This window comes from Serinus canaria, chromosome 2 (assembly GCF_022539315.1).
Source record: "Serinus canaria isolate serCan28SL12 chromosome 2, serCan2020, whole genome shotgun sequence".
NCBI classification, from domain to species: Eukaryota; Metazoa; Chordata; class Aves; order Passeriformes; family Fringillidae; genus Serinus; species Serinus canaria.
Genome location: NC_066315.1, coordinates 89,281,321 through 89,569,678, shown reverse-complemented (window position 1 = coordinate 89,569,678; position 288,358 = coordinate 89,281,321).

The window sequence follows — 288,358 nt, the reverse complement described above, 5'->3', positions numbered from 1 at the left end:
TCTGGGTGCTCTCCTACAGATATTACTCTTCTTAAAAGTGACTAATGCAGGGAAATAATTTTCAAGTGCCCTAGAATTTATTTGGATTTAGCAATTTTTTTAGCAAAAATCTCCTCAGGCTAAGTTTTAATGTACAGACTGTATTTGTCCATAATTCTTTTCTTCTGTGTGTTCTTCTCTAGATTTGTTTACTTCTAAAGCTGATCTTGTTCATAAGTGCTTCATAACTAATGGTAGCAGCTGAGTGAATACTCAGAAGACACTGTCTTCTCATTACACATGCTACCACACTCTTCTCTCCTCTGAGAAAGGCCCAAATCTCATCCTCCTGCATTCACTATTTTTTTACCCTTGACTGGAATACTAAATTAAAGTGCTATTCACCTCACCACCCCTACAAACCAGACCCAGTTCCAAAATGCATTAAGGATATCAGGTGCAGATTTATGAAGATGAGTTATGTCTTAGAATATAAATGAATTAAAGATGTGGATATCCTCCAGAAGCCATTGGAATAGTTTAAATGATGTGAAAGAATGTTTTGTGATAGTTTTATCACTCTTGCTCACTCTTCAGAGAAAATTGACTCCGTAGAAAGTCCTAATGTTACATACAATGTGATTCCCAGCTCTGGGATGACCATTACCACTCTGGAAGATCTTGAATTTAAGACCTAGTTCTGTGAAAAATCTGCTCAGTAGTGCAATGAGTTCTGATAAAATGTTAGGGATTACCAGAAAGAGAACTCAAGATAATCTCAAAACATTGCATCATTTTGTAAGTCACGTGTAGATGCCCTGTGTCTTGAAAGCTGTGCTCAGATTCTTTCTGTCACCCTTCCTTGTTTCGAAGAAGATCAAATGCACAGAAGATCTCTGCATTAAGAACAGCTGAAAGAAACTGAGGGACACTCTGGCTCAGAGTAAAGGAGGATTTTTGTGAGGATATATAATGGGCATCTATGAAACCATGGAGAAGGGAAATAAGGTTTGGTTGTTTGCTTTCTCTCCCAATACAAGATCTAAGGCTTGTCAGCATAAAACAGCCTGTGACCTTTTCAAAACAAATGGTGCAAATGTCCATGATATTGCCATATCTTGTCTAGGGACCTTCAACATAAGAATGCTACTAGTGCTAAAATATTTACAAGAGTTCAAGAGGTGAACAGCTGGGTGAATGGAAATGAAAAAGATTGTAAAGCACAAAGATACTGTCTCTACCTCAGAAGGCCCCTGTAGCAAATTGTTCAAAACTGGAATGGTATTTGTGGGAAGTACCACTGTGGAGTTGTTATTCAGCTATGCTTAAGCCTCCATTTCTCATTCCCATAGGACACCAGATAATTGTTGCCTTTGGTCTGATCTAGTACACCAGTTTTTAAATTATTTTTTAAAATTCTTGTGATAGTTGCCCAAGACTTCACATGAAAATAAGAATGTGGCATGAGGAAGACAATCAAGAACTGGTGTTTTTCAGAGATGTTTACAACACTGAAACATGCCTTTAAAGTGACAGCTTTCTCTGACTTTCTCTGTTATCCCAGTCTTTCTAATCAATAAAGATTATTTCTGACAAGTGGTTTACCAATTATATGGAAGATCTTCTTTGTTCACTCATATACTTTGATGAACTACATCATTTTTATGGTTCTGGGAAGAAGGAAAGAGAATTACACTTGCCAGACTGGAGATTTGTGTAATATTTTCTCAATGTTATACACACCTGGAATCATGTGGAAGGCAGTGGCTTCTAAATTTTTTTAGTATTATCTAGTACCATGGAGAAAATGTCATAATTATCAAGAAAGCATATTCTCATGAGTATTGTGAATATTCTTATTGTTGCTTGATTAAGAGGCAAGACCCATTATATAGATTTGATCTGGTCATACGGTTTGGTTATAGGTCCAAATAATCTATAATAAAAAATATTTTATTCTTTCTGTGGATATTATGAAGCATTCAGGTAGTCACCCATGGGCTTCCTTCTGCCAGTTTTGAAGGGTTGTCCTGCTGCTCACCTTTGAGTTGTCATTGAGGCATTTCTGCAACTGTTGTAGTAGAAAAGATACAGAAACAAGCAAAGACAAAAAGACTCAGTGCAAAGAAAAAACTTGCAGTTACCTTTTATTCAGATTCTTTTCTACTCCAAAGCAGAGCTGCTTTTGCAGTCAGAAATTCTCTTGTTGTAGCTGATCCAGAGCAAGGCTTTCCAAAGCTGTTGTGTTCCCATGTTAATGAGTTATTACTCCACAGGAGAAGTCCTGTTCCAGGGAAATGTGAGATGCCAAGCTATCAAAATCGGTTCTGCCTTCAAGGTAAGTTCAGAGTCACTTCATGTGGCGGAGCTGATTATCCCCCATAGTTCTGCTCTTTATACAAAGAATGTGGCATCATGTTCATGTAAACTCAACTCATTGGTGGAGGTGAAAAGCTGCTCTGCTGGCAGTGTAGGGAGACTCCATACCTGTCTTTAAGATCTGAAATATTAAAAGCTAATTCATATGGGAAAAAGTAACATGTTGGTCTTATTTTGCAGTAAACATGGATTATATAATTAAGTGTTTGCCTACAGATGAGGCTTTAAAAGGGCTGTTTTCAACAGCATTAACAGAAAGGTAAAAGCAAATAATTGTAACTAGTAGGAAGTAGTTTCATTTGACACTGGCCACTGACAAATACTAGCTTACAGACAGACCTTGTCCTGAGGTCTGAGCCCTTACCCACTGAAGAAGCTCTGGTCTGAGTCCTAAACCAATGCTTCTCCCTGTTCTTTTGCTCCAGTCACCTGCCATGCTTCTGGCACTCCCTTTCCACTTTCTCAAGATGGCTTGCCTCTTAAATCTGCTCCCACAGCCTGGAGTGAAAGGTAGATAATTGCTCTGTGTGCACAGTGTGTGCTCAGGCTTCTTCCTGTGTGGGAGTTGTGAGGAGCTGAAGGATGCTCAGAGGAGATAGGATGCTGAGGGCATGAGCATGTTTGGATCTATGCAAACTGAAGTTTCCTCAGATAATGTTTGGGTGAGCATTTCTAGGATGAGCAGAAGATAAACCTGCAATATTCCCACCAAATTCCATGTTTTGCTACAATCTCTAAAGATGTTAAGTTTAAATAAATGATGTGACAGTATGTCTGAGTTCCTTCTTTAAATGTATGCCTCAAAGCCAAAAGAACCCATCTTCTGAACCCATTCTCAGAAATGTCTCAATTTTTTTTTTTTTAATTTTATGCTCAGCATTACTGGTTTGTTTTGACTTTATACTTTATTCCACTCATTTAATTGCACTCACTTGAGTCTAACTTGATTGCTTGTAATAGCTAGGTTAGAATTATTTCTCAGTGTTTTCTCATTGTCACTCTCCACGTTGTGCAGCATGTCTGGGTCTAAGTGCATGTCAGCTGAGAAGCAGGTAGCCACTATTATCTTGATGAACAAATGTGGCTTCCTACTTTGGATGAATGGGGTTGCAGTGCTATGTTATGGATTGTGGAGTGTTCTTGCCCTTGTAGCATTGGAAACAGATTTGCATAATCAAGCTTCAGTTCTTTTCCATCCAAAACATCCAGAGATAAAGCATATTCTGTGAGGCTTTAGGTTGCCTAAGTGATAATAAAAAAACAATGTTGATTAGACTTTTAAAAGTGTGTTTTTCAATGATGAAACAGTATATCTGTAATTTTCTCTCTATATATCTATATAGATATATATAGAGAAAATTAAGTAAAGAAAAGCACAACTCAGTTTTTAAGATGTGTTTTCGCACATCTATTATGTTTTCTAGAACATTCACATGATATAAAGATAAAAGGTTCTATGCTTATAAAGAAGATAAATGTTCATTCTGATGTGAAATAAGACAAATGAGGTCTTCACCCTAGAGAAAGAAGTGAAGAAGCAGTGGATAATTTAGATGTATCTGTCCTGGAATTCAGGTGTATTTTCAGTATCTGACTTGATTTGAATGAAGTCATTGGCATTTTTGGATAGATGTATGGACTAGTTTAATTTTTTTAAAACATAATTTAAGACAAACAATTATACTATAAATTGCTAAATTCTGTAAGTAATATAATAATTAAAAACTTGCTGAAATATCTGATGAAATATAATAAAATATCATGCACCTTTAGATTTTCTTTGTCAATTACATTATTTCCAAGAAAGTCAAATTTAACAAAAAATTTCACTTGTAGCAGCACATTTTACATTTCCATTCCCTCATAAAATTTAAACTCAGGAATTTCTGGGACACCTTTCACTTGAACTGTAACATTTTCAATTGGATGATGGACTGCAGTAGTGCCAGTGCATTGATTGATTCCTACGCCAATCTATTCAACAACTGGTTAAAACTGGCAGAACACTGAAGATGAATGTAATGGCACTAGGCAGTGAGCTCCATTACTTTCTTATTTTTCTGGGTCTGTGACTGTAGAAGGGTGTTTTGTCTGTCACAGCTCTGCAGTGGTCATTCTTTCTCCAAACTCTACTGCTCAGGCAGTAGGAAAGCTGCCATGTGCAGAGCAAAGCAGAAGCAATAGATAGAGCCTCCTAAGTCTTAGATGCACTGGGAAGCTAGGCAGAGTGGTATTAGAAAAGAGATGCAAAATACCCCACAAACCCCATTTTTATAATATCTATTTTGTTTAAAAATTTAATCCTGGGATTAAAGAGGATTTATGAATGGTAGGAATGTAATTTGAAGGAGTTCTAGTCAATTCAGATTTTTAAGGGCTGGGTCGCTGTTTAAGATTTCTGCTATGAAGAATTTATATCTGCAAGTTCTGATCTTTTTACCAGGAATAATTTAGTTTATATGCAAATACATTTCAGACTTCACTAGATCTCAGTAGTTGCAGAATGTGAAGCACATATTTGCAGAACTGAGACTTTAATGAATTTCAGCAACAAGTGCAGAGATGTAGATGTTCATGATAGTAGGTGGAGCACACAGTTAATAGTTGTTTTAAAGTCTTTTCCATTTTATGGAGTGGAATATTGCCAGCATCTCAAAAAAGTCAAAGGGAGATTCATCACAGATTCTACTGGGTTCTTCTGGCCACCACAAGGTTTTTCTGGTCAGGCTGCCCTTTTTCTTTTCCTGATCTTTTGTCATTTATTAATACAGTCCTTTCTCATATTTGTAATTTTTGGTGTTCTTTTAACACTTCTGTACTTATTAAAACTCCAAACCATTAAAAAAACAGTGTGTATGATTTGCTTCAGTCCAGTTCTTTCTTTGTCTTGTAAACTCCTCCATCATTCTAATTGGAGAATGAGGATTTGTGGCTGTCCTTTTTCTCTTGCCAGTGTGGAATCTGGCATTATTTTCTAGTTCTTGGCTATTTTCTGGAAGTCACCTCAGATTTTCATTCTCATTAAAAAAATTAAGGGCCTTTGTGGCTTGAAAATGTATGTATGTATATGTGTGTAACAGTAGAATTCTTTCAAAAAGGTGATCTAGGTTGTGGCAGTACCCTAAATAGTGTAACTGCTATCTTAACAAATAGAGACCTATTCCTTGTAGAAAAATGGTAGTCACCTGGAATGAAAAAGTAGATAAAATGGAAGAGAATCATACAGAAAATCACAGCAGACAAGTAATTTGACAGTGTGAATAGACTCCTTGTTTCAATTTCTGTTAGGACAGCTACGGTGGAAATGGAAGCAGTAGGAAGAATAAAACTAGAAAAAGAAAGAGAAGCAGACTGAAGTAAAATAGGCTTAAAAGATACAGGACAGATAAGGACTTGCAAGGCTGTAAGGTTGGGAGCTAAAGCAAGATTTCAGTGAGACTTTCAGAGCCCTGTTTGAATAGATAGTTTTGCTCTAATCCCCCTAAGACAGCTGTTAGACAGCATTCCCTTGCAAGGAACAAGGAACAACTTGACAACAATAAGTCATATTCCTCACTGTTTCAGCCTCTGTTAGTAGAAGGGAAAAGTAAATGAATTACAAAGCCAACAATAGTTTTGAGAAATTGGTAGAAGACACATAAGTTCTTCTTTCAGTAACCAGTATGAAATGGAAAAAGAGCATCTTCATCAAGGAGCACAGTGTGGATAACCTGGTGGTTATAATGAGAGCCAGGTAAAGACTTTTATAGCCTGGGTGGGTCCTGTGCCAGAGGCCCCTCCAGATGTAGTCCTTAGCTTACTAGCCATGGTATGGCTCTGCATCAAGGCTGTAGGAATATTTTAATCTCAAGTTTGAGTTGGGATCAATGGTCACCAAGAAACGCAGTTTGCAGCAGACCACCATGTTTAGGGAACACTGTTGTGTAACCAAGAGGCTGATGCGACAGAGGGTGTCACCCACCTCCTCTGACACACTTTGTGAGAACCAGGCTGGCTGGAAAAAGAGGTTATGGCTTAGAGTATCAGGGATTCATGTGTTTCTCACAAAACTTTTTTTAAGTGGCCTCATGTCACACTCTCCTTGATGTTTCACACTGAGCACTTTCAACAGCTTCCCAGTAAACAAGCCAGCTTTTGCTGGTCACATTTTTTGCTTCTTCTTTACTTTGCTGAATAGGAAGTCTCCTGCCACTCCCTGAGACATATGTCTAGGCATACTTTTAAAAACACTACTGGAAGCTTTCAAAGGCAGCTTCCAGAATTACAATGAGATTCCCTGACATTTCAGTTTTTTATCCAGTTTGATGCTTTCTTTCTAGACTATCTTCATATGATGCTACATTTGAGAAATTGGTTTTCCCTTTGCTTTTTCCACCCTCAGCTTTCACATGTGTAAGAGTCAGTATCATTTTTTGTTGTACTTTAAGTTAGCTAAAACATGAACCTCAGGGGAAGCAAACTGTTTCCCACAAAGATGCATTCCTATTTTCTTTGCTGAAGCCTTACTCCTACCTTGATTTGCTTTATGTCTTCAGAATAAGCTGCAGTAGCACATTACCTTTGCATCTATATTTATTCTTTTTGCCTGCTTATTCCATAAAATAAGATAATAGCCTCAATGCACTAAGGCAGATGTCTTGGAACTCTACATTAACATTTTGAAATCATGCTGTTAACTGGGTTTTTAGTAATTTAAAGGAAGTTAAATATCCACTTGTTAAATCAATAGAGTACTCTGTAATCACCTTGAATGAAAGCTTTTCTCATTCATGAACTTGAAAAGCACAGTTTAGAATTCTTACACTGCATAGTGTTATGTTCTGAAAGCAACTTATCATTATTTAAAAAAAAAAATAGCTTTTTCCAAGCCAGACTTATGTCAAATTCTGTTAGCTTTACTGAATTTCCTACTTCTGGAGGCTTAGGCAAACTTTTTTTTGTGATAGGCTTAATTTAGCAAAGTGTTCTAACAGATTTATTTCTCAGTAATTCATAATCTGTCTTGTACTTAATCTTGCAGAGACAGATGCTGTGGGCTGAGGCATCCTGCAAGTGACATAGGTAGTCATTAACAATCACTGTTAGTCAATCTACCCAAAATAGTTTTCAACATCCCTACTGTAAACAATCTTCGTAAATTCAGATGAATATTAATTGTTGTGCAGGTCCTATTAAAAAAAAATAGTAAAATAAAGCTCAGGGTTTTTGTTTTAGGTCTTTAGCTGATTTCATTGAGAGGAGTTTCTAGGAAATGAAAATGCACTTGTATTTCAAATAAAAATGCACTTGTATTTCAAATAATTTCTTTCTGAGTTTACAGGAATATATTATGATGTAGTTGGCAGAATTTGCTTAAAGGAAGAAAACTAGGCAGCAGGGAGAATGAACTTTCTTTTAGCAGTAGAGAAGTTGGTTTTTTCCCCCTCACTTGGGAATGGCATGGGAATTCCCCTTTTATGAAAGCAAATTTGCCCTTAATCATCTTCTATATTCATATTTATTGGAACTTACATTTTCTGTTCAGGGCTTACCTTGTGTTAGGCTAAGCATGTAACACTTGAAGCCAAAGGTAGAGAGAAATGTAAAAGTAAAAGAATGGGATTCAAACTATAAATCGTTGGTAGTGAGGTGAGGAAACATTTCAAGTTGAGGTACAAATCTGAAATGCAGTATTTTCAGTTGAATGTTGGCTTTACCAAGTAGCAATATTCATGTTTCCTATTGCAGGAATAAGTAGCCAAAAGAGAAAAGGAAAAATTACTTTCACCATATCAAATTGACAGAGTAGGTATAAAAACAAAGAAAACAAAAAATTATAATTAATTTCAAAGAAGAAAAGTTTGGGAGGATAGTGACTCAGCATTGGAAATTTGTTTTCATCCTTGAAAAAAAATCATAATTTATGCTAATACCTGTAAAATTTTAGGTACTTAAATTTTTCTGGAGATTGCAATGACGGTGTTTGTTGTTCCTTTTTTGGTGAATAGTTGAAAATACAAATGTGGCATACAATACCACAGCAAGCATACAATACCCCAGGACCTTGCTCCAGCTCACCTATCTTCTTTAATATGCCTGCCTCAACTGCACAGCTGCTACCACCAAAGCATAAGAGTGCCTGATAGCCCATAAGGATCAGGTTTATTTTTATGATTTTATGGTTAAAAGTACCTGTAAGTCAGAGGAATGATGTGACTTGCATGTACAATCATGTAAGGTTGTGTTTCTTCCCTGCTGAACACCTCTGTGTTGCCAACAGATCAGAGGTTTGTGTACCACTTTTTATTGTTGGCTTCTGACAGTGGGAGGGATTCTGACTACTGCAGAGGTTTCTGAAAGTTTTAGAAAAGCTGCCTCCTTCCCTGAGAGCAGGAAATCAGGAGGTTGCTGTAGGGGTCTCTTTCTGCTTTTCGAGGTAGATAATGGGAAATGCTCAGAAATGAAATGGTGCTGCTTCTGCTTTCTTTTCCTTTTGTGTCTTTTGATCCATTCCCAAACTTATTTTTGTGTCTCTGAAATTCTTGTATGAAGGTCAGAAAAATGTGAAAGTTGTTCAGCTATCAGGCAGTGCCATAGTTTACCTTTCCTTGGCAAACCCAACCAAGTGTTACAGAGATTCTAAAGTAATGTAAATGGAGTAAAAAAGTGGAGACCTTTTTTGTAAATACTACCCTTGACTTTCACTGTAATGGAGTCTGTGGTGCCACATATATTTATATCAGGTCTTTGTTATATAACTGTCTATCCCATAGTTACCCAACAGTCTATACCACACTATTTAAGGACAATTTTAATGTATAAAATCCTTTTTTTGATGTGGTGCTACTTTTATTCCTGTGCATTGACCTAGGCTTTGTAAAAATGATAGAGAAGCAATTGTTTTCTGTCCAATTAGCCAAACTTTGCCTTGGCTGTAAAACTTTATGCAAAATATTCCTTGCAGTCTTTGCAGTCCAATGAAACAAAGACAGACTTATAACTCTTAGGGATTTTTGGCAAACTGCTAATATGAGCTTTTTAGAAACTGTAAGACCTTCAGCTGATGGAAAAGTATAAGAGGAAAAAAAGACTGCAGTCTTGCACAGGCAGTAATGATGACAGCACCATTAATAACATGGATCATTAAAATTTATAAAAAGCTATTCTTAATATAGGATATAAATACATTTCTCAGGCAGAGCTATGAAATTTATAACTTTTTTATTGTCACCAGAGGACCTTCCTAGTGCTCTGCACCCCTTCACTGTCTGCCCTCCCTCATAAATCACTGTGTGGTTAATAACCTAGATTACAACTACCAGTTGCATTTACAGAATTAAATATTGACTATGTGAAAATGTTATTACATTTTTACTGATCAGAAGACCGCAGAACAGCCCTGCAGGACATGTAGCTGAACAGAAATATCAGTGTAATCTTTGTTGGAAACACAGTTATGGGATGCTTGGTAACAAGTGACAGTTTTTAGAAATAGAGGAGAGGTGGTGGAAAGTGAACTTAATTTCACACCGAGCAACACATTGCCCAGAGCAAGCTGTGTATTAAAGGCCACTTCATTATTGGCTGAGAAGTTCAAGACCAAATACATGAAGTAACTTCCAAAATGTAAGTCCTTTTCCTTGCTGGCAATGTTGTACATCAGAAAATCTGGTAATAGTTCTTCTTAGGTCTGAGATTTGGTGAAACTGAGCTGCATTTACATCAAGTAATAGGGCTTCTGCCAGGTTGGCTGGGAGACTGACTTGGGTTTTAGTACCTGATGAACTGTTTCTCACACCACTTCATGTCCTTTTTTTTCTGTTTTCTCATTGGATGAATTATTCCAAGGGTCTCTTGAACTTCCTCTTCTCCACAACCCATGAATTAACATAACTGTCAGAATAAGAAAAGTTTCTTATTTTAAAAAAAATTAGGTTTTGATCCTCATTATTTATTTAATAAGTGGTTTAATCCTTCCTTAGAATCCTTTGATATAAATTCATTATTAATGCAAGTTTTTACTAGGATTCAGGAAAAAAATCACATGCCCAGATAATTTGCCATTTTCCATCTCACTGTTATATTCCTGAACTTCCATCTGTATGTGTTCATTTTTTCAGTTGCTTCCTCCTGAAGGAAAGTATCTTGCTCAGGTGGAATTTTGCTGCTGCACTGGAAACAAATCCAAGCTGTTGTGCTGCAACATATTTTATAAATCGTTTGAATACAAATCAAAGTAAGTAATTATTTTTCAATAAATCACTATTTTGGATAGTTCTTTGTCCATTTACAGTCTAAACAAGTTTCAATTTATCATTTTAACCTGAATTTCCACAAGAACAAATAATACATTTATTAGGCATAAGTCTTCTTTGTCTGCTCGCATTTTTTTGCTTATCTCCAAACTGCCTTCAATTTGCCAACAGATTCTCTGTTATTCTGCTGGTAGACAGACATCAGCACTGGAGGAGGTGTTTCCTTTCATTCACAGGTGAAAGCGTGATATCCTCTATCTTATGGATCTCCTCAAATCATCCGCAGTCTGAAGAACAAGTCAAAGTCTTCAATCCGTGATTATCTCCAAGATTAGCCTTATTTAGAGATTTGTAATGAGCCCTTGCTGGATCACAAAGCAAATCATATAAAAAAATGTCTTCATGGCAATGATTTTTGGAAGATCAGATACTCCTTCTCCTTTTAAAACTCTTTCTGGATCGGGAGAAGCAGGGAGTTATTCCAGAGAGACTTCTTGTAGATGTAATAGCAAAAGTGCCAGATTTGTGAAGTGTTTCATATTTTGCTTTGATATCTGACCCTAATCACAAGAGTCCTGCCCATTTGTCAGATGACTTTGAATATGAACAATTTGGTGTCACTTTGCAAAGTTTATTCCAGGTTATAGTGGCACAGAAGTCTGGTAGTGGACCCTTCAGAAAAGATTTATAGGTATTAAATCATAAACAATAATGCATTTTCAGCAAAGTTTCAGCATTCTGGATTAAATCATTTTTCTTCAATAATATTAAAAACAATATTTTAATAATATTTGACTTTTTCCAAGTTCTGTAACATGTTAATACCATTCACTTTTATACTAAGGGGCTTTGTAAAATCTATTACTATTGAAGGAATTGTTCAAATTTGTTCTATTTTGTGTATAGTTCTTGTTGGAGAAATGTTCTGAAATTATGTATCAGTGAAGAGCCTGATGGGAAGGGGTGGTAGCCATGCTTCAGAGGGCAACAGGGAAAGAATTAGAAACGTGAAGTGCTGTTGAGTGGTGAGGAATACAGAACTGTGCACAAAAGAAAGGAATTGATATCCCTCTAGACAAAGGCAAAAAACAGTGAATAATTTTTACCAGAGAGAAGAAACGTTTGCCCTGTCTAAGAATTCTGCTGTCACACAGTTCTCTGGCTGTATATATCAGTATGGGAAATCTTCCAAAAGATGACCTTTGTCTCCCGAGTGGCATTTTGTATTTCATTCCTCGAGACACTGACATCTGAAAGCTTCCTTCTCTGTTTGTGTGGCCAGACCACTTCAGTGTCCTTTTGGTCATGGTAGTATCACAAGACAGGGATATATTTAGAGAGCAGAAGAAAAAAAAATACAGGTCAGGTGGAAGAGTAGGAAAAAGACATATAACGGGAAAAGATGACAGCAGAATCATAATTTTCACATAAAAGGAGATGTCTAGCATTTCAAAGCTTCAGGGCATGTCACATAGGACCTTCTGGATGGCTCAGTCCAATCAAAGAATCTCTTAGAACAAGGAATATGCCAGCAGCCCATCTTGAGCCTCAAAATCAAACTCTACTTCTTTCTCACTAGGTGTTTTGATGAGTGACACATTGAATAGCTTCTCTTTCCCCTCCAATTAGGCTTAGCATCAGAAATGTTGACCTTATTTAAGCCATTTCTCAGATTTCTTTGAATTACTTGAAATGTCTTAGCATTTTATTAACATTTAGTCATTCTGCTTCTTATTTTGAATCGATTCAGGCTAAAGGTGTTGTTTACTGACCCCAGTGGGATGAAGAGAAGTCAACCATAGTTGACTTCTATACATTCAAGGTTATCCTTAATATAGAGTGCAGCTTCTCCTTTTTCCCTTTCTTTACAAAACAACCTATAACCATCCATTATCTTCCTCTGAGCCATGAGGGTTGTTCCAGTTTCAGTTATTCCTGTGACATCAAAACTTTCTGACAGGCTCAGGAGCTCCACTTCCTCCTGCCTATTCCTCAGCCTGTCTGCATTGGTATACATACATTTAAGATGGTTGGGATTCTGATTCTTATCTTGGGAAACAGCTAGGGAACATTTTTTCCTGATCTGCTTGGCCTGGCTTGTTCCCCTGGTGTGAGCATTGCTAATTTAGACCTTTATTCTGAAGCCTTTTGGTTTAAAGCACACCTCAGCAAGTTGGGTATCCTGCTGCTCTTGGTCTTGCAATATTCCTTCACCCAACAAGGGGTGTGGACCTTGTTGGGAGATGTGAAGTTTGGACAAGCTGTTGCTACAAGTAATTAGCAAACTATGCAGGCAACACAGAACAGTGAGATCAGTGGGAGGAGCAGTGAGGAGCCATTCTTTATGTTCATGTCAACTTTTAAATAATGTTGAGGGAAGCTAGGGTATTAGGAGGGCTTTTTGGGCTAAATGTCATTAGATTAAATTTATCTCCTATGTAAAGTAGTCTACTATGGGTAATAAGGTCTGTAAAGTATTTTTGATCTGCAGTAATGCACAATACAGTTTAACATGGTTTATTTCCTATGATTTATGTGTCTAGATTTGAAAGAAAAACACTTTTTTTAATTAGTCACATATTTTGTTCTCAGATGTTCTCATATAGTTTTACTTGAAGGAAGTCTTTAATTCAGATACAGACCTCATTTTGGCAAGGTATTAAGAGCTTTGGTTGTGCTATCAGAAGTCCATCCTATTGGATGTAAACAAGACCAGATGAGATGTGGCTTTGAGCAGCATCGTCTAGTGGAAAGTGTCCAGCTGACCCTTACTGACAAAAGGGATATTCTATGACAAATGTTGTGACACTCAGGATATAAAGTGGGGGGAAGAAGGAGTTAGGACATTTGGAATGAGCATGAGTAAGGGTGGGCATTTGTCTTTCCAAGTCACCGTGACACATGATGCAGCCCTGCTTTCCTTGAGATACCTGAACATCTGCCTGTCCATGGGAAGTATTGCTTGTTTTGCTCTGCATTTGTGTGGCTTTTGCTTCCCTATTTAATTGTTTTTATCTCAACCCAAGAGTTTTCTCTTTTACTCTTCTGATTCTCTCCCTGATTCCAGCTGTGGGGAAGTGAGTAAGTGGGTCTGTGGTTACTTGGTTACTGGCTGGAGTTAAGCCATGACAAGTTCAAATACATAGGCTTACAGTACTCTTTAAAGTGCTATGAGAAAAGCAGAATAATAGCAAATACATAAACATTAATGCTCTTACAACATGGTAGAAATTTACCTCACCTTTATGGGAACAAATGGCAACAAAACAGTTAGAGGAAAGGTCTGTCTTAAGAGGTTTGGTGCACAGTGCTCTTTGGTGCACAGTGCTCATTCTTGTTTTCCAACATGAAAACGCCTAGATGTTGATAACTAGGAAGTATTTTCTCATGTAAATGTAGTCAGATTACTCTTGATTCTGACCAATTGACCCTTGACAATTTTCCCTCTCTTTTCCCTAATTTTTGCCAATTACTTTTTTTTCCCATACAAGACATTTCCTGTAGTCAGCAGACCTTTCGAAGATAGATTTCTGACAGATATTTTTATTGTTTCCTTGTTTCTCAGTCTTTCATATTTGTCTGTTAGAGCTGTCCTTACAGTACGGGGGGGGAAGCCTGTAGAAATAGCTGGTTGATGCAGTTAATAACTTATTCACCTCCTATAAAAGATGCAGAGAATGCAGCATCTATTGGACAGCTGAGGGCAGTCAGCTCTCGATTCCATTTGCACAATGTCATCCCATTAAATAGCATCCCAAATTGATGTTTGTATCTCTCAGATGTTATATTCCATTCTAGATGGCACTATGAGCTCTTTGCATGAGCAGTAGCTTTCCCCATCACCTGTGCATTTTCAGAGACAAAGGAAGCAAACAGGGCCAGCATTCTGCTGTGAGAAGGGAAAATATCTACCTAGCAAGTTAGAGGGAATGCAATAAAAGTTGAAGTAAAGAATGTATGTTAAAGGAGGCTTTGTGCTGTGTTGAGTCTTTCATAGCTCTTGATGCTATGTCCAGTTCAGAAAGTGTCACAGCTAAGTGCAGAACATTAAAAAAAAAAGCCAAACCTGGGCACAGGGATTTAATTTACTGCTTGGAGAATTTAGATGTCTTATAGAGCTACATCTTTCTGTATGCAAGTGTCTGTATTTGTGTTTGCATAGAAAAACATGCAACATGAGAATTACAGAAGAAAATCTGTATATTTGTTTTGTCTTGATGAAGCCTTCAAAATGAACCAGTGAGCTACAAACTCCTTTCATTTCTGCCATGCAGTCTGCGAGAAACTGGGGCACTTGTCCTTCATAAAATATGATTTTGTTCATGAAAGTGTAAAACTACTAAGACTTGTTTCTTCTAGAAGAACCCAAACACTCAAGCCATCTGCATTCAGCAGTCCTACCATGCTGTTTATTCAAATGAGAATTCTTAACAAAAAGGTTACTTCATTGGGCCAGTTCAGCTTGTTTGCCCAGCAGGAGCTCCGCACTTTATTTAAGCTTTTAAACTCCATATCAGTAGCATGAGTTGATGTTTAGCGCACAATAGGGATACAGTATAGCCTAATATATGCATTTTTCCTTCGGAATTCTAATGGTTTAGTACTGAAGGAAATTTACACAAGCCTTATAGAAATTAAAGCAAGGCATTTATTTCATTCAGAGAATGCAGTGACTTCCAATGGTTGCACTGCTAAGGACTCTCAGCTTTGAAAGGGACCTTTTATTGTGCAGGAAGAAAGCTCAGATATAGCGCTAAGCGAAAATTTCAGAGTCCAGATTAGCATGCCTAGCAACTCATTGCTGTGCACCGTTTTTTCCCAGTCCCCTACTAGCTGAACTCTTTCCGTACATCTTTAATTGATTGGGTTAATATAAACCCTGAGCACTACCAGTGTTTGTGTGGCCCCCATAATAAGGCTATTGTGTGCTTCTCTCTACTCTTGTGTTCCCTATTTAGGAATGTGTCGCTCTGAGCAGTTCAAAAGTGTGAGCAAATGAAAAAAGCCACAATCACTTCATTAATGATTTGTAAACAGAATATCCAGTACTGACGCCACCTGCATAGGCTTTCAGAAGAAAAAAATACTGGATTTGCTGAAGCTCTGTGTAGAATCACTGTGGAATTTATTTCGGCAGAGTAAATAAATGCCCCAATTAACACTTTTACACTCAACCAAATGGTTGTATTTAGAGGAAACAGTTTCTTTCTTCAAGGAAAAATTCAAAGGAGACATGGGATAAAGATAAAAAAGAACACCCCAAAAACAAACAAACAAAAATACCCCTTAAATCTCTCTGAGCAAGTTTTACACAAGACGGCACACAGCAGTGGCTGAAGTTATAAAGGCAGACAGCAAAATGTGTTTAAAAAAGGAATGTGAAGTAAGAGAAAAGTTCACTGAAAATTTCAAAATAGCAGCAAATGTGTTTATAACTTCAGTTTGCTGCTGCTGTAGGCCTCATTAAAGTAAGCCTTTGTTTTTTCCTTTTCAAACACTACCTATTATGACAGCTAGAAACAGCTTACCAGCTGCATACTGTCATCTTGGCCTGCCAAGATATCATGTAATCATTCTCAGAGTCTGAAAATGGGTATCCACCACTGGCTTTGTGAAGATGTCAAAAAAACCTAAAATTGCTCTGCATGCATATAGTTCTAACTACACTGCATAGCTGTTGATTTAAGAAAGACTTTTAGTAAGCCCTACAGAGGTAATATTTATCTACTGTACCTTTCTAAATTAGAGGCAAGCTTCTTACATGGCAGCAGATATGCACAGTTTTAAGACCTGTCAAGTACTGTGAAGTTCCTTCAAATACAAGGAGAGAAAATAAGAGTCAGGCTTCTTTCTGAAATGCCAGGCATTCAACCACTCACTGGTGCCTGCAATGACAGCCCAAACCCCCTCATCAGCTGGGGGATCACCTGGCTCTCCTATCTGATCTGCCATCCTTCTGTACTCTGTCTGTTACTAAAGAAAACATGTTGCAAAGGAAGGAGACATGAAAAGGAAGCTCTGAGTATTTTATCCTGCATTTCTAAAACTGTCTGTGTCACGTAAGACCATAAAATCCCATAGGTAAGCAGCAGAGTGGGTCTGTGTTCTCACTGGGGTGGGTGAGGAGAGATTGTGACCATAGTCAGGCACACAGAGCATTGCAGAGGGAGCCTTTGGAGAGGAGAGTGGCCTCTGGGTGAGGCATGGTTTGTGCACCACCACTGCTTTCTTTCTTATATCCAGAACAAAGGGTTTCTCACTTCAGAGAAGGATTTCAAAACACTGATTTTTCTTTTTGGAGATGAAACTGCTGCCCATCATGAGGTGTATAGTGCCCTTCCCCACTCTCCTCTTTTGCAGTGCTCTGTACAATGTGTTTGTGGGCAGGGTGAAACTGGTGCTGTCATCCTGAAACACAGCAGGATGAAATATTTTCTGCAAAACTCAGCCACAGCCATAAAAACCTCACACACAGGATTTTTTTAGGAAAGAAAGACAACAAAACAGAACATGTTGATGTATTGATTGAGGTAGGGGGCAAATGCATCTTGGATACTATAGGCAGTGTTCCTCCTGTCCCACATTGATCTGAAGCAAGAAGGGATGCAAAAAAGGAAGTTTAGAATTTTAATAACATACCTCCACTAATTAAAGAGTTCAGTTAGATCCAAAAGGACTTGGCAACTCCTGAAAGCTTGCAGAAAAATCAGTCATCTTCACTGTGAGGTGCTATTTATTTCCCAAACGTTTGACTTTCTATCATTTTAATAGTTTATAGACCATTGACTAACTGTCCCATACAAAGATGTAAAGCAGGAGTAACGGAAATGGAACATAATTCTGGGACCCAGGGGTTATGTGTGATTGCATCAAGAAAAATATTGGCACCATATTACTGGGAAGCTCTTTGTCATTATTGTTGGCTTTGCTCTCAGTTCTCATATACAGGCTTATGGTAGTGTTATGTTCTTTTTGACTACAACTCTGAAGCATGTTTTTGCAAGGTTTTGGGTTCTGTTTGAAAGTTTGAATGTTATGAAGAAGGTCTAAATGTCTTCTAGAATTACTCAAACTACTGTACAAATTACTGAGCAAGGAGAATCCTGAGGTATTGTGAGCCAGTATTCTTGGCAGGAGATGCAACAAACAAAACAAATCACAAGAATTAGTAGAAGCATAAGATAAAGTACAAATAAAGGTAATATGTGTCATTAGCACTTCAGCTGTCCTCCACAGAGAGAGGTTTCTGGACAGAACCATTCTGGATGGAATAGTTAGAATTCTTGCTGTTTTTACTGCATATTGTATGTAAGGATCAATGATGCAAAGCCATTCAAGCCAGAAAAACTTGTGGTGCCTGAAAGTTCTCACAAATTAACAGGCAAGATTATTGCCGAACTATTCCAGAAGCCCACTTAATCTCCTGTTTTAAGCAAATGTTGGCAGATATGACAGAATTTAATCATTGCAGATGCCTCCAGCAGCATTACAAAGCAAAAAGATATGTATAATGAACATCATTCCGACTCTGGGAATGTGTGCAAAATAAGCCTGGATTTGGAGGATCCTGCAGCAGGGCAGCGGTCCGTTTGCTCACCCGGTACTGATGATGATGATACCAGAGAAGTTTATTCTGTGACATGCTTTGTTTTAGTTTCTTGGTGCATTTCTTCATATTAAGACCTAACCATGCAACAATCCTTTGGTTTTCCTGATTCTCTTAGCAAGATATTCACAAATAGGCAGGAGAGGAGTTGCAGTGTGTTCCCAGTTTTAACTTTGGAAGTGACCAGGGCAGGAGGGAATAACACAGAGCTCTCCCTTCTTATCAATAGGACACAGATTGCATTTTTGTACCTTGTATGTAGGGTACATTGTGGAAAAATGCAAGATTATTTTTTCCAGAAACAATGCTGCAACTCTAAGAAACAAAACTATTTCACAGCCCCATAACAAAAGTGTTGGAAAAGTAATAAACATGACTGCTGAGAAAAGGCATTCTGAATATTTGAATGCCCAACTAGCAGACAGCATTTATCTGTCTTAAACAGGATGAGCTACATCAACATTTTATAAAGCTCTCTCGTGTGTTCAAAAGACACAAAATTCCCAACGTATTTACATCCACAAATATCTGACTTTGTTCCATGACCATCCTTGTTTAAGAAGCACAAGAAATACGAACAGGGCAGCCTGTCCTCCAGTTTCATACTTGGCCATATTTGCTGGACAGTACCTTCCCTTTGTTTTAACCTTCTGAAAATGCTGTTTTTGCTGGATAGCCAACAGCACAGACAGGAGAATTCTGATTGTTGTAGTCACTGGAGTGATATTCTCACTAAAAATAGTGAGCTACAGCATCCTAGGATAACTAGCTATCTCTTGAGTAAATATTTGGAAATAATTTACAATGAACAACCTCTGATTATTTGTAGAGTGTTTTTGAAACACAGTATTTATGTCTTTCAGGACAGACACTCAAAAATAGATAACTGACTTTTAAGTTTGGCTAGCCTTCTTATGAATTAGTGTTATTAAATTCTATGCATAGTGCTAACTTGATATTTAAAATTGTAGTTCTCATGCTTCAGCAAACAAGCAAAGAAAATTTAATGTATGGAAGCTATGATTCCAAAGTGAAATATGTAGGTTTTGGAAGAATGTCAAAACATTTTGACTCAAAATATTCTCCGGGCATATATTTGCACAATTTTGTTTCTCTCAATAAAATCCAAATATCTCAAGTTAGCCTGGTGATAATTACTGACTTTCTAGGAGGAAACACTAAAATACTTTGCAGAAATAATGTGTGGGTTTCTTTACTTTCTTTTTCAACACTACTTTTTCTTTGCATTTTGCCAAAACTGTTGTGTTCCCTAGAGTATGATGAGAAATTATATTTGCGGTATTTCAAATTATAGTAAAAGGAAATTGCACAGTGACCCTTCCTTATGTGCAAGAAAATCTGATAATTTTCTGCTGAAAGGGGAGCATGTGAGGGTGTGTGATGCCTTTGAGAAAAGAAGCAGCCTTTTGGCAGTGCTAACAAGCTATAGCCTACAAAATCATTTCATGAAGCTGAGCATTTGATCCATTTAAGAACTCATGCTTATCATTATATTGAAATTTGCTAATTCCTCTTACACAATCTTTAACTACTCTAGATTAAGCACATACTCGAATGTGACAGAATCAATTCTCTTCACTATAAACTTGTGCAACTCATTTCTGAAAGGAACCAAAAGTCTTCACTTTCTCGCTTTCTTAAGGAGTGTGGTCAAAGATTTACAATTCCACTTGGGAATGTTTTCTAATCTACCACTAAGGGTAAGTGGAAAATTAGAGACAGATTTTTCCATTCCAGAGAGGCACTGAATAGGGAGGGAAGACTGCTGTTTGCAGTTGTGAACAGCAAAATTCACTCATTTCCCTCCACTTCCTCATCATGAATTTGTTTTACTTCATGTATTTCTGTGACTCTTGTTAAGGCGTAGGAAAATATAATGATGGTCAGAGGAAAACATCATAATGAAAGGCATTTTTCAATATACATGTCTGCTCTACTCTTTATGACTTTTAATTTTCATATTGTAAGACTACGATTCACAGCCATGTCTTTTCTGGTGGACTCCAGAAATCCCACTGAAACTGAGGAAAACAGCTATTTCAAGTTCAAGCTTGTCCAACTTCTCCTTTTTTTTTCTCACAGCAATGCAACATTTCATCAATAACTAAGTTCAGCCTTGTGCTAAACTGTGCAAAGGACATTCATACCTTCACAGTCCCATTAATAAACGTTGTGCACAATGATGACAATAGTAATAGAACACAGAATATATATTTTGGTGTCTTCTATTTAGATTAAAATTGTGTAATGGTCAGTTGGCTGCCTGTAAATAGGCGAGTAAAACACCAGCTTGACTATTCAGTTCCACTCTGAATTAAAATTAGCAACTAGCAGTATCCAAACACGACTACAATACTTTTTCTTTCAGTCTAAGATGGACAAGACCATGGTGGGTGAGAAGATCTTCAAATAAGCGCCAACCTGTGTGTGGTCTGGGTTCCCTCAGAAGGAGCACCTTTTAATTCCTTCCAGGAGCCAAAGGGGGTGCTATTCTGCTGCTGCAGAACCTGCTCTGGGAGCAGGGAGGACATGTCCTGGCATATGACTGCTTGCTTGTTTTAATCTATGTAGGTAAGTGAGAATGAAAGATTGAAGAAAAAAACACAGTGTGGTTTTGTCTTGGGTATAAACAATTTGCAACACCACTTAATGCACTACATAATGAAAAAGATTGTGAGACTCAAGGTGTATCTCCTTGTTTTAATTTGGTAGGTTTTAGAGGTTTGTTCATTCTGTAACTATGTTTTATTCCCTGGGAGTGCAGATTAAATGCATACTTTATATGTGTATTCTGTGTCTGAATTATCAAATGTATTAAGTGGCAGAAGATGTACTGCCGCTCTATGTTGAAGCGACTTCCTTTCAGAAATAAGGATAAAGCAGTAAATGTTGCCTAATGGGTTATTTTTGCCCACCAGAAAGGAGTCATCTGACATTTCTGTGGTTTTATAATTGTATATTTACTTTCCCTAGCTACACTAGAAAGCTTGTTATTCTTTAGGACAAGAAAGTTTGAAAATAACATGCTTCAAATGCATTTTACTTTCTGATGGTGAGTGGCACTGTTAGTTTGATCCCTACATGTTAAAATATTATCAGCTTTTTTTCTTTCCAAGAGTAGATCCTTTCAAAGATGAAAACTTAAACATGATTTTTACTTCAGACTTTTTATTCTGACCCTTCAAACGGGAGAAAAAACCCTCACGATGCAGTTTACGATGAGAAGAGCAATCAAGAGACCTTTTCTATTCATATTTTTATCTGGCTTTTGTCTTTTTTAACTGTTTTGGTGACATTTGCTTTGAAAACAAAAGTCTTTGTTTTTACCCTTCTTGAAAGATTATAATTGATTCCGTTGCCGTCTATGTGCACATGATGAGTATTTGTTGTGTAGATGGAATCAGTACTGGCAGAATATTGCTGCATGCTGCATGTTGCATTATTCACTTTCATCTGCATGCAGCTCATGGCTGGCAGGCTCCTCACAGCTACCTTTAAAGTGGCTTATCCAAGATAAAGCTCTGGCTTGTTTAGTAGGAAGTCTAGTAGATCAGTTGTCATATTGGAAGCCTCCTGCTGAATTCAGGAGAGAATACAGGAGAGGAGACATGCCAAGGTCTGATAGATGATTCTTTGAGATGGCATTATAGTGCTCCAAAAAGCTCTGGTCATTTCCCTTGAAGTTATCACTTTGTCTGAAGAGCAAAACAAAGTTGAATTAAACAGAGATAAATCCGGAGATAGAAACAACCTGTGTTTTCCCATTCACTGTCACTATTATACCTTGTGCAAAGAGCTAAATGATGTCTTGGAAAGCAGGTGATAGTAACCCTGTTTAATAGTGCATAAATACCCAAAATAAATCTTGGCAAGTCTCTCATTTGTTCATTTGGCCTTTTGTGAGCATCATCCAGCTGACTTCAAAGTGATGATATAATATTGAAAGTCGATGGATGTACTTTTTCAGAATGCTGTGCAGTCTGAAAATTTCTTCTCAAAGACCATTTTGTTAACTTTAGGGTTTCTGTTATGAAACCCTAAAGTTAACAAAATTGAAGGAAGACCTGTTATGAATTTATAGGCATCGGTTTTGAGGGGGGGAAAAAAAGGGAAAACTAAAATGGTAATGTGCGTCTGCAGCTCAGCTGCATCAGCAAGAAATCTCAGTGCTTCCATCACCAGTGGTGCTGGGTTGATGCTAAGTAGCCAAACTTCCTTGGTCAGCTTTGCCCTTTTGCTGACTTTGTTGTTTGGGGAAGACCAGTCTGGGGGGGCAGTAACAGCTTAAGCTGCTGTGCTGCTGCACAGCATGATCTGGAGCTTGTCTAGTACTGACTCTGGAAAAGGTAATTTGGGAACAAAATAGAATAAATCAATTTTGCATTGAAATATGTTGTTAAGCATTCCTGTGTCACCCTGACTGTGATACTTCAAGCTTACTTACATTAAACTTGCTCTAATGACCTATTGCAGTTAGGAAGATTGCTGTTTTGATGGTGTTTTCTTCATTTTGGACTGACAAAATGACTTTAGACAACAAACATTAAAACCTAACATTGCACAGACTGAAAACATCCTCTTTCAGCTCCTGCATATAGTCTTTTCCCTACCCAACTGCATTATAAGAATTTATTTCCTGGAGGAGACCTTAGTGTATAGGAGGTATGAATAGGAAGTAGCTGGAAAATTAGAAAAATGAAAAAAAACAAAACCAACAAACCAACCAAACAAAAAAACCCCACAAAAAACAAACCAAAACAACAACAAAATAACACCAGGGCAAAAAGGGGAAATAGAAAAATGCTAATGCTTTAAGAAGGTAAGAGGATTTTGGAAATGGTAGGCTGACCTAAGATTGAAAAGGAAGAAGGAAATTTGTGATGACAGAGATTTTTGATCCTAGCTGTGCAATGCTTATTAAGTCCTTACACTCAATATACACATAGACTATGTTTAAGTATTTACCTAAAAGTGAATTTTAATTGTCTCTTTTCTACAGGTATGTTAGTTACTTCCTGAGGTCATCCCAGGTGAATTAGCTGCCATCCAGAATTGTCCTGCCCTGCTGGCTTATCTCATTTTTCTAATTTTGACATAATTCCTTCCTGTTAATTACTGAAAGCATATAATCTGTTTTCTATGTTTTGCAACAACAATTACAACTTTCCTTGTGTTTCCCTTACGCTGATTTCTTTCATTTTATTACATATATTTCCATTTTGATTAATAATTAATTTATGGAAGAAGTACATATTTAATGGCTAAAAACTATTTATTAAGTTTCTGCAACTAAGAATGTTCCAAAAGTGGGTTAGAATAACTCATAAGCTATGTCGTCCTGTCAAAAATACTACTTCACTGCAGAGGAAATTCTAGCCACTGGAAATTTTCAACAAGATACCAAATATCTTCACTTCAACTGATATCTTGAACTAGCTTGCCTTATGGTATGGTACTAGTTACATTTCCAAGTTACACTTTGTTTGGAGGATTTCAACCATTGAGAGGTTGCTATCTAGATGTCCTTTGACACTTGTTTCTTTTCCTGGTATTGTTGTTATTGCCTTCAGTCAAAAGTATGTAATGCAAATTGAGATTGGGAAGGAAGGAAATATTGTGTATAATAGGAGAAAAAAACTGTTTATTCAAGGATTTCTCAAGGGCCACTCAAGCAGGAGAGTGGCAGGAATTTTTTTTTTTTTTTTGCTTAAGGCTGAGTTTGTTGCCTAAGGTTTTTCAGCTTTGCTCCCCTTCCCTGAAAATCTAGAATGTTCTGAGATATGAAATAATATGTTGCTCATTTTTGTATAATGAGGGAAATAATGTCGATATATCAAGTTAGAATTCAAAATAATGGTTTAGATGGTTAAAAACAGTTTTCATTGTTGTTTTTTTCTGTTTGCTCATACTCTAATGAACTTGCATAGAGATTAGGTTTTGTCTGTTAAAGGCCTTACAGTTAAAATAACACACCACCTCTTTTGATCTACTTGGTATTTTGATTTGGCCATTCTTGTACATGTTCATTTTTTACAGAAACTAGGGAATAAAAACTAGCTTGAGAAACTAGAAAATTAGTAGGCTAAGACATCCTCAAGACAGATATTTTCTTGCCTTTTTGTTCCCTTTTTATATTTAAAATTAAAATTATTTTATAATACAGAATCCCATAAGTTAGTGTGGGAAAGAAAGAACTATTCTCATTATAGAAGGTGAGAAGTAGGAATTTGCTTTTGTGCATATCAAATATAGATACTATAAATACTAAGGAAAAAACCAAAATTATTATAAGGATTTAAGCATGCACAAACTATTGAATAATGAATAAAATATAGAAGATTTGCTAAGTCAATGCTTTTCATCCATTTTCATTTTTCAGAGAAAAATAATAGCTTAAGAACTATAGCTTATCTGGGGGAAGTTTCATTTATGGCCATCTAGGCAAGGGTTGACAAGAAATTTTCAATGTATTTATAGTAATGTTAGAAATTAATAATTCATGTTGGTGTTATTATTAAATTGCTGTCAATTAAGGAAGACTGATAATCATTTTGCCTAAAGGAACACATCCTGGCAGTATATCTATTTGATATCAAGGTGTCAATTGAATCGTAAATGAAATATTTGGACTTTGACAATTCATGGATTTTTAAGGATCTACAGTATTTTGTGAAGATTCACTTTTTGCAGCCTCTATCCCAAGAAAATATGTGTCCATGCAAACACATCACAATAATCAGGTCACAAAACTTGCAAAGTGCTGTCTGTCCATACATCAGGTTTTTTATCTCTGTGACATCACTGAAAATTTCAGTCAAAACACACTACTGAAATGCAGTTGTACTAAACCTCAGACTGATTTCTCTGACTTTTCTTGGATACAGTATTGAGGGTTGCCCACAGTAGAATAACAGGTCAATGTTGAACTCTTTCAAAAAATTATTGTGGAAATCTCACAATGTTCTAGTTGAACTTGCAGCACTGCAAGTAAAAAACTGTGTGAGCATACCTGAATTTTACTTCAAATGTGGCTCAAAACTAGGAATTGTTTTGACATGCAGATATCAGATTTTAGAACAACAATGGCAGTTGTTTATAATAATATACTTTCCATGTTTGACATTCCTTTTTGCTGTATAGTGTTCCTAGGATTCCTGTAGCCAGACCCAGTAAAAATCCTAGAGTCATGAAGCAGAGGAAGAAGTTTCTTGTTTTAAGCTCGCCGGACTAAACTTTCTTTCTTTACCTCATTCACCAATTTAATTCTAGAGAGAGGAATTGCAAAATGGAGTCTGGGACCTCTGTACACTGTCACCTGTCTTGAGATCCTCTCACATTACTGAAATCGTGAGGCTGAGCTACTGCAACATGGGCTGTGCTCTCTAGTCTGATGAAACCTGACAACAGCATTGTAGATTAAGGTTTTTCTGAGCTCTATTTTTTACTGCTGACCTTTATTTCTTCATAGTTGTGTTATACTGAAATATCAAAATATATTCATAGAAATTAATCCTGAAACCTTAGACAGATGGACATGTTAAAAATTACTGTTGGAGCACTGGTTTATCCACAGTGTAGTTGGCAGTTCGAAATGGGGAGCTTTTCTCAGTTGCTAGGGCAGCACATATTTGTATGTCATTTACAACACACTATTTCCAGCTTTACAATAAAAGCCAGGAAAATGTTGTTATTGTTTGGAAGTCAGCCCCTATCCTGCAGGTGACAAGCACCCAAGAAGGACTGTGTGAAGCCTCTGTAGGAGAAGGTGAATGATGCTAAATAATTTTCTCTTCAGAATTTTATTTATCAGCCTTACATGCTGCTCTGGGGAAAGGCGTTGCACTGAGTTACAAGGAAGTCAAATTAGCAGGTAGTCAGTAACATCCCAAATACCAAAGTCAGCATTACACACGCTGCTGATCTCTTGTCTAAATAATTTTGACCACTGGAGGCTAAGCCAAACCTCTTCATGTGGCATGCAAAAGAAAGAGGCATTTGTCATTCTGATGTTTCAAAGAGTGTTTCTGAAAAGCTATCCTGCTTCAGTCTCTCCTTTTTACTACAGAAAAGCAGTGCTAGGCAGAGTTAAATGGATTAATTACCTTTTCAGTGTAAGAGAAAAAAGAAATGAGTCTTGTCTTTATCTCCTCTGATTTCAGAGGCTGACTAGAGGCTTTTCAGATGCGCATAACCCTTTAATGACTTAATCATCTAATTAGGTGACTTGCAAAGGCTATTGGCAAATGAGCAGAGGGTTATTTTCTAATTCCCATGTATCTGTTGATAGAGCAAAGGATTCTGGTATAGTCTCAGTCTTTTTCCCTCATTCAGAGTTCTGGAGATAAAGAGTTAAGATTAAAGACGAACAAGCTCTTTGAATAGCAAATGCAAACAGGCTAAGAATGTGTTATTTTTATTTTAAACCTCTGTAGCTTTTTAGCAGCAAAGCTGGCTTAGAGGATAGGTTTAAACCACTTAAAACAATCCCTCAGTTTTGAAGTTGCCTTCTCAATGCACCCACTTGAAACATGTAAAACCAGCTCTAAGTCTTCAGTTGTGCTGATCTCACACATTTCACTGCGTGTTAAAATGGACAATTAACAAATGTTCTTTACATGTCAATGCTGAATCAAAATACAGAGAGAGTTCTGTGATCATGGGAAAGCAGTGATGTCTAAAGCAAGTAGCCAGCAAGTATAGTTTGAATTTCTATATAGCTCAAGCTCCAATCTGATGCTACCTTTGTTAGTTTGGGATGTGTGGCCTTTGTTATGCGCTGAGACCACTATCTGTGTTTACTTGCGGCATTTCAAACATATCAATTTCACCTTTACTGTAAATGCCAGGAAAGCACCTGCCCTTTGCTGTTGTTTTAAAGTCATACTTTACCGTGAAAATAACACTTAAGGGGCCACAGAAGGTTGTCTTAATCATGACTTAGCAATATGCATGTTAAAATAATGTTACTGTGGGAGATTTTCACACGTAAAGCCAACTATTTTTAAATTTCTGAGGCTCAGATAATGCTGCCAGGTATGTTACAAACTCAACACTGGATTCTTAAGTACAACTTTTGGATATTAATGGTATTTCAGCACAATGCAAGCCTCTGTCATGAAAATAAATTTAGATTTAAATTTATCACAGTAAATGTAATTAAGGAGTGAATTTAGCCTTGATAAGATGACTGGAAGGTTGGTTGGGACTGTTTGAGCTGAAGGAGTTGTCAAAATCAAGGCGATACCAGTAAGTGGTTGTGAGTTGATAAAGGGAACCAATCCACAGGATATGTATAATTGTATCATAGTTGCATCTAATTGAGCAGGCTTGTAGAGCGAGCAGCTATGGCAAGTTTGAATGAGTTCTCACATCAAGGAACCCTTCAGTTCACCTAGCACCCATTATCTCAATTCTGGGAGAAGATCTTTGGGCAGGAGTTATCCAACTTCATCATTTCTCCTAGATTGTTTTGTTTCATCACTTTTGCTGAAAAGCCATCATTCCTTTTTGCAGGAATTACCCACTGTATTCCTCTTCTTTAAGGCATGGTGAAGTGCCATATCCTAAACTGAAACTTTGGAAACTATGGGTTATTGAGCATCTACAGACAGCACTGAATGCTATCTTGTACTGGAATAGCCAGTTGCCCACTAACACTGTTAGACAGGTTAGTTAGACTTCCAAACAGATTAGTTAGACTTCCAACTTGTACCTTACATTCACCCAACTTCCTTATCTGTGTCCTAGTTTTAGACAGAACATAGCCATGGTGCAGTTTTCTAACATTTATACCTACAGTCTTACTTGGCCTCAGCTGCCAAGAGTAGCTGTGCACTCATCCAGCTCCATTAATCTACCACTCTGCTTGGATTTGTGTATTTTTTTGGAGGATGCATCTAAAAATGACTGCATTGTGGGAAGACAGGAGTGGAGGCCCAGTTTGGAGTATAGTGGTTTCTGTCTTCTCTGCTCAACCCTGTTTGTTTTACCTGTTGAGATTTTTGTCCCTGACTGACAAGCTACCAGAATATAAATGTCTTCTTTTCGTTTTTAATTGTTTCTTTCCAGACAAAACATCTGGTTTTGGCAAGTGCACTTTATGTGTTGAGCCTACTTTGTCATGAATTCCTGTAAAATTCCTTTTAATGTGATTTTTTTTCTGCTTTCTGTTCTTCAAGAGAATTGTTATTTTGTAAATTTGATATTTTATTGTTGTGACAAAAGCAGCCACTGGTTTGGAAACATCAAAATATATTGTTTTATTCCAGTTCAGAATAAACACATTAAAAAACATATCAAGAGACATGCATGAAAGAGAAAATCCTACTTTTGACTAAATTTAGTATAACTAATTAGACTGTGTACCAGTCAAATATATTTTTCTTTTGTTAGGTAATGTAGGTCTACAACAGAACAAATAATTTAAAAACATTAAAAAAGCTTAGTTGATCTGCACAGGCACATCTGTCGCTTCTCTTTCATTATTGACATCAGTGGCTTAATACACCATTAAAACAAACTCTATTTTAAAATATATATAAGACCTGGCTCCTGCAGTACACTGACTTATGTCCTATGAATTCCAGCTCAGGCCTCACCAGCCATATGGACTCATACTGAGTTGTTCATTAATATTGAATCCAAAAGTTCTCAGTGAAAGCTTGGAGATTTCTTTCTCTCCTGGTACAGGAACACAGTCAATCTGTGTAGACATTGTCAGTCCTAGAGGCCTGTTGTTTGGAATAAATAACAGGGATAATACAGCATTTCTGACTTCATGTAATTAGCAATAATGAGGAGTTCTCTAATAAACACATCTTCAGAATCATCAAGCAATGAGGGGCCAGTAATTTTTATTTCAGTTATAACATCATCTGATACCATGTTCTCTTCCTTATATCCTATCCTGATGATGCTCCCTGCTGAAGTCTGTTTGCTACAAATGTTCCTCCATACCCTTTTGTTGGTCATGATTGCATTCTAGTCCTGCTTTTTGGTGTAGGGTGACTCTGTGGTCTACTGTCCACATATGTTATGAAAGAACAGCTCTCATCTCTGCAATGCACTCACAGAGATTGATATTGATTGGAAAAATATTTTAGCATGGGCACATGGAATAGTGACCCCCATCTCTAGCACTGAACAAAACCAGGTTTTGCCTCCATTTTTCCCATAGGTAGATTAGTTTTAAATGGTTACTAAGGAAAACCTTGGTTTAGAACAATTTTTTAGCATATTTTTTGGCACCTGGAAAAAATGACCTCTAAGATCTTGAAAGCTTGTTTAGAAACATAGGCACTGAATATCAGTTTTGGCAGGCATGCAAGTGGATGTGTTCTGGGAAGGAAGGTGTACCCAGGTAACTCTCAGGCACTCATCTTGCCTGATTGAGAAGAGACTGGGGAAAATGTTTTTAGATATTTTGTTCAAGGCCTGAGAATGGCAGCAATGCCAAGATTGGTAGGACAGAAGTCCATCCAATGCTCTGAAATACTCTGATTCACTTTTATTGCAGTGATTTTTGGCTTTTATTAAGCCAAAAATCACTGCAAGGGGAGAGGGCATTCTAGGGAAGTTCTACTTTTTTGTCATGTATGCTGTGTTCTGGAGAGGTATTACTCTGTGCACCCATGGTTCTCCATACCCATCCTCCATACACTGCCACGAGAGACCCAGTACTGACTGCAGTGCAGCGCTGGTCTGATTAAATGTGGAAATTCTTGAGCGTTTTCTGTTTGTTTGTTTGTTTGGTTACAGTGTTTTAAACACAAACTGTAGTGGAGCATCTGCATAAGATCTGTAACATTATCTGTGTGCCTGTGGGAAATGTACCTAATTTAATAAACTGTCATTACTGTCCCAGGGCCAAGTGTCATAAGCCAGTCACATACTTCTTGGTGACTGTAAATTTACAACCAGACATGTCTGCAGTTGTGTGAAGTGGTAGAGGCATTCATTCAACTAATTATTGATGGGTAGAATAAAACATCAGCTTGTTAATTCCATGTAGGAAACCATTGCTCTCCAAACCAATCTCTGAGTCTCAGAAGATGCTTGGAAAGTGTGAAAAATGGTGAAGTGTGCCTAAATGAAGATTTTCTTTTTATGTGGGGCTGGAAGTGACACAGGAGAAGCCTGGTCCCCTTTGTTCCCTATTCAGGATCCTCCGAGCAGGAGTACTCAGACTTGTTTGGCCGATCAAATATCCGATGTGAAACAAGGAGCGCATGCATTGTGCCTGTCCCCAGCGGCTCTATTAGAAACAATTGGTCCCTTTCCAAGGCTACATGGGGCGTGATGTAATTCCATTTTCTTCCTGACTGCAGGAAAGGAAAATCAAGTAATTAAATGTGAGAAATCACCAGCCAGGGGGGCCCTTTCTGCTTGGGTGGGTTTCTCAACACCGTTGCCCGTCCGCAAAAGCCAGAAACCGACCTGGGGAAAGTCAGCATGGCTCTGGACAAAAGCACAACACTGCCCATGAATGCACTGCGTACCAAACACAGTCTGTTGTCAGGAACTGACAAACCAGCCATGTCCAGCTCAAGTGGCCGTACTTCCCATGGGCTTGAAAAGGCCTGCCAGTGAGGAGACTTTGGTCACAGCGTTATGCTTTGTGCTCCTGGCCCCATTGTCCCAGGACCCCAGGTCCCGGGCAGGAGGCGTCACCACCCCACCAGAAGGTGACCAGGGGTGGTGGGACTGGGGGATAGAAATAGGATGAGGGTTTGAGGGGGGCGTTCCTGAGGAAAACGTGCCCTGCAGCCAGGAACAGCCTTGGTCACAATGACCTTGTCTCAGTTTTGGTTTCACGGCCTTTTTACAACTTGAAAACCTGTATTTCCACCACATCTCTCTCTTCTGCAGGCTGAGAGCATCTTGGTTATGGAATGCATAAAATCTTAGTGCCAAGAAGCATTTATTAGGATTTTTTGAAATCCTGTAGCAGAATTCTAATGTTATATATGAGAGTAATAAAGAGCCTTATCATATATAGCCTTAACATTCAGAAAGCCTGCTCTGCCTAGGAGTGAATGAAACTCTGCAAACAGGAAATAAAGCTGTGGAGAATTTGAGCCACAAGTTTAGTGGGAGAACTAAAGTCATTTTAGTTCACTTTGATTACTCTTTTTAATAGGTAGCTTACAAGGAGTCCATCACCTGTTTTTTATAAGTAACTATGTTTGACATTTCAATTTCGTTCTTACAGCTTTTAATACATTTTTTATCTTGTACTCTTCTACAGATAATTTACTTCCCAGTGTTTCTTTGTAATAGCAACCGGAATGGAAAAAAATGTTCTCATTTATGTGTAAATTTTGTTAACAAACTCATCTGCATAAATCACATTTCTTCCCAAGGATTTTATTGTGTAGTAGCTGCTTTTTCACTTAAGTTAGAACTTTAAAACAGCTTTCAAAATCAGCTTGAAAGTAAATTACAATGAAAATAAGATCAACACAACAAAACATTTTGATTTTGGCTTTAAAATATAGAGGGAAAAGAATCAAGACAATAAAGGGTATTAAGGCCAAGGAAATGGTTTAATATTTATGCGTTGTTTATAAGATGTACAAAAGGGTATAAAACAGGTTGCTCTATCCTTGTGTGTTTTTTAGTATTGAAATGTGTGATCTTTTGTTTCTTGTTTAAGCATACTTGAAGAACATAATGTGGAAAAAATTAAATCCTTATATACTTTTGTTCCTAGAGACTTTAGATACAAGATTAAGAGAGAGCAAGTTTCTTTGCCAGTTTGATAAAATTACAAAAAGTGTGTCCCAAAAAGTGTGTTAAGACCTGAGTTTTGTTCCATCCCTTTCAAAAAAAGTGTGAATATGAATCCCCCTGTATGTATCTTGAAGAGTTAAGCTAATTCAGTGGTATTGGGCTGGTACAAGCAGCCAGTTCAAAGCACAGCCACTTTCTGATATTGCTATTACTCTGAGCAGCAACTCGCTGTTTCTGACTGTAGACAAAGACCATAGAAATCTAAAATCATTTTGGTAATGATTTGTTTTGTTGATCTTAATATTCTGTGTTTCAGCAGTCTGGGACAGAAATGAGTATGCAGAATGCACGTGACACCCTGAGTGGTGCTCCTTGCTTCACGTATCAGTTAATCCTCTTCAGAGTGCTCTGAGTATTCAACAAAGAAGTTAATTTAAGATCATTTCCCCAGATCTCTTAGAATTATCAGTAAATTAGCCTCTGTGCTGATTTCAAAGAGGGCAGTATCATTTGTCCAGTGCCTACTCAATGGCAGCAAACATAGATAATTAGAGAAAGTCACAGTTTCAGGTAGCTCTTCTCCTGTTCAATAAATAAATAATGCATCCCTGACTGGCAAAACCAATCCTTCCTGGGAAACACAGCAGAATATACATTTTCATGTACAATTTTACCATGTCAAATATAAAACACTAATGTATAATACTGTGGTAAAAGCAGGAATTTCATGTTATTTTTATGTATGCATAATGCTGTTTAGCTCTTTTGAGTGTCTTAGTTTAATAGCCAGTCTTCCTCGTCTAGAAATGCACACAAATTCATAATTGGCTTGTAAATGCTTTATTAGAAGCTCTACACTCATTTCCTCCATAGCCTTCAAAGATCTAGCATAATGATGAACTGGAATGAATTCTGCTCCTTGTTTTAGTAGCAGCTGCATCTGTGCATGGTTAAACTTAGCTTTTAAAGGTTACATAGTGGAATAATTTTTCAATAACATAGAAGTATAAGAATTTTAGCCAGTTTTGATTCAATGTCTCTTTCAGAAAAGAGTTGTCCAAAATACCTGATCTGTAGAAAATCAAGCCTATGTTTTTAAGAAAGAACTATTTAGCCTTGGCAAATCAGTGACCCAAAGCAAGTTGTGCAGAGCAAGGATCACAACACTGGCCGACCTGGGAAAAAAATTCCACATTGTCAGTCCTGTCTTTAGAGCTAAGCATCATCAGAGGGTCACTGGGTTGAACGTGAACGTCGTTTGGTTGCTGTAGGAAGTGCACTGTAGCTTTGCTGGAAATCAAGGCTTGGACGAAATAAAAGTTTGGTCTTTGGAATCTAGGCAACACTGTTCCCTGAGCTGGTGCTTATATGTGTTACCTGGATTCTGAAGTACAGTAGGAAATACTTTGTCATGGCTGTCTTTTTAAATGGCTTTCACTGCTTGTGGCCATGCCTCTATGAGCATCCATTGATTATTTGTCTGTATTTGTCATTTGCTGGAGCAAAGGGGGAAGGTAGGAATAGGAGTCAAATCTCCCCTGAAGCTGTCAAGGGCAGTGGATGAGATGCTCAAATGTAAAAGCTAGGACTACAGTAGTAGATGTGAAACTCAGGGGTTCCTGACTTTCACTCTTTATTTTGCTAAATGTGGTGTGATATTATCATAATTTTTAGTTACTATATATGTGATGTGAAAAACTTGAATTGTGTTACTTGTGGATCATTGAATATAGTTTCTAAGCACTGTAGCATTTTTTAAACTTTTATAAATTAAATGCCACCTAAATGAAAATGCCACCTAAATGAAAAACTGAATGTATTTTTCAAAATTTTTCCTTTTTTTTTCTGGTCTTTTTGCCAACAAATATTATATATCTCTGTAAGATGCAAGAGAAATTAATGATAATATGATTATTTTATAACAAACTTATGTGTGTTTTATACTGGCTGAGTGCCTGGGATGGTGAGATCCTTGAGAAAATATTTAAACAAATGTTCAATGGTCTGAAAATTCTGAAAGTGACGAATTTTAAGTAATACAAAACTTTGACCAGTATCACATGATTTTAGTCCCTCCATTCTTCATTTTTGCCATTGGTAGTCCAAACTTCTAAGTGATTTTAGTGAGTTTTCTCCAAGTTATGGTTTTGTATTTTTTCCTTTCAAGTGCTTCAAGTTCTCTGTAGCATTTTCTCCTTTTCTCTACAGTCATGTACTGTGCAAAAGTGCATAGATATTTTCCATGGCCAAAGTACACTGGAGTGGGAGGACTACTCTCTAGAAGTTCTACCTTAAATCAATTGCAAGTTTAAATCCAGTTGCTTGAGATTCTAAAGGGACAAATAACAGTGACAGGGCAAAAGACTGGTGAAAAATAGATTCTAGTTCCTAAAATCTGTATTAAGAATCTATTAGTAGTCAAATTTTCAGAAATGATGAGCTGTCACTACTTTCTTTTAAATTCAGTCCTTCTTGGGGGAAAAATACCTTTCTGGGTTATCTATATTTTTATTTTGAATTTTTATTTTAGTTCTCACATATTTAAAGAAGGACTCCTACAGTTACATCCTAAATCTTTTGATGGAGCATTTGGCTCTGAAGACATGTCTTTTCCAATAACTGTAAGAAAAATATCCTAGAAAAAAGGCACTAAACCACCTTTTTCCCTTCTTTAGCTGCCTGCCTATGTATTGATGGAAACAACTGTTGTTTTACCCAATTGTGAGCATAATGGAGAAGCCCATTTTGCTGACCACAGAAAAATAAGGATATTATTTAATCAGTTTTATTTTCTAGATGCTGTCATTTAAAAAGTTGGAATGGAATTTTAGGGCAAAGTGAAACCTATGTTTGCTCTCTCACAGCCACACTTCAAACTTGGCTCCTCTGACAATTATGTTATTCTGTTTTGCACAGCAATAAGAAAAGTGATTTAAACACTGCTCAGTTCTGTCTCATTGAAAGGTCCTGGTGTGTCTTCTCTGAGCACAAAGAGTATCCAGTGCTGCACTGAGGTTTCAGTGTCATGTGTGGTGGTGAGTCCTTGGGAGAGTGTGAAAGAACAAAGTAGAAAACCAGCCATGAGGAAATGGACTTCTACATATTTTTATAAACACTTTGTTTAGGAGCATATGTACAATAAAAAGAGAGAGGAAAGAATATCCCCTTTCTGTATGCTTATCATTGTAGCCTGAGTGAACTTAAAATTTCCTTTTGTTCTTCAGTATGTGATCCAACTTCTAAAAGACTCTAGTTTTTGATTTGCAATTGTCTCAGTTAAGATACAGTAAAAAAATGGAAAGCAGATGTCTCACACCTTAAGTCAATCTCAGAGAGTATTTCAGAGCTGTGCAGCCTATCTAAAGTTCAGCCCTTCCTTGGCAAAGCTTCTTAATTTTCCCACACCTGCAGCTTGTTTTTAGTTTTGGGTTTTTTTTTTTTATGTCTCACAATAAGCATAGCTAAAACAAGCAGTGCAGTGAGCATGAACAGAGCACAGTGTAGGCAATTTGGGGACTCATTCATCACCGATCAATAGAACTGCTCGGACAGTGGATGAGATAGCAAACAATTTGATTTATTATGTTCAGTGTCATAATACATGATTTTAAAAGAAATTAAAACCTCTGGACTAAAAACCTTTATCTTATTTATTAACCATTGATAGAAGTAATAAATACATACTGCCATTTCTTTAAAAATATTACCTAGCTGCGTCTGCAAAATGTGATATCTTTTCTTGGCAGGCATAAAAATGATGGCTTTTCTAAAGGATTTCTAAAATTTTAATATTTTTAGCATAAATATTCTAATGAATTCAATTAGTAAAGTGAATGTATGGTAAGAAAAGAGAAACAGAGATTCAACAAGTGCTGAATATGGCAAAACTATTTAGTCTCAATTTGTTCTCACTGAAGAATTTATGTCTCCTGCAATGAAAATGAAGTTATGAAGTTACAGCATTTAGCAACCTATAAAATAATATCAGAAATTAATGGATTCTGAAATATGCATGCGGGAAACTGGACTACCAGTGACTATAAAAATTTGTTTTGAATGGTTGTTTAACTTTAATGATAATCTTATGTCCAGAACATTTTTCTCAAGAGTTCAAAAATTCCAGAAAAGTGAAAGTATGAGTTGGACACTCCTCCCACAAGATTTTCACATCAAATTACAATTAATTGAAAAAAAAAAAAAAAAAAAGTTAACGGAAATTTTGCAAAAACATTTGCCTAATTATCTGAACCAAATTTCTAATTATTTTCTGAGTAAACTGGGGAACTGAAGACTCATCTTAATATGTGTTTTGGATGAGCAGTGAAACTCAGCAGTAGAAAACAATATCTGGAAAGCCAATGAGGTATTCAGTCACAAATGACAGACCCTGTAACCAAGGATATGCCTCAGTGTGTGGTTTTAAGCAAAGCCGTATTACTTTTCATGAAAAAATTTCTTTAAAAAGGAGCTGTTTTGTTCAAGTATTTCAAAAGCAGCAGAATTAAATTTTGCAGGAGGGAGAGAAATTCTCTGAAGACAGAAACCAATGCTGTGTACCAAAGCTAACAGATTTGAAAAGAAGTATAACTACACTGTATCTGCCACACTTAAAAAATGCAAATTATATTGTAAAAGATTCATTTATTACACAGAGAAATGTTAATGAATTTTGAACTTCTGCAAATTATATTCTCTTTAATTGAGAGTGGTCTCTAAGTAAACTTGGATGAAGTCTTTCACCTGAAACTTCCCTGACAGTTTCAAAGAAATACTGAGTAATTGGTTTTTTTATTACTAAAAATAAGTACATTTGTAATTTCCCTTATTTGTCCATTTAAGGCTATTTTATTCTGTAGTAGATATTCCATAAAAAGACTGCAATTTATCAACACTTTCCACTTGATCTCTATCCTTTTTTTGCCAAGAGATTTTTTTACACTTTAACAGAAATGGTTTATTTTTGAAAGAAAAATTCCAGATGATAACTGTTAGCACAAAATATGCATATGACTGTATACAGCCGTGACTGATACCTGTCATGGAAATCAGTCTCCACAAAGGAAAAATGGTTTTGACTGACTTCCAGGGAAAACTTATCTAGGCAGTTGGTTGACAAGGCTAAAAATCTCATGCTGCCTGTGAATGGATGTTGGAGTGTGTTGGTGCTGAGGTTTGTCCTGTGGTGCAGTAGTGACAGGATGGTGCAGTAGTGACAGGACTTAACTCTCCATAACAGCAGAATCAGGTGCCAGACCAGAGAAAATGCACCTCGAGGTTGTTGGTACACATGTACATACATAGGTACGTAATGGATTTGTAGAATGGAAACATCTTGAGCAATCTACTCCCAAAGATGTCAGGACATTGCAAGATCTCATGAAAATAAACTCTTGCAATGCTCTCAGGGAAACATGTCCTTCAGCTGCAGCTCAGGAACTTCTGGCTCATTCTTGGTGTTCAAATTAGTATTTCACATAACCTTTGAGGAAATATTGCTTTTCTGATTATTTTTTGATTAGAACTCAGATTTTCATAGAAATTAGTGAACACAATTTGCCTAAAGAGCCTTCCTAAATGACTCAGAAAAAGATCTTACTGCTTCAACAATGCCTTAGAAAATAACTGGAGTTATTAAGTTGTAGTTTAATTTAACATGATGATGAGCAGGAACCTTTCCATGCCAATTTTCTCATGAAATAGTAAAGTAGGGAGAAATATGACTGCTTCTTTTAGTGTTATAATATATATAATAAAAGTGGTGAAAAGAAATTTCAGGCTTTGTTATCTGCCCTTTGTTTTTAATGCAATTTGAGGAAAAAAAATTCTGAAGCTTTTCACTGTCTGCATTCAATGGAGCCAAAATTCTCTGTAGTGAGAGCTCTGTGATCAGTATTCCCATTTAAAGTTTTGCACTTGGTGAAACAATGTTTTCTGACAAGCTTTTTTCTGACATGATCTCTGTTATATCCAGACCAGCTCCATATGCTCTCTATTAGTACTTGCTGGACTCCTTCCACTCCTTTGACTGAAAAGACCCCAGTATCACGTAGAAGTGTCCTGTTATTAGATCAAATAGTGGTTAATGGTCTTTTCTTATAGAAGTCTCATACCAATTTACTTTGATTCTCCATTACTCTTTTGGATTAATACAATGAATATCCTCAATACCTACCTGTACTGAGAAAGCTTAAGAGCTGATTGAATTGTTTCATAGGTTGGAACTGCCTTCTGCTAGAAAGACATATCTCTATAAATGCTGTTGTGTTTATAATGATTTATTTTATGCATACTAGATATATCTAAAGCACACATGCAATTACTAGAACTGAGAAGGTTTTAGAAATTTAGAGATAACTATTTATAAAGTAAAAGAATAGACAGGAAATTCAAGAGTTATATGAAACTAATTTTACCCATTGTAAAGGATATTGCTTTTCTTCTCCTTTTGATTTCATTAAAAACTAAATAACAAGTTGTGTTAAGAAAATTGGCAGAGTTAATTTGCGAGCAGCATTGTAGTGCTTCTTTTTATTTCAGAATCCCTCTATTTTATTAATGATTGATATAGATAAGAACATTAATTATATGTTGGTGATAAAGACTACACAAGTAAAACTTGAATTATGTACATTTTGCAGTACATCTCTCCTACATGTAAAATGATGGGATAGAGAATTTATTTAGTTAAGTGTGATACACATGAACTGAAAATCAAATGTTATTTGTAGTATAACACACTCCAAATATTTTTTTTGAGTAACAGATAAAGCCCTGCACTCTACCTACCTTATTGTTAACCAGTTTTCTACACATAGCATCTGTTTACATTAGTAATGTAATTGCTGTGATAATAAGCTCATTGATTTAGTATCTAAGGAAATAATCACTCAGGACATCACATTTGTCTTGCTTTACTTGACAGCCTATCTTCTACACTGAATAGACGATGTCAATTCTTCCCATTGTCTCAGAGAAATGGAGCAACACAAAACCCCAGAAAGACCTGTTCTCTTTGCCAACTATTGCCATAAAAATGTTTGCAGCAGCTAACTGGTATTGGACAAATTTAATTTTAACAGTGGCACAAGGCCAGTACACTTTAGTGTACGAAAATTGTATTTCTTTTGTTATTCAGACAGTACGACACCCTTATCTTTCACTTGACAGTTAAGCAGAAAAGGACTCTGAAATACTGAAACTGAAATGAAACACAGATGCAACCTTTGGTTAAACTGACTCACTAGGAATTTTTCCCTGCTTTTAAGCATTTTTTTAATGTGAAAATATGTCGGGAAAATGCTCACTAACTAGGAGTTAAAAAGCAATTTACAAGATTGTGAGATATCAATGTACTTGGGTTCAAGTCCTAAAATTACAGAGGAAAAAATAATCAGTCATGAGTGTTAAAATATAGAACAATCACAGGTTTATGATTTTTTTTCATTGACAGTGTTGCCTTAATATGTCTTGCTGCAAATTAGGGTTTTGTAAAGTTTCAAAAATCCATGGTTCATGATGAGTTCATGGGCTGAAATTGTGAAAGTTGTCCTCTGTAACTTGGACATCACTCATGGTCGAGACAAGAGTCTGTCCTCTCTACCTCTCTGCTGCCCACGAAGCCTAGTATTCACCACAGAGCCTGTACCCTGCAGTGCTGAGTGACTTCTGCCTAGAATTTTTTGTAGATGACCAAAGAGTAAGAGAGATTTCATTCCCCTGTGGTGGTGAATCTCAACTCACCACTTTATGACAGCACAAATGAGCTCACATTATACACAACATCAAATAATACTGCTCAATGTTAATATAGAAATAATACTAATACTGAAATAATACTGCTCATATAGCACCAGCATGTGACAGGACAAGGCTTAATGGTTTCAAAATGAAAGAAAGCAAATTTTGATTAGATGTTAGAAAAAAAAGAATAATTACTGTGATGATGATGAGGAGGCACTGGAACAGCTTACCCAGAGAATCTGTGGCTGCCCCATCCCTGGAAGTGTTTAAAGACAGGTTGAATGAAGCTCTCAGCAACTTAGTCTAAGTGAAAGGTGTCCCTGCCCATTGCAGGAGTGTTGGAACCAGGTGATTTTTAAGGTCCTTTCCAACCCAGGCCATTCCATCTTTCTGTGATACCATAAAAACACTGCCATCAGTTACCATGTGCCTCACAAAGACAGTTAATCTCTAAACATTTTAGAGAGGAAGGGAAGAAGTACCCTTCCCCTTTTAAGGATAAGATGAAAAAATACATTTAAAGTATTATATAACATCTTGTGCTCTCCAGGAAATGAACTGAAAGTGTAAATTTGCCTCACTTCCCCTCAACATCAGAAAAGTTTTCCTTTCGTCTACCTAGCCTTTGTTTTAGTTGAAAGTGGGAAGAAGACTTACATTGTGGAATAGTCAGAAGAAATGAAGATGTGCAAAACTAAGCCGCTACCATGGAGTGTTAATTACCTATGCAGTAGTTGTACTTACAAGATGAGAGCAACCAAAGACAGGTTGTTCTTTGTTTCCAAACCAGATGTGGGGTAGCAGAAGTGTGGCCTCACAGCTCATCTAAATTCTGAATTCCGGCAGGCTGACAGCTGCTCCTTTTCTGCTGATTAAGAAACACCAAAACCACTTTTTTTTTCTTTTTTTTCCCCTTCACAAAGACCTTCTTGGCTGCTTATATTTGTAAACTCAAAAATGGGCTCTTCCCATTCAGTGTTTTTAACTGTGATTACTAAAAAGGCGGTATTGTTAAATTGGAGAAGACAGGCAAGGTTTGGATGAGATGTGCTAGTAGGAATAATGATATACCACATATTTAGCTGATGTATCAGAAAAAAATGACAATTACTATTGAAAATTGTATCATTTTTTTCCATAACTCTCCTGGACAGAAGCCTTGAAAAGTCTCTCCAATGAAGTCTTTTCTTGTCAGACAAATGAAGTCTATTCAGTTTTGGCCACTTAGGGGATTGCTGGCAGAGTTCAGACCTGACCCAGGTCCAGACCCCCTTCTGCTCCACATAAGGTAGAAAATCTGTGTTTCTGCTTTAATTTGTAGGATAGTATTCTATGTCTCTTGGTGTTCTTCCACTTCTCAGAAAAAAAATCAAAAGGACATGATGCTAATGATGCCCAAAACAGTAAGTTTGGGTCTAGAACAGGGCCATGAAGATGGTCCAGGGGCTGGAACACTGCTCCAATGAAGACAGGCTGAGAGAGTTGGGGTTGCTCAGCCTGGACAAGAAAAGGCTCCAGGGAGACTTTAAAGCTGCATTCCAGTACCTGAAAGGAGCCTACAAGAAGGCTGGAGAGGGACTTTTTACAAAAGCACGTGGGGATAAGACAAGGGACACTAGCTTTTAAGTGAGAGAAGATTTACATTAGAGACAAGGAATCAATTCTCTAGTGCAAGGATAGTGAGACAATTGAATAGGTGGCCCAGAGATACTGTAGCTGCTCCACTTCTGGAAGGCCACACTGAAAGGGGCTTTGAGCAACCTCATCTAGTGGAAGATCCCCTGTGTCAGAGGAGTTAGAACTAGATGATATTCAAGGTCCCTTCCTACAGAAAATGTTCTATGACTCTATAAAATGTGGATCTTTATGGGCATTACCTCAGGGTGGACAATATACTACTGGGATTCTACATTCACTTGACATCTGGGAGAGATTTGGTAGGGAACCTTCATATTAAGAGTTGCACATCACTTATATTTTTGAAGATGTACTTGTTCCAATCCCAGCTGAACATTTTTTTCCCTCTAATACTAACTTCCTTTTGAAAAGAAACGAATATTTGGGAAGATGTGAAGAAGTATTTTGTGTTTGTCACCATGCTACCAGCTTTCCCAGTACCTTTTCCTGAAGCTGGATTATCTAGTTTGAGGATTGTAGCTGGATTATCTATTTTATGCCCAAATTATAAATTAACATCTTCTATATGCTTAGACTATGTATATAGTTTTTTCATATACATGTGCATGAATACACAAATATTGCTGTAATGTAAAAAAAATAATAGAGATGTCTAAAATAATATATGTATTTAATCAGATTTAAAGATATTTATTTCAGTTTTAATGTTCTTGTCAGGAAACTGTGCCAATTAAAAAAGCTTTCTTAAAGTACAAACAAACTAGTCCTGAGGTTCTGCAGCATATACATCAATAGCATCAGAAAATAGGACTGGAACATGAACTTTCTTCCTACTGGTTTGTACCTAACTAAAATGGTTATTCTTCTCCCTATAACAAGGGAGTTCAGAAGGTTGAATCAAAAGAAAAGATGTACATCTGGATAGCTGATAGTAGCTCAAACAGTAGTGAAATATTGCTAATGGTCCTAACCAAAGAGGACAGAAGGCATCCATATCCAATCCCCATCCTCTAAAGGCATCCACTCTGATTGCAAACAGGTTTTATCTAATGATTTCCACACAGGAAAATTCTGGAGTGATATAAATTTTAACTTTTTTTTTTCTTTTTTTTTCTTTCTTTCTTAACCTGACCTTTCGTCTCAGAAAAATAAAACTAGTGAAAATGCAGCTCTAGGAAGAGCAAACTGTGGAACACCTGTGGGAAAGCAGATCTTCACTGCAGAAGGATGAAGGCTCACTGTACTAGGGGCCTGTGTTAAATCCTCTTGTCAGCTGCTACCTGGGCAGAAACACTGGACAAGAATAATAGGAGAGAGCATGAGAGAACAGTTTTCTCCTTCATTCAGAGATGAAAGATGTTTTTCAGCTGGAGATGTGTCAGTCAGACAAAAACCGGTGATTTCTAATAAGTCACCTTCATTTTATACTCACATCTGAGAATAACACCTCTCTGTGGTTATGCCAAATTCTGTTTGCCTACTTTCCTCAGGGCAGGTGGGTTTTTCTGGTGGTTTTTATTATCACCAATCATCAGAAAAAAGATTGGGGAGTAAGTATGGTGCTGTTTTGGAAAAGTTTTATGCTTCCTATATAAGCTGTTGGAAACAGCTTTGGAATTTATTTTTTTTTTTTTTTTTTTTCCTTTTCTTTCCCATTCACTGTTTTTGTGTAGGTTTTCTTCCTCTTACTGTCTTTTACTCAGTGCTGGACTGTTCTGTGGGAAATAAATTTCTTTCAGGTAAGGCAGAAGATGCAAGATATTCTTGGATGTTCTATATTAAATTAGGAGGCTCTGTGCTTAGTCTTGATAGAATATTACAAAAATTTTACATGTACACTGCAGTTTTTACTTGTAGGTGGTTTTACATTTTGAGGACACTTTTTGAAAATTGTAGTCCTGGGAGATCAGATGACATGAAGATGATGGATTGCTAAGGATATCTTGAAATGAGCAGTGCCTGTTCCATTTATGAATGGAAGTCTTCAAGGTTAGAAATGAAAGCTGAAACATCAGTAGTTAAAGCTGCTCGAAGTAAAGGAACAGTTCTGAAATGGAGTTATGTATAAGCTGCTTCATATATCATCCTTTGTTATGGTTTAAAACTTGAGTGTAAGTGTGAGCAACCACTATAAATTGCCATGGAAATTAGTATTTCAGTCGCTGAGGTCACACTGACTTGTCCAGGAACTGTTTGAGGTAAAATTAACACCATCTTTATATTTTATCTCCTTTGGCTAAAATCTATTAAAAAATGACATGCCACTACTTGTAAACTTCACTTTTAAAAGAAAATCAGACTGAGTGTTACTGGAGTTTGCTACTTAAAGCTTCTGACCTTATGTCTTGTATCAATCAAACACTTCTGGGCTATCTCAAATGGCATTTTCCATCCCTACCTCTTCTGGCTGTCATGGAAACGCCGTGCACCCTGTTATAAAGGTACTGTAATACTGCTGGGCAGAGCACAAATCACATTAACAGTGGAGTTGGAAATCAACTTAGACATAATAATGGTTGTAGCTTAGGGAAATAGCCCCTTGCCTCTCTTCTAGACAGCTCCAAGTCTGAGCACTTCCCAGGAAACCAGGTTCCATTTCCTGGAGGAAAGCCATCCTGAGGGACACCTGCAATTCTGCACTGAGGTGATGAAAATGGCAGGCATGAAATCCCTGCATCCACTGTGTTAGCTGGAGGCAAGTTTTCTCTGAGATCTGTGATTTATGAATGACACTTAGCTTTTGCCATCCAATGCCTTTCCTCATCGCCTCTCACAGTGAAAAGCCCACAGCTCTGTTTTTAACTGTCATTCCAGAAGAAATCCTGGAAATTTCACTCTTTCCCCCTCTCCTCCCATTTCTATTGAATGAAATGGCAGCAACTGCTCCACCATTAGGATCAATATCCAGGCCATTATGCTGGCAAAAGAAGCAGCAAATCACATTTACGTGGATTGTCAGATTCATTATTATAAGCAGATGGCAGTCCTTGCACTACAATGCTGCTGAGAAAAGACTGACATCATTTCAAATTAAAATCTATAATGCTAATACACATCTCTAACTCTTTATACAGGCCTAAGTGCATTAATCTTCTGAATGATTTGCCAACGTGTGCACTGCTTTAGGTGTTTTCACTTGAGTGGAGCTAAAAGGAGAGCTTTTAACTGAGAATGGTTAACATGTATTCCTACAGATTGATAAAAGTTAACATGTAATTTTCTTTACTAGTAGCTCCCTAATAGGAATTAATGGGACATTTTGAAGAGAAAATGCCCACTTCAGAAGGCCAGTTTAAGAAATGTGTTAACCACTGAAGAGAAAAATACGTTAGTAGCATATCCCTTATATAAACTGCTTTTAAAATATTTACTCATTAAAAAAGCAGGGCATTTTAAAAATGTGTTGTAAACTGGTCTAAGTATGCAAATAAATTTCATTTGTCAAATGTGGAAAAAAAAAAAAAAGGAAATTTTTATGATCAGAGACTGTCAAAATTTTGAAAAATTAACATTAAATCAGTCCGTTCTTTCAATACACCTAAAGTGGAAGATGGTTCACAGAAAAAGTAGTTCACATATTTCAGGGATTGTTATATTTGCAGTGCCTAAACAATAAATCCTGTCATCATATTTTCTATAGCATGCTCTAAAATATTAGGATTTTGCACACAGTATTTAGGACATGGAGGCTGATTCCTGAATTCTTCCACCTTTCTCCAGAGATGCTCCAGAGAGAGCATCTTCTGGTGATTGAACTATGGACAGTGGGTCAGGCTGCCTAACCCTGAGAATGCAATGTAGAAAAACACTTCTAGAGAAATGTTTGCATCATTAGGGGCTGTCCTGGACTTTCTCTGCCTGCAAGTACAATGCTGAAAAATGCCCCACTGGAAGCCATGTCATCACAATGTATTCCAAGTTAAATACCTTTCCTTTTGAAAGGGCTTAATAGGTGAGGAGTATTACACTGATGCAGCTGATTGGATTTGTGGGGCAAACAATATTCCTGTGTTTTCCCTACAGAAGATTGTTTTAAAACACCCAGATTAACTACAAAGCCATGAACCTCTAGAATTATCCCATCAAAAGCTTTATAAATATATATGTTATTGCAGAAAGGCTTAGCTTTGCCAAAAAACTAACTGGAAAATTAAAGTTTGGTAAAATGTTTTTACCAAACCCAGGTAAGATCTTTTGTGCCATTTATTGTTATCCAAAGATTTAATCTCAAAGGAAACAGAGCCTTTAAATCTACGTTATGTGTTGCCTTCTCCCAGTGTGTGCCAGTGCCATGTGCTTACTTCTTTAAATATCATTGCTGTTTAATTTTTCTGAATTCTTTGGTTATTAGCATATCTGAAACCTGTTGTCTCTGTATTTCATTCATATTTGCTCACCTTAACAGGAAAATTGATTTATTAATATTTCCTTGTTCCATTCATCTGACTCAGCACTACAATCTAGTTAAGCTTTCCCAAACCAGTTGTTATGTGCAGCAAAAGAAATTAGCATGTTTCACTAATATAAACAATGTACAACAGCTTAATAATTTGTTTACCTAGATTCTTTTTTTGAGTAGGGATTGATTTGTATAGCAAATGACAAGTTTGAGAAATAGAGTATGGGGAAAAAAGGTAGTTGCTCTGTTTGGGAAGTTGCTTTAAAACGTAATGCATGGAGAACTTCACAGAAAGATTCAGAAAGAGATAATGAAAGACAATTTAATTTTCCAAATTTTTAAAGGAAATATCATTCAAGAAGATTAAACTTGAAAAAAAGGTGTGTACCCACTTACAGCTATATGACTCTGATCCCACAAAAAAAAATTACTGTTTCATGAAAAATCTTGGGTATTTGGAAGTTCCAGTTTATATGGATGTTGAAACTTACTGATTAACACAAGAACTTTATGTCAGATCTTATTTATCAGCTTTAACTCTGTGACTATCAATTAGTAAGAATTCTGAAAAACTAAAAATTCACCTATGTTTTGGTATGTTGAACAGGGTTTATTGTGATATTTGAATCATTTAAATCCATTTCATGATAAAGTTCTCTACCAATTATTGAAGTCCTAAATGGAATGCACATCTTTCAAGTTTCTCTTTTAGGGATTATGGATAAAAACAGGTGCATCCAGGGTGTTAAAACTTATGGTTCTGATTATTTAAAGTGCATGAGTTGCATCTGACATTTATTTAAGAATATCTTTTCATAGCATAATATTTTAACTTCTTAATTAATGGATAAAAGAAAGAGATGGGAAATGTGTAATTTACAAATTGAAAAAAGCTCTTAAAAGTTTTGCAGAACATCTGGAACTTTTCCACAAAACTCTTGAAATAATATACTCCAAACCATAGATCCCATTATAGTGCATCTCACATATGTACTACCATGACTACTCCATGAATTAGTTTCTCCTATGTGGATTGCATTGATTCATTCAGTACAGTGCACACAAACATTCCACACTCTGAGTTTATTACTGAAGTTATTTACATCCAAAATACTGCTGCTGAATTATCAAATCTGAATAGACATTTCCCTGAGATGTAGCTCCAGAGCTTATTTTAGAATATGGCACTTCTCCCAAGTGACTCTCAGTGACACAGTTTGAAAGCTGTAGTAGTTGGTTAGCAAACTGTAAATTAGTAGTTTTTGAAAACATGAAATAATAGTCTGTTTTTGATCTGTGGCTGAAGATACAAGAAACACTGACAGGTTGTGTGTGCCTCACATTCAATCTGGGTCCTAGAGTGTACATTTCTTTCCCCACCCCCCTTTGCTTTGCCTGCATTGCAGTTTGTTTTACTGACTGAACACTTAAAGAGATATCTACTTAAGGATGTCAAAAGGTGTAGTAAATGGGAGGCAGGCCACTGGGAAACAAAATAGGGAGGTCATTCCGCCTGACCTCCTCCTGTTTTTTCCCACTAAGAAAGCTGCTGCTCAGCTGACTTAAGATTGAGAGACAAGGCGGAAAAACTGCGAAAACAGTATGAACTCAGCCTGTTTGGTGGTGTACTTTCTACTTGCAAAAGGTTTTCCTTCATGCTGGTCTCCTGTTGCAGTCATTCCCTTCAGAAATGCTGCAGTTTATTATTTCTTCTCTGTTATTGACCCTGCATGCAGGTTGTGTAAGTGAATGGAAATTCAATGATAAAGTCCTCTCTGACTTTAATTAGTCATATAGAAATTAGTTTCAATGGTTAAGCTAAGATTCTCAGTAGCTGATGCTTCTGTTGACATTGCAAAGAGGATTTTTGTCTTCAGGTTATATATAAGGCTTCTGTAATTTCTTGTTGTGGCATTAACATATGGGGAAGAGAATCCCAACCTTTAACCTCACAGCTATATTGATGAGGTGCAAATTGATTTCTTGTGTGTATTCAGCCTCTGAGCTGGGCAGGAGGGTCCCAAAAGTTTGGCCAGTAAACATTCAGGCGAGTGCAAGAGGATGTCATGTTGAAGAGAAGTGACAAGTGTGCTCCATGTGCAGGAATTGTGTACTTTTCTCTTACCCAATGCCTGGCATATCATGTCCACTTTGACATCTCCTTGTTTTGTTAATCAGTAGAAATGGGGAACATTTCTGCACTGGCATCCACCATAACTAAGAAGCACCTCTGTTCATCAGACAGCAAAGGTTTCAACCCAGTGAAGAGGAAGGTAGCCCTAAAAAAAAGTCTAAAGAGATGTTTCAAAGGCATTTGTACTTTACAGGTTCTTACCACAAGTAATTTGCTTTACTGAAGCTCACTCTCAAATCTAAGAGTGTTTTATTATGAACTTGTAGAGAAACTAGTTATATAATTTGCCCTTAGGAGGCGAGAGGAAGAGTTTGTCTCAGAACTATCGCACAAAATCATTTAAAAAATCCATATGCAGTAAACTGAAGTGGAAAGAGTGCAATTAAAAAGAAACAATATTAAATTGGCTTTTGACAAACATGCATACTCAAATTCTTCTTCAACTTACTTTTATAAGTACTACTCTTGCTACTTGAGGTTTACATTAAAAAGATTTTACTCTCTTATGTTTTTCTTCTCTTTAGATACAACTAAAAATCACACTTTTAAAATTACAAATCTTTCAGATGAGGGAATACATGCAGCTGGGAAATGACGGTTTGCAGTTTCACAGGTTAAGCACCTAAGAGACAAGGCTGGAGAAAATAGCAGTGAATGAGTGTAAGGCCTGACCAAACCTTGACAAGTGAATGATTTTGAGGGAGATCCTTCTCTCTCCTGTGTTGTAGTTCCTCACTTTCTTTGGTGGAAATTACTTAGGTTATGTTTATTTGACGTATGCCAACATCTCTGAGAGAGAGTTCAAGTCCATGATTCTGGGTTTAGGCACTAAACTAACTCTGGGTTTAAAGGCACTAAAATTTTCGAATACAAAGTAGAAAGACTCTCAAACAACATGGGGAAAAACAAATGGTCACAAGGCATTTATAACTTAATTATATTTCTTGTCATGGATTTTAGTCTAAAAGGTTTGTTTTCCTGTTTGGGGTTGGTTTATTTATTTATTTTTTTGTTCTGTTGGTTTGTTGGTTTGTTTTTTTAATAGAGGCAGATGGATTCTTGGGAAATACCTTATACTGTTCTGTTAATAGGACTTTTAATGCAAATTTTTTTGCACATAACTGTGAAAAGTAACAGTAAATAGGAAATTTTTGGAGTATAACTCTACCTTCAGGAAGAAAATGAAACAAAATTTTAAACATAACCAAAACTTCTTATATTCATCACCTGAAAATGTCAGTGATGTACCAGTGCTGGTCCCTAGTTTCTCACATCAGCTATACCCTTAAATAGCTTTCTTCCCCTTTCTAAGCTTGAGGTCTTTATATGTTTTATTGTCTCATTAATAATTTAAAATAATGAGTAGATTTCTATTATTTTTAAAATTTTCGGAAAATCTCTGGATAAAAGGAAAAAAACAAACAGTAAATAATAGCAAGTCATATGGATCCAGTAATCCACTCCATATTCTATTATATTGTGCCTTGTGCTAACTTAGGGGTAAATATTTCCCTTTTTTCTTTTTCAGGGGTTGACTACATAGTTATTGATACTCTCTGCTGGCTTTATACCCATATAGAATTTATTCATATAAGCTGAAGAGGTGACTTTAAAAATCTGAGATTAGGTTTTAGTCAAGTGTTATGCCAATCAAAACAGAGAAAAATAAAGATTAAATACAAATAGAATGGCACCAGAATGGAATGTTTTAACCTATTCTCTGGAGGACCAAGAAATATTTTAGTGCAGGAGTACTCAAGACCCTGTACATGAATATGTGAACAGGATGAATTGCTTGTCCTTAATAATGTTTTGTGTAACCAATTTTAAAGCAAACTACTTTGCCAATTACAAAGGTAGGAAATACCGATTAATCTTCATTTATTAATATATTTCATTTAAAGACTTTGCTTAGGATTTGAAATACCAACTCTTCCATGGGATCCTTAAATTTAGGGATGTGAGGCAAAGGCACAGAGCATCCTGCAATGCAGAGAAAGTGCATTTCTCAAATGGCAATTAGTTTTTCCTTGTTACTGATTCACTAGGTGTCTTCTGTCCAGTGGGGCAGCACAAGTGGGGGCGGCCCATCAGATAAAGAGCTCCAAATAAGAATGATAGATGTGCTTTAAAGCTAGACATCTGTACTTACTTTCAAAGGTGCTGAAGTAGTGATTTTTTTCCCCCACTCCCTCCTTTTTTTCATTTCTCATGATACACATTTGCAAAAGTACAGAATCTCCAGTGAATGGCAAAGTGAGATGGGGACAAAGGTTTTCCTTACTCGGAAGGGATGAGCATGGTGTAGAGTGAAAAGTTCATTGTATGATGGATGAGCCAGGGAGTGTGAAGGTCACTCTGTCAATGGCACACAAGAGAGGATTATGGGTGACAACAGCTCTACAGTCCTGGCAACTAAATTGTTTACAAAATGCAGTAATAGAGAGTTGTAAGAAACTTCCCCAACTTTGTTATTGCAAAAGGATCACCAGGATGAATAAGCTGAAGGGTTTTTTGGATATCTTGGGGAACATTTCAAAAGTAGAGAGATATTGTCGCTTTGAAGACTAAGATCATCTATTCCTTTTCAAACTAGATTATCACTAAGAGACAAAGAATTCCCAGCTCAAAGCAACAGCCACACCAGAACTCCACCACCTCATTCTGAAAAAAAAACCCCAACCAAACCACAAAATAAAATAAATTTATATTCATTTCAACTAACACCCTCCAAAAAGAAAAAAAACAGTTTTACAAGATACTGCTGTGTGCTGAATGAAAATAAAGGATTCCTATTAAGTTTTAAATTGTTCTGTTAAATTATTCTTTAAATTATTCTGTTAAACAGATTATCTTTTAAAGACAATCAGTTAATATTCTAATAAAAAATGGCCATAGGCACAGCCCCTGAAGTGACCCTCAAATGCCCCAGTATTTGCATACTTTATTTTCTGCCAGGTTAAAAATAATAAAGAATAACCTGAGGTTGTTATAAAATGTTAATCATATTAACATTATAAACCCTAGTATTTAATTACAACTTTCTGCCATTTTTGACTTGTTTTTCTTTCAAATAAACACAGTTTTGGGATGTCTGAATGTTAAATTGGCTAAGACTGGAATATGGAAAGTGTAACATTTAATACCATAAAATTTTATTATGATTTAATCATGTTCTAGAAATGCTTCCTTTGAAGTCTCTTATTTTGAAAAGCAATGTATCTTAAAACCTTGACCAATTAATATATCAAATTTCTGTACAAATGTTTTCCTAAACAAAAGAACACAGTTTTAAATAAAAAAATCATCCTCAAAATATACACCATCTATTCTCCAGCTAAACAGAAGCATATACAGAAAGATTTCCAGGCACTCACCAATGTGAGAATATGCCAGAAGCAATAGTTTCTGTCCCTATCAAAGCAGTGTACTGGATAGAGTTTTACACTGACTTAAAGCTGTGATAACAGGCCTTTTCAGATATGCCATTTCTTAAATAAGGCACCCTTCATTTAACCAAGTGTTCAGTATTGCCAAATCTATAAAGCTAAATTGCTTTTTTATAAGGTAGAACCTTACCTGTTGGATAAAGTATGTGCAGTGAGGCTTATAAATGCTCATAAAGGGAAAGTATGGATGGTAAAAGTATCCATTACCTTTTGGAAAAAGGACGATTATTTCACAGAAAATGCCAGCAGTGGGAGACATATATTAATAATTTAGGAGGAAAAATAAAACTGACTTTTCCCCCGTACACTGTTAATAATACAACTACTTCTTTTATATTAATTAAAGAGTGTTTCTTACTTGCTATATATTTTTAGTTAGCAGCCAAGTATTTTGTACTTTATAGCAAAGACTGGACTTCAACCAAATTGGGAGCAAGTGTGCTGTGGAAAGCTATTGGGGAAAAGTTTATAGCATAATGTCTATTAATGAAGGACAAATTCATTTAATAGATCTCCCTGTAAATCAACATCTGTTGGTAAAATTGGCTAGTGGAATTGCTGTGGGTGAAATTCACTTTTGTGTACTGAAATGGCACAGTTCAACTTTTGAGTTGGGTTAGACTTTTTACCTACCAGTAAGATATAGATAAATGGCTGAAGTGCTTTTTTCTAAGATACAATGCTAGGCTTTCCTATGCTGGTGCAAACACATAAGATATGAGGAAAAGAAAAAGGCAAATCTCCACATTCCAAACTCACCTTGGTATCAGCATTTGGAACTACTTCATAATAAATAAATAATCTTGCTTTGGTCTGAGGGGGACACTTGTGCACTTGTGTGAATTAATTTTTATCCTAATGAACCTAGTAGCATTTATTCTACATCATTGCCCTGGAAAGGCTTTATTACATATACCTCCTCAGATACTGACCTTTGCCAAGTATACCTGACTTTGAAAGTGTCTGTCCTGCTGATGGACAGTGTCCAGTAACTGCACTTCAGAAAGAACAGAAGAGAGTATTACATGCCTATTTTATGATGCCTAATATCTGAAGCACAATTGGAGGTCCATTTAGGATGGGGAGTGTTTAGAAGGTATTTAGGGGTCCAAACAAGAATTAAGAGCTCTCATTTCTAAGATGATCTCCAAAATTAGAGATTGGATCAGACTCTCTGTCCCTTTTTGGGATTTGTTAGGCTAAAAAGAACCACTGTGATGAAATCATCTGATTATGCAAAGCAAAGACAAAAGGACCGGTCAAAAGTTCCTTTTTTGGTGAATGAGAACACACCAATTTTAAGGGAAAAAAGTCCAGTCTCAGTTTTCTTGTCATGGAGAAATTCCCATGAGCCCTTAAGATTTGGGTTTTTTTCTTCCTGAAGAGTTCTATTGGGTTTGCATGGACAGGTTTGTAACTGGGCTGGGGGGAGGGGGTGTCTAAGGGGAGAAACATGAATGGCTTCTGTGAGAAGTTTCTCACATATCTGACAGAGCATAACTCATGCCAATATTGCAAACTTGGGAATGAAAACACCTTTTGTCACCTCTTCTTTTTTCCAAAGGCTAGCAAATTAGCATAATGTCATGTACTTTAGCTGCTCACTAAGAATTAATTATTGTCCTATCTATCTCATTGTACTAGAGGGTGTCTATGAAATAAGACTTCTTAGAGGTTCCTGTCCTAGCTGACTTACATCCTGTCATTACTTCCTTCTTCCTTCCTTCCTTCCTTCCCTTCCTTCCTTCCTTCCTCCTCCTTTCCTTCCTTCTCCTTCCTTCCTTCCTTCCTTTTCCTTCCTCTTCTTCCTTCCTTCCTTCTCTTCTTTCTTCTTCTTCCTTCACTTCCTCCTGCCTTCCAATTTCCTTCCTTCCTTCCTTCCATTCCTCCTTCCTTCCTTCCTTCCAGCCACTCCTCCGCCACTTCCGCCATCCGTCCTTCCGCCACTTCCTTCCGCCACTTCCTTCCGCCACTTCTTCCCCCACTTCCTTCCGCCACTTCCTTCCTTAGCCAACTTCCTTCTTCCTCGCCACTTACTTCCTTCACTTCCTTCCTTCCGCCACTTCCTTCTCCTTCCTTCCTTCCTTCCTTCCATTTCCTCCTTCCTTCCCCACTTCCTTCTTCCACTTCCTTCCTTCCCTTCCTTCTTCCTTCCTTCCTTCACGCCACTTCCTTCAGCCACTTCCTCCGCCCACTTCCTTCCGCCACTTCCATCCTCTCGCCACTTCCTTGCAGCTCGATCCACGTTCCTTCCGCCAACTCCATCCATCCGCCAACTATTCCTTCCTTCCGCACTTCATTCCTTCCGCCACTTCCTACATTCCGCACACTTCCTTCTCCTGCCTTCCTTCCTATACGCCCTTCCTTCCTTCATACGCCACTTCATCATCCATTCCGCCCACTCCTTTCCTTAAGCAATTCATTTAATTCATTCATGATTCCCTTACTTCCTTACCTTCAATTAACTTCATTATTAATTAATTCCTTCCTTCCTTCATTCTTCCTCCTTCCTTCCGCATTCATTCCTCCGCACTCCTTCCTTCCTTACATCCGCCCACTTCCTTCCGCACCACTACCAGAAAATAGGCAAAGGAAGGATGGAAGGCCAGGAAGGGAAGGAAGGAGAAGGACGTAGGAATGGGGAAGGAAGGAGGACGATACGAAAGACGGAAAGGGAAGGAAGGACGGAAGGAATCGAATGGAAGTAGGAGGTACGGAAGAAGGGTAAGCCGAAAAAAATGGAAGTGAAGGTGAAGAAAACGGACGGAAGGAAGTAAAAGAAGGAAGGAAGCGGAGGTGAGGAAAAGGGAGACTTGTGCACGAAAAGAGGCAGGATAAGGAAGGTACAGCATTGAAGTAAATACGCAGTTAAGGCCTTCTTCCTTACTCAGTCCGTCCTTCCGATACGCCTTTCAGGCCGGACTTCATTCCTTCTTCTTCCTTCCTTCCTTCTTCCTTCCTTCCTTCCTTCAGACAACTCCGCAACCTTCCGACACTTCCGCCACTTTCCGACACTTCGCCACGTCCGCCACTTCCTTCCTTCTGCCACTTCCGCCACTTCAGCCACTTCCGCCACTTCTTTCCTTCATTCCTACACCTGTACCCTACCCATTTTCCCTTCCTTCCCTCATTACATTACATCTCCTGCCCATGGAGATGTCAAAAGTTGGTGTAAATAAATTTATTCATGATATCTTTTTTCCTCTAGACTGAGGAACTGTAGGGAAAGTAATCAACCCGCAAAGTAGGTTGATTATTATCTGATATTGATATCAGAATACTTTCTGAAACTGATAGGACTAAACTACTTAGGAAAAACACTGCTGGATTGCTTTGGACTTTTGCAGAAAATGTTACAGAAATTAAAGCATCCGCCTTAATGAGCCCTCCTCCATATAAGAAGTGTAAACTGAATTAGACTGGATAATTGGAACCATACCCCAACTCTTGGTAAATTTTGACAGTGTTTTGCATCTGGAATAGACATATCCTAGCATATTTATGAGTAGTGCTATGCAAAGATTTAAGTTTGGCTTCAGAGATCTCAGTGTACCTCCAAGGACAGTGACATTTTAAAATTCAGTGATCTAGATTGTGTCTAAATAAAATTGCAACTTTAGAAACAGAGTGGACACGTGATTCTTTACTTCAAGCAAATTTTTCCAGTTAAGGGTGTTATAAGTTCACCAGTAATATAACTAAATTTAGGGTTTGCATCACAAATTTGAGCAGATTACATCATTTTTAAGAAAATACTTCAAATTTTTAAAAAAGCACATTTAAATACACTGTTACCTAAAGGGAAGGATAAACTAAAAACAAAGGAAAATCTGACATTTCAAATGAGATTTACTGTACAAGTATTTTTGTTTGAAATCTGAAAATCATTCATTAATTTGTACCAAATAAAAACTCCACTTGAGACATTCATCAATGCTAACAATAATTGAGTACTCATTTGGAAAGGCCTTCAGTATAGGCTGATGTGGTACAAATGTCAGGGGAGATTATAACTCTCTTAACTATGATGGAAATCCCCAGTCTGTTAAAGGTAGGAAGTTAGGGGGGATAAACCAGAACTGAATATCTTCATCATATATGGTGCTTAACGTTCCTGTTACCACACTCAGATCCTTCCTTTTGCCTCATGTCCTTTTTCAGAAAATCACTATGCTCTTTCTCTTGGTGAAACAAATGATTTTGCAATGTTCTTTGTGTTAGTAGGTGTTCCTGCATTGTTTGCCTTTGCAGCACTCGAGGAGCTCAGATATTAAAGCTCCACATTCCCTGAAGCAGCAGGGAAGCCCTGCCTGGGAGGAAGGGGTGGGCTGGGGTGGGCTGTGAAACTCCTCTCTCCTGGCAGTCCTTGTTGATGCTCTGTGAGGCAATGCTGGGGGAAGAGTGGCACCAGGGCGGAGACCCAGGAAACAGCAGTGAGCCACAAGCTGGCTTCAGCGGGTAGTTCCCCCTGTTACCTCAACCAGAACTTTACAATTTCCTATTGAGGAGTCTTTTCAGGGTGTATTGACAGGAGTGGCAGACAGGGTAATGAAAGACAAATTCCATAACGCAAAAGGCAGAGGCGCTGACAATGAGATCAGAGAGCTGACCCCTGACCCAAAGTCAGCATTTTCTTTTCTCTCCTTCTCCTTCCCTCTTTCTTTCTCAGTTTACTGTTTCAGGTTTGCTTATTATATGGAACAGTCTCAATTGTGACCCTGAGCCCATTATTGCTTTGGCTTTTCCCCTTCCCTCAAATGATTGTTTGGAAAATGGCCCCAACAATGTGGAAAAGATGCTGATAAGTACAGAAAAGAGATGTTAATGAGAAAAGCTTGGAGATGCTTGCAGTTTTTATCAAAAAGAATAAAAGGAAGAATAGTGTTTTCAGTGCTGGTGATAACTAGATTAGTGCAAATCTTCTCTGGGCATTTACGTAAGTTTTTGTGTGGTGTGTGTGTGTGTGATGAAGTCCTTCTGTCAGCCACTTTCACCAAGAGGATAGGTGAAGCAGTGTCATTTCTTTTCCTGTAGTGATTTAAGTCTTCAAGCCATAACACCAAGATGTGAAAGATGTCTGTGTTATCATTTTTCAAGCACTTAACACCCTTTATAACCTTTTCCTACAGAAACACATTTGTTAGTTAAAATGATTAATGTTATTGATTTAGCTCATGAAAAGGGGAAAATTTACCATTTTACCCTAGGGGTGGCAAGACTGGCATTCTACTGAATACTAGACATCTCACTTCTGAAGTACATGGCTTCTTTGGACCTGTATTCTTTTAGGGTAACTGTCTCTCCACTATTTGTGTTCAGACTTTTACACATTTTTAGCATCTAGAAAGGTCTCTGCCTTAATGTTTGAATAATGGCTAGTTGAAGTAGCACAGTTATGCAAATCATAAAGATGCTTTTCAAAACTTTTCTTCTATTTGTTATCTCCAGGTTTCCTTACTTTTGGGGCTCTCTTCAGACACTGTATGAGATATGTCTGTTATACTGCATCAGTCTCACTGATATTCAGCTAGTTTCATCTTCTCTTTATAATTTTAAACTTCAAATTTCCTGAGTGCACTGAGGACCATATCACCAAAGACATTAAAAAATTAAAAGAATTGTTTGTGCTTGTGGAACCGAAAGCTGGCCTTAGAAATAAAACAAAACAAAATTAAATTATTATATATATATGAGTATTTATTCTTCAAGAATATAGTGTTTTAACATCCACAAATTACAAGGCACTTGAAGCCAAACAGAAAGGGATGAAGAACAAAAAATTCCAATGCTAAGAATCTTCTAGTTGTTTCTTTCCCAAGGTCATCATGTTGCAAGGGTTGGGGTGCCAAGTCAAGGGTGTGCTGATGAGAAATAAACCTTTTGTTTGACAAATAAAACTGGGAAGACATTGCCTACTGTCTTTGTTAAGATTATCTTCCATCATTACTAGCCTAAGCCTTGAAGAATGCAATTTTAAAACATGCTGCATTAGCTGCAGTGCTGTTCATAGCAATAATTTAATTGTAGACAAGCAAGAGCAGTATCCCAAAATTTTAGATGCTGTGAACCTGTAAATGAAAATATAGACTCCTATCAGGAAAAAATATAAGGAAAATAGAAATAAAAATTTCTGAAGTCTATTGACATGTTGTATAAGCATAAAGGTAAAGGTAGCAGTGTTTTAACTAAACCACTCCAAACCTGCTAATAGTAATAAAGTGTTTATGGGAAGAATTTGTTCTTTGTAAAACTTTATTGCACTGCATCATTGCAGCCTAAATAGAAGGAGTTTGAGGAGTCATCTAAATCTGACCTTTCTCTGTCTCTTCCTCTAGCTCACTGTGCTATTAGCAATAAGTTGGATATGGAAAGTATCTTTCTTAAAGCAACATATCCCCTTGGGAGTAATTTTGTTCTCTGACCAACAGACATTTTTCTTTCTCTTACAGGATATTTATCAGGTTCAAGCATGTTTTGCCTCTTTTGCAAAGGACCACAAATCAAATAAAATATCACAAAGTACCCGGGGATTACCTATGCCTTATGCTCAACCTTATTATAGGTACTATCTCTTGCACCAACATATCCCATGTGAAAGTAGCCCTATTAGTATTCTCCACTAATGCTTTAAAGCAGGCCATTGGATAAGGGAATAAAGATAGAACCTTTAAATTATTAATAATAAGAAAAGTCTCCTGTATCATATCAATTCATGGGGAAAAAAAAAGTAATTTGCTATGGTGGAATAGGCATTAATTGAAAGGTTGACCTTCATTCAGCACAGCTTAGACAAGATCAGCAGAGTGGAGGCACTGGCGGACTGCAGATCTCCAGAGGGTTTCCAGCTTCTTGTTGTGATGCTTTGGATGAAGCTTTGCATTCTGCCTCACTTCAGGGACTTGTTAAACTGCTGAAATTTGTGAAGTGAGGAAAAGAGCACTATTTGTACACAGGCTTCTGGCATGTTTCAAAATATGGGGCCAACAGGGTCATACCTTTCAGCATCGACCTATGAGCTTGCCTGCCTCACATTCCCAAAGCATTGTTCAGAATGGGGAGCCATGTGTGGGTAGTAGGATTCTTCTACTTAAGACATTATGGCACCTGATTTGGACTTTTTATTGATTTGGTTTCATCAAATGGAGCAGATAAGCATATTGGCCAGATGCTGGCAATTACTATGAAAACCAGAGAAAATTGTATTAAACATTTCTTTCCCTGGGAAACTAGATGTTCTAAACCCTTCTTCTGAAAGTGGAATCGTTTTTTCCAAAAAATAAAAGAAATATGTGTGAGATTTTATCATTAAAGTAAGTTGAAAATAGTAGTAAGTTGAGAGTTTTGTTGAAAGTCTTCACAAATGACAAAACACATGCTCCAAATCTGGAGCATATTTCTGTGTGTCATCTCTAAAGTTGACAAGTTTTTCAATCTGTGTTTCAAATGAACCAGTGGTGGCTTCCCCTCAATGAGGTCTTGTAACATCAGAGTCAAATTTACAGAATCATTTATAGATTCTGCACCTCGAGAAAAGAGATTCTCCAGCTAACATCAACCAAGGAAGGAGCAGAACTCCAGCTGACTGACAGAACCTCTCCTGCTGCTATGCCATATTACAAGACTAAATATAGGGTTTCTCAATATTACTTTTCTGTTTGAAGCAAATTTGGCTTGCAAAATTGGAGAGAGGAAGAATGAGGATATATTCAGTGTGGCAGGCAGTGTTCAAATAGCCCATGAAAGGAAAATCTGTTCCTTTGCAGAAGGAGGTTTCAGTCACTTGCCTCATTTTTCCCAGGTCATACATCTCTGGGGACAAAAACCCCAAACCAACAACAACATCAACAGACAAAACCCACCACCAAAACAAACAAAAAACCAAACAATCCACCCAAAAAAACCCCACTCCTCTCTGCAACATGATTACAAGACCACACAGATCAAACTTAAATTTAACTATGCATGGAAATGAAAAAGCAGCTACATTGTGGATTGTTTGAGGACAAATTTTACTACCACGGAACAGAATTCTAGAAATCAAGATTATAGCATTTTCTAAATGTCAGACAATCCCCATTGCATACAAAGTAGAGACAGAGGAAGACTCATGAAAATATTCTTCACACTGCTGTCAAGATCACAGAATTGGGTGATCTGGTAATTTCTTTCATGTCCTAGCATAGCTAGTTTGTGGTATGGCATCATAATACAAGTGGGAAAGGCACTAATTCTCAAATTTGAAAGAAAACTAATGAATTAAAACTGTGGGAAATGGGACAGTTCAGGCTGCTGTGCTATTTCTGAAAGTACAACAGTTAGCAGTAGCTACTTTTTGAAACACTTTGTTTCCATTGTTCTGACTTTCTAGAAAATAAGTGTTTTTTAAGGTCAAAAAACCCCCTATGGTTTACTTCTCTCATTTGTTGGGAAATTTGAAGGGAGTGATTAGAGTAGATAAAGCACTGTATGGCCTAAAAATCACTGAATTCAGCAAAAGTTGGAGGACCTTTGGAAATGCAAATTATGAAATAATCTAGTTATATTTTTAGCATTCTTTTAGTGATAAAAAATTAGGATGAAACACAGATGGGCTCCGACATGCAACAATATAGTTGAAGAGGAAAATAGAAATTAAACTGGAGCTGCTGTGATCAACCTCAAAATGCAGAAGTGAGTAGGAAGTGTAATTTATGATAATTGTTTAAAATCAAGCATGTTCCTGCTTACTCTTTGGGGTCTTAAGTAGTAAAAAGTAAGGCAGAAACCTACTTCTCCTTTTGCCAACTCTATTCTTTTCCTGTTACAAAGTATTTTTCTTACAATGTTCTTTATATTTTTCTTATCTAATGTTCTACAGAGGAGACAGATTATAATCCCTGAATTCTTCCAGAAATGGTTTTACAAAAGGGAGAACCAGAGTAATTAATCCTTCTACTGTATAAACTGCAAAAAGCCACAAAAATTATCTGTGTAGCACTGACACAGAAAAGGATAAAGTAGGATCAATTGAGGCTTGTTCCTTATGCTTTCTCTGGAGTTGTCCCATCATCATCACTGGAGCTGATTGGATCCATAGGACATATCTTCCCCAGCACTGCAATATTCAGGGGGAAAATCAAGGAAAAGCTAGCCAGAAACTGCAAAAATTTTATTGACTTCCTAAGTACTCAAAATATGTACCAAAATTTGGACAATTTGAATTTTTTTGTCTGTTTGCCCACACCCTCATCCAATGTCAAGCAAGTTGTCATATCTCATGAGTCATGAAAATTTTATTATAACTATATTTTAACTGAAAAATAAGGAGTTGAATTTATAGTGCACACTGAAAACTTTTTTAAATTTTTTTTCTCATTATTTCAAAATGCTTATAACTTTCTGAAAGGTACTAGCAGATTTCCAGGCTTCTTTTCAGTAGAAAAGGTGGAAAAATTTGCTTTTTGTATGACATTGGTTGAGCAATTCTGGAGGTATAGTTTTTAAACCAATTTCTTCTCTCTACTTTCTAGGTAAAATTTTTTACACATTCCTATCACAAATACTTTGTGAATGAGGAAAATAATTGCCCTTATTTTCTACTGGTGCTACTGGATCATGATTATTAAGTTATCTGTGACAGAAAGAATTGAAGCCCGACTTAAGTGTCTGTTTATTGTCTGAACAGGACAACAATGATTTCTCTGCTTTGAGTTCTCTGCTGTCTTCTGCCTTTGGCCACCCATCACAATATTTGCAGTTTTTCCTAAAAAACAAGCCTGCAAAAAGCATGGTGCACAACACTGTTTTGCAGAGCCAATCAGAAGGCCTTGTTAACAGCTCTGTGCAGCAATGTTTCATGTTGCCTTTATGGTCATCTATATCTTATTACAGTGATAAACTCTAATGTCAATTAAATATTTGTATTTGCAATAGGTGTTTAGGATTACTAAGAAGTAATAAGATAAGTGCTCTTAGATTAAAAAAAGTAAAATAATAATTTCTTTTCCAGCAAACTGTTTCTTTCACTCCCTTTTTTTTTTTTTTTTTTTTTTGTGTGTGTGTCTGCAAACCAGAAATGAAAGTGCATGTATTCCCTTTGGGGAATTGCAAAGATATTCTTCATCGTACTCTATACAAATATAGCTTAAAAGAGCCCGATAATGTGAATAAAGCCTGCTCAGATGTGAATATAGTCACCAGTATTTTACCAGAAGTATTCGTGAGCAAGTCCTTCTTCACATAAATAAAACTTGAGGAGTGAGTCCTAAAGTCTTATAGCATGTTAAATGAAATAAATTAACAATTTCTCTTCAAAATACCAGGACAATCAAGAGCACATATTACCTGAGAAATCAACAAAATCCTCCTGTCCATTCCTATTTGGCTCTCTCTTGCCCTCTGGGCTCCTTTGTCAGCTCTGTGCCCCTTCTGGTACCCCTGGGCAGGGGGAGATGCAGGACCCCAGCAAGCTGTGCAGATCACTGTGCAGACTTTCCAGAGGCTCATTGCTGCTTCTGGGAAATTATTGAAAGGAGCCATAGAATCACAGAATGGTTTGCGTTAGAAGGGACCTTCAAGATCACCAAGTTCCATTAATTACAACCAACAGGAAGAGGAATGAAGAGCCCACTGCCCCTAATCCTCCTGACTAACATTCCAACTTTGTGTAGGAGATGACATTTAGGTGGGCCCAGGTAGCATTTATTTCATCTCACATTATTCATTTTAGTTTCATTCTGCAACATCCCAACTACCTAAACCTCTGCCTTCAGCTGTGCAGTCCTACCCTACAATCTTTACAGTAAAACTCCATAAAACTTCCTACATGTATCCAAGGTGACAGTTTTAGGAGGGTACTCTCTGTGTGGTCTTCTGGAGAGAGGTGGTTTCCTTTAGAGAACATGCCTTTTAAAGCGCACAGGCTCCCACAGCTCCCACCGAGCCATCTGATGCTATCCTCCCTCCTTTGACTATACATCTCACCTATACTTGCAAATAAAAAGCCCAGCAGCTTTTCTCTGATCCAGAGTGTGGGTGGCACACTGTCCCTTTATACAAGCAAACTCTTGTTCCAAAGAAGTCAGCCTCATATATGGTGCTTACCATCCTTGGTCAGCTCCAAATGTTTGTGGGAGGATGTTGTTTGCACTGACAGTGCAGCTGTGACAGGACTCTGTCAGGCAGGCTGCAGTAAAATTGCATGGACAGTTGCTCATCCAAGCTTGGTGCCAAAGCATTTTACTATCATCTTGTCCTCTCTCCACAAAACCATTTCCCCTATATATATGGGGACCCAAGACTACATTTCCCTGTGGTTATATGCTGTCATTTTTTGCCTCACATGAAAATATCATAATGAGATGAGAGAGCTATTATTAGAGCTTCATAAACCAGAGGAGGTAGACATGTGCCATTTAAGTTGAAGCCAGATTGTGAAGCTCTTGTTTCATGTTGATAAGTTGGCTGGTTGTGGTCTTCAGCCCATTGATAGTTACCAAGCCTTGGGAGTACTGCCCCGTGTTTAAAAACCACATTTGGGAAAAAAATAGATATAAATATTATAGCTTTTAGGATTCTTTCCCTAATGAACCATTGTTAGGCTTTTTAAGCTTTAGCATGAGAAGGAAGATCCCAATTTTCTGGTTTTGATCAGCATCTCTTTTTGGCTCTTATTTTCCTTCATTTCTCTTTCTCTGTCTTTTGAAGTTTCAAGAGGCAAGATCTGCACTTAACCTGTGGCTCTTCCCAGCCCCACAATACGCTTTATAAATCTTTGAGCATCTCATACTGTGTTCCCTACTGTATAGAATAAAGTGGAAATTAACTTCTGCAGAGGCCATTACCAAGATTTATTGATCTGAAAGGATAACATTTCCTTAGTCAAAACTGAAGTTAAACATGAAGGGAAGAGACTAAACATATTTAGTCATGTGAGCTTTTTATAGCTGAGGTGCCAGGACCTTATTTCCGTTTTGGAATAATCTATTTTCTTTCTTTTTTATTTTTTTGAGCTCAGAGAAAATGTCCGTATTTGTTTCCATGTTGCAGTTCAAAGCTTTTCTTTTTAGATTTTAGTAAGGACACTTCTCTGCAGGCTTTCCCTGAGGTCTGAAGTGGGTTTGTTGTTCCTGAAATCTCTGCAGCAGTTCTTTTTAATATCATGCCAGCTTGGAATTAAATTGCTTTTCACCTCTGGCATCTGTGACATGAAAAATATACATTTCTGTGTTCTGAAAATAAGAGGCAGTTAGTATTTTGACATTTAATGAGTCTAGACATACCAGTTAGGCAGACTCAAATCTTTACAGTAGTTGCTTTTCAGTGTGTCTTTATAAAACTATTTTTAATGCTTCCAACTGGTGTAACTTAATTTGCTTTAGAAATGTGATTTTTGTATTTTTGTAGCTTTTTTTTCATCAGATGTGTTAAGGGTTGTTTGGAATTCCTTAATAAGATCTATATATTTGGCATCCCATTTGTGAAACATTTGATAGTAGTTTAAACTTAATGTGTGTTTTTTCCTTGAAATATCAAAACTAAACCTAAGTTCCATTGTATGGAAATAAGTGGAGATGAAAGCAATATCGTAATAGCAAAAAGAAGCATAATATAAATTATTTTGAGGATAATGGTGATCAATCCCTTTTTTTTGATAGATTGTCAAACTTCAACTTGAAACTTCTCAGAGAAACCTTATTGATCATACCTCTACTTTGCTCATATTTAGAGCCATCTAGAGCTTGAATGCCTGAGTTGTCCAAAAGCTTCTTTGCCTTTTCCATAATTTATTCGGTGGTGTTTATCTATCTGCTCCAATATTTGTGCTCATCAGCCCTTGCTACCAGTTCTCTAATCTAAATATCCTCTCCTTTTTCTCCCGAGATACATGAGCATAACTTTCCTTACATTTTTGGCATATGTAAAGGCCAGAAATCAGCAGCTTGGGTGTACTTCAGATCTCCTTTGACTTTGAAAGGTTTTTGTACAGGACTCCATTCCCATGGATATGGTAAGACTCAAGTCACAGGAAAACCACTGTGGCCATGCTGAGCCCCACTGAAGTAATTACTTTGAATTGCTCTACTTGCAAATTTCTTTAATTTAATTCAACTGGTTTCACTTATAAATCCAAAGTGGCATAAAGTCTTTGTTACTGCAAATGAAATTATCCCAATTTTAGGAACAAACTGTTGCTTTGAATTTCAAAGTACGGGAAAAGTTCTTTTTTGTGAAAACTTTTTTAATACACACTCATTAGAGTAATGAATTAGTGGTAAGACAATTCTGTGATTCCTAAAACTAACCAACTATTTTCATTGACAAGATGAAATACTAAAGCTTTGTAAAACAGGCTTCCCAACAGGTGGTCTGGATTTTACTTTTCCCAACGCCAGGTGTAAAGGTCTCATGATGGAAAAGTAATTGTTAGTGTTGCAAGACTTAAGAAAACAAGCACACCAGTTCACCTTCCTTAGCACCCATGTACATACACCTTGAAAGTTTCCCTTGTGCTTTTCAATCCTTTTCATACATATGTAGGCTTCTTTTGCATGAAATTATAGGTGTAATTATGCTTACTCACTTTGCTCACTCTTCCAGGGTGCTTCACTCTTGGTCCATTTAATCACAGTCTCTCTTTGAGCCTTAAAAGACCTCTTTGAGACATACCTTTAAATCCCTGTACTGACATGTTCTTCTCAATAAAGTGACAAAAGAGGAAAAAAGAGAAGAGTCTAGTAGTTAACTGTAAATGTAAACATTTTTTCTTTGCTCGTGGAAGAACTGGAGCTTCTTGCAAGCAGGAAAACAGTCAAAGGCATTAGACCTCCTCCTTGGCAGAAATGAGCTGCTGCTGACTACTTTTCCTACTGTCTCAAAACTTCTTTGGGTCTTTCTGTGACGAGAGGAATATGCACTGTCACCTTTGAGAAATGCTTCTGTAGGACCAGCAACAGAAATCTCCAGTGTGGAGGCAGCTCAGGAACAAACCTTGCTAAGAGAAACCCATTGTTCTGCGGTTGGAAGTTGCAGAACAATGGGTTTCTCTTAGCAAGGTTAAGGGTATAACCTGCAGCTCTAGCACACAAATACCCTAAGAATTATATTTACTAAGATTACGTTAGTTCTTTGAATTATAAAACAAAAAAACACTACAAAAGGAAATCCTCCACATGGGCAGGTGGAGATCATGTAAAGGAGGTAATGCCTACATGAGAAGACACTTTGATATTTGGAATTTTGGGGTAAAACTGTGAAAGTGTACCTTCATATGCAATACTTGAATCACTTGGAACACCCATGGAAGAAAAAGAACTTGTGATTGTTGGTGTTGTTTGCAAAGTCATGGAAGTGTGGGAATGTAGTCAGGAAAGTCAAAGGAAATTCAGACTCCAAAAGGAACAGCTTTCCACTTTGATTAGGTCATCAAGTAAAATTCAAGAATGACTGTTGCCATTTTCTCAAATCTTGTAGAAGACACTTGCTCCTACAGAGCACAAGCCAGAAAATTATCATGTTATCTTGCATGCAGCTATAATATTTCCATTTTCTGGAAATAATAATGAGAAATGCATATTTCTTCCACATTTCCAGCATGTGATTTACATAATATTAAATTGTTAACATTATCCTCATACTCTTCTGCAGTGTCACTTTTATAAAATGATGATCAGGTTATTTTATAATATATAATTTATTATTATTACAATATATTATTTTATTTTGCAATGTCTAATGTTCAGATTTAAAATATTTCTGTATTTGAATAAGGAAAGGTCATGCTTTATAACGTCTAGAATTTTATGGTAGAAATCAATAGTGAAGGACAAACTATCTAAAATTTTCTTTGATTGTTTTATGTGTTGATTTAAGCCTTACAAATTGCACTCCACCAAATTTTAATCCCTTCATTCCCTTGCTCTTTTTAGAAGGCAAAGAAACCCTCAATTTTAAAGTAATTGCAGAATTATTTAGTCACAACAGTTATTTATTTAATTTGATCTCTTTTTTTTCTTCAGTATATTGTATAAAAATTAGCTGTACCAAGTTGATGACTTTGAGGTCAATAAGTCACATTTTGAAGACAAGATTATTTAATTTCATTAATTCATCATTAGACCAAGTCTTTCAAAATTCCTCTTTCTCAAGAATGTATATGTGAAATATAATATAATTTCTATCTACTGTTGTTTTGGAAGTTCTATATGGTACTTATAGCTGAAGTTTCTTGTAGCTAATTTTGTGTTATATCCAAATTTTTTAAATGAGTGCATGGATTTAATTTTGAAACTAAAAGAGCTTATTTTTTAGTAAACACAAATACTACAAAGGAGCTTAATCTTGAGCACAAATATTTATGGTACAGACGGGAAAGGTTTTACTGCCAATGTACAATGCCAATTATTTTTTAAATTTTTTAAACTTAAATTTCTCTGGGTAATGTTATATTTTATATTTATCATATAATATGATTCTATGTACACATATTTGTATGTATATAGTTATTGAATAATATATAGTTATTATATTTTTGTTATAATATTTGCCTTTTTCACCATACATTTTCCTTTGGAGGAGTAGAGTTTTTCAGACAACAGGTGAACACATTTAACAGTCTTATCTTTTGATTTCATATTTCCTTTCTTAAACATGTAGATTCTGAATTTCTCACTGTCCCTTATAGCTATATTTATTTTTCTGTTGAGAGGTTAGGATGAATTTTGCAGAAGTTAAAGTAAAAATGAGAAAATGATCTGTAGATGGTTAAACAGAAGTAAAGTGTAGCACAGTGATGTCTTCAGAGGTTGTCATGAAACAATACAGGAAGCTCAAAAGAGCAGGAGCAGAACTTTCTGGGAAGCCTCAGTTGTGCCCCCAAAGCACCCTCCATTCCGTGTAAGCTTCCAAAGATATATTGCTTCCTGACATTTTAGTTGGTTTTTATTTTTTTTTTCACAAGCTTTTTATCCTTGTCAGAAACTCAGAATAATGATGCATGTTATCTATTCAATATATAGAGAAAAGTACAGTTAGCACTGGAAGAAGAGCATAAGGAGCATTGGTGAAACAATGAAAAAGAATTTCAGCTCCTTGACCCTTTCTAAGAGAGAAAATGTACAGCATATTAGTAATTTCTGTATAAGTCTCTATGTATATGAAGAGATGAGGGAAAGCTGAGGATATTGCAGAAAGTGGAGTGGATCTGAAAAAATGTAAAAGGTTTATTTCAGTCTTGTAAGAAATGACATAGAGACAGAACCATTTTATAAATTTTTCTGTTAAAAATTTATTTTCTTTTAAAATGTTGATTAAGAAGTATACAACCAAGGTGTTTATACTAAAACTAACAGGTTTTTAATCAGTACCTGTCATGTATTTCAATACAGAATTCAGAAGACTTAAGGGGAAAAAAAAATCTCTTTACAGTCACAACCCAAAGTATATGGAGAAAAGGAGGGTGAAAATATATTTTCTTATGACAAAACTTGTTTTATATAAAAGTTGACAGGTTGAGAAATTAATAGAGGCAGTTGAAACCAAGAGAAACCAATCAGGGCTAATGACAGACTTGTTGAAATTATTTCTGGTTACTTTGAGCACCTCTAAAATTAGCATATGGAGCCTTTTCAATTTAGGCCAGCTCTACTGAAACAACTTGTTTACTCCTGAGCTTCTTACTTAAAAATTCAGTGAAATTAAGACTACTTGCAAATTTCTGCTTTCTTCTTTAATTTGCTTGAATAAAGTGTATAATTTCTGTCTAGGCTCATGTTAAAACAGCTTTGTAAAATGTGGTATCCTCACTAAAATATTCTTGAAAATTATCATAAAGAAAATATGTCTGTGAGGAAATTTAAATAAAAGATACAACAAGGGCTCCTAGGACTTCCTACACTGAGTTTATAATTGATATGAGGTTTTAAAAAAAGGTGGATTCCAACTGCAGAGATTTTGACTAACAACAACGGGTAATTTCAGCTATAGCTGTAATGCATAAGTATATTAGATATGTCGGGGTTAAAATTAATATTTTTTCTGATAAGTAATTTTTGTTTAAATCAAAATTGTTTTGTAATAAGCTTATTTAAGCTCCTTATTTAAAGAATCTCTTAGCTCCACTACAGATGTCAGAAAAACTTGCTAGAGGGCAAAAAATCTCTGAAGGGAATATTGTCTTCTGATAGACCCTTGGATTGTAAAGCAAGATACTGAAGAATGAAAAAGGAACTACTGCAGTTCTTATCACTAGCATAAATTCAACTGCATACAGAAACACAAGAAATGTGCCTTTGCTTAATGAAATTATATAATTGTTGTCTGTGTGAGTATTGACTATATATAGAGGTACAAGGTCAATGTCCTGGAAGCAAATTAATATTTGTGAGTTGTGTCACATGCACAGTACTTGGATAGTTATAGCATTGCTTGCCCAGGCACTGGACTGCTTATACAAAAGAAGGCTCTCAGATTGTGCCTCTTTGGGATTAGAAGGGCTATGATTGTATTGCAAGATGGCTTCTCAACCCTCTTTCCTGTCACTTGAGAAATAAGATGAAACCAATTGCCTTCTCTGTGTACTGCAACTGTGTGAATGACAGGAATGCAGTAAAGATTCATAGTTATAAAAATTGGCTAAGTAGGCTGCTACTATGGCTTATAGCTTTTTTGGAACAATAAAACGAAAGTAATTTAAAACTTTGGAAATTCTCTTTGAAATTCACTAATTAAAAAAAAAAAATAAAAAACCCTTCTGAAAGTTTAACCCTGTTTCTTGATTTTATAACAGTCAAGAGTAGTTTCTGGTATGAAAGATTATGTTAACAGTGTCATAACATTCTGATGCAGGCAGATTTGTAGAGCCCATGGGGTTGATGGATGTGTTTGGAAGCCCAAAAGTACTTGCAATAGCTGAATACTTCTGTACCATCTTATCTTTGACTTTATTTTGCTTGTTTATGTTTCAGAATGTTGTAAATATGCATATAGATAGAAATTAAAAACTGCATCCCAAGGGTTTAAAATTCGGAAAATGTCAAGAGATTAGTTCTTCACACGGAGTTAACTGCAGCTGCCCACTTGCTTATAAAACGACCCTTAAATTCCATTCTGGTCCAATCTTACAGAATGATCTCACATCCTTCCCCAGATGACTAGTTAAGCAGAATATGTATACACATGCATATACTGAAAAAAATAGTGAAGTAATGTCAGCAGGATTACATCATGTCTGTGGTTAACAGGAGCCAGAGGTCTAGGTTTTCTCTGCAGTTTGTGGCAAGAAGCTGCGGGCCAAAAGGTCAAGAGAAATATTTGGAATTGAACAAGGAAAAGGAAAGGTGTAAAAGAAGAAATGGACAGTCTGAAAAGGTCTTGAAAGAATTCTCTAGAAAGTGCACACTGCTGTAATACTGATCTCTCACAGCTTAGAGAAGAAACTAACAACATTGAAATCTGAGGGATCTGAGACAAGTAGCAATAGTTGAGCAAGCATGATTCAGCTTTATTTTTTTTCCACAGTAACTTTATTGTCAAAAAGAGTACAAAACTCTTTTTCTTTTTTTTTTTTTTATTTTAATCATAATGTAAAATAATGTAATACTGTAATTTCTGACAGTATTACAAAATACTGGTAGCAGATTCCTTTATAAATGTAAACATCATTTCTTCCTTATCAATGCCTATTAGTCCAAATGCCACCAAGAGTGGGAGAGGCTCAACTGTTTGGGAGCAACTGAAATAAAAATGTTGGGCAGAGCATTAATAGTATTCGTAGTCAAGTCTGCTTCCAATAAACCTTTGTAGAGAGACTTCCTGCATTTGAGTGGAACACAGGTCTGCTGTCAGAGTTGTCATGGAGCTCCTCAAAAAAAGGACTCGGAGGTCAGGACATATGTCTCAGTTAGAACATGGTAAGAAACCTGGGCAGTTTATCTCTCAAGTCTAAAAAAAATGGTACTGCAGCAATTCGTTTGCAATTGAAGTCTTAGAGGATCTTCTCTATTTAAAATTTCATTTCAAGAACTACAGCTCTTAATGGCCTTTTCTACAAAGAGATGGAACAGTAATTGTTGTAATGCAAAACCACAAAATTATTGGTTTTTATAATTTATTTAAATACTTTCTCACAATTTCACTAGAAGGAAAAGTTTCTCAACCTTGTCTTTTTATGTTTTTGGTTTTTTTTTGTTTTTTTTTGTTTTTTTTTTTTGTGGTTTTCTTTAGATTTTTCTCATTTCTTAGCTATGTTCCTCTCTTAATGCCAAATTTGTATACACAAGGGAAGTTTTATTTAATTCTACCCTTAGCAATTGCTTTACTTACTGTCCTTTGCAACAGTCAAGGAATGCACAATTTGATACTAATTTAATAATTTGCTTAGCAAGTTTTCACCTGTTTATCATTTCTCCATTTAATCTTATGATTCAGATATTACTTTTCAACTTAAACATACCATTCTAATTTCAAATTTAAAGCTAGTATGATGCATGTAGTTTCATACACAATTTCATGTGATCTTTGATAAACAGTAAATTGATATGTGTCCACAGTTCAAGAACTAAAAATTTAATAAAAGAAAGGGAAATTAATATTATTTTTTCTTGGAATATGTCAACAGGGTACAGGTTTCCTGATATTCTAAAGAATTGTGTAGCTATTACTGCAGAACTGCTTAATTTATCAAAAACAACTATTATTTTCATAATTTTATTCTTAAAATCCATTCATAAATACCAAATGCTGATTTTTGTTATAAAGAAAAATCCTGCCCCACAATTTTTCTGATTCTATTTCTAATCAATAGGTTTGATAAACTATTTTCAGTTATAATAATTTCCTAGTAAATATTTGGTATATTTAGTATGTGCCTCCAAATCATCTTTCAGCAACACTCATTGGACATTAAAAAGGCTTATTTCAAAACAAAGCTTTTTTGCAGACTGAACCAATACAGTTTTTCAATTTTGACTGTATTTTTTATTTTATTTCAATGATCTTTAGGGAATAGACACAAAATTGTGATAACAATTAAATTGTCCTTACTGAATTTGCTCCTGCCAGCTGCATGTTAGCTGATTTTTTTTTTCCTAAGTGCTTCCAAAATGGTAGATATCTCATGAATCCCCTTTCTATGAATGGAATTTGAGGAATTGTAGGCACTTAATACTCTTCATCTACTTATTCAATGCCAAGTATTATTTTAAGTTTTCTGTTTTTCAATCTTCACCACTTTCTTAATTCAGAAATTTTCAGCATCTCAATAATGTGATTACCAGCTATACATCTTTAAGTAGCCCCATATGGAGTTAAGCAACTTAAATTCCTTAGGGTTTTATTATGTTTTTTCTCTTTATTTTGAGCTGTGATTTCCTGGTTTTTATATTTATTTAAATATCTGAACAAAACTAATACACAAACAAACAAACTGCCCCAGCTCATGGATCGTTCAGTATACACAGAAATCAAGTTTGGAAGGTAGAGTGATGTCAGACAGAAAGGTAAAGGTAATGATGCAGACAACAAATAGAGTGAAATGGAAAGTTGTTGTGAATAAAAAAGGACATATTTGGAATCAAATCTCAGCCCCAGTTACCAGAGTTCATTTAACTCTGTCTTCTTATTACTGATAATTTCGCTGTTGGGAGGGAAAACCAGCCAGCTCTGATTTAAATGATATCATCTTAAGGCAAATAATTTTGAATCATGAATCAATGTGACAATATAATAAACTATCACACATATACATTCAGAACAAATGTATTATTTATGTGTTTTTCAGAGACAGATGCTTTGATGGTTTGGAACAGCTTCTGTGTTGGCACACTGTCTGTTGTTCCTTCCACCCTTGGGACACACACAAAAAACCCCTTGTGTTCTACACCTGTCTAAATGGGGATGCTCTTTTCCCATAGAGATTCAGTAGAAGCACAGGAAGAAGGTTACCCGGGCAAAAAAATCTAGGACCAGAGGTGATCACAACTCTACCATCCCTTTTTCTGATTCTGTATTTAGAGGATAATCAATTGAACTATCTAATTTTTCCTTTTCCTCTTTCTTTCTCCTCCATGCTATGGAATAGTCTTAAGTACCTTGCTATGTGTAAGAAGAAAAAATATTTTATAGGAAAAAGGAAGGAATGGGGGAGGAGTTCAATCTGCTCAGCATATGCTGGGTTTTTTCAGGCTGCCAGTATGGAAATGTCCTAGAGGTTTCTAAAAATTACAGAAGACAGTTTTTTAACTTAGAGAGTGTTTCATCTCACACAGAGGAATTTCATCTTACCTCATCTTGACAGATAAAGAGGACCTGATCACAGGACTAAAAATTAGTGGTTTAGTGGTTTCTTGGGTGCAAATGGCTGCAACTTGATTTCACTATAGTACACAAAAGGAATAAAAGACACACCAATGAGATATAAACTTGGTGCTTAAAAGGGCCAGTTTAACAAAGGAAAAAACAATTATGAGACAAATCAACTGGGAGACAAAACTCAGTTGGAAAAGACTAAATAGTATTTAATCATTTTTTAACTAGGTGCCTAAAATGCTCTCAGCAAAAGTTCAGCTTGGTCAAAACTGAAAACAAGCATCAAGATAGCCTAAAGGATAAATGACAGCAGATGTAAAAGTGTGGCAACCCCACAAAAAACAAATATATTATGAAAAGAAAAAAAAAGGATATCAATTAATATTATTTAGATCAATTTTATTAGTATGAGATTACTTGGAAATAAAAGGGCAAAAATACATTAATAAAATTAATCATCATTTCCTAAAATATTTTTAAACTTGATTTGTGAAATTCAATATACTGTGTGCTGATGTGGGCGTTAATGACTAAAAGTCTCTGAGCTCTCATTGGTTCACAGGTGAACACACTTCTAAGCTTTTGGCCCAACTGTATCTGCAAGATACATATATTTTTTAATATCCTACCCCAGTCTTCCCAAAAAAAAAAAAAAAGGAATTAGGTATCATGGTGGATTATAACAGACTGGTCATTTACATGACTAAAACAAGCTCATGCAATTCTTTGATCTACACCCAGTGCATTTGAAATCACATAATCACAGTGTCAGTCAGGTTGGGAGGGACCACAGCAGATCATCTGGTCCAACCTCTTAGCTCAAGCAGAGCACAGGGCACAGGATTGTGTCCAGATGGTTCTTGAATATCTCCACTGAGGGTCATCCACACAGTAAAGAAATTCTTCTTCATATTCAGGTGGAACTTCTGTGCATCCTTTCCTGCCCATTGCTTCTTGTCCTACTGCTGGACAGCGTTGAGGAGAGCCTGGCTCCATGCCCTTGACACCCTCCCTTCAGATACTTGTACACATTGATGAGGTCTCCTCACTGTTGTCTTTTCTAGAGGCTGAACATGCCCAACTCCCTCAATCTATCCTCATAATAGAGATGCTCCAGCCCCCTATCCATATTTGCTGCCCTCCAGGACTGGTCACAGCACTCTAGATGTGACCTCACCAGGGCTGAGTAGAGGGGCAGGATCACCTCCCTTGACATGCTGGCAATGCTCTTCCTGGTGTCCCCAGGGATACTGTTGGTCTTCTTGGCCCCCTGGGCACACTTTTGACTCATGGGCTACTTGCTGCCCACTCACATCCCAATCATTATTTGTGGAGAAGTGGGTGATACCCCAGAGGGCTGTGCAGCCCTTCTGAGAGATCTCAACAGGCTGGAAAGATGGGCAGAGGGGAACTGTCTGAAGCACAGCAAGGGTAAATGCAGGGTCCTGCACCTGGGGAGGAATAACCCTCTGCACCAGGACAGGCTGGGGGCTGAGCTGCTGGAACCCAGCTCTGTGGAGAAGGATTTGGGAGTCCTGGTGGACAATGAGCTGTACATGTCTGTAAGTATCAGAAGGGAGGGTGACAGGAGGGTGGATCCAGGCTCTTCTTGGTGATGCCAAGCAATGGGACAAGAGGCAAAGGGCAGAAACAGATGGACAGGAAATTCCACCTAAATATTAGTAGAACTTCTTTACTGGGCAGGTGCCAAATGATAGGACCAAATAACCCATTGTGGTCCCTTTCAGCCTTACCAGTTGTGTGACTCTGTGGTTCTGTGGCTACTGCAACTCTGAACCTACTGCTTGCATTCACAACAAATGAAGAATGTTGACAAACTGGAAAGCATGCAGAGAGGGTTAACTCATGCCATGAAAGCTAGAAAATATTCTACACATACTCCAGCAGTCTATTTAGTTTACCAGTGAGAAAATTTAGGAGATGGCCCAAGCTGACCCTAAAGTGTCAAAACACAATAGTAGGTGATCCTCATTCCAGTGTAGAAGGAATGAGACCCACTTCTTGCTTGTAAAAGAAGACAGAATCAGACTTAACATAAGGTAGGAACTGTTACTACTACAGTATTTTTTTCAGTTTTGCTTTAGATCTGGGAGGACATTTTTTAAAAGTCTTAAAAGATTATTCAAGGCTGTCATTTAGCTGCACTGTGTAAAGGATGGATCACAACATCTGGTTGTTCACTTGACTTGCTCACAAACCTCTAAAAGGGAAATTGCCTACTCTGAAATGTTTCATAAATCTCTAGCACACTTAAGAATTTGCCACCTTGAAAGGACACTTTTATCTTCCATGCCTTCACCAGAGAAAGGTGCAGATCCTGAAGACATCTGCTGGCTTGACAGAGTACTACTTCTATTTGTCTGGAAGAGAGAAAATGGAGGGGGGAAATCGTCCTTAAAAAATGACTCAGGTTTTTATGTTTCTGATGGGGCTCCTCTAGACTGTAGCTGGAGAGCTCCAGGTATATTATTGCTTATCTTGAGTGAAGAGTGATACCGCAGAAAAATGGGGAGGCATATTACCTGTAGCATGATGATGCTTATTTCTGTCCCAAGTGGATCTGGGTCCTGAGAAATACAGTTGCTCCTCTTTAGAGCCACCTGCCTATGCTCAGGTGGGTAGGATCTCAGAGCAGGGCAATAAGTTCACCAGAAAGTTACCAGTGAGAAAAAAGCCTGGAGGAGACAAAAAAAAAAGTCCCCAGTTTTTGAGCTATTTGAGTGCTGTAAGTTGAAAGGGGAAGCACAGCAGGAAGCATTTATACCCAGAATGACAGTGGCAGCAGGCTGTAAAGGAAAAGTATCCTTTCTCTGAGCTGTCTGAAGAGTGGAAGTTTGGAAGCTGGATCTGAAGGAGCTGTGGAAATCAAACATCTAGGCTGAATGAAATCACTACAGCACAGTCTCTTTCTGAACATCTTTTGTGTAAGGGCTCAGAAAGGCAGTACGAGAAGCAAGTCAAATCTAAGGTAAATTACTAACATCAGTGCAAGAAGCTGACAGGGAAAAATGAAAGAGGAATGGAAGTTCAATAGAGCATCCACTACTGAAAACCTCTCTTGAGTGTTTTGGTGTTGATTTTTTCATGTCCCAAAGACAGTGTTAGAAAAAGTGTTACGAGAAGGGAAGTTTGACTATATAGAAAGGGTTTTCTTTTTATTTTGTTTTAAAAGGGAAGGGTTACAGAGCCCTTCCCTCTCGATATATTTCATCAAATATATGTTTTAATGATAATGATAACCAATGTAGACAGTACTTTTATGATAAACACTTTAAAACGGAAACTCATTAATTTCTAATTTTAAGTTATCATGGAAAACTATAACTATTTTGAAACTGGAGGGCTATAGTCAAATATTTTGAATTGTTTTAGTTTCTGACTGGTATATTTTTTTGAAAATATTTTTTAAAAAGTAATATAATCAAGACACTCCTTTTTTATATTTTATGCATGTAAAATGTTTCTAAAACATTAGAACATAACACTGTATGTGTGTAAGGGCTTGAAAAGAGCTATCAAAGCATCTTTCCTTTTCAGCCATCTGATTAAGTTGAATCAAGCATTGTGTAGGGCACAGGAAAAACACAATCAATTTACCCAGCCAGAGACAGCTTCACTCTAGATGTGAAGAGACATAGAGCAGCACACACCGTGATTGAAATCATACATGTCAGATGGGGCAGCATCAGTGGAGCCTAAGCCAGTCATTCCCTACAATCCGCTCCCGGTTTGAAGAGTTTTAACCCTGTTTTCCTCCATCTTTGGCATTGTTTTGAATCACACAATGCTGTTATAAAACAATATCAGTTGAGGGTGGTCGATCTTTAAAGTTACTTCTCAATTCTCTGTGCAGAGATGCAGCTTCTGGTGCTGGGCAATGGGAGAGGCAAGCTTCCAAAGAGAGCTGACTCCCTTTTTGCATCTCCCAGTCTTCCTGGGTGATGGCCCAGCTTTCCACTGCCTCGAAGTTTATTAAATATACATTCAGCATGGGAGGGACTGTAGCTGTGGCTGAGTCTTCACAACACAGAGAAACAAAATGGCAGGAAGGTTTTTGCTGTTTTAATGTGATGCAGCGTGGTTTTTGAGGACTTCAGCTCCAAGGAAGCAGTATGGCACTGATTGTCCCACCATTTCAGCATATCTTTTTTCACCCAAAGCAAGTTGCACACGATTTGTCTTCTGAACAGTAGGACCTCTGTTCTTCCTCCCTGAGGCCTGGCAAGAGGAAATGCTAAGCTAACTGGAACCTGGCTATTTGTATTGAATTAGTACAGTCATTAGGACTTTAACTATTTTTATTTGGTGACAGTTTGCTACTGATACCACCTTTGGGACAAGCACCTCTCTTTTATGTTGCTTTTCTTATCACTACTGGGAGAAAATGACTGATTGGTTTTGGCCTTAGCTTGAAACTCCTTTTCGTGACTTTCTTGAGTGCATATCCTGTAGCAAATAGATACTGCTAGTGTGCACCAGTCTTCATTTACCAGCCTGAACAAGTGCTGACAGATGAGGGAGCTGACAGTCTGCCCTACTGTTGGAGCTGGGAGATATAGTTACATGTGAATTTGCTGGCTTTTTAGACCTGAATAACTGCAATTGTGTGTAAGGGTCACCTCTGGGCTCAGTTATCATTCTGAAGAAAAATGGAACTTATTTTTAAAAAAAAGTCATATATTTTTGGCCTTCTGCTAAGTGATGCCCAAGGAATGCATGGTCTTGGAAAGTCAGGTTTTCACAAAGTAGCACAGGAAAAAATAAGACTTCTGCTATTATGATAGCAAGAAGAGATCCTAGGTATAATTATTATCCAAATTAAACCACTGGTATTTTTTCCAATATCAGTGGCTCTCAAAAAGTCTCTCACTCCCTCCCTGTCTGCCTCCCTGTCTGTCCTGAAGAATTTTGCACCATATAATCCAATTACATCACTGTCAACTTTTCCATTAGGGGTCTGCATTGTCTTCAGTAGTACTAATCATGCAGGACTCTGGAAAATATAAGGCAGTCATATTTCAGTTTATAATCCCACAACAGTGCTAGCTCTTGAAAATTCCGTGATAGTGGTTTGCCATAGCAATACCAATAATCAGAGAGAACAAACACAAAACTGCTCTGCCTCCATAGATGTACTTTCAGGTATATAATGTTTTAATAATATTTGTTTTTATGTTAAAATTCCTGTCCTTTTCCCTATATTAGTTTAAATCAAAAATTTAATGCCTTAATAAGCACCTTGTAATTGAAAAGAAACTTTTAGACCAAACTGTCTCCTTGCTGGCCATAAGCTTCTTACCAGCATGTTTGAAGAGCAGTAGAAAAAAATACTTGGCTTTTCCTCTGACTCCTCTTAGCTTTGCAGGAAGCAATAGATTCTAGGAGTTCATTAAATGGTGACCACCTGCATCTCCTAAAGTTTTTTAGACTCAATTTTTTCTTTCTCTTTCTATGTTGCTAATATAGTTAATTATTAGTTCAGCAAATCATTCCTTCTAGTGGAATGAGCTCCCATCCTACTATGGGTGCTTTATCAGAGGCACTTTGTTAAAGCATTTTCTGAAAGCTTTTTCAAATTCCTTAGAAATGCTGTTTCTGAGTCCATTCTAGTCAGGGCAGAAAATAGTCATATGCATCTAATTATCTAGGCAGGCTGATATCTACTGTATCAGCATATGCAGAAAAGTGGTTTATTTTAACCTTTTAAAGGTTTATACTCAAGTTCTTCTACTGCACATAGTTCATCTGTTCAAATCTGCTTTGCCTGCTGCTTTAATAGTCACAGAGAACTGTCTTATTAGCATTATGTTAAGGACACTCAGGAGAAGGAAAACAAGCTTCTGTCCTGATCTCGTTCTTGTTTATTATTGACATTCATAGTCAGAAAGGAGCATTTTTCTTAGTTAAATTATTTTTGGTTTGTTTTAATGATGAATGCAAATATTTTCAATTGCATACAATTCTAATGTGACTGAAGAACTGGTAAAAAGATCACAGGAAGGAAAGCTGAAAGGTAGGGGATTTACATACATACTCTTTCAAACTGTTCTGCTTTTATTTCTTGTTAATACCCATCTAGCACAACATCTAATTAACATTCTGGATAAAACACAGCATTATTAAGGCTTCAGTACACTCATAGACACCTTTCAATTAAGGTGCTTGAGTTCACAGAAAACACATTTTCCAATCCTCAAAAAAAGCTTTCAAGAAAACCCACTGAGTCTTGACAAGTTTATGTTAAATAAAAGGAGAGACACTTTTCAAAGCTTGTTTGGGCCCTTAAAAACAAAACAAAACAAAACAAAACAAAACAAAACAAAACAAAACAAAACAAAACAAAACAAAACAAAACAAAACAAAACAAAACAACCCCTCCAGAAATATACAGAAACAGTTTTCAGGTCTTTACCATAAAGAAGCAAGTATTCTGGAAATCTAAAACTTTTTAAAGTCTTAAGCTGATCTCAAAAAATTTCCAACCATTTTTGGAAATAGTGCTTTTCCAAGGCTGGGGATTTTTGCAGGGGTTTCCTCACTCTACATAGCATTGCACTGAATTTGAACCACTTAACATTTTTTAAAGTAGTTCTGGCTTAAGACTGGAAAAAAATCGGTGCCTGTCATGCCAGTGGAACAAACATGTTTTGGAATCTATTCCTTGATTCCCAAAGTTTATGTTGTTACTGTATTACTGTTACCAACTAGTTGGCATGCCTTTCTTGTGTTTCTGCACCAGACTGACACTTTGTTATGAATTTATTGTAAAATGGATTTCAGTAACATGTAAATGAAATTAAAATGGAATCCTACCACAATTTTCTGTTTCCTTCTGTACAATTCTGAAAGTGTTAATCAAATTCAATGCAAAAGGAAAAAAAATCAAGCACTTAATTTTCTGTCTTTTGTAGCTTTTTCCAAGCCAAGCTTTCTTTTTTTCCCTGCATGCTGTGTTCTTTCTTTTACTTAGATAAACTCTCTTTTTTTCCTAAGCTTACGGTTTCAGAAAAAAAAAAAAAAAAAAAGGAAGTAATCTAGAGTTCACTTATAGATCAAGTACCATAAGCTGGTGTTTTTAAGTATCCTGAAAGTTTATTAATGCTTTCCAACTCATTTCCTACTTCCCTGCCAAAAGCAGTCTTTGGTGGATTGTAAAGTTTTTTAAATAATAGACATCTGATCCAAGTTTCTTATGATTTTTCTTTTCAAGAGATCACATACTTTCAGAAATCTGGTAAATTTTTATTGCAATATAAAAATCTGGTATTTGGACTGGGTGCTAAGGGTTGTGGACTTATTGGCCTTTTAACATCTGTTAAAAAATTCATTTCCTCATTCTGAGAGATTCATCTTTGCTTTAATACACATATTCATATGATGTTTAAGTCAGAAGAATAAAAGATTGCTGACCTTCCACTCACGAATAACAGTATCTGATATCAAAATGGTCATGACCTTTTAAAAAAAACCACTCTTTTGAAGTACAATGCAGGAGTGTAAAAAAATGTCATTTGTATGTATTTTATGAGCTTGACAGCAGCATTTGCTTCTCTAAATAAAGGATCTTTTTGATTGTGTATGACTTCCAAAAAAGAGGCAGACCATCTATTTGTGATCAAAGATCCTATGGATGCAACTTTATAGTCCCCCAAACACATACCTGACTGACTCATAGGTTGGGGTCTCAGCACAAGATCCCCCCCATAACCAAATTGTAATCTCACAGAAGACTAGCATCAGAAACAACAAATGCAGAGGGAACCTTCTAAACACAAATCAATCTCAAGTATCTCATAGAGGCTTGGGGTCTCAGGTCTGTCACATTTATGTAGCCACGGAATTTTTTGATGCTCTTGTGTTTTGTGATAATTTGTAGGACACCTAGGCCGTAAAACAACATTGAACTCAATGTCAGTGTGGCACTGTTAACATCTATAAACTGACTTAGCAGAGGAGCTTAGAGCAGGGTTAGACATTTCTACAATCAACAATCTTTTCTGTGCTTTTGATTAAAATTTAATAAAAATGTTCAGCGAGGTGAAAACTTGTGCAGAGCAGGTGAGGAAAGATCAACATTTACTCAGCCCAAATCTAATCCAACCACTTTTCCCTCTTCTCATATTCTGCATTCATTCAGAGGAGCCAGAGTGTCCCATCTATTCCTGAAACTTAACAGTCAGCATGACAGTCTCTTACTCAGGAAAGAGGATTAAAAAAATTAGTTTCTATTTGTAAGATCTGAGGTACCTAAAACTCTATCTGCATCCCCACAGCAGTCACAACTCACCTTTTTAAGCCAGAGGTTTTTATTTGACTGCAAGGATAAAAAATTCTAGTGAGGTCACAGTGAATCCTATCCAGAAACTCCCCACTGTAAAATATAAGAAGGCAGAATTCAGTGATGATCAAGTCAGAGCCAATATAAACCAAGAAGCTCAACATTGTGAAGTCCCACTGAGACTGTGGAGTTCAGGCTATGCAAACTGTTTAGACCAGAAAAACTCTGCAACTATCTCAGGATACTCTTTACTGCTTAGGAAACGGTGCTGGTGAAACTATCACATTGACATCTTACAGGAACACAAAGGAAGGACAAGAAAATAGAAAACTAATGGGAAGCTTGATGCAGATTTCTTGATTATGCTCTCAGAAAGCACTGCATCATTTCCAGAACCAGTACTGTATCTTGATGGGCTAAAGTCTTTGTGACTGCATAAGGAATAAAATAGAAATTAATTAGCAAAGCATATGGTTTAGGTGCTGATTTTATGTTATTATTTTAGATTGTATGTATTAATACAGTGTAAACATCTTTGTTGATGCAGACTGCTAAATTTATCTGGTAAGCCACAATAAAGCTTCCCTTCTTCCTCATGAGACATTTGAAAGGCCAGGATTTTAGCAATGAAACACTGGCCTTCAAAAGCCTTTCATCATAAACATTCAAGGCAGTCCAGCATGGAAGGTCAGTCATCAATCACTGTTACGCTCCCCTTCCCGCGTAGCTCAAGAAACTTTGCAGCACAAGCCATTGCACACGCATCCAAATTCACTCTGGCGTGGGGTCTGTGGCTTGTATCATTGCAGAAATACACAGCTTTGCTCTTCATGTGCTGTGATCAACCACAGAACCATTAAGGTTGCAAAAGACCCTTAAGATCATTGCGTCCCGCTGTTATCCCAGCACTGCAAAGCCCCCCACTAACCACGTCCCTCAGTGGCACACCTACATTTCTTTCAAATACCTCTGGGGATGGTGGCTCAACCACTTCCCTGGGCAGCCTGTGTTAATGCTTAACAACCCTTTTGGTGAAGAAATTTTTCCCAATATCCAATATAAATCTTCTGTAAGTAGAGCGAATTCTAGGAGAGGATGTGTTTGTGACCAAGCTTTATATCTTTACTTCAGCAATTTCTTTTATCAAGTAAGAATTTTAGATTTTGATACTTTTTTAAGGAAAAAAAGTTTGTTTTTTGACTAGTTTTCTGACTGGTTAAGAGGGAAGAAGAAGAAGCAATAACTGTTGAAAAAAGATGTCATAAAAAATATGTTTGTCTTGTTCTATCATAGTGAAAGGAGACGTTTGCATGCCTATGCAGATTTTTCAATCCAATGGTTGAAAGTTTAGAACAGTTTAGATAAAATTTGTACAAATATTGGATTTTGGTGCAGCTAGTATAAACACTCAAAAATGAAACAGAAAACATAAAGCAGTGTGTGGAAAAATGGGGATGTCAAAGATGACCAACCTTTAAACACAAAGAAAACACGGTTAATTTAAAAAAGTGAAAATACACATAAATAACTAGTAATGTTTTAGAATACCAGTAACCTTGCAATGAGACCAATTTATACCAGAAAAATCTATTGACTTTTGAAATTCAGTGTAACATACAAACCTTGAATATGCTGAATACCTTCTTTATTTCTTTTTTTTTTCCTTTTCAGCTTAGTTAAATAATTAATTGATGTATTAAATTATAACTGTGTGGAGTTAAATTTTAATATTAATATTACAGGAAAGTGAGCTGGATTTAAGCATGAAGAGCTTTTTGGCATTCAGGTAAGTCTTTTTTAAAGGACAGTTTGCCATATTGTAGAACTTATCTCATAAAAAACAAGTGCACTAGTACAAAATACTTTGAGCAGCTGAACTCCTGTATCTTTTCCAGTATAGAGAGGAAGTGCTTTTATTACAATATGCATAGTTCTTAAAGACTGGGCTGATCATTTTAAACTGCTCATTGACATTTTTCTTAAGGAATTCCAATCATACATTCAAAATGGTCTGTTGGTCCTATCACCAGTTTTTACTAAATCTTTCATGTTTTCTATACTTAAGAAAACCATTGTAATGAGAAGAGTAAGTCATTCTTGCAGGGTTCTGCCATATTTACTCATAGTAGAGGAAATGAATGCAATACAAAACTATTTTTAAAAATCGACTTGGAAGATCTAGTTTTAAAAAGACAAAAACGAAAGTTTTACTGTTTCCTTTTTGTCTGCTATTTAAATTTAAAAAAAATCCAAAATAAATTTTTTGTGGTTAAAAATATTCTCTTTCAGAGCTAAGCTTTGTAGTACATATAATTGATTTTGAAATAAATGAATGATTAAAAACATTTTCTTACATAGTGAAGAAAAAATTTTTTTGTCAAAAGAACTGCACCCACTTAGACTGCATATATAATAAATTAATATTGAAATGTTTGTATAAGAAAATCAAAATTAGGTGCACATGAATGCACTATTTCAGAATAACTATTTCTATTTCCTTATCTGCATAAAAGTCTTTCAAGGGATTACATGAAATGTTAACTTACTTTTTCATACTACCATATAACCAAAAAGTGATGAAAGCTGACTCCTCTGTCTCAGTCATTTTTCTCTACCAATCTGATTCTGATAGAATAGTGGACTGTTTTGACTGTTTCTGTCTTCTTTTATTTTTGTTGTTTGTATCCATGATAGATAGAATTTCTTTCCAAAATGTTTCAAGTGGAGTGTGTTACATGTGAAAAAAAAAAAAAAATTGACACATTATTTGACTATAAAAAGTCAAATGGAAAATTTTTGAATCAACCCAGCCCTGAATTCTGGGATCTGTAGTAGAATAAGCATTTTCAGTACAAAATTTTATTATTAGAATTACCTCTAGTTGGACTTATACTTTTATTTCTTTTTCTTTACTCTTTTTCTTAGTAAAATTGATACTGAGTTCTCATTGTGATATTATGAGCATGATATGCTCTGATACCTGAGACACCTATTTTGATGGCACTAAACAGTGCTAAGAAATAGATTTGTCTTTCTCTTTTACTACTAGGCGGTGAGTTTTGCTACTTTTTTAAAAAGTAAAATAATTTTCTTCCTACCAAATGATGACACAATAAAAAATTATTTGTATTATTGCAGACTTCTAGGGTGCTAGTATGAAATCAAGACCACATTGTCCCAGGATCTGCGCAAACTTAAAATTTAAAAAAAGCAGAAAACAAGATGGAAAACATTTTCCCTTTTTTCAGTAACTAATGGAGCAGTTAAATTACTGGTTTCAAGCTGTGCTCTTGCAAGTAAAGTGCAAAATATTCTAAGTAAAATGGAAGGTTCTATGGTAATAGCATGAGGAGTGACTTTAAAAATATAAACCACCATAAGCAAATTAATAGCATTGCTTTTATACAGATTGGGTTCATCCCTGAAAGTGTACTTTCTCATCTTTTTAGACTAAACAATGGCATGAAATCCCTATAGCAGATATATATAATGAAGTACAGAGAATGAGTGATAAATAATACATTGTGTCTTGTCTGTTCTCTTTTGGAAAGGATTTGCATTAAGCAACATTCTTGACTTGTCATTCAAAATTAAAACTAAATCTGCTTTCCCAATATAATATTTACAAAGAGAATGCTTCTTGCCTTTTCTTCCACCCTGCACAGTAGAGTATTGTACACACATCTTTCTGGAATGAGGCAGGTAAATCATCCAGCTAGATCCATCATCTACTGATTTTGTTGTCGTTATTTTCTATTTAAAAACTTCCATAATTTCTGTCATTCTTTACCAAGGAGTGACTGTTGGTACACTTTTATGTGCTGTACATGGTCTGAAGAAATTAACAAGAAATAATAAATAAATATAGTTTGTATCTTCTTATCTGCAATCTCCTGAGAGCCTACACCATCACTTAGCCATTGTTGACATTGAAAATTGAAATCAAAGCATTTGAAAAGTTCAGAACAGATAAAATGCCTTTATTTTGAAGTTCATGTGTGGATTATGTTATTAATAAATATATGAATAGCATTAATATTGGCCTTGAACATTTGAAAAGTCTTCATAGGAAGATGAAAATAAAACCAAATTATTTGTACTTTGCTGAGCTGTAGAATATGCAGTAAAAGAGATCACAAATCTGTCAGAGCTTCGGGTTTAATTATACAATTAGGACCAAGCTCATGCCATCCAGCACTGTCTCCAATCTATCTATGGTGAAGCTCATCTTCAAGAAAGTGTAAATTCTCAAGAGAAGTTATTTTGATTTCTCTATTGTCCAACATACAAAAAATCTGTGCCTAAATGATGTAGAATTTGACAGATGTAATCTGATTCTAAGCACAAGAGTAAGTTTTAGCCTCAAACCCAAGAGAAACTACCTCTTCAGAGGAACAGAAGTTGATGTTTTAATCTGTCTTTTCTGTAGTTATCTAGGGTCACACTGAATCTAGTTCTGTGGTGCCACTTTCTCAGTTTAATATTAATGCTATCATCTGATGGAGGTCTTTCTTTCCTGATCATACTTACAAGCTTTTCAGCAACAAATGAAAATTTTCCAAATGCTGTTTGAATCAGATAACAAAGACTGTGATACAGGAAAAAAGAAAAGAAAATTAAAAAAAAAGGCTGCTTTATTTCTACCCTTAGATATCACCACTGTTTGATTAAGATCTGACCACTTAGATGATCATAAACCTGAGCTGAGTAGCAGGCAAGTAACTGATCTGATATATTCTTAATTGAGCTACTGGGGTACTGTAGGATGAAGCACAGCATTCCAGGTCCTGAACTGCTTTTATTTTATTTTTTTTTTACTTTAATGGTTAAAAGTGTAAGAATAATTTTGAAGGTTTTTTTTTTCACTCAGAAGCCTTATAACACTAGTTTTGTGATGTGAATCACAAAAGAGAAAGAACAACAAGGGTTGCAGGTAATTATTTCTTTTTCAATTGACTGTTCATTTGAGAAGGTTTTACCTATTTCATTTTGCAGGGGTAAGATTAAAAACCAGGGTATAATTTAGTCCATTGCCCTAAAATATTTTACATTCCTGTTCATTCCCTATAATAGGTTTTTAGGTGTTTGTCAATCACAATTTTGTGGACACTACCATAAAATGCTTTTACAAGTATTTATATATACATGCAACATAGAAAGTTCAGCTTCAATGAGCATCTCAGAAAGTAAGGCAATAGTGTTGTTTATCCAATTTAATTTACATAAGTGCATTTTCTCTGTTGTCTAAATTGCTTAGGTACACCTAAGCAGAGTCTATTTTGGGATAATATTGGAAAATTCACCTGGATTTATATGGCCTAATTTTGTTAATCTCAGTCAAAGTAAGCATTCACCAGAGAGGAAAGTCTGCAAGAAAGACTGTGAAAAGCACAGCTCAACACAGTAAAGACAGCAAAATCACACCTTGATATGTACTTGCATTTCAATGCCTACTAAGGATGTATCAGTATTACGTGGATTGTCTTTGGGGCTTGTGGCTGGAAAGGAAGTCTTCTAGGGCACAGTTCTTCTACAGCAGTCATCTAAAATAAGCCACATGAGTCATGGCCTCAAAGTGCTTCTCTTTACTGATTACAGAGTCTAGATAACCAGCTGAGATGTGAAAGTCTATACAGTAGTTGTCTGTCTACAGTTAACAGACACATCTCGCTCATAGTGATTTTACACTCGCATAACTGCCTCTGCACCACTCTTGGGGACAGATTGATTAATTTTGTTCAATTTCAGATTTGCATCAGTTCTAGTGAGTTTTAAAACAGAGCAGATAAAATTGTGTGATGCCTAGCTGTAAATATGTCAGATAAATTTCATGAAAGTTCAGTCCAACTTAATGGGGAATCAGATTAAGATGAACTAATGAGTCTGATTCATACTGAATTAATAAATTATTTCCTTAAAATCCAGTTTTCATTGTGTCTAGTTTTATTTGGCTATAGGAAATTTTTTAAGTTTTAATATTAGTCAAAATCACTTTGATTCAGAGACTGAAGGAAACAGCAAGGACAGAAAAAACAACCACTTAGAAGAAAAGGCATCAGGCTCATGTGCAAAAGTAGGCTTACGGAGGTGAACAGGATAAAAAAAGTAGAGGAGAAAATTCACTGACTTTTCTTTAGCAAAACAAAGGCATTTCTTTGGGTGAGGGTTTTTTGTTCTGGATTGGTTTGGTTTGGTTTTTTGTTTTGTTTTGTTTTTAACAAGGGAAAAATTGCTCAGTTCACCTGTATTTGGGCATGTGAAACTTTAATGTAGATGTCTGTGCCTGTGTCTAATAAAATGTTTGAAAGTCTAAATAGAAACACTGCAGAGAGTCTTCAAGTTTGGCCTTGATAGTTCTCATGATAGTGATTCAAAAGATCGAGGTTGAAAGCTTATACTTCCTAACTTCAACTGGGGTTTGGGTCCTGATTTTAAAGGGACCCTCAGCATCATGCTAAGCCTCTAATTTGTGATACTACATTGTGTCAGATTGACTCACTCGGCACTTTTGGATTATGTCAAGGGGGATGTCAGATAATGTAAACAGATCTATTGCCTTTGAAAATCAGTGGAGTCAGTTTGATTCACAGCAGCTGGTAATCCAGCCAGGGATACTTACAATGGCATCCCAAGCACAGCTATTTAAATGAAGGTCAAGGATGCAACTTCGTTGTTACTCCTTGTAACTTCCTTTTGCTTCTGATAATCTTTTGCACACTGATTATTTCAGCACTATCAGAAACCAGATACCTATTCAAATTGAATCCCTGATTCTCATCTTGAGACTTGCTTTGCTAGCATGTTGATGCACTAATTAAAATAAACTCAGTTTACATCCGGATGCATTCAGCCACACTGAAGTAACTCATGGGAGGCAAATTCATTTTGTAAATGAAGAGATGCTGGCTGCACAGCAACTGTGGCAAGCTTCAGCCCATCACTCATACTGTTAATGACTCTGGAGTGCATGTTTATGCAGGAAGCATAGAAGAAATTTGTTGCACCTTCCTATATGTTTCTGAATGGCCCAATAACCTTGTAGTATCTTAATTTGTCTTTTTTTTTTTTTTTAATGTTATACCTATGAATGCATGTTGCTGTCACCTAAAACAAAATAAAAAATGTCAACTTTAGTGATCCTAAGATTGCCACCTTATGAATATTTCTACTATATCATACAGAAAACGTGTACCTTTTCCATACTTCGAGTGCCTGCTCTGTAGACCTGGAAATCCCATACACTTAAAACCAAACACAAATTGAAATGGCAATAATCTAGCTCATAAAGTCTCTCTTTAAGGGATCAGGAAATAAGAAAGGTGATGGCAATTATAACAGAAATTTTAAAAACCCACACAATATAACTTGAACCCTGTTTTTGGAAAGCTCTCAAGAATGTCCAACAGTTTTTGCTCATATTTCCTTCTGAGGCTATTGTTTATAGCTTGATTTTTGCTCCCTTCCTTTGCTCATGTATTATTACTCCATATATATCACTTCCTATAATTCAGCACAAAGAAGTTTAGCAAGCACTGTATTGCAAATAATACAATCTGAAAATAAACTTTTTTTAGCATTTTGAAACAAGTAACATAAAATTTCTCAGAAGGTGGTATGAAACTGGAAAGATAAATTTTTCATTTTCCTAATTTCTTTTCCAAGGGAATGTCACAGATATTTATTTCTACCATACTGTTAGGGAGGAAGAAAGATACCAGATTGTTTTTTAGATTCAGATTTTTTTAAATGAATCCCTTTAGCCTTATGCACAATGATTTGAATTTGTTGAGAAATAACAACCTGATTATAAAAAAAAATTACCAATATATCTGAACTGCAGCTTAGCATAAAAGTACTCAAGTTCAAACCCAACAGGGTAAATAGGGAATATGAAAACTTCATGTTACTTTTCAGAGTAATGTCTGTGAATAGCCTTGTGCATAAATCAATAAACATATGGAATTCTATTGGATTGAACTTAATTGTAGTACTTTCAACTCTAAGATTTTTATAATTCAAAAATCATGTATATTACGTTGTGTTCATAAAAATGTATGTACATTTCATTCACATTTCTTTTTCTTGTCATCTCTGCTTCCAAACAATTTTATTGGAAGATGTACATTATGTATGAGCTGAAAAGAAGGCATCTTGGCAGCAGCAGTAGGGTTCAGACAGTAAACTTCATAATTTAATTTTTTAACACCATATAGGAATTTTATTTACCAACAGTAATTAAGAAGTGATGAATAATACCAAAAGCAATAATTATAAATCAGCCCTGTAACTTCTCTATTACTACTTTTTTCTGCTTCTCCAGAGAAGAGATTCTCTCTTTTTTCTTTTTTTCTTTTTTTTTATTTCCTTCACAGCCTTAAATATCATTTAAAACTCAAATTCTATGGGGAAAAATAGGAATTATGTTACTGAAATTATTCTTGGCAGCATTTAAGTAAGGGAGAAAACCCTGAACTCTGTCATATCTTACTCCTTTAATATTGTGTACACATACCATTTTATACAGACAGCCAGACTTGACTATCCATTTACTTGTGTGGGGTTAGCACTTCCCATTTTGGTGGAAAAGACTCATTCAGGAAAAAAAGGAAATTTTCTTGCCCAGTTAAGAGAAATTGCAGCTAGACTTCTGTGAATCTTGAACCATAGTGCTTTGTTCATAGGAATAAATCATTGTATAGCAAAATATATTACGATTTATAATCTAAGCTGTTGCTTTGGACAAATTACATTAGAAATGTTTGTCATCATTCTATAACAGCAAGGTTGTTCATAGGTGTAGTGGAATCCCAGTGGATGGAAAAATCACAGAAATTCTTCAGACAATTTGAATCATTGTGCCATGATATATTTTGCTATGACTCAATCAGCTAATTGCTCCCCTTGTGCCTGAACCTACTATAAGAACAAATAATAAATGAGGGTAACAAAATAAGAAGAAATACAAATCAGGAGAAAATTCTCACCTTAGATTAAGATTTTACTTAAGTACTTTACCAGTATTTTAAGTATAATAAGTATAATTTTTAAGTAAAATAACTTCAGTGTTCCCTTTAAATAAGAGCTGAAATTATACATATAGATACATGTGGAGATTTGCAGATATTTTAAGTTTACTGTTACAGAATTGGTAGCCATCTCATGCTGAAATTAAGACATGCTTTTAGTTACAGCATGAAATTAGGTACTGTTTCATATCCAGTTTACTTTTCTCTTATGGACCCAAATACACATCTCCTAGAATTTTTGGCCTAATGACAAGATGTTTCTCCTGGTATCTTGCTATTTCCTCCTTCATGGCAGAAAAAATGAAAGGGGTATTAAAAAAATACATACATCAAAGGCTGTGGTTGATGATGATGATGATGATGTTGTTGTTGACAATAATGATAATAATAATAATGATAATAATTCTGTCCTGCATATTTTTTCTGATTGTAATCAACATTTCTGAATACATTAACATTTCTGGATACATCACTGTTCATTAACAGTAAGAAAAAAAAAAGTTGTAAAATTTTAGGAAGAATATTGCTAAGCTACTGGTCTCTGCTGATCATGTTTTTGAAAATGCTTCAAATTTTTTAACCAGTGACTACACTGAAGAATGGATTAAGAGTATCAAACTGATAATATGCAAATTTCTAGGCTATGTGCTGCAGAAAAAGCTATGACTAACCAAGAATTTGATCTTTAATCACCTGACTTTTGTACAGGAAGCATATATTGGATATGTGAGAAGATCTAGGTCTTCAACACCATTTTTATTGGTCTCCACGGATTTATCCCATTAATGAGAAACACGTGTTTAGCTGGACTTTGGGACTATTGGATCAGCTGTCTGATGGTGCTGGAGACATTACTGTTGATTTTTAGTTTTCATTTTGGAGGAAAAAGAAAGTTTATCGGTTGTATCTGACAGAATACTCACGTTATGAAACGCTGGCTATCCATTTTTCTCTGAGAGAGAGACAGAATAACCATGTACAGCAGGAATCTCAATTTAAATGCATACTATGTGAGAAAACCTAAACATAGATGGGCTCTTCAACTCCCACTTGTGAGGTTATCTAACTGCCAACAGCACATATTAAATGTCATGTGCATGTGGTGCGACTGCGATATGAAGAGTGTTAATCCTGATTTCAAATAACCCTCTGATAAAAGTCTGCTGATTGCTCCTACTTCCACCATACTACAACTTACCTGCAGATTCCTTGTGTTTTCTGGAAATTATGCGTAATAGATCACATTTTCCCTTTAGACTTACTCTAAATTATTTGATTGGTTAATTCAGTTATACACATTCCAGTCAGCTGGAATTACTTTTTCAAGAAGGAATGTTCATTTCACTCCTAGTCTTTCAAACTTCTAATTAGTACTTCAATAAGAAATTAGTACTTTTGCCATTTCTTTAACATTTTGTCATATGAAAAAATCCTTTGATTGGCCAAAAAATATAAACCTTATTTGGCTACTGTTAAAGGAGTTTTTAGTGATATCTTTAATATTAAACAGTTTAGGCTCTGAGATCTGAGAGTCACCTCATCTGCCTGTTTTCTACCTAAGGATAGTTTTAATCTTTCTTTGTTCTACTCATGCTACCAGTGGTGCTAACTTAGAAGTTCTACTTGCCAAAGTCCTGGTCCTGCTGGCCATGCTGTTTCTGATACAGGCCAGGATGTCATTGACCTTCTTGGTCACCTGGGCACATGCTGGCTCATGCTCAGCTGGCTGTCAACCAGCACCCCCAGGTCCTTTTCTGATGAGCCTTTTTCCAGCCACTCTGCCCCCAGTCTGTAGAGATGCACAGGGTTGTAGTGACCCAAGGGCAGGGCTTGGTAATTGGTGTTACTGAACTTTGTACAGTTGGCTTTAGCTCATTGATCCAGCCTGTTCTGATTCCCCTGTAGAGATGTCCAACCCTCCAGCTGATCAACTCTCCTGCCCACTCAATGTCATCTGCAAAGTGACTGAAGGTACACTCGATATTCCCCTGGAAAAGACCATGATGAAGGATGTTGCTGCCCTGTTGCCTATGGCAACAACCACACCAGAGCAGTTGTTGGCACTACAGTCTGTGGAGGATCCCACATCAGAGTAATCAAATAGTCCTGGAGAAAGCTGAAAAGGAGGGGGGCTGAAGAATTAGGAAGATGTGTCTAAGCAGAGAGAGAATGCAATGAAGATGGTTTTAGTTTTGTGCCTCTCCTGCTCCATTATTAATTGGCAATGAATGAAGTTATTCTTCCCCAAGTTGAGTCTGTTTTCCTGTGATGGTAATTCATGAGTGATCTCCCTGTTCTTAACATGTGAGTTTTTCATCATACTTCCTCCTCCTGTCCTGCTGTGGGTTTGAGAGAGTTGCTTGATGGGCACCTGCCAGCCAGCCAAGGTCAACCCACCACAATATCACATAGTAAATTAGAATTATAGAAATGACTATATCTTTCTTCACCATCTAAAAGGCAAATTAATAGGAGGAAAAAAGGGATTCAGTGAAAAATTGTAATGACTTAAGAAGGAAAGTTTGAACAAGAAAAGAAGAATGTAAAGAAAAGAGAATAGGAAGAAAACACCTAGGCAAGACATGAGAAATTCTGTGGACAAAACGTGAACATATTTTAACAAAATATTTCTCGAGAAACCTTGCTCCCACCAAGCAATAATAATTTGACATAGAAATTGGTTAGAGTCTCCTCATACTCTTTTCCACAGCAAAAGCTTTTTCCTAAACACAATACCGTTAAAACAAGGCTATTGTGCCAATTTTCCTGGAAGCCAGAGTACAACTCTACCACAAAGCCACAAAGCAAGGAATACCACAAAGCCTTCTCCCTTTCTGTGCTCAGGTCCTGAAAGCTGTCTGACAGGAGTATCAATACCTTACACATCACACAGAACAGCACAATGTCTAAGGATGGGCATTCTCTTCTTCCAAGTCAAAGGATGGAAATCCTTGGAAGAGAAGTCATTACTTTGAGCCAGACTGCTACACAGAGATGCTGGTGCTGACACTGTCAGTGGCTAGTAGCTAGTCAAGATAAACATTTCAGCTTGTCACTGTCATTTCAAATCCTGCAGAAGTTGGTATGGACTGTCTACATGATCTGAGGGTCCAAAGGAAAATAAAATAGTTGTTTTAGAATTAATCTTATGAATCAGCATCAGCTAAAATGGCAGCCAAAAATTGTTACTTTTCTTGTTAATCTTCTGTTTACCAAAACTCAACCTATATATTTTGATTAAATTATTTTAATTATTCAAATTATTTTAATATTTATTTAAATTATTTGACTTGTTTTAATTGCTCAATATAAACTTAACTTTCTCCAACTTATATCAATTTTGACTACCTAGAATAATGTTTTACTATGAGTTGAAGTCCAATAATGTCCAAAATGAAAGAAATCTGACTATTTAAAAATATGTCTTGTCCCTGAGGCTGTTTTGGATGGGTTTTGCTTCTTCCTTTCTTTGCAGATTCAATTAATGTGGAAATTTACAATATATAAGACCAGAAGTGGAGAAGTAGATCTTTTTCCAGCTTGGCTGTATGAGATGATAAAGAGGGTAGTCTCAATGAGTGATAGCTTGAATCCCTCTTCTGAATCTCCAGTTGCTACTGTGCATTCATTTTCAGCTGGTACAAAATCATTTTGTTGGAAAAATAATTTTCTTCCTTACTTATCCACTATAAATTCTGAGAATAATTTTGTCTCACTGAAACTGCTTTTATAGCACAGTAATGCCACTAATTTTGATGGATTTTCTGAATAGGTAGAACTGAGAGGCAAGGCATGTGCTGTGTCACATTAAAAGCTTCTAGGTGGGGAAAGTCAACAGAGGATGTCTGTTGTGCCATTTAGTTTCATGGTGACTAACACTGCATTCAACACACCAGCTCCACAAACGACCTCATTCACAATTTACAACAAAGTGAATTTAGTCTGAGATGCTTTATAAATAGAAAATATATCTGTTTGACCCTGTTTGGATGAAATAAGAGGTGAAATATAATCTATACAATAGCCCCTGAGAATCAAGATCTAGAAAGTAAATGAAGGGAAGAGAAAACAGAGAATATTCCTGGAATGTATTAGAACATCTATGAGAGATACCGATATTTTGCTTATGAGTAAGGGAGCTGTTTTTACAAATAAAAGAAAACACATAATTTTTAACCTGTTTTGTCTGAGAAATGTTTCCATGGCCATCTTTCATACAAACCTGGGGCCAAGGTGTTACAATAACAGAAACCAGTAAATATTTCAGATGTGGAAGATTGATCATTTAGAAGAAACTATGTCAAAATCCTAAAACCTTTAACTTTTCTTACATATTTTTGCTTTCCTAGCTCAGAAAAAAAAAAAAAAAATCAGAAAAACTTGTGTGTGGCTGTTGCTGATCCTAATCTTGATTGCCTTGATTTCACACGCATCTGTTATTCTAAAACACCACCTTATCAAAATGGACAAGCCAGATGCCCCATTTAGCATGTCTGCCTACTAAACTACTCCAGTTTAACTAATTTGTTATAAATTTTGAGTAAAATTTTGCAGTTTTAGGTGCAGAAAACCTGTACTTTCCATATGGAGAAATACAACAACTGCACCACTCAAGGTTATGTTCTTCGGAATAACAAGAGACAGAGGTTAGCTGTACATTTAAAGTGGGAATGACAGAGTTCAGGGGCCTCTAAGCAAACCCTATCCAGTATTTCTGAGTTGCATGTATATGATGTTCCTCTTTTTGTGGCTGGTGCTCCATGTCAGACATTCCTCTGTCAGACTCAGCAGCTTGCACCCAAAGGGAGCTGGGTTGCAAGGCAGGCAGTTTGACAGACAGGGAGCCAGAAACAAGAGAGTGTGCTATTTATATTGCTGTCTGGCTTATCTGTTTATATGCTAAAGTATATGAGCAGTTCAGCCTTGAGCTGGAACCTCAGCTGAGTGTTGCTCTGGTGGTACAGTCTAATCAAATAACACAATATTTTAGGAATACATAGCTTTTCTTAGGACTCCCTCATTTATGGGGAAACACATCTTTGATAACTAGTGAAAGCCAATGATGGTATACCAGTAAAAATGTTTCTTTCAGCCTAACAGCTCTGCAGTTATTGCCTTCTTTGGAGGCATGATCAGCAGTGCCAGACAGGCACCATCCCAAAGTGAGAATTTATGGGAGACCAGCCGTGACTCTGAGCATGCAGTCTATCCTGCAATAAAGGTGTGTGTGTAAAAACAGTGCTCTTGCTTTGTAGGGGGTGCTGAATAAGTTGCCCAAGGTTGTGATTTTTCCCTGCAGGCCTGGGATTTGTGAAGGGAAAATACCTTGCTGCATGTGGGAGAAAGCAGGAGAGAGAGCAAGAGCGGGTTAGCCAGCGAGCACGGAGCCCTTACAGGTGATCCATTACCCTGCAGCCATTACAATTTGTCATATATGCTTCACCTAACATCTGCTGCAAGATGAAATGTTTTCAGCTCACTTTATCAGTCTACCTGGATGTGTCAGGTCAACTTCCTTTTAACCCACTGTTCTGGTTCATGGGCTTTTAGAAAATATGGCACAGCTGATCAGAGCTAGCAGTTGTCTTTCTCTCTTTTTTTTTTTTTTTTTTTATTTTGCTCACAGTGTGAACCAGGGATTTCTATACACAGATACCACTAAGAATTTGACTTCCAGATTGCAGTACTTCCAGTACAGTTCAAAAAATCCTGGACTATACATTCACTTTTGTTCCAAGTGATAATTAAGAAAACATATTATATTAGAAAAAGAAATTCCTTTGCAAATATATTTTTGCTCACACATGAGCATATGCATGTAGACATGTAAACACACCACCTACGCATCTTCATTCTAAAAATCTAATCACATTGAAATAAACTAACTTTAAATGATGTTGATAGGCTATCAGAATATAGAAATATATATTTTTAAAATCAAAAAGCTACAGCAAAATGATATGCTGAAGACTTTTCAGTTATATTTCTGTTTTTGTGTGTCTACAATTGCAGGGACAAATCATGATATACCCTATAACAACACTCAAATTAGAAAATTCTCTTTGCAAAATTTTTAACCTTGTCCTATACATAAAGCAGATAGAAACTGAAAAACTTATTTTTTTTTTTTACTGTCAGACATAACTGTCTGTATTTTTATGCAGATGGCATAATTTTAGAACAGAAATTATTGGAATGATAAAGTTAAATGGTCAGGCATTTCACACAAATTACATTGCCCTTCCATCCAGCATGGTCTAAGGTCCTGCTATCCATTGCACAGTCCAATCTTATTCCCAGAACGTATTAATTCTGACTATGCACAAATTGAAGGTTGTTAGTCTGTATTTTTTTTATACTGATGACTATCCAGTGTGCAAGCAGAGTGGGGAATTGCTAACAAGTGCAATTATCATGAAGCTTTGGAAACCTTGCCATTCTTCTGTCTTCTTGACTCTCTAAGTGGTCTTTTAAAATTATAAATCCATAGAAATCATCACACAGCTGATTTTTATTTCTAATTTATCTTCTGTCTTGAAGGGAATGTGGTAGTATTGGAGATTCCCAGAACACATTAATGTGATTATTTTTATTATTGTCTAGATGAATGCGTGTTTAATCTCAAATAATTAACAGTATCTCATGTTATTTATGATCCTTCATAGTTACTCTACAATTTCTGGTAGAGTAGTAGTAGCGCTAGTAATATCATATTTCCCTGCAGGTTGCTAGACATATATACTCAATTTTTTAAAGTTGCAAGCATAAAAATGATAGTTTTTCAGTTTTTGGTGTGACAGCCCCTCTTTAAACATCCTATCCATGAAAACACAGTAAACAAATAGAGTTTTGCCATGGAACAGAAGCACATGGAGCACAGAAGAAAGATTGGAATTTCACTTGTACATGACTGCTCCCTTTTACTCAGGCAGGCTGCTTGATAAAAATGACTTTTGGTTTGATAAAACCCACCATTTTAACAAAAAAACAATAAAAATAAATATCTTCTCTCTTCACCTTCAGATTTTTAATTGCAAACTTTGTGAAGTTACTTTCAACCTTTGTGTTCTGTGCTGCAACATAACAATTTGTCGCCTGCTTTGCCTCAATTTCAAGTGCTTAGGTGGGTATTTTTGAAACTTTCAGGCTAGGATATCTGTTTTTCTTGTACATATTATCTCACCAAGCTAATGGTGACATGGCTTTTGGTACGACAAAGAATTCTGTAAATATAGAATCCAGCATATTTTGTCAAGAAAAGGCCGACCTGCTCCCCACAGGGGGCACAAAGATCTACTTGTCTGTCATCTCCAGCATCTTTAGAGACATGCTGGAAGTTAGGCCTCTTCCAGACATGCAACCCAGTATCCCTCTAAGAACAGTATGGGGAGAAGCTGGATGTGAACCATACTCACCTGAATAGTGGGATGTGAGGGAAAGGAGCTCTCCCTGGGCACACGTCAAAAGATGATCTAGTAGAAAGAACATCTAAATGACCTAAGGAGCTAAAGCACAGTACAAAACCCCTTGATGTGAATTGTCCTGCCTGAAGGACTAAACTTATTGATAGGGGAGGAGAAATCCAACCTGGTAAGACTGTTTGATATTTACCAAATTGCTCTGCCTCTGTTTAAAACAGCTAGGGCTAGGCTGGGAATCATAAATAAGGGAAGAAAATTTATTTAAACTGTAGCATGACCTATCAACACTATGTTCACTCAGAATATTAACTGAAATGATATAGCCTGAAAATAATGAAATTAAGAAAGATGATTTTATTAAATATTTGCAACATTGGAGAAAACAAACCAAATCTGACTGAATCGAAAGAGTATGAGAGTATTTAACTGTAACATGAAGCTTACCTCATCTTTATAAAGACAAGGAATTAAACATCAAGAGAACATTAAGTGGTTATTTCATATGTGCATATACATGATGGTCTTGAGAAGACTGTTTTATTGACAAGTGATTTACTTTTTTTCAGATGTCTATTCAACAAACACTGTATCTCATTCCAACAAGCTAAGGAATCCTTCTAATTAAAGTAAATTATTATGGTGATGTCTGAAATTTATTTAGAAATGATTGCTTTTCTCTAAGATTTAAGTACATCAGCAAACATATTAAAAATCATCTAAGGATAAAATTATTCTTGCCCACTCTAAACAATAAACTGTGTAAAACAATTGTCTTAGTTATATGAGGAAATGTCACCACATTATTATATTAATGTAAATTGTTCTTCATCTTTGTAAATCTATATTAACAGGAAAACTTCAGCCTAAAAATCTTCAGAGTATTTTTTTTCATCAAGTCATACTTTTGTAACTGTCATCCTAGAAAGGGAAAGCACATAAGATTCTGCCTCTTTCCAGGGAAAAAATTGCAAATTACTCGAGGAGAGGAAAGAGCTAATACCCTGAATTGTCTGAAACAGACCTTTCTAGGCTTTTCAATGTCTTCTTCTTTCAACACTTTGAATTATTCATCATTTTTCTGTTTGACCTGTCTTGCTTCAAAGTAAAAGGCCAACAGAAATGGAAAAGAAAAACAACTGGAAATATATAACCACTTTCTTTCAAGTAACAAAGGCACAACTAGAAAAGTGCCTGTGTACTGTGTAGAATAATTTCAGAAAAAAAATATCTACATGTGATCACAACTGTAAAATCTGAGAGAATTTCAGTTTTAAGAATTGTAAATAAGGTGGGTTTGATTTGAAACATAAATAATATTTGTCTATATCAACATCCTTTCCTATGTTGTTCATAATTAATATCTTAAATGATCCTCTGAGAATTTTTGCTCTCTAGCAAATGGTTTTTATAGTTTGAAGTGACAGGTGGTTATAAGTTAATATAACACATTCCCCAGACCACAGCTTTAAAAGCTACATGCAAAATGAAGTAGACTGGCCTTATTTTGCATTTTGACAGTGTTCAGTCCTTAGTGGGCAGCCCCTCACACCAACCAGCTGGCCAACCAAAACCTTCCTAATACCATACAACCTGAGGAAAAATATCCAAGTCTTTCAAGAATTCATTGAATTTTGTTTGTTTCTTCCCTTTACTATGGCCTTTTTTCTTCATGGAGAGCAACACCCAGAAATACTGTTTAATTTCTTTATGCAGGGAATTTTGCATAGCAGGATAATGTGCAGAAAGATTTAATTGGTTCAAGGAATCAATTTGGGTAGTTCTGACAGCGTGACTGGGTATTTTCTTCAAATGCTAACACCCCTAACTGGCAACAGATTCTTAAAGCAGTGCATCAGTTAAACCTGTGCCATCATTCACTGAGTTATAACCTTTATGAGCACATAATACCAGTAATATAATTTTCATCTTTCCCAAGCTTAAGATATTCTATTAGACAAAAGCTTAGTCACCATGCAAAGCTGTAGAGTTTCTTGATAAATGGCTAGGTTAGAGAGGGTTGAGTAGACAGGAGTGTAAAGTAAATAAAAGGCTGAATTGGCATCATTCCTTTTACACACAGACATTCTTGATACCTGTTTACTTTAGCATTAATTATTTTGTCAGAAGTTTTGGTCAAAACTGATATTTGTTGTCCTAGTTAAAGTGGATGAAAAGGCTACTTTTATGTTGGGAGAATTTTTTTCCACTTTGATGAGAAGTATAAAAAAAAGGTTGGAAATGGAAGACTTTATATCTCATCAGAGCACAGCTGCTATTAGAGGAGAAGAGGTGTGAAAACAGACATGTCAAATATGTCTGAACAGACATCAAAAACAATAAAAATCAGTATCTTGGATATTATGTCAGCCCTTTGTCATGTCAGTTCTGGTTTTCCGGCAGAAGTTTGGTTTTTAAGCTCTGTCTGTTACTATCTTTACTAAAAATGTCACTAATATTATAACCCCTATGAAAAATAGAGTATATTGTAATCATAGTTTATTTCATCCTGAAGGTCTGTGATAGCTTAACCCAAGTTTAATTTGGTTTTTTAATAGCACAAAAAGATAAAAGAGGCACTTTAATTGAACTTAAAGGAAAAAGAATGAACAAAACTGAAACAGGTGCTCTACAGTTACACATTTATTTGCACTCTCTGTTATCCTCTTCCGTAACTTTTTTTTACAGACAGCTATGTGGCTAGTGCCTGGATAAATGACATATTGATCTTGTTGATCTCCACAAAGAAGCTACTAGAATTTTTAATTTTATGTCTGGAAACCAAGTTAGGTTTGTTAAGAGTCTAAACCCAGGTGACTCAATCCAATTTACTTTTAAAGTAATTTTTCACAGTGTATTTGAGTAGCTGTGTATTGATACAACATTTTTAAAATACTTTTTTTGTAAGTGGAAAGCTGGTATGGCAGAGGCACTTCACAAGCAAATGATTATTTACTTTAAAAAACCCTGGTCATATGTTCGTGCAAAGGAAATGTGGTGTCTGCAAAATACCCTGCTGTAGGTATTTAAAGGAAGAAATATGGGAAAGAAAAAAGTGTTGTAACTCTTACCAGTTGGTCAAGTTTGAGAATAAATTGGTATAGTAAATACATGATAGGATAATTTCCATTACTGGAAGGTTAATATAAAATAGGAATAGCTTGTACAAGAAAGGCAGGTAATGAAAAAAAGGAGGAGCGTGGCTTTGAAGATGAAGGATGTGTGTGCTTGCCAAGATAGATAGAAAAAAAAGAGAGAAGCTTGTTAAAAATCTCTGAGTAGAAAGGAAGGGGAAGGAAACAATGGAGCTATGTGGTTAAGATCTACTTGAGTTTAAAATGTGAAGTTGTTCAGGATAAGGTTTTCTGTGAAGAAATAGCAAAATTATTCAGGACAGAATTAGCTTTCAAAAGGAATGGGGAATTAGGGAAATGATACAGAAAGTTAGAGCTAATTCCAGCCAACATGGAAATATTGGATAAGAATGTAAAGGTGAAAGGCCATCTTAATGTGAATAAAAATAAACTAATGGTATTCAAGATGTGGTAGAGTTAAGAAGCTAAATGACATGGAAAAAGTATTAAAATGTTAGGCTCTCAGGAAGACATATGTACTCAGAGGGTTGACAAATATGACAGGTGAATGTAAGAAAAACTGATATAAGTGTCCTTTTCTCACCAGCACAAATATAATATAACTAAAGCAAAGATAGGCAGTTGGGAAACTTCCTTGACTTGTGAGTTTTTATAGAACTCGGATGTGTGGAGAAATTGTGCAGGAAGCAAAGGATATGTTAGCTTACAGAGAATAAGTTGAAAAGCACTGAGCAAACACATAGGGACAAAATCCTAAATGTCTAGACAGCAAATGAATTGCAACTTACCAGAAATGGCAATGATAGTGCAGAATATATATATTTATTAGAAAAGGAAAATCTTTAAGAATATCATTGGTCAGCTTCTTCATGGAGAAGGAGAGGTGTTGACAAATGATGCCTAGAAGACTAAGTATTTCAATGGCTTATGGATCTTCATAAGACTTTAAAATTATAAGCCACCATTTGCTATTAGCAAAATTGATGAGAGAAAGACAAATAGAAGTTTTCGTCTAGAACAAAGGAAGAAGAAATGGGAGTACTTAAATAAGACAGCTGTTTTCAACTCATTCGGTTCTGATGATGTTCAAATGAAATCACAAAAAGTAAACAGATATTTTCGAGACTGAAAAAGGCAAGAGTTATTAATTTATTTTGAAAAAAGGAAGGAAAACAAGAGGGACGAGTCAGTTATATATAATTCTTGTCAAAAAACAAACGAACCAACAAAAACAACACAAAGCCCAAAAAAGCACATAAGTAAATAATGAAACTAGCTCTAACCATCTAAAAGACAACAAAGAGATAAATAGCAGCCAACAGAGACATGTAGAGAATAAAAATTATAATTCTGTCTCTCTGTCTATCTATCTATCTATCTATCTATCTATCTATCTATCTATCTATCTATCTATCTATCTATCTATTTGTGCTTTTAAGTAAAGCATGACAAAGGTGTAGGTCAGGAATTTGTTGTGCTTTTTAGCCTTTCTGAGTATTTCCCCCACCCATTAAAAGTCGATTATGGTATAGCTATATATTGTTAATAGATTTTTTTGTTGTTGTTAGTATGGTGCTAAATGAATTACTCTTTTTTTCACATACATTCTTTAATGATATTTACCTAAAATCCATTTGAACTTTTAAATTTCCTTAACAAGAACTTTTTCATTGCTTTGAAGAAAATAATAGTGTAGTTGATAGAATGATTGGTGCTTGAGAGACAGAGATTGAGTGTGATTGTGCAACTACTTTTCTTTGTTTTCATTTTAAAGACAAATGGGAATCAAATGCCAGCATGAGGTAGTTATAAACATAGTGAAATTGTTCTACTAATCTTGCAATATGCTGTCAAGATAATAATAGCTCTGAGCATTTCCATTGATTTCTGAAGGAATTACTGACTTATTATCTAAAGGAACTCCTTGTAGCTGGTTAAAAAAGAAATGTGGTTTTGAAATATCCACCATTTCAATAAATGCTGTGAAAATTACCCTTTTATTCAAAAAGAAAGCAAGGAAAATGAGAAGTAGCATGTTATGGATGTGTCATCTTGAGTTACACAGATTTAAGGTGGATGGAAGGGTCCCCACATACCTTTTCATAATTGTTTGGAATTGACCATTCAGAGACTTCCATTTCACAGATCTATCTAAGGCTTCAAAATTTATGTTTTGTCTGCATTGGACCAAACTGTCTCGTGCCATCCCAAGACAGAACTGTAATAAAACAGTGCTCCTTGGAGCAAAACCAAGAGTATTCTTTGGATTCAATTTCTCTCCTCCTTTGTCTACCATTAGAGAACTCTGCAAGACAGAAATCATCCCACTAGAAAGTACTACACCAAAAAAGCTCTAATTGAACAAATTATTTTGAGGAAAGCACATTTAACAAAAAGCTCTATCTTTCACTGTCTATAGTGCAAGTTCAGTGGGTGATGTAGGAATGAGTATAAAACCTTTTAGCTGGCTAGTGAATGTGTGATTTCTTTGTTGCATATTTTTAGTTTGAGGACGGCTTCTTTTGCACTAGGAAGGAATACATCACTGGAGAAAATCTGCAGACAAATTTATTAATTTAAAGTTGATATTAGAACTCTTTTTTTTATGTTTCATTTTATGTGGTAGTGTTACCTCTCATTCAAAATCTCAGTTTTATTTACACAATGCAGCACTTAAATACTAGCTGCTTTAACAGGCAGTGTCACTTTTGCAATAAGAATGGTAATCTTATTACAATATTTGGATACTTTACACATTAATTTTCAGAAGACTTGCATATGTTTTAGGTGCCATGCTTGGTCCACATCAGTTTAAGCAGTTAACTGAAAAATATTATAATGCTTCCTATTATATGCATAATCTGAAAAATTATTTCCAGCATCATTCTTGCTGTGTTCTTGGTGCACTGTGGCCCAGCTTAGATGGGATGTTTATAGTACTTAGTAAATTTTTCTGCTTTCACCTCAATTCTGCTTTGGAAAATTTCATTACTTAACCTTGATAGGTTAAAACTCTCTATTGGGAGGATTTGGAGTTTCAACCCTCTCAAACTATCACCAGCTGCTCATCCACCTATGTTCAGCAAGAAAACATAAATACAGTTATCTGCACACAAGGAAAAATTTACATGCCTGTGTCAAGCAGAGCCTTTTAGTCATAAATCCCAGCTTCTGGAGGCATGCAGCTCAGGACCACGTGTAATTGCTGAGCTCTGGGCAGTGTGCAGCATTCCTCTCATCATTGTTTCCAGATCACTTTGTTATGTGGTGTCTATGAGACGCTCATTGCAAGCTGTGGAGAAAATGGAGAGGTGGCCATGTGTGGAAAGGTCACACCACAGGCATTGCTGGTGTTGCAGCACCACGTGTATGCACAGTGTGGGGGAGCACAGGTGATCTTGGGCTGAATGCATCAGTTAAGGGCACTCTGTGAAAGGGCTGCAGCACTCAACCCTGCTGCCAGAGCCCCAAGCTCACAGCAGCAGGTGGGTGCAGGGAGCCCATCTACCCATGGGTGTACACAAGGCAGGGGTTACAATCAGGACTTTTGACCTCAGTACAGGGGGTACATTAAGGTCTGCTTTTTATTACCTGTTTTCACCACCTGCCTAGTCCCCATGCATCCTTTACATCTGCACTCTTAGGTGCTTACCTTGTACCAGTTCTTGAGGATGGAAAATGGGCTTCTATTTTGAGTACTGAATTTCACACATTGGACACTGAAGAGATAGGTGTCCTTTGTGTTCTTTGTCCAATATGTTTTTGGACAAAGTTTTGGCATGGTAATATTTTATTCCAGTCCTTATATTGTACGTAAGGGTATCTGGTTGTGCTAATGCACTTTTGAATTTTACAGTGATTTGAAATATTTTGGACTGAATACTTGAAGTAGATTAGGAAGTACTTGTTAAGGGCTTGAGAAGACTTAGTTTTATGCTTTCTGTCAATCAAAAAACAACCCTTATAAATTATTTCTGATATATGTGAAGAGTATATCCTGTAAATGTTTGCCATGACATTTACTACGCCATGAGAAACGTATCACCACATTGACCCTCATACGTATTAGAATAAATGCTCTATCTTGAGAATTAACACAACAAAAACATTTTTATTTTATTTCATGATCACCTGTGTACTGCTGGAGACTCTCTTGAAAAAAACATATAGATGGCTAGCAAATGAGAACAGCTAGATCAGATCGTGTTTTCTGTCAGTATTGGTTCTTTGTATCCTGAACAGTTGCATGTTGCTGTCTGTTGTGTGTTACGGTTTCAGTCTGCAATTTTCACCAATGGTGTTCAATATTTAAATGAGACAAAAAGGCTATTGTCAGGGACCATGATCCTGGTGACATTATTCTGACCTAGTGTAAATATCATGACCTGTCTTGGAACTCTTGCAGTAAATGAAATGGTTCAGGCAGCCAAGGTGACAACAACCTGCCCATAATCAAACCTTCAGTCATTAAGATAAGTTTTATTAAAGAACAAATGGATTTCTTGACATTATGACTTGCATACTAAAGTCAGTAAATATAAATTTAGCCACTTAATTAAAAATATAAACTAGATCAAATTTTGAGACTAATGGAAAATATTGCTGTATGCTTTATCTTCACTTTTTTGTGTTGACTGTGGAACTTCTAAAATATCAAAGATGGATGATACACACAGAAAACTACTAATTCTGAAAGACAGCAGGAATCTAAGCAGATGAACATAGCTACTATTAAAGATCATAATTAACTCAATACTCTAACAATTTTTATATAACATAAGGCTATATTATTTCATAAATTAGTTCATGCTTCAGAAAGGTTCCCTTGTATCTGGATATGTAAGCTAATATGAATTCTTAGGAAATCTTTAAGGAAACCTAATGCCTTTTCTTTAAAGGATTGATCTGAATTCAGATAGTCCAACAGCAGAAAATATATATTGTGAGAACAAAGATCTTCTTTTCCATACACTTGTAGCTTTTTCCATCCTCATTGTAGAGGTTTAAATTTTGCACCCATGAAGAAAAGAATTCTAAACACATAATAAAATATTATGTATCAGAAAACATTGCCCAAAGACATTTTTTTCAAAATAATTTGATGCTAAAATATAAGAGAAATTAAAAAGGTACAGTTTATGTACAAGATAGTTTTCTGTTTAATAAAAGAAAGAAATACCTCAAAATTCTTGAAAGTCACATTTGCATAGTCAAGTATAATATATTTATTAATGAATATTACAAGAAAAACATACACATCTAAAAATTAAATCTTTCTATAAAAGGCAAGTGCTTCAGCCACACTGCCCAAGTCACAGAAGGCAAAGGTAGAGATTGGGAGAATGACAAACACTCACTGCAGGAAAAGATCAGGTTTGAGACCATTAAGAAACCTGAAGATGTGCAACTTGTAGGATCATCGAATGGCTTGGGTTGGAAGGCAGCTTAAAGATCATCTTGTTCCAACCCCCCTGCCATGGTCTTCACTGGATCCCTATCCAGTTTAGTCTTGAACACTTTCAGTGATGAGGCATCTATTACTTCTCTAAATCTGATGAGGTGCATCCATGAGTTCTGAGAGAATGGGCAGATGAAGTGGCTAGGCCACTATCCATCATATTTGAGACTTTGTGGCAGTCCAGTAAGGCTCCTACTGACTGGAAAAAGAGGGGGAAATAGCCTTCATTAAAAAAAAAGAAAAAAAAAAAAGATCTGGGGAACTACAGCCCAGTCAGTCACACCTCTGTGCTCAGCAAGCTCATAGAGCAGGTGTTCCTGGAAAGTATCCTGGAAAGGTACATGGAAGATTAGGAGGTGATTTTTGTTTTGAAAGCCAACATGACTTCACTAAGAGAAAATTGTATCTGAAAAATTTGGTGGTTTCTATCTCAGGATTACAGAGCTGGTGAACAAGTGAAGAGCAACTGACATTGTCTGTCTGGACTTGTGGAAAGCACTTGACCCTGTCCCTTCATGACATCCTTGTTGTTAAACGGACTGACATGGGTTTGACAGATGGACCCCTCACTGGATAAGCAATAGGCTGTGTGGTTGCACCCAAAGAGATTTGGTCAATGGTTGGATGTCCAAGGATAGACCAGTGCCAAATAGTTTCCTCAGGGTTGCTTTTGGGACTGGTGCTGTTTGACATCTTTGATGGTGACTTGGACAGCAGGATTCAGTGCACCCTCAGGAAGTTTGCCAATGTCACCAAGCTGTGTGCAGCAATAGACATGGAAGAGATGCCATCCAGGGGGATGTTGAGAGAGATCTGGAGAGCTGGATGCATGTGAACCTTATGAAGTTCCACAAGTCCAAGTGCAAAGTTCTGCCCCTGGGTCAGGGCAATCCCAGATGCAAGCTGGATGTGGAATGGATTGAAAGCAATCCTGAGGAGAATGACTTGAGGCTGTTGGTTCATGAGAAGCTTGACATAAGCCAGCAATGTGTGCTTGCACCCCAGAAAGCCAAACATGTCCTGGGCTGCATCAAAAGAAGTGCTGCCAGAAGGTTAAGGGAGGGGTTTCTCCCCTTCTGCTCTGCACTGGTGAGACCCCATCTGGACTGCAGCATCCAGCTCTGGGGCTCTCAACACAACAAGAGCATGGACATGTTGGAGTGAGCCCAAATGAGGCCACAAAGATGACCAAAGGTGAACCTCTCCTATGAAGACAGACAGAGAGAATTTGGGTTGTTTAGCATGGAGAAGACTCCACAGAGATTTTCCAGTACCTAAAAGGGGCCTATGAGGTAGCTGAAAAGGGACTTTTTGCAAGGGCATGTAGTGATAGGACAACGAGGCATGGCTTTAAAATGAGACTAGGTTTAGATTGGATGTTAGGAAGAAATGGTTCATTGCAGGAGTGGTGAGACACTGGCACAGGTTGCCTGGAGAAGCTGTGGATGCCCCATCATCAGAAGTGTTCAAGACCACGTTGGATGGAGCTTTGAGCAGCTTAGTCTAGTGGAAGATGTCCCTGCTCATGGCAAGGTGGTTGGAACTAGATTAACTTTAAGGTCCCTCCCAACACAAACCATTCTATGATTCTATGAATCTGCTTTACTTGGAGAAAAAGTTTGCAAAAAAGATAGGAAGTTCTTGACACAGAAAAAATTGGAATACTTTTAAGATGCTGAGTAAAGTCAAACTGAATTTGGGGCTGATTTTAAAATCTTTGCTGATGAAAACTTATATTTTTGAAAGGAACAGAATTAAAGCCAAATGTATCTTGGGAAAATTAGAGAAGGAAAGGAAAATTAAAAAAAAAATTAAGAAACTGAAACTGATAACTGAGAAAAGAAAAATTGTATCTCATAAAAAAGAAAAAGGCAGTGGCTTTTCTTTATGTTAGCCGACTACAACTACAATGCAAGTGGAAATGCCTGGCCTTCATTCTAGAAATTGTTTCTGAGATTGCAAGTGCTTTTTTAGAGCTGAAGCCAGTGTGATAAAGTGCTGTTCTTTCACCAGAAAGAATGTTTGCTTACTATTTCATCATCCCCTGGAGGCACAGAGAAAGAAAATAAGCACATCAGTTGTCATTATGACAGGATAAAAATGGAGCCATCATATTTCAATAACACAATGCAATGAGCAGCCCCATCGAGTGATGAATTATGGACTCTCTCTTTCACACTCAACTATAAGTTAATATTATCTCCCCAGGATAATTAGAGTGAAGTTCAATTACTGACCCTGAATTACCGTGTGGGCCACTCCATGGGTTCTGACACAGCGTTTTACACATTTATCTTTTCACCTAATGCACTAAATCTGCATTTGCTCAGGTGATTAATCATACTGGGTCCCATCTAGCTCACACTATTCTTCTTGTATGGATTGGCTGGTCCCTGGAGTCCCCTTGAGCACAATATGAGAAGGTCTATTATGCTGTGTTTTTCTTCCAATTTGTGTTCTTCCTTGTGTTTTGAGACTGTGGTCACTTCTTATGTTTGCCCAAAAAAGCTCATTGTATAAATGCAACACTTTCAGATATATTCAGGATTATCCTCCTGCTTGCCAACATGAAGACAGATAACTCAGTCAGTGCAGGTAAATCATACCTATAAAACCCCAGTTGAAACAGATAGGTCCCTTTATTTCAATGTGTAAAGATGAAAGAAGAAAAATTCACAATATGGGTCTGGAGGCATTGATCAATTTCCTGCAAGCTGTGTTATTTCTTTCCCTTGTGAAGAACAAATTCTGCCCTTGATCTAGTTACTCAAAATAAATCCCTTGCTAATTTTTTGTATGTCTTTTTAGGGCTGTGTATGAGTAACCTCAAATATATCTCATTAAAAAAAGAAAAAAGCCCAAGTTTTTATTTATAATGCAAATTGTATAAACAAACCTTTAGATTCAGAACCCTTAGCACAGCTTATTACAATTATGTTTTCATCAGCTCAATGTCTTGCTAAATATACATTGGTGATTTGAGAAAACTAGATAATTCCACCTCACTTAAAGAAAATCCTGGTTTACTCCATAAGCAGTCTCAGTGAAATGAAGGAGAAGGGATTAAAAGAGAGTCAGAGGATCTGGATAATCAGCTATCTAAAGAATAGAGATTGAGGTCATATGCTGGGAGGAATAAAAGAGAATGAGATCCCCTTTTATGTCAGCAGCCATAATACTTAAATCTCAGGTTGCAGGGCATTGGAGTAAGTTGTAATTCCCTTACCCACAGGCCAGGGATATGGGTTGCAAGGAGAAACAAGACTCAGGGAATAATTTGGGCAAGTGACTACACATAGCATGCAGATCAACACAATATCATGTAGCAAAATTGGGCTACAGCAAAAAAGCCATGTATCAAAACAGAATAGAATCAGGAATAGTGGTAGACCTCAGAATGGTTTCTAGTTCCCACCTCTTCCCTGGATATAACCTCCCTGCACTGCCTATCAATAATATGGTGCTAGTGAATAACTCTGTTTGCTTCTACCAATCAATTTCATATTAAGCTATAGCCAAATTTTACAGGGGTTAAAACTTTGACTTAGAAGTGGCTTTAAACCTAGCCAATATTTTAAATTTGAATCAGGTTCAGACCAAGTTCTATAGACATTTATGTTTTCTGAACAGATTCTTTGAGTTCTAATTTTGTCTCTCTGGGTCACAGTTTCTACAAATATAATTTATGTTAAAAAAATAGTAACTGCTATAAAGCTACTTCTATACACAAAGAAAGAAAATGGTAAATATCATATCTGAAAAATAACAATTAAGAGAATAGCAAAAAAAACCAGGGAATATCCAGCGTTCAGGAAAACTATGGAAAGCAGCTAGAAGCAGAATAAAACTGAGTGAATGAAACATTCATTCAGCCTTTCTGCTCATGTAAAATGTGACCCAGAGAAACAAATTCATTGTTTCATTGGACAACCCATTTAAATTTACTCATTAAATCCTCAAAATGCTATCCATACCAAACAATCAGAAACCAAAGCGTAATTAGTCATAATTTTCTTACTGAAAATAATTTTGTTACAGCTGTATACTGGTATGCTACACCTGCTGAAAATTTGCTGAGTTTTTCAAAGAGGTGTGATGGAACACACTGGAATGCTCTGAGTTTCACATTGATTTATTTTGCATTTATTTGTCTTTCAGGGTCAAAGCAAAGTTATGGGCCCTGAGTCCATAAAACTGTAACCGAAGCAGCCATAAAGGTGGTGTGGAGGAAGGAATATGGTTTTCATATGAGCATAATAACGGGCTGGTATTGTGGCAGGCTTTTCAGAGGAGGGCAAATACCTCCAATCCTCATCAGCAGTCAATTTTAATTACTCATGCAGCACGAAACAGTTGGAAACCTGAGTCATATAGCAGGCTGGATCTCTTTTGAGATTTGCAGTACACATAATAAAGTTCTGCACTTTGCCTTTCCCAGGTTTTATATATATATATATATATATATATATATATATATATTCATCAAAACCCTTCCTATTCCTCTTCTCCTTCCCCTTCTTGAGAAGAGTTTGCACTGGGTTGCAGAGGAAGCTTTAATGATTCTCAAGTGATCTCAGAGTCTCTGGGTGTTGAGTGGCTTAAAGCCAACATTCCCCCGGTCCCTGTTCTGTGCCAAGGGCAGGTCAGAAGAGCAAAAGAAACTCTATCTAACAAAATGCAAACATCAACCTCTTTCCACCTTCAGGCTGTAATACAAGACCCTGTCTTCCTAATCACCTGGAAAAGCATAACCAGAGTAACATAACTATTTTAATTAGACTCTTTGGATGAGACTAATAATTTCTTCAAGTAGGACAGGGAATTTTTTCCAAAAGTCCCATGAGAATCCGTGCTTTTAACCTATCTGCATAGCTCTGCCTTTCCTAGACTGTGCACCAGAAAATCCTGAGATTTTTATTTCCTTTCCAACTATATGTAACAGTCGAATCACAGATCAGTCTAGGTGATGTCCTTTAGCACAATTACAACTATAAATGAAAATTTTTCAGTCATTTAATATGTCACATAGATTTCAGTAGATGATCTTTTTGGACTTGAATATGCTTTGATAAGCTTCTTGTTGATTACTTTTTTCTGAACATAAATACCTATACTTGAGAATGTGAACCTTCTTTTATTCCATTCTCCCTGATTTGTCACTTTCGTCCACTCAGGACAGCCCTCATTATTCTTTTATACACAACACTGCCTTACTAAGCAGTCCAGGATTGGGCCTTACCTGTCAACAAGTTGAGCTATTCAAGAGCTACATCGTTAATTTCAATAGCCAGAAAAACATAGCAAAGAGCTACAGAGCTCTGCGTTGGCTCACCTGACAACTTTGTTGCTATTTTAGTATTTACTGTTTTAGACCGGAGAGGTACTGGCTTGAGTCAGGCAACTGTGATGTGAGGAGTCACTCTGCAGAGCCAGGCACAGGATGAGAGAGATTGCTAATTGGGTAAGTCTGGCCACCATCTGGCACTTGTAGTCTCTACCTAAACTCTCCAGATGCAGCTCTGAGCAGCTGTAAATAAAGACTTTCAGCAGTCAAAGGTAATTTATATTAGATATTTTATTCTGTTAGTTAAGGCCCAGAGAATTTCGTGTGTCTGACAGCCTTCTGTGAGCCAGAAGGAGGAGTATGGGAGGAGGCAGAGCACGGCATTAAGGACTGTGCTGCAGTTGTTCTCAAGGCACTTGGATCGCTATGCCAGCAGTTCAGTCACATTTTCAACACGCACTTGTGAGAGCAGCTGCTGAACTTTGTCCAGCATGTGTTAGCATCTGAAAAACATACACAGTTTACGTGTTGTCCCCCATGAGGTTGATGCCATCTATTAAAAAAGACTGAAAATTCGAGATGCAAGTTATGTCATAGTGCTACTGATAATACTGTGAAATGTAGCAATGGATCAATCCCTTTTGAAGGCTATAACTGAATCTTAATTTTCTTTTAATATCTACTTTAAAATATTCCCATATCTCTATATTATTCTTGCAATTCCATGTGTTTTTACACTGTACAGTATTTTTACTCTCCACCTTTCCCTACTTATTCTTCTCCCTGGAAATCCTCTCTCCAGGTTTTCTCTCTCTCTCTGTTCTTTCTTTTTTGTCATTCTTTTCCTTTCTCTTTTCCTCTTACCAATTTTACCTGCTTAATTTTCTTCTGCTCAGGGCTGCATGCCTGCAAAAACTGTCCTGCATTCAAAAGGCAGCAATTTTTCAGTCACTCTATCTTTGAAACCAAATAAGCAAAATCTGAAAAAGCCTCAGTATCCACTTAAAAGTGCACTGTCCACAGTTCTCAAAGATTTTCTTACTCAGTCCTCAATTGACATCTCCAAAGTTTTTTCCTTCCAGATATTTTGGGTCTTTTAGTGTTCTACCTTGTATAGGCCTGTGTCCACCCAAATCCCCATCTAGCTTTCTGTTCTTCATTTACTTTGGACATCAGTCATATCTGTCCAGCTTTTTACATGTAGGGATTGTAGTCTTTCCTAAATCTCAAAAGTATGTGTTACTGTGTTGATTGTACTAAAAAAAAGGCAAACTCCTTCCCTGTCAATAAGAAGAACAGCATGTGCTATGGCTCTTTAACTGAGCTCAAATTCTATCTCATAAATGGTCCCAAGGGTTTCTTTTAGTTCCATCCAGGGCCACTTGCTCAGCACATTTCCTCCCTGAATCAATAATGCAATACTTGGGCCAGATAACAAAAAGTGTAATGCCACCTTTTTCTTTTTCTTCCCTCAGATTTTGATTATAACCAGACCCACTGATTAGATCTGTTTTATGAATCTTCATGTGACAACCAAATTAGACATTTATATCTGTCCCAAAGAAACGACACATGTAAGTATCAGGCTTGCAGTTGAAATTCTCTGTGAAGAGAAAATTTCTGCCTGGAAAAAAAATCTGGTTTATTCTAGAAAATTTTTGAAGGAAGTGAAAAGAAATGTTATATGCCCAGCTCCAAGAAAAGTGATTGTGTGGCTATGGTATGTAACCCCACTAGAGGATTTCCATATAGCAATATCTTGTGGGTGATAGTAGGAAGACTTCCCTTGGTCATTCGACAAAATCTATATTGAAAGGGTTCTTACATAGATTTACTACTGTCTTGCTCTCACTTTTGCAAGTTGTCATTAAAAGACAACTAATTCATAAACTGGAAAGATTGTCTTCTTCCAGATCAGTAATCTCATAAAACTCTAAGTAATAACTATAAAGCATTTGTTGAAGCTGAGTTCCAAAGGCTGTAGCAATACCCCTTATTCGGACCAGACTGGCTGCATTGGCAGTAGAGAGGAGAGATGTTTTCTCTCTCTGAGAGGGATTAATCCCCAGGCACAAGGCTCTTAGGATGTTGCAGGCTGCTCTACAGACTGTTCTGAAATCTGATGCAGGGGGAAAGGAATGCTGTGGCCTGAACTCTTTCCTGTGTCCTTTAGATAGTAACAACATCTTTTGGGTACAAAAAGGAATGGATTTTCCTTAACAGCAGCTACTGCAGCTCTCAGTAGTCCTCTCAGATGCTGCTGCTAAAGGCATGCTAGTCCCCTTTAATCAAATTGGTGTAGTGATACCATGTTGACAGAGGTGTCAAATTCTAACTTTTTAGGTAAGTTTCTTTCTCTTACACATATATTAAAAAACACAAAACCCCACACCAAACCCTCTCAATTATTTGCTGTCTTTCTATAAAACACCTTTGTGTGCCAATACTTCCTAAAACACAAGAGTTAAAAGGATATTTTTTTAACATTCCTGTTTTCTCACACGTTTGCTTTATTACCAAAGGAGTATTTATATTCCTTTTTTTTGATGATAGTCCCTGGCACGCCTTCAGTGAAATGTAAATAGTAAAATGTCTGATTCTTTAGACTCTTCTGAAGCATCCACGACAACTTCAGAAAGTCATTGTAATAAATTACTAGGTAAGAACTAGGAATGCTCCAATGCACTATCCATTTCTTCCTCAAACAATGGATACAAGGGTTTGTCAGCTATTCAGAATATTTTTTTTTTTAGAATTCAGCTCTGAAGCTGTCTCAGTCAATACTACAGCTATTTCAGGCACATTTTTAAAGGAACATTTATGTAATCATTGATTCTCTTGATTTTCTATAACCAAGAACCAGCTAAAACATTTTTGCTTACAATACTGTGTATTTACTGGTATCTAATACAGTATGCTTTACAGAATTGGTTAATCCAGGAGAAATGTTAGCCTAAGTTGACAAGACTGAAAGCATTCATGAAAAAGAGATCAGGTCCTACAGGATTTCTAAATATTTATTAATGTTTGATTGATCCTATGTAGAGTACAGTTTAATGGACTTAGATCGTTAATTTAGGCTTCAGTTTTCCTGAGGCTCTTCTTGGATACTTCAAAACCTCTGTTAGTGTACATTAAATCATGCTTGCAGAAATTCAAGATCTGAACTACTTGCTGCGAATTTCCTTCATTTTCTTGCAGTTGTAAAGTCTGAACTGTGAATTGATGAGCATTGTGGGAAATGAGTTCTGTGTTTCCTTTGAAAAGAAATACCACAAAGCGTATAATTTACCACCAATTATGATATAGCAAAGATTGTCCAAGAAATTAACCTAAACAATCAAGTCATCCTTTGATATTATTTCGGTAGCTGACTGGCATTGTCACATTTCAGAAAATTGAATTCAGCTTTATGAAACATATGTTTAAAAGTTGTACTCTTTCAATAATTATGCTATAACATCCCTATTTTATGCAAAGCTAACTAGATATTGTCATATTAAAATAGCAAATCCAATTCATTGCTTATGAAACACATGTTTAAAAAAATAAAAGGCACACTTTAATTATTTCAAGAGTGTTCAGACTGGCTCGCCAGCCTACTGAATATTGCATTTGTTTAAAACTCAATCATGCAAAATGAAGACTCGATTTGAAAAATTTTAATAAAGATAACCAGACTATCATTATATCATTTGAATGCTAATCGGTGCTTTCATTCAGTGGAGGGAGCAGCGATAGTGTCAACTTTGCTGGAGGCTCTTTATTTTGCAATAAAAACATTTACATTCTAATGATTTTATTAAAGCATAGTAGCTGTCAGCATCCCCAGATGACTCCCTGGCAAACTGTATCAGTTATCAACTCATATTGCCTTTATCAAAACCACCCAGTGGTGAGTCTAGGCCTGCCACAATGAGATGTCTATTGCTCAGAGAGCTGGTATTTAATCATTTCTTCTTCAGTATTGTTCTGATTACAGTGCATAAATAAGTGCTTCAAATAACCCCAGAGTGCTACTGACAATGAAACAAAGTATCAGTCCTATTTATCTTTCCCACATTCTTCAGAAACCTTCTTCTCCACTTCTTTTTTCCTCCCATTTTTATTATTTTGTTGTTGTTGCAGGCGCTTTTTTATTCACTCTAACCTATCATCATTCAACAGCTCTGAATTTCTTCATGATGAGCAGCAGAACTCACAGATAGAGTCAAGGAAGGTGATATTTTTTGTGCTAGGAATTGATATAATGAATGCTGGAAACAACTGGATTAGAAGTGATAGGTGGACTCTAAAGCAATGTTGACCTTAACAGAAAAACCTAAGGGAAAGGGAAAGAGAAACCAAGCCCCAAGGTTGCCATTTTATATTGCAAAATAGAAAGAATGTTCCTTATGGAGAGAGAAAGAAGGGGGAAAGATGGTGGGGGAGGTAAGCACAAGATCGTAAACCTCTTGGGCAGACCTTGTCAACCTTCTGCTAAGGGATGCTAAATATAAACAGATGCATACTATAGATTGTTAGATTTCTTTTCCTGACCAAGTAATGCTGATCTGAGGACAGCTCTCTTAATGGTGATAAAAGTGTGTCAGTCCCCAGCAGGCATACATGTCTGTTTAAAAAAAATTATTTCTCTGTCTTTCATTCGCTTTGTTTTTCACTCAGAGAACTCAGGTTATAGTGCTCTGAGGAGTCCTTTTTCAGCCAAGACAACTTAAACCATCTCAATCTCCCTGGTAAAATGACTTCATTTGGTGCTATTGTAGATCTGTCCTTGGATTGTAGCTGAATAACTGCAGGAATAATTTTTAAAACCTTCAGTAGAGATTAGCTGTAGATGTTTTGTTTTGGTCCAACTCACCCAGCTCGCTCTGACAGATGGCAGAGTGACAGTGTACTAGGTGGGGCCTTTCAAATTCAGCCTCCTAACATTTGAATTTCTGCTTAAACTGCTGAACATCAGTTCTGATCCACTGGGATGTTTTTCTTGCAGAAATGTCATCACATCCTTCTGCTTTATGGCAGCTGTCCATCTACCCAGTCACATTATCCATTCTCCACTAAAGTGTTTAGTATCAACATCGAAATGCACCATGCAAATCAATAACATATTGTTGTAATTACATTTCTCAGGCTGGAAAATCAAATACTGTTTTCAGTGTTTGGCTGAAATGGCATAAATATGCAAAGTCTATTGCTCGGCTGGTCTACTGGTAGCAGATCTATTTTAAATCTAGATCCAGATTTTGTTTCTGACTCTGCTTCTGATTTGCTCTGCAGCCTTTGGAAATCATGTTGCCTCCATCTGTAAAAGCAGATGATAGTTGATCAAAGGCACCATCTCTGACTGGTGTGTGTAATCGCAGCCTAAAAGAAGGACAGATTTTGAAAAGACACTTAAGAGACAGTGAGGTGAAGAGTCAGCAGTGCTAATGCCTGAATGAGGCACGGATACGAAATCCTAGACTTGCTCATGGGTGTGTTTGGGGACACTCTCCAGGCTGGGTATATTTTGTGCTTAAAGGAAGTGCGATTTTGGCCTCTGCTCCTGTTCCTTCCAATGTCACTCAATTTGCATGTTCTGTTATGAGGTTTTAAGATCTAAAGAGGAATTTGAAAGTTTAAAATGTTCTTCTTCTGCTCCAAATATTTTCCTGTTTTAATACTGTTGAGAGTTACCTTATTTTCTTAATCTAGACAAACACCATCCAGGTCAACAAACATGCGCCTGCATTCAGCGAAGAGAGAGAGACAATTGCCTCCTTTTAAATGTACTTCACATTTTTCCCATCTGATCTTGGTACAGGGCTCAGTGCTTCCATTTGACCCTGTCCTGCTCGCTTTATACTGGAGTGCTGTTGACCTGACCTCTTTGATATGTCAATGTTGACAAACATGCAGTCTGACAAACAAGGTCCTGATCAGAGTCTTTCAGACACAGCAGCGGTACTTCAAACACTCTTCAAGCTGCTGTTCAGATGACGATCCTACCAGAACACAGTTAATTTTTTTATAAGGTGGAGTGTACCAACAGTTTAGAAATAAATCCTCAAAAAATAGAATTGAGATTTTATCAAAATGCATTTATTATTGTTTTGCCAAGTGCAGCTTTGAAACGTTATTTCAGCTGTAGCTTAGCAAAGTAGCACATTTATCGGTGTTGAACATAAGTGGCTTTATAATGTTGGATGAAAGATACTGAGGAATTGACTAAGGATGCACTACCAAGCTAAACACCATTTTTATACAAATGTCATTCCTTTTATTAATTATCTTTTTGCACAAAAATTCCTGTTTCTTATTTTCAGTGCATACATGCATTTCTTTTGACAGAAGAAAAAGCCATATGGCTAAACCAGCTATTTGTTTGTTTCATGGGCAGAAGAAACTGCTGATTTCAATTATTTAAAAGAAAAGAATTAAGGAAACTGGATTGCTTAAAGGTGATCTGCAAATTAATTTTACAATGTAGATATTATTTTTTGAGGAATTTTCATATATTTAAAAAAATTAGATTTGTGGAATTATATTTGAAAAGAACATACCTGGGACATGCATTTGCTTCACCAATTTAAGTGTGCATAAAATTATCTTTGAAGTAACCTTTGTTTTCTAAATATGAAATTTTAACTAAAATTGCTGCAGGTTGTGTTTCAGTAAATTTCTGATTAGAGTACATTCAAGGCAAACGTAAAATGCAGCAATTTGTTATTACTTAATAAAGCTCAGACAAACAAGGATTGATATAAATGTATGTTAATTATATAGAAAACAGGCCAAGAGAATTCTGAATTTGGCGGAGTGTGCAACTCTTCCAATAATAACTTGGACAGTCCAACAGAACAGCATTCTTCTAAAATGGATCATGCTTCATCAGCAAACTACAGACTTCAAAAGATGTGATAGAATCTGAGGTCTTACTGTGAAACACAATAATAGTTTTTCATTTCTTTCTCTGACATGCATTTATGGAAGAGAAAAACTATGAGGAGTCCTTCACCATTTTTACATTTATGACAAAATTCCTCCTTTTTGTGCAGTGGCTGGAAGGATGGAAGAAATTCCAGAAACTGTATTATATTTTTAGGTGAAAACACTCAAGGAAACACAGTTTTCTTTGAAAAATAGCAACCTGTGGCAGACAGGATGGATCTTTCACCTCCCTTCTACTTTCATTAGTATATCACACTGTGATCAGAGAGATCCTTAGGATGGAGAACAGGACCTGCAAAACGAGAACCCATTCCCACTCTATCTAGCACTTTGAGCAAACTACAGGGAATGGAATCAGGAGACAGGTGAGTGGTGAGATGAGGTGAACTCATTCAAGGGATGCCAAAAGTGACTCTTTTAGGAGAAGTACAAAGTAGGCTCCATAACTTTATCTTTATGAAACACAAAGCTTGCTGTATTTGACGCCATCCACCTCCTTTGCCTCTGACAATTTATTACTTGCAACACTGAAAAGTTCCACAGCCATACAAGCCACTGCTGGATGGGGAAAATGCGGAGGGACAACAGCTGTCAAGTGAACATTGCAAATACTAGAGCCTTTCAGTGTGGTTTCAGAACAAAACATATTAATGACAGCACTGTAATTGTATAATGTAAAAAACTGTAACAATATGAATTCTTTATATCTCTCTTCCCGGATTTAGGAAGTGACCAGAAAGGTGTCACTGAAGAACATGAGCAAGTGCTCATGTTCTCTTTTCTACTTCTTTCTGTTATTTTGATATTTGCTGCTGAAGATATCAACAACAAAGCAAAGCATAACCTCAAAGGTTTTTTTATTACTTTTATTTTACTTAATAGAAAAGTAGTGTAATTCAAAGCAATAACTTTAGTGATGTTAACACCATCATATGATCTGCTGGGATCTTTTTCTCATTTTGACTACTTTTGAACCGTCAAAAGTACTTTTAATTTCCACTACAGATAGAAATGTTTCCAGATGTACACAAGAAACACATGTGTAAACCTAGAGAGTGTTGTTTACTTATTAAAAAAATGGGTTGGTCTTAAAACTGGTGTGATAATAAATAAAGGACATTCAACCAAAAGTAAATATATATGTATTCATCTTTGAATATTTTTGAGACTGCTTGCTACCACACTGCAAAAACTACGCTACATTGAGATAGCTATAGGAAAATCAGAAAAATCTTAGTTTCTCCAAATTTGTTTCTATGCAAATTATCCATAGATATACATTATCCATATATCAGAAATGAATCAGCAAAATAAAGAACCAGGAGTAATAATTTCTGTCTTTCTTGGGCAGCAACTAAAGCTGTGTCATGCTCAATGATGGGTCTTAGAGTTTGCTGTACTTTTGATAAAGAGCTGTGAAAACTATGTGTACTGTTGCTCACCTGAAAGAGCATGAAATCAACACATGATCTCTTGACTTCCCTGTACAAGTTCTTCTCAGACCTTACTTGTTTTCTGAGTGTCTCTCAGAAAACAAGTAATTTACTCACAAGTAAATGCGTGTCTCTCATTTAAAAGAGAATCTCTCTTTTACAGAATCTCTGAAAACCTCGTCAACATGAAAACAGGTTATAGTTTCTCTGAGGGCAAGAAATGGATTACTGGAGAAAGCATACTGTATGAGCAGATTTTTAGCAAAATATGAAGGTTCATTAAAATGAAATAATTGATGAAAAGATGTCAATTTCACAGCTTTTACATAGAAAATAAAAAAATATAATTTTTCTCTCCTGATGTACAATGAGATAAAGTGAGCATTTTAAAAGTTTTTACTCTATTTCACGGAAATTGATTTTTGCATTTGTTTTAATATTATAAAATGTATGTACTGATATTTATCTCTATATATTTTATATGCACATTTATTCTAGATATTTAATATTCAAATGAAAAAGAAAGATTTATCAGAGGAAATATTTCAATGTTCCCAATTACACTTTTGAGTTAGTTTTAATTATGCAAAATTTTTTGTAACATCTCATTTTTGTTTCATTTGGAATGAAGTCCGCCAGAATGTTGCAAATCAATGAAATCCTAAAATAATGTAAAATCTGTAAAAAAAAAGTTTTTTCTTTTTGTACATCCGGGTAATGGCAAAATCTTACCTCATTTTATTCATTCAAAGTGGTCTTGCTGAAGTGAAGTAGCTATGGAGAATGAATAAAAACTGTCCTGTCCCCAAGTCCCTGCCTTTTTCTAGATGGAATTATTGTCATTAGCTGTACAAAAGACTGGCTTTTAGATCATAAAACCATGCCTTAGAAAGAGTGGACTGGAATAGTGGTTGCAATGGGTGTGGGGGGGGTATTATACATTACCTCTGTCTTCATTTGGGACACACAGAACAAGCAATGGCACAGTCTGAGGCCATGTTCCCTTTCCTGAGATTCTGTCCATGACAGCACAAGAATTCCCCTGATAAGCAAAGAAGAGGACATGCCAACAAGGACCAGTGCCATGACTAAGCACCTTCTGAAACAAAACTTCCCCCAGCGAGGATAGATGCTGTTGAACATGGTGAGGATAGCAGGATGTAAATAGCACAAGGAACAATGCCATGCCTGAGTGGAGAAATTGTGTAAAAAGCCATAAGAAGGTTTCAGTAACATTCAGTAAACAAAGGGATAAATTAAACTACAGACAAATTAAGAATTTATTTCTTTCCTTACTCTCTGGAAATCTACATATGAAAAAGTCTGGGGGATTTTATACAGGAGTTTATCTCAAAAATGTTATTTTTTAGCAATTATCAAAAGGTCTTGTTTTACTTAAGATTTAATTATATTTTTAACTTAGTTTCATATGGGTTTAATGAGACTATATTTATATTATTTAGGTAACTTTTTGAGCATTATACTGGGCAGTATAATTTTTTTCTAATGTTCCTACAGGAACAATAAACCCTCCAAAAACTAATTTAAAATATATTTAATATTTTTATCAAATAAAAATAAATGATATTTTTATGGCAATTAATAAAAAAAAAAAGCCTGGAAGAATTTTGAACAAATTTACAAATATATCAGAAAATTAGTGGTTTGAATCACATCCATCTTTTTCTGCTCACCCTGAGTTTTCATGAGCCTTTAGCATGATCAGATATACCTTAGAAAGTCATAGCATGACACTCTAAAGACATATAATCTAAATGCTGCTCTTCCACTTGAACTAATGATGTACATGTCTCTAGCAAACAAAGAATATTCATTTGCAATAAATCAAAAAGCACTGCACTTTATATAATTGCACATAAAATATATTAAGAGAAGCTATTAAGTTTACAAAGTCAAGCATTCAAAAATTTGAAAACCTCAGAATTAAAATAGCTCATGCAACCTTAATTTACTTGTCAGTGTATGAATTATTATAAAGATATCTATAATATGATCACATTCCTTGCTCTTTTTTTCTTTTTTTTCCTATGGGAACTTTGCATCATAAAATGGATAATATTTTCTTACAAATAATTGTTCACTATACTCTTTTGCCATCATCATTAGGTCTGTGGTCTCTGGGACATTTGCATTTATTCAAGCCTCTTCTGAAGATGCAATTAGGAACACCCTTCATGGGTTATCTATAGTGCTGATCATTCACTTGCATTTAACCAACAAGGGAATTTATGCCCCTGCAAAAACAACTGGGTTGGAATGAGGTTCATGTCAATGGTACTTCCAAAATAGATTCTGAATTTGAGAGGCCTGTTGTCTGAATTACATTTTTTTTCCCCAAAGACACTTTCATTAGATAGCATTTTCATTTGCTGCACTTGTAGCTGTGAATTCTCATTGCTTATGAAACAAGCTCTTGGGCCTCTGATGATTATCCAATCAAGAACTGGAAGAACACACTGATAGTGATCTCATGAAAAAATGTTTCCTTGCACAGGAAAAAATAGCACCTCTACGGCATAGTCACAGTCTCTGAAGTCAGAGTTTGAATCCTGACAGTGTCAGCCTGTGTGATTCAATGGAGCTTTATGTTAATCAGTTTGCCCTGAAGGTAATACCCATGTATGCCCATCCGAGTAGCCCTTCAGTATATTACATTTAGTTGAGTACAAGGGGAGCTGCAGCACCCAGTTCACATGTAGACACCCACATTTATCTGTCTTAATCTGAAAATTGAAATCCACACCAGTTTTCTTGCACAGTCCTAACCATGAGATTGTTCTGGTTGTTTCTTCCCTTAACTTCCTTCACTTTTGCTACCACTTTTGATATCTTCCAGCTTCTACAATGAAAGATGCTTTTCTGTCCCTAAGGTAGATTTCTGAACATGTTACAGAATCACAGAATGAACTAGATTGGACAGGACCATTAAGTTCATCTAGTCCAGCCTATAACCTAACCTTCCAATCAGCTAAACCACATTTTGTCTTTCTGAGATTTTCTGCGAATGCCTCTGGGCTCCTTCTCCAACCTACCATTGAGTCACTCATGCTTCTCTCTTATTTCTTATAATTTTCAATTAATAACTATTCCCTGTTCTTTTGACTAAAGGACTCTTCCACCCACTTGAACCAATCAGTTGTCCCCTCCCTCATGTCACCTCTGTCAGCCCCTGTTACAGTCCACCACTACTTTTGTTCAGAAGACACTCCAAAGACAGACACAGTCAAAACTGTCCCAGACTATATTCCTCTGGTAGTGACAATTAGAAACAAAAGCTTTCTTGGTTTCATGTCTTCCCAGGATTCAAGGATGAGCTAATGGGGAAACAGCAGCAATAATTGTCACCTATGTGTGGACTAAAACCAAGACTAAGCTCTATGCTAGAAGGCTTTGAAGATGGCAGCAGCCTGAATCTACGATTTCAGGAAAAGTCCCACTCATCCTTTGGCATAGATAGGCATGCCCAGATTACCATGCAATGTGTGTAAAGATAAATCTTTACCCTGGTGATTTCCAAGGAAGATTTTCAACAGGAAAGAAATGCCATGTACTGTTTTCCTGCCATTTTCCTTGCTCCAAGTCTTATAGGAAATACATTTTCTTGTCGAAAACACATTCAAATTTTAGAATATTTCAGGAATAGGATTACTGCTATGGCTGAAATTTTGCAAAGAAATTCAACTTTACTTATCTCATTAGAGAAAGATATTTCATCCTTGATAACACAATAAAGTCATGCTATGCTTTTTTCATAGGTGTCCAGTAATTTTTCATAATATACAGTACTTTCCACTCCACTCATAATTACTGAATTTCAGTATATATTCTTGGCTTGCAGGTAAATGAAAGCTAATTAAAATTGTCATCACTCTTCCATTCCCTGCTAAACGTCTGATCCTATATCTTTTAAAATCATTTACTCTGAGGGCTTTAGCACATGGTCTTACATGTTCAAAAATCTTCCATCCAGAGGACAATGAAAACAGGGATGTGTGCTGAACTCTGATCTCTCTCTCTGATTTAAAGCCATAAACCCAGAGGCATTAAAAGCAAGTTAATACATGTTGGAAAAAAAATTGCAAATGTATTTAAAAGGTAATTAGTGAATAATTCCTTTAGTTACTTTGCTCTCTTCCTTTCTCATTGAACTTGACCCTGTTTTCTATAGGAAGCATTATAAATTTTGAAAGTCTCTCATGAATTGGACATTTTAATGAACTACTCACAGCAGTCACCTGTCAGTGGCCAGTTTATTGGAGAGAGTGGGTGAAAATTTATCTCTCTGCACAATATGTAACACTACTTTTCACAGGGACCTGGGCTAATTTAACTCTGCTGTTTTCTGAATTAACAAGGCTTGTCTTCAAACCTTTCGACACAGGAGCATTCTGTTCTGTTATTATTTTAGTGCTCGCCTTCCCACCCTCCCTCAGGACGTGCATTATTTAATCCATCTGGAGCCTTAGTAACCAAGTTCCCCTGCTCTCCCTGACCCCAGTGATTTATGTTTCATATTTCATGCTGTGGTTGGTCTTTTACCACTTATATTGCCCCTCCTTATCCAAGTCAATCTTTTTTTTTTTTATCTTTCCTCTCCCTCTACCCCACTCCTCCCCCCCCCCCTTTCTTTTTTCTTATTTTTTAGGAGGAAGGATAAATATTTGACAAGTGGACTGTTTGTCATGCAAGCCCTAACACAGTTACAGTTAGGGAGGGGAATAATTCAATCTGCCAAGAGTTAAATGCTGATAGATCATTGGATGTTGCTAGGCCAGGGGTTGTGCCACTCATAATTTTTCCCACTGATACAACTATTTTATGGAATATGACATACATCTTTAGGTGTTAAATCATCCCTGGAATAATTTGTCTGTCAGGAATCAAAGTGAAAGGAAATAAAATCACCAGAGCACAGAGTTGTATTGCTAAATCTCATATTCCACAGAGGCTCATGCTTGCACTTTAGTGTGTGGTTGCATCTGTGTCTTTAAATAAAAACAACACACAGAGAGAGGGAAGAAAATCACGAAGGAAGGTGGGGTGGGGAGGCATTTGCATTGTGAATGCTGGATTCACAATCAGTCTTCCTTTGCTCTGTACCTTCCTTACTCTCCGTTCCTCATATCCCTCTTATCAGATTTCATGTTTAATGCCCAGCCTGAACTCGCCGTCCTACACCCACAAATCTGACTGAACACAATAGCACTGATAAAACGGAAGCAAATTTCTTCTATTAGTGACTGACAGCAATTTGAACAAAATGAAGTTGTACCATGATATCGTTATATATACAAGGTGCAAATAACCTAGTTTGAATAATCACAGCCTCTGTCCTTTTAAATGATTTTTCTCCCCCATTTAGAGGGAGGCCTTTGATGTGATAATATTAATTCCCTCTGTGCTTGGAGGAAAGAAAAAAAAAACCTAGGAGAAGCGGAAATTAAATGAGTAATGCAATGTCAGTCAATCTTTTAAACCAGGGCCTTATTAACAGCTAATCATTTTGTCATTTTGTCGCTCAAAGTAATGAATTTGATAGGAGGAGAAGGGAATGTTTTATGTTTATTTTTATTAGTTTTAAACAGAAACAGTTGTGGAAATATTATATTATCAAGACTTGCAGCATTTAAGTGGTTTCTGTTCAGCATATCGCTATTTTTCTTCTCTGCCAGTATCTGATTGCCATAATTTTGAATAATCTGCTTGTCTTTCAAAAAAAAATTGAAAAGGATATTCATCTCAGGCATAGCACAGGGTTCCATCATTGGAGATGCATTAGGCTTTTGTTGGGTATTTCTTTACATCCTATTTATTCCAAAGTATCTAAGTAATTAATCGCTGGAAGGAGAGTTATGCAGCTGAAAGGAACAGTATATGTTTCTCAGCTGCCAGCATCTGAAGACCAGAAAAATTACAGGGAAAAGACCATGAATAACTTTCTGCTTCCAAAAGTGTAATGCATGGAGTTTTTGTATTTTAAAATTCTGTAGGCTACAGCTACACATTAAACACGAACTAGTAGAGTGCATTAAATATTTGTTGCTGAGAATAGATTCTCTGTTTGATGTCCCTGTAGCATTCTCCTTTGAAATGGCAGGGGTGACCTCTGAATTGAGTCTCCAGAGCACTCTCAAATTAAGTACTTTGAATGTGGTGCCATTATAAGGCTTGATCTAATGTTGATGGTAGTTTTCCATCAGGAAAAACTGCAATACTAGGCACAAAAAGTATACAAGTATCCACAGCTTCCTACAGGGTTGCAAGTTTTGGTCTGCCTCAATGTTGTTCTTCATATGCTTCCATTACATGTATGTACTTATTTATTTTGTATTTTCTTACTATTTACTAGCTTATTTCACACATTTTAATGCCTGAAGAATGGATCTTGACTCTAGAGATGTACAGAAAAAAATAGTCCCTGATCTCCAGCTCAAGGCCAACCTTCATTTACTGTGAGTTAAGTTAGCAAGCAAATCAATACCTGGTAGCCTAGTGATACATCTGGTGATTTACTCACTCACTGACTGAAAAGCAATTGAGTGGGTTAGACTACATGTGAAAATATTATGTCTGTAACATTAGCATAGGTTCCATTTGGGCTTTTTCTTTTTTTCAAACATGAATGTTTTGAAATTGTCTCCACCATGATGGAAACATTTACTGTATAGGGAGACACAGGTGAAGGTGGATAAAGCAAGCACTCCTTAAAGCCTAGGCAGGAAATGCTGCTCTAGTCAAATTATAAGAAGGTAGCCGTAAACAAATCCAACTTCCAGACAGCTTAAAAAGTGAGGGAATGAACCATTTTTTGAAATTCACCAATGGCAGGAAGAAAATATGTCCTACTAGCCACAAATTCAAGTTACAGAAATAAAGTAGGAACAAAGCGATTTTTGCAAAACACTCAACCCAAGGTTATGGCTGGATCCTGCTTGAGTCCTTGAGTCTTTGTTTGTTCTCTGCTCCAAGAATTCAGACATATCTATGAACTTAATGCATAGATATATAATAACTGTAATTGTCAACATACCCAACCAACCTGTGGCAAATATGACATGAAACATATTAGCTAAAACATTGTTGAGAGAAACCCACATGAAATTGTTAGATCTCACTTTTTTGGTGGTCTAGGAATACACACAGGGTTTCCAAAGGTCAGCTGTCATACACAAGTTTGGCTAAGCTGTGTAATGAACCTTTGTGCTGGAGTCCAAAGCATGGCACAGTATTTGAGTCCAAGGCATGGCACAGCTCTCTGGAAGTCTTGTTGTCTTGTTTCAGAGATGTAGAAAACAGGAAGAGGAATATGAAGCACTCCTATCAGTATAGGGATTTTAAATATATTTGGTGAGTGTAATGCATTCTCATATGGGAATGACTCTGCTGTTTTTTAGTGAAAGTATTACTCAGGAGTCTGTGCTCAATGATGAGTCTTCCTTTTCATTATTTTAACATATCTAAGTATCCTTTGTGCTATGGAAGAAATGTCCTTGTGGGAGCTGATTGCAGCCATTAGTTTGTTGATTCAGTTGATTGCTGCTTTAGGCTGTTCATTTAGTCTCTGCTCTCCTCAGAGAAACTTGTCCAGAGACTTTATGAAAGCAGTTTCTCTTCAGAAGAGAAAAACCTTCAAAGCGTTACCAGACATATTATTTATTTTCTGGTTGTATAGAGCATAGACATCAAAGAACTAGCTGGATCCATAAACTACAGCATATTCAGAAAACACATAAACTTTTCAAATTTCTCCATAATTAGTTGGAAATTGCATTTTGGTATCAAAAAGAGAAAGAGTAGTTGCAGAATCACAGAAAAATTTAGATTGCAAAGAACCTCTGGAGGTTGCCTAAGGGTCAACATGGATCAGATGACTCAGGGCTGTGTCCATCCAAATTACACATCTCATCAGTAACTCACCAATCCAAGCCTTAAGACTGAATTCACTATTTCAGCAGCTGAAACCAAACAATAAATTGATAATGAATTTTTTTTTCATGAATTACCTTTCTCTAAAGAATTGTTTTTAAATCAAAAAGTATTTTCAGACCCAAGTGTTTCTGATAGACTTGATCTACATTTGAACATTTGTATTTCAATTTTGTGGAACAATCAGAAGAGCCCACTTCTTCACTGATTTTAAATACTTCTGGTGAAAAGAAATTTCAGCTATTCTTCTGTCATAAAAGAATTTCAAAGTTACCAGCTGACTATGAAAAGGCATATGAAATATCATTGTTGAAATTCAACTTGAGTTTGGGGTACAGATACTTGAAGTATGAAATGTTTCTCAGCTAAAGCAGTCCATATTTTTCTCTTGAATATTATCTCACCATATACATATTCTCCATTTGCTATTAAGAAATCAGACATCATAATGCATATGAAAAATCGTGTATTTGCTGCAAATATTCAACACATTCTTATGAACAGAGCCAGCTTACTACACATGCAAACTCTGACTCTGCAAATAAGGACTCATCATTAAAAATGCTATTACAAATAAAATTTGAAATTTAAGGGATCATGAAGTATAAAATTCTGTACTGATTTACATGTTTTTCTGTTCTTCACAATAAAGCCTTTTATTTTTTTTTTCCAAAATATTGTGTCTCAGAACACAGGTTCTTAGGCTCTCAGGTTCTTATTCTTGCCCTAATCACTTTCTCATATTTAAAGGTGGCTGAACTCATCCTTTTGTAGAAATTTGGCTTGAAAATTTTCTAGTCAGAAGGCAAAAATATAAAAAACTTGGGACATCAACTGGAACAAATTTATTTGTATATTTATAATTGCAAATTTCTATAATTAATAATAAAAGCCATGCTCCAGAAAGGAACCTGGGGATCCTGGTTGACCAAAAGTTGAATATGAGTCATCAGTGTGTTCTGGGGTGGGTCAGGTTCAGCACCACGAGCTAGTCAAGGGAGGGGACTGTCCTCCTCCAGGTCTGCACCAGTGCAGCCACTCCTCAAGTTCTGGGGGCACTTTTTGGCGCCACAACATAAGAAAGAAATTACAATTGAACTATTAGACTTCTTAAACTATTAGAGAGTGTCCAAAGGAGAGCTATGAAGATGCTGAGGGGCCTTGAGGGGAAGGTGTATGTGTAAAGCATGTAACCTGTGAGCAACAATATACATTTATGGGAACACCAGAGGAGCAAAACTTTTCAGAGAATGTGCAGGGATAAAAGCAGATATAGTTGAAGTATTGAAATGTATTTTTTAAATATAGAAATTCACCATCATTTTTACTAATTTATTGTAGAATTATGATCTGAATAACTTGTACTAAAACCAGCCACAAGTAAATATACTTGGCAGACACAATTGAAAAAGCCATTGTAGAGAACTAGGGCTGTAATGTGGGATATAATATTTATCTCACCTCCTGAACCACTGTGTCAATAACGTGTGAAACAAAATATCTCCAAAACCTCTAGGCCAAGAATTTTTAAAATAGGAGCCTAAATTTAGGTCCTTAAAATCTACCCCTAAATACAAAAATAAACGACCTGTTTTATTAAAACTAAATGAGCTCACAAAACCTTAAATCTCAACAAGTGGTTTCTGGAACTCTGTAGTTCTGAAAATCAGGCAGTTTCTTTATATGACTGAATATTGGTTTTGGGAACTTAAATTCAGGTGTTGAAAATCTTAGTCATTGATCCAAGTTTGTTCCTCATGGAAATCACTGTGTTTTGTCTCTATTTTAAATGCAAGTAGGAGTATATACTTTCCTAAAATATAAATTTACTCACAGCAGCATAATATATAGACAGCCTGTGCAAATTTCAAGTCATGCTATTGTCTTGTGGGCATGTGACTGAAATGCAGAGGCTGATAATTCATACAACCAATTGGGCTTTCTCCTGATAACTGGACAAACTTTAAATGCCCAAAAGAGAAAATATGGACTACCTTGTATTTTTTTTTCTAATACAATACTCTGAATAAATAATATTGCATGGAAAGTCATAGAATGCCTCAATATAATAGGGAATAATATTTCAAAAACCATACTCCCTAAATATATATTGTTTAATCATTCAGATCATCATTATGGATGACTTTCTGTAGAGTTATGAGAAGGAGAATATTTTTCCCCATACTTCAAAAAATAATAACATTTTCAAAGCATGGAGTTTAATAAAATTTGCCATGCAAAATGTCCCCACAGTTTCCAATAAAATCAGACCCAAAAGATGCTAATTTAGGAAAGAAAAGATCTGAGGAATCATACTGGCTACAGACACAAGTTGTTTAAAAACAACTCCCCTCTTTTGAGAAATATATTTATTCTATAGGGTAGTTTTTTATATATCCTATTGGGTTTTTTTAATACTGTAAAAAAATCATCATGAAATGAGAAGTGAGAAGTAAAAATAAGCTAGAGGTATTTTATATATCTCCTGGTATACCTTCTGCATGCCCAGACCTTTAGCTGTACTATTCTCTGGGAGACAGGAGGGAGTGACTCATACCTATTTTAATCAAATGTTTCTAATACTCTCAGAGTCTGAAAGCAACTTTTTCCTTGAGAATTGTTACTAGAAATGCAGGTTCTTAAAATTCTCTTTTGCACCTCTGTCATGTTCAAAAGACTCAGCGTTGTAGTTTGAGCAGTTTCACTGAGAACTGAATTTTTGGTGCCCTAAAAGGCTGACATGATGAGTCATTATTTGGAGCTGATTACTTATTATTTTAATAAAACTGTTGCATCCTTCAAAACAATAGCAAATCCAATGACCCTGAGATGCTAATTTTAAAAAAAATTCATGCTTTTATTTTTCAATGAACAGAATGCATGCAAGTAATTTTTGTAAACAAAATTATGTCATGCTCTAAAACTGAGTGCTAAAAAAGACACATAGTGTTCCAGTAATGTAATATTATGTGGTACCTATAAAATGTTTCAACTGCTCTCTGAAAACAATACATATATATATATATATATATTTAATTGAAGAGGTGTGGACTTATGTTTATGTCATTTAGAAAATTTAAATGAGTTCAGGGAAAGAAATTGTGGTTCAAAATTTAAATACCTGCCAGTCTAGTATCAACATTATTTTATTGCCACTCTGTATGATTTTGGTTTGGATGTATCTAAGAAGTTGTTTTGCATTGTTGCTGCTCTATTTTATTAGAGCATGTTATTGAGTAGAATTTCTCCTTAGATCACTGTTCTAATGAGAAAATAATGCAGTATCTTATACATTTAATTAAAGAAGCAATAGCCTCATACATCTTATGTTCTACAATTTATTGACAAGTAGAATTATGTTGCATGGATCATTTTCTGGGACATTCCTGACATAAAAATGCGGCATCCTCTAACAAGTTCATCGAGACCTCAGGTAAGAGCCTATCTCTCCTTAAAAGCTAAATTAGGATTTGTCCTTTTCTTCAGTCTGTGATAGACCAGAAGAGAAATGATTTTACCGAGTGAGAATTGCAGAGACCAACAGGCAGGCACGCAAGGCTGACCAATAGACAGCTTCTCAGTCACTTCCTCACTGGCAGTTAAGGAATTCTGAAACAGCCACTTGCCAATGGGCAAAATGAAGAGCAGTCAGACTACTCACTTTAGAAGTGGATGATATTTTGGTTTTGTTTCTATATTTAGTACTGTTCCAAAGGGCTCTGTCTGTGCTTATATATAAAATGATTGGGTGTCTGTCTTCTGATCCTCAGGGGCATGTGACACAGAACAGCTCATATCCATATGGCTGAAGTCTCATAATCTTAAAAAAGCAGAGTAGCATCATCCATATTGACTCTTGGTAACATTTTCTGAATTATTCAGTCCTCTGAAGTGTGCCTAAGTGCTGTCTGGAAAGGATTCAAATCCAACAAAGGCTTGATGATTTCATAGCACAACAGCACCTAATCTGAATTTATTGCATTCATCAATACACACAGCTCACAACTCACAAACAGATTCTCACAGGAAAAGCCTTACATGTTAAATAAATTCAAAACTTTTTGAGGACTGTACTGTATGTGCTAGGTATCGGGAAGTGAATATAGGTGTGAACAGCAATGTTCTTCTTTTCTGTGCAGTGCATAATCATGCAGTGGAAAGCAAAGGGAATATTGTTCTGTGTGTTGAGCAGTTGTGATGGATGGATTCAAACTTACTGTTTTTAATCTTGCTCCATGGTGCTTTGTTTTATTAGTTGATAGCTAACTGCTTTTCAACCAGCAGCGAATACCTATTGATCGAGGTTCGATTCCAAGAATTAAACTTATCAAAAAATTCCAAAAATACTTTAGTTTGACTAGATAGGAGCTTGATCAGTTTGAAATGTAGCACTAAGATTTTTTTTCATTTTAAATAACGATTTTTTATTTAAAACATTAATACAACAGAGAAAAATTGCATTGTAATGTTGAATAAAAGAAGGCTTCATGAAAACTTTCCTAGAAGTCTTCTTGCCATGTAAAAGAGCCTGTGACACACAGAGGTGCCATAGGTGCTTGTGGTACTCCCTGTGACATAATGAATGAGGCAAGAAGCCAAGTTCTTCCAGAAAATTTGGATGTACTTATAGCCTAACAAAAGAGCCCTCATTACTTTTCTTGATATGATAGTTAAGTCATAATATGGTCCATTTCAAATGTGATCTTCCAGAAACTGTTTTAATTCTGTGCATCTTTATGTCCTGAGCTTTGGATGAAATTTTTCTGTCATAGCAAATTGCTTGTGCCACCATCTCCTTGTAGACATTTAATCCAGCAATTCTTATTAGGCATCTTGGAGGGCGAGGAAGCTTTTGTTCACATAGAAAGCAAATTCTTTCTTTAACAATTACTCCTCCAAGATTTTTGGGATTGCTTTGGCTAGGAGATGACCCAAATGAACAACAATTGAAGATTGTACTAGCTGTTCTTTCTCTGACTATAGGGAAGACTTATAGTATGCTTTGCAAAGTAGGAGCTTCAAAGACTAACTTGAGCTACAAAGGTGTCCTGGGATGACTTCAGTACCCCCATTGTCTAAGTCCTTTAAAAACATTAAGCTTCCTTCATAGAATCAGAATATCCAGAGTTGGAAGGTGGCCACTAGAATCATCAAAGCCCAAATCCTCTAAACAGTTACCCTGGGAATAATGTATAATTTGAGTTAAACTCTCCAAATTCCTAGATAAATAGCCAGCACTTGGAAAAATTCCCTACCTCCAAACTGACCTTTCATGTAGCTGTAGATTTCATGCTGAATGTTTTAACTATATTTTCCTTTGGACAGTATACATGACCTTTGGGTTTAATAAACACACTTGGAACTTTGTGAAGAGACACCTGAAAGTTAAATGCTGAGATACTGATGACCCACTGCCTCCTTCTGCCAGTCCTCATTTAAGTCTCTGCCAATTAAGTCTATAGTATCTCAGGCTAAAATCTATTTTACAATTTGAATAGTGTTCATCTTCTCTTATTGTCACACTCCCCAAGTGAAATTACCTAGTGAATTCCTAGTGGACTTCACAGAATCTTCTAAGCTCAAACATGCTTGTCTTTTTATCTCTTTTTACCTGTTCCTGTGTGTTTTCATTGGAAAACAAAACAAAACTAAGCTACTTTATTAATTTCAATGCTTTATGTCTGTCTTGACTTCTTTGTAGTAATGTTGTCAGATAAAACTGGACTACTAGATTTTATAAAATTATCCTAAAAGTTCAGCAGAACAACTGTAACCTTGCTGGAAGGAGCAATGTGCATTGAAACAACCAGGAATACCTGAGGTACAATGCTGTGAGCCATTGACTTTGGCAGCATAGCTGAGTGAAGAAATTCTGTATCTCTGTCCCTATTTCCAGCTGATCATTCCTATCCCTGGAGCTTCTGAACCTGGAATATTTGATTTTCCTTGGTTTACAACTCAGGAACCTAGAGATAACATATCTAGACAGGGAAGGGGAGAGAATGAATCATTACAACAAAGTAAAAGCAAAATTTACAGATCTACAAAGTTAGACATTACTTCTGTGCACATGATACACTAAGTGCTCCACAAGTTGGGATTTAAAGGATAATAAAGGCTTCTAGTCAGTTATGCTACAGGGACCTGTTACTCTTTCTTTGTGCAGATTGATCTAGGCTAGAGACTGAGGTGATGGGAGAAACACACTGGAATGAAATTTGAATGAATGACGTGGTCACTTGATTGGCCAGATATATCTTTTTCTTCTTTTTATTTTTTATTATTTTTTGCTGGTAAGGTCAGAATGCTGTGTTTCTTTGCTTTATTAAAAGTGGGGTGTATGGCATCCTTGACTTACTGATTAGCCTTAATGATCAGCCCTAATGAGAATATGTGTGCATGCACACACGTCCTCTGTGTCACAGCACTTCATTTACTTCTGACTTCATTAGAGGCTGGGTTAAAAAGTGTGATGTGCTACAATTGGAGCATCTCTATTCAAATGTGTGACCTTCCTTCTTTCTGAGTTATTAGAGCAATATGGTATAGAGCAATGTCACTTAAACATAATGTATTTGTCTTATTTCACATCTTTCCAGTATCTTGTGAGGAGCATAAAAAATAGAATGCACATCTTTTATATAAAGCCTCTGATACAAAGGCATGAGATTTCAAATAACATTGTAAAATTTTGGTGAATTTTTATATGCCAGAGCAATTTCTTCTCTCCAAATATCATTGCCTATTAGCTATTTTGCCCTCACACGTTCTTAGCAGTAAATTTCTACTTGAAATATTTTGAATCTTAAATTCTGCCTATTTTTTAGTTGTCCTTTCAATGACTAATATAAGGAGTAGTTTCCACTCCTCTGTAATAATGTAAAAATACAATGCTTTATCACATGACATTTGTGCTAATGCTAATTAACTAAAAGTCCTCAAAAGACTAGTATGGCTTTTCATTAATGGAGAAATTCACCTCTTTTTTATATACACCATTTATAATGCTTTGGTACAATTAAAACTCTTATTAAAAAAAAAGCAAAAAAATCACTCTTTTAAGGTCAATCAAACGAAGTATATGGAAAAATTTAAAGTAACTTCCTAATAAATTTCAGTCAACTTAAGACTAGTAATGACTTCAGTACCTCTCTTTACCTTGAGACACTGTTCTAATAATTATATTTTTTTTTAATTATAAGGTTTCTGATACATTTCATGCTTAGTGTTTGGCATTTCAGGGTTGTATTTAATGTTTTAATTTACCAACATTCCAAGAAAATATTTTCTGTTCTTGAAATGAGGGTTTCCACCTTACAGTAGACGTATCTTAATTACTAATTGCTGCTGAGACCTTTACATGCTAAGCCACAGACCTATGTGACTTCACCCTGATTTTTTCCTATATTTATAAATAATGTTTGGCATATTTCTGACATCAGTTTCTCATTTGCAGCGTAAACTAATAACGTAAGATGGAATGGAAAGACACAGAGATAATCCTCACTGACCCTTGGGGTCACTCTCTGCTTTGCTATAAAGATGAAAAGAAATGAGCTGCAGCTCAGCCTTTTAAATTAACAGCAAAAGATATCAAATCCTTAAACCATTTAACAACTTAATTTGACTTGGTTTTGTTTTTCTTTTATTTCTTGTGGGAGAAGGAAATGGGAAAGCCTGATTAGAGCAGGGTTCCAATTCTACCAGTCTTTGAACAAACGTTTGGAAGACAGAGCTCACTTAATATTTAAATCATTTTACCACATATTCAGCCAGTTTACATATGCTGCAATGTGTCAATAGAATCATTCTCTAATAAATGTGATGCATGCTAGAGCTTAGTTCTAGATAGGATGTTATTATAGAACAGTGATAATATTAGTATAGCTAATGACTTCAATATTTAAGATTCTTCTGCTTTTCCTATGGCCTCTTAAATGCAACTAATGAGACACACAGCAATTCAACCGCAGGAAACTGGCATTTTATTGAATGATACTTTTCAATCTATTCCATTTTTTCAGCCTTTTCACTGAGTCTTGATTATGTTTTAAGTAGCTAAAAATGTAGTTCTTTCTTCTCCTATCAGATATTTTTATTATTGCCCTGGGATACTACTATGATGATGACAATTGAAATTTTGCTATTTCTTCAATATGTGAAAACATATTTTTGGATCCAGCATAATCATTACTACACAGCATTAGATTATTATGTCACCAGTTTAGGATTGCTTTTGACTTCATTATAAAACCTGACAGGAAAATAAGATGGATTACATGGCTACCAGCTGAGCAAAAGTTTAAAATTACTTTTTTGCATCCTAGAGAATAAAGCTTCCTCCTGTCCCAAAATAAAATTAAAAAAAAAAAAAGAAAAAAATAAAAGCAGGCACACTAACATCTGATGTAACAAAATATGAATAGCAGTAATAAAACCAGTTTAAGTAATTCTACTTTGCATCTAGCAAGAGATGTCACTGTGGTGTGAGTTTCTAACATGAAAAAAGTCAGGTTTGAATATTGATCTTTTGAAGCTCCATTAGCTATATGTTGAGCATTGCTGACATCACAGATTGATGTCTCTTTAAACTGTGTCTCAGATTTAATCACTTGGGGAAACCAGCTATTGACTTTGGATGTTTGTGCTGTTCAGCCACTGGAGAATGCTCTCTTACTATCTCTCTCTCCCTTTGTCCGTCTGTTTTTCTGGGTATCTCTTGAAGGCATGCACATGCACACACACACACTTGTCCCTTTGTGTTAGGGAATATTGTCATTATTTTTTGTGTAGCTGTAGCTTGCCAAAATTACACTTGCACTAGGTCATGATGCTCACGCTGAGGAAAAGCACTTCTTACTGGCTTAGGGTATTGAGATGGTATCCAGGAAGGTTTAATGGGATGGGCATCATCTACTCTGTGGAGACCTTCATTTCACCTTGTAAAGTGAAGCAACCACAATAGCCTCCAGAAAAGTGCTACAGGAATCAATAAAGACAAAGAAACCAAAGCCCTTCTGAGGTGCTTGTGGTAGTGATGTGCGTCTGCATGTGTGCGTGCCTGTATGCCTAAGGATGAAGAGAGATGGCTTCTGATGAAAAGAAATGCAAATGTCCAAGGCATTGATCAGCACTCATCTCCGTTCAACCTCATGCCCTCTGCTACATCAATACATTGGAAACATAATTTGTATCAGCAGTTGTTTCTTTAATTAAGATCTCTCCCAAATCTTTTTCATTGATTCATGCCATTAACTTATTGATTAGCTTACTTATGCTGAGGTGGTAGTTTTTTTTGAGAGATGGTGTCTCTCTCAGTTCATGATGCTGGCTCACTGCAAATATCTTCTTGGCAATGAGAGGGTAAATTGGAGCTCACACAGCTTTGGTACTGCTTTAGCAATACACAGAGGCTTTCCTGGGGCAAGAAAAAAATGAAAATAAACCCCCACAAAAATAATGACTTGACATTTCAGGACTTTGAAGACCTGTCCCCTCAAAAAATAGTAATGGAAAGTTTATTATGTTTTTAAAACCTCACTGAAGAGCTAATCACTCTAAAGACAATAACAAAAATATTATAGCCGTGGGGTATGGCTATATACAATACCCAGTCTGGATATGCTATATACTGGATATATAGCATATCCAGTCTCTGCATGTTAGTGGCTACTACCAGGAACTAAATGATAGATTTTGAGCTGAAATGTAAGATATATTTACAAATTAATGACAAGTAACTGATGCCTCATTTAATCAAATAGTTGGTAAAAAATGTGGTCGTCAAGATGGGGTGGGGTTAAGGCTAGGTAAAATCTGAAAAAGGAAAGTTCCACAAGTATTTAATTGTAATTCTGCATATTTCATCTCTTCACGTGATCTTTTTATGTCATTTTGTCATAAATACTGTATTAAACAGGAAAATTGTTCACTATGCTCATAGATACAGAATTTCATAAGGATACTCACTAAAATTGAGGATTTGCATAGGAACTTGACTCAGGTGGAAGGAAAAGCAAACTGTGTTACCTCTGTCTTCTTATATTGTCTAGTTGTAGTAACACAATTATGAATGGCTTATTCAAAGTTCACACATGAAGACTTATTCAATGAAATTATTTAGATCTAAGATTCTTTCCCTGTCTCTCACAGACTTAACAATGTCTTTCTAAAACTGCAGGGAAATGCAATGACTTTTAGAAATATTGTGCTGGGAGGTTCAACAGGGTCCAGAAAATGAAGAAGGAACAGAGAATCAGTTAACTGTTTCCTCTAAACCTAATTTCCAGATGGAACAGCCCAGGAACAGATAATCTGCATATGGCACTCATTAAACTACTATGCCTAATACATAACCCTTGGGGAATGCTTTAACCTCTTCAAAATACTTTTGAATATTCAAGGTGACTGGTCAAGAAATGGCTAAACTGACTAGTTATTTGGGTTAAAGAAGCACAGTGTAGCCCAGTGGTGACCAGACAATTGGGAAGGATGTGTGAGAATTTGGGAGATTTGATGTCAATAGCAGTGAGTAACGATATTGCTGAAAGAAACAATTCTCAGATAAGAAATTCAGAAGCTGATCTTTTTCCTCATGAACAAATTTATTAAAATAATACAAATACAATTAATAAAACAATTCCATGTGTTTCTTAGGCAACTACCATTTGAACTGAATTTACTCTCTGTGAAAAAATGTGTTTGGGAGTTCATGTACTGCTTTCAAAAGTTGTACTACTCAAGGATACAGGTGAGTTATATACTCTAAACTCACACAAGGCACAAATCATTGCTGACAGTAGCCTGGACATTCCCTCTCAAATCTGCTTCAACAAGACAAATTGTAAGACACTGAAGACCAGTTTAACAATAAAAGTATGTATCTCTTTAGAGTCTGATGGATATACAGTATGAAATGAGTGCTGTTTTGCATTAAGATCCCTATTCATTTTTTTGATTTACTGATCAACAAACTTTAAATCATTACTATTTCTCCTCAGAAAATTTAGTCAGCTGCACCATATAATTTTCAGAAAATAGCATTATGGCCTTCCCAGAAAAGACATTCATCTCAGGTGATACAAAGGGCCATGCACCCTACCAAAAGGACAAAGTACATGCAAAAGGAGGGAAATATAACAACTATATGGAAGTAAAACTGTGACTAAGTGAAAAAATCAGACATGTAAGCTAAAACTGACTTTCTGTGGCTTTGAATAATACAACCTGCATTTGAACAGGATATGGCTTTCACAAATAATAGTTTCTCCCTTGAAATCTTCCACAGCAGCCATATCTAACTGCATGAATATTCATATATCTATATCAGGAAAATGGGGAAAAACATGGCCTGTATTTTTTCAGAATTCTGGTTTCTCTTTAGATTACATATTTATTTGAAGATCCCTATCCTTGTCATGATAGATCAGCGTCTGCAACCATCTCTAGAAGTCCAGAAGCAGCAATACCCAAACCCAGGCCTGAGTGCCTGAGGCTGAGGAGTTACAAGGAAACTGGAAGTTGTCTTGATTGTGCCTGCACAGCTTCCATGGGGATTAAAATCATAAAGCTTTTGCTGCACTTCCAACCCTGTTCCCTGTTCCTAGCTGCACCTTCCCATGTGGAGCTAGTAAGGATGCAATAAGGAGAGAGCTGGGAAAGCCACAGACCAAAAGACAGATGGCAGGTGTCTTCTCTTTTGTCACTAAATTGAAGAATGAGAGAGAGCACACCTAAATTCAAACAGTTTCAAGAACAAGTGGTCCATAAATATATATCTGGTGTAGGACAAACAGACAGGATTCATGGTGCACTTTACAGACAAAAAAATCCAAAAGCAACTCATAACTTCCTCTGCTCTTAGAAAAAAATATACCTGAGGAATTGTAGTCTGATGATAAATAAGCAGCCAGAGATGTTCTGAACATACTGTGTTCAGTATTGAAAGTTGCACCATAATTCCATAATTCCATGTTGGATAGATTGACTTCCAAAAAAAAGCAAAGGAGTGGTTCAGAATTGAGGGATGTGAAATTAAGATGAATGTTGTGGTCAAAATGATCAGGAGTGAAATAGTTGGGTTTTTTCCCCTGGCTAGGATGAGTGCTAAATCTCACCTAAATTCAGTCATTTCTCCTACTTGAGTTAAATCTTTGCAGTAAATTCTAGAATAGGTGAATGAGGCATTGAGATGCCCTTGCCAGAACTTTCAGGTAAAATTTTGGAAACTTACTTCAATGGACAGAATATTTAACTAATGTTTTAGTTAGCCTGCAAACAACACAAGATTTGATCAAATTATGCCTAATTCACATTTTCAAGGTTGTTTTCAAAAGGGGTGAAATCCTGGTAGAGAATCCATCAAAATTAATTTAGCTAATTGGTGGATTCTCCTCTGCAATCTGAAGTAAGAGTGAACATGGATCACAGTTATCATGCTGCTTTCTAATGCATTTGGTTAATTTGGTATTTGAACTGCTTGTAGTCAATACCTTGTGTTCTGACACAAAGTTCAGCAAAAAAGGAGAAAATATCCAAAATTGCTTGCTTAGTGACTTACAGAATATAATAAGAAAAAAACCCAAACTGTCTCAGAATAATTTTAGGCAATGGTTAAAGTTTACACTGTCTGTCTGATTTTAATATTTTGGACTTGCAGGAAATGTTATACTCTGCAGGATAGCCCAATTTATAGGCTCTGCAGGATAGTCCTCTCAGGTGGAGAGGTACTAATTCTGAAGACTAGAAGAGCAGCCTAGTAAGAGAAATCTCTGAGGTTTTCTTGCTTCAATGTATTGCATATGCTCTTATTTGTAGCAGTTTTCACAGAAAGAAGTTTATATGAGAAAAATGAGAGTGAAAGATTTTTGAAGTAACAGCATTCATTCCAAAAGACAGGAGGAGATTTGAGGGGAAAAGTGAGACTTTATTGCAAGAACTTCAATTTTTAAAGACTCTGTGGGCAACCCTTTTTCCTGTTGTTCCTCTCTGTCTCTTTCTGTATCTTCCCTGCCACACTTTTATATTATTTTCATATTGGTTTCCAGACAATGAATTTGGAATTTAAACACTTTAGCATTGATAAATATTACAGAAAAATAAAAAATCTTGTCTTAGAAGAGGTGCACTTATAAAATCATACTTATGGATACCCAGGTAATATTGCCAACCTTATATTTATATTGGAAATCTAGCAAAACACTGGGGACATGCTATTAGAGCTCCTGGAGTGTAAACTAATGTTAAGTATTGTATGGTTGCAATTGTTTGAACTGAATACAGAATAAAATAGTCTGTTGTTTTTCTATAAAGTATAAAAACAGGAGAAATCACTGAACATTTGAGGCATATACTGTGACCATTCAGCTAGGGTTTTCTTGTTGGAAGATTTTATTTTGTGAACATTGATACCATCCTTTAATGTACTGACAATAATTTCAGGGAAGAGGGACTTTAATGTTTTTGAATCAATGGAATTTATAAAGATACGATTCCCTTTGAAATTCCATATTGACTTTTCTAGAAGTTTAGTCTGTATCTTATTGGTAACTGGGAGCAGTTGTGAAGATTGATTAATTTTGCTGTATCTGACACTGCCCCAGAAGAACTGTAACCAGCGGAAAGGTTGGCATTCATCTCAGCTAACTTAGATGTTCACAGCATAGACCTTGACTCTGAGTTGTCGAGACTTCCTTTAAGTCAGTTCTTTACAGTCACACTTTATAAACCAGAAAGAGAATTTCAACTACTACTTTCAGTATAGGTATCTACAAGAGTCTAAAGGTAGTGACCTCTGAGAATAAACTACATGTTGCGGGTGTTGGAAGCTTAGTGGAATGCAGGGGGTCACTGGAAAAATTGATAAACTAGAAATCCTTTGAGGATTCCTAAAAACATGGACACCACCTCTGGTTCAGGAAATCTCTAAAATGCAAGCTTTTGAGGGCTGAGAGAGTACTTGTCAATGCATCTTTAAAAATTTATTTTTTTCATGCTTCCCCTCATCCAGCATCTTAGTACAATTGGCGGATACAGGATAGTGTGTGCTGAGATGCACCTTTGCTTTCACTCTGGGCACAGACTCACGTTATGACATTGCCACAGTAATAGACTGTAGGAAGTGTTTTTTACTGTAAAATTATCTTTTTGTGGGATACAAGACTTTTCTGTTTGAAAATATCTATCAAAACTGTATTTAAAAAAACTATTGTGATGGACCCTGAAACAAGAATGTCAATATATTTTAAGAGTGGACCAGCTTATTAGCTATAAGCTCTTTTATTCCATCCATAGGTTTCTAGAAGCTTTACTTTATCAAAGGTAAAACTCTAGAAACGGAAGCAGGTCAATCAGCTGGAAAATACTCTGAAAAACTTTGTGGTGATAAGGAACTTGAAAGCACCCTAAGAGCTGCTGGCACATGGCCAATACACGTGATGGTATGGCATGAGCCAAAAAGGAATACTGTTTCATCCTTTGTTTAAAGGCTGGTTTCCTCTAAGTTTTTCTCCTCCCCTGAAAAAAGTCATGTTTTGCATAGTTATCTTCTCACTGGCATTATTCCCAGGAAAGGACTGCCAAATGAGGTGAACTTTGACTGATCTATCTTGTTTGACATCCAGGACACAGCCTGGAAAGGAGAAATTATATGTTCCCATCTTGAAGAAGAGGACACAACTAAACTGGAAGGATTGTACTTGAGAGGTCCAAGAAATCCAGTGTGGAATTAACTGATTGACTGTGAGTGACTGCAATACCCTGCAGGTAACCACTTCTCCAATCATTCCATTACACTGAAAGATATGTGAGATGCTTCTCACTTCTTTTGTTAGAGAAATTATTTCTATAAATAATTCATTCCACTCTCTATTAGTAATTAAACATTATTTATTTATTCAAGAGAAAGTGAACCTTAGGGAGGTTGACTCAGTAGCTCTGCGGTCAGGGTATTCTTATTTTTCAGACGTGGACAATGGTACTACAAGTCCAAATAGTTCTATGACCTGTAACTAATTCCAGCCCACTTCCTAAGGAGAGGGAAGGTACATGTAATAGAACACTCCTTCCTCTTGCTCCTCTTCCTTATTTTGCTTCCTCCAAAGCAAAAAAAATTTACACATTCTGAATTTTATGTTACAGAATTTTTTTATCTACTTAACATAGCTTGAGATGTGCCTTATTTCACTCTGCTTCTGTTAGGGAAAAATAGCTGTGCATATTTCATATGACTTCTTTTTTTAAAAGGTGTTATATAACAACTTTTTAAGTATGTAATGTTCAATTTGTATTTTTTCAGTATGTTTTGAAAATATTAAGTTTCTGTAGTATGGATGAACAATTGAATAGAGGTAAATATTGTTTCATCCATTCTTTCCCCAAACAATTAAATTTGCTCTTTTGATTGAAGACACCTTTATATAAACGATATGCACTTTACCATATTGGAATAAAAGTACCTTGTACATGCATTTCCTTGCTTTGCACATCTATTGATCAGAGTGACAAATGCTATGAGGACAAAATTTCTTATTGTACTTAGCCTCATCTTATTCTGGGTAAAAGGAGAAGGGTAGATTAATTACCAAGGCAGTATCTTAGTATCTTATTTTCTCTGACTAATTTGGATGTGATTTATGGCCTTATAGACTGAAATATGGGACTGTGTGGTTTTCAGAGCTCTTTAGAATTTTAGATTCTGCTGTGATGACCCTTCATCATCAGGTTTTAAGGATCTCCTCTTTATATTTCATATGTCCTTTTAGGCAACTATGTATTCTTTATTGAATTTATCACATAACTAAAAAGAAAGTTGTAAAAATCAAGTAATCATTCCTTACATTATTTCAGACAAACATAACAAATAAAACTATTAATCAAATTTTGGGTTTGGTATAGAATTAAACCTGAAGAATCCTAGGATTTTTAAATTGATAGCTTAACAGGAAAGGCTGAAAAAAAAAGGTTTTTCCTTCTTTCTCTCTCTAAAGTTTGACTATTCTTTTTAAAATCCAAGTTCTCAGTTCCTTTTTTTTCTTTTGATATGTCAGAGGCAATTGCAAACAAGAAAACATCCTTTCTGGGAAAAGTAAAAATTAACAGCTATGTAAAATACAAAATTTTGAAATGCATGAGAACTTTTATATATATCACAAATTTCAGAGAACCCTGCTGGAAAAATAATGCTTTGAAACATGAAAATGTGGCCAGATTTGAAAATTTCAATAGCTCTCAATTTTTATTGACATGCAAAGACCTATAAATATATCTCTATGGGTCATGGAGGACTTTGCTGGTAACACAGTATTTCAGTTTTAAAATGGACTTTGGAAGAAGTTTTCATAAACATAATTTACATCTAAATACAAGGTTTTCTTCCAAAGAGATGAATGATGGTTTCTGGGAAGATGTAAATTTAAAATCAATCAGTCAAACAAACCCAAACTAAAGAATCCCAAACCCCAAGTCCTTCAGATACTGTGCTGGTGCTATTACTTGGCTAAAGAATATACCAGAATAAGACAAAGATCTGTGAGGAATGCAAACTTTTTATTTCAGCAAATATGATGAGTAATGCTCTAGCAAAATTTCTGAGCAATTGGATCTAACCATTTCCTCAAACCATCTTTCAGTGTAACATCTCATGGGTATTACTTGGTCTCAAAAAAGCCTGGCAAAACCAAAATATTTTACATTTACAAGTAATTATATCAGCTGTTACAGAAATGCAAAATGGTGAGTGTGAAGTGGCTTTCCTCAAGAGCCACTTCTACCAATAGCCACTACCTATTCAAAATAACTTCAGCCAGGATATTCAGCATTATGATATCTAAAAACTTTTTTATCCTAGCTATTTGTCATTGGGTAAATAATAAGTAATCAGAGCACAGTATCTGGATGTGCTGGCTTTATTGTCAAGGATGGATCATGGCAAAGACTGACTTTGGTTGAGGTCTTATTAGCACATCAAGATGTCCTCTTGAGAAATAAAAATATTGCATTGTTGTGAATGGATGATCAAATAATTTTACACAGATCAGTACAGATAGAAAGAATGCTGTAGGTCATGCATATAAAGTTCTTTGGTGTTTTGAGTGTTACGTGGAAGAATATTTGGTAAAAGGCAGGAAGCAAATAAAGGATCTATTTCTAACATAGCTTTAAATAACAAAACTCTTGAAATGCTTTTACAATAAATCTATATCTATATAAATTAATATCTCATGAAGTTTATAAAGTCCTTGTAACTTGAGAACCCTCACTAAAATGACCTTAAATTGGAACTACAGATTCTACCATGGAAGTTGATTATTGGAGGAGAGTGAAATACAGGTTTCAGAGTTACAGGTACTCAAATATTCTAAATTTAAAACACAATGGAGTTATCACTCAAGTATAATATTATCCTGGCCCTGCAGTTCTTTTCTGTATCTAACTATTACTCTAGTGAATGCAGCATTTCATCAAGATAATTACAGAGCTCGACTTCAATATGTCTTTGTTTCTTATGTGATGATTTATTTGGAAAGTATTGTATTCGGCACTAGTAAGAACAGAAGCCTGCTTTGCATCTTAAACTGAAAACTAAGACCCCAGCTGTGCAAAACATTTAGGCCTGTGTGCATTTCTGTGCATTATGAATAGATATTCATAAGTCTTGGAAGAATTCAAGACTTCAATGCTCTGCTTACTTTTTTATTGTTGTTGTTGTACACAAAACTTTTCCTTTGCTGTGCAGTTCATCTTCTTTCATACAAATATTCATATCTATTAAGAAACTGTGTCTTCTGTCAGATATCCTTAAACTCTTCTTTGCATGTCATGTTTCCTCTAATACAGTGGATGCTCTACAATATTGTAGTTGGTTTACTCTGCAACTAGATTTGCTATGTAAAGTTGAATGTATACTACATTTACTATACATCATGAACAAAATGCTTTTTAGCAATGTAGCATTCAATGTAGCATTCAATTTTTTAAACCACTAACTGCCACACATCATCACCCTAAATTTTTACCTTATGCAGTGAGATTTGTACCCACAATCATGGGGACTGGATGCCGCTCATCATGACTGGGCTGCACTCACTCTGTTCCTCCCGCTCTCTATGGCTGTGGGTGGTATGTAATCTACATTGAGGATCATGCAGGCAGCACAAGTGGACACATTATAGCAGACCTCTGTAAAGTGCCACTGCAGAAGCCTTGTAAAACGGAGGAAATCTCACTACATAGTAAAGGAATGCTACTTTTCAGTCTTATTTGGGGATTTTTTTGTGTGGTATTTTTTGATGGATCCTCTTACTCAAAATCCATCAACTCATCTGATACCACTGGAATCTGTGAAGTGTTAAACTCTTAACCTCATCCTTTTGGAAGATGACTTAAAATAGGTAAAAGGATGTGTGTTTTGTGGAGAAGGGGGATATATATAAAAAAAATAAATAATGGTGTGATAGGGATAAGGGGCAAGGGGGGGAGCTGATGGTTTAAATCTCCATGGGCCTCGGAATCGAGCCTGTTTCAGTCAGATTGTGGCCCTGCTAACAAATCCAATAGCAGCTAATCTGATCATCTGCTCTCCAGTTTTCATGCTGTGTTTTCTTCAGAGTTCCTTCTCCTAGTTCCAGTCTGTGACAGTGTGATAAGACACAAGAAATTTAGTCATCATTGCTGCTGTAAAGGAGCTCAGAGAAGGGATTATGATATTCCATAACCCTTACATTAGACACGGACAGGGGCAGCCACTGCAGTGATTACAGGCCTGAACACCGCTGTTATTTTTCCCACCTCCCTCCCACTAGTCATTTAATTATTTATTTTTATTTATATATTTTCAAGAAAGCTTTAAAGATTAGCTGAGAAATAGTCACCCTCACAATCATTATCCTAAATCTCGTGAAGAACTCAGAAGTTGGGCAGCTCAGAAGGTTGTTACACTTCTAACCAGCAAGATAGCTCTCAACCAAGTTATCAAAAACACTCATCCACTATTCAGTCATTATTAGGGAATTCAAACAGTGTAAGCTGAACAAATCAACATGGAATACAGAGAGGATGCCACAGGGAGCACTGATTTGGGAAAAAATATAGTATGCTGCTAAGGCAAGTCAGAGATTAGTTTGCCTTTCCTCTGTTCTGCACATGGCAATATTTATGATGAATATATTATTTGCAGTACCTCTTGCTTCTGGGTATCAAGTAGGTTTGCAGTGATGTCTCTGAACTAATAATTATAATTGTGTTAATTGATATTCCTGCACCAAATCTCTTTATGCCATCTGTGGCTCTTATCCCCAAAAAGTAATAAAATGGTTTGGAAAGAATCTGTTCTGTTATTTGTTTGGTTTAAAGGGAAGGAGTAAGAGAGCTTTTAAAATTGTTTATGCTGTTGGATGAAGATTGCTTCTTGCATTTCAAAAGGAACCCCTGTCATTGGTGCTGTGACTGGTTTTGCAGCATTATTAAAAGGAAAGGTACTGCATGGAAATGTACACCATATGCCTGAGCCCAAAGAAAGAGAGTGAGTGCAGCGCTGGGCAGAGACACAGAATTCAGCTGGGATGTTCCATGCCTTTACACACATGGGGTGTGCAGTGCTGCCCTGCTCTGCTCTGCTCTTCTTGGAGAGCCCAGACTGACCCAGAAGCAGCTCTCTGGTGGTTACTGGACTGGCTCAGTAGCTGCTTCTGTGGTGGTAAAAGAAAATTTCTTTGCAGATGAACCACCTGACAGGACCTGCCTGGTCACTACTCAACTCTGAGGAAGGAGGAATGGTTTTAATCACAGCAGTAAAAGGCAGATCTGTTGATCTCTGGGGCTCCACTCAGGACTGAAAGAGATGCTTGCTGTGAGCACTGGGCCTCCCTTACACACCATGTAATTCTGGTTATGTTTGGCTTTTGCCTGCAAGTGAAGGGCAGACCTGAGAGCTCTGTGAGCAGTGGAGACTGCTGCCCTGCTGTTTGGTGAGAGATTTTTTGAGCTTTTCAGATGGGATTTTGAGTCTATTTTTAAAGCAATAGTGATCTATCATACACAAAGCCTAAGACTTCAACTCCTGGGCCAGATCAGAGGAAAATGTGTTTGAGCATAATGTACTAAAAATATGGCAATGTAAATATCATGTTAAAACTTTATGTTTGAATATATGTAATCATGATGAAGGGAGGAACTTTGAGGGACATATTATCATCAGTAATTCCTACCAACAGATTTAGTTTAAAATTTAATCAAAGTATTCCAAATATGGTTTGCTATATTTGATACTATTTATAATGGCTTCTGTATGCATTAATTTTCTTTTTAATTGGAAGACTTATGTGGTACTATCTCTTTGAAAGTTGACTGGGAACTATTAATTCTGACTTATCAAAGTTTTGCATTCAGTTAATATAAGGTTTAACTCAGCAGTGTTTTCTGGAAACAGCTATTGCTTTCTTTAAGCAAAATTTCTGTGTATCCTTTCACAGAATGTTTTTTCTAAGACACAGAAAGAGTAAAGGTAACTCAGATGCATACATAGCATTGCTTTAACACTAGCTTATTCCTTGAGAAATACAGCTACATTTGTGGCCTTTTTACAGAGTTTATTGAAAACATTGAATGTTATCACAGAATAAAAATTCCCTAGTAAAAGTAAGCTGTGAAAGAACAACTATGCAACCTCCTATAAAAAATTCATAAAAACTGGCAGATGTCTAAGACTGATGGCAAAATTCCCTATTAATTTATGATATTTTGTATTAGGAGATTCAGCAGGCCTTGTATTCAGAGATGACAGGATAAACAATGATAGTTTTTGCTAAGTAGGTAAGCAATCATTCTGAGAAAAAGGAAAAAAATAAACAACAGAAAATCCACCCTACAGCATGTTCCTCTTCTGTATTTTGAACTTCTATGTTGAAGCTGATTGCCTTGAGTATGCCTTAGACATTTTAATTTGATCAAAACCTTTTGACATTTCTTTAACATATTTTCCTGTATTATCCCTGCCATCTCAGGTATTGCTGACATCCACAATCAAAGTGATCCAGCACAATGGATCAACACTCAGCCAGTCACCCTACCCCTTTAGGATGACAGCTAAAAAACATTTTTGTTTCCTTGTTTTTGCTATTTTGCTTTCCTCTAGTTAAGAGAACTTTTATTACAGGGCAATATATACAGAATGGATTTTGATATGAAGAGGCCTCATCTGTCCTTGATCTAATCAAATTGGGAACTCAGACTGACAAAGGTCAAGGTTGCCAACTACTTCCTGTTTCCTTTAAAATGAAAAGAAACATTAAAAGATCCCAAACTTTTAAACCATCACCATGGGGATTTTAGAAGATGATAGAGGCTGAAACAAAGCTTACCCTTTTGCTTCTGGGTACCAGGAAGGACTTTAATGGTATCATGACATTGATCATTGAATTCAAGGTCACAGTCATGTCAGTGTTAATGAATTCCAAGTATGATTTCAGAAGATATTAGTATACAGAACATTGGAAGCAGAGCATATTATAAATGCTTTTAGATACTATTTATAGCAATCCTGATTAGAGCTTTATGTTGTCCACCTATGATAAATTTAGGCAATTTTTTCTTTTGTGTCATTTGAATCAACATGAAAAAAAACCAGCAACCTTAATTTCTACACAGATTTTCTTTATTCCTTACAGCTTTAAAGAAACGGTATAAATCTCTTGAAATTAGGGTTGCAAATTACTGAAGAACTTATCTAATCCTGACTAAGTAAAATATTGATAACACTGTGTTCTAAAATTATTTTCTGTCTTTGCTGATTTTCTCAGTCTGTAGTCAGCTCATATTTTCTTGTGATTTGCACATATTCAAAGTCAGATGAAATTAGGACAGAGCTGTCTCAGTGAAGCCCACGGTGACAGAGATCTCCCCAGCTGCAGGAATTTGCAGTTGTGACTGCCTCTTTTCTCTGTCCACTATAAATATTTCAGTGGGTCACAAAAGAAGCCAGGTACACAAATCACAATTAAAATGTATTGAAGTTAGCTTGCTTTCCATTTGTGTAGCATAAACCAATACTTCTTTAAAATTCGTTGCTATGATGTATTACATGCATTTTAGCTATTTAAAGAACATAATTTTCAAAAGCTTTATCAAAGTGATTTTCATTATATTTTTTAGTTATAAATGAACTAGCATTAAAAATTGAAAATGCTGCAAACTTTAGTGAGATTTGTATTTCCACTTAGAATCTGTTCATATTTCTAGAGTATGTTTCTACCTGTTTTAAATCAAACATTTCTCACATATTACAGCACAAGTGAGCAATGCTCTTCAGGATCTGGGAATCAGACTGTTAGTGGTACTTTAAGAGATGTTCTGCATCAAAAATGGAGGAAGTACTGGCTCTGAGGCAAGATTGAATTCTGGTTTTTGAAGCAATGGTAAGCAGGGACCAAGTCAGGGTGATAGCAGACAATTCCCTGGGCTTCTGGAGATCACTGCAAAATTTCAGCATTTCTGACAGTGCCTGTGCAGTCCTAATAGAAGATAACAATCTCGAAAGGGAAGAGAGAAACATATAAAAAAATATTAGATGTCTCTCCTGAAAATAAACTCTAGAGAGGTATATTTTCTGCTGAATTCTATCAGATACAGTTTGAGTGGTGCAACTTTCCCTGCAACAGCAGTCAGATCAATGCTAACCAAAGCCAGGTGATGACATTGTGTTTGCTATCAAATTTAGGTTAGAGTTGGCCAAAAATTAGATGCATAGTTGTGCTAAAATACATTAGTTGAAAAGTAACAATAACCTCCAATTATTCCATGCAATTCTTAGACCCTTTCAACAATTTTCTACTATTTTCTACTATGCTCTGGCAAATGTTTATCAGAAAGTATATTTTTCTACAAACTTGACACAGCCAGGCTCTGTCTGATTACTGGATTGGCCCCTTGGAGCTCTGGAACCTTCTGTATCTGTGAATACCCTGTAGAACTATGAGAGACAAGATAAGCACTTGTATTTGCACTGTCTGTTAATAGACAACCTGGCATTTCCATGCAATTTTTTGAAATTATAAGATCTTACCAAAAAGATCATAAAATCATATAATGGTTTGGGTGGGAATAACCATTCATGGCCATCTAGTCTCACCCACTGGCCATGGGACATCTTCTGCTAGACAAGGTTACTCAGAGCCCTCTCCAACCTGACTTCAAAGAGCTCAAATAATTAGGCATTCACAACTTTTTTGGGCAATCTGACCCAGTGTCTTACCACCTTCATAATAAGAAAAATTGTCACTTATGTCCAGTCTACCCTTTTGCAGTTTAAAACTATTGCCCTTTTTGTCTGATCTTGGTAGAAAGAAGGCTTTGGTAGAAAGTCTCTCTCAATCTTACATGTGTAGTTTATACTTTGACTGCAGCAATAAAGTCTTCCTGGAGCCTTCTATTCTCCAGAAAATAAAAATAAAATAATAAAAAAAAGAGTAGTGTTCTCTGTATCCTCCAGATTGGAACCTAATTGATTGATTTGGAGGACCAAAATTAATCCAGTAATTTACCTCTACCACTATCTGATAACTCACTGTAAGGTGCTCAGTTGAGCTGGCAGTGCTCAGAAAGCAAGCAGGAGACTGGTTGTAGTCTGCAATTCTTGGAGTAAGTCTAAGTCATGGAAATAACAATCAGTTATCACTACCTTCCTGAACATTGCATCTTTTCTTGGAGCATGCCTCTGCCTGTATTTTCCTCTTTTTAAGTGTGATCTATATTTTATAAATCTATATTTTGACAAAACTTAATAGATTTGACACCTAGATTTGGCATGTTATAAAGGATAGGTCTGTAAATTATGCATTTTCAGTATTTTCAGAGGCATAAATTATCATACAACCTCTTCCTTTAGTGAAACAATTCTAAAATAATTTGAGAATCACTTGTAAAAATAGTTTAATGATAAGGAACAGTTCACATTACCATTAGATGGAATGAATTTGACCACTAATAAAGGAAACTTAGGTGCATTCATATTTGGTAAAATCTCTAAACCAGAAAAAGACCTTGAATCCATGCTGTGCACTAAGGAACTATATGGCAACTCTTATTAAATTACATTAGTTAACTAATTTATGTGCACCAATAAAGCATATTATTTAAAAAATATTAATATGCTTTCTTTCTTATTCTGTGTTACTAGAATAGTAGATGACAGGCAGTAGATGATAAGCCCTGATATGGGGTAATATTCATACAAGGAACCAAATCTCCTAAAGAGGATGTTTGATGGCTGTCCTGTGGCAAAAGGACCCTCCATTACAAGGGTTCTTACAGCAACATCTCTACCTGGATTGGGAAAACACCTCAAATTATTGGTTTTAGGACTGTTTATTGTTTTTTAGGACTGTTGTAGATGCTGTTCACACAACAATAGCTTTCATTGAAGATGTAGTTTCTAATGTCTTATCTGTGTACAGTTTGATCACTTCTGCAGCAGAAATCACAGAGAGAAGCCTTTGGGACATTCCACTCACACCAATAATCAGCACATTTAAGTGTAGTAATCAGATGTGAAACAGCAAGAGCTGCCTTGAGGAATTTTGAGAATGGCCAAAAATTGCCACCTGGGTTTCTGTAACAGCAGAATAATTAATTACAAATGTTCCACCTATCACCTAGTTTCAAATAGACCTCAAGTCCAAACCCAGTATGTTATCTCAACTATGCATGGGGATGATTAATGACTGAAGTGAACTGAGAAGGCACACAAATACAAAAGCCCTGATGCCTAGCTGCACCCAAATCATAATTAAAGAATGAACTTTATTTTAGGGAGAAATTCTTTACTGAGATGAGGCACTGGAACAGGTTGCCCAGAGAAGCTTTGGATGCCCTACCCTTGGAAGTGTTCAGGGCCGGGTTGCATGGGGCCCTGAGCAGCCTGGAATGATGGAAGGTATCCCTGCTCATGGCAAGGGGATTACAACAAGATGATCTCTAAAGCCTCTACCAACCCAAACAATTCTGTCATTCTATGATTGGTTTTGTTCAGTCTGGGTGTTTTAAAAATATGTTTCTCTGCTGAGTGCCGCCAAGATTTAGTGAAATCTAACTCTTTTGATCCATGGAGATTGGCATTTTTAATGTGCAGAATTCCACTGGCAGGACTGAATTACATGCATTTGATTTGGAAGACTGAATTCTTTTCTTAATTCAGCAACTGACCAATACCTGTGATTTAAAAAAAAAAAAATGGGCAATTCTTAATATAATTTTCTTAATCATCATAAAATTTTCAATTTGTAAACACTTCTTCCAGGGGTATTTTGTAGACTATTTAATACTTTGTAAAATATTTGCACCAAGAGATGACAAGTGCTGTAGACTTTCAAATTAGTATTTTTGCAAGTTCTGAACTATACAGCATTGTTTCTGAAGTATGTATATATGGCTTAATAATATGTTTGATCAGGGGACTTGGAAAAAAAACTTCAGTGATTTAGAATATCTGCAAAATCAAGATATGGTACAGAGTTATTTTTTATTTTGAAATTGAAGAAAATTTGTTTCATGTAAATTTAATTAGCTTTCCTATAGCCATGTATTGTATAACCATCCAGTGTCAGGAAAACCTGGTGCCAAAAAGCAACTGAGAAACACTATCTTTGTTCTTTATTTTCACTGATTAGAGTGGAACTGGAGGAAAAAATTCCAAGAAAAAATGGTTTCAAGGGAAAGATGAAAATATCACCTGCTTTCTGGTGCTATTTTGAAACTATTCTCTAGCCATCTGTGTTTAAATATTGTGATTTTAAACCTAGATTTAACACATATTGCAGGAAAGTATGAATTCCTTATACCAGTTGCACAAATTCTACTGTGTGTTTTTTGCTATTAGTACAGGTAACTAGGATCCACTTTTTATATAAGTTTCCATATATTACCATAATAGCAGCTTTATGCCTCATAGTTACTTGCTTTGTTTTTCTTTCCCATTTTATAACAGCATGCCTGAAGCTCATCAATATTCAAGTTAGTACTTTAAAATGAAACTATAAATTTCAATTTAGAGAAAATAAGCCCTTATTCAGGCTCATAAGTTTTAAATAACACATTACCATTGGCTACATTAAGTTTGCATTTCTAATGTTATTTTATGCATTTGACAATAGATGTTCCACTCTGCTCAGCAGTGGAGAGCAAATGCATGTGAAATGTAAGTCTGCTTAAAATGTAGGAATTTATTAGAGCTGTCAGTCAGCAGTGACAAGAGAATTAAATTATTTCTGAAAATATTTCAGCTGATTTTTTGCACTTTCTATTGTCTTTATCTTCTGAAGTTTGAGAATATCTCTTTTAAAAGGTTTTCTTCCTAGACTGGTTAGTGTTTCCTAAAGTCAAATAAAATGAAAGTGAAAATAGAATACACAAACCTCTTAAGGAAATAGGTAGGTAACATTTGAAATTAAAAAAAGAAAAAAATAGTTATGGTATTTTTTTTCTATTACTCACAGATAAACGACGTTAGTTTAATTCTATTTTCATTATTGTTGTTGTTTAATTTAGTACCTTTAGGAAAAAAGATGATTAACTGGTCTTCCTTTTCAATGCTTTTTTTAAAGTGAAACGTATATACTGGTGGTCAAGTGGCATCTTTTGCAACTGTCTAAATATAAGCTGTGAAACAAATTAATATAAAATTCCCTCTGCTGTAGGACTAACAGCAAGGAACTTTTTCTTGCTGTTACTACAAAGCACTACTTTTCCTGGCAGGAATGATACCCATTCTTTACAGCTTTTCTTTATTGCGTGGGTTGCCAAGTGCACTGATTGATCTGAAGGAAAAATTTCCTTTTCATTTGACTCTTTTTTTATGATCATCTGGTGCTACTGCCTGCATTTCTTAAGCCTATTTTCTTCTACAGAAATTAGAATGAAAAACAATTAGTTTCCTTATGAAATATTACATCTGTGAGTTACTGAAGTCATGCTACCTTGATTCATTTTGGTTGTTAACTTAAGAGCTTTTGCATGTCCAGAATAACAAGTGTCAAGGATGAACTCACTCTGCACAGTCTCTTAGAACTAAGAACCTGTGTGCATAACTCCTCTGTACTACACCTGTCAAAAGAATAAAAAAAAAAAAAAAAGAAAAAAAAGAAAAAAAAAGAGGACTTTTTACTAATTGGTTAGTTAAAGTGTTTATCCTTGTCTCAGGTGTAAAGACATAGCTAAAAAAGTAGTATGGATGAGTAGTGACAGAATATGGACTCTTGCATTCATGTAAATATGATTGTACTAAGAAAGAAGACATTTCCACAGTACCATTTGTACTTTATTGCTATGTGATGACAGGAAATTCCCATGGTTACTTGGACTGCTACAATGTTTTCGCTTGAAAAGGTCAAAATTCAGCCATGGCATAAATAGAGGAAGTTTCACAATGTAAATTTATATGAATATAACAAAATAAATAAAAAGAGCATACTTTCTTAATTCTTGTGAATAATTCGCACACAGGGATTTATAATGAATATATAAATTTGTCATGCATTTCTCCATTATTAGTACAACTCTGTTTCCAAGAAGGGTATTATGACCAGTACTAGCTCTAAAATACCTAGAAATGCCTTGCTTACAATTCTAATAAAAAAATTCATCAAAAAAACCCCCCACTGGTTAGAAAATCCTGAGTGCCATCTTTGCTGAACTAGATCTAGTCTAAACTTGCATTTGATCTGGCACGATGCAGAAGACAGTAGAATTTCATCTCCCAGTCAGACTTTGCATTCTCAGAACAGCCTCTTCATAACTCTGTCTCCTTGGTGTCCCACTATCCTTAAAAGCCTCTGCATCTGTGTTTCTGGACAAGGACATTGGAAGAAAATGGGTCTGGGTCTTCAAAAGTGTGGACAAAACTCACTCTGGACTCTATGAAATTGATCTTGAACTTCAATTTGACAAGGCAGTACAGAGATATCTACAGACTCAGGCTGAATAAAGGTCTTCAGAGGAGCTATCCCCTTCTTACTGCAATATTATTACACCAGGGACTGATTCATCCATTCATGGAACAAGAAGGAAGTTCACAATTAGGATGTCTAAAAGAGAGGTCTAATAGTAAATACCATTCATATGCAGAAATGAACAAATCAGCTGTGTAATCTGAGCAATGTCCATGGCCAGTGGATTGAGCACCTGAGTTTTCATGGGTAGACTGTCACTCCCTCCCCAAGTCAAGTGCAGAAGTTGAACAGCAGAGTACAGGTGAAACCTGGAACAAGCAGCCACAGTTTTTAATTAACATGGGTGAGGTAATGTTTTGTATGACCTACATATGAGTCTTTTACAAAGCTGAGGAAAAGCTGATCAGTTGAAAACTTCATTTTCAGCTTGCCCTGTTTGAATCATTCCACCGTGCTCTCAGCCAAGCCATTTAATAAAAAATTACATTATCCAGATATTGTACTGCAAACCCATCATGTCTGCAAAAGCCTGCCTGGTTGTAAATCAAAACCTTTTTAAGGCAGGAGAAACAAGGATTACTTGCTTCAAGTGATGGAAAAGTAGTGTACACAGGAATCTGATAATGCCAGTAGTAGAGGTCACATCCATTATCCTAATTTCAACCCATTTGAATGAACACAGCCACAGCTCCAAGTAAAATCCAATAATAGATGTTACAAAGCAAGCCATCACACCTGAATACTTGAGTTTTAATATTTACTGGAAATAAATCAGGTCAGGAAAACAATCTGAAAACAATACTGTGAGATTATTGCCAGAGAGAGTGCATACCACAGTGTTTAGAGTTTTCTTCTTTTTCTGTAGGTCTTGCAGTGCTTGGCAATAGTGTCTGTTGTAATATTGCTGGCAGTATTACTTAGAAGCCACTCAGTAGCCATGTGTGCTCCAGACTTTACTGCTATCATGGTTTTATTAGTAGTTATCACTGAATCATAGAAAGGCTTGGGTTAGGAGGGACCTTAAGGTCATTTAGTTCCAACCTCCTGCCATGGGCAGAGATGCTAACCTTTGGATCATGTTATCCAGGGCCCCATCTAACCTGGCCTGGAACACCAGGATTTTGCAAGGACTGGGCAAAAATGTTATGTTACAAAACATAGAGGGACAACAGAGATGTGCTGCAGCAGCAGTTCAGCTCCCAAAGACAGACAAGCTTCTCTTCACCTGAGGCATATTTTTGCACATAGGTGTTCCAATACTGTGTTTCATTAAAAAAATTGTCACCAAAAAATATAACCAACTTTAGACACATTTGACTGCCTGTGAGTCCACTGCTCCATAAGTTCCAAAATAAGGACAAGGAAAGCAATATTAATAAGCTGAATTGATAAGGCAGGAGAAAAATCTTATTTTGGAGCTAATCAGGAACAGGCATTCAAGCCATGTCTTACTTTAAAAGTCCATTCTGTTTTATTTTGGTTCAAAAACTGTAGAAAACTTGTGGAAAATGGACCAAAGCTGATGAAAACTGTGGCTTGAGTTCCTAAAAATGAAATAACATGACTCAAGACTGACAGAGAGTAACACAAAGGCTGCAAAACTGTAACTTTTGTAACTTTAAAAAAAAGGATTTTTATGCATTCATCTCAAAGTATGAAATGAAGTAGTAAAAGTAATAATGTAGTAAAATTTTCTTTTATAAATGGACTCTAGAATGCCAATATAAAGACAATATCTAGATATCTGGTGGCTTTTCTGCCTGTTGGAGAGCCAGTGTGATATGGCACAAATGTTGCTCCTGAGCCTATGTAGCTGGTCTGGGAGTCTACGTCACAGTGCAACACCACTGATTTTAAAATGCCTCATATGCTAATTTTTAAAACACTGGTCTCTACAGTCAATACAGCAGCACTGACATAGGTGCTAGGTATTTCCAAGCACCCTCCTTTGACCAGCTTGCCATTCAGGCCACACAGATTTTTACACACATCTTTATTCTCCTCCAACCCATTATTTAAATTGTAGCAATGACGTCACATCAAATGACATTTGATGACATTAAATAATGTCAGCATTGCAAGAATTTTTTCGGGAAAGGAAATATTAACACTCTAATAATATCTCTTTCCCACAATCTTTCCTTAACAACGCACCTTCACAAATTAGGAAGCCTAAACAATTTGTGAATTTCAGTAGTCAACAAGTGTGACACTCATCTTTGCCTGCCTTTTCCTGTGTTATATTCACTTGCCCATGGTCTCAAGGAACACTTGTCATTTAAGCTGTTTAGAAGATAGCTTAGCATGTGAGGACAATGTAGCTCATCCTAAATTACTGAAAGTACTACAGTGATTTATCTGTTAGCAATGGCCTCTGAAAACACAAAGGATGGGAATGATACTGAAGACTGGAACAGTGCAGATGGACTGCTCATCTCTAAAACGGGATAGGAATTCTAAAAGGAGGTACAAGAGAATTACAGATTAGCCAGTTTAATTTCAGTGCTCAGAAAACTACTGGACCAAAAATATGGTCCAACAAAATATTTGTAACCTGGAAGGTAATGGAAAACTATCAGCCAGCATGGATTTGTCAATAGCAAATTAGTTCCATCTATTATAGAGTAGTAGGCCCTGTGGACAAAGCAGAAGCAGTAGATATATTTTTAAAACAGAAATCTTTTAACATTGTGCACATGGCATTTTCCTAAGCCATTTATAAAGACATGTTTTTAAAAAATGCTACAGTATCAGAGAAGGAAAGATGGAAAAGGTTATGATTCACTGATAAGATCAAACACATCATCTGTTGCTGCCCTGTTTAACATTCCCATTTGTGACATAGATGATGGAATGTTTATTAAGTGAGTGGGAAACATCACAACCACAAAATCTTTAGAGAACATGAAGACTACGGAAAAATTTTTAGAAACACTGGAAAAACTGTCTGTGAAAAAGAGAGAATAGATTCATATTAATTGAACACAGGAGATACTTATCCACTGTAAAAGCAGTATGGGCAGAAAACTGGTCATATGAAAATTTTGCAGAAAGACATTTGGTGTCACAAGACAAATAATAATCTAAATTCAGGATTCTTTCTAATAAAAGGGAAGAAGAGACCCATAAGGCACAAAAAATCATCCTTCTGCTGTGTCACTTCTAAGGCCTGAGAGGACCAGCTAGAGGTCATATGCAGGAAACTAATATGGAATTTAGAGACTTAGGAAGCATTATTAACAAGGGAGACTGAAGTTCCTAGTCTCAATCAAGCTGCAGAAAAAAGCAGTGATAATTCTCTAATTTTCTAATAAATGGAAGATTATTGAACTGAGGAACTGATTAATCTCTTCCTTGACAAGACAAGCAACATAAGAAGTCATAGGTGCCATGGAAAACATTCTTACATTTAAATTGGAATAACTGAGATGTTGGGAGGGTTTTTCAAAACATCAAAAACTAGTGGCTAGAGTATTAAGCTTTGAATGTTCTTAAGAACAAGCTAGACAAGTGACATATTTGCCATGACATATTTGATATCTCAACTACAGTAGGGAAATGATCCCATGAGGTCGCTTCCTCTCATACTCTTTGCTACTAAGGAGAGACACTCCCAGGGAAAGTGGCAATCTGTGCTTCACCTATTCTTTGAATAAACGAAAGAAGGGTCTAGCAGGACTTTCCTTATGCTGCAGCAAAATAAGACATTTTTCTATAAATTCCTATGAAGCAAACCTAAATTTATAATATAAAAGAAAAAACCATCAAGCAACAGTATTAATTTGGCTTTATTATGTTTTCTATTTCCATTTTGACATGCCTCACTACCTTATTAGCAATGTACAGATATGAATACAGAAGTGCTCATTTTATCGTGACAACATTCAGTTTTGAAACTAATCTAAAATAAAACCCAGGGTATGCACAGAAAACTCAATTATGAAACAAAAGGCATCCAGTATGAAATTAAGGTAGTACATTCCATGTTTTATGTTCTGGCATTGTAGTTTGTTACAGGGTTTTTTTTGCTGATAAACCTCTGAAAGCTCACATAGCCAAGAGCAGCTCTAATGGACTGAATCAAAAATTACTCACTTTCATCTGCTGAAACAAATGGGTTTAATATACAGTTGTTTGCTGTCAAATATACTAAAAAACTTGTGCCAAACAAAATTATATCTGTTTTTCTTGTTTGCCTGGTATATTTGGTAGGTGGGAAAATGGGAAAAGGAGGAAAGACAGTGGGTGGAATTTTCTGTGCACTTGCCAACATCAGACTAGATAGCATTAAGAAGATGTAACACACACAATATGCGTGCAATGTGTCTGAGTTACACAGGCATAAAGTTTTTTCCTTCTATTTTTGAATGTTTGATCATGTGTAACTAAAAAGTTCTAACCTGTTGGGCATTGCAAGATAGTATGCAAATTGGCCAGCTATTGACAAAGGACTACAGTAATTCACTTTTCTGTTAATCAGGGTGTGATTATCATTTGATTCTTTTGAACTCCATCCAGCTTGCTATTCTGTCTCTACTTCAAGCAGGTGTTTTGCTGTTGCCAGGCCATGAACACAGCCCTGTGCCTGAGTCTTTCAAGTGTGCTAGCTGTGCAGATGAATTTTGCCTGCAAACTTTCCTCAGGCGATGAACTGACTAGTGCAACATGTTCACAACAATGTTAATCTAGCTCAGGGACATGCAATACACATGAAAGACTATTTTTAACCTAATTTTTAATTGATATATTTTGTCCACTGCAAGTTTTTAGTCTCTCTTTCTCTTTTTGTTTCCTCTCCACCCTTTCTCTCTCTGTCTTTATATCTATCTACTTTTTCTTTGGTTTTCTTTTTTTTTGAGACAGAAAATGGATTGAAGTGAAATGAAACTGCACTAGCTGTCAGACACAAAGCAGAAACAAGGATGAAGTTAAATAAAATATGAGAGGGTGGATGCTCAGCAAAGAATTCGCCTTTGATTTAAAGATTAGATAAATTGGAAAAGTAATAATCAGGAAATTGAAAAGTGGGGACTATTATGCATTAGTATTGTGACTAGCATAACAAGTCTTGTTTATTTATTTATACTTTCAGGATGGTGCAATATTTTAAATTATACAATAGCTTAAAATGTCTTCTGGAAAGGGGTCACAATGATACATTTTAACTCTCCGATCCTAGCAAGAAATATTTGTGAAGTAATATGATTCAATGATATTCAACAGAAACTGGTTTGAATATCAGAATCTTTCATACTTGTTCAAAATACAACACATGTGTTAAATATAACTTCCTTTAAATAATTTGATTGGTCCATTTCCATACAATATATTGGCCTTGGATTTTTTTTGCATCAAGTATAGTTGTTGATCTTTAACTGAATTATTTTAGTTAACTCATAATTTTGTCTTTTACATTATATGATTTATTATAAATTATAGAATGATAATTGTGCCATTGAGTTATAGTATATCTGTACAGATAACTATCATTTATTTGTCAAATGAAGGAAATTCTGTCAGCTTCCACCACTGTTAATACAAATATTTTGTCATCAACTGAAATAGTTTTAGAAGAGATTTTCAATTTAAAAATTTCAGTCTATTTCATTAGTTGCTTTTCAATTGTAGTATAATTTTAGATGAAGTGAACTATTCATAGAGGTAATAATCACCACAGAAATAAATTCACAGTTGCAAGATTGACACTCCAAATCAGGGAAGTTAACTGCTGTTTAGTTATTAGGGCAAGTGTACTTGAACTTTATTTTTGCAGCAATGGATTTCAGGTGTCAGCACCGGTTGAAGACAACCCTATTCCCATTTTCTCTTCCCTGGTGGCACAATGATACTGCACAAAGCGGTAGAAAATAGATCAAAACCCCAAAGTGTTCAAAATAATAATCTTTTTTTTATGTGTGGTTGGGTTCTGTGCTGTTTTGTTGGGTTTTTTTCCCATCTTCTTTATATTATTTTTTACATAGATCAGCTCACTAATCCACTGCACAGTGGAATCATGTCTCCAATGTGGGAGCACACAAATAAGCCTCCTCATCCCACTCAAGTGCTGCAGCCGTGGTTTATGTTGGAGCTGTGCCATAATACACTGTTTTATGATACAGCTAATCTGATCTGACAGCTAACTGCCACCAGACAGAGAAATCTTCCCTCTTCCCTGCCTTTCCTCCTGGCCCTGGCTATGTGTGACTGCCTACTCTCATGTCCTGGCAGTGGTACGCTTCCAACTCCCCAGAGGCATGACTCAGTGGAGGAAACTGACAGAAAAATATTCCATTCTTTCTCCTTGGCATCTTGTCTGGCCTCCAGTCTGGCTGGGTGAACACCAGTTTCTCCTGAGCCAGGCAGAAGAGAGCAGCAGAGGACACCTGGGGCAGCCCATGGCCAGCAGCACACTCCAGATCCCTCTTCTGTACCCAGGTCTTGACAGAAAGCAGCACAGCACATCAGTAGTGCTGCTGCTGACCCCCTGGTACCTCTCTTATAGTCTTTGTAGAGTTATTTAAAATTAAAAAAGCCTCACAGAAAAAATGTTGAGGAACACCAGAGTTATGAACTGTTGAGAGCAGAGCAGTCCCAGTGGGAACTTAAGGCTGCGGTAAGCTATAAGCCAGGTATTGTATTGGGTATAACCTCAGATGTTTTAAGTGCTCATTATTGGTTTTTGTCAAGTCTCTGAAACAAAATGAGTTATTTGAAATGGTTTTAGACTGACACAAATAATATTCGAAAAAATGACAAATATCATTTAAGTCTATGATGAACTTTTCACAGAAGAGAAATTTTCTATTTCCACTGAGTATTTGGTCTCCTATGGACTAAGCCCTAGGTTCATCAACCTCATCATGGATTTACTCACTGAACTCCATAGAGTTTTCCGAGGGATAGATGAAGTGAAATAAAACAGGTCACAATACAGAAAAATTTCTCATGATATGTGTGTTTGCTTTCTCCAATACTGTCTCTGGTTTTCTTTTGTAAAAAAACAAAATGTTAAGCAAATTCTCTGAGGTGAAATTCTATAAAAGTTGTTTTGAGTAAAAATTCATTACTAAAACCCACGCTTTCAGCCATTACATAGGGCTCTGCATTGCCCTGCTTTACCTTGTACTTTGTGTATTTCTGTGCCTTCCAAGGCTCCTTGATCAGCACTGAGGACTCCTAAATTAGAGCTCACAATAGGTTTATTTATGGTCACCTAGTGATTTTGTGGGAGTCAAACATGATCCCAGTTTGAGGAGTAGTATACTTCTTTCCTTCAGAAGTTTTTAGTGAAGCTGGAGTAAGAATTGCTATAAAATAATGTCTAAACTTCAGTTTGAGAGGTAATCATTGTAGAAGTTAGTACTGGAGCCTCTACAGGTGTTTTTAATTCTTCTTCTGTGATACTATTAAGTTATCCACTGTGATCTGAGTAACAGAAAAATTGGTTTCAATGCAGTGTCAGAAAAGCAAGAGTTTTCCAGGGCAATGAAAAGAATTTTCAAGTTAAGGTGATCTGTTACCTTAATCCAAGAGATGTAGGAGATGAAGGAAGCTAGTTGTTGCTAATACTTAAACGGACAATAATATATATAACTATTCGTGTAAACAAAGAGCAAAGAGTAACTGAGAAATAAAGTTAGCTAAATGGATGTTAGTAATGTTAGCTGGAAAGGCTTTCATCATAATAAATTTCTCAAATTTAATTGTGTAAGTCTCACTGTTTTCACTTCTATAAACCGGATCATTAGTAAGCACTGAAGAATAACAGTAATACTAATAACAAAAATGACAACAATAGTATCATAAAAATATATCTCATTGTCATAAATGGATTTCTGAAATGGATATTGGAAAATTCTGAAGGTTATTTTCATTATCGTACATTGTTACCATGCTAAACCTGACTTTTTTTTGTTCTACAGTCAAGAAAAAAAAAAAAAAAGGATAAAGTACAGATAGGGGTAAGGATACTTCTATGCTCTGGATTGACCTTGCTTGAGCAGGGAGGCTGGACCAGACAACCCTTCCAACCTCCCCATTCTTTGACTCAGGAAGAAAAAGAAATCGGGAAAACAAACAGGAAAAATCACAAGAAAAACGTAGGGAAAGGAAAGAGGAAAAGGTCCTACCCTCTCCAAAGAGTTGGAAATCAGTACCATATTAAAGAATACCTGGATCTGTATACAAATATATGCACATTTTCAGAAGTGCAGGGCCCTCAGGATTATGCATTGTACTGTTAATCATGAAAAGCTCTGTATCTAAAACTTTAGGACCTGGATTACAGTTTATTCATGTTCATTATGGACATCAACTTTGTATGTTAAATTTTATTTTAAAAAGCTTAAATATAGTATTTTTCCCCACATAGTGACATGTATAAATATGAATTTATACACATATTTACTGATTTTTACTATATATGCAGCATGGAAATTTTTCATTACCAAGTTTTAATGCGACAAAATTGCATGAGAATGACCATGTTCTTCACAATATATTTTGTATGGTTTTTCATATTTAGCACATCTGGGGTCAGCGGAGCGGGTAGGAACTTGAAATCTCTGTGCATCTGTATCTTAAACCTAATAATTTTAAATTATTTATGAATTATTGCGTTTACATACATAACAATATTGATGAAACTAACTTACTTGAAAATTTAGAAACACCTCTTTATTAGTGTTCAGCTGTACTTAGCAAGCAATCATATTTTTCTAAACAAAAGCTGAGGTGCATGATGGGAAAACAAATATTAGCATATCTAGACTTAACACAGCTTGTAGACTCCCTGGTGAGTAGTGCTTCTACAGCCAAGGGTTATTCACACCATATACAATTACGTTTTCCTTTAAGACTGAATCTTTTATGCTGCAGATAAAAATGAGAAGCTGCACAAAGTCTTCTAAAGAAATATCCACGTATCTTCAATAAAGAAAAGAATGTAGTTCATCTCTTGCAGGCCAGCCAAACTTAGGGAGTTTTATTTTATCTAGGAGCGTCTAAGAACAGAATTTGGTATACAGTTTGACCTCTCTGATTGTATTTTGAGGTTGTTATTGTAATTTGCTGTCGGCTCTTTAATTAATCTTGCCGGGCCCGTAATATCATTGGGGCAGAAATAATTGCTTAAATATAAAAGGACCTGTTAAGACAGCCACATGGGAAACAGTGAAGTGGTGAAAGAGTGCACTTCTAAGATTTCCTTATTGACTGTTTAGTAATAAATCGTATGTTTTAATTGCTCTGTCAGAAGAATCCTTCAATGAGGGAAAGGTGACTGGAGCTGAATATGGGAACACCACAGGACAGCTGTTTGGTCTGGCAAAGGGCTCTGTGCACTTGTACTATATATCCAGAGCGACCTTTCAGATTCCATGTACATAGTAACAATTAAAAGTACACAATGACTTGACAATGTTCACTGTGACAGACTGCAGGTTGGCTGCTTCCCATAACAGCCTCCCAGGCAGAGAGGAACAAAGAGCCCGGGCCCATCTGTACGCGGCTCTGAATGCCTCATGTTCCAGAGAGTGCGCTTTGTTTCTCCAAACGCCCCAGGAAGCTCTTCAACAAACAAAACTCAGAGGTCCAGAGGAGCCCAGTCAGGACATTAATATGATAATGAATTCCGGATTACCCTGACAGACGTGACAAAGAAATAGATCCTTTTGATAATAAGTTATCGGGTTGATTAGGCGGAATTTGTCTGACTCCACGACTGTTGTGGGTATTTCAACAAAGTCAACAAACCCGTGTATAACATCACTTCAGCCACCCTCTATCCTTGTTGCTTTTCAGCAAGTCTGACCCATGCTGCTAATTTAAGGGCTCTTCAGTTGCAGTGTAAATGGTGACACCTGTCCAAAAAGGTATCATAAAACATAAAACATCAGCACCTTTGCTAGTGCAGGAAACCAAGGAAAATGGCCACTCATCACAGGTAGTTCTGAAGAAAAACTGCTGTTAACTCAGAGGTATGACTTTGCGTTCCAGCTGATGTTCCTAGGCTGAATTACTTCAGTAGACTTTGTAAGATTAATTTCCAGTCACCTCACCAAACATGCAAAATGGTTTCTTTTCTGGCCCACCAGAATAAATCTGATTCAGCAGAGGCTGTCATAGCATTTGGAAAGGTACTTTCTGTTTTTGTGTCACTATTGGTTTCTGTGGTAATTATTATGTCTTCTTGGCTGGATTCTCCAAAAGGCTCTAAGACAAACTTCTGTTATTCCACAAAAGCTCAGCAGCAAAAGAGCATCAACTGGTTGCAGATACAGTAGATGACTAAGGTCACACAAAGTACCAAAATCGGGTGGCACCAGCCATCTGTAGTTAACAGCTATTATATAAACATAAAGGAATGTGCCCTGTGTTCTGAGTGATGGAAAAAAACTGGTCATTAGCCACTTGAGAATGTCCGATTCCCCCACAGCTTTCCAGCTGCCATCCAAGTGTGTTTAAATAAAAACTTAGCACGCTTAACAAGAAGTTTGATAGAGTGTTAACAATCCTCAACTTCACATTGAGCTGTTAACCAACAAAGTAGTCATTAAAGGTTGGTAATGACCGCGTTTCTTGAGATTGTTGCTTAATTATAAACTTGATCGAGTGGGTCCTGCCTTCTGACTTGGGGGACATTTTCCATTGCGGAGTTTTAACTATAAACATTTGTTACTCTACCACCTCATTTATAAAACGAATTTAAACTACAGTGAGAACACTGCCTTTAAAAACAGTTGTTTGTGCGCCTCACAATTATCTGCAAACCATAACTGATCTGGGATTCACCTCAGACAGTGGACTAGCAAAACTCAACTGCTGCTTACAAATGATTTCTGAAGGGAATAGGGCTTCCTTGTAGATTAAAATAAGAATTTCTGAAAAAGAATTCTACATTCTGATTGACTGGAAGGAGTCTAGAGTGTAGCGCTTCTTTTCAAAAGAAAACCCGTGAAAGTGATGAAAAGCTGCATCGAATGTTCTATCTTTTTTTCTTTCAGAAATGACTGAATGCTGTTTTTAGTATACAAGAAATTATTTTTGCAGGTATGACCTTGAAAGTTCCCTGGTTATTGCTAGCTGCTTTGCCTTAACATTTAATATTAATTTCCCCAAATCTGTAGATACCATGGCCTTATGTATACAAATGATTATAAAAATGTATTCAGGAAAGTTTTCTCCTCTGCACCGATATCAGAGAATCTAAATATATACTATCCAAATGCACAAGGAAAGATAAGGGGTGAAAAGTTTCATGGAGTCACATACTTCATATCCCAGCACATGAGAAGGCCATGCACAGACACAAAGAGTACAGGGACAAAGGCAGTCCTATATTTCTTCTTTTGTTGGTTTCATGTGTATTTCAGGTCACTATATACCACTAATGTATATCAGATATCCTACAAAAATCATTAAATAGCTGGGGTTTGAATGTGTGACTATACGGAATTTATTCCTTTTTCCATAGGAAAAAAATGATTAATATATTTAACATTAATTTAAACTTCTTATAACTCCTTGGCACTTTAAGGCCACTTAGTATTTTCAAGCAGGGAGGCAATCAGTAGGAAAAAAAATTCATCCTTTAAACTGAATCTTGTTCTTTAATTCACAAAATACTGACTCCTCTAATGCTAAGTAGCTAAGAAAACTAATGCATCTTTCGTCTTTTTCAGACGTTTCTTTTAGGTATTAAACAACGAGGAAATCAAACAAAATTCCATCTTTAGAAGCTATTAGATCAAACATTCTTTGAAAAGAATAACATATAGAATATATTTATTTGTACAAACTTTTAACTGAAAGTCTCCCTGATAGATAGATGGTTTCACTAGTAATTTGTCTGCCAAATTGCATTTAAGTATTTTTAGAAGTGTTTAGAAGATGGTTAAAATAATGAATTTTGAGCTATTGTATTAATTATCTCATCAGTGACAACTGTAAAGAAGAGCTGCATCTTTTAACAGAGAAAAATTTTATAGCTGAAAAAGATGGAGAAGACTTGGAGCACACAAGTACATTTAGGTTTTGCATTTTGTTTCCAATTATTGCCAGTATATGAAAGGAGGAGCTGTTTGTTGAAAATCTGAAAGGGAAAGTAGACAAATATCTTTGCATGTGTAAATCCCCTCCTTCATTCAAAAACTCAGGCTTGTGTCCACAGTGGCTTGCTGGCTCAGTTCATCAGAAAGCCTGCAACAATTCCCTGAGCCCTCATTTGTAGACATCACTTTGGCAATGGAACAATGCAGCAAATTCTCATTCAAGGGATTACGATACTATATATAAAGAAAACATAAAAAGATTTACATATATTCCATGTAATTTCCCCCATTATATATTAAGCATGGAGCAGAATTTTGAGTCTTTTAATTGGTGTGCCACTAATTTTTTTTTTAATGGTAATGTAAAAAAACCTGAGGGTTTTTTAAAATGGTAATTTATATCCCAGTATTTTATTTTCAAAGATAATATGCATCTTGTATATCACACTCAATAGATATCCTGGAATCTGCAGGCTGGGAAAAAGGATAAAATTCAAACCGTCCTTTTGGGGCTACTAATCTTGCTGCATCATTTGAGTAGTGCCTATACTTTTCCAACCACACCTCCTGTTTTGCATGCACACTGTAAGTGGCCTAGAGAAGGATCACAGTCATTGTTTCCTGGAATTCTGCCCTTACGAACAAGAAGGAACAGTGGGAATGAAACCTTGCCTTTGCCAGTTGTGGACCAGGCATGAGTGAAGAACTACTGTGCACCAACAGGTTTGCAACACCTACATTTCTACACCTTTCCAGGCATTTAAAGACAGAAAAGGGGGAACTGTACCCCTGAGAAAAGTCTATAATATCACAGATTCTCAGTCACAAACATCTATTCTTCATCAGACAATGAGCTAGTACTGCTCTGCTCTAGATGAGAAGTGAACACGCGATCACAGAGCACTGCTTGTGATGGGCACTACCAAATCCAACAATGATCCTGACAGGAAGAAGCTGTGTGACACACATTCAAACCATGACATTTGAACCCAAAATTAATTTGTTCCAAATCAACCCCTATTTAAATCACACAGCTGCCTTATAACACTGATTTTGGGAGCCGCAGAGTCCTGCTTGTTCTATTGTCGGGTGATGTTTACCAAGCAATGTCTTCCTTTCTGGGTATCCACTGTGTCCTAGCTTCTCATTCATTGAGGCATGATTCAACGTAAAGATACCTCAGCTGAAAATGAAAATTCACACCAAATATTTTGACTTTAAATTAAAAAAAACTTCCATTTGCTCAACAAGCTTGGGGATCAGACTCCTCATGGGAAACATGGAAAGAACTGGGAAGGAAAGGACCCTAAAAACTTATTACTGTCACCAGTAATCTGTGAGAAAAAAAATGCCAGAGTGCAGCTGAATGACAAAAGAGGAAATGTTGGCCACTCTATTTGCTAGGATTCCAAAAAAGACATTAATTTAAATTAAGTTCAATCACAGGGCACATAAATAACTCTCTCTGAGAAGATCTGGGCCCCTTTGCAAAGCTTCCTGTTGGCACAAGCGCTGCACATAAAGCACAAGCCTTGTGAGCACAATGACCCAGTGATGTACTGCTACACAGACTCCTTTGGCTCCAGAGCCCACTGGAGAGGAACAAGGTCCAGCAGAGATCCAGAAGACCACGGTGAAGCATGAGATAGAGTCTGTACTACCAGATATGACACTAAAAATTGGGCAGCAGCTCAGAGCCTGATCCCTTGGTGAGAACAGACTTGTTTTGCCTTTATGGCAGAGGACCCATGGATCTGGGATGAGTGAAACAGAGAGGAGCAGCAACCCCTAACTTGTTTTACATCCCCTCAGTTGCCTGGCACATCAGCATAGAGAGGGCAGTTATGACCTGGGACCTACAGGGAAGACACAGCTGTCTGGAGCAGCAGCAGAGAGCCAAGAGGTTTAGCCTCACTACCTGAAATGACATTTGACACCTGCACACGCAGGAGTGCAAACCTTTTTCTCTATTTTTTGGGTTTTTTTTCCCATAACTTCTATACTCAGTCCTTAACACAGGATTCCTGTATACTTTTGTCAGTCAGAATGAGGTGGGCCAGTTTTCTGGGCTGCTGCTTCAGACACAGTTGAAGGAAATAGGCCCCTGGGAAGCTGACTAGTCCCATTCAAATGGGACAAGCACATTGGGATGTGATTGATTATAATTTTTCCATATGTTGATGCCATTAAGTATGATTAGTCAAATCAACCAAACTCCACTGGAAAACTGATTTTCAGGCCACAAAAGGAAGATGAGAGGAATCACATTTGTGCAAAGGCACAAAAATAGTGTTCTTACAGCACTCCTCATAAGAAAAAGTATTTTGATAATAAGACCTTTTTCTTAAACTTTTGACTCAGATTAAAAAATCCGAAAAGGTATCAGCATGTTTACAGGAAGGGCATGATGGAGTTGTTCAACCTTGATAGGGTCCTTATGAACCAGAAAGTCATCTATATATGCATTTTCTAGAAAATCAGCTAATGTGGCACTTTTTTACTTATTTTTCTTTGTCCTGGTACAGGCAATTTGCCATTCAAGCATATTGGTTTTATCTCCTTAAATTCACACTGCCATAAAATCCTGGAGAAGTAACCAAAAAACTGTGTTCTCATTTAAATGTTGTATTTGACATTACATCCAGCAATACATCCAAAGTAAATTAAATAAACCCATTTCAACAATAATAAAATAGGCAAAATAATAAAAAATCATATTATCTGTACATTGCGTGAGATTTTTATAAATTTTATAATAATTCTCAATTCCATTTCTGCATGCTTTTTATCCTCTAATAATATCATTAGTGCTTAATTTGGTCCATTATACATAGGCAGATCTTTAATTTTGTCTCTTTTCTTACTTTGTCCAAGTATGTTCATTCCCTATTTCACCACATTCAAAGACAAACAAAGAAGGCAAGCCTATATGTACTGCATGACACAAATCTTTCTATTTTTAACTTTATTATTTTGTCCTATTAACAGTAAATGCCATGTTTTCCTAAGATGCCCAAATGAATAGATTAAGGAGCATAGAAAGGAGAGGAATAGCATTGTTTGTTACCTGTGCATTCAGATCTTTGTAAAAGCAGCTCCCAAAGTTACTGCTTCTCTCTACACCATAATGATATTGTACAGTGCCTTTTGGCTCTAGCACAATGTGTTATGCATCAGTGTTTAAGAGCATATTGTGCACCATTATTGCCCTCTCTCTAGAGGACTACAAACTGCATTAGTTTGAATTACCAAATCAAAACTTTATGTGCAGCAGTTCCCCCACAAGGGCTTTAGCATTTTTATGTCATAATCCCTCTATTATCCCCCTCCTCACATGCTTTATAACCATTAAGTTATTGAAAAATTCTCAACAGATGTCATCTTAAGATGAATGTTGCTGTGCCGACTGGTATCAAGGCTGGAATCTGGATATTGCTCAACTTTACTAAAAATGTCAGGGAGAGAATAGTCAGCTGTAAAAATACAAGATATGCCAGCAATGGTTGTTTTCATGTCAACTGCAACATGACTTGTAGTGTTCGCAATTTTAGCTTCTAGAAGATGCAGTTTTCATTTGATGGGTTGGCAGTAATGGCTTGAGGTATGTAGCAAGAAAAAGGAAAATAATTCAAGGGCTTTTTTCCCCTCTCCTTTTATGATAAAAGCAGATTTGTGCATTAATCTGATTTAAGTCTCAAGATTTACCTTTTAGTATATATTGCTCCAATTGAGAATTTTGTTGAGATACAGAAACTTTTTGCAGGGGTAATAATTATAGCAGGTAATTATGTATTCTCTTTGCACCTAAAGCAGTGAAATACCAAACATTATTGCTATTATGGTAAAGATTTTATATTTTCCCTCTCATTCTATTGGAATATTTGTAATTTTAAACACCATAAAGACATAAAAATATACATTTAGAACCACCATAATTTACATTATTTAGAACATAATTTAAAACCATCTTAAATTTGAAGCATAGAAAGCAAAAGGCATTTACCTTCTTAAGTCGTGACAGTATGGTATTTAAATAATAGGAGACACACATGGCCCAGATACCTGTCAAAATGAGATTAAAGAATAGAACCAGGGCCCACATTAGTAAGAGCTTTAAAAAGTAGTGGCATTTGATAGTATATCAGCTTTTTAAGAAGCAGTTACTCTACAAAAGAGAGGAATAGCATAATATGCTCAATTCATCTGAATAGCAATACAGCAGTTGAGTTCTTATATTCAGAGCTGATGTGACAAACCTGAGAGATTTTTAAAGAGAAAACTACAATAATCAACTCCCATGATGAAACAGGTGTATTTTTTTGTAAAGCTGGCAAGAATATGTAAGAGATACATAGACCATGAGGACTGAAGAAGAAATAAATCTATTGGTATTGCATCTGAGATATGAGGAGTTTTAGTCAAAAAACGAGGCTTGAGATCCTTAATGTGAATATTCTACATCTTACTTTTACAGAAAGAGAAATCAAATTACAAAAAAGCTTCCTATTTTCCTCTAGTGCTCCCCTAAAGGCCCAGAACTGGTTAATGGAAAGTTTTCCCATAGTGTCTGTGACAGAGGCTGTTACTATTTCTTTGCTTCACAGCTGTATCTGCTATTGTAGCTGTCTAGACCCCTATAATTAGGGGCAGATTGGTTTCTGACAGTTTTCCAGCTATCCACTTTCCATTTTGCATCCTAAAGGCTCCTCCTTCCAATGGAAGCTCTTAGCTTCCACTGGTGCAAAGATATAAAGAGGAGATGGGATTCACCAAAGAAAACTCTTTTAGCTGATATTAGCTGTCATAGAGAAGAGGCTGATGAAGTCAATCTTGCCTGTAAGCAATAAAAGGTGGAAATGCCAAAACGGGGCTGTTGAAGGCAACATAGATATGACTCCTCACTGGAAAAAATGGTGTTAGGAAAGATTATGCACTCAAACTGCCAGCTATTCAAAACTCTCAGAAACTCTCAATTTTGCCTGTGTTAATAAGAGACATTTTTGAATGTCCAGCCATCTTTAGAAGAATATTGAATGCTGAATTTTGGAAATAAAAGGGGCTGAGCTTCAGTTTTCAAGATTTATTTAATGACAGAACACTCATTTAATATTAAGTCTTTATATTCACTGGGTGTTGTGTATTATTCCTATTTTTCTCTCTTGTAAAAATATTCTAATTTATCTCATTATATGGCGTATGCTGCTTTTGTTCTGTGGCGTGATTTTAAACCTTATGCCACATGAACATTTCCGGTTCTTTTGAATATGATGCTCTACTTGAATTTTTCTCACAGTTTACAAACTGAGCTGGTTAATGTATTCATTTATATGCTGTGATAGTCGTCCAGCTCAAAGCTTTAATATTTCATTGCAGTGCTGGTATCTGATCTGAGGAAATATATTTCTGTATATTTTGCAAGAATCTTCTTAGGTTTTCCCAACATTTATTTTCATATGGTTCTTTAGTGAAGGTTTAGATTTGTTCTGCTCTTTTATTGCGTGTTCTTACCTCTATATTTGACTTGTGTATGTTGATATATAATCTGCCACTAACCTGGATAATTTCTATTACTTTAATTTCTAAAAGTCCAGGATGAGCTGCACTGAGGAAAATAATTGTAAAGGCATTTGAGCTACTCCAGTGCTCTATGAGAATTCCCACAAAGCTTATACACAAAAAAATGTTGATAATAAGCTAGAACCTCCCTAACTTAGAGCAAATTAGAGTATATTTCCTAAATCTCCAAAACTTCTGTCTGTGACACCAGGATAATGTGCATTTGCTGATAAATTACTCATTTACTTCCAATTTTACCTGCACTTTATTAGGAGCTGGCCTATTTTTGTGAGAAACAAAATTCTTCTGCCAAGCAGTTTTCCATCTTCTTCTTCAGCTGTAATAACAGAAGCTAAATAACGTTTAACAAATTGCCACTTCCTTATACCCTGCCTTCAATCCCCCATCATTGTTTTTAATGGGACAATTTAACCTTTGAACTTATGTCTCTATTACAGTTATAGTTGAAGAGCTTTTAAATGAAATATTCCATACAGCTTGACATCCAATATTGTTTCTTTGCTCCTCTAATTATCCTTTTAACTTTCTTCTGCTTATTTGTATAAACTCTCTTCAGTCTGTCTTTCTACCAGACTGTTTATATATTTTTCAAAAGCCTTTCAATTATTTGCTCATTCTACTCTTTACATACTACATAACTACATTTGACCTCTGTAACCCTCCTCCTTGTTTAGATTTAGCCAAAATGAATTTCAGTTGCAAGATCTGCAGCCATTTCTTAAATTGTTTTCCACTGCTCATCTATAGTGCTCATCTCTGCATTGGAGAAAAACCAAGCAAAATCTCTTTGGAAATGTTATGCAATATCAGACTTTCTAATAGTAAAAACAAAGTCTCAGTCCAGAAACATCTGAAACATGTTGATTTAGTTCAGTACAGGTATGAAAAACCAAACCTAGAGGGAGGCTTGCCAGCTCCCAATAGTGAAGTGGCTACTGCTTCCAGGCTGTTTGGGTGCACAGCATTGATAAAACACAAAGCAGAATTAGGCAGAATTCACTCCAAGTCTAAAGCATACTAACTTGAGCAAGTCATGACACTATCCCTATTCTATAACTTGGAGTTTCTAGTCTTCCCCCTTCTCTGATGGACAATCCTTCTTGCCCTAACATGCCTGATCACAGAATAAAAAAAACCTTCTGCTCTCAAATCTAAGCTGTGGGTATAGTGATTGACAATGGCTGGTAGTAGGATGATTCAAGCCAATCTGCTGCTTGAATTTCCATACAACTTATAGAAACTCTTTTTTTGAATATTCTTATTTTATATTTCTTTCCAGTCTCTCAATTTTTTTTGTTTTGTTTTCTTTTGAAAGTAATGTTTTCTGCGGCTGAGAAGAGATATGGTGCAGAATGCAGTTTATGGGTCAGCCAAGACGCTTACATTGTTTCCTTAGAGAGCAGTTTTTTGACTCATTTTCCCATCAGGTGGCAAAGCAAAACTTCTGGACTTTATTGTTGTCTACATTGCAAGTGCCTCAGAGAATATTACTTGAGCCACTACCTTTCCTGGGCTTATCTGGTAAATATATTAAAGATATCTGGAAGATGCTTTCCAGGAAACTTCAGCCTGTGACAGGCAGCTATAATTTTCTCCAGAAGAATATTTTCCACCCAAACATGAATAATTGCCAAGACTTTCCATGCTGTATAAAAATTTTAGCAATATTTTACAAATTTTCTGTGAAATTTTCTGTGAATTTCATTCCTTGACATTATGACACAGTGACTTCCCACACAGACAGTTCAGTAAGATCAGTAGTATCCAGTTACACACTATGAGTTCACACTGTCTTCTTTGGGTTTTGCATATCCATTTTACACTCAATAATTGCAACTAAAACAGCTCCAATATCACATATTCTGTCCTTATTACAGTCCCCTCTTTTCCATATACAATCGTTCTCAATAATGTCACTTAAAAGCAGACACCAATGCAATTGGAAAATTCCTTCAAAATTTGAAAGTGTTGATCTGCATATGAGGGGTTTCACATGAGTGATAAATCTGTTGCCTTGGAACATTTTCCTAATAAGAGTAAGACCACTGAGTTGAGTTTTTGTTTTCTCATGTGTTGGGTCTCCTTAAAAATAAGGGAGCTACCATATTCCATCAGGGAAATGTTATCTGACCAAACACAAAAGATGAAAGGAAGAATGAATTACTACAATGAGGAATTATTTCAGGAGTGTATATAATCCTTGGCTGCAGAAATTTTACATATTCTGAAGCTTTCTATAAAAATAAAGAAGGGTTTTTACTTGTATGTAGATAATGTCACACAACTGCAACTTACATGGGCAGACCTAAGTGAACCCACTGGGCATTACAATTTTTCCAGACCAGGAGCACATGTACCGTTGAGTATTAAGGTTCAAAAAACCCATTTCACTGTTCTGTAAAGCTAAATAAAAAGGTCCTGCAAAGGTTTCTTTTTTTCCTTTTTTCCCTTTTTTCCCTTTTTTCCCTTTTTTTTCCTTTTTTTTTTCTTTGATGTACCGCGTGTTCACCAAAACAGATTTGCAAATACATTAAAAGAGAAATCCCTTGAAACTTCATTGGAAATCCTTCCTAAGTTTTAAAGATTTCCACAACAATGAACACACTTTTAAGGTCTTATAGTAAGTACTCTTAATATATAACAGCACTGAGTAGTTGAGACAGAAACTGCAGTATTCTTCTGCATTCAGTATATGTTGATCAAGAGCAAGGCTTTCAAACCCACTTGCAAAGAAATAGAGCACTCACTCATGACTATTGCATGGAATGTTTAACAGACAAAAAATCAAATATTTTTATTTTTCATAATGAAGAACAGTGAGTTTTATCACTGGGAGCATCTGAACAGCTGTGTCAGATCAGACCAAAAGCTTGTCTGGTCCCATATCCTGTCTCTGACAGTAGGCAAAAGCAGATGCCTGGAAAAAAGTGGAAGAAGATGACAAGTATATTGTGAAATTCCCCTGAACCCAGCAGTTCCACATTTAGGAAACTTTTAGAGGTAGGTGTGTTATCTCGATTCCTTACAGACTCCAGTGACATCTTTTATATTTTCTTCCAATGTTTTTTAGACTCTATGCAAGTAGTTGTGTCCCACTGCCTTTCAAACTGGCTATTACTACCGCTAATATTCCATATAGTTTGGAAATTTGAACCTGTCACCTTGTGGTTTTGTTTGATTGCAGATGGTTCTAGAGTGGAAGGGAATGCAGTCTGCACACTGCAACATTTCTGAACTTATGGATGCCGTCATACCTCCCTTATTTCTGTCAGCCTCAAACCATGCTAGTTTATTTAACATTTCTTCATTTGGAAGCTGGTTTTGAACATATTCTTGACTTTCCATTGTATCTTCTTCAGGATATAAGAGAGTCAGATGTACACAACATTCAAATGCAGGTGTGCTGGTGATTCATATAATCAAAAAATACTATTTTCTGTCTTGTCTTCTATTCTTTACCTATTAAGCCTTAAAATTTGGTTTTCTTTCCTTTTAGTGAGCACTTGAAGGGAGAATTGTGTGAAGATCTTTATTTTAATCTATGAGCTCATTCCTGACTATTAACAGTCATCTTAGAAGCCATCATTATAGAACCTGTCATAAAATTAAATTTGTTTTTCCAAATGCACATGACATTTATTTGCATTAAATCCCATCTTGCAGTTAATCATCCTACATCTCAGGGCTACGTAGTCCTTTTGCAACTCTCTGCAGCCAACTCTTCTTTTTAAGATCCCAAATAAATCTTCATGATCAGAAAAATTTTCACATAGTTATTCATCTTCTTTACATGACAGTTTATTCAGAACTTCACTTCATTCTCTTCTGTATGAAAAACATTTTTTCCACTGCATCCTAATTTATTTCCATTTGTTTATGCAAGGTAGACTTTTCTTTATACCATGGCTACTTAGTTTCTTTAAAAGTCTCTGCGGAGACCCTAGACTTTGTCTTATTTTTTGTTTCATTCACAGTACAGGTTATTGATCAGTGAGTTTCCAGAGTAAGTCTCCTTCTAGTGCTCTGGTATAGAGCCAATTTTAAGTGTGAAGGCACATACTTCAGTCCATAATTCAGACACTTATTCTTTGCATTTCAGCAAAGGTCTTAAAAGCATGTGTTTGGCTTTGATGATGTAAAATCCTTCATTTTGTCAAGTTGTCCTATGACCTGTGCTCTTGACATTTAAATGTGATATTTTTATTCTCTTTTGTGTTCTTTGTAAAAAAAAGTTCTGGCTTAAAACAAGCAAACAGAAAATATCTTTAAACATGTACCTGATGCAGGGAGATTCAAAATATTAATTTCATTCTTTTGCTACATTGTAATCTATGTTGTCATCTCATCCAAGTAGTCATTTTTCCTAAGATTTTAGGATTTGTTTTTTGGTTTTTTTTTGTCTGGCATTAGTATGTTTTTACATTTAAGCTACCAAAATTCATGTTCTTTTCTGGTCATTATTCAGACTGAACTCTTCACATTTGAAGGATAGTTTTTTAATTTTAATCTACTTCCTTACTCTGCTGTTTGCCCATGCTGACTTTGTTTTGTTCTTCCTCTAACATTTTGGAAAATGTATGCATTTGTGTTGTGACTCAAACAGGAGTATCCAAATCATTCCCAAGCTTCCAGTGAAGATTTTGCTCTTACAGGACCTCCTTTTAGTTTCTTACTAAGTATCTATGTTACTTTCGTGTTGCTCTCTTTTGTAAATATTGCAAGACAATTTTTTCATCTCATTATTCCCACAAAACTGTTGAGATGAGGTTTGTTCTAGAGTGGCGCTTTGACAAGAGTGTTATGACAATTTCATATAGACTGACTCAGGACCTAGAGAATTATTTCTCCTTGCAGATTTTTTGTATGGCTTGGCCCAAGGATCATTGGTTGTTCAGGAATCATTGGGGAAAAAAAAAGTTTGTTAGCACTTAACTCCAAGCTTTCTATACCACAGAGAAACATTTCTGCACCATTTTCCCTTATTTTTAACTTATGTTAACTGTACCACTGATTTATTTTACTGCATTTTCTGATGCATCTCTTCCTCCAATTGTACAGGTGCCTGTCAGGTAGAAGAACTCCTATAAGAGGACTTTAGACAGGATCACATATATGATTCTGTAATATCCCATTTGGAAGTGGCAGTGGCAGGCAAGCTAGGAAGCTTCTTTGCCCACAGCAGCAGTCTACTGATGTAGTTTTGGTCTAAGAACTGCAATAGAGAGTCCAACTCAGTGGCAAAAAGAACAAATAAAAAGCTCTTAAAATGAAAACACACTCATATAACAAGGAAGTTATTAATATTAACTGGGACATGTGCTTAATTTCACTGCAATATAAACACACTTTTGATGTTCATTTTCAAAGTATGCATTTGTATATAATTATGCTTAATGCATATCATACTCTGCAGTCTTATGATTTTACAGTCAGACTGATGGAAGTGCTTGTTTTTTTCATCTTCTTTTATTTGCATTGCAAAATATTTCTTTGTCTTCATTGTTCTTACCTGCTGGAAACATCTTTTCTTTTTCATTAATCATGTAGATGAGCATTTCCAAGAGTCATGATATACCATATTTGGAAAATTTGTAAATATTTCCTACTCTCAAGAAAGGGAAGAATTGCAGTAATGTGCTAATGTTGGTGCAATTTAGTCTATTATATATATAATTCAGCGACATGAAAGAAAAAAATACTAACTTGTAATAATGTAGATTAAAAACAGAGTTTTGACTACAGTCTTATCAGTAGTACTTATAGATGTATTTAATTTTCTTTTTCAGCGATTGTTGTCACAACAACTATTGTTTCCAGTAAGCTTCATATTCACCCAGCAATAATAATGCCATTTTAATCTTGTAATGATGCGTCTTCTCTAGCTGAATTAATAAGGAAACCAACTAAAAGATAATTTGGGATATCTCTGAAATGCGTGCCAATAAAAAGACTATGATCAGTCCAACTACATGTTTTTCTTAGAAATATTATGCTAATAATAGTAAATAACAGCCTTTCATTTGTGTCCTTCATTTTCTTTATAAAGATAAATATTGATGGATTTGCATGAAACAATAAGAATGGCTATTTCCTTCTGAAGTTTGTAGGCATGACCCAGCTAAATGAAACAGTGCTAGTGCTCTTTCCATCAAGGCTTTCTACAAGATTTCAATACCTCTCCTCAACTGAAGTGTCCTTTCATGCTATAGAAAAACAATAAAATGTCTAAATCAATGTCTACCAACTATTTGCTTGTATAATAATATCATTATTCAATGAATGCTCTCATGGTCATTTATAAATGTTGCAAATGTTCCCTACCTTACAGGGGTGGCTTCCGCCAGGAGGTGCTTGAAGCTTCTCCTATATCCCACAGAACCAAGAGCAGCTGGTTCCAAGGTGAACCTGACTCATGCCAAGGATGAGCCCATCAGCAACAGTGGCAGAGGATAGACTGGAGAAGGGTTGAGGGGCAAAGGGAACCAGCAACTTCAGATGGGCAGTGGAGTGTGAATATGTGAAAGAAACATCTCTGCAGACACCAAGGTCCGTGAAGAAGGAGGGGCAGGAGGTGTTGCAGGTGCAGGAGGAGGGATTCCCCTGCAGACCATGAGGCATGGTGAGGCTGCAGTGTCCCTCCAGCCTACAGAGGTCCACAGGGGAGCAGAGATCCACCTGCAGCTTGTGCAGAAGACCACCAGAGCAGGTGGATGTCCAAAGGAGGCTGTGATGGGAAGTCCCCACTGGAGCAGGCACCTGGAGGCACCTGTGTCCCCTTGAAGAGAGGAGCCCACACTGCAGTAAGTTTGCTGTCAGGGTTTGTGACTCTCTCAGGGATCCATGCTGGAGCAGTCTGTTCCTGGGGGAACAGGCATCCCATGGAAGTGACGCCCATTGTGGCATGAAGGTTTGTCTCCCATAGGAGGGACTCCACGCTGTAGGAGGGGAAGGATGTAAGGAGGCTTTCCCCTGAGGAGGAAGGAACAGCCAAAACAGAGTGTGATGCAGCCCCCATTCTCCATCCCCCCGCAGTGCTGCAGGGGAGAAAGTTGAGGAAATCAAGAGCGAAGTTAAAACAGAGATGAAGGGAAGGGTGAAGCAAAGGTTTTTGTTGGCTTTTTTCTTTTTTTTTTCTTTTTTTTTTTTTTCATTGTTCTATTTAGTTTTAATTTTCAACAAATTAAGTTGACTTCCTCTCAGTTAATTCTGTTTTGCCCACGATGGTAATCAGTGAGGGAACTCTCCCTGTCTTTACCTTGACCCACAAACCTTTCATTATATTTTCTTTCCCCTGTCCAGCTGAGAAGACAAGTGATAAGGCTGGTTTAGTGGGTGCCTCGAGTCCAGACAGGATCCACCTAGCAGAGACTCACAATTGGTGCAGTCAAAATTAGACTATTATTTCTAGATAAGAACAGTCAATGGTAGCATAAATACCGCAGGTGTGCTCTTCTTCTGGCTCAAAAACATGTTTTGAACTTGTGAGAATGGATCTTTTTTTCTCAAAAAACAAAAACAAATTGAACTTTTGGATCTTCTGAATGGTGAAAGCTCTCTTTCCTCAATGAGCATGGATACATTGTCATGGATGAGCTCACTTTTTTCATGGGTTCAGCACAATGAAGGGGTATATATTCTGCCTATTGTACATGAACATTTATATATTCACTCTTTCTTATTGTTTGGTCTGTTTCCAAATGCCAATCTTAGCACAGAATGGACATTTCATCAAAAAAAGCATTTATATCTCTGTGTTGGTACTGTGCTGGAGGGCTCACATAGCTTGGCACAGTGTGATATTGCATTACTTAATCTTCTGAAAAAATAGAACCACATCTCACACGTAACTTCTCTTACAAGTATAAGTAGCTTCCACTTATACTTGTAAGAGAAGTTACGTGTGAGATGTGGTTCTTCTTAATCAAGAACAGGATTCCCAAGTTCTTGACTAGAGCACTCCAGTCATGCTGTGAATTCATTTTGTATAGAAATGTGAGAACTGTCAGAGGGCAAACGAGCTAAGGTGGTACCATGCACCACCATCATTTTACATATTTTTAAATGTTTTCTCTAATTGGGACTTAATAATTTCAGTTACTGTAAGGAGCCCGAAATCCAGTAGTCTTTATTGTTCACTCTCTTCTCAGAAAGAATTCTTTCCGTATTCTGTATCAATTGATATTCTGTATCAATTCTGTCCAGAATTGTTCATACAAAAGCACTGAATAAGTTTAAAAACATGTTGATTTTTCAACAGGATGCACTCCCATAGGAAGAGTTATACTTGCATGATTAACTTCAATGACATTGTCAGGATTGCAATGATGAGTATTCTCTTTTAACACCTAAGATAAGAAAAATGAGATATAGACTTGTAGCTCTGGACTATACTCCACCACTTCATATTTTTATTTTCTTTTATTTTTCAAGGCAGTTCACAAAATCCAGATGTCAAATATAAGTTATGTTTTGAACTAGTAACCTGTGGCTACTTGCTCAGTTCACATTTAGAGGCATTTTTTGTGTCAGTTTTCTCTGTGTCTTTCCCATAGGTAGGCTGCAGATGTGCTTCTAAACGTCTGCCTTTTGATGTAATATATCATATTATAATTACTTTCCATTCTTCTTGCATTTGATTCACATATGAAAGAAATTATTGGCTAATCCCAGGTGAGATCTATAAATAATCTCTTATGAAGAAAATATTTCTTTCTTTTCAGTAGCTTTAGTTTATTCTTAGAGTTGCATTCAGGTTTTCATCTAAGCAAATAAGTGGTATGTCTGTTAATGTGCTACTTTTACCAGTGGAAGAAAAATCTTTCACCTCTTCCTCACGTGTGGAAATATTGAGGTTCCTTCTTTTTGCTTCAAAGTGTTTTGGAATAAATAATAAAATATTATGATTTTATACACAAAAATGTTTGAAAAACTTATTTTGATGTAGAAAAGGACCCATGAGTCTTAAAAATGCTTTCACTATAGACATGCTTAAAAGAATACTTTTAGGATTTTGATAGTTAAGAGTTTTCTTTTCCACTTTTCTTCCTAAAGCTTTTATGCTTGTTGAACTTAAAAAATATAGGAAGAAGAAATCTGCACAAGTGTTATCAACCAAAGACAGTGTGACCAGCACTTTCAGATATTCTCCTGGATGAAATAAAATATATTTTCTGTTTCATTTTTCTGTATCAGAGAAACAATCACAGACATTTTTGTGACACTTTTTGTCTTATTGGGTTCTTGTAGTAGAAGGTAAAGCCTGGTGATAGCACCAAAAACTTTATAAACTGAAGACATTGATGCTGTACAACTTTTTAAACATTTTGTGGTTTACTTTCCATGGTCATAATGCCTCATGAGGTCTAGAGATATAAAACCCTGAATAAAAACTAAATATTCATATTCAAGTGATATAACCAATTCTCAGTATATGGCTTTATTTTTCTGCTGTTGTTGGATACATCTGTATCCACAAGATAATTTAAATATATTTAGTAAGATGCTTTCTGTCAGAAGGAGTTTCCGAAGCCAGTGAATCAGCAGCCCTGGAACTGAACAAACAAGTGCCTATTTTATCAGACTCCTGGCAAGCCTGTTCTGCACACTAGTGTATCCTCCTTGGGCCAAATATAACTGTATGGACACAGAAACTGAAGAAAAGCTTGGCTTTAATCAAAGAAGCTAAACACTAGTTATAAAATGAGCTTTATTTCCATTTCTCTTTTAAAGTTATGCATAGATTCTGTGTTATACCTTTAAGTATGTGTTGTGCAATAGCTAGCTATGTCGTTAATAGTTTATAATGGAATATATATGGCACCAGGAAAGCAGAGTTTTGCACATGAAATCATAGTGTCTGTTTCCATAAAGTTTTAATGGCACTTCTGCCTTGTCCTGCAGAGTACATGACATATTTGTGAGGTTGTCCTCAGTACATGAAGGGCATCGGAGACAATGAGGTTGGATTCAACCATTTTGTACATGTCACAGAAGGCTGATAATAATCACAACCTTGTGTTATGAGAAAGTAAAATCTCTCTGGAGTAATTACTAGGCAGTAGCCAATCACTTTTTTTCTTTGTACAAGCTAAATCTACAGGCAAGGCTAATAACCTAAATAAATAAATAAAGAGAAGAAGAAGCTAAGAACTTTTGGTGGAGACACAGTTTAAAAGCTTGTGAGTTTATTCAGTTTTGGGCTGCTTGTCTCAAACCAGATTTGTCTCCAAGAAATCGTACTGCAGAAGTAGCTCTACAGACTCCAGTTCCTATCCCATACTTTTTCTCTTCTCCCAAGGGTATTTTTCATATTGTGACTGACTGAGTGCTCCAAGAGATGCAACTAGTGGTTGCCCAGTATCTACTGTGAACTCAGGGCTCAGTGCTCATGAGCAGCTCCCTCTTTACTATTCAATGTAGCCTTTTAGCCCCATAAATTCAGAGTTGTTACTCCCTGTAAGAAGCCCCAGGCTTCTTTTAGACCTCAGGACCTGGGCTTGTCTTAGCCTGCCTGGAGATAAGGTTTTAGTTTTTGGAGGTTTTAGATCATTTAACGATCAGGTAACAGATACCTGCATGGACTTAGCTTTTGCTAGACTTTGAACAGTTGTTCTTGTCTATATGTTTTGTAATTAATAGACTATAATAACTAAAGTTAAAGGAAATTCTTATCATTTTTCTTACCATTTTGATGATTTTTTCTACAATTTCTAAAAATGCAGGCAATATTCCAAGTAAGGCTGCAAGGCAGCTATAAAAAGTTATTCCTCTTCATTCAGAAACGAAATCTCTGTGTGGACAATTGAAATTTATTTTTGTTGGTTTTTGTAGCTAAAATACTGTAAGATCATGTCAAATTTGTTGAAGACTCTCACACTCTGATTACTTTCCAGAGACCTTTCTATTTTTAGATTTTTCAGATTAGGGAATCAGAATGTAATTATATTCTTTTCTGGACTCTGCAATATTTGCATTTCTCTTTTTTCATTCCATTTTCCTTTCCTCACAATGAACATTCTTTTTCATACCTCAAGTGATTGAAGGTAACTTTTTTTTATATTGATAATAGAATTTATGGCTTTTGTTGGTAGTGGTAACTTGGTAGCACTACTGGCTTTTATAATCATTATAACTTCTTGGGTGTTATTTATATCGTGTCAAATATATAAAGTCTAAGGAACTTCTGAACCACCATCAGTTATGCCAAGAAATTTTATAAAAAAGGAGTTATAGGCTATGAGAAGTTGGCTTAAGTAAGAATGGTTGTATCAGAATATAATTTGGTTAAACTCTCCCCTTCATAAGTGGAGTAAGACAGGATATTCTTATCTATCATAATTTGTTGCTATTCTTAAATGAAACAATGGGTATCAACAGCCACAGTTGTACCTGTTCTATTTGTCATCTTTTCACTTTCACATACCTTGTATGTATGTTCTCTAATAAAATGTGAAGAGGGCCTTTTAAATTACTCTTTTCTGTAGGAGTTGTGGCCCATACCATTATTGCAATTGAAGAGACAGCAAACTAGATGGGGGGCCACTTATGCCTTGGAAACTTAAATATATTATTAAAGGAAATGTGAATTTCACTTTATTTCTCTATAATTTGTTTGTGATTGTGCCTTCCATCAAGCAAAAAGTGGCCTGCAAAGACTTAAATTGCAATAAACTAAGAACCACTTCTCTGACCTTCACATCTGACTTTCAATCCATATCTTCCATTTAAATAGGAAAATAGCAACCTGTTCTAAGTAAGATAAAGAATACACTGTAGCCAATTCCTGGAATAGAAAGAAGACAGCTATGGTGTTTGCCACAGGCATATGAAATAGATAAAAGAAAGATAAGAGCTTTAAAAAGAGGTGGACCATAATGAATATATGGGAATGAAGAAAGGAAATGGTTTGTTTTCTTTCCCCCAAAGTAAAAGGAACTAAACTTTTTCAAGAAGAAGAAAACAGTTTTCCCTGAGTAGCAGGAATCTGGTATGTTTCCTCAATCTTAATAAAGCATTTAGGCAGAGGGAGCTCTCTGACACTTGAAGAGAGCAGAGACTGAAATGTTTTCCCTTTGACACAGAGTCCTATAATAGTGAGGTTTTATATTTAATGGGATGCAGGGTCATTTCCCGTGGGCTATTTAGTGGACCTTTGTAGCTTCAAAATGTGATTCTTTCCTCAGAAGGGCCTAAAGCTGATTATTAACCATGATTCATAAATTCTTCAGAAGGCGATCAAGTTAGGTTTATGAATTCAAGCTGGGACAGAATGCAGCTGCCTCCTTTATGCCTGTAAATACCAAGAAGCACTTCAACTTACAGAAAAATAACATTTTTAAGTTGATTTTCCTTCCTTATTGTCCTTTTCCAACAAGAAAACAGCTGTTCACATGAATTCTTGGTACTTGCAAAGGGGAGAAAAGGGAAAAGAATGAAAAAACACATGGATTTCAATTTCTCATTAGAAAGACACATCTTGTGAGTTAGTTTTCTGAAACAGTTGTCAATTTTAAAGGGACAACTCAAAACAGTGGAAGGGTTGGGAGCTGTTCACTGCATGAAATCAGTTCTGATCCATTATCAGATCCAAACAATGATTCAAACAATCCATGATACTGTGTTAGATGTATGGTACAGTACAAATACACGGAGGAACACTAATACAAATCCTCTAAGCATCATTACCACACTGAAGGGAGATTTTGCCCAAGGCCTGTGGTTGTTCCTTTTCTCTAGGGTAGAGCTACAGATTTGTAGGCCAAATGCTCTAAATAAATAAATCCTGGGCAGAATGTATTGATTCCTGCACATTTTCTGCTATTTTTATTTCTCCAAAGGTAGCAACTATTAACAAGGCATATCAAAGTCCTACTTCTATCATTACAGATAATACTATAAACTACAGATACAACTGTAATGCACAAAGACACAAACTCAGAATATTCTGTGAATCTGTGAAAATGTTGTTAGGTTGCATAGCATTGTTTTTAGTTTATTCTGGCAAAAGCCTTTTGTTATATGTAACTTAGTGGAAGTCTTCTTGTTAGTATTTAAGCTGACTGGCTTGTTTTAAGTGTTTGGTCCAAAGCTTATATGATCTCTGATCTTCCTTTGGCTGAAATCAACTGGAGTACTTACATTTACTCCATATATGACAGTAGTTCAATTTACAGTGATCTTTCTACTTAAAGTTCAATTAGGATTGTAATCTTTCTACCAGTAAAAAAATACCTCTGTCCAGCAAAATGAAGTCGAAAGACATATAACAGGTATTGTTTTCCAAAAAAGTAATATAATATTTTTTTTCTTTGAATTGCTAATATTAGTACCTAAGTTAGCTATTTGAATAAGACAATTTCATTTTCCCATAAAAGACAATGTTATTTTGTATTTGGCAGATATTTTAGATTTAATTTTTCAAATAAATGAAGGAAGGGAGGGAGGAAAAAGAGCCATTTTCTTTGTCAGACATCTTGTTCTTGGAGTTTTTCTATTTCAATTAATATTTTGATAAAATTCTTTTATTTAAAATTTATTTATTGTCTTTTTAACAGCAAGTTATTTATAAGAATTGCAGTCAGTTTGTGGAAATCCTTTACAAGCAAGCTGTCCTGATTGCAGGAGCAGGAAGCAGACCTTAGTGTAGTGTGTATAGTAGCTGTAGCAGTAGAATGTATGTGCCTATTTATTGTCGATGGGCTGATTCAAGATGCATGTGTTATCTGTCTACAACTTTACATATCTATCCACAACTTTAAGGTAATTCTATTTAAAAGCTTCTATTTTGGTGTGTTCTCAAAAATATTTCTTAATATTATGAGAGAGAGTCATATTGCAACCTCAGTAAATTGTGCTTTACCATGCACAAATGGTAGTCTTAAGGTGTATCACCCTCACAGTGGAACCCCATGATTTCCTGATGTTTGTGCTTTGTGCTTACAGGCCTGTTCATGAGGTGCTCTGCTTCCAAAATATTTCAACCCATTTACTTCTTTGTACTCTGCTATCTAGCAACCTTACTTATTGCTTCTTACCTAGGCATATTTTATTTTTTTCCTTACAAGATACACTTAAAAGAAACATTTTCTTAGCTGCATCCCTGTAATGACTTCTCTTGAATGCCTATAATGCAATAAATCAATGGAGAATCCACACTGAAGAGATTAAACATTACTTCACAGAAATATTAGCTGGTGAAAACAATCAGACTTTGATTCATGTAATTTATTATAGTCTCACATTCTCCATCCTGTCTTGATAGCAAAGCTGCCAGTTAAGATCACATTGGAAGATTGCTGCAGTTTTTGCTGTTATTACTTGATATTAAACTTGCATTTTGTTATTATTTCTACTATTGGTTTTTAAACTAAAATGCTATTAAACAGAATGTTTGAGTGTGGCTCAACCTTTGTGCTGTCTCACACCTTCTGCATAAGTATTTAGAGTGCTATATAGCACGATTTTCAGAGGAGGCAAGGGAAGCTATAGGAGGGAATTGGGCAGCCGTGGCTCGGTTGTCCAAAATTAATATCAGCAATGAATTCTGGAAGGGACATGTCTGGAGGTTTTTCATTTCAGTATGCTCTTCCCAGGCTGAACAAGTCGAGTTACTTCAGCCTCTCTTCATTTAGGGAAGGACTTTTCTAGGCTTGCAAGAGGGAGACCAATGTCTACAACAAATCCAGTTAAAAACTTTCTCCAGCTGCAGCTTTAATAGCTGGAAAGGTAGGTAGATGAACATCCCATGCCACAGAAGATCCTTTCTCTTCTGATATAATTTTGCTAATCTTTTACCTCATTTTGATAAACAGTTCAATGTGCATGTGTGCCTGTGCCCCTTTCTCCTCCTTATGCCAATTTTTGTCCTGCTAGATCCCTGTAATTTCTCAGCTGTGGACATGCACAGTTTTCAGTACTCCCTGTGCAACTTCTGTTTTGTCTTTCCTTTCATGTGCATTCCCTGTCCAAATATTTCTACTACTGGGAGAGCCATAAATCTCCTTCATATCTTGCTTGTAATCCTAGTGCAGCTATGAGCTCCTACTAGTGTCTTCAGCCAGCAAAGTCCACACTTCCTTAATTTCTTCATCAGCTACTACACTGACAAAATGTAGAAATTGTAAGTATATATTGCATGTACCAACGTTTTGTACAAATGATGACTAAAATACTGTTCCAATGTTCTAGGATCAACTTTCCCCCCTCCACAAAAAAACAAAAAAACCCTCCAAAATACCAAAAAAAAAAAAAAAAAAAACCAAAAAAAGAAAAAAAAAACCAACAAAATCTAAGAAAGCAGATGCAATTATGATAGTCTCAGAAGAACCTGACTAGAAAATAAGTGCCATCATTGACAAGCGCAGGAATCACACATCAGATGATATGGTTAACTCAAGTAATTGGATTTCTTTCATTCAGTGCTGGAACTTACAAAATATTGCTATACTTTTCTTTACTATACCTTTAGGAAAAGTAAAAAGCATTGAGAAAACACTTTTCTTCCAGGGTGCATTAAGACTGGCTATGGATTTTTGAAGAAATTAAGCTGCAGACTGTAAAAAGTAATTCATTTATACAGAAAGAGGATCTGCTAATTCATCATATAGTTTCTCTGAGTTACTGAGATTTCTTAGAATGTGTCAAAATTCTCCCCCAAATCCCATTGCATTATATGTGACATATTTGGATACTACTTGGACAGAAAGGATGCTCTCCATAAAAACTAGTAAAATTTTAGCATATCTACATATTGATTATTCTCAAATTTCAACTATTTTGTTGTTAATGAGACATTTTCATCCTTAGTGCTAGCAGACATAAATATAACAACCTTGCTGCCCAATTGTAACAAAGTGTGTCTTTCCAAAGGAATGGAAGCCTACAAGTGACCAGAAGTTTAACACCTTTGCTATAATTGCAATTATCCCTCTGTCTTTCTTTTGCAAGCTATTGGTTTGAGAGAAGGACCATGTTGTAGAGAAAAGGCATATACTATGCAACTGTTACACACTAGTTAAACTGCTTATTACATGTGCTTTAAATTCTAAAATAACATATTTTCATGAAGACTTTCTTGGGAATCCTGTGGCAAAGGCATAAAGTCTAGGCAAAAAAACTGTGGAGAAATATCCTAAGCAGAAAATATCCCCTAGTACTAAAAGAAAAGTAATACAAATTAAGCTTTTAGGCACACTTGGAAACAAAGACAAACATGACAAGCAAACAAATTTGCTTATTGGTAACTCTGAGGAAAATTCTGAATATTAAATTCAGAGGGATTTTGATGTTGTCTAACTCTGGGTGATATAAGTTGCATTAAGAATAAGAAATCCTTCTTTAATAACACTTACAAAATAATTGAGCTTTTCAAAATTAGCACCAAAATTATTTTTAGAAAGTTTTCTCCATGATTCCTACAGGTCTAATTTCATTAGTAGATAATGCCCAAATTTAATATATTAGAATTTTTGAAAAGTTGATATGGCTGAAAAGTAGAATATTAATTAAAAATTTTACAAATAAGGGTTTGTGGGGCATTTTGTTTAGAATTTTCAAAATTATATAAGCTTTGAATTTCTGTGTTCCCTCCAGATCAATCAAATCATACCTAATGATGTATTCTAACAAATGAGCAATCATAAAGATATGAAAAGGTCTAATCCTGTCCTTTAAACACTGTGTTTTAAAAAGTTAACAGTAATGTTGTTCTTTTAAAAGACTGCATTTTCAGACAACAATAATAACAATAACAATAACAATTATAATATAATTTCTTGTTAGGTTTTTTCATAAGGAATAGAAAACATATAAACTAATACTGAGAAAGAAATTGTAGACTTTAAAATTAAACTCTTGACAACATCTTTTTAGGACTTGTGTTTCACAGCTGGGACCTGATCCTGCAAAAAAGACAATTTCTGTCATGCAAGTGGACTTCTAAACGATAAGCCTAGGCTGTAAAATTAAAGTTGTGCTATCTATTTTGCAAGGGTTTGGCTTCAAATGGTAGAAACTTGCCAGAGATTTCTTCTTTAAATAAATTTATGAGAATGTCTGCTTTTGTCTTCCTACAAATTATGGATTTAAGCTTGCAGATCTGGGGAAGAGAAGCCAAGCTATTCTAGTCTAGTCTGAAGCACAGCCAAAGGAGAGGCTCAGATCAAAGTATTGGATTTAAACCTCAGCTGTATATATTGGGGAGTGCTTGAGTGTGTATGCATGTATTTATATTTATACATTGCAGTAGTCCAGATGTGTGATTTAATCTCTTCATGCATTGTATGACTTTATTTGCAGTCCAGAAGTCATCTGAATGATGAGCTGAGAATTTATTTAGATATTGAAATAAATTCTAAGCTTCAGTGATTTTTTCTGCATCTACGGAAAATACGTGAAAGCCACAGTGACTGATACTCATATAGAATTTAAACATACAAAACATGAAATGCTACTAGTTTGTGATGCAAATTGATCTACAAAATGCTTTTTTCCCCCATCATTGCTAACTCAATGCTATATTTTATGAACCACAGGTAAAAAGTGAAAAGGTAAATGGCTGGAATACATATATATATATAATAAAATGCAACTCATTTTTAATGTGAAGAAAAGATAAGTGGAAATGGAAAGGACTTTTTATTGTTGTTTCTCCAAAAGTAAAAGTAATGAACATTGTAGAGTTTCTATTATTTAGCTTGCATTCTTCATTTGGGCACTTCAAGCTTCATAATGTCATAAAAGGAGATAATAAAACTACATCATGTTTTGATCCTTATATTTATAAACTTTGATCCATAGCTAAAATATAAAATAAACTAGTGCTATCTTTCCCCCCCTTCCCCCCTCAACCACCCCCTCCCCTTAACACTGAATGTAAATTAATTCACTGTACAATTTAAGATCAAGCTTGGAACTCAATTTAAATTCGAGCACATTCAAACTTCTTAAAAATATAAGTTCCATTCAAATGGGAGCTTTTTCACTGCACACAGAGCTCTAATCAAAAGTAGAACTATATAGAATGGTTTAAATTTAATCCAAATCTCAGTGAATTTCATGAATCTGACTATTCAAGCTTTACATGACTGGGCTCATAAAAGTTATTTCTGCTTTTATGCATGATAGGTTGCGAGTTGCTGCTGCTTCTGGGCTTCACAACAAATGCCACAAACCAGAGTTCATCTCTGCCTTCATGCATTTTTCATAGCTGCAGCTAAAAAGTAAAACTGTACTGATTGATAATAGTTAATGAATGTGTAAACTGTTAGAGAATATTTTCCAGAGGTTTCCACTAGTTTGGGTCACAGGGAGTTGAACTGGATAACTGATTATCCAAAAAGATCACATTAGTGTATTAAAGAATACACATCATACACACACACACACACACACACACACACACACACACACACACACTTACTTCATTTTCATTATTTTTCCCATTAGCAATATTCCTGAGCACTCAAATAAACATTACTTTACACCTTTTCTCTTTGTAGGTATTTCCTATGGCTTCTTCTTTCTGGGGTAAAAATATAGTGGCCTGTCTAATTCTAAATGAGTTTCACATTGAGAAATAAACATTTTAGGCTGAATTATACCTTTTTTCTCAATTTTCTTTCTTTTTTTTTTCTTTTTTTTTTTTTAATAGTGCCAAAATTCTTCCCAGACACAAAATGTGTGGAGTTCACTTTATGAAAACTGGCATATTTGGCCAAAATTATCTTATCACAGTTCTATAGAAAATTTGTTTTTCTATTTGTCTTTGTACAATGAATACAGGGGCTACAATATCCTTTTTCTAAGTCATTAAGTATCCTGCTGATACTTAATGACTTACTTTCTCACCATAGTGTTTGCTCCTACATGACAAGAACAATGTTTCTCATTTCTCAGGTGACATTTGGAAGCAAGTATCCATAGCAAAGTTTTAGGTTTACAGTTACATTCTTAAAATGAAAATTTCTGAAGGAAGTGTAAGATATATTCACTAGAAATTCGGACACACTTTTTGAGAAATGGTTAGCCAAAACTGACAAGCAAATCTGCATCAAAGAGAGCAGTTTCAGCTCTTCCCAAACAACCATTTCTGTCTGCAAACCAACAAAGAACAACATATCATCACTTATATTTGGAATTAATTAGGGCATTTATAAAGCAAAGCATGGCAAGTAAAACACCTTTTTCTTATTTTCCAGGTTTCCATGACAACTTCAGTGTTTCGAAATAGGGTCAGAGAGTCAGGTGGGGGAATGTGGTGGTTTGCTTCATCTGAACCATGCTACACAGCCTCTCATTCTGTGCTGGGACATGATGCATACTGGTGTAGAGCTGGCTGGAGGCCACATCACAACTTCACACTGTGCTCTTGCCTCTCGCTCCAGATGCTGTACAAGATGAGACCATGCAGGCAGCAATGAAGCTTATCACTGTATTACAGTTTCTACACCCAATATAAAGGAGAGAGCAAGTTATTTCCCAAATATTTCTGTGTTATCAATGAATTAACAGAGACTGTTGACTAAGAAAGCAAGATCTATAGCTTAGCATGTTCATCTCACACCTCATTTCAGCCCCCTTCACTATTCTAGACCTGTCTTTTTTGCTAACATATGTACCTTGATAGTTGCATGAGTCCTTCTTTTCTCCTCAGTGGTATGAGAGCCTGGAAAAACCTACTTAATTTGGAACTGCTGTCACCCAGCCTTTTGCAGAGGTCTGCAGGAAAACATTACAGAAGCAAAACAAAATTTTACTGCCGCCAGAAAATTGTGAAAGAGGGAGAAGGTCTTGTCCTTTCACTGCAAGAAACCTTTTGCTTAACATTCAGTAAATTACTATGAATTTCCAAACTTTAAATTTTCTTAAGCATTGTATAAAAATATCTGCATACTTTTATGCCACTTGGGAATATATCAGGTCAATGCTTGACAAGATACATAGGATGATGTCACTGAAATATTTCAATTAATTTAGAATAATATTTCACTGAGAACTAGACTTCTGCTACAAGTCTACTTAGAGCAAGGAACTTGGTGCAAGGAGAGTGCGTCAGTAGGCTCTTATATTTCCCTTATGTTTTCAAGTGGGTGGTTGAACAAATGCAGTGTCTGCTGCACATATAGATTACAGCTTTCTGAAAAAAACCCTATAACACTCTAAGTATGTACCATGGATCTGCAGGAAGGGCCATCCACACATTGATTCTGAATATAATAACATAAATCAAATATCATCTCAAGTGTTTGGAGAGATTTTGGAATGAAGCTTCTGTCTTCATTTTCTCAAATAAATGTAGTTTGCACATCTCAAAATTCACCCCAACATTAACTCAATAGGTGAGTAATAGAAAAAAAATCAGGAAATTCACTTTCAAATCATGTTTCTGTTTCAATACACCATCTCAGATGTCAGCCCAGATTCGGGATAAAACAGAAACTTAATGCAGTTTATATGGTATAGTTCTGAAATGCATATTCCATATTCATATTTGACCTTGTGTCTTGAACTGTGCTCACCTAGCATTGTGGCAATGTGTTATAGTACTTGAAGCATGCAGCATGAAAATGGGGAATATTTTACTTCTATGGTTTGAGGCTTTTCCCTGAAATGAACATCAGTTAATGAGAAGGAACCCAGAATTAATATTTTGTTCATTAACATTTTTGACTCTGAACCCTTACACCAAATCTGTGAACCCCTACACCTCCAACATTATAATTATTAATTATCTAGAATGATTTGGATCAGTTAAAGATTCACAGCCACAGAGTAGGAAGGAATTTCTGGAGCAACTGAAATTTTTTTTCTCTGTAATTGAAAAAACCCCACATATCTTGAGGTACATTTGTGTGTCACCTAGTGAAGACTGAGTTTTAATGTTTTGAACAGGAGTTAAATCTACACAAAGCAAGCTTAAAATAATTTCTGGAAGGTTTTTTACCTCCGATCTTTTAACTTCTTGAAGTATGGTAGAATGGTTAAATGTCTAAAGCCCGTGAAGAGCAACTAGTGGAGAAGATATTTTATCACCCTAAATATCTGGATTCAAATATGAATAGCAATCTGGTGTGTTTTGATCATATCACATGGAATTTGGATGTGGAGTTTTGAAAATTGTGTGAGAAATATCTGGCTGAAGAAAGAATTAATTTTTTAATTTTCACCTAAATTCCACTATTTCTCTCATATTAATTTGCAATATTTGTGTTTGAGTATCCACCTAATTTACTTGATGTGTTTTTCTCATTCCTTTTCCAATTTACATATATTACTGTACTTCATTTGAAACTATAATTTGAATCTTCTGCCTGTACCAATTAACATTATTTTATTGATGTACACAGAAAAAAGAAGCTTTCAGATCTTTTTGGAAATAGTGACTTTTCCTCAAACTAGAATATTCAGTAAGAGTTTGTATTAATAATTTAATAGCAAAACTGGCCTGTTTAGTCAATTGATGTCCTTTTTGATAGGGCTGGAATTCTTTGGAAAACAGATTTGATTTTATTCATAAGCAGATTAATATAGTTACTACTAAAATGCTACCCGACTTTCCTGTTTTCCATTACCTCTTGCAAGTATGTCAATAAACGTTCAAGAAAAGCAACTAAACAAAATTACTATAATTAGCTCAGTCCATAAGAGTTATAGACTGGGAGGTAGAACAAAGGATAGAATGATTGGGACACAAAAAACAGTAAATCTCAGAATGGGTTGCAGATTTATATCATTGGAAAGATATGTTTGTCCCCTCATTAAACTTGAGCAATAGTTCTTTGATAAAAAAATTCAGAGTAGAGCTCTCTGCTGTCTGCCAGAGGAGAGGTTTACATCTGAGAGGAATTCTGAAGAAAGCAAGAAATATCTTATGATTGATGGGTAAACATCTCTGTAGACAGATCAAGGATGGTTGTGACAACTTTTAGAAGATTCTCAAAAAAACTGTATGTAAAGTTGTCTTTGAAATTGTAATAAAAGTTCAGAATTGTTTTGAATAAGCAATACATTGTGATGCCTCAGTTGTTATTGGCCGATAAAGGATAGATTGATGGTCAGAAGAAATAACCTTAGCATTGATGAGAATAACAGTCAGGAAAATGAAAATGTTGATGATAAGTAGCCTAACGATTTTTGATGGAGTATGTCAAACTGTCACTGTGAAAGTGTGCGGAAATAAACATCTAGTATGTTGAGATTTTTTTCATTTAGGACATGGAATCTACATGATAAGACATCTGTAGTTTTATGGCAATATTTGTAGTCCTGGAACTGTCTATTGTCTCTAGAGTGTCCTTGGATTAGATCCTGTGAACATACTTTAAATATGTATTTGCATGGCCATAGAACCACAAAATAATTCAAGAGGTAATGTAGTCCAACTTCCTGCTTGGCAGGAGGGTCAGAAGAGTCAGCAATGAGATCAGATCAAGTTGTTCAGAACTGCATCCATCTGTGTTTCCAAGGCTGAAATCCCCCCGTTCCCCTGTTTCACTATCCTTATATACAGTTGAAATCTCTCCTATTACAATGCAAGTCTATGATAAGCAACAAAATAAATGCAGGATAATGAATATTTATATATCTAAATACAGATATATCTTAATTTTAGACTAAGAGAAGAAGTCAATTGACTTATCAGCTAGATCTAAGTAATGCAGAAAATATCAGAACATATTTTGAAGAAAATAATAATAATACATAGAGATAAGCCAAAAATGTGAGAAAAAGAAATGCATATTTAGAGAAGGTAGATTGTTTCAAACTAATTTTTCTTTCATTGATTGAATAAGTGTCTTTTTACACTAGAAAAAATACTACAGATCTCATAAAAACGACATGTAAGGAAAGCTCAGATATTCTCCTGGAAAATAATTATTAATCAAGTATCATACAGAAAATCTGATGTAGAACTAAATAGGAAGCATATCATTAAGATGATAGGGATGATAACTAAATCCTAAAACGAGCAATCAACTTGCTAACAGGTAAACCAGAGTGTCCTGGAAGGGAAAATAATGGTTTGGCACAAAGATGCTTGCCAAAGTTTTCATTTAAAAAGTCAGTGCTAAAAGTTATATCCTGATGATGAAAATCCTGCTGACATAATATATGGCAATGTTATCAACAGAAAAAAAGATTTGAATACAGTATAGAAAGAAATAGAGTGTGTCTGCATTAGCATTTTATTTCACAGCAAGAAGGAGCTTGTGATGTCAGTCTCCCGATTTTCCCCAGTTATTGACCTGGGGTTCAGAAAATAAGTGTCTCAAACAGCAGCTGGAAGAGGTTCTCTGCAGTATCAGGAAATGTACCTGAAGCTCTCTAGTCACAAATAGCTTCACTGTATAAGTCCAAAGTTAAAAAACCTCTTACCCCCAAATGTGTTGACATCATGTCCTTAGTACCAGCCACTCTACTCTACAGATCCACTCCTACTAAACCCCACTGTTCAGTAATGGAGACCTATAATGTACATGTAGACTTGGTAGCTACTTACTCATTTATTTTGACTATGGAGTTATAAATAATGTATTCCTGTTAGGTAAAATTACAGTGAAACCTAGCATCCAAGACAGTATATCTCATATACTCCGCCCAGTGGTCACTACATAGGATCAGACTAGTCTGAACAAAAGCCTCTGGTATGTGTCTTGGGTAGACAGTGGGGTCTTTATGATACAGATCCACCACTACTGTGAAGTCGTATTTTCTGAAGCAGGGACACTCTTTGAAACACCTGGAGCTGGAATAGCAGAGGTTTACACTGTAGGAAGGGGATTTGTCTGTTGGCAACCAGCGGGAAGTAGAAACTTTAGTTATATTATTTCATCATAGAATAGTATAAGAAAATAAAGTGACTTTGGAAAAAGGAGTATGTCTGGGTCAGCATTTTTTAAAATTTATGTGTAAATTGCAATAATGTAATTTTAATGCCTTTATACTGACAGCTGGAGAACATATTTTCCAAGACGGCAATGCTTTTAAATATTGAGGGTGTTTTACCTATGTTTACAACATTACTTGGAACATCTGAATTTGGAATATTTGGTCCTCATGCTAAACATTTACAGTATCTTAACTTGAGAAAGCAAAACTGAGATTCTGAGAATCATGTTATTTCCTTTCTTTGATCCAAATTGCAAATAATTTAAGTAAGCAAAATAAAACCCCATTGTTACAGTTTCAAATTTCTATGGAATATTGATACAATAATATTGATGTGAAAATATGTATATATATATGTATATATATATATATATATATATAATTATCTGGCTGTAAATCTTCTGTAACTTAGGGGCTGGAATCTATCAGCTCTCTCTTATCTATTCATAATTTGGATGAACAAAAAAGAGTTAGGATGGCAAGTTACATTTACAATGCATTTTTATATATTTGTGGTAATAAACACAAATATATTTGTGCTAATTATCACATTCTCAATGATTTTCTTCTTTTTTTTTTCAGTTATTTATTACGAATACATTCGTATACCTTACAAGCAGCAAGTTTGATGGTAAAGCTCCATTCAATCTATTATTTGATTTAAAAGTAAATTATTAGGAACGTAACCAGGTATGTGGAGTGCCTTGTGCTTTGGGGAGAGGCAGAGTTGCCTCATCATATTGCTGGCTATGAAAATACTGACCAGACATTATAGTAATGGTTATTCTTGAAGAAGAACATTTTCAGAATCTGTTCTGTATCTTCATTTCTTTGTCTTCCCAATATGAAGTTTAGAAATGTCACAGAAATTTTGCCACATAATGAGGAGAAAATGTTCTTCAGTCAGATTGTTCCACAGAACTTCATAATTATCAATACCTTGCTTGTGCTCTGAGGCAGTTACTTTTTCCAAGCTCTGGAATCATCTGTTTCCTTCCAAAAATAGTAGTACAATGATTCCAAGAAAACCTTAGTACCCCATTACGAGGTCTGTCCGTATTGTAGCACTCTGTACTAATCACCAGGTGCTTCTTTAGGCCCTCATCTTTTAAAGATACGATCATCTGCTCAATTTTATATTCTGTGAATACTTCCATTAAAGGCAAGGGGCTTCTCACTGAGATTAAAGGTAAAAGCACATGCTAGTCTTTATGATATGTCTTTGGAACTGCTATTATTAGCTTTGATTTATGTATTGTCTATTTTTTAAAATTAAAATTGAATAAAAGATAAACTTTGATCATAACATTTGAGTCTTAATAGAAAACATTAGTTGTCAAGTTATTTAAATAATTCCTGAAATATAGGGAGCTAATAAAATCAGTACTATATTAAGTAGTTGGGCTTGATGCAGTTTTAAAATCAGTAGCTCAAATGTAGTTCATTTGCTGCATTTCATGATTTTAGAAATATACTATTTCATATTCATCTGTTCATTGCTATTTTGGTATGTCAGGAAACTAGACCAATTTATGATTCCAAATAAAACTTACAGCAAATATAGGAATATTATTCCAAGCTTTATGTAAGGCTGGAAAACCATTGAAGAATGATCCTACTATTATTGAAAGGTGCAAATTTTATTAATTTCAACAGTAGTGAACCTGGATTTTGGAAAAGAGGTTTTGTCAGCTTAGTTCTAGCCAGTATTTATACTGCAGAAAATATACTTCCATTACCCCAGTCTGCCTTATGTGCCACATGCTGCATTGATGTGCATCCAAAAATAATAAAACACTCAAAATGTGAAAGGAAGAAACTATTATGCATAAGTCAATGCAAGTACAAAGACAATTTTGTATCATGGGATGGTGTCCAGAAACATACTCAAAGTGAGGGAAAGAGCTTTCTTTCTTTAAAAACAAACCTGAATCTTAATTTAAGCAATGTTTAGGTCAAATTATTTTCTTTTCTTTATTTTCCTTGAATGGTTTCATTTCCATCATGACATAGGGATTGGGTTTTGTTTCATTTTTTCAGTTACAATATTATTTACAGGTTTTGTTCTTATTTACCATGAAACAAAACGTCTCTTAAATGTTTCCAGCCACAAAATTAAAAGAAAAAAAATAATGAAAATCTCTTTGATTATCTTGATCTGAGAAACTCTTTTGCTGGCAAGTCATTCCCTTTCTCTTATGTTTTCTTCCAGAGCCAAAGGACGTGGTAAGTTCTGAACTGCCTGGACCTCCTCTGCTCTAGAGAAGTTGCTAGTCCCACAGTTACAACATGTGGTAAGCAGGTGGGAGACCAGTCTTTAGCAAAATCTACTTTCTGTTCTGTTCAAACCAATTCACTTCCTACAAATTAGATATAGTTTGGACCAGAGAATGAAAGGGAATTTCATCTTCAGCACGGCAGAGTTCAGCTAGCAGATGGAAGGGGTAGTTTTTTTATGTTCTTCAACATCACATGTCTCAGGTGAGGACTGGCATTGTTTTCTAGAAAGTCAAATATTATTTCTGAACAAATTTATCTCCTTTATTGGGCAAGTTATATTCTGATTCTATTTAGCAAAAGTGTAAGGAAAACCCAAAGAACAAGGAGGACTAGTCAGCCTAGGAGACAAATCTAAACTGCCCCAAAAGGGATACTTCTGAACCTGCTAAAATTTTCAGCTGTCTGCACAAGCAACATTTGTTGAAAATTGTATGCTTTGCTTTCGGAAACTTGTAAATTTTAAATACAAAAGAGTTGTTCAGAAAATATCTGCTCAATCAAAAAAAGTGAAATGTACAAAACTATTAATTTTGACATAGTATTCTGAAAAAGTCTGACAAAATATGTTGTGTTAATTTGAAGTATGTTTTAAAGCAGTGAAATACAAAGTAGAATAAATAATCAAGTCATAAATACAAATATTTTTCTAAAGAATGGAGATGAAGAGTGGAAACTCTTTGTTGTGGTCATATTTAAAACAAGACTTCAAACAATACTTACATTTCTCACATAATTGAGAAACAATATTTTCTCAGAGAAATTAGTCTCTTTTAAAAACTTACTATGAAGTTCCCATTCTGAATGGAGAAAAATAAAATGCAGAATAAGCTTAGACATATTTCCTTCTAGTTCCTCATCCTGTCCAACTCACTGAACATGATGGCATACAAACATATTTCCTTAAGGGACCAGAAACTACATAAAAGAAAAAAATTAAGATACTTAGAAGCTGTCCATTGGGATGGCATGCATTTCTCATCGGTTATTGACTCCATTGATAACTTTTATAGATAAAGTCACAGATGCCAGATGTTCAGATGCCACAATATGGTGCATTGTACACACTGAAATTTATTCATGTTCTCACACTCATATTTAAATTATGCGTACTACTCTGTTGCTCTAAGTAATTCCTGCCTTGCTCTGGTGCTATATTTGTATCTGCAGAGAATAAGCCAGCACCACCCTCAGTTGGTTAGTTCTCCTTTTACTGTCCCTGCCAATGCCAATCCAAAGAGCAAACAGATCCAAGATTTAGAACAGTCGGTGGAGAAAATACAAGCCAAACCTTGTGAAACAAAAACTAGTGACAGGATTTTATCAGAGGCATTCAATAGCAACTTCAACATCTAAACATTTTTCGTAGCATCACATTTCCAAGGTCATGCAAAGGTCTTGGCATTTTGGCAGGTTTTACTGGGCAGTGTGGGGGGAAGCTCGCAGCAACCTGTGCAGCAGCACCGGGGTAATGGAGCAGCCTTCTGCCTGCCCTGCAGGGCGCAGTTTTGCAGTGTTTAATCAGAAAGCTCCTCAACTTCTTGCAAATTCCAGGCCAGATCCTGCCAAGTAACAGCATGGAAAAGAAGCAGGGTTATGGCAAGAGCTGGAGGGCCATGGTATCAAACTTTAGAGAGGTCTGAAGGGGTGCTGGAGTCTTGCCCATCATCCATGGGCGCAGCCTGGGTGCCCTCACTGGGCGCAGCCTGGAGACGGCTGCGCAGGCTGTCTGTCTTGGCCAGGCTGCATCTGCCCGGAGATGAGGCTGCAAAATTGTTTCCTTTTGAATATTTTAAGCTTTTGGAAAGCTTCAATAGGTTGTTATTTCCTTCTGCTTCTAGTTAGCCCTTACAGTTGTGCTGTTTTGATGTGAGCTGACTTTGTGAGGTCAGGCGGGTTAAATGGTGTTTGATTAAAATCAGAACACCCAACAACTACTGTTTCACAGTTTGACTTCGTTGGCCTCTTCATCTGGGAATTCAGGAAGACACCTTTAGCTTCAAAAAAAGGGGAAAAAAAAGCAGCTTCTTTTTTCAGGTTTTTTTTTTTTTCCCCTCTGTATGTCTTGAAGACAAACAAAGAGGAAAAGCCACATTGTGTATGTTTTTCTGGCAGTGGGCCTGCCACTGTTTATCAAACCAAGGCAAATCCAATTAGCCTGTGGCCTGCCTCCCAACCTTATTAACCTGCTCAGCTGTGAGAAACTCAACAGCCCCTGCCAATATCTCATTTCTCCAGCAGCTGATAAGATCAGTTCAAGATATTCAATGGGGTTTCCTTTCACTTCGGCTTCATCACAGTCACCGGCATCTTAACCGTGCTAGCCGGATCTTATTTTCCTCTCATTTACTACATGAAATGGGATGGCGGCTCGGAGGCCCGTGCAGCTTGTTGGAACAAACGGCGATCAGGCCTTGGCGGTGTTTGACAGGACGGGCTGATTTTCCTTATCGCCGCTTGCCCACAAAGGCCCGGGCCAGGCCGGGGTTATTAGCATTCCTCGGCGAGATGCGTCAGGCCTATTTCTGTCACGCAGACAGATTGAGCCTTTCACTCAGGCTCGCGAATGAGTGACACATGGCCTGACTGGGAGGACAACATTGTTATTTGAGTTAAGAAATCAATTTGTATCAAATGTACACTGTAATTTATTTGTTGGCTTTGAAGGGAACCTGGCTGAGATAAATGGGAATGGGCTTCTTTCTTCCCCCCTATGCTGAGCTGATAAAGTTCTTGTGAAGCTCCAGATAGCTCCAGTCAGAGCCAAAGTGACAAACATGTTTAAAGTTGCACAGTGATCTTTAAATCTCAAAAAGAACACCTTGTCGGACATGATAGAACATTTTTTACCTTTTCCCTCTATCTGTCAGAAAGCTGCTGTGACACATTGCTTTAGTATTTTTGCTGACATTTTCTTTATCGAGCACATCTGTTTGTGGTCGAAAGATGCTTATTCCTATTTTCTTCAATCTACAGCAGACTAGAAAACTGCCAAAAGGAAGGAAGAAAATGAGACATCCTTTCCAAGAATGATGCTCATTTTATCTTTTTTAATTGTGACTTTTCTTGATCAGTTTTGTTTTTTCTTTTGTTAAAAGAGAGAAGAAACATGTGGGGAGCATGTATCATGAGGTCTTGTCTCTTTCAAGAAGTTTGGTTTGGGTTCAGATTGATGGTACATTAAGATGTTAGTGTTAAGTATTAAATTGTGAGTTATGAGACTGACATTCTTCTTATTAGAGTTATAAATATAAGCCTAAGTGCTGGCTCTATGTATCGGTGTCTTTATCTTTGGAACAATTTGAATAATCAAAAGTTACATCTATGGTTTCATGTGTGCTGGTAGTTATGACTCCATAATGAAAAAATGCTAGCAAACTAGCCACAGGCAGAATAGCTCGTTGACATTTCCATACAATAACCTGATTGTTTAGCTTTGGCTTTCAAAAGTGATCTAAATGTAACAAGTCATATTAGATCACCATGTAAGGTACATTGCCCTTCCTCTGCATTATATCCTCCTGCATATGGGTTCTTCTTTAACAGATGTGCATGAGCATGAGTGCTCATCCGCACAAACATACACCATCATAGGCTGCTGTACTCAGATTAGTCCACACAAAGTACAGCCATCCCCAAAGCAAGGTCAAACTTGAGGCAGTCCAAAGTGGGCAGCCTGGGTAAAAGGGTCTTCAAGTCCTCTGGAAGCTAGATCAAATGTGATTCCAGACCAAAACCACTACAGTATACTAGCATTTTTGAGATAATTTGTTTTAGGAAACATTGAATTTATGAACAGCCTGATCAGGTCTCCAAAATAGTCACACCATTCCCAGGAATTTCAGAGAAGCCCACTTATCACGATTAACTCTTCTCTCAGGCTGCCCAGCCAATATTTTTCACTCTTCTCTTTCTTGCATTTCCCCTGGGAATGTTGCAATCCTCAAGGCTGTAAGCAGCCTGCCATCCTTAGATCTTGTTATGCCTATGAGTACTGACACTGTAATAGTGTTAAGCCTTACTCTCAGGTTTCTTCTGTGCCGTGGCCTTTGGGCAAGGTTTTGCCCTTTTACCTCTCTGTCCAGGTGCATAGCGACAGTGCTGTTATTCTGTGAGTTCCCTGACATTTTTAATGTGATGCTTTTTAAACCTCAACTATGTGTTCCCACATTTAGGCCATAGCTTCAGATTTTCTCACCTTACCATAACAAAGACAATATGTAATTTAAAATATCTAAGATGGTTTCTGACTTTTATCCTCTGGCACAGTCTAGAGATGTGACTCCTGATTTTCAGGTGCTCAGAACAGGCAATACTGCAATCCAGCTCTAATTAGCAGGAGTTTACTTACATTTTTATTTCTACATAAACATATTCTATAAAACATGCACCTTCTGAAATGAGGACTACAGTTACCCACACTCTTTTAGTTTTACCTATATAACCTTTACAATTATTACAGACCATCAATCAATTCATTGTCAGATTGAACTCTTCAAGAAATCATACCAGATATTGTTTAATCTCATTGCTTTAGAAATAACCATCGACAGTGAAGTAATTTAGACACCAGCAATGTCCGTGCAAAATAATACACCCTCTTGCTCTGATACAAGAGCACTCTGTCACATCTACAGCTTCACTCTATTAAAATAATACATCCTCCAACGCACTTGCTTTGGCCTTCTCCTACCTTATCTTTTATCCCTTAGTGACAGAAATGGAAAGAACTTAATTTCTCTTTGAGGTTTGTATTAATTCATTAATTATGAGCAATGCCAATTTTCTCTCTTCTGTGAGTAGGCCCCTGATGATAGCATAAAATTGAATCTTATGCGTGGAATTTGGAGAGGAAGAGAACAGATGCAGCAATGTGCCATGTTTGTTCAACCCTTTTTTTGTGCTATGCTCTCTAAAAAGCACAATGGCCGGCAGCAGGGGCAAGCTGACATTCGTGTGGTCTTCAGTAACACATGAATAAGAGAGAATGCTCTGGGTCAAGGGATTCCCTTCTGTGTCTTACCTGAGAGCAATGAGTGCCTGTAGATTGGAAAAACTGTGATGAAACCTGTGGGGCAAGCAGTGTGAGAAACCCAACAGCAGAGAGGCTTCAGTAGGAGCAGCAGTTCCTGAGGAGATCAGGGTCAAAGAAACAAGAGGACAGGGAAAAAAAAACAAAAATATGAAGAAAGATAGAAAAGGAAAGAAACCAAAAAAAACTCCCTTTTTTTTTCGAGAGAGGGTTGCATTGAGTTTGGTTCAAGAAACCCTTGAAAGTTGTTGAATTCAAAGCAAGGCTCAAAAAAAACAAGGATACAGTTGGCAGAGAAAGATTTATTTTTGTATTCTCTTACTTTTATTGTCTTACTTAAGCAGGCCTCACTTGTCTCTTTAAAAAGGTCCATTGTTTTAGCCTGAGCTAAAATAAACTAGAATTTCAGATTTCCTTGGTTGTTTTTTGGCATGCTTGCTGTAAGAACAATATCTACCTCAAATTTCTTGCTGACTCATGGTTCCTTCCCTGAAGATAACTGTGTATCTTGAAAGCTGCAAGAAATAGCAAACCGAGAGACAAAGAAAATGAATTGTAGCTATTTTAAAAACAATTGCTATGAACTTAAAATTCACACGTATAAGGAATGAATTATAATTTTCATCTGTAAATGAAGGAAATATAAAACAGAATAATATTCCAGTCTTTAATAAAACAAAATATTGTCTTCATCCTTAACAGTGACTAATTGCTCAAGTGAAGTGTCCTGCTTTGTGCTACCCCTGCTGACACAAAATGGTTCTCTGTCACCTTTGGGTAGTCAGACTGCACGAAGGGGATTTGTCAAAACAATGTTGTAAGCATGATGAAAGATGTTAAGATCTATCTCTAGGTATCAGTGTCTCCTTGCTTAGGTCTGGAGCATGTGTCTGGAAGGGGTTATTATTTTTAGAACACTATCATGGTTCTAGAAACAATGCTACTTATATTTTTCCTTGGAGAGAAGGGAAAGGGAGAAAGAATACAGCAGTGTATATTTTCAGAAGCTCATGCTAAAGTTCCTGTGGAAGTAACTCTTCTGGGTCCGTATTTAGAGACAAACCAAGGTGTACACATGAAATCCGAATGAAATGAGAAATCAGTCTACTTCCTTTGCCCCTAGCTCTCTGGGTCAGCAGTGTTGAATTGAAGCAGGGTGAAGAGGAGTTGAATAGACAATTAGGAGACCATGTTAATTGTCTGAAATGTGTTGCTTGGTTGTGTTTGGGAGACACACCTGCTAAAAAGAATTATGTCATGAATTGGGGGGGGGGGCATGTTAAAACTGTAAATGTATCAAATTCTGGACCAATACTAAACATTCCTGGGAGAAGGAGCCACTCTATAATGAAGGTAATAGGAGGTATGAGAGTTAAATATCAATATGAAGTGCAAGAGTTAAAGCCTCGGGAAAAAAGGAAGAAAAACTTCCATTGAAGAATATTTTAGGAATGGCAAGTATGTCTATCTGTGAATAACCAAATAACCCATGTCTAGTGCCTGCATGCTACATGCTGCCACTGACAAGTGAAAACAGCTAAACAGCAAGTGCTCTCGATGAAGCCACAGATCACAGCTAAACCTAAAATTATGAAGCTCATTTTGAGACTAGGAAAAATGGAACAGTAGAAAGTTTAGTTCCACTTCCCTTTTGAGGGATTTCTGAAAAAAGGTTTGAGATGGTGTTAAAAAATGAACACTATCATTTTTAAAATTTTGAATTGGTTAATTTTTCTTGACAGTCAGGTCCTGGTTAATACAAAGACAAGTGTATCACTGCTTATTTATATAGGCTGAGAAAGTAGCCTTCCAGGTATTAGATATCTTTAAGTTTTTTGACTCTATATTTTCAGACTGAAAGCATCCATATAAATATTTGCTTCAGACTGAATAATTTTGGACAGTTTCAGCCAAAACAATCTGGGGAATTCTGATGACCTTTTATTTAGTCCATTATGTATTCCAGAAGATACACCTATTTGAAAAGAAAGAATTTGATGGAAAGCAGACTGCTTGGCAGAGTCTTGGCTTTTGCTAGTTCCTTTTTTTTTAAATGAAAACAAATAATTGGGATCTTACCATCTAATTAAAAACTGGATTATAATATAGATAGAGTAGATAGCAGAACTAGGGTTATAACAACAAATCAGCATTTTTGTAGACATGGTAATTTTAATTCTGTATTTGAAATAATATTCTCAAAACTATTTTGTTTGTTCAACATTTTGTTTGTTTTTATTTGGTTCAACATCTCTGAACAAGCAGCTGGAGTAATGTCACACAGTAGAACATAATCCTTAGGTGAACAGGTAACTATAAAGCTGAGATATTTATTATATCTCAGACCAGGAACATTTGGTTGCTGATTAACCCTTAGTAAGAAAATGCTTTCTGGCTTAGCAAGTAGCAGATTTTTATATTTAGTAGAAAAACTTGCCTTTGTTATCTCAACAATATTGAAGATATAAATGAATAATATAATCTCTTCAAAAAAAAATACAATTCCAAAAGGTTTAATATTAAATCTTTTGGAGTATTAAATGGCACAGTGGTGCTGCTACAGATCTAGGGAGTCTCTTTCATGTGATCTCCTAGTCTTCATCCTGTCCAACACTGCAGGAATTAGAGACAGCCTAATTCATATGAGATGAACTCGGCGAGGATCATTTCCCACTTTCAAATGCAAACATGCTATCATACATTTCATGAAAGAACATCCCTTCTCAACTGCAATTCTTCAATTACCAGTTGCAGAAGGCCTGAATAATGAACTTGATTTCTGCTGGGCTTTTTAAGATAGTCCTCGAGAGGCACCAAATGCTTCATATTACACATAGTAATTAAAAAAAAAGAAAAAAAGGCAAAACCCAAAGAAAAGCCAAACCAAAACCAAAACCCCAAACTAACAAAAAAGCTCTCCTACCTATAAATGCTATAAATGTCATCATTCTTCCAGGTGCTTTGGGTAGCAGAGCATAAGAAATGAGGACAATCCAAAAGAAGTAATTCTATTTTTAATATTTTTAATTTGGCATCAGATTTTTGACTTCTCTCAGTAAGCCATAAAATGAAATAGAAGTTGTTACTCTACCCCAGTTGTCTCCTGCTCAACAGGCATTCAGACAGCACAGAAAAAAGACAGACAGGGCTGTGCCACAGCTGTCTCTGAGGCAGCTGCAGGCCAGGCCACAGCTGCAGCTTCCTGTCTGCCCAGCCGGCTGTTGGAGGAGCATCTCCAGGTGGATGGTTCCTGCTGTGGGCTTCTGCAACTCGTGGATCTCAGCAGCTAAACAGCTGATTGTTGGAGACAGCATAACTATAGGTAAAGCCTGGCCTTTTCAGCAGCCTCAGATCCTTTTCTTCTCTTACTGCTCAAGCCTGGAAATGGAGGGAGAATAAAAGCTAATAAAAGATGCTTGTCCAAAAAATATCTAGGGTGTGAGCTTTTCCAAACTCCTTTTATTATTTGACCTTTGCTCCTCGAGAACCATGTATTTAGCACCATATTGCTGCTTTGGGTGCTGGCATGAAAAACCAGTGCAACTGTGTTCCAAATCCCATTCATAGTAAAACCAGGTTAGTTTACTAAAAACTGTGAGCAAGACAGCCATGTCTGATACTCTTCAGCAGCCAGCAATCCACTTATCAGACCCTTTGTAAATGCTTTCTTTTGGCATATCTTGGGTATTTTGTGATACCTAATTGCCACTGTTGAGCTAAATAAATTAGAGCAACTTGTTTCCAGCGAACTCACCTTAGAGTGAGTGATGTGCTTCCAAATGTTTTCTGTCAAAGTGTATGAGATATGTTAGGAGACTTTTAATAAAATATTTGGTTTTAGTTAAAAATAGCAAACACATTGCTCATCAATAATGGGATAAACTGTAAATGACAGTTTTTTAACAGAGTAATAAAGCATAGCACACAAAGAAGAGCAGCAGAGGCAAGTAAAACAAAAAATAACTTTGAAACTCTACTTATTAAGATGCTAAAGTAGTTTCCACTGTTTATTACAAAAAAAAAAAAAAAGCTAATTAAAGAGTTTACATTTTATCATGCACAGTAAAGAATTCCTGACAGGCATTGTTATAATATGAAATGCCGAAGTCTCCAATAGAGTTTCATTTAGAGAAACAACAAAGAAAGGAAAAAAAGAAGAAATAAAACAATTGAAATGTTGCAAGCAGACTGCCGTAAGCTCAGGGGATGCCTTTCAGAAAACTCTTTGGAAGAAGCAATGCAAACTGAGCCACTACCCCTGGGAATAATATTTTTCCTGAAATTGTTTCAGATTGAAGTGTTTATAGGAAGCAGTATATAGGTTGAGTAAGCCACTGGCTAAAAGATTGGGGTAGGATTGCAGTTTATCAAAGGTTAATCACACTGATTATGCAATAAGATCCACAGGTGCTGGTGCAAACCATTCATTGGAGAAACAGTGATTCCTGCATCATTACTGATCATATCAATACATGTCTATACTCTCATCAGTTAATATTAACTTGCTAATAAATATGTTTACCAAACATATTCAACTAGAAAAAAAATTGACATATCTTGTACAGATGTGTCAATTTCTTTCAAACATATTTTTGCCTGAGAGAGCTTTGGACACTGTATTGATTTCACTCTTGCCCAATTGCTTGGTGATGCATAATGATAGACTATGCATATCATGATTTTAAACCAGTCCAACACTGTTTATTTATTTTAACAACAATATTTTGTTATATTTGCAGACTTGTGGCTGGGGAGATAGTTCTACTTTTGGCTAGTAATTTTTCTGCAGGAGCTATGAGAGGGCAATTTTTCTTGTCATTAGCAGCCCTAAGCATCTTCATATTTAATTTCCCTGGCAGTCAGATGTTGAGCTGTTGCAGAGGCCAGAGTTGAGCTACAGAACACAGAATACCCCCTGCTCCGACTCGTTTTCTGTCACCAATACAACTGTATGATTTGCTTCCTTAATGTTTGACTTTTTGTCAGGCTTGGAAGAAAATTAATTGGCAGAGAACAAGCATAGATAAGGTGAGAGCATGAGGAAGGACCACAAAAAATTAATCAAAGTATTTCTTGCAGTTTGTGCTGGGCAGGAATTCCCCATCCCTGGTTCAGCACATCATAATGATGGGAGTTATGGGACACTAAATTTCTGCTGGAATCTCCTGGACCCCAGGCAGTCCAACTATCACAGCTGCATGATATAGACATGACCCTGGACATATTGGTGTTTTTTTTCCAATTTTACATCAAAAATTAGTCAAAATTAATCTCTCCAGTACTGCATGCAAGGGACCGGTACAACTTACTGCCACAAGAGAGCATTTCCACTTTATTTCCACTCAATTTCATTTATGGAAAGGTTTCTTCACATAAATGGAAATTAACATACCTCTGGTTTATTAGGTAGATTTTCTACTGTTTCTAAGGCTGTTGTCTTCCTTTAATTTTTTTCTTTTGTCTTTGATGAAAAAAGTATTTTCTTCTTTCTCTGAAATATGTTCTGCCTTCTTGTCTCTCAGAAGGCTCTACATATCTCTGTAAATCACAATGTATATCTTTCCTTCTATCACCCAGACATTGCTGTTATCACTTGTAGATTGAATCGTCAAATTTATTCTACACTGACTGCTTTAAAAAGCTGGGCTCTCGTGTGGGTGCTTGGCTGTGGAGTGATATTATTCTCACCAGACTGTCCCAGACCTCTGAAGATTCTTGTGGCTTCCAGATGTAATTCAAAATTTAGATTTTCATCTGTAGTCTCCTAAGTAACATCTTTCCCTGTTTTGTTCAGGTACTGTAGCATTGTTGGGACACTCATGTGGATAAGATCCTCTCTTTAAATTTTTACTGACTGCAGAAAAAAGTCTTAATAAAATTAATTTATTCCAGTGAAGCTCTAGTCAGGAGATAGTTACAGCATGGTTCAAAGTCAATTTGCTCTCTCTGTCTTTTCAGTGAATTCAATTTGAGACAGTTTCTCTTGTGTTTTTTGGGAAACTAAATGGTCTCCTTCCAGCAAAGCACTCATATCTCTCAACATTTCCTTTACTCTTGGGCACTGCGTTCTGCTGCCTTGACATTCCTGCTGGCTTGCACCATGGATAGCTGGTGTTACCCATTCCCCAGTATGTGCCAGTACTGCCATCAGTGTTTATTACGGGAGCTGTGCATCACCAGCACCAGAGATGATTGATTCACTGGCTATTTTTCCCCACTCTCAAGCATGGAGTTCCACACTCCTGTGTATTTTGGAATACCCTCTCAAATCTGTTGTTTAGGGCTTAATCCTAAATCCATTAGAATCAACAGAAATTTGTTCCTGTCATCCCAATTAATTTCAGAGTATTTTGTCTGTATTTACAAAGGTGTTTATATTGTTTTTTGGATTTGGATTACAGTAAAAATATGCCTTCTATTTGGTGACTGTAGTATATAAAGAATAATATAATATTTATTTATGTCTTTATTTTCCTAAGCTTATTTATGAGAAAAACACTGGGTTTTTCTCATACAACACTGGGTTTAAGTATACCCATTTTCTGGGTTATATTTCAAACAACATAATTTTCTTTACTTCTTTTCACTCTTGCTGTCTGTTTCCATCCTTCTCTATTCACAATAACCATATCACTATTTTACATGAAAGGAAGTTTTCCTTACCACTGGGCACATAAAAATAAAAGATAATACAATGAGTGAATATCACTGAGAGCCAATTTTTCTCAGCTAAGTTTTAACACCAGCTCAGGCTACTTGCAGTGAGCTGTGATAGAAGACAGAAATAAGACTTCAGACAGCTTTCTAAGGAATGAAAATCATTCCTCTTGCTGTACTGTTGTTGCGTAGGGCCAGCAGGTTAATGGCAGAGGAGCTTTATAGCACATAGAATTCGCTGGCTGCAGAGGACAGAAAAGCACATGAGTAGGGCTGTAACCAGGGATTTGTGTGCTGGTGTTCAGCATCCACAGGTGTATTGCTCTGCAGAAGAGTGGCAGCAGCTGTTTGTGCCAGGCCATACTAGAACATGACAATTTTTTTGTTTCCAGCAGTGGTTGTGGCCAGATGTGTATTTGCTTAGCTATTTTTAAGAGGAGCTTAATTTTTTAAAAAATACTGGATTTCATTAATATAAATAAAATAATATCAATCAAGCCCATAATACATTTCAAATTTATTTTTTTATTAATCCAAGCAATTTGGTTTGAGCTTTTCCTACATTGGCAAGAAAATCATAACTATGACAAACTACCAAGATAATATCTATATCTCAGTTCAGAATTCATTGTATTTGTTCCTATTCACTCAATGTCTTTAAGAAAGGACATGTCATTTCCAGTGACTCTCCATGCACAGACATCATTTGACTGTGAATTGCAACCCCAGCCAATGCCACTTTTGTTTTACTCTTATTTTTCCTTTTATAGGACCATTTCCACAACTTTTACACCTCCCTCCAGGTAGGTAGACACTCTGAGGCACAATGTCAATCATTAGACGTGAAAAATATTTCAGTATTTTAAAGTTAGAGTATTTTTGACTCAAATAATAGAGATCTAATGAATTACCAGGGACTTTGCTTATAAACATACCCCTATGCTATCCTCAGAGCTCAATATTATTATTATTTCCTCTTATTCTTTTCATTCTTGTACTTAAACCAGAAACACATTTCCTCCTAGGAAATGCTGACAGCATACCTTGGTATCTCAAGACAGAAAGGTTGCTTTCCCCCAGGCAGTCTGCTGGCAACTTTCACATGGACATACAAGACTGAGCTGCCTATAGGCACCCTTGCTTTCATTGTTTCCATAATTCAATATGTTTAAGAGCAGCCATGCTAACAAACATTAGAAAGAGGAGAGGGAAGTGAAACTCTACAGAATTGAAGTTGAGAAATGCAGTACCACTAAAAGAAAGCAGCGTTCAGAGTTATTGTACAGGAGGGATTTGTCATGCAAAAACAGAACCTCTTCTGAAGCTGAGAAGTTACTACTTGCAATCAAAGGGAAAAGTTCTGCTTAAAATAATAAAGCAGAGACTGTCCTAATGCTTTTTAACATGTGTTTTGTAAGTAAATCTTTAATAAATTATATATTATCACAAATAATTTACTGATTACTACTTTTTGCTACATCTAATTAATACATTCTGTGCCACACACAAAAGCACTCCTGAATGAGCTACAACAAAGACTTAAGCATATGTTCTGAGTCAAACAGATTTAGAAAAATTTTTTTGGTCTCTTAAACAAGTTTGGATTACAGTAAAAATGCAATTAAAAGAATACATTTCCAAGCTGCCAAAGGTAAAATTAATTCATATGAACAAGAATTTCACTGTTGTGCAGCTGCAGGAGGAAAAGACTTAATGTATACAGCAGGAATAATTTTACTTGGGTTGCTACCTGAATTTTTATTATTAACTATAATCTTTTGAGAATTAGTCGGTTTATGTTTAAGAAGTGCAGATGATTGAGTTTAAGCCAGTCACGTGAGATAAAAAGTATACAGGCACAACTCAGAATGATTCCTTAACCATGTAGTGAACTGATAGAGGGCAGGACAATGGAAAGATGAACTGAGTTACAGAGACATTACTCTTCTCTAAGTATTGGTCAAGAAGTTCTATCTGTTGCTGAGGTAATTTTGAAATATGGTTACTAATACAGTCTGTTAAAGAAAGCCATATGAAGGACATAATGCACCCTCTCACCACATAGTTGATGAAAGAACAAAGACCATGAAGATGTGCAGGAGCTCGGAATTTCCACATGCATTTTGACCTCTGCAAGAACATTTCTTTTGAGGTCTTTTGAATGCACATGTACTGTGTATGATGGAAAATAATTACATTTGAACAGGTGTATATGCAACTTTACTGGGGAAGTATTGTTTTGGTTCTGCACATACGTATGATGGTACACCAGAACCACATCATGGTGCGATTGCAAAATGTGAAACCAGCTGGAAAGCTTCAGCTGATGACTTATTTCATTATAAGAGAAACTGCTCTCTTCTTTTATTGTTTTTCAGTGCAGAACATGACACTAAGACTTGACAATCTCTGAGAGAATTTTTCCATCCATAAAGAAGCTGAAATATCACCTGTGACTATGGAATTTATTTTTCCCACATTTATATTTTACAGAGTGTTCTTGATAATGCCTTGGGAAAGATCTTGGAAAGTGAAAAAGTTTTAGCGTGATGCTTTAGAACTAGCTTACCGAACAGATTTATTACAAATTGCTACATTTAGTGAAGTAACACAAAACAATGTTACCGGGAATAATCAGTAGTTCTGTTTCACCAGACGTTCAGGATACATTATGAAAAGCACTGATTCAATTATTTGCATTCTAATGCACTGAGGAGCTTCCTGTAGTATGTTTCATAAACCCCTTCATTGTAACTATAAATCTGCTGTTAAACCCTAGCTACAATTATGCATTTTCATGAAAATCATGTTATTTGCAAGCATGAGTAGAAACTAAGATGTTTGAGGATTTTGTTTATTATGCAGCTATTAAAAAATTTGCAAATATTTCAAAATGTCTACATCTGTGCCATGACATCACTGAACAAGTCTTATTACTAATACTAGCCTGCATAGGAAGAAGATTACTATCGCAAATACAGCAAATCATTAAGGTTTTTTCCAACCTAAATTATTCTATAATTCTGTGAATATTTCCATGAGTGTACTGACAATGTATGATAACAGTTGCATGGAGTTTTCTTTTTCCAGTGCAATAGCTCATCTTACTAGAAGAAGCTTTCAGCTGTAACAGGAGCTCAAATTGTAAGACTTACACACTTACTTTGCTCTGCAGTAATATCAGATATGTGCATATTATATTTTTTGGTGTGTTTGTTTGCATCTCATTTGGCACAGAATTTATCTAGTGAAATACAGCCCTTATATATTACTAATATACTGTAGTATAACACCAGCAAAGCACGAGACAATATTCTGTCTAATTGTTTTGATCAAACATGACATAGACTTTGTACTGGCGCTAGACACATATTTCTGCAAGTTATAGCTTTCACAGTACTTGCTTTCATTTTTCTGTAATCCTGTCTGTTTCAGACCCTGAAGAATGCAGCACAACCGTTTCAGTTTTCAACCTGTCAAGACTTTGCACAAATGATTTGTCAAGAAAAAGTCTAATTATGTCTGGCTTAAGGCTTCCATGTTAAACAGGAACAATTGCAGTGACTGTGAAAGAACCGCCTCCTGGCACTTGAGCAAAATGCGAAAGCAGCATGATTGTCCTGCCTTGTTTCTTTCCATCAACACCCTGTGGTCAGAAAAAGAAACTACCAAATACTTCACTTCCATTTCTATGGGTTTCTTGTGACTGGCAGCACCTTGGCATTTGCCTTGTACTGTATGTGAGTCATACTGCTAGGGCAACAAGAGAGCCTGTTGAATACAAAGTCTGAAACTAAGCAGACATCAAGCCAAGAGCTGCTACAGCAGCAATCAAGCAGATTAGCTTAAGTAATTCTGATGAGCATGTTAAAGCTCAAAATGAATGAGAGTGTTTTGAGGAAAACCATAAATCAAGCCATGTGTAAGTGGCCTGGTGCTGTGAAGCACTTTATATAATGTACCTATTAACTGTATTTTTTCAACTTCCTGACATATTGGCAACTGCTTATTTTATTTGTTTGTTTCAAAAATATTACTTGTCTTTCTGTTCCAATAGAGTCTACAAAGAGCACCAAAACTTATATTTTTTATTAAGGACCTGATCCAAATGATCATTCAGTGGTTTCATCACTGGTATCAGTGAAAGTCTTCCAGAGATATTCTGTCTGGGTGTTTTGAAGTAAAATCCTGTGGAAACAGTACTGATACATAGCAAATAAGGAAATGTATGGCAGAACCACTAGAGCATGAACAGATTGCTCCTATGGAAATTTGGCCTACATTCAAAAAATGACTGCAGCTTTGGGGATCTGGATTTTATGGTGGTAGTCTCAAGACAAATCAAAATGTCTGCTGAGTTTTTACAAAGCACTGTTCATTTACCCCCTGAAAACTGTTTATAATGTCTTTAAGGTGTCTCTAAACCAGCAAGACCACATCACAGAAGGTTATCTTGGCCACAGGGCAAGTTTACCACAACTAAACTGCTAACAAAAGCTAAAATCTCACTTTGCCTCCTGCCTCATGAATCTGCCCTGACATAGCAGAAGCTATAAAGTTCTTGGGTAACAACAGTCTATTCTTGCCCTTCTGCACTTGCTGGTTAACAGCTCTCACTAGTCTATAACTGCACAGAACCTAGTTGAAGATTTAAGAGGTCTTATTGGCACTATTTTGTCTCCTAGGAAAATGTGGACTGAGAAGTAGTAAGATAATTTCACCCCTTTTTATGATCAGAAACTCGCTTCATCATTGACCTGCAGAAAATTGGGGACAAGGGACATACCAAAATACTAGACAAAAAAAAAGTTGTTTTCTCATTTTTTTGTACAGGATGTAAAATAAACCAATCATTCTATAAAAGATAGAGCCTCCTAAGAGCAGACACTTAAATTGAAATTTCATAATCTCAGATTTCAGAATGTTGACAGAAGACTCTGTAGATTGGGAGAATTGCTGAGGCAGGATACCCTCTTCACACTGAGCAAGATAGTGGCTTCATTTTATGGAAAATTTTCTAGAATTTGGTATTGGCTTCCTGTACAGACATGGTATCACTGCTCTATACCATAGGCCATTTATGTCAGCATCAATTTGCTGAAATCTCCTCAAGTGTTCCCAAGAAGACCTGTGAAATAAGTAGCTGTTTAAAGACAAGTGTCAATACTTGGTTTCTGCCTGATCTGAGCACAACAGTGAGGTTAATCACAATCAAAAACCCAGCAAAAATCTCGGTTAGTCTTTCAATATCCCTTGGTGATCCAATCATAGATTTTCGTGCAACCAAGTATATTGACCAGAATACCAAGAGACAGCATTTCTGACCCCAACATTTTGGTATATTCCCTCAGAACAACTAACAGATGTGTTTGTGTCTAACCAGATGTGTTCCCACGTATTACTGCTGCTAGGTATCAGCATATGTTCCGGGTGAATGTGAATTAGTGTCTTATTCTTTGAGCTAGAATATAGAATAGATCATTTCACCCAGTGATTCAAATCATCCTCTGTACAAAATTGACTTGAAGGTGATGGGTTAGGTCCTACATTAGGGGATTGAGGTACTGGGCAGGGAAGGACCTGAGTTATCTTAGGGGTGATCTGGTGGCTGGGCTTGAAGTGCTCAGCTGGAGCTCTCCTTCAGTAGACTCAGGCACATTATATTCAATCCCTTGTTTAACTGCCCATGAGGAACGATTTCTAGAGTTTCTTTTAGGAATCAATGTATAACCAAGAAGGGTTACTGCTTGAAATGTACAGAAACATCAACATTTTGAAGTACAGTACTTGCTGAGCAAAGTCCACATTGATACTCCATATAGCTCGTTTGTTGGGTTATGCTTTCACATCCCAATATGCTGCACACTAAGAAGCTCATTGAGTATGACTAAAAATAGTTATGCTGTGTTAGGCCTCCAGTGATACCTGAGGAAGTTACATACAGATTAACACGGTGAAGATAAAAACCTGTGAGAGTGGCTTAGGATACCGCTGCCTTCTTGGAATAAAAACCAAAGAATACCAAGGATTCATTTATTCAGTGCTTACCTAGAAAGGATTGAAGGGTTAGAACCAGAGCAAGTATCATGTAAAGTTGTTCTGTGATCTTAGCAAGTTTGGCACTTTGGCCAGGAACACATAGAATGATAATCAGGGACTTTTCATGTTCTGCAAAAGAAACCTGAAGCTACTAAGATCACAGAAGGGAACCACTACATCTTCTCACAACAGATGAGCCATGGGACTGATGAAACAAAGGCACTTATCATATTCAAGTAATTGTATTTGACAGAATACCAAGTTTTAAGTTATCAGGGAATGTTTTTCTGGTTCTTGTTCCCTTTCTAAATTTAATTTGTAATTAGAATTGTGATTATTAACAGAAATGGAATTATTCAGTTTTCAGATGAATTTCAGCAAAACTTATGTGGAAAAAAGAAAGGTAGTTTTTTTCCTACCAAATCCACAGACCATTTTTTCTGATTTCTGCACACTTTAGCAAAGCAAATTCAATTTTGAAGAACTCTATTTTATAAGAGCATGTTCTTTCTCTCCAGCAAAGCTCTTGTAAGGACATGTCCATCACAAAAACATATTTACATGATTCTGCTCAAGGTTTTTTAAAACTTAAGCCACTGAATTTGAAAGTGTACAGTAACTGTATTTTTAAGAAAAGCATGTAGATACTCCTGATAATTGCTTTGATTGTCTTTTGATATGTTTGAATAATTAGGAGAAACAAGCAATATCAGGAAACCGGGTTTGCAGTTCTCAGAACCAAGTCACTGCCTTGCCCAACTGCTTGCTGCTTCTCCTTCTCCCTCTTATTGTGTCTGGCAAAAGCCTGGGTCATAGCTCAGGTCCTAGTCATACAAGGTCCTTTAGATGTCTGTGTTAGTAACAGAAAAGACTTCTAGAGCATTCAACAGCTCATGTAAGATGGGAAGAATAGGAGCCACATGTCACAGGACATAAAGCCTGATGATTGTTTATGGGAAGAAAACTACAGGACACTGTTTCTCTGCGATGGTTCTGGGGAGCATGGGAATTTACATAGTGTGCCTTAGATAAACCATGTTTATTATGAAGCATGGTTTGGCTAATATGAAAAGGAAGAGATAAAGAGTTTAATATTTATTTGTACTTGGTTTGTTTTTTTAAAAATTTAGTCCTGATCTATGTCCAATTCCATGTTGATTTAATTACCTTTTTTCCCCCACTACTATGCATCTCTGTGGAAAAAGGTTTGCATGCCTTTGGGGTATTACAGTGACTGTACAGTGTCCAGATATTCTGATAAAGAGAAACTTCTTCTAAAATGCAAAGAAGAGTGGAAGTATTTATATGATCATAATATATTTCATGAACATGTTCTTATACAAGAACATGTTATTAAATACAACTGGAGTTATTTAACTTAAGTGAAACAGGGTATGAAGTGACAAAAGAGAAAAAGTAGTATTTGGTAATGTGAGTATAACTTATCATCTACACAGAAATCTCCTTCTATTATATGCCTAATTTTAGGAAGATAATTTTAGAAATTCTGTTACATTATTTATCTTAAGAATTTTATGCCTCCATTTAAAATCCCAGTTGCTCAGAATCTTCACTTGCAAGCTCTTGGAAACATCTGTGCCATCTTACTGAAACAATGAAATTCAATATTTTAAAGTATGTATATTTCTATGCAACAAAATACGTTTTTGAGCCTGCCATTGCATGACAGGCTCCTCATCTTTGACTTAGTTATGCAAAATTTCGAAAAACTGTGGAGGAAACAATAACAAAAAAAAGACTCAGCTGAAATGGACATAACAAGTTTCATAGCACAAAGCCATTTCTTGGAAATGTATCTTCTGAAAAGTCTCTTAGCAACTGAAAAGATAAATGATCTTCATTGAGAGCTTCCTAGCCATTTATTTTTTCTATAATATTGGTCACTTTTCTGAGTGAATCTGACTTGTGAGCATATGGTACAGAGCCCTCAATTAAACAAGGAATTTAAGGACTTGCTGAGCTTTCAGGATGTGAGTGAAGTAAAAGACAGAGGTGGCCTATTTAAAAAAAATCCACGGTCAGATTGTCCTTTTTTGTACATGTGCATGATTTAAGCTATAAGCATAGGAGGGTCTTTGAAGCTCTGAATCAACCTTACAGCTGCACCAGCTACAGGCTTGAGTTTCAGATATGAGTGGATTCTGTACTCTCACTCCCTATGCAATGTTTCTTCAAAGGTAAAAGCAGTTAATGCAGTTACCCAAATTTATATCTGACAGTAGTTCTACTAGGATATGATTCAGTTAGAGAAATTTAAATATCTGCAAGACATTTCATTATTTATTTTTAGTTGAATTTATCAGAATAAAGGTTGAATCTTTAATAATTTAAATATGTTAACATCTTTAACAATATAAAATAATATTATCTGATAAATTGTCTTATTATGAAATAAAAATCCACACTGCCTATTGCTATAGTACTTCAGTTTTCCTTTTATGTAGAAAGACAACTGAATGAACTGTGATGTATGTGCTTCATGGACTTTCGGGAAGGGAAGGGAAGGGAAGGGAAGGGAAGGGAAAAGGAATCCAGCACAAAAAAACCTCTTCCTCAGTGAGCAGTCCAGACTTGGTCTGTGGTTCTTAGTTTCAGCCCCGAAAGTTTACTAGCTTGCAGAAAATTTTTGGAATGTCCAATTTTCTCAAGAACTGTAAGCCTGCAATCATCAGTATCTAACAATCAAAAACATTGTCTGAGAACACAGTCATGAGACCCCTTTTATGTATAGAATGCAGGCTGGTCTATTGTTGTTTGAGACAGAAACTATTTAAGATGTTGGAGAATCCAATGTGCCTGGATTTAGCCTTGATCCTCCAGCCTTCTTTTATTAATCACTCAAATGAATTTGTGGACAGAAAGACTCTAGACTCCATTTCGATAGTTTACAACAAAACCGTATAGAGGTCTCTGGGTACGACCCTATTACGAAGAGACCTCAATAGTTGTTTTCCCAAGTACAGAGGTTTTTCACACATATTCCCCCAAACCTAATCTTGAGTGAGTCACAAAAAAAAAAAAAAAAAAAAAAAAAAAAAAAAAAAAAAAAAAAAAAAAATTGATGCATTCAGTAGTGCATCGGTAACAAATGTATTCAAGTCTTACAAATTCTAGGCTGCTGCCACCTGATCAAGTGATCCAATATCACTGGAGTAGACTTGTCTATTGAAGCAGCAAGGGCTGCAGACAACTGAGAAGCCTCTAAACTTAGCTAGAGATGGGTCAGCACAGTTATATCTCACTCTCTGGCATAGCATGCTGACATGCAATTATAGCATTTTTGATAGTGGATTGCAATGACACAGCACATCGGATGGTGAAACACAGCAGTGTCCCAGATTTGTCCTTTGAAGAGTGCTAGCTCCTAAGAGTCCTGTAAATCTCAGCTGCAGTTTTCCCATTGATTTCATTTCTGTGCACAGGTGTTGTGGTTTAACCTCAGCCAGCACCTAAGTACCACACAGCTGCCTGCTCTCTCCCTGCTCCCAGTGAGACAGGAAGTAAAACTTGAGGGTTGAGATAAGAACAGTTTATTAATTGAAACAAAGTAAAATATAATAATAAATTTAAAATAAAAGGAGGAGAGAGAGATGACACCCAAGAGAAACAAATGATACAGTACAGTTGCTTACCATTTGCTGAGTGATGATTAGCTCATTCTCAAGCAACGACCAGCTCCTCCTGAACTCTTCACCAAGTTTATGTACTGGGCATAACCCTTTGCCCAGTGCAAGTCAGTTGTCCTGGCCATGCTCTCTCCTAGGTTTTTGTGCACCTCCTCGCTCTGAGAGCATGGGACACTGAAAAGTCCTTGACTCTATGTGACCTCTGAGCAACAACTAAACCATCAGTGTGCTTCCAATATTATTCTCATAATAACCAAAACACAGCTCTGTACCAGCTGCTAGGAAGAAAATTAACTCTATCCCAGTTAAATCCAGAACAGGAAGCTAATGAGATTTTGAGAAAGAACTAAAATAAAATCTGAATAAGCATGTGAGGATTTTATTATTTTGGTAATAATTACAGTCTGTATGATACAAGCTTACCTGAAGTCTTGAGATGCTATAAAGCAAAGTTTCAGCTAGCTCTATCCAGGATAATGGAAAACCTTGCTAATATCCAGCTCTCACTTTATGTTACATACAATTAAAGATCAACTCAGAATTATTTGCTAGGAAAGCCAAAGCAATCCAGGCTCTATAAATTAGTTTCTCTACATAACACTAGCTGTGCATATATGTCTCAGTGTTGTTGGTGTCCAGTGGAAGTAAGCTAAGGGGACTACTGGAGAAAAAGGTCATTACTGCTCTGGCAAGACTGGTATGCCTGTGAAATAAGTGTTTCTGTTATTCACAAATCAGAGAACAGGAAAAGACCTCAAACATACCTAATTTAACAACACATTCAGGGCAATTAAAAAAAAAAAAACTTCATTGAGTTATTCCATCAACTACAGGTCATGACTGATTTTTAAAATGAACCAAAAGGGATGTCATCTGTGACAACCATAACCTACCTCCAGATATATTCCAGCTCTGAAGGAGAAGCTTTTAAAGCCATATTAGATGGACTTCAAGCTAACAGCATAGTCAGGGTGGGATGGAAAGATCTATTGCTGTTACTGCATATCACCATATGTTCCCCTCTAAGTTCTATAATAAAATAATTTAAGGGAATGCAAGGTGTTCTGCATATACAGTGATGTGTCTATACTAAATGTCTTTTTCTAAAAGGCAAGAAATCATCTCTTCTACTGATTATTCTCTGTATTCAGGACATATGGGAATGGTTCAAACCTCTACTAGGGAAGGTCTAGGCTGGACATCAGGAAGCACTTTTCCAAGAGGGTGGTCAAAGAGGCTTCCTGGAGAGATGATTGATGCCCCAAGCCTCTTAGTGTTAAAGGCATTTGGACAATGATCATAATATCATTTTTTAACTTGGTCAGTCCTGAACTGGTCAGGCAGTTGGACTACCTGATCATTGTAAGTGTATTACAGCCAAAATATTCTATTCTATTCTATTCTATTCTATTCTATTCTATTCTATTCTATTCTATTCTATTCTATTCTATTCTATTCTATTCTATTCTACTGACCTTTCTGTTTAAAAATCCAGCACAGGATGACAGTTTTAAGACACATGAGGCTGCATAATGATAGTCACACTTTTCAGGAACTATCCCACCTCCACAGCATGCAATTAAAGAGAGATTATCCAATGGTGTACAGAAGAAAGACCAAAATTATTTCTGGAGCTAAGTGAAAGCTTTGGTCCACCTGGACTTTTGGACCTGGAAATACACCTCTATTTGCCAGGATGCTGCCTGTTGTTGTTGTTGTTGTACAAACTAATACTGTACCACTCGGTGCAATATCTGCTTTCTAAAGAAAGGAGAATTTAATACGCTTTTAGAAAAAGGAATGCCACTGGATATTAGTTTCATCCTATTTCTGCTCTCCAGACCTCATCATCAGACCTCAGCAGTCATTTGTTCTTAGCGTAGCAAGTGCTTCAATTGCAGTTCAAACTAGGTCAAAAGCAGCCCTTAAGCAGCATCCCTTATGTTCTGGAGGCACTTCACACTGGAGATACGGCTCCTTCTTCTTATTGCTCTGCCTATTTTTAATTCCCTATGGGCATCTTCACAGCCAGGATGAATCAGTATCCCACTTGTACCCACTCTGCCTGCAGAATGTTTTGCCCCTGCATTGTGCTTCCATCCAGATACTTGCCCTGCTGGAGGAACTCAGGTACTCCAAGAGGTTTAGACCTTTTGAGATGAGACTGGAATAAGGTGCACCCTGGGGAAGCACATGCTTTGAGGAACAATGATCAAATAAGTTCTATCCCAGGGAGTGTTCATGGATCTGTACAGCCTGTCTTCCTTGATGGACACGGAGTAAGAGTTTAGCAGCAAGGATGTGAATAGGTCCATGTTACTTGTCCTAGGGGTTAAATAAAGCTGAATGGCAGATTTTCCAGTGAAACTCAAAGGTAAAGTCTCAAATTGTTGCAGATCTCAGCATAACAGCAACAATAACTTTACTGGAAACATACTTCATCATTCAAAACCTGCAAGTTCTCCTTGAAGTTGAATCTCACTCCTGTTTTCAGGACCAGCTTAAACAGAGGAAACAATGAGATTACTATCATTTTGCATCAGAACGAACTGATGCAGCAGATTATTTCATTATCAACATCTTTCCATTATTCTCAAAGCCAGAATGAATGAAGAGAAGAAATTCTTAGTTAACATATTCAGAAATCATAGGAAAAATCTCTTTTCCTTGTGGATATATTTATGTATGTATATAGAATACACTTGGACAAGAGGGATTAGATGGAGCTGGGACCCTAACTATTTGATAACATTATTTTTGGAAAAAAAATTAATTTTTATGGCTGTGGAATAATGGTTGACATCTATAAATGCTTGAGTTGCAGTGCTAAGGATGTTCTAATATTTTGTTGTTTGATACAAACTTTGCAATGGAATTGAAAGATCAAAATAATTAGCTCGCAAAATTTGTACTCCTAAGAAATGTGACATGCAGAAAACAAATAATTAAAAAAAATCGAAACCTGGAATTATATTTGAAGTACCATCATTTGGGTCACAAAGAAGTTCTATGTGCCTTATATATATATATATATATATATATATATATATATATTATATATATATATCTCAGGTACTCCCAGAGTTATAATTGTACTTTCATATTTTTCACTTACAGGTTAATGCATTTATTTTTTAAAAAAGTATCACACTTGATTAGCACTGTAGCAAATAACTGAAAAAAATAGGTAATAATTTTGTAGAGATGTCAGAAGACTAGTAAATCATTAGATCATTAGCTGCTACAGATTGTAGCAGTTTCCTTCTGATACATTGCTTAAAGCCCTTGCCCTAAAGTTCTGCTTGGTCTCTTTCTTGACCTTCACAAGGGTGCAGCAGATGTCCCATAAACCACAGACTGCAGAAATAGGATGTAATTGCAATCACTGCTGCTTTTCTTGAGAAAATATTCTCAACTTTCTTGTTATTTATTTAGATAATCTGAAAATATTTTTCTTGTGTTTTAAAATTAAAAACTAAATTAAATTTTTAATTGTGCTTCCCTGATGGAGTAATACACTGCCATGTAACCACACAAGGACATATTCCCTACATTTTTTTGTGACATATGATGCAAGCTAACTCTGAAGTGGACTTACAGTCCAGCTAAAGAACACTATGTTATGATAGGGTTATACAGTAATGCCATTTGCACATGTTAATGAAGATCCTTTTCTGCAGCATGCAAATTTAACTATTTTCCCAGTGTAGCCAGAACTTCATTTCATCATGTCCAAGAAGTAGCTCAGACCATTGAAGTGCAGTTAATCATTCAAGCTCCTGGAGCACATCCTATTTTTTTTTCTTGAATTGGTGAGTAGTTTAAATGCTAAATTGTGACTGACTAATGGACAGCTCTTATGGAAAACACTATGGCAATTCTAGTAACATTACTGTGCTCTTTGTATTATTGCATATTTTGAAGGAAAATTACTCAGGACCCCATCTTCAGATCTGCAAGAATAACATCCTTCAGGATTTTATCCTTTTCAGGACAAGGGCTGATGTTATTTTCATCACCAGAAGTGTATAATTATATTTCTGTGGTGAATGTGGTGATGCATGCATCCTTGGAGGATGTCAGACAGACCTGCTAGTCCAGAAATATGTGTGGCCGAACACTTCCAAAGCCTGGTTCTCGAAACCCATGTGACTGAAGGGGAAAAATATGAGTGGATATAAATATGCAATTATGTCCAGGAATGTCAGATGAATAAAAGCCAATGCATGCAAAGTAATGTCAGAATCTATCAACTGCCAGAATCTATGAATTGAGTGGTCTTGGGTAGATAACTGTTCTCTGTTGGTTTTGATCTAGAGAAATTCTGCTTTTTCCCTGAGCTATTCACCATTTTTAAAGTAGACTGAGGAGGAAAAAATAATCTCAAATTTCTATACTGTCTTAACACTTTCGTAAGTATTTTCTAACTCTCATGCATCTTGGACAGTACTTTTTACTTTGAATTTATTTCTGCTGTCCTATTAGAATGAAAATTTATCCTGATTCAGGGAAGGACTTTTTTATACATCAGGAAGAAAGCTGATTTCCACTTCACCATATATGAATTTAATAGTATTGCTCATGCTATTGACCTGTTGACCTGTGGAAATTCAGACCTTTAAAGTGCTGAAAAAGCATATTTTGTATTGTGTAACTTTATTGAGATACAACAAATTCCTTTATCTGCACCCTCCCTTCTGTGTAAGTGGGTGAGAAGTACTGGCACTGTATTTACACCTCCTTTCTTTCTTCATCAAAATTCCATAAACCATAGTGAAAGCCCAGGCACAAGCTGTCCCTGAGGAATTAATTTGCAAAAAGATAGAGTTAGAAAGTCATATTCTGTTTTGTATACTTGCCTGCCAGAACCCCAACTTCATTATACATGTGTCAGGCAGAACCTACAGTCTGTATTTCCTTTCTCTCTGCAGGGCAACATCCTGTCTACTTTCCTTTCTCCTTAATAGTTTAGCATTTTGGTATCAACATCTTAGGACAACATAAGAAGAAAAGAAAAGCTGATTTCTGAACAAGGCAAGCTTAGCTACAATCCTCTCACCTTGTGTAGATGTCCCCGAAGACTGCTTCATATTTGAGATATAGATGTTGAAAAGAGGTTTCTCATCACACTGCATGTAATTCAGTGTTTTTCAATCAGTGTTTTTCCTTGTCGTCTGTACTTTGTATTTCTCTCTCCTGGATATTTTAACTCATTGTATTTCTATCAGGTTAAATCCTTCAAACTTGCAGCAGGGGAACTGGGGTGGGGATTAGGTAGGTGAGAAGCATTTAAATGCAGATCGGACTTTATTTCTGTAAAGACCAAGCAAATGAAAATTTTTTATGCTAATTCATTCTCACAGTTCATAGGTCCTACCTAATTTGTCCTTGGATAACAAAGGAATTGTCTAGAGCCCATTTTGAATATTTAGGAAAAAGTGATGTTAAGCAGCATCACAGAATAGCAATTTGCAAAAAATTTCACAGAATCATAGAATAAACAGGGTTGGAAGAGACCTTTAAGATCATCCAGTCCCACCATCAACCCAACACTGGCCCTGAAACCCCTAAACCAGTAAATCACATCACCCAGCACAGGATCCAGATGCCTCTTAAACACCTTCAGGAATCATAACTCCACAACTTCCCTGGGTACCCTTTTCCAACACCTGACCACCCTAAAATGAAAATTTTTTTTCTAATCTAATCTGAATCTTCCCTCTCTCAATTTAAGGCCATTTTCTCTAGTTGTTTTCACTACCTTTGACCTTAATACTTACTGGGTTTAAATTTTTCTGCTCTTGCTTTCTTTAAGTTATATTCTGTCTTATGACTGTGTTCACAATATCGTACAGTGGCAATCATTTTGATCTTTTTCACCCTTAGTTGTGGTATTCTTCATATTCTTTGAATTGTTCACTATTTTGTCTGACATCCTTTGTTGTAATTATCATGACATATTTCTGAGGCTGATTTGGTCTCCTAGGAAGAGAACCTTGGTTTTTTTATCATGAAAATAGGTGTTCAATGATTTTCTTTTCTTAAGAGCTGGGCTTATACCTCTATCATTACTTATTGAACTCATTTTGTTAATGGAGAGATGCCCTAGCTTTAGGATCACTGACAGCTGACTCACAATTTGCAGAATTACTGCATTCCTGAGCTAGCTTACTTTGCATTCATTGTAGAAAAGAGAAATTAAAAGTGAGAAGAGATGCACACACAACAAAACTAGTACTGTGCATGGTCTATGAGAGGAAGTAACAAGAGCTTAGTTTGTTAACATATCAAAACAAATCTACTGAGGGATGTTCTTGCTCTCTATTGACACAGATAAAAGAAAAGTAGACTCTTGAGCATTATTTCAGAAAAGCAACCACAGCCATCAACTCATCTTAGTTTGTACTGCTCTGGATTGGTAGGAGTAATGAGGAGAAAAGAATATAATGCATTTAAATCAAAGAATTGTTGGCATTGGAAGGGAACTCTTGGGACCATACAATGCAACCCCCCTACTCAAATTGAGGTCAGCTTGAGCTGGTTGCTGGGAACCTTGTCCAGCTGGGTTTTCAATGTGTTAAAGAACAAATACTTCACAATGTCTCCTGACATTCTATTTGAGTGTTTGACCACCCACAACTGGCATAAGAGTGAAAGTCCCTTGGTTAAGGTATTGAGGTTAAATTCATTATGAGAGTGAAATTAGGATATGACTATCGGCTGTAGAACTAGATTTACTGATCTAGTAATAATTTTCCAGACCCAGCACACTCTTTTAGTATGTGTTCATTTCTGAAACTGAAGAACTTGCAGTCCTCTTCTCCTACGACATTGTTAATCTTGCTTGTGGCTTTCCATCTTCGTTCCCTCATGTTGCTCTTCCCTTCAAGGGATTTTTCATGGTTTTACCAGCAGGCAGTGCAACTACCTAACTGTAACTTCACAGTAGCATGTCAGCCTTCATTTATCTGGGATCTCACTAATTCCTGTTGAATAGATTTTTGTGCCTTGAATTGATCTCTTTCAGAAGTTCATATTTTTCAGTGTTTAGATAAATGATAGAGGTGAATGACTTCATAGGAAGTGAACTTTTGTGAAATAAATCAGCAGTTTAACAAACAGTTTCAACTGTTCTCTCTCAGATGAAGTAAGCTTTACTCAAACTAGAGTAACAGCTGGGCATCCAATCTGCATCTGCTAAGACAGAAACAAAATCTATGAGATATTGCAAACTTCAAGACTATGTATATGGGGTGAGGTCTTTAAATAATTTTTGCAGCTTTAATCTAGTACCCATCTAAAAACCAAAAGACTGTTGGAAAAGTTTTGGATAGCTGCTCTTCTAGTATCTCCAGTGTATAAACAATGAGTTCACATTTGTTGACAGGCCACCTTAAATAGAGTCAATGAAACTTATCATATGCTTTATTATCCTTTTTTCTTTTACTTGATCTTCCTCTTCACTTCCCTTTAACCTACTTTTCTCTACCCAGTCTTATCCAAAAAATCCACCCTTAAATATCTTTTCCCTGTTGATCTCAGTTTTGCTACATCCAACCCCAAATTGTTGATATCCTTAATTATGTGATCCTGCTCTTATGTGTGAGGTAGCTGAGAGGTTGGGAGGTTGGCCCTGAAAGATTCTACTACACAGGAAGTCCCCAACCGCATAATTTGGTTTTCTTTGGGTTTGTGCCATTTCTCATTTAAGTGCTTATAAAATCCACCCATCTGTAAATTCTCTTTTCTTCTAACACTGTAATTTCTCATAGCCCCTAGCTTTTCATACTTATCATTTTTTACTAGATTGTCCATGTACCCTAACCTCAGGTCCAGGAGTAGTTGGTGGCTTAGTCTTTTCACTTAGAACCCTGGTCTGTAACATTAAAACTCTGTGATTAAAAATATTATTATTTTTACTAGGAATATATGCTGTCACATGAATATAGGTGCATGTGTCATACTGGCAGCACTTTTTGTGAGGAATTTGACGGCAACAAAAGTGCATAACCAGGTCCCAAGGAAGAATTAAAAATGTGAGAATCTGGCATGAGAATAATAAAAAAGCTGCTGGGGTAGTAGCCACCTAACAGAGACAAGAAACATTCTAGTTGCTTTCTAATAATCCTATTGTTTTAGGGCATCTGTAGCCCTCTAGCATCCTTCCAAACTTTCAACTTCTTTAGCTTGCTACCTTGATATCTCTCAATCCTTGCAAACCCCTTGGGCATGCATGCAATCCTTCTCTTGCTCAAATAGTTGTGATGCATTTGAAGATTTTTAAAAGATCTCAGACACTGGGAACAGATTTCCACTATCAAAAATAATCCCATCCATTCAGGTGATCATTTTTCTTTCTTTCTTCCTTGTCTTTCTACTTCTGCATGCACACAGCACCTTGCAAAAAAAAAAACAGCAGTCAGTCCTTCAACACTAAGACACTACTTTGAAAAAGACGCCAGACATGGCTGTTTGAAGACAAAGCAATGAACATCTGCTACACTTTTGAGGACAAGGGTTGTGCAGATCTATATTTTATTCAATTAGCATCAAAGAACTTGAGAACATAATATTTTGCTTTCATACAAAAATACGATGACAAATTTCTGAGAGCAGTTCAATCTTTCCCACCTACATTTAATTGACCAAAATATTTAACAAGTACCAAGCCTGTAGGCAGAGGCTCCATGCTTAGTATTTTCCTCTTTGCTCCTCAAGATAAAGGCCAAGCTCTGCACTTTTGAAAAGCAAACGCAAGAAATGGAAATACCTTCCCTTTCCAAAGATCTGCAGGTTTTAAAGGATACTGGGATAAAAAAAAATCCTCAAAGCTGTCTGCATGGTGGCTAAACAAGATTAGGTAAAACACATCCTCTCCAATGCACACACAGAATATAAAACATCTTAATCCCTCTCCAGTATGGTACCATAGGCAGTTACTATGCAGAAGAAACTCACATGCAGTAAGCAGGCCAACAAATACATTCCCCCTTGATCAGACTTTGTACCCTAAATCTTTGCTGCAGAGCTTCTAAATGAACTGTACAAAACTACCAGTAGAAGAATTACAGAGAGGTAGTTTTACCCTTAATTCTGTTAAAATGAAAATATTTCAATTATCAATGGATAGATTATTATTTTTGTTAAAATTAATTTCAATGAAGTTGAGTATCTCCTTCATATTAAAGTGAATTTTTTCTCCTTTTTGTCAGACTAACTACAACAGTAACACACTTTTAAAAAATCCCAAAGCCCCTTGCCCCCCCACTCTCAATGATGTAACCACTAAAGCTTTTGTAAGCTTAAGGAATCTGGCCAAGACTCTTCCCAAAAATGCCTGTCTCCCTATCAGTTGAATTAACAGAGAGCTAAATCCCTTCACTGCAAGCTACCACTGTTAGTTCCCAGTGAGTACATCATTTACATGTATCACCCTGCTCTTTCTTTTATTGTGTTCTTGTTTTGGTTCACTGTTTCCCTTAATTTGAAATGCCAGTTTCCCTTGCTGTACATTTGGAGGTATTCGGTAGCAGGACAGAAAAGACTTGTTATTGAAGCTGAATTAACCTAACAAAGAGAGAGGAAAAAAAATCAGAGCCTCACACAGAGCCATTAAACTTCAACCACGGTTTCAATACTTAAACAGCATAAGCTTGGTACAAACACAATGTTTCTTTAACTCACATTTCTTTTTGCTCAGTTGTGCATCATACATCGGTATCAATGGGATGGATATATTTGATATGTCCAGTTTTAACAATGGTAGAAAGCATGGTATGTATAAAGTATTAAATCAGAGCTAATTCCGGTTTCTTATTTCTAACTATAGATTATTTCTTTTGTCCCTGAAAAAGCTGTTATTATCAGTGCAAGGACAGGTCTACACTACTTCAAGTGCAGAGCTCAAATTGTACAGATTCGGCATATACAGTACAGTATTTGTTTCTTCAAAACCCACTGGGATTTCAAGTCACCAAGCATTTATTATGCTGAAACAGTCTTTTAAAATGGATTATTTTGAAAGCTTACAAGGAAGAGCTCCTCCATCTCTATTAGCAAGCTGTGGACTGGTTCCCTTTGTAAGAAGCTGCAGGGGATGGAAATACTTGGCATCACATTGCACTTTGCTCAGGAAAATGTTCAATATCCTAGTACAAAATACAATAAGAGAGCTGTTTACCATGGTGTCTATCACAATATCTGTTCAGAACTGCCAAAAAAACCAAGGGTCTTACAACAGATAACAAAATAGCCAGGAAGACAAAAATCTACTCAACACTTGATTTAGAGAATTTCTGTGGGAATCTGTGGTTCATGCTTGTGGATACAATGCTTCTTGTTTAACATAGTTAATGTCCATTGATTATTCCCTCCACCACTGCAGTTACACACGTATTGTACACAGAAATGGGACACAAACACTCTGAATTACCACCTATGGTTTCATTAACTGGAGGGTAGATGAGGAGAGAAATATAATAAAAGCTTATGCCACCACAAGTGAATGGACTTTTTAACAGCAGGGAAAAATAAAAGCATTGTCTATGCAAGGTGTTATAGAAACTTAATGTGTTCTAGAAAAAGGATTGTGGCAATTTTCATTAAAGATCATTTTAACTCTCTCATAATTAAAAAGCAAAAGGAAGCAAATCTTATTGCATTATAGACCAAGCTCTTTTTAAGTGTGATCTGAGATGCGTCTTTTCGAACACAATATTGTAAGGAAATGCCAAAGAGGCCCCAGATACTTTCATTTGTCACGCAGCCTTTAAAATTCTCATTGTAGTAGCAAAGTTCTGGAGTCAAATCAAGTGAAATAAAATTTTAAAAATCCCAACAGCCCGTTTTAGGTTTGAATTTAAAGACCCCAAAAATTCTACTTGATTTTGCATATCCTGAAACACTATATGAGATGGGAACCATGCTATCCTTAACAATGGATCTATGAATGTATATTTTTAGCTATTTTGATATAGTTTTTTTAGTTCTGTTTTTTGTTGTTGTTGTTGTTTTTTTGTGTTTTGTTTGTTTTTTGTTTGTTTTTGTTTGTTTGTTTGTTTTTCCTTTTTTGTCTAGAGGAGTTGCCAATATCTTTCAGAAGTTCCAGGAGCACCAGCATAATAAAGCAATATCTTTAAGAAGACTGAGATAGTTCAGGATTCCACCTATGGAAAAACTGTCTTCAGAGGCATAGTCTATACTGTGTTTTCAATCTTATCAAAATACAGTTGAGACTATCACTTTTCAAGAGCTATTTGAATGTGTAAAGCTGAGCACCAATGCGCATGTGTCTGTGATATCTCTCCTTTGAACAGAAGTTTTTTTTGCTTGATGTCTCTGGGTCCATCACAGAATTTCTGAAACCTTCACCATGCTGACATTCACAGTGAATCATTTTCTCAAAAAAGTAATGTTTGTCTTCCACCTTCCCTAGTGGTGGGCATTATCAGAGCTCAGAGGGAAGAGAAGTTATTCTGAGGATCTCATGCATCTCTGCATCAACAGTGGAATGCTAGCATGGTGTATTCTGAACAGATGAGTCACCACACAGCAGACACAGAAGAGTAGGCTGAGAGCGCTGACTTCTGCAAACTCTTTGGCATGGCCAGCGAAGGTCAAAGGCATGAATGTGCAGAAATACTTCTTGAGTGAGCCGTTAGTAATTTGAGTCAGGACAATAAAAATATTTTTAAATGGCAATTCCATTTGTCATGAGCAGTTCATGACTGAATCTTTTCTCTTTCTCTGTCTCCATGTCCCTACTAACTGGTTTTATTTTCAGTTTTCAGTCTAAGACATTGAAGCCATGGTAACAGCTTTGGATTTTAATACTCTGAAGAAGTTTACTACATGGAAGACATAACATTAGAAAAGCAATTTCTTATAAAGGTACAAAAGGACTTTACAGTGAATGTTTAAAATACATTACTTTAAATAACTTCAAATAAAAATAAAGCATAAACAAATGAATTATAAGAGGAAAAAAGACTGGTGCCCAGAGCTGGACACTGTATAGGGATAGAATATGCTTCAATATCCTTTCACCTATATTCTTTCAGAAGATAGGGCAATTTATAAGAATCTGCCTAACATGTATTTAGTTATAGAAGTACATGAGAATTGTGTCTGTCCAAAATGCAGAGACAACTCTTAAAATCCTGACTTCTTCATTTTTTCTGTTTGTTTTCAGGGATCATGAAATATGTAGTAGTAAATCTAGAGTTATAGATTATAATGAAACATTAAACCAGAATTTAATTTTGACTAAGAGCACAAAACTTTAACTAATTTTGACTGGTTTGCATAAAATCTTTCATTGTGAGGCCAAATTCTGCCTCAGATTAAATCAGAGAAAATTTTTTGGCAGGTTATACCTGTTATCTAAGAAATTCATGTTAGTATAATTAAAAATCCTCATACAGTTATGTATCAGATTTTAAAAAAATGTTGTAATAATATTGGTCTATCAACTCAGTCACTGGAAGTTTAAATCACTTACCTAGATATGATATTTTGGGCCAGGAGTTAAAAAGTATATGTATTGGTCCTGCAATATTTTGTTCCCCCTTAATTTCTGAAGCCTTCTGCATGTGTGTATTACATCTGCTCTTGCAAGAAAAAAGTCTGCTCCATTTACAGCCCTATGTAAGTTTTTTGGGTTTGCATGCCATTTTCACTTGAGTAATTTTTTACAATTGATTTATTTCTGTCTTTCTTTACTATGTAGGAGCTCTCAAAAGCTTATTTCCCCTCTTTTCACATGCCAATACATAACTGGTACAGAAATCTAGATCCATTAGAATTTCATAGGCTTTATAAATTGAAAGGGTAGGATTTACTTCAAGTGAAACTCCAAGCACTTCTTTAAACATGAATCATTCAGTCTTGTGTTGCACAAGAGCTTGGGTAAGGTAATCATAATAGTTCCTTCTTTCCTGAAAATCAACATTTATATAAATCAATTCAGTCCTGCGTTGCCTTTACAGACATAGTAACTTCAACAACATAGATACTTGAAAAATACTATCAAGGAAACTATATAAAATAAAAATAGCAATAGCTATTGCTCTTTATGGTCTTTTCAATTGAATGCTTGATGTAATAAAAAAAATATTCTTTTTTAAATATATCTAAAAATTGCCTTAGAGTTTAAACTGGGTCTAAGTTTTTCTGATGAGACAAGTCCTATCATTTCGACATTTTTTAAAACCTTATACAAAGCGATATAATCTAAAATATTAAAACAACTTACAGTACTGCTAATTTCATATGATTGTGCTCCTCTCCTGCAGCTGTTGACTCACCCTAGTTTCACAAACACACAAGAAAGTCATTACTTGCTCAAATATGGTTTGCTGTTGCGGACAAATTGGAACTCCAAGTACTAAAATCTCTAAAGCCAGTAGTGGCCTAGTGCTGAAAGTTACCTTTATGGTGAAGGGTGATGCTGAGGTGTAAGTGATAGTCACAATTCATTTGCATGCAGAACACAAATGAGCTCTGCAGTAATTCTTCCCCTATTATAGAAAAATAAAGCCTTCTTGTGGATTGCAGGACCTCTTTTCCAAGTGAAAGATATTTTCCCTTCACTGTCACAGTGCCCAAGAAGCCTGCATCTCCTTTTCTTCTCTCTTCAGCTGGTCTATGGCACAGTAAAGCTGATGGGTGCAACCTGTTGTAATGAGTCATGAAATACTGATCCTTCCCCTAGAATTATCACAAGCTATATCATAGTGAGCAATCTGACCAACTTGTGAATGCTGGGCATGATGCCACTGCAACAGATGGGCATGGGGGCTGTGAGACAAAAAAATCGTGTATATGTATCAAATGTGAGAAATGAGGGCAAGACTCCAAAGACAAAAATATAGACTTGTCAGTCTTGATCTAATACAGCTTTCATTCAAAGAGGGTTTACCACAAGCATCTTGGCAGATAAACTAAAAGGAAAGCTGTTCAAACTGTGCAGTAAGGAATGTGGCCTGTTTAACCAGGTAGAGGCATAGCAGTAATCAGCAAAGTAGCCTACCCACTCTCTTATTCTTAGGGTAGCTACTAAGGAGTGCACTGAAACAAGCATAATAAATTGACAGACCTCAATTCTGTTATGCCCCTCTGTATTTCACTTTTACAATGATACATGTGGAGCCACACAGACCTAAGAGTGGAATAGAAAGTGATGAACAGAGAAGTGAGGGTGAATCCCATCCTGGATTAGAGCACTCCTGAATATCTGCCATTTATTTTTTTCTGTTAGGGGGAGGGACATTTGTGAAGGATATTAGACTTGTGATGAAGTTTGCATCTAATCTCAGAGCTTCTCAAGTATTTCTATTTTCAGTCTCTGTGAACTTTTTTCTAGCCAGTGCTTTACACAATTAAACATTGCAAACATTTCAAGTTTTATTGCCACTCAAAGCTAAAGAATGACCAATGCTCAGCCATTCTTTCCCCCTTTATTTGTCTTCACTTAGACATGCCCACAAAAATCACTTTACCATTAATGTTGTGTATGCTGTTAAAGTCACTCAATACCATAATCTCTCATAAAAACAGTCAGACTATCCAATTCAGCTTAGTTTGATTTTTAAAGTATTTTCCTTCAAAAAATATGAGATAGTTGTACATCTCAGATGCCTGAAGTAAGGCAGGAAATTTCTCTATCAGCATGTTCTAGACCACAAAGTCTACCAATAATTTTAGTTTAGTATTAGTTCCTTTTTACAATGCACCTGTACCAGACCCACGGTGACATTCATCTTGTTTCAATCTTCACTGAAGTCATTGGAAAACCACACAGGAACATAGATTCTCTCTCCACAGATCTTCCTGAAATATGGACGTCAGAAGGAAAAGCGCCCAGATGAGCACTATGAAATAGCTATCATTAATAATTGCCCATGTGAAGTTCATAGGTGTTGTGAAGTTCAGCAGATTAATGAAGCACACTGTAAAAAATTCCTGTGGTTTATTTAAAGCATGGCTTAAGGAGGCACTTCTACAGCTGAAGGGTGTGGTAAAGGAAAAGTCATGGTGACTGTGGGTGCCGACACTAATGGAGTGTTGGGTGGGCTCTTTTGTTTTGTCCTAAAACATTTACATCCTTGCAAAGTTTCTCAGTGACTTTGTGGGACCTATTCTTAGATAATAATTAGTATGAAAAAAATTTTTAGATTTTTCTAAATTCTATATACTTTAGTATATGTTTATTATTTAAAATTCATAGCCTTTTGAAATTATTAATCTTATTAAATCAGTTATAATACATATTCAGAATTAATCTTATTGAAGATAGAAATTTGTTTCCGAATTGGACAATGATCAGTTTCTGTTTTATTTACTGCAGAAAGCAATAAAATGTGTGTTAACACTTCTGTCAGTCACAATAAATTAGTTATTTGCAGACATAGCTGCTTAACTCCACTGTGGTCACTTGACAAATAGTATGAGAAAATAATGAGAAATATTAAGTTCCGAGTAACTTCTTTCGAATCAGAGATTATTTTCAATATTTGCTCAAAAACTCCTTGAGATTTTGACATATATTTTATTAAAAACTTGACATGGTAGCAGAAAACTAGGAAATTATTAAGACTTTAAAAATTTTTGTACAATTGCTTAAAATAACTTCTCTGCAATAAAGTGTTAACAAAGGTTTATATGCTAAAAAATTTTGTGTTCTCAGAAATATGGTAAGTTACTGCTTTTCCTTTGGATGTAGCTCTGGTGAGTTTGCTGTGGACTTTTATTCTTCACATAGAAATATTCCAGATTGGCTTTTATCAATGTTTTTTGTTAGTTTTGTTAGTTTTGTTTTTACATAAAGATAATTCATGTACAGGTACATATTAAGATAGATGACCTGATTTTCTTCAGATGGGCATGTGTACAAAACTACTCACATATAGACTTTAGATGGTATTTTCCACACTATAATATAAATAGAAAGTTATATAATAATATAATACTAATAGCAAATATAATATATCATATATAAATGAATACATTATATTATAAATATATATTATTAATATTATATTATAAATATAATATAAATAGTAAATTTGTAGTCTTTTCCTTCATTTTAATCTTTGTTCTCTCCATGTTTGTCTCCCTCTCTCCACTTCTCCACTACATTTGCTTTTCATGCTATTAGCTTTTTAAATTTTGCCACTCTTATTCCACTTGAATTGAACAGGGACACTGATTTACAAGTTCAAATTTCACTTCAAAGTTATTCATGGTCAAATGTGTTCAACATCAGGCTAAATCTATTTGCAATTTTTGATAGTCAATTTGGATGGATGTATTTAATACACACAGTGGATTCTTCCTCAAATTTCTGTAAATAATTTCAAAAATGTGAAACCATAGATGAAACGAAAAGAATTATGCACTTGTGTTGCCCTGTAATTCTCATACACATTGCCTGCTAGTGAAAATCCAAGATAATCAGAAGATAATATTTCATGAGGGACAATATTCAGACATGATTCTTACCCAGACAAGATTCCTGCAATTGAATTAATTATGGGACTATCAAATTATTTTATACAGGATCTGTCATTTGTAAGCTGTTTAAAGTACAGTTAAAGCTAGCATTGTGGCAAGAGACCATATATCGTAGGTCTCTACATCTCTAATGAGCAAGGATTTATTTTTTCTCAAAAAGAAATTCAAAAGGGGGCAGTGTGCTTTAATTAAATAAAACACAATGGAGATTTTTTTTCATGGTCTCTGCAGTAAAACACACAGTGATAAAGCCATGTGTGCATGTTTTGTTTCCCCCTTCAGATTCCAGTGCTAGCAAAAGATTTCGCCCTTGATCATGCGGTTTTAGACATGAAAGGCTTCAAATCTATCCAAGCTCAAGATGAACACAGAATGCTAATTTAGGTTCACATGAAGAGCTGGACAAGCAAAGTCTTTTATTTTAAACTGTTTAAAAAGAGCTCTTTTTGAGGTCCTTTTCCTACCATATATTTCTGAAGTACATAAAACTGATTCACTAACCCTTATGAAAGAGTAAATAAATTTTATGAAAATGAATAATTGATACTAATATGCTTCCCATTATTTGAAAAAAGCTTTAAATGTTACCTAATCCAAAAGGTACATTTTTTTAATATATTCTATACTCTTCTTAATCATATTGAAATTATACTGTGTAAAATGAAAATTATTTTATAGACAACAATGTATACTGAAAAATATAGAAGTCTTTAAATCTAAATACAACAAGGCTCATCAAAACAGGACACTTCCCCATAATGCATTATCTTGGAAAGAGTTATTGTGCACAGCACCGATGAAGAGAACAAAAGAGGCATTTTCTGAAATAGTAATTTTCTAAGCAACTTATTATGGAATTTACAAGAGGCTCCAAAATTATTTATAAAATGTATAAAACAAGACGCTAACATGGGAAATAAAATGTGATGAGTTTGTAGGGTGACGTATCCCTCTCTCTCCCTCCCTCTCTCAGTCCAAAAGAGTGTCCAGAAAATCTCTATATGTAGGAAAAGGTCATAACTTTCTATGATTCTGTCCCTTTTAAAGAATGTAATGGTTCAAAAGCACTAGGGCACAAAAAATTACCTTGCTGCTGACTCATTAATGAGCCTTATTAATTATTTTCATTGAACAATTATAATCACATTTGGGGGGGAAAAAAAGGAAGAGGGAAGGAAGAGCTAATAGAATTAATACTACTGCCAGATACCATATCTGACTAGAGAATGGCTGATATTTCTCTGTCATCTGGAAAACAGTTACCTCAACCCTTTAGATTGCTGACCTCTAAATCTGGTGAGATCAGTCTACTTCTGAAACCATCTATTTCAGTTGTGAAGTGATCACTAGCACATCCCTTCATTACAAATGCAATTGCTCTGGCTGTCCAGAATTGTTGTCGTTGGCATAACCAAAATTATTTGCCAGCAGAAACATATTGTAACTCTGACCTGTAGATGTGAATTGATGGATGATTAAAAATCCAGTTCAACGGAACTGAAAAGAAGGTGACAGTTGGATCCTTGTCCTTCCAGAATTAATTTTCTCACAGTTTATGAAATTTAGCGTTCTTGAAGTATTTTGATTTTTTATCTTTTCTGGAAAATGGATTAATAGGAATATAACATTCTGGAACTGCTATTTCTCAGTAAAGATGATCTGATGACATACTCATAAAAGCAGTGGTAAAACATAGGTAGAATCAGTATCAAAACCAAAAAACTCAGTATACTGGCTACAAATTTTGAAATTAATGGAAAAATTTCAACCAAAACTTAAAGATTCAAACACTATAGGGCCTTTCATTACAAACGAAAAGCTTTTTTACTATCTTGTTTACCACTCTGTATAAGCTATGAAACCCTAACAATGGTGGTCAATCATTTTGTCCATCCTTAGAACTGGTATAGTGAAGAACGGAAAAGTGATCATTCAAATTTGACAACAGGCATAGAAACACAAGGGTAATGTTGATGTAATGGAAAGAATCCAACAGAAAACTCTTCCCTACAAAGGTTTTGAGCAAAGGCTTTTGTTCTTTCCAGCACCTCATGAAAGATTGTGAGCCAAACTGTGGGTAAAACACAAGAAAAGCAGATCACTTCACTTCAAAAGTATCTTGAATGTATCCTACCATTGAACTAAAAGGAGTGAAATTAATCAATTGTATCTTATCTGAGACATCCTCCTCTCTGTGTCTCTCTAAAGAAGAAATGAACAGTAAATAGACATACCTTTACCATTACCTTTGCTATTTCCCACATATGTATATATCTAAGTCTATATCTATATATAGGGAGATACATCAAGAAAAATCTGAATCTCTCTGGCTATCATATTTGGGTTGATGGCTTGTAATTAAGGCAGACATAGCTGACTTAGAACAGAGCTGTCAGTGTGCCAGTCTAGAACACCCACGTGTCATGGCCTTATGACCAGTAATCCTCTAGTACTCTGATTTTAAATGTTAAAAAGTAGTGCAGCACCAAATATCAGCTATTGCCAATATGTTATCTGATATTTATATGCTGACATTTATATGTCTATTGTTTATAGACATCATACTGGAGAATCTACTTCACTAAGCTGTGTAACAATACTTCATTATAAATATTGCATAAATACTTCATTATAAATATTTGTATAATACTTCATTATAAAAATTTTACATAATACACTAACTTTTGTTTGATACAAAACAAGATAATTTTCCATTATGTATTTATTTATTTATCTACTTATTTTGATTGAGTTAATTTAAAGCATTTTAATAATAGCTGTGGAAAATCTAGGTATTTTTGTTATTATATTATTTGCATGTCAATGGTTGGTCTAAATAAATAGATTTCCCTCTGAAATTGGCAATATTTTAAGAGTAATGTCTTCAACTAAATTATGAATGAATTTTTTGGTAATTTAAATATTAAATCATCTCTATTCATCTGATCCAAAAAGAAAATATTATTCCTCCACTCCTCTAAGCACCCCCCTCCAAACCATCAGAAGTAGCACAGTAAGGTACAATCATGTCACTCAAGACATGCTGCATAGCATGTTGATCCCTAAGCAAGTTTTATACTAATCAAATCCAATGAATCATTCATTTTCTTGCTGTTATTTTTCTATATTTGACTAATGCTGATAGATAAGCTTAATTTAGCTGTATGTCATGAAACCACCTGGAAATGGAAGATTTGCTGACATTTTCACTGCCAATCAAGAGTCTATCACTTCAGCACCAATGCTAGCACTTGCTGAGGAATCTCATTGCTCTTTGTCTCATGGACAAAAATACACACATCAGATTCTGACTTACTACAGAAACACCCAAGGTACAGATTTGAGCAGCAAAAATGCTATTTTTGTTTAGGTGTGTCTTCAGCAGCATTTGCTCAATTCTTATGTTTCAGCAGCACAATTAGCAGCACAATCTAAAAGCAATTCCAAAACCACCAGGCCAGAGGTGACTTCAATAGTTCTTTTGCTGTTGGCATCATCATTACTATATCTGTGTGCTATCCTTTGCCTGCATTCCTATTGTAAGACATTTTAAAAACAAACCAAGAAGACAGGTCATGTCCCAGGGAATTTATGGACCCACTACAGTATCAGAGAATGTGTAGAAACATACAGATGGCATTTCATAAGAAAATAATGAGACAATATTTCTAAGTCCTCCATAGGCATTGTGTTAAATACATTTTTATGAGAGATCTAAATATTCTGATTTCCGTTGAGACCATAGGAATATTGAATTGCTTGAAAAGTTTTATGAAGACTAGTGTAGTAAAGAGCATGAACATTACTATTTTTAAATTTTAAAAGTGTCTGGTGAAGACTTTTCCAGTTGAAGACAATTGTTAAATGTCTGTAAATTCACAGGAAATTATAGAAGCAATAGTGATAGTCCATAGTTTGAAAATGAAAACAATCTTCCAATGTTGAACATATTTACCAAATTAACATTTGTTGTGTGATAGAAGTAGTAGAAATTTTCACAGGGGCTGTCTGGATGGAGGCCAGATGATGACATTTCTGAGAACCATAAAAAAAGCTATTGCAGCAGTGGATGTGTGCAATATTCAGCCTACAGAAAGGACTGGAGAACTATGAATGTTCAGGAAAAAGCATATCACAGAGAGTCAGCCAAAATAGATATATTTTTCACAATATCCATCTAGAGGATATATGATCAAATTGAATGTCTAGAGACCTGATCAAATTGAAGATAATACAGGAGATGGAAATGGTGGCTGTAGTGGTGACATTGCCTGTGCCCATTAAAAAGATGGAGAAGCTCCACTGTGAGCTCCATACTCCTGGTCCTACACATGGACCTTTGTGTGTCTTGATTTTTTTATTCCACAACTTGTGACTAAAATATTTTTGAGAATTCTTGTATGTATACGTGGAGAGGGAACATATGTTGGGAACAGGTCTCAGTGTTTGTAGGATTACCAGAAGTCTTCTCAGGATTTTGTCCCTGTGCAATCCAGCAGCGACTGGACAGCATGCATCTCAGATGACATAAGTGCCTAGTGTAGGTGCAGCTCTATCCCACTGCAGAAGAAGAAAAAAAAGTTTGGTGAAAAAGTTTGAGGATAATTGGAGAAGGGAGCAAAATTTTACAATTATATCCCCAAGAAGGTTTACCTAGAGCTGGCAGGTAGTAATAGATGAGGATTCCTGACAGGAAGCCCAGTATTTTCTTTGGTCAAAAGGAAAAAAGTCATGTTTTGCTTTCCAAAATGTTGCATGGTTGCTCTTGATTAAGAGTCTGCAAGTAAAAACAGTGGTATAGGAATTCAGGCTGGCATTCAGATTGTTTTCCACGTTTGATGCTTCTCCATCATTCCCCTTCCTCACTGGACTGCAAACCACAGAAAGTCAGACTTCTGGGTTGAAGAGACACTAAGTGCATCCTTATCACAGAGATGATGTCTCACAGTCCTTGTCTCAGCTACCATTATAGAAATTTTTTTATTTTTATTTACCATTATAGAAATTACTATAGAAAAAGGAAACAGAAAGTGGCTTTTGTAGCACCCTCAGAAATCTGTAGCGGGTGGTAGAGACTATTCAAAGAGTGGAAGACCAGTCAAAAAAGAAAATATGAAAACCAAAATAAGCACAAAATCAAGGGAATTCCTGCTTGCAAGAAGAAGAAAATACCTAGCTTTGTCAAAGTAAGACAATAAATCACATATACTTAGCAGAATTTTGGGTTCAGAAGGTATTTAGGGAATTAGATGACAGTAATTTCATATGCATTGAACATACCGAGTAGGTTTCAAAAAGCATAAAATATGATTAGAAATTAGTTCTGAACAACATTTAAAAACATTAATCTCAGTGACCACACTGATAAAAATAAGGATACATTTTGTAGAATAAAGCAAAGTCAAGCAGACTTTTTCCTATGACAGGAAAAACTGAACCATTTTGTTGAATAGTACCGGTTTTGCTGAACAGTAATTCTCTGTTTGGTTCTGTACTGTAAAAGGCCATCAGGAAAGAGGGAGGAGATTAGAGTGGATGTATTGGAACCAGTGGGAGAGAGAAAGCAGATAAGACAAGATAGTGTGAGAAAAAAGAGAAGCAGAAAGAATAAAAAAGGGTTTGAAGAATAGCATCATGGCAGCTCAGTTTGTCTGTGTTAACCTGGATAAGATTTGTTCAGCCAGGATGAATACAGATCTGAGGAGCAGGAGGTCAATTACAAAGTGGAGAAATTCAGCATAATTGTGATAAGTGCAGACACTTGCTTCTTGCTGAGAGCAGGAGCCTCACATGTAGCCACTGCAGCTGGTGATGCTGGGACAGACCTGCAGAAAGCAGAAGAAGCGTGAAGTGCAGAAAAGTCTTCTTGATATCACTAGAAAAAAAAAGCAAAAAAAAGAGGAAGAGAAAGCAGAGGGAAGGAATCTGAGAGATTGTAAGAAGGCCCACAAGAATTAAACAGGAGAGGTTGAGAAAAGGATAATATCAAAGATGGCATGAGTGGGTCACAAAACGGTAGAAGAAAAACCAGGAAAGCTGATGTGGATCAAGACTGAATCAAGTAAGCAGCCCATGAGGGTGCAAGGCTGACCAAGTTAGAACAATTGAGGAGGCCTAAGAAAACCTTCACCCAAGGTGTCAGATGAGTAATCAAGTACAGTTGAATTACTGATGCTATTAGCCATAGCTAAACTCTTCTATAACTATCTGTGAACTTCTGTCCTTCAAATCTGCACTAGTAATATATATTTAACAGTACATCTCTGATTATCTGAAGCTTACATAGAGACTTCATAGCCTCTCTCTCATACCTTAGCAAGCTGGTTGCTTCCTAGAAGTATCCCAGAGAACATGAAAGCAATTTAAAGGATAACTTTTCTTCCTGGAGCCAATACTCGCAATTCTGCTTGGATTTACACGTCACTGTAAGGCGAGAGAAAAACAGATTAAATGGAAAAAGATATAAACAAAATCATTTTGAAAGAGTACTCGAGGATTTACGGTACTGTACTCGACTAGAAGTGATTGGCAGCACATTAAATAGAGCTTTGTGTCAGCTGCAGAGTGGACTCTGCAAAGACAGGATGTCAAGTTATGAACTGCAGACTTTGCGACTCCAACTTAACTCCTTGTTACATTTTGTGATATTAGCTAGGAGAAAGTTTATATCTACAGCGCTGGAGAAATTAAACACACACATACACATGCACATTGTCATGGTAGCCAAGCAAAATTTTAACTAAAATAAAATATTAGTGAAACAAAACTAAAAAGAGAAACAAAACAAATCTTGGCGATTTATAAGTAGGTTATTTCAACAAGAGCTAGATGGCCTGCAGAGGCCCTACAGTGAGCTGTAACTTTGTCTTTGAAATAAAGCTATTAGCTCTCCCTGTAGGTTAGGGTCTCTTTAGTTTGACAAACTTCACTTAATTGGTTTCTAAAGATTTCTTGACAACCTGTACTCCAGGCTTTTTTCTTCATTTATGCTGATGACACTACAGCTACTGTACAAGATCATCACCAAGGAGAGAAAGGCCTGTTTTATATATAGGTAACCAAGTTTATTTTATTTTTCTTACTAATTTAAAAGATTTTCTCAGGAAATACATTCTGGAATCTAATTGAGTTCTAGAAACATACAAGTTCGTAATAGATGTGGACACTAAAGCCAAAATCACAAACATTCCCTTCTGGAAAAAAAAGAACACTTTGAACAGCTATGTTCTTTTTTATGTGAGTTGCTCCAAGTGTTTTGAAAATATTACACAGTGATTCTACTTTCACACTCTCCCTTTGAGAGAAGTAAGCAATGTTTTAATGCCACTGTCTACAGCCCACAGATTATGGTCAGAATTCCATTGCCCTTGTAAACTACATACCTCAAGGAGGTCTACAGACAACTTTTAGTACCAAATCCCTCTAATAATATTTTCAGAAAAACTTAATAGGTATTCTGAAGAGCTTTACTATGTATGTGGTTGCTGCCAGACTTGTACTATAGTAGTTTGAAACCATGTAGTGCTTTGTTTTGGCTTTGTTTGCAAATCCTGGGTATAAATGGCAGCTGCAAATAGGAACCATTTTGTCTGAGGAACTCTGTGAGAGAAAGATTAAAAATTTCATGTGTTCTGTGCACCACAATTACATTTCCTAAAATCTGACTCATCTAGAGAAGCAAAATTAATAAACAATCTGTATCATAATTAATCAGCAGTTTCCTAAGGAAAGCTCAAACATGCATCAGATCTATTTATTTTTAAACCTGTTTGCACAATATTTCCTTATTACTGAAAGACTAATGAAGCTGCACATATTTGGCACTTCTGAAGATTGAATCCTAGCAGTTTTTAATTAGTCATGAGAGAAGTTAAAGGAGGTAAGATTGTCATCAATATGTTCCTATGAAATTTTACTGTAAAACTCTCATTTTCTCAGGTTCTCTCACCAACCATAGGAATAAAATCTGTGTTCTGTCCAGCACTAACTCTCCAGCAAACATAGAAAACTATGTATTGTAGTGTTAAAGGTGCCTTGTGTTTGATGTCACAAATCTGTCACATAATAGGGAGGAAAACAAATCAAAGAAAAGCAAGTCAGACAACAATAGAAACTTAGAGCATTAAAAACCCCTGAAGATTTAATAGTTACTGATGGAATTGATAGATTAATAAGTATCTTTGTCTCTTCAGAAAAAAATCATTACTTAAATCTTTATTTTACTGTATTTTTTCTTTGATATCAACCATAAGAAATTTTAAGAAAAATATATGCTTCATTCTAATTTATTGTTTCTATTTTTTGTGTTTTACAACACACAAATAGATTTACAGTCATACATAGAATCACATAAGCTGATGACCATTAAGATCTTTGAGTCCAGCCATTAACCCAGCAATGCCAAGCTCAAGACCAGCTCCTGTCCCTTGCTGCCCTACCCACACACCTTCCGAATGCCTCCAGGGATGGTGACTCAGCCACTTCCCTGGGCAGCCTCTCTCAGTGGTTGACATTTTTTTGATGAAGAAGTCTTTCCTATTAGCAATTCTGAACCTTTCTGAGGCAAAGCGAGACCATTCTCCCTTGCCCTAATGCTTGTTACTTGGGATAAGAGACTGATCCCCACCTCACTAGAGTCTCCCTTCAGGTAGCTGCAGAGAGAGATAAAGTCTCTCTCAGCCTTCTTTACTCCAGGCTTAACACAATGCTCAGCCAGACAACAGCTTCTTTGCCCTTCTTTGAATGTAGTCCAGCACCTCAATGTCCTTCCTGTAGTGAAGGGTCCAAAACTGGACACTACTTCATAAGGGACAGATGTTCTGTACCCTTCTTTACATCATACAAAACTTACAGTCAACTCTATTCAGCTATATATATTTCTCATATATATAACATATATATATATATGCATCTCTCATATATATAAATCTATGTGCATTTTTAGATATGGTAATCCTTAATTTATAAATTTCAAATCAGTTCTACACACATAACATTGACAAAAAGCTGTTAAGAGAACCTACCAGTATCTGCCTGGGAAAGATGTTCAACATAAATTTCATTCAAAGGATTGGTTCCTAGGATGTGAACGTTGACAGAGGCTGAGATTAGATCTCTATAATGCTAAAAAAGCACTGTAGCCCCTCAGAAAATGAGCACCTAGAAATTATTCTTAATCATAGCATCTATATAATAGCAGTACAACTGTTCCATAACTGTCATTTCCCTTTGGTTTAATTTTGAGATAGGAACACTAGATAATCTAGTTTCTTAAGAAAGAAAAAACAACAGTGTCTCTAGTAAATGCAATTCTACATCCTGATTCAGCTGTAAAAATCTGTTCATTACAAAAAAAAACTGAGAATTTTTTCTCGGTTTGCTCAAGCTAGAAAAAAATTACCAAACTAATACCATGAGAAAGCATATTTGTAAACTAAAAATTTGATTTGTCAAACAAATCCATAAGTTCTTCCACTTCTTTAACAATTTTCAACTTTTTTTTTTCTTTTTGTTTCAACTCCTTCCATTTAGAAAAACACAGAAATGTTATTGTATATTTGAAATATTTCCAATCCCAAAAGACTCACTTTTTTATTATTGGCACAATAATATTCTGGCATGCTGAAGAGCAAGGAAGTATTCACCAATTCAAACCAAAGGAAAAACAAATTTGACCAATCAGCAAAAACTTCATCAAAACCAAAGTCTTTATCTGAAATAAACTCCAAGGGATTTCTTTCAATGGTGTCAACCACTCAATATTCTAAAAACAATCCATTAGCCAAATGATGGCTTTTTTCTTTAAAAAACCCAAACACATGAGTTTTCCACTCAGAGAATGTACTTTTCCACAGAACAGGTAATATTTACTGTCACAATTAGGCATTTCCACAGAGAAGGAAAAGAGATGTTTTATGTTGCTACAATGAAGGCTGCTTATTTCTAATCTTCTTATTATTGCATATTTCTAATCTTGAAAGACTGGAACATATCACACAACACACTTTAAGCTCATCCTTCACAAAAGCAGATATTTAAAGACTATTTAATATATTCCCAAATCATTATAGTTATGAATAAATTAGTTCAGTTCATATTTTACTATGGGGAGAAAATGTTCATATTTCCCTTACAGTCCTTCATCTGCCTGGAGATTACTGCAGGGAAGGAAGTCTCATCTTGGGCTCTCCTCCATAGGCTGCTGTCCCCTCAGGGATGTCCCTGATCCAGCATGGGTCCTCCATATCCCCTTAGAGGGCCCTGCTCTGTCACAGAGCTCCTAAGAGTGCGTCCTAAGAGTGCATCTCCAGGATTGTTCCCCACAATGACTCTTCTGCTTTGTTTCTCTAAATGCATCTCTTCAAATTTCCCTTCAACCAGTCCTTGTTGTGTGTCCTGCCGTTTCCACCTCCTTTTCTGTGTCCTCACATGCAGTCTCTCCTGTCTCCTCTCATTTTAACTTTTGTGTTTCCTCATACATCTCTTCTGGGCCTCCTGTGTGCACCAGCCACTACTTTTTCCCAGATATGTCTAAGCAGAGGTGTCTCATGATCCTCTCACAGGTTAAAGTTTTGGCATCTGACAGGGTGCTTCCATCCACCGCTGAGCCCCCAGGTGCCATCGGCGACTGGCACCAAAACCCCCCCTGCTACCTGCCCAGACCTTGCCAGTCATGCCCGATGCAGGGATCTGCTTTTCACTCACCAGGATGTCTGAGTCCGGTGTTTCACCGGTGAATTTGTCAGGAGGCAATTCTCCACTTCTGGCTCCACTCTGATACCATCAGTCCTGCCAAACCATTCTTAGCGCAAAATATTGCTGACTCACTGAACCATCATAAATGATGAAGGTCTGACCTTTCAAAATTCAATTTATCATGAATACCAAAATGAATTTTAAGTATTCCTCCTTTTCTACTCAGATGACTGCGCCAGACTTTGAGAGAATATGAAGTAATAAAAATGTATTCTTCCTTGTAACAGCTGAAGAGCCAGTCCACTAATTGAATGTTTCACCTCCCTTGCTCCTGAGAATGTTTATTTACAAACTGACACATTGTCAACATCTAAATTTGGTAGACATAGTCCTAACTTGCTGTGTTTTAATTAGGAAAAAAAGAACAACACATTCTGTGGCACTACATACAAATTAATTTGAAAAATGCAACAATTGCTGAACAAAGACAAATAATATGAACTATGTCTTTACCTCCTGCTTGTTACTAAAGGAAAAATTCTCCTTGTTCCTTGTAAAGAAAGTAAATATTGTTTCATCTACCAAGACTGAAAAATGAATAAAGTCAGTTTTGGTCAAGTCAATGAGTACATACTTTATCAAACTTCCAGAATAATTGCTGAATGTTAAATGTGTATATGCAATATTAAGACAATATACTATAAACAATATAGATATTTTCATGACAAATTACATGTATTGCAAACAAAACTGACATGCAATTCTTCCCTATATCCTAAATTATTGATAAATGATAATGAAAGGGAGAAAAAATATAAACTCAGTCCATATTTTTTCATTTACTGTGTCTGTTACTTTATCTAAAATGCTTTATATAAAGTTGATTACACAGTAGTAGTCATTAGAAAAACCATAGGCTGATATGTATATAACATTCAGTTCCACTTTATTGCCATGCAATGTGCACTAATGTGAAATGTCTAAGTTAGTAAGTTCTGATAAATTGTTCTTAAAGAATTTTTTTCTCATATTAATTTAAGATTGAAACCTAATAATTTCACAAAGTATTCTTTACAATAACATATTTTTCAATGAGGCAGAAAGTAATACATTACATGAAGGGCTTGGAATACAATAGAATTAAAGAATGTAATTTATTCTAATAAGAATAAAGAAAGGAAAATATCTTTATTATTATAAGAGTTAAAATGTTTTCTTTTAGGTAGTATTTAATTCTTTGAAAATCAGTGGAGTGATAATTTTCAGATCATCTACACATGCATAGTAAATAAAAAGATAATAAAATCCAAATGACACTAAAAACACTACACTGCTCCCATTGAAGTGGATTACTCAGTTTCCTTATACTGTTGCATTTACTGTGCTTGTGTGGCTCACATGAGATGCAAGCAAAGACAGTACATTCATTTTCATTATCATGTTTCCATTACACAAATAAGGCAAATAGAGAAGAAGTAGGCTCACCTTGGGGAAGTGTGCCACTCTTTTGCCTTTAATTGATATTTTTGATTGATAACTCTAACTTGTGATTTAATGAACTTTTAGAGAAAAACAAAAAAAAGGTATATCCTGTTAGGGTATTCTGGACATGCTGATACAATGATACAAGTTAAGGGAAAGCCCAAAAAGAAAGAAATGTTTCTTTAAATGGTAAAAAATAGTGCTGTGTAATGTAGAATCCAAAGAGAAGAAACTCTCCAAGAATCTCTTTTCTCCTTTTTCTGACAGTCAGCCTGGGCCCCTTGCTCTTCTCTCTCTCTTTTCTCAACACAGTTGTTGACAACAAAGCCACATTACCCTGCAAAAAGCCTTCTCATCCTTTTTTCAGCTGTGCAAGGTATATAGCCTTACAGTCCTCTCTAACAGTATCTTCCCACCCAGCCCCAACCCACTGCATCACTCTTCCCTGTGGTTTCGCTGGATCTTTCCTGTGCCTAACAGCGTCAGTGCAAATTCTTGTTGGATGGAGTCTTTCAGTTCTGAGCTGGGGTAAACTTGTTCCTGATGTCTATTGGCGTTCTTAGGGCCTGAGGTGCCTGAACGCCAATAGACACCTCTGATCTTCCTCTGTAAAACTTATTTGTGATATGTTATAAATGCTCATGGCTGCTGTTACATTATTTAGTCTTGGCAAAGCTTTTTGAGGTCTTCAGATGAAAACTATGTGCAGGTTCATTCCTAATGCTGCTGCTGATTATTCTTGTTTTGTAGCTCTGTTCCTCTCTGGCTGTCACACACACCTTGTGTTACCCCTACCCATGCTTTCTCTGTGTCCCATATTGAAAAATCAGTCCCATGTGCCTATTCCATCCAGCACCACATCTGAGTGAAGGGGAAGTTGGGCCAGGGTGATGGAAACAGTTTTTGGGCTGTTAGAAGAAACACTGCCTCCTACCAGGCAGAAGAAGTGATGGAGAGAAAGTTTCAACAGCTTACAGTGGTATTCAAGTATTGCACTGCAGAAGCTGAGCTCACCCACTTTCACACCTTTCTTTTTTCTTTTTTTCTTAAGAAAATATCAATTGTTGACACTCAAGAAGCCATTTGGAATTTTTTTCCTTAAAAACCAAAAACACACTGTGGTATTTTTCACAAGGGTCCCAGGATGAAGGAAGAGACGCGAAAGTTGACTCCATGTATCAGAAGGCTTGATTTATTATTATATGATAGATAATATATTAAAACTATACTAAAAGAATAGAGGAAAGGATTTCACTACAAGGCTAAGCTAAGAATAGAAAAGGAATGAATAACAAAGGCTTCTCTCAGACCGAGACCGGCCAGACAGGTGAACTGTGATTGGCTCTTAATTGGAAACAGCCAGATGAGGCCAATCAGAGATTCCCCTGTTGCATTCCACAGCAGCAGATAAGAATTGTTTAGTTTGTTCCTGAGGCCTCTCAACTTCTCAGGAGGAGAAAAATCCTAAGGAAAGGATTTTTCATAAAACATATCAGTGACAACACACTACTGGGATTGTGCCACATATATTATAATTTTGTCTTTATATGTATCTACCTGTTGGTTTTCTAAGTTAAAATATGGAATGGGAATGGGAAAACTTTGTGTTGCACATACTCACAGAAAAGACAAAATAATGGTGGGGGAGGAAGCTGGATCTCATTTCAGTGATGAAAATGAAGGAAAAGTAGAACAGGTATAGCACCAGAAAATGACCTTGTTAAATCAAACCTTTGTGTTCAGAAGCCGTGATTCAGCTTTTTCTCATCCCAGCTGAGAAATGAGGGAGAATTTAGATTTTCATTTAAGTATTAGTTAGTGCTCTATAATCACTGTTTGGTTCTGGGTGGAACTGCACACCTCATCTGGTAGTTTCTGACAACATTCAAAAAACCCAACTAACATATGTCAAATATTCTTCATTCTTTCATGCTGAGAGATGCTTTTTATCAAGTTCTCAGCAAGAGAGGAGGGCTGACAATATGCCTGCCTTTGCCACAGCCATGCTTCTCTGAAACTGACTGTCAGCCTCCAGACCCCCCAGATGTTTTGGTCCATAAGCTCTAGACTTACACAGGAAAGTTATTTAAAACACATAAGCTTCTTCCAATAAACTCTTTTACTCTCCCTCATGTATCACTATCTCTGTTTTTCATTACAGATGTCAGATCCTATTAACTTGCTAAACTCAATCGTTAGGATAATTAGGTTAATGTGCATTTATCGATCTCATTTTAGTTAGAAGAAAATAACTTTTCATAATCTTGTGTTTTGATAGATTGTCTAGGCTATTTCTGGGTTTGTTCTATATGTAAAAATACAATGAACTTACAGTCTTTCTGTAGAAGAAATATAAAAATAGCAGTATTTCCAAGCATGGAAAAAAACACAAGACTGCCCATCATGGAGTGCTACAGGAGTAGGAAGGCATTCATTGAGTTCACTGTGATTTATAATCAATATTAACTACATAATACACTGAGAAGCACAATACTCAGAGAAAAGACATGGTTGTACTGTTCTTTTATCCTATGAAGGTCATCATAAGATGAGTGAAATGAGAAGAAAAATTGATGGAAGATAGCTTAAGCTACAATGGGGAAAAACCCCATCTGTTTTGATGAAGAATTCCCTCAAGAAATCTTGCTAAAGGACTGACCTCTATCGTAAATTTGCTTGAGAACTAGAATAGAAAGTTTAAATGAGATCTTTAGTGATTTCTGGCCTCACTGAAAGCTGGAAAATGACAATTATTCAATTTAAGAGTCTCTCTGTCTCAGAAAGGTAAGAAAAAGACTCTGACTTGATGGCTCGACAGACTAATGCTACAGCCTGCAGTCTCTCTTACTTCTGAGAACCAGTGTTCTAAACACCGCTAATCATGTCAACACATTTGTTTGTTGTGTCAAGTACTAGAAGGCTTTGTGAATTGATCTTGATTTCAGTTGAAGGGAAAAAGAGGAAAAAAGTTGATAAAATTCCCCAAGGAATTTCCAGTAGATGTATGTAAGTAATTTCACCAAGTAAAAATTCCCATAGAAGCTTTAAAGTGCCTTAATGTTTCTCCTAGTTTTGCTCACCTCTCCTAAATATCCCCCATAGATTTCCTCTCAGATAAATTTTGAAATACTCTAAGCTAAGAAAGAGCCACTACTTTGAGCTACCATCTTATATCCCTCAGTAGAGCAAGGAAGATAGCAATACTACAAATTCTTTTTTTTGTCATCTTCTTTATTAATTCTGCATAAAGGGCTCCTTGCTGCAGAGTTTCCTCTCTTAAGTTACGACCACTGTAATGAGCATACCTCTGTCATTCACAATGAAGCATTCAGAGCAAATTAGGGAAACAGTGTCTACATGGTCAAACATAAGACATACCACTACAAATGGTGAAATGGTAATTAGATGAATGTTAAACGAAAAAATAATATCTATTCATTTCTAGTTTCCAGGTGATGATTTCATCCCAGTGTAGAGGTAAGTTTCATGAAGGCTACATTCACAGAGGTAAGGTTGTTGGAACAAGCACTCCCTGCTTTTTCTAATCAATAGGCCTCCTCATTATGTTTTCTCTTTGTTTCAGAATAGGTTATTTTTTGGATATTAAAGCTTGTTCCTGCTTTCCCTTTCTAACCTTCAAATCTTAAAATAGAATTAATAGTTGTCTTTTTCTACCATTTGTCCTAAACAATACCCTAACTTCCATTATTTTCTGAAATTAAGGCAGATTGAAGATGCAGAATGAAACATGAATTATCACAATTAGATTAGTAAATTTGATTTCTAAAGACTAATCTCTAACACTTTTTGAAAAATGCCAGAAATGCTCTGAAGTGCTGCCTGCTCCTTTGTTAACATTCCTTTTAAAGGTAGTCTCTGGATGCAGCTTCCCATGGCTCACCATTTTGTGCTGGAAAGGTCACATTTTTACTGAATGAGGATTAACACAACATAACTGTCAACAATAACCAGGAATTGTAAACAGCACTACTCAGTTTTAGCATTGAAGACAGATACTCTCCAGCTAATTTAAAGGCAGATTCCCATAAGCACCAATTCAGAAAAGACACAGAAGATGACATGCTCATTCCCAGGAGTAGGAAAGGGACAAACCTGTAGTTGCCAAGGCAGTGATACCCAAATTAGCAGATTCAAGCCTGTCTTCAGGTCATATTTGGAGGTCCAACTTTTCCCTAACAGCTGCTCATTTCATAGTCCTTATTCCATTGCATTTTTTCTCTCTTTAGCTTCTTTCCCAGTTTAATTTACATTGTCCACCTGCACCAAGTATGGAAATAGGAGATGCTCAGAAATGGATGAGAGGGCAAATGTAGCAAATTATCTTTGACAGGTGTGAAATAATTCTCATTCAGCATTAATTTATTTAACTGCTTTTGAAAATTGAAAACTGCTGCATTTTTAAAACAAGACTTTTTTCTCATTGTTATACTCTTATATTTAGATATTAAAATACCAATCAATTTCTCTGGGGATTTTCCCCTTCCTATTTGTTTTTTTAACAAAGCTTTCCATAGATTCAAATGAAACCATAAAATGAATGAATAATAAGAACAACAAAAGATTCCACAAAAATTAAACAAAAATAAACTGAAACTCTGGAAAATTTTCCCTTCACAGTTTTGTAACAATGCATCCTCATATAAATTGAATGTAGTCTTGCAGCATCCAAATTGAGAATTATGGAAGCCATCAAACAGGCCAATTATTCAAGCATCCTGTTTTCTGCTTGGATTACATGTTCAAGAAGAAAAAAACTCAGTCAAATTAAATCCAGTGGACACAGATACACAAGATGTTTTTTTCTCTTTAACACAAAAATATTGACAACATTTCAAGCATTTAATCTCCTAGTTCAGTTCAAGTCAAATCAAAAGCAGAATGTTTACCATGTGTTTAATCACTCTCCACTACATTTTCTATATTCATATTTACACATTTTAAGTACCTAGAAAGTTTGTTTTGGAAGTTTGCTTAAAAACATCCTTGCAACAGACGATCAAAGAGAACAGACATGAGCTTAAACATTACTTTAATTTCCATCTGTTCTATGATGCTGCAAATATTTCAGAATGCATTTGGCATAGAACACTGCAAACATTATTCTGCAACACCCGTTATGTAACACAAATGTGCTAGCAAGTCAACAATAAAGTGCCACACAGCATTTGTGGATATTCCTGAACATTATGTAGCCCAATTCTCAAAAAGGGGGGGAAAAAAGAAAAAAGGAAAATATAGGATATTCAACATCGGGGAGAAATGAACTGTATAATTTCACTGTTTCAAAAACTCTCATTTTGCCTAAAGAAACATCCTTTTTATGTAACAATAACTTTTAAAATCTCAAATTTTTCACATGCAACAATAAAAATGCATACTGTAGGGTTTCCACTAGAATGCACAAGGCAAGATGAGCAGGTGAAAATGAGAACATTTCTAGAATCAGTTTCTCTACATCCAACCCCTACAGAACATGGCATACTTGAAACACACATATTGTTGCTTATTCTTTTTTTTTCCAGTTACTAGTACAAATCTACAAGGATCATTTGTTTTACTACTTTTCTAAGCAGATTTTTCAAAGGACGAATTGCATACACCATGCTTGCATTCTTAGAGTTCACATAAGACAGTACTTCCTTTAACAAAATTCTAAAAAATATGTCCTACTTGCCCCTTTGAATTTCATGGTGTTTACTTCTTTTCATTACTTATTATACCTCCTGACCCAAATCTGAAAGATTAAGTTCCCTCAGGAAAAAGGAATCCCAAGGTTTTGATAAGAAAGACACAGTCAGAACAAAGCTTCTGCTGCAGAGGAGTTAACCTCTTGGCAGGGCTTAATATAATTCTCCTTTGACTTGAGGTTGATAGCAAGACGTTGTTTTATGCCCTATGATATCGTGTGCTCGCAGAGGTCATGTGTCACACAGATATACTTGCTAGTATTGAGTGGCCTTTTAATTGTCTGTCAGTTCTGTCTGGGGTCCCGCCTGTGTACACTCCAAATGCAAATATGAAAAGCATGAAAGGTGGAGCAGAGCCTGTCCTTTCATCTCTGTATCATTTTTCAGAAGAACTGAAGCTAGCCTGTCACTACATTACAGCCCATGCATTAGACACTCTTGTTTCACAGTAGCACAAATCATAGTGGGAATAAGGGCCAATCTGTCAAGCAAGGCTTCCAGGCAAATTCTTGTTCAGCACAATGGGAAATGGTACAAAATTCTTTTCTTCAACCTCTCACTAAGAAAGGTTGTAGGACCTCTACCATTGCTGACAGTTTGCCTGAATATGATGCCCTGATGATTCATACCATGGTGCCTCTGTCGCCTTCTGTCAGGGACAAGCTGTAAGATTTTTTTGTTTGTTTCCTTGGATAAAGAGCTTTGCTTTTTGCCATTTTGCAATGCTGAACTCCAAGTTTAAATTGTTTTTGCATTATTTCCCTCCTTAAAAAAATGTCCATTTGTCTCTCAGCTCATTTTGCTCTCAAACTGTCTCCATAGGATATGTCAAGAGATGGCTTTCACATCAAGATATTAACCATGCAAAACCAAAAAGTATAGCTAAGATCGCTACCTACCAAACATTAGAAATTACTATTCTGAAGTCAACAGGCTTTCCATGTATTCTTTATAATACCTATAACAGAGGTATTTTCATGCATCCGAGTGCAGGAAGCACTTGCTATTTTCAGTGGACCTGATGTAGGCACGTGCAATGAATTACTTCTGAAGATGAACTTTTTTGCTGTTCAATGTATTTGCTAGCATGAGTCCATACTTCTAGTCATGGAACTAGCTCTTGTGAATGAAACACACAGCCTGAAGTGGCCCTGTGTCTCAGAGAAATCCCCCAAGGATCCTGGAAGCTGGTGGTTATTTTCAGAGATCCCCATCAATTATGAGTCCATTCATGCTCTTTCTAGGTCCAGTGCTTCCCCTGACTCATTTCTTATTCATGGTACACACCTATACACCTTCTGAAACACTGTGTTAGTTCCTGGAGAATTCTCTGGGGCCAACAGATCATGTTGCCACCGCTGTCTAGTTTGGGAGACACTGGTCCATAAATATTCTCACTGGAGTTCAACATGTGTGTTTCAGAAGTCAATCCTATAGGGGCATCTCTATGAAAAATTGTCACTTCACCTCTTATAGGCAATTTTAAATATTAACCAGTCAGAAATACTAGTGAAAGTAGCCTTTCATTTGAAGGTTTTAAGTTTCAGTACGTTTTCTGGTGGCATATTGAAATTAAAAGAAAATAAAACCAAGGAAGTTGTCACTTATGACCTTTGTTTGCCCTTTCAAAAAGTGATAAAGTAAGTGTGTATATTTGGATTCATCCTAATAATACACAGACCTCTGCAATGTGAACAACTGAATGATTTCTGTGGGTATAAATTACTAACATGTGTGTTCACATGCTCCACTATCTCAAATGAGCAGTATTGTGTGATAAATAGAAACACTTTTATAGCTACTGATGTGTAAATTTATATACGTATGCAGTCAGTATAAGGCTGTGCTATAACGAACAGTTGATTTGACAAATTGTTTGGAACAGGCATTTGAAAACCATTGTCTAATGAATTTCTGTGGCTTGAGCCACATGTCTCCTTTTTACTCAGCTTGTTTCTAATAACTTATGTCTTTGGACTAGGAATTCTGTACTTGGTTCATATCACTGAGAGGAGTCTCAATGTTGAACTAAAATGGAAACAGCAGGCCCAAGTTCTGCAGCCTTTTTTCTGCCAAATACCACAGTTATTTTAAAGGCGTTTGCCAAACCGCTTATGAAAATTTCCATACAGGAAAAAAGGGATCCAGTAAAGTTGTAAATCACCAGGCAAATATTCCTCATTTGACAGCTTTGGTCTTCTTGTGGTCTGTAAGAGAGCAATGAGTGGTTGAAAGAAGGCATGATGATTTGACTTTTCATTGTTTGAATCAGTTCTCTGGCAGTCAGAGATTTTCAGGAAGCCAACACTGATACACGTACAAATTCCTTTCTAATGTTGGGGGAAACTGTCAGTTCAAGAACACTACCATGGCTTTACCATGGGTCTAACAAACTCCAGATCAGTTTCAATCACTATAAATACTCATTTCATGGCAGTAGGTTGTGTCTTTCATTTTGCCTACTAACTGCTAAATAAATTCAGTCCACTAGAGATAATATTGGAGGATGTTTAGCAGGATGTAGGTGGTTTAGCAGGATGCTGAAAAGCAATTACATCAGCAGACTGAATCAGCCAGTGGCAGCTTTTAATTTCCACAGACAACTATGTTTACTTTTTGAGCCCACTAGTGAACTCAGTCTTGAATGACATATTTGGAGCACATCAGAGATCTTCATGAGCACTGCACTATTCTTAAAGAATAAACTTCCAGTATTCACTTACGTATTTTGTTTCAGATGATAGCATTCTGATACAAACTGAAGACGACCATAATTTTCCCTTGAAAAGACAACCTTGCTATCAAACATCCAGCTAGCAAATTCCTCATTGGAAAGTTCCTTTATCAAGATTGTATGCAAGAGACAGAGCTGTTTTGAAAGTCAATGGTTTAAAAAGCTCCGCTTGCTGTGTGTTTTTTCGATGCAAGCTTCAAACTGTCAGAGTTTTGATATTGTTGATAAAGCTGACCAGGGATTGATGCCTAGAGGGGAGGTCTGAGTTGAAATTATGAGGCAAAGCTTGAATTTAATTCTCTTGGTAAGACAAGCAAAGGCAAAGGAGACAGTGCAACCCTGTTGCCATCTTACAAATAGGTAAGCTATGATGTTTTCTGGTTACTAACCACCGTCATTTTTTAATTTAAAAGACATATTCATGGTCTAGTTTTCAGAAAAAAATATATTTATCACTATATTATGCTTTTTCATTTAGAAAATTAACTATCAAATCATAATATATAAATATCCTACAATACCTTACTGAACTATGACTTGAAATTGCTTCTAACCTGACTGTTGAGACACTTTCAATAATCATAAAAATTAACATCGATATTTGTGAAAAAATCTTTATTTATGCCTGCATAAAGAGGGTGCATCAATTTCCTATTTTAATCTAATCACCATGTAGTCTGTGAAAAAAATGTTCTCACCAATTATTTTTTAACTTGCTACTGGGACAAGAGAGACACCCTAAAAAGGTTAGCCTAACTAAGCTATGCATTGAGTATTCAAATTTAAAAAAAAATCTATAAAAAATACTTTCTTTCCAGGAAATGTAAAACCCTAACTTTGACATGTCACAATGCAAGTAAGCAATCTTTAATTTCAAATTCAGGCAAATTTAACTAAATTCCTCTTATTAGCACAAACTGACATTCCAAATTGCTCCTCACTAAAAATGCACCTCAGAAGCACAGCCAGTTGAAATGTTTTGCATTAAATTTTGTAGTTCACAGGGTTCATTTCACAGAATTGTAAAAATATTGTGGTATCTCTTCTGGGGGCAGGATACAAGTTCAAATACTGTGATGTCACCACTCAGCTTGGTGGGAGTTTTCTTGTCTCAGCTTATTTTCATTCCACATCACAAATGAGTGTGAGTGTGAGTACTGAGTGAAGGTTGTTATTGAACCCATACTTTCTAAATGCTGTCCTTTCCAGCTTATTCTACCTCCTATTAAAGTATAAAATTCTGGGGCAGTTTATGCTTTACCAGTTTCACCCACAGAGTGAGGTAGGCAGAGCACTGAGAAAATCTCTGGCCTTTCTCCATGTGCCCTTGAGATGAGGCATGACCAATGAGCCAGAAGAGTCCAGTTTGGCATGAACACGTGAGGTAGGAGCAGCCATGCAGTATCCTGGTATGTTTGGAGAGATCAAAAGCAGTTGCTGGCACTCTTTCCCATATCCAAGAGGAAATCCTTCCACAAAGTATGATCCACCCACAACATCCCTTCTGTTAGTGTGACCTCAGCCAAAGCAAAGTTTTCATGACTGGCATGGCACTCAGTGACTCTACTCTTGCAGATTGGGCTTCTGTTGCTTTTGGGACTGTATAAACATACATATAAATTGCTACACATAAATAGTTTATAGATAAAATAGAAAAATCTGTAGAACAGAGGGCCTATGTAGGACAGAGTTCATGTAAAAATATTCTAGTTTTGGAAGCTATGAAAAGCTTATATTTTGAGGCAGTAACTCCATACCCTCAAAAGCAGGGAAAAGCTTGTTGATGCAAGCAGCTAATGATATCAATGTGATATTAAGGCAACAATACAAGTTTTTTCCATCTTACTCAACACCGTCAAGTCAGTCTTACTGTTCAGTCTGTTCATCCTACAGAATAATTTATGTGAATTTATAGAGTTCCTGAGAGAGTAAACTTTTGAGGACTAAAATTCAAGCCATGAGAGGGAGCAGCAAAAATGAGTACAACCAAATATATGGTTGTATTCAACCAACCTAAGATGGCAAAAATCTACTTATCAGTAACTATTCAGTGTTTGATTTAATTTGTGACACACGTGAATTAAAGACAATAACCTAAAGCACTGGGGAGAAATTATTCCTTCATATGTGTAAATGATAATTTTATACAATTGATTTAATTCCTACTAATTTTATGTAATTTTCAAGAGCAATATATTTTATTGAAATCTCATTATTGAATTTCTACTAGAAATACAAAGGCAAATAAAATAAATTTTAAAAAAATTTAAAAATAAAATAAAATAAAATAAAATAAAATAAAATAAAATAAAATAAAATAAAATAAAATAAATAAATAAAATAAAATAAAATAAAATAAAATAAATATAAAATAAATAAAATAAAATCCTGCTTCTGATTAATGTAGGTTTTGATGTCAGTTTCGCTGAACCAGAACTAGCACATTCAGCCAAAAATAGCTGGGTGGAAATGATTTTGAAAATGTAAGCAGAAAAGGCTTGGTTTGTGGTTCAGGCTTCCTAATTTGTCTGGGCCTTCTGTTTATCTGAGTTTTCTCTACAAGGACTTAGAAAGACACAGGAATAGAAAACAGAAAGTATGTTTTTTTGTAATTTCTAACTCCTTCTTCCTTTTCTGTACAGGAACAGGCTCTGTCATTGGGTTGGTACTGATTGCTAATCATGATTGTGTTGTGGCTATCTGTTATTAGAGAAGCATTTCCAAATTTTAAGTTAGGCCTAAAGCACAGAACAAGATTGCGGCATAATAAGATATGCTATGAGTTTAAAACAGTTCCACAAAACTACATGGAGTTGATGGGACAACATTGGGTCATGGCATACTGAAAATGCAAGGAAGAAATATTTAATCAGAAATAAAATCCTTAATTGTTGTGTTGTTTCTATAAAACATAGCTCTAGCTACCTCAGCTGCCTCTCAGCTGCACATCTGTAGTTGTGATAAAGAATTATGTTCTCTGGTAGAATATGAAATAGCATATTCATGTAATTAATTTCATAAATAAACCCATTTGGTAATTTCCACTATATTAATGAGTGGCAACTGTCTCCAAAATGAGGCACATACTCTTCCTTAACCTTAATTTATTTGAATGCCCACAGGCAATTGAAAATGTGGTTTGCGATTGATTTCTAATGGTTTGTTATTTTTTTGGTTTGTTTTATTTTTTTTTATCCCAATTGACTGATGGGAAATAAATTTTGTATTGACTAGGAGGCATTTACTTGGAATTGAACAGAAGTGAAATATTTCATCAAAATATGAAGGAAATTTTGTTTATAACCCTTGCTACACTCTACTAGCTAACTTTTTTTCTCTTATTGGATGTTTTTGTAATGTATTTTCTGTTACTTATACTGTCATTATGGGTAAGTATTTGCTTATCATTTTAGCTATGGCACCCTAAAATATCATATCTAGAACCATAACCTCTGGAATTTAATAAAAAGAACAAAAACAAATGTACCACTAAAAAAATCCAGAAATAATTTACATTACTGGTAATGTTGCTTCAGCTTCAGCTGCTGCTTTCTTATGTCAGTACAGGAAGGACAACCATTATCCTTCTTCAGATTTCATTTCATATTTCGAAAGCTTTTGGCCACCAGTTCTACAATGTTCAGGAGAACATCTTCCCTCACTTTGAAATACTTTAAGGTCCCATGTTTACAGAAGAAAATAATTCATATGGGAATGTAAGCTTTAAAAGCAAATACAGTGTATTATCACAATAACAGGATAATGGAAATGGCTGCAGTGGATATTCAGAATATTCAGCCTTTGCTACTACACTTAGTGTTTGTTGTGGAAAGTGCAAATGGATTGCCTTGGACATGGATGGATGGATGGACAGACAGTGGAATCTGGAAGCTCTTATGTTGCAGCAAAATTGAAAAGCTTTGCTTACATGCAAAGGCATTCAAACAATACAGTTTCAGCAAATTTACTTGTTTGTTACTGCTTATAATTCTTCTAGCACATTACTATTAGGATGAAATAAGTACACTTATAATAATGAATTAGTCAACTCTTTATCAGGTCTGATACCTTCTCTAAATGCTCAGTGGCAATACTGGAGTCTCTCAGATCAGAAATGAGCTATATGTGGAAGAGATAATTTCCTCACTGGATTTTTTATTTGCCATTTCAGTAATCTCACCATGTAGACCAATTAACAAGTTACATTTATAAAAGAGTTCCTATTTTTAGAAACTCATCACCTGCATCTTGTAAATCAGCTGTAAAATTTAGCAAGATGTTAACATAAGAAAGCATAAAAAAATTGTTCAAGTTCATATTAAAAAAGTAAGCAAATCCATGAACTTGTAAATTGTAAATTGTGATAAAGGGTAATAAATAAGAGTAAGGGGGACCTTATTACAAAAAGCAAGGGCTGGGAACTGAAGTACAGAGAGGTATGATGATAAATGAAAATGTCTAGTTGAACATAGAGACTTTTTTCTGTCCTTGTCTCTAACATTTTTTTTCATGAAGCCATGTTAAACCCTACTACCATTGCTAGTTTGAAAGATGTTTTTTATTAAAGCTTATGAAAAGCTTACCTTCCAAAAGTAGCTTTACTAGAAGAATTATCTAGAAACTGTTCTGAAGTCCCAAAGTGACAAACATTTCGGTATGCTCAGGAAGCAGTCTGGGAAAGGGCCATTGAATTTTGCCTCTAATCATCTTATTATAAACACTCTTGTTACACTATTCAAATGTTGCTAACCATTGTGTTTGTTATCCCATTGTGATAAGGGCATTATTGCTGTACATATAATCATGCTTTTGTTTGCCTTAGGATTTTGAGGCTCCTATTTAAGTAAAAGTATTTATGAAGGTTACAATTTAAAGCACTGTACTATTGTTTCTTCAAACAACAGTAATCAGTATATAGGTTTAGTCCTAACAAAGGAAGACAACATTTTTCCTGTGCAAATATTCAGTCATGATTTAACCTTGGCAATCAATACAGCATAGTAACAAAGCTGGTGTACAAAACTTGAGATTTAAGACAACAAATATTTACTGTAGTTGCTTCAAATCTTTCAGTACACAACTGACAATTACATCTTTACTTTTATGCTTTACTAGTACCATTTGAAACTTCATGCTTACTTTGAAAAACACCCTGGCTTCTGTAACTGTACAGCAGACCATGCAAGCTGTATAGTCTGTACGGCTAAAAACTGCTGGGTTCATTAAGATTCTTTGTATTTCTTTGCCTTCTATAATTCTGATGAAATTTCATACCCTCCTTTTAATAGCTTTGGGCCTCAGTCTAGTGTAGGTCTTGAGTTAAGTAGGTCTTAGCTTTAGCTGTGCATGTAGTGCTTCAGAGGAACAGCCTGCAGGGCAGAAGTTAAACACATGCTTTAAAGGTTTTGCTGGATCAGGGCCATATCTGCTAATCATGAAACTCCAAGGCTAGTAAGTGTCATCGAAGCTTGAGGAATTTTCCTCTTATTTGCATCAACATCTGTGTGGTAATTTTGTAATTATTATTGAACAAATACTGTAGGCACAAAAGGGGGGATATAGTTTTCTCTGTAGTGTTGACTCCTTGTGTTCATACGTGAGGGCAGATTCTCCTGGGATTACACAGATTACTGCATATGCATATAGACACCTTATGGGGAAAGTGGTAGCAATGTGTTAACGCTTTACTATTTTATTTTTCTAATCAGTTTGATCTTTATACAGTTTATATATTTTATACATGAAACCTCTGTTGTTTTGTATGTTTTCTTGCTGTTCTTGAATACAAGAATCGCACTGGAGGACCTCTGCCTTTTGCTGTCAACATTCATAAGCATTTTCCTGCAATCATTCAATTGTGCAGACACTTAAACTGTGACCAAAACATTCCAAATAGCTGATGATTCCTGAATCAGTGTAAAGAAATTAAATAAATATCCCTAACAGTTTTCAATAGTACTTGAGTGCTTTTTTGTCTTTCAACTGCATAAGTGGAGCTGTAAAAGGATAAAATATTTTTGGAGATGTAATTATAAACCAGACTCTTCATAAGAAAATTTTTCCTTCGTATTTTTTCAAGATATTTACTCAGAATGAAAGTCATCTTCCCAAAAATGTGATCAGGCTAGGGCTTGATCCATCAGCAAGCAAAAGCTCTTCACTGGTCCCACCAGCACAAGAATATACTTAAATGCCTTCTTCAGAGATTTTGTACAATGATAAATTTTGATGAGCATTTTGGGACTGGACAAGGTAGGATTTGTATGCTAAATTATAAGTTTCTTTCTTTTGTTCTCCAGCTGTAGTACATACAAATGTGTAGCACACTGATGTTTAAATACAGATAGTCAGTCTAAAGGAGTTCAGCCAGAAAGGTGTTGAGTTCTTGTGGTCCTTGCTTAAGTTGGCTGAATGAGAATTACAGATTCTCCCTGGATCAAGCCCAGAGTGTAGGGAGGATTAGCAGCAACTTTTTCCAGAAGTAAGATGAATCTGATTCTTCTCTACTCTAAATGTTTGAAAGATTTACAGTAATGACATATGCCAGGCCTAAAAATCTATTCAAGTACCAGTAAATTCAGGTCCTTTTGGTGTGCTTTAAAAGTATCATGATATCAATTTCTTTTGGCAAGGAATACCTAGCAGTAATCTTTTCCTGCATTCCATGAGAGTTATTAGTCAAAGTAATAGTTTATTTTTTTACCAGAAAAATAAACCATAACACACTCAGGACTGCAGTTCACTAAACCATAATTCTACTTTGTTTGACTTACAAAATGCTCTATATTTTGAAAAATTGTTCTGTAATGGATGAAGGATTTGTGAAAAGTTCTACCCCACATTAATTTGCTAGCTCTATTGGCATTGCCACTGAGTGAGACCACCAAGAATAATCTTCCAAGACTGTTATCAATGAGATAGCATCATGTATAAAAGAACTCATGCTGAAAACAACTTCCACTGCCCCAGTTAATCTTTGATTACAATGTGAAAGCAATGCTGAGATAAACAGTCTTCTATAGAAGTTGTAGATGTTCCAGAGGAGGGAAAGCTGAAAGAAAGGCCTACAGCAGGGTAAAAAAAGAAATGCTAATAAAATTATGTTTACAAAAGAAGATGCAAAATGTAGGTACTGTATAATAACAAGTACATGGCATTCAAACCCTTCCGTGTTCTTCCTTAATAATTATGGACTACACATGAAATTAATTCAGTTCTTGTAGTAATAAACTAATAAAAGCTCAAAGAAAAAGACTGATAAGCATGTATGGCATGTAGGTATATAACACACACCATAAAGACTTCATTCCATCGTCATATATATTTCTGAGGAATTTAGTAAAATACACTTTTTTAATTTCTCAAGAAAAAATATTTCCATTTTTGTCCACTTAGAAATTGCATCACTGTATTAATATTTTTATTTTCAAAATCTAAAGAAATAACAAATATCTATGCATATAAACAGAATCAAGCACTTTGGGTCTACCTCTTTAAATGACTCTTCATAAATTCATTCTTAAGAAAATTCATTGTCTCCTAGACAGACCAGACAAGATATGGTTGGGAGTGCAACTGCAGTGGATTTTTCTTTTTACTCTGAAGCAGAATTTTATTTCCTGTGGATGATACTGTAAATTTTAAAGGCATTCATGGTAAAAGGCAATAACAGCACAATAGTCTTTAGCACATCAGTCATTAGACAACAAGACACAAACTACAATAAAAATAACAGGATAAATGTAGCATATCCTCATCTACTTCATAAGCAATATTTGCAATGGCCCTTCCCACAAAACAGTAGTAGTATTTAGTGAATGCTGAGAGGTTTTGTGGGTTTTGGTAATCTAGAATGCTTTCTAACCACTATAGTTTTTGTTTACACATGAAGTTACCTTAACAATACCTCTTTCTCAATAAATTTGCATATGCATAAACTGTTAGCAAATGACAATGTTCTTAATGCAAAAGGGACTCCAGAATTCCAATGAACAATTATTAAATCAATCCAAATATTTACTATTATCGTGCTTTGAGAACATTAAATGGTCTGTGTCCTGTTGAGAAGAAAAGAAATTTTCCTTTCCTTTTGGTAGAGAAATTCCAGGTTCCTCTGTATTGGTTAGTGAACTATAGAAAGTTTTTGGCATTCTAGTTTTTAGAAATTCTCTTACTGATCTAGACTTGAGTTCTTCTTTCTCAGACAGATATCTTCCTATGACTTTCAGTAGAGCAGAAAATAAAAAAGAGATGTACCTCTAAAAGGGAACTTTGAAATAGCAACTATTTCAAAGTACTATGAAGGCAAAATGTAAAAATGAGTTTCAAAAGGGATACATTTGTGAGCAGGAAGCAGGAACTCTGATCACAGCTATGTGAAAATTTGTTGCATGGCTGTACTATTTTTTTAACAAATGTAATTTCAACATACCTGGTGTGCAAAACAGAGTGAAACACTACCTCTCCTTTTTACCCCACCAAAGAAAACAAAACCAGAAGCCACTTTTATTAAAATAATGTTATTTAAATTGTGAAATGAAGCACTTGAGAGCTAGGAAATGCCAGAAGGTAAGTTATCCATGTAATGTTAAATATAGCCTCGTGTAAAGCAGGTTCATAATATAAGGCACAGTTTCAGAAGTACCAAGATGTCTTATGAAGCAGACTTTTAAGGGCACTCTGAAGCCTGTAGGATTTATGCATTGATAAAAGTCTCATCAACAATCATTACTCACACTACATTCTTTCAATTAAGCTATACCTTTATCCAAGGCACAAAATTCACATCAGGTCATATGAAGCCAGTTCTCATCCACACAGGATCTTCTTTTGTGGTATGTGAATCTGTCACAAAAACATACACTCATTCTCCTGGTTATCATATTACTGCAAATGAAAAATAAAAATCACTTTTTCACTGGCTGAAAGTATCACACTCTCTGGAACATACTTAATGTACTGCAAGTTCAATTTCACCCAGAGAGGTTTCAAAATTTTAATGTTCCCAGATTTTACGTGATTGCTTTGTTTCTCCTCACTTTGCTTGCTACTCTAAACTGTTTCTTTGAACAAAAACAACACTAACTGAGGCCAGTAAAGCAGCAGTGGGATGTCTACAGTTTTTGGGTTTGCTTTTTTATAACAGGGAGGCTAGCCCAGTGCCAGAAATTTTTATGATGATGTGAGTTAGTTCTGTTGCAAAAATATTTCATATTCCTCTAAATATATTGGGCCTTTTCTCCTCTACACCTCTGTTCTTGAAGAAGATTGACTGCCTGATGTTTAGCAGAGGATTTAAAATTCACTATCACTGCAAGAATTGCAGTGAACACAAGTGCCTAGACCAGAATTATGTGTTCTGGCATTGTTTTCAGAGGTAAGCACAGAAACCCCAGTCCTTATCTGCTTTCCAGAAGCACCAAGAGAATGTCAGATACATACTTTAATTACTCATTATTTTGAAAATATTATTGTTATTCACAATTATTCAGCACAGCTTGAGACACCTTCTGCTCTGTAAGTCTGAGTACCACTGTGGAATCAGAAGGAAGGCTCCATTAATGCTTGGATAAACTGTTCAAAGGGATGGTGGATTCAGGTAGTTTGCTTCACAATATGAAACAAACCATCTGATATTTGTCTATCCCTTGTTAAAATTCTGTTCAGTCACTTTTCTTTCAACCTCTCATCTCAGCTGTTTGAGTATGCTTGGCAGGAACTGTGACAAAGAAACACTGACAAAATTTCAATAAAATATGACTGAATCATAAAAGAGATGAAAGAACGAAGATGTACCTTGTGAAGCATATATTTGAATGTAAAAGGAACACGTTTGCCTCATGTATCACTCAAATTATTTTAAAATATATCCAGCCAGGATCACCTATGGTTCAAAAAAAAAAAAAAGGAGGTTGAAAGAAGGCTGCATCTGAAAACTTTGCTTCAACTGATTAATGACATTATCATTTCTGAACAGCCTTTTTTGAAAACTGCGTCATTTAGAATTTCACGATCATTCTCTTTATTAATAAATGCAAATACTTGAGTGGCTGGGGGGGTTTTGTTTCTGACTTACTCAGGAAAAGAGGGACTCAGCCATGCTGAATGATTATTGGAAACATAAAGTCTATGTCCTGTTGTCTGAAGCCAAATAATTAGATGCAGACAAATATTTTTGTGGATATATCAGTTTCAGAATGCAAAAATCTCTGCCTCAGTCTAATGCAAATGGTGTTCTGCCAGGAGTTTATATTTATATGTCATTTTCCAACACTTTTAGCCAAATATGTGTAAAGGTTATCATGCTTCTGTGGTATTTGGGCAGCATTACAAACTTTGACAGTTCCATGAAGGTTAAGCCAGTGTGAAAGTGGAGTGACAGAATGAATTGGATCTTGGTATATATATATATATATGTTTGTGTGTGTGTGTGTGTGGGTGGGTGGATGGGTGGGTTTATACACACACACTAGACGAAACTCACATGAGCACTGGAGTTGAATGAATTAATCTTATTTAAGATCTTCACTGAGCTGTTAGGACCAGTTTAGATGTTGCTGTGATGGTCTTATTCTTGTGCACAGGATATTTTTGCCTTTTTTTCTTTTGTCTCCCACTGACAGTCTAGCACTCACTGAAAGGTCAAATGGAAAGTCACTTAACTTCTGGAAAATACTGTTTTCCAGATACTCAGCCATCATTTTTTTACTTTTGCCTATGACCTTATATTTTTTAAATTGTGCAGGCTTAAGGCTACTTTTGAATTTAACCCTATCCTCAAAAAAGCTATATTCAATTTTAAAAAATACTTTTAAACTCTTGTGATTCAAATCTAGATTAAAAGTTAAGTTCTGTGAATAAATATGCAAGACTTACAATTATGTATTCTCTCAAACTTAAAAATTACTAGACATTTTTACATTAAACAAAATACTCTAAATAACCTCTTGAGTTTGGGCTAAACAGTGCAGCTTTCAAGCTAAGATCTGTCTGGATGGCCATTCAGTGTAACAGAGGTGTGACTAATACAGGTACAGGTGAATAGCTGAAGCAAATAACATTTATGAAAAAAAGGTGAAAAAAAGGAAAGTGATACATAAGCTTGACATTCAGTTATGTCTTTAATTTATGTGTCTTCTGTCTCTTCTTAATGCCTTGATCTTATGCCTCTTCCAATGGATAGAGATTTGTGTTTCTATCTTTTTACGCTTTGAAAATAACAATGAATAATGCAAATGGGAAAGTAATAGGTTCAATACTATATATTTCCAAAAGTTAATCATATAAGCAAGAATCTTTGGTTATAATTCTTCCCACAGAGAATAAGCTTTCAGGTGGATAAAAACTTTATTTACAAAAGTGTGCTGTACATCGCCCATCAACCCCTTGGATACAATAAATCTATGTTTATTGGATTCTATGCTCTCCTGCAGAAACTTATTAAAAAAGGAGCAAATTACTTGCATGAGTCAATCAGTCATATGTGTCATATGATTCACTGTCATACATGAGGGGTTTTAGATCCTCCCTGGGATATTTTCTTACACTTTTGCTGCACATTTTTTGCAAAGATGGTCTGCTTTTTTCAACATTTTCATCAGCATCTGTGAGCCTCCAAGTCCAGAGAAACATTTCATTTTAAAGTGTTACTTTATTGTCTCCAAATCCATTATTACATTGTGTTATTTTAGATTATGCCAGGAGGTGACAGGATGTCAACAGATGAAATAGTTTAGTGCCAGCTCAAAAGCCAAAATAGAAAGGCTGATATAGATAGCAATTTGTGTCAAATTTATTTCATCTGAATCATTATGGACCAGAACATGAGGACTCCAGAAAGGAGAGATTTCCTCCCCTATTGCAACCTGATATAAATGTGAACAGTAACATATCATTAGTTCTCACGTGGTGAACTGGAACAGAGAGGAGAATACTCTAATAAGCTTCAGGGAAATTACAAGTCAGCAGAAGCTCGTCTTCAACCAGTGGTATAGCCTCACTGTAGACAATTTGCTGTAAACATTAACAAGGAAGTGCTGATGCATGGCAATAAAAAGTTGCTAATAAGATGAAGTCAAATAATATATTTTGATGCCATGTTCTTAAATTAAAATTTAAAAATGGAAGCTACCTAACATCATCTAGCAGTGATGGAATCATTACCAGGAAGCCTCAAATGTCTCAGTTGTAAACAAAGAGTGGTCATCCTCCGCAAAAATAGAAAAGGAAAATACTGATCTGCAAAACATTTTAGGCACCATAATTAGAGCTGAAGGAAGGAACAAACACATAATAAAAATAAACATGTATGTATGTAGTTTGTGTTCTCTGCAGGTAATTGAAGGTACATCCAAAGTAAGCCAGCCTAGCAATGCTTTAAGAAGGCAAATGACAATTTTCTCATCAGGTCATCTTCATACATCACAATTTTTTTCTTTCACAGTAGTTACATAAGAAGGTCTCCTGATTAAGAGAAAAAACTGTTCCTGAGTTTGTTGGTGCTTCAAAATATTTCTCATGTGACTGGTGGCTTTTGTCCTCTTCCATTCTTCATAGCCCTGGGAAAAAAAAAGCAAACAAAAACTTTATATATGTGAAAAGTCAAATAAATAAAATTTGATTGTTTTCCCCAATGTGTCAGCAAAATTGTTTACAGGGGGTAATTTACAGAGGAAGATTCCTATAGCTTAATGTGTCTTCTTAATCATATTAACATGGAAACATAGAAGCTCATAAAGCAATGTATACTCCATTAGAAATGAAATCCACATGAGAAAGCTAAATCCTGAGGCACTTACTCTTTTAACAAAATCTTTATCTGACAGACTCCTATTGAAATCAAAGGAAATGTGCTGGAGTAAAGCATTTAGGACTTACTCAATAGTACAAGCTAATCAGAACACACTGTTATCATGAAGACTAATTACATCATATCATATAATCCATATTTTTTAATTTTAAATTCATATAAACATCCATATCGTTTGCATACTATTGATGGAGGAAGATGTTTCAAAAATTGTTCATCTACAAATTCTTACTGGAACTAATTGCCAAATATCAATAAGACAAAAAAACATCCTTATCTTTTTTTAATGTTAGAATAATTTCCCCCTGCTATTTATGTGGGAAAGTAAGGCATTTTTCATCAAATATCTGGGGCCTTTACTAGGATGAGGGAGCATAAAGCCCAGGGAAGTTGAGTCATCATCGCTGTAAAAGACATCAAGATGTGGTGGTTAGGGAAATTCATGGTTTAGTAATGGAATTGGAAGCGCTGGGTTAATAGCTGAACTTGATGATCTTAAAGGTGTTTCCAGCCGAAATGCTTCTATGATTCTATAACCAATAATAGATTACAAAGAGATGACACCTTAAAATAAATTTTTGGTTCTAGGTCCTTCTGTTTGGTGGGATTCCAGCATGGGCAACAGTGCTCCCTGGACATAGATGGTGATTCATTTCCACACTTAGCCAGATGGAAAAAGGGAAAATCCTGCCACATCCTGGATTTTTAGCTGAGGGTGTTTCCTAGGAGCATGGAGTGGCTTGGGGATGACTCCACCCACCTGTCTCCCAGGTATGCCTCCTCTGAGACCAAAACCAAATATCTAGAAGCGCAAGACAAAGCACATGACATCTAGATATCTGTTTTACAAGCAAGCAATGTCCAGAGCCTACAGTGGATCAGTCCAGGTCTTCCACGTGGACCTGAACCTTGTAAGTGTTTTTTTAACGGTCCAAAGAACCCAGAATGCTCAAGATTCAACTTTTACAGTGTGTTTTGGTGCCACTCAAGTCACCTGTTTTCATGGATTGCAGCTATGCAAAAAGCACTCTCAGAGACCTTGCCTCTGAAGTTTCTGCTTTCAATTTCTCATAGTTTGGGGGATTTTAATTTGATATTTTTCGGAAGAAGCATTTACTCATGGACCACATAAAGAAGGGGAAAAAGAGGAAAAAAAGTGGCCTTAAGAGACAGACAGACAACTTTACGCAGCCAAATCTAGGTCATGTGAATATGTTAAAATATCCCAAAATTATGTTTAAAAAGTAGACTCCAAGTGGTTTTATCAAAGTCATGTGTTCAATCACATAGATGTCTGAAAACCTCAGACTAGGCAATCTCTTGTCTCAAATAAGTAATTTGAGCTTTTTCTTTTGCGATAAAACTTAACTTTGAGATGGATTTTGTTGCCTGTCTTGATACTGTTGGAAAATAAGTGGAACCTTTTGAGCTGCCTTGACTGTGGCAAAAAGAAAATGGTAGGCAATTTGAAATTATCCTGAATGTTCCTTAGCTCCTGCACACCTGGAGCAGGGTTGGCACTAGTGTGTGTTTCTCTTCTCAGGTTGCACAACCTCAGCTCTCTCAGCCTGTCTTCACAGGAGAGGTGCTCCCCCTTCGTGACCCTCCTCTGGACTCGCTCCAACAGGTCCATGTTTTTTCTGCCCTGAGGACCCCAGAGCTGGATGCAGCACTCCAGGTGGGGTCTCACTCTGGAAGAATAGATTGGGAGAAACTTCCTTGACCTGCTGGCCACGCTTGTTTTGATGCAACACAGGCTATGGGCGGCTTTCTGAAGTGCACACTGTTGGCTTATGTCAAACTCTTCCTCCATAAGAACCCCCAAGTCTTCACAGGGCTTCTCTCATTGAGTGCTTCTCCCTGTCTGTACTCATGTCTGGGATTGCTCCAAGGCAGGCTGGACTTATTCAATTCCATTCGATTCTTGTGGGCTCAGTTTTCAACTATTTCCAGTATTTCAAGTATTCCCAGGTCCCTCTGGATGGCATCATGTCCTTCAGGTGTGTCAACAGCACTGCTTATCATTGTGTCATTTGCAACTTTGTTAAAGGTGCACTCAATCTTAATGTCTTTGTCATTGATAAATATGTTAAAGAGCATCAGTCCCAAGACAGAGCCCTGAGGTAGAGCACCAACCTCTACCTTGACTAAGGATTAGTATATTTAGGAATGAGTCTACTGGTTTTGCTTCTTGAATTAATGTTATATACATTTTTAGAGCTATTGGTTTGTAAGTTCTTAAAAGACATGAGGCTACATGCATTAGTATGATCTTATCATGCAACCTGGTATTTTCTTCTTCTTATACACATTCACTAATGCTAGAATTTAATTTCAGGCTGTGTATATGTTACACATATATCATTATCTATTGTAATGATATATGATAGAAAGTCTTTTTTAATTACTCATAGATTCTCTGCTGTCCATTATGCTGCTGCAAATATATTTTTTCAGTGTGTTTCCTAGTACTGTTGTTTAGGAAAGGTATTCCCCAATTTAGTGTTCCCATTGAAACACTCCAAACCATGCACTGTTTGCTTACTCCCTCCCTCCTTCCTCTCCTCCCACAGTGGGCTGAAGACAGGAATTGGAAGCACAAAAGGTAGAGATTACAGGTTGTAATAAGAACAATTTACTGGAAACAGCAATGAAATAAAAAAGAAACAGTGGAGAAAATACATTAATGAAAAAGTGTGCAAAAAATGCATATGAATGACATGTGGCAGAACCAGCAACACATAAAGCATCTCTACACTACTGATGACCAGAAAAGAATCCCTTCTCCCAGCCCCCATACCACTGAATAATTGCCCCTACTGGCTTCTGCAAAAATTAAACCCTGTCTTAGCCAGAACCACGGCACCTACTTATACACACACCTGTGTGAAACCTTCAGGATTTCCAGCACAAATTCAAGTTTTCAGTGATCACATATGGTATCAGTTCTTTGAAAGAAAAAACAGAAACAGATTAAAAATAAATCACAGTATTAGTTGTGCTTCATGAATATGGTGTACATTTTTGCAAAGGGATCATCACAGACTTTGACAGAGAAAGCTTGCTTGACTGTTCCTTATATGTAAATGTCATATATAAATCATTTGTCCAATTTTATCTACAGGAAAGAACAAGAAGAGAATTAGCAAATATTTACAGACATTACTTTTGCTCACTAGCTTGGACAGCATAGATTTTATTAGTAATTGGAGAAATAGACCCTTGGAATGTGGCTCTCCCCTGTTCTGGCTTATCTTCACATAGCAACAAAGCATTAACAAAGCTGTTCAGCTTTAGGAATGTACATTAAAAAATACAATAACTGATTTGCCTCATCCCAGCAATTTGGGATTTTTGTCTTGTACCCTCTAATAGCCCAGCTTGATTATTCAGTCTTCATTAGGTCCCTTGCCAGCCACCAGGCTTTTCCAGCTGCAGCCACTGGTCATTTACAGTTTTATAGACACTAGAGAGGTCTGTCTGAAGGATAAGAAAACACAAATTAGCCTTTTCATTTTAACCTTACTCAATGCTGGCTTTGCGCTACAATAAACATTCAAACAGTTGGATATATCACTTTGGGCATGTTGTGTCAAAGACTTACACAGAAGATGACTGGAAGGATGGTTTTCCTTTGAGGTTTTGAAGCTTTTGAGGACTTCTGAACTTCTTTGTAAAGCGACACTGTATGAATATGTTCCTAAAGGGAGTGGTAGCCAAACTGAGAATTTCAAGTCAGACAATTTGGAGAAAAAAAAAAAGAAAATGTAAATAGTGTCTTCGTTAGCTGCCAAAGCAGAAAAGGAAAGACTCTCTTTTTAGTTTTTCTCCTACTAAATGAAGCTCCAATTGGGCAGATGATAAGTTTTCAGGTTTTGGTAATTTCCTAAATGGTATGCTTTGCAGAGTAATCAGAAAATCTTTTGCTTGATTCCTCCAAATTCATTTAATCTTATATATATATTTGTGAGAGGGTGTAAGCCTAATGGTGGAAAAATATTAGTATGCTCATGCCTCCAGGGTTTAAACACATTCAATGCAAACTTATTCAAATTTTGGTGTCTTTTTAATTTAAGATTTCACAATTTCAATTCCATTATTTTTTATTAGTCATTCATATCTTCTGAAGAAGTCAAAGGGCTACTGCTTGGTCTCTGAAAAATCACAAAAATGTGAACCCCATCTAGTGCATGGTGTGTACAGCAAGAGCATTTCACTGAATACAGCACGTTTTTAATTCAATATGCATAGCTTGAGAATTTCAAATTTTTTCACAGAATATTTGCCCAAAATGTGGCATTCATTAACTAAATAATTCATTACAACCTATTCACTCAGCTTTATTATTAATAAAATTTCTTTGAAATAGCTGGAAATCCCATGGATGTTAAATTACTTAGAATCTCAAATTTTCAGAAGTGACTGCGCTTCTGTTCCTATTTGACAGTGTTGATACTGTCTTTTTCTGGTAGAATCAAAGAAATTATTCTTCCCTCTTAAAATAGTGACACTCATAGCAAACCCCCAAAATATTTCCTCTTCTATAGAATGTTCAACATATTTTGCAGACTGTGTCTGACACTCAGGTCTGCTTTCTTTGAAACATCTTTCTTTTCCTGTCTCATAATAAAAGGGAAACATTTGATGGGGGGGAAGTTCATTTGACATGGGCTGGTTCATTTTATCCACAATGTATTAAGTCAGTCAAGAAAGTTTCTAAAGAGCACTATTTGCAAATATATGCTTACATCTGCTTAATCAGCTTTAAATTATGTTCATTTTATGGAGTGTAATCAAGATGTCATTCCTGTTACCAGCATATTTTTCTGCTTAAAAAAATGCTTTACAGAGAATCATAAAGTTAAATGCTGCTGTTAGGGGTGTTTTTCTTGATTGGGATGTGATACATCCCATGGCCCTGACTTTGCTTGTTTTTTCCAACTCCTGACTTTGCATATGAAAACCATGCATCTCCCTGGAACGGGGCTTGGCAAAAGCATTTTTGTCATATATACTTTTGTATTCTGATGGAAAGTCAGAGACCTGAATTTTTCATTTTTTCACAAAAGATTACTACTATTCTGATGTTTTCTGCTAATATATATGTATAAAGCCTAAATCAATTGTAATTAAAATATTTCAAGCTTTGCCTCTAATGCATTTCCCTTATTGGTTTTGAATGTCCAGTAGAATCAGTACCTAAATCCCTTTAGGCTTTTGTCTGCATGGGGCGAAACCACTTCTTCTCTAGACAGTTTTTATTTTCTTATCTGGATTTTTCCCTTTATGTTGAGAGAGATCTCATAATTTGGCAACGTTCTGTCCATTTATTGTGTGGCTTCCTGGCCTAATAAATTAGAATACACTGTCAAATGGGGAAGTTGTGAACATTAAGAAACATAAAATATGAAAGCAGAGAATAAAGTGACAATGCTAAGGAGATCTTTAATATACAGTCATTGTGGTCATTCAAGAAAATGAGTAAGACCGGCAGCCATATTCTGCTATTTGAAACTTTCTCTTCCAATAACTTTTAATTCTTTACTATTAATTTTGTGATCAGATGTGGGATTTTGATATGTGTAGACAAAAGTATATCTCTATAGTTACTTTTTCAAAGCATATGTAAATACAAAGTTATATATTTTATGACTGCTAGCAGGTTCCCTCCGTTGATTAAAAAATACCTCATAATTTCATCAAAAGTAAGTCTGCATGAAATGTGAGTAACTGCACTTTATAGGGTGAATTTCTACACATATAATAAAAAAAAAGGGAAGGAAGGATGTGGTGGAAGGAAGGAAGGAAGTGGCGGAAGGAAGGAAGGAAGTGGCGGAAGGAAGGAAGTGGCGGAAGGAAGGAAGGAAGGAAGGAAGGAAGGAAGGAAGGAAGGAAGGAAGTGGCGGAAGGAAGGAAGTGGCGGAAGGAAGGAAGGAAGGAAGGAAGGAAGGAAGGAAGGAAGGAAGGAAGGAAGGAAGGAAGGAAGGAAGGAAGGAGGAAGGAAGGAAGGACAGGAAGGAAGGAAGTAGGAAGGAAGGAAGGAAGGAAGGAAGGAAGGAGGAAGGAAGGAAGGAAGGAAGGAAGGAAGGAAGGAGGAAGGAAGGAAGGAAGAGAAGGAGGAAGGAAGGAAGGAGGACGGAAGGAAGGAAGGAAGGAAGGAAGGAAGGAAGGAAGGGAAAGAAAAGCAGCAGAGATAAGCAAATCGTCTGAAAGGAAAATTACAGTAATTTTAGAGGGATTTTTATTGCTTCTTCTAGTGACTGGTGTTAGCATTTAATGATGGATTGATTAAACTCTGATTTATATGTAGATGTATGCTTTCAAGACTTTATGTATCCATTAATATAAAACTGCAATATGTCTATAATATCACAAATGAATTTGCAAATAAAGGTGGTATTCGTGGACATTAAAAAATTCTAGCTTCTTACTCTGAAAGATGTAAGTTAACATTTAGACCCTATTTTTGCCTTCTCTTCCATTTTTAATTTTTTTTTATCAGAAATAAGAGGTACTGGCAAGGATAAAACAAAGCAACAATTAATCTGTAAAGGGAATAGTCATCATTTTTTTCTCTCAAACAAATGCATAATGTTTGTTTGAGAGAAAAAAATGATGACTAATGATTTGAAAAATGCATTTTTTTCATTGTACAAATGCATAATATTCTTCTGTTAGAAATTCTTATGCAGTAAGAAACATAATAAGTATTGAACAGTAACAACCAGTATGTTTACACCTGATATTCCTATGAAATCTAGCTCTTATTTCACATTTTTCTGTTCAGTTTGACAAACTATGATACAATAATCAGCTCCACTGTCCCTCAGGTGGGTATACAATTTCTATTAAAATAATTTAATCATTAAATTTGCCTGATACTGGAAAAATTTTGGCCAAGATATTGTTACAACTATTTCAAATTTAAATGCCCTTTTTTGAGTAGATTTAGTGGTGCAAGTTATACACTCAAGTGTCATGAATAACAATTTGAGGTCTTCCTACAGATTTTTTACTGCCAGATTTTTTTCCCACAAGCTTCTGAGGCATTGAGAACACCAAGAGGCATCTCTGTTCATATATTCTGTATTTTAAAAAGCACTTTCAGTTAAGTTTAATCTATTATTTCTTTCTGTATTGCACTTCTGAGTTATTTTTATATGCTGTCTTAACAATGTATAAAATAATAGGACAATGGAGAATATAGACCTCTGTATGAAAACTCTCCACCATTTCTATTTAAAAGCCTTGAAAACAAGCCATTTTTTTAATCTCCCCATGGTTTTTGTGCTGGTACTGTAAGCTGTTGTCATAATTAAGTTATTTCCTACAGGTTTTAGAAAAAGATTAAAGTAAGACCAGGTTAGGAATGAGAAATTCTATCTTATTAATGAGATTTAGGCAAGTTATATGAAAAACAGTAGTTTCTGTTGTCATTTGCATAACATATGTTGTAGATTGCTAAGCAAGTTGCATGGAGCTCAGCCTGAATGTAATTAAGGCAGTAGTTTGCAGTAAATAAAAGTTCCAAATCAACACTTTGTGTCTCTGCTTTAAAAAATAAAATCATTAATATTCTTAACACTTGAAAGTTCACAGAGAAACTGATAGGCACTGAACTGCTGAAGGAGAGTGGGATGCTGTTGCTGTCACTATTCCTTCTGTGCAGGAGAAATATATTATAAAACAACAGTTGACTGATACAGCTGTTCAAGTCATTATGGGTAAATTACACCTTGGGAACCAAAAATTCATTTAAAATTCCAGACAAGAATCTATCATGGAATTTTAAGACTGTCTAGCCCTATTGTATATGAAATCAGTGAACTTTTAGGATGAAAAACCTCTGGATTGCCTGGACAGAAGCATTTAGATGGGTCTATAACCTTCATCTGAAACATTTTTTCAATCCATAAATAGACAATTGACACCATTTGCAATGTGCAATTTTGTGTTAATTCTATAGAATGAGACACAGATAGTCCTTGATAGATCTTAGGTCCTATTTAGGTGTGAACCTGCACTACACTCTTAATGAGACCACCTCCTTCACCAAGAGATATCCTCTCTTAGAAGGCCAGAAAAAATGTTGATGGAAATATCAGAAACATGAGTTCTGCTAGAGATAATGCAAAGTGATGCTGGACTCAGCCCCACAGAGACTAGGGCACTCTCCTGAAAAGTGAGAGGACAAAGGTTTTGCCTTCCTGCTCCCAGAGCCTTTAAAATGTTATTCAGTGATATTCTAGGGATAAATCTACATTCATTCAAGGAAGCAGTGTCTGGGACAGTTAAACACCATAATCAGACCATGTATCAGACAATATATCAGACTGATATAAGAAAAAACACATGCAGAATGGACTTGTACATGGAACAGAACCCATGTTTGCAAACAATAACATTCAAGAACAGTGACTGACTTTTGATTTTCAAGGCTGTAAGTCAACTTCTTGGAGTCTTATGTGACCTCACAAAATGCAGATAGGGAATGAAACATATTTACTCAAAACTATGTTCTCCTGGAAGTCATCACTCTGCATTTAAAAGGACAAACAGAACATGGAAAGCTTGTCCCTAAGTTTATAGTTTGTCCATAGGTTTATAATAATATATGACCCTCAAAAGATTTGGTCATCACAACCTGTGATACTTGGTAATTGTTTTCTCTATTCCTGATTTAGTACATTGTTCTAAGTATGTATATTCAAAGATGATATTCAGTTGTTTCCTAAACTCCTTAAAAATTACTCCTGATGCCATACTTCCCATATAATACTTTATTTTAAATTTAACTTCAAACTGGAAAAAAAGGTTGGTATTAAGGGGTGGCTCTAGAAATCTGAAATAATAAATAAAAACCCACCATATTCAAATTGTAAGACTGATCCTATGAGAAACCTAGACGGAGCTAAGGCTGCAAAAGAATTTTCTTTATAAGCATTATAGAATTCCTCAGATTAAATTATCCAGGAAATTAGGACTAAAATCCAGCCATTAACTGATCTTACACATCCAATGTTACTTAAGAGTTCCTGAACAATTCTTGACATTATTAATACATGAGGTATTCAGGAAAATTAAGGTTTTTCTTATACCAGCTTATTGGATTCTCTGGGTCTGGATTAAAGGCACTTGAGACAGTAGTTCATGTTCGGACTCAGGTGTTTATTATTTCTTATCTGTGAAACAGCCTCATAACCATGAATTCTGCAGCCTTTCATTTGCAAGGCACAAAAATGGCTAACTATTTCTTGTTACAAGCTGTTTTAAGACTAATCTATCCAATTAAGAAATGACAACTAGATTATTTTCCCTTTTAACCCAATGACTGATGCCTCGAAGCCCGCAATGCAGATTTTTCTGTTCAATTACAAATCACCCAAACCCATGAAGAAGAAGGAACAAGAAGGTAAAGAACAGTCTGCCTCCGCCCTAAACCCTCCATCTTGCTTCATATTTATTTCTATATTCTAAAACCCCAAACTCAAAGTTTTCCAGCCTGTGATATTACATACTTCTAACTAACTGCACACCAGTAATCCCAGTGCTATCAATCAATTCTGGAAGTCTTCTCCACAGCCTCAGGTCAAATGCAGTTCTCTCTTGCAAGTCTCTGCCTTTCAGCACAGAAAGTTTAAAATTCTCAGCATCCAGGATTCCAACACCAACTAAATAAACATTCAAAATAAAATACAATTGAAACAGGAATTGTTTGAATGGTATGCATGTAAGACCTACTTAAATAAGTATCACATTTAAGTGGGTTTTATGACTTCAGTTTGAGTAAAGTTTAAGTATGTATTCATAGACCTTCAAATGATGAAAGCTTTATTTCCAGTTCAGAAAACTTATGGTGCTAAAAGCTTTTTAACAAATGTTAAAAAATCATAATAAGTTAAACATGCTTCAAATTAAGCAAAAACTTTGATGGCAACCTCAACAATGATTAATCACATGACTAGGGATTCCCTAAAACTTTTGCTATGAAAACCTGCACAAATTTATCAAATCTATAGGCATCTACGGGATTTTTTTCAAATGGATCTTTACATAATGCACAGCAAACAGTTCATTTAGTACATGAAAATTACCATAGACATTTGAAAAATTTCAGTCAGAATTCAGGATTTCAGGATATTCATATTCTAATCTTTTCAAGATTTAATTCATATTATGGTCCGAAAATTTATGTGTAGATTATCTATATATATTTACTAGTTTAAGATATAAAAGTCTTCAGTTTCTGCAAACTGTAATCTTGAAAATATTCAGTAATAGACCATTTGGAAAAGAAAACTTCTTTTAGTGGAGAAATGTGAGGTAATAAATAATATGAGGTTCATATTTTAAAGCTATAGGTTTATTTTATGCAGGCAAGAGTGGCTGTGATTCTAATATATTTTAATTAAAGACTGAAGACTTAGAAATATTGTAAACTAAACTAAAAAAAGGGATAGAGACACACAAATCAAAAGCAAAAAAAAACCCTTCCATATTTTTGTCAAATAAAATCTCTGAATTCAGACATGATCCCAGACTGCTGTCTGTGTTGTTCTGAGTTATCTAGAATTAGTAGGTGTAAATAGCATTTGCAGATTTTACTGCCTAGACTTTTTGAACTTCCACACTTCCACAGCCAGAAAACAGATGTAAATATTTTAGGAATCATCCAAAGTGATCAGAGGAATTTTTAAGTTTTTAAAAATAAATAATTAATAAGACGAATATAATTCAAATCCATAAGGATCTTGTATAGGGGACTTACACTTTTATCTCTTTTGCTATATTTTTTCAGGGAAATGAAAGAAAATCAGTAGCAATTAAATACATTAGGAAGAATATTGCTCTCAATTACACCAAAGCAAAATAAGTCCAACATTGCTGATACCAGTAATGTTAGTCAAACCTTCATGGGCTTCACTGTGAGAACACCAAGACTAATTTTCTTTACTACACTATCATTAAAAACAAACCCACAGTTTCTTGAATGTGGACACTGACAAACATTTATTGTGAGTTGATTAATCTCCTGTTTGAAAGTACTGATTTACAGAAGTGTATGTGTATTAATAGTAGCTTTGAGATAATGTATTTCGAGATATTGATATGTTTAGAAAAAAAACCTGTACGTTTTCCTTCAAAGTATTTTGACTTCCTTTAATTCATTTAAATGATTTTTATAGAAATGACTATTTTATTTTTAGAACAGTAATATTCAAGGTGGCTCGTGTACCCTTCAGAATGCACAAATAAAAGTTTGAACAGGTGTTTGTGCAAAAAATTCTCAAATAATCCTCTCTAATATTTTGCATCTATTCACACATGTAATGGATGAATTCGCTGTTATCAATAGTTTTCAGACGATCCATAAGTTTGAAGAAATGATTTAAATAGCATCCACTGAATCACTGAAAATAAACATGCTGTTAAAAATAAAAAAATAAGTTATTAATAAAAATATTCATCTGATAAAATACTTTATAGTCAAATAAATTGTCCAGTCCTTTTCCTGGAATGCTGATAACATCCAAATTCCTCTCCATAGCCTTCTACCATTTCAAGTAGAAAAAAATTAAATTAATGCAGTTGACTGGAAAAACACATTGAATGAAGAAAAACTCTAAGCTGCTGAATAAGGATATTGGAAAGTAAAGTGGCTAGGAAGCTAACCTGGCAGATGAAATTACCTGATTTAAATACTCTAAGTGACACACAGATAGGTCATCTAAGCGAGGCTCAAAATCTGAGGTTGCTTTTTTTCTTAGTTATTCCCACATCCTTGAAAACATCTGGTTAGGCCTATGAAATGTGAGGCACCACACAGCAATACACCAAATATCATATCCCACTCTCTGGAGGCTCATGAAGCTTCTGTGCTCAGGGGACACACTTGGCATACAGGGATAGTATGACTTTTCTTGCACTTGGTCTTTCACACCCAAAAGGAAGTTACTTTTGAAGTAGGGAACGTACCAAATATTAGGGAAACATTATCCAGGAGTTTTAGTAGGCATAAAAACTTTGCTGACAGAAGAATTCAATGAAGACCATGGAATAAAAAATTTTCGACAAACTTCTCCCTTGTTCCAGACTGAGTTCTTTGACCCAGGAAAATTTCTACAGCATGCAAAAGAGGCAGATACTACATTAAAAGAGCCAATCATTCACTCCAAGCAGTGCTATAAACATCTTCAATGGAACACGTACAAGACCACATCCATGCTGGGCACAGTTTTTGATCTCGGTAAGCAAACCGTGTGGTTATTCTTCTCACAAGTATCAGACTGTCTTCATCTGCATGAAATCCAGTGAGCAGCAAATATCAAAGGGTATTATTTGTTAAAGCTAATGGGCTTGGTGTAGATGTCATTGTCTGTGAGTTCAAGCTGCAAGCACATGAGGCAAAATATTCCAAGTCTCTGAAGAGCACGAGTTCATGTTAACACAAACTGTTCACCCAAACTTTTTTGTTATTGCTACTGATGACAAAGAGATTGTTAGCATGTGCGCACTTAAATTACTCCTATATTTTGCTTGGTAGCCCTCCAAAGTCTACACAATAGTCAGGGCATTTGCAAATACACTTTCTTAACAAGACAGGAATCATGCTAAAGTTGGGTAAATGATATAACTTTGCTTACACAATCTCTTTGTTGACATATTGTCTCAGCTTGAATTCTCTTTCCTATTATTAGTAAATTTTGAGCAAGAAAATATTGAAGGAGTTCAGTGTGATTTCTTCTTTATACATGATGGTCATAACATAAAATGAAGACTCTCCTGCTCCATTCTAGATATTTTCAGAGTGATTCCATTGAAAAGAAACGTCAGAAAAATAAACAGTTTTGTTGAAGCCAAAGTGATTTTTGGAAACATACAGGATATATATAAAGCTTTCAAAATATGAGCCCTTGGGCTGAGAGAGAGAAACATTAAAATACCTATTTGCCATTACAAAATTGCTTTTCAGTATATTCAGATGTTGTAATAAAATTTCATGGTCTGATAATACACAGAGAATTATTATAAGTGGACCACTAATGCTTGCTTTATGAACATGCTTGTCTATTTCAAGTGTTCTGAGACTGTAAGAATCAGAAAAGACAAAGTGACACTGCTACAAGACCAGGATGTCAGGATGCTTGGAGTTCCTATTCACATCACATTTTGGATCCAAATCCTTTCCCCTCAGCATTAAAATCCCAAAGCTGCTTCACTGCAGCCACTGTAGAAGGGTAGATGTAGAAGAGTTCTTTCAGTAGGTCATCAGGAAGGAACTGTTTTTGCATAATTTGGATGAAAAATTTAAAACTGAGATGTCCACCACACAGCCTGACAAGAGAGAAAGTATTACATTTCCTTGAGGACAGAGAATTTGATCAGCTGCCTTCTCAGAAGAAACAAGAATGGTTTTAATTGTAGCATGAAGGATGCTTCTCCCTGCTGGGAAGCGAGCTACCAAATCCCAATAATATCAAAAATACAAATAGCTCCATATATCTGTCTATATTATTGAACATGCCTGTTTCCATGTGTGAGAGAACACCAGTTCCCCACCAGGGGCTTGAAGCATATTAAGGATATAATTACAGCCAGCTCTATCAGAGAGGGGTTTTTTTATTACTGCTTTTCAAAAATAATCTCCACATCTGGATTAAAAAGTTCACTATCTCTGATAGCATCACAAATTAAAAGCAAGTTATAAAAATTTAGTGGTTAAGTTACATTTTCTTGGACAGTTTCTGAACCACAGAAAGGCTCCCTGCAAAGATAGCAGTATCCAGACCTCAGACCTCCTGTGTGACAGCCCTCCATCACAAGGCAGCAGAGCCAGGATCCCTCTTTCTCTCTGCCTTAAATGGACATTGGATTCTCATCTGTGCAGCGACATTCTTTTAATTACTTTGATGTAAGAAAGCCAATGGTTTTACTGTGACTCTGTTACTGTACCTCAGACAAGATTTGGAAGAGGAGAAGGTTTGTAGAAGTAAAAGTCCTCAGTCCAGTAACCCAGAACAACAGAGAGAATTTTAGCAGTTCATTAAAAGTATGCAAACAAACTAAGGAATAAGGTAAGCAATTGAAATATAGACTTTTAAATAGGATTTTTAAAATATTTCTGCCTTTCCTTTTAGTGTGCAATTTCTTATATGGGGAAAAGTAACTGTAGTATGGTATTAATCTCAAATTTAAGAGGTTATTCTCCTGGAGTTGTCTGAGAACCAAAACAATTTTTAGCAGAGTGTAGGCACTACTGAAGAACTTTAGGCTGGAACTCTCTGGTTGTTTTGATTGTTTTTGCAAGCATTGGTTGGAAGCCAGTGATTTTTAGTCCTGCTTTCAGCAGGAGGTAAAGATCTTGTGGAAGAAACTGAGAGCCCCTTAATGAGATCCACAAAAGTGAATTTCTTGCTGAAACCACTTAAGTGAGTCATTATCTACCCTGATGCATAATGTAATATGTGTGTTGCTGAAGTACAGGACTAGGAGTTGGAGTTAAAAGGATTAGGGTGAACATACATCATACTTTTCAGGACTTACCGAATAATTTGTGACTCTTTAAAGAGTTTTACAAGGTTAAACAAAAGCTGTACACTATATTATTGCCTCAAACAATTACATTGCTCCTTTAGAAATGTTTATGCTCCATGCCACTTTACAGTGTCATTGTCAAAAGAGGTGGAAGAAAGCAATCAATAGCTGTTAGAAACTACACAGCATAAAAGCCCGAGGAAAATAAAGTTCACAGGTGAAACAACTGCAACACTGTTGCAGTAACAATGTGGGGTTTAGCCAGTGCTGAAGAGTTTTAAAAGAGCATTTTAGGAAATGAAGTTCACATTTTCTACTGACTGTGACATTTTAAAAAGGCTTTCCTCATACACTACCCCTGGAAAATTGTAAATCTTTTATGAATTTTGTTTACTAAAGCTTCACCTACACTTCCTTCAAGTCTTTATTTAATGACATAAAATTCTTGCCTAATCACAGTGGAATGCTCAGCATACTTTTTATTTTTTTTTATTTTTACCAGTTCAGGACCAAATACCCTATGAGCTACTAGCTGAGTCGTTTTGATGAGATTAGATGGGATATCTTCAGCAGTCTCTGAAGATATCTCATCCAATGTCTCTGGGGAGGTGTGTCTTTCAAGCTCCTCCTCCTGTGGAAGGCAATCAGTCTTACCATAGCAGAATCCTTTTATATGAAGGGTGACCATTGCTTCTCCCATGGCTGTGTCTGGCATGTCATCACCAAAGGCTCCATGCTTATATCAGCTCTACTGAAGAATTAAAAAACTAACCTGACCACAAGAAAATTCTTCTTCTAAAGCCACCATGGATGACAGCTTTGCCTGTGTCCCAAGGCAGTGATGCCTGTGTCTTATATTTTTATTCTTGCGCCTGTACCTCTTGATATTCCTGAGCAGCAGGAAGAGGGATACCTAAACCCACTGAGATTACTGACACCCAAAGGTATCTAACCAGGAGAGAGAGTAAAGCACACTGATTATCTTCATTACTTACTGCAGACTATCAGCCATGTGAGTGCTTCACTGCACCCTGAAAAAAGGGAGATAAGTTCTGCATTAATTGCACCTGGAATATGTCAGGGATTTTGATTCCTTTGTCAAAAAAGCATTGTTGAAAAGGAAGTTGAAAAATACCGTTCTGCTTCATGTTAATGAAAAATAATCCTTAAAAGTTCTGTATTTATTTCTGACAATATTACCTAGCTTTTGCTGTTCTCTTTCTTCCCAGTCCCATTGCAGTGGATTATTTGTAAAGATGCTTCTGCAAAGAAAGGTTTAAGGAAACAGAAAATGAAAATATAGATAAATAGATAAATAGATGTTGGTTTTTTCAGGGATTATAAGACATCTTTTTACCAGCCAGAGAGTCACCACGTAGATGTGCCCAAGATACCAAAAATCTGTGTCCCACCTCATCTGAGATTCTCAGCTCACATTGGCAAAGAATTTGTCAGTACTAACTCACTACCAGCTCCACAGAATACAAACCTAGAGCTCTGTGGTAACAAATAATTATTGTGACCAGAACAGCCTTTTAAAAAAACATATGTATATTCCATGAATGTGCAGGTTTGCTGGGTTGAATATAGGTTTTTCTTGGGAAGCTAATATTAAAATCCTCAATATCATGCCAACAGATTTTATTTCCAGAAAGAAACATGAAGACACTGATCTCATCTCCATATATTCTGCAGATGAAAACATTTGACATAATGATAATGTATTTTTTTGTTGTTTCTCAATGTCAGCACAGTATTTGGATAACAAAACAATCTAATTCTTATTAGTGCTACATGATGTTTCTCCCCCTTAAAATAAAAAGATGGCGAGGCCTAAAGCAAAGCTTAGAAGCAAGTATGTAAATATTCCAGCTCTAACCACACTGCTTAGAAAAGGGGGTTTGAATAAAGAATCTTCCTCCTCCCAGGAGCTGCTTTTAACTTTCAAATGAAGCATGACTAAATTCTAGCAAAGCAGATTTGATGTTTCCAATTAGCTCAGAGAGCTGAAAATAGTTGTGATGTTATCAGACGGTGGGTGTTGTGCATAGGAGCCACATCCTGACATAGCCTGTATGCTGGTTATAATTTCAGAAGAAACATAAAAATTACTCAATTACATAATTGTACATTCTGACTTTTTGGATTTTTACAAATTTTCCAAAGAATTTCTGGCCATAACCAAGCATTTTGTTCGGTCATATTTTTGGCAGCCGACTCGTAGGTAATGAATAGAAATCCATCTTAAAACAGTAACCCTCCACATCTTTCAACCAGGGCCTGATCCAGATTTCTCTGGAAAAAAATGCCTAAAGAAACCAAATCAATATGCATCCTTCCCAGCACTGTGACTTTTTGTTAGTTTGCTGCCATGTGATTGCAAGCAGTTGTAGCAGCTTAGGCCACTGTCTTGCAAAGCCTAACCTCTGCATTGAGCGCATTTGCTGCTGTTGGGGACAAGCCTGATTTGCACTTTTCCTAACATTGGAAAATGTAAGCAGAAAATATTATGCTACTGATAAGTTATTCTCTCTTTAAAATGTGTTTAATAAAATAAAAAAAACACCATGTGAGCTGTAATGTAAGAATCCTTTGTTCACATGCTCTGTTATTATTCCTGTATTATCATTGGCTCCAGCCTATGGGGTTTTTGTAATTATTATTGTTGTTATTATTATTTTCCTTGTATTCTCTGTTTATTTTTACAGATAGTAAATACAGGCTCATCTAGGACATTCAGCATGGATTAAATTGAAGCAAGGCTTCTTAGAGTCAATAAACTAGTTGTTTAGCTGTTGGAGTTTGGCCAATAAAAGGGCTCTTAATGAGTGCAAAATGGCTAGGCAGCACTAAATTTTTTGTGATTTTTTTTTTTTTTTTTTTTTTTTAATTTTAGTGTAAGCACAGAAGACAAAACATAGAACACAGATTCTCAGCAAAAGACACACATTTTCCTGGTTTACCTTCCCTGTAGAAAATACTACACTGCTGTCATTAGGATATTTTATTGCATGATATCACATTTCTGACTTCTTCCATAAGAAATCAGGTGGTGGCAGTTGTTTTTTTTTTTTTCATGATTACACTGTATCTAATAAGATTTTAGGAAGACAAAAAGAAAAAAAGTAAGATAAAAAGCAAGAAAAAAAGTAAAATATTAATTTGACTCAAGTGGAAAAATCAGCACCTGCCATCAGCATGCATGCCTTTAAATACACAGAATTCAGTAAATTATTTCTTCTCCCAGAGAAATTGCTACAGAAAAGGTACCTATAGCATAAGAAAGAAAATAACTTTTC